At 35.3% G+C, this 288,358-nt stretch overlaps 6 protein-coding genes and 1 pseudogene across 11 annotated transcripts in view; 5 read left to right on the plus strand and 2 right to left on the minus strand.

Annotated features, from left to right (window-relative positions):
* The window catches only part of LOC109113414, an 11,351-nt pseudogene extending 755 nt beyond the window's left edge, over positions 1–10,596 (minus strand).
* A 1,386-nt stretch (positions 10,597–11,982) lies between these two features.
* LOC109113410 (AN1-type zinc finger protein 6-like) lies at positions 11,983–22,130 on the plus strand. 3 transcript variants are annotated; one of them, XM_019126200.2, is made up of 7 exons: positions 14,863–15,179; positions 15,321–15,486; positions 16,242–16,311; positions 17,241–17,317; positions 19,717–19,845; positions 20,051–20,125; positions 20,694–22,130. In XM_019126200.2, the coding sequence occupies exons 2-7, from the start codon at positions 15,330–15,332 to the stop codon at positions 20,753–20,755; spliced, it is 570 nt and encodes a 189-aa protein (XP_018981745.2). In that variant the 5' UTR covers positions 14,863–15,179; positions 15,321–15,329; the 3' UTR covers positions 20,756–22,130. The 3 variants fall into 3 exon arrangements, 1 of the variants encoding a protein (XP_018981745.2); XR_002021750.2 differs by lacking the exon at positions 14,863–15,179 and adding an exon at positions 11,983–12,084 and having other exon boundaries at positions 19,717–20,125; positions 20,694–20,763; XR_002021749.2 differs by having other exon boundaries at positions 19,717–20,125; positions 20,694–20,763.
* A 133-nt stretch (positions 22,131–22,263) lies between these two features.
* Positions 22,264–42,916, plus strand: LOC122145573 (fumarylacetoacetase-like). Its single transcript, XM_042759471.1, has 14 exons — positions 22,264–22,462; positions 22,918–23,028; positions 23,116–23,237; positions 23,627–23,676; positions 27,338–27,428; positions 28,862–28,959; positions 30,975–31,027; positions 32,046–32,145; positions 35,579–35,709; positions 40,200–40,275; positions 40,359–40,405; positions 41,041–41,142; positions 42,145–42,262; positions 42,363–42,916. Exons 1-14 carry the CDS (start codon positions 22,298–22,300, stop codon positions 42,431–42,433), a joined length of 1,335 nt encoding a protein of 444 aa, XP_042615405.1. The 5' UTR covers positions 22,264–22,297; the 3' UTR covers positions 42,434–42,916.
* A 7,435-nt stretch (positions 42,917–50,351) lies between these two features.
* On the minus strand, positions 50,352–63,360 carry LOC122145449 (cortexin domain-containing 1). Its single transcript, XM_042759226.1, has 2 exons — positions 63,094–63,360; positions 50,352–51,291 (listed from the first exon to the last, which is right to left on the minus strand). Exon 2 carries the CDS (start codon positions 51,235–51,237, stop codon positions 51,058–51,060), a length of 180 nt encoding a protein of 59 aa, XP_042615160.1. The 5' UTR covers positions 51,238–51,291; positions 63,094–63,360; the 3' UTR covers positions 50,352–51,057.
* A 4,861-nt stretch (positions 63,361–68,221) lies between these two features.
* On the plus strand, positions 68,222–140,569 carry LOC109063496 (aryl hydrocarbon receptor nuclear translocator 2). 4 transcript variants are annotated; one of them, XM_042759473.1, is made up of 20 exons: positions 68,222–68,628; positions 77,178–77,292; positions 79,518–79,565; positions 81,123–81,170; positions 82,403–82,616; positions 83,229–83,442; positions 94,631–94,733; positions 99,471–99,536; positions 102,517–102,602; positions 105,538–105,614; positions 107,461–107,595; positions 108,341–108,415; positions 112,736–112,887; positions 122,345–122,420; positions 127,514–127,637; positions 128,104–128,203; positions 129,427–129,568; positions 131,154–131,322; positions 137,354–137,499; positions 139,118–140,569. In XM_042759473.1, exons 1-20 carry the CDS (start codon positions 68,598–68,600, stop codon positions 139,214–139,216), a joined length of 2,220 nt encoding a protein of 739 aa, XP_042615407.1. In that variant the 5' UTR covers positions 68,222–68,597; the 3' UTR covers positions 139,217–140,569. The 4 variants fall into 4 exon arrangements, with proteins under 4 accessions (XP_042615407.1, XP_042615408.1, XP_042615409.1 ...); XM_042759474.1 differs by having other exon boundaries at positions 68,223–68,628; positions 131,157–131,322; XM_042759475.1 differs by lacking the exon at positions 81,123–81,170 and having other exon boundaries at positions 68,224–68,628.
* A 17,317-nt stretch (positions 140,570–157,886) lies between these two features.
* On the plus strand, positions 157,887–196,445 carry LOC109056636 (alpha/beta hydrolase domain-containing protein 17C). The gene is made up of 3 exons (XM_019073830.2): positions 157,887–158,828; positions 179,499–179,678; positions 194,470–196,445. The coding sequence occupies exons 1-3, from the start codon at positions 158,344–158,346 to the stop codon at positions 194,687–194,689; spliced, it is 885 nt and encodes a 294-aa protein (XP_018929375.1). The 5' UTR covers positions 157,887–158,343; the 3' UTR covers positions 194,690–196,445.
* Positions 196,446–203,564: 7,119 nt separating this feature from the next.
* Positions 203,565–288,358, plus strand: part of LOC109054564 (cell migration inducing hyaluronidase 1) — a 110,453-nt gene continuing 25,659 nt past the window's right edge. Inside the window, 12 exon segments of the mRNA XM_042761335.1 lie at positions 203,565–203,717; positions 250,947–251,044; positions 256,787–256,924; positions 257,237–257,375; positions 258,928–259,164; positions 259,544–259,723; positions 262,499–262,569; positions 262,685–262,780; positions 267,111–267,232; positions 268,242–268,389; positions 271,735–271,926; positions 288,020–288,189. Of these exon segments, the coding sequence (XP_042617269.1) occupies positions 250,990–251,044; positions 256,787–256,924; positions 257,237–257,375; positions 258,928–259,164; positions 259,544–259,723; positions 262,499–262,569; positions 262,685–262,780; positions 267,111–267,232; positions 268,242–268,389; positions 271,735–271,926; positions 288,020–288,189 (1,548 nt within the window). The 5' untranslated portion in view covers positions 203,565–203,717; positions 250,947–250,989.

Below are 288,358 nucleotides of genomic sequence, written 5' to 3' on the forward strand. Positions count from 1 at the left end.
TTGAAAGCCAAGGCGATGGTGTGCGGCTTTCCCTTCGGGTGCGTCCTACAGCGCTCCAAATACGTGTCGTAGAAACCTTTTCCTCTGCCAAGCCAATTCCCCTTCTTATCAAATCCCAAACCAGGCATGAGGATAAGATCTAGTCCTCCTGTAACAAAATTAGAAAGGAAAGACAGTAATTAAATAAGATTATGCGGATTATGCAGATTTGCTTTTGGAGCTCAAATTACACCATTACAGCACAATACAGTGAATTTCCAGGTCTTAAGAACCAAAAAACGTGCAGGGAAGCCAAACTTGCCTCAAAATGAAACCGCTGAGTGGATTTTAGGCAATTCAGACTGTCATTTAAGAGCTATAAACAAAAAGCATCTGCACGTGTGCTTAAAAAGATACGTGTTTTATAATAGAACATACTTCATCCATATTTTTAAAGATTTTTCTGTTGGTTTGCTAATATATTCTAGCTATTTATAATGGAAAAGATGCATCATGCATGCTTCTTAATTGACTGTTATTATAATCAATGCATGTCTATTTTTGAATTCCAGTAACTTCTTTCAGATGACAGTTGCATACGTGTAAAGCAATGACAACTAGCAAATTAAAAGCTAATTAGAAGTATTACACAATAGGTTTGAAAGTTAGTTGATTAGCACAAGAACGTGGCAGTAAATACACTGCATAAGTATGTTGAAACTAATATAATTTTAAATTCTGAACAAATCATTATTCAAAACGTGATTTCTTAGAGGAAGCATAGCTAACAAACTCTTTACTTTTCAAACACTAAATTATTATTTTTTCAAGAATTTTTTTAAATAAAGATTACTATTACTATACTATTCCGGTTAAATTTCACATTTAATTCAATGTGTTATACTTGCCATTTCTTTGTATCTGTTAAATTTACTAACAATTTCCGGTCAATTTCTAGATTACATTTTTTTTTTTCAGTTGAGCCTGAAATGAAACAGGGAGGCTTGTGAATGTCCCGTTGACTGCCAAGTAAAATACACTGTCAAGGTCCAGAAAAGTATGAAAAGCATCATCAGAATAGTCCATCTGACACAGAAGAGCATACGCAGCATACGGTGATATGGAGAGACGCAGAGGAGACTGTTGACCAAGGAATTATTGAATAAAGTCGTAATTTTTGTTTTCTTCGCTTACAAAAAGTATTCTCGTCGCTTCATAACATTACGGTTGAACCACTGATGGCAGATGGACTATTCTGATGATGCTTTTCATACTTTTCTGGACCTTGACGCTGTTATTTACTTGGCAGTCTATGGAACAGTCACAAGCCTCCCAGTTTTCATCCAAAATATCTTAAATTGTGTTCCGAAGACGAATGAAGCTTTTACAGGTTTGGAACGACATGGGGGTAAGTGAATAATGACAAAATTTTCATTTTGGGGTGGAGTATCCCTTTAAGTCACTTGTGTGAAGACACCTTTTTTTAAACTATTTAAATTTCTCACTCATAAATTGCTAGTAAATTTCACAAATAGTTGTGATATAATGGCATAATGAATTAAACATGAAATTTCAATGTTAGAAAGACTGAAAAAGTTTTTATAAAACCTACTCCAATTACCTTTTTTACAACCTTGACAAATTATTTTTATAGTGTAGCCAACAAACACTACAATTTAAGTTCTTGATTTGGGCCACAAGAAACAGGAGTAGAACATATTTGTTATAAACACACTATTTGTGCACAAACTGTTGAAACGCAAGCAGAACTAATTTCTGTGCATCTCTTTGGGAAATCCATTAGTATGTAAACTATCACACTGAACTGCATTCAGCAAATTATATTAATGAATTTACTTGCTACTTGTGATAAAAACAAAAACAACATCATTCACACAATGAGCCTCATAAGATATGAGTAGAACAAATTTCTGCATTAACTGATAATTTTTTACATAAATTGTTACGTTTAGTTCAATGCGATCATTTACAAAGATTCACACAGATTTTCATTCTGCTGTCGTAGCCAGCAAACACTCTACATTTCTAATGAGCCTGATGGGCCTTGTTCATGATAAAAACATTTTTTTGTTTGTTTGTTTGTTTGTTTGTTTTTTGCATTTCTGTAAATGCATTTGCATTTAAATTGTATTTCAGTTTTAGATTCACATTCTGTTTATATTCACAAATAAGGCCTTTTGCATATAAAGGCCTTACAAATGTGCCGATTTGGAAGACAAACTATAAATGACAGTGGCCAGACAGTCTGATTGATTGGTTTACATGAACTCTGTAACTAGTCTGAATTTTAAACACAGGCAGAACCATTAAATGCTGATATCATGGGTGCAAACATCTCACAATCACAGCCTATTCCTGCACCGCTTGTTATTTATTTGTCTGTTGGCTGTTTTATTATGACTGTCTTCAACATTCATTAAAAATGCATCTATGCAGAAGTATTACATACACATTTTTCAACATGACAGGACTGTGTTGGAAAATCGTAAGGAGTCACTTTAAATAAAAAACAAGAATGTTGTATGATGAGAGCATTTTCTGAGATTCTTCTGTTGTGCATAATTCTTAAATGTTTTTTTTTTTTTGTGTGTGTGAAAGTGTGAGAATATCTAATATATATGTGATTTTTTTTATTTAGAGTCCTACTCAAGCCAGCACAGATCTTTTACTTTCATCAGTTCTAGAGAACGTCTTTCTCAGGCCTTCAGGCTGAATCTTAGCAACATCTGGGACCATTCAAGATCTCAGATTATTGTTTTGTCCCCAAAATTGCTCAAGGTTTCAGTTTGAAAGTGCATCAGTCCTTTGCAGGATTTAAAAAAAAAGAAAAAATCTTATCGCTTCATGTCATCTATTTATCTGCCGATCCCAGTTCACAATCCTCTGGTGTAAAAGGTGAAGTCAAAAGGATTTGAAGAAACACAGGATTGTGCCGATGGGGATTCCTCAGTTTTTTTTTGCTACTGTAGATGAAGAGCAAACTTTTATGATTGCTTTAATTTTTATTTATTTTTTTATCATATAATGCTGCTAAAGAGGAAAGAGGGAGACAAATGGAGATTTCTGCTGTCATTTATTGGATTTTGTAAATTATATATACATACACGCTACCGTTCAAAAGTTTGGGATCAGAATGATTTTAAATGTTTTTTTAAAGGAGTTTCTTATGCTCATAAAGTCTGCATTTATTTGATCAAAAATACAGGGGAAAAATATAATATTGTGAAATATTATTCTATTTTAATATACATTAAAATGTAATTTATTCCTGTGATCAAAGCTGAATTTTCAGCATCATTACTCCAGTCTTCAGTGTCACATGATCCTTCAGAAATCAATCTAATATGCTGATTTATTATCAGTGCTGGAAACTGTTGTGCTCCTGCATATTTTTATGGAAACTGTGATACTTTTTTTCAGGATTCTTTGATGAATAAAAAGTTTAAAAGAGCATTTATTTAAAATAGAAATCTTTTCTAACTATATACACTACAGTTCCAAAGTTTGAGGTCAGTAATTTTTCATTCTTTCTTTTTTTTGAAAGAAATTAAAACTTTTATTCAGCAAAGGATGTTAAATTGATAAAAAGTGATAACAAAGATTTATATTGTTAGAAAAGATTTATATTTTGAATAAATGCTGTTCTTTTGAACATTATATTCATCAAAGAATCCTGAATAATCTTTTGAACATTATATTCATCAAAGAATCCTGAAAAACAACATTTATATATATATATATATATATATATATATATATATATATATATATATATATATATATAGATAGATAGATAGATAGATAGATAGATAGATAGATTTGGCAGCACAACTGTTGCCAACATTAATAATTCTAAGAATCATGTGACACTGGAGTAATGGCTGATGGAAATTCAGCATTGCATCACAGAAATAAATTATACTTTAAAGGATATTAATATAGAAACCATTGTTTTGTATTGTAATAACATTTTGCAAGATTACCTTTTTTTTGATCAAATAAATGCAGCCTTGATGAGCATGAGACTTCTTTAAAAAAACATTACAAGTCTTACTGATCCCCAAACTTTTGAACGATAGTGTAATACAATAGTGTAATAAAAAATAAAAAAAATACTTTTATTCAGCAAGGATGCTTAAAAATGTCAAAAGAGACAGTAAAGGCAATGATACATTTATAACAAAGATTTTTATTTCAAATAAACGCTGTTCATTTGAACTTTCAAATCATCAAAGAATCCTGAAAAAATATAAACATCACTGTTTCCACAAAAGTATTATAAATGTTGAACTGTTTTCAACATTGATAATAATAATAAATGAAGAATGGAGTAATGATAGCGAAAATTCAGCTTTGATCAAAGCAATAAATTACATTTTACAATATTTTCACATAGAAAGTAGTCATTTTGTAATAATAATGGTAATAATATTTCACAGTATTACTGTTTCTACAGTATTTTTTTTATCAAATAAAGTCTACCTTTGTAGGCATACCAGGGTATTTTCAATCAATCAATAAATAAAACATTTTTAAAAAAAACAAACAAACATTTTTTTTTTATTCACTAAAACAGCTGTATTTGTGAGAGACTCATTTCATGTATGGTTAGGTATATACACTACTAACAGTTGCGTCTATGAGATGCTTTTCATACTGCTGCCGGAAATATGAGAGCCATTCCATCCAGACAGCACAGTTCATTAAGTCCAAATGTTTGTTGGAATCATATAAAAACTTGTTGATTTACAAGCAGCATGGTTTGACCTTAAGGGGAAGACAGTGAGGAATGGAGTGTTATTGCGGGATTCGGAGCGCCTCAATCAGACACACCAACAGATAGGCAATGAAGTTCAATCCGCTGGATTCAAACCATTCAGTCTTGTTAGCACTTAGTGTCACAGTGATGTACAGCCAATACAAGCAACGCCTGTCCCTCCTTCAAACACAAACACACACACACACCTGTCATTTTCATCCAGTCGCGGCTCCATTTCATTTATTTTTATTAACAACATTTAATAAGCCAATGTCCATATTACTACTTCAATCATAATATCTCTACCTAAAATTATCATAATATTAACCTATAACAATATCTAAATAGCTATTATAAAAGTATTATTAAATGAGGATTATCATCATAAAATAAAAACTAAAACAATATTTAAATAAAATAAATATAACTGTGATAACATTTTATTTCAGCTAGTTTCTGAAGCTATTTAAACTAAAATGACTAAACCTATATATATATATATATTTATATATATATATATATATCTATATATATATATGTAACATCATATTATGTGTAAAAATAATTAAACCAAAGCTAATAAAAATAATAAATAGACAAACCGGTTATGGCAATAAATAAATAACTAAATAATAAAAATGACAAACACTAACATTAACTAAAATAATAATAATAAAAACTAATATATAAACACAAAATAAACTAACATTTAAGTGAAAAAAAAACTATAATAATATAAGCAATGATACTAAACACTATTTTATACTAAAAGAAACTAAAAATAAAATTAAATTAGTAAATGATATATAGACATTTAAAAAAAAAAAACGATAAAAATGACAAAACAAACATTAATTAAACTTGAGTAAAATTAAAGTGAAAAAAGACAATCTAATTCAAAACAATAACAAAAACTAAGAGTATATCAACAATGCTAAACCAACACTGTATCATATACAGGAAAGTTGTTTCAGAGGTGAAAGAAGTTGTTACATATTTATGAAAGATTTCAAATACAGACTTTTTTAAAATCTGCGTGCACTGAATCGTCCACAACAGGACCAGAAATCTGTATTTAGAATGTAAATAAGCTTTGAAATTTGTCTTTTTTTGTAGACTTTAAAGGCAAACACACCTACGGGCGAGAGGAAGGCCGCGGGACGTCCTGAGCTCAAGGTGATGGTTTCATTCCGCAGGAACAAACTGCAAAAAAAAAAAAAAAACACCCTCTTTCCTCTCTCAGACCAGGACAGTTTAGCACGATTACACCCTCCTCATGTGCGGTTCACATATCAGCCCCCATTTCTCTGATTTTCTTTCCCTTTCTCCTGAACGGCTGTGTATTTCATCCCCTCCTCTCTCTTTAATGCACACATACACATCAAATCTGGTGCTAAAACACACAGACTTTAATCTCTGAATTATTATTACTTACTCCACAGGGGTCTGCCGTCCTGTAACACCTGCCTAGTTTATATTCTCCACCACATGGCTGATTTCTTTCCTATTTGCTTTAGAAAACAAGCCATTCTGCTAGAATGTATGATTCACTTAAGCTATAATTAGCCTGATGATAAATTATAGAGATGAAGCAAACTGTATAGATGGTAAATTAGGACGATTAGATGAAAAGCACATCTTTGATACCCATAAACAGCCTACAGTCACAAAACCCATAAATACTATCTGTATGCAGGCAATGGCATGATTTATGAGTCATAACTCACTTATGAATATATTAAATATGATGGTAAGTTCATGACTCAGGCAGTATAACAAAAAATACTGCATGAGTTTGACAATAAACACTACTAAATTACACAATAATGAAGAAATGATAGAGAAAATCCCATGCTAATGCATTTATTTTCTAAATACAGATTTCTGGTTTTATTGTGCATGATTTACTGGTAAATATTATTGCAATTAAAAGTGCATAAACCACCTCCAACCTAGTCTTGCTTCTGTTAACACCCACTTTTCACCATCCAATCTGATGGATAAAATCAAATCTTGCATAACTGTAAATTTCCATAATATTCTTTATTAATTTAATAATGCATATATTATAGAAGTACGATGTGTTGCTAACTGTATTTAATGATAGATGCATGGCTCTAAGTCACACATTTAGAGAGAATATCTTATGATTGCAGTAAAACTAGGTGGCGCTGTGATCGTTAGTCTGTCTCTGAGCCGTAATCTCACAAGGAGCTTTCAAAATCATGAGTCGAGCTGTTTGGTGTTATGTACAGTCCTTCAACACTGCAATGCAGTTTCACACTTTATTTAACTTGGAAAGTGCAAATAATCAACCACAAAATGCAACATTACAGTAACAAGCTGAAAATATCCTAGTGTTCGTGTGCGGATGCAAAGGCTTGTGTTCAATGCAATATACAACATTAATAACTGATTCTGAATATACTTTAGTGAATATGAAGCCAAATGTAACTGTGGGATGAGAGCACCATCTAATGGTACAATACATCCCCCTTTCCACATCACCTTACAGCTGTATAACACTTTCCTCACATTATAATTATACTAATATTATTATATTAGTATAACTAACAGCTCTGCGAATATGTGCAGCAGAACTTATTTTGCATATTTTATTAGTAAATGAAATAAACTGAGTCTGATCAATTTTGAGGAAAACATCCTCCCTCTCTCCCTCTCTCTCTCTCTCTCTCTCTCTCTCTCTCTATTTTTTTCTGATTTAATTTAAAATGCATTTTAAAGCTTGTTTGTTGGGCTGCACAATTTGGTCAAAAAAAGATGTGATTATAAATCAATGAAACTATAATAATAATAATAATAATTATTATTATTATTAATAATAATAATAATAATAATAATAATAATAAAAATGAAGTATTACTATAATATTCAACTGTAAAAATCTAATATTTAAGTATGATTATAATTTTTTGATTTTACAGTACAACTTTTTTTAAATAAGTTGTTGTTTTGTAAAAATCTAATATTTAAGATTTAGTATGATTATATAAATAAATATGAATATAAAAGCAATTATTAATATTAATAAAAATAATAAATATATATTTTTTATATTTAACTGTAAAAACCTAGTATTTAAGACAAGTAGGATCATATTTTTTTTTTTTTTTATACAATATAACTTTTTTTCTAAAAAGTTGTTGTTTAATCTGCACAATTTCGTCAAAAAAATTACGATTATAAACCAATATGACTAATAATAATATAAATTTTTAATAAAAGAAATATTACTCTTGTAACATTTAACTGTATAAATCTAAGAAAAATAAACTGTACAAATTTAAGGAAAATATTTTTATAATAGTAATTTCACAATACAAAAAAGTAAAATTACAATACTAATATTTATTGTTCTTAATTTCTTAATTTCTAATCGAGTTGTTCTGACACACTGAAAATACCCGATTATGAGTTGCTCATGTGTAAATGAGAATATTTAGTTATTTAAATCACAGCCTCTGTAATTTGATAGGCCACATATTGTGAATTCGCTTTTATTTAAATGAATCATGCAACCCCGATATTAGGTTGATAATATAACACTAGACAACAACACACAACATCTAGCAAAATGTGCAGCATTCAGTATTTTTTTTATTTTTTTTATTTTTTAGTATTTTATTTATGTTACCTGAAATAAATATAAAATAAAAAGAAATCAAAATCAACCAGAGTTTTGAGGGCAGGTCCACCTGAGGTCAGGGCTTCCTCTCGGTAGCTGTCCTCGTCTGCTGGCTGCCGGATGTTCCAGGACGTGAGTGGCAGCGTCTTCACCTCCTCCGTGTCCTTGAGTCGTAACATGTCCATTCGACTGCTCCGGGGGAAGGTAATCCGATGGGAAGTACTTTCCCCCTCTGGGAGATCTTTTTTTTACTTAAGCAGACATGAAGCAGACTTTCCCCCTCTTGAAGATGTCCTGGAGGATGTCGTCTGTGCGCACCTCATCATGCATGTTCAGGAAGACAGCGACACGCTGGCTGGACAGGTATTAGGGATGCCTGAACAACTAGGCATACATTTGGATAGTTGTTAATAAACACAAAGCATATTTACCAATTGTTCATAGTTTATTTGTAGCATGCTTAAGAATGTTTAACGTGGGCTATGTTTCTAAGTTGTATATTGCTCAGTCTAGGATATGTAATTACATTATTAACACACAACTTAATTACAAAAGAAAAAAAAAAAACGTACACAAACATGGAACAAATATATTATATTGTTTAGCTGATAAGGAGTCAAAATGTAACCAAAGCACTTTCCACAAACCTGCAACTGATTAAGAGTTTTGCCATTTTGGGATTAAGCGTATGAACATTCACACAAGCAGCATATGTGGTTTGAGGGTTAATAACCTCCAAAGCAGGGGTTTTCAATCTTTTAGATGCCACGGACTAATAAACATGAGAATATTCATGCAGGGCCCACCCATCCTTAAATTTAAGAGACATCTATACAGTTTCTCGTATAAAGACACAATCTGTACTGTCAGTGATGATGATAATAAAAATGTGTAAATAATATTTGATATTTAGTTTGTATTTATTTATTTTTTTTACTCATTGCTGTACTGTTTATATTTTTTGTAATGTTTTATTTACCTGTTGACTTAAATACACTTTTTATTTATATATTTATCTATTATTTAAATATAACTTATATATATTAACTTTTGCACTCACTATTCTAATTCTATTTAAAAAATAAAAATTTAATAACCTTTCTAATCTTTTTGTATTCTATCTATTTTCTTTTCATTTATTATACAATTATAAAAAAAGAGCTCTAGCATTAGCTTGCTCTATTCTTTTTCTATTCTATCTGTGTTCTTTTTATTTATTATATTATTTAAAAGCCCTTGCTACGTGTACTGCATTTAAGCTAACTGAGACTTGTTATAGCACTTATATATCATTGCTCTTTTGTTGATTTTGATTGCTTCCATTGTCCTCATTTGTAAGTCGCTTTGGATAAAAGCGTCTGTTAAATGACTAAATGTAAATATATATTTATTTATTTATTTATTTTTTTTTCTACACATTTCCATTGTTCTCTTACAGAAATGCCAAAATAAAAAAATTAAAAATAAGCAGGAGACCAGGAAGACACTTCCAAATAATTTTATATCCAAAGCCTTAAAAAGAAATGTGGGAGTAGAGAATGTAAAGCTGGACGAAAAAATTAAAGAATGACATATTAAATCGTTATAAATAATACAAAGTTAATGTATTTGGTATATATTTGCTTAAATAATAAACACGACGTATTAAGTGATTAAGAAATGATCTCTGTACCCTGAGACAGCGAAATAAGATTTTCATGGGGTTTGTTAGGTTATTGAACTAAGTACCCAGCTAACGATTTTTGGTTCCCAGAACGTTCCCAAAATCTGGCATTCTAACGTTCCAGGAATGTTTTATTTACATAAATAGAACGTTCCCCTAAAGTCCGTAGGTTCCCAGAACGTTCCCATAATAACCTCTTTACTCAGATATCATGTTAAGTGGAAGTACAATCTTCTTTCCGCTGACAGGTCAGTGATATTCACCTTTTGCGAGACGACTCAAGACTGTCTCAGCTTCTCTTGATCGCTCACTGCAGCCACTCGAGCCTTGATTTCTCTTCTCAAAGCTTGTTTTGCCGCACGCAGAGCTGCCATAATGATCCTGCGCTGCACAAACCCAGTCAGACTGCAAACAGACGCGTTGAACACCAACCGGCTGTGATCACTGCAGCAGCTCAGTGAATGATTCACTCGTGAACATCAGTCAGAGGAATCCACGTGTGCGTGTGGTCTATTAAATCCCTGGATACAGTAGTCGTACTGAGTGGGCGGAGTCAGTTTAAAAATGGATTCGTCTTCCTGAGTGGGCGGAGTCAGTTCACAAGCACTTTAAAGAAAGGTAAACATTCCAGGGGAAAGCCTTATAGGGTTTAGTCTTTTGAAAACTCGTAAATTTTGTTGAATAGTTTGTTTTTTTTTTTTTTTTGTGTGGGGCGTATTGTGATTTTTTGTAGATTTTAAGTTGACACAATGAAAGTGACTAATAATCACTGAAAACATCGTTTTGCTTAACATTTTGGTATTAATAAAGTCATGTGAAAGAATTTTCACTCTTTAAAACTCTTTTGTTATTCAGATTAATGGTATGATTTGTAAACAATCATGATATAATGTTTGCTTATTTCTAACAAAATGCCTTTTGATTTTCAGTTAGCGTATTAAATATAGAAATATTAAATGCAAGTAAAATGTCTGCTTTAATGTTTCGAATAACTTTTGTGATGATAAAATGTCAAAATATGGGCAAAATAATGTTTTCTTTCGTCATTCAGTGTAACAGATATATTTATGTAAAAATAAAACAACATACTTATTCTTACCTGTACTTACTCAAATGTATAAAAGAAAACGTGCATGGTCATGATGCATTTTATTTTAAATTATTAAATATATGTATATGTATAATATATTTTTATAAATAAAACATATTAAAGAGATTGTGCACTGAGATCCTCTGGTCCTCTTTTTAATGACCACTGAGATTTTAAAATAAATATTTTAAAATTAAGTACCCCATCTGCATGCTCTCGGTTCTCTGATGTTGATTAATGGTCACATGACATGCAAGTAAACAAATGAAATAGTTTTTAGTAAGTGCTTTATTTTGATTGATGTTATTTTAAAATTGTTTATTTTAATTTTACATTTTTATGATTTAATTAATTATTAGCTTTTCAATAAACTCACAAACCCCTGCAGTTCCTTAACAACCCCCTGTTTGGCTAATTTTGATTAAAAAATAAATAAATAAACATATGCCAGCTGTTAAAACTTGAGTTTATATCTTTAGGGAAGTAACGTTATGTGATGTTTATACATTTAAAAAAAAAAATCTGATATTGTGAGTAACGTTAGTCGCTGCAAATAATTAACGACTTGGTGATTCATCTTTCTTTTATTTAAACACGTGTACATTAAAGAAATAACAATGATTCGTGAACGAATCGTTCTTTAGAGCCAAATCCTTTAACTCGGTTCACAAAAACGGTTCTTTCACAAACCAGGCCGAAATGACTTTGAAAGGAAGTGTTCAAATTAACCGATTCGCGGAAATGAGTCGGACAGTGTTGTATATGGGCGTGGCTTACAGGACGCGACCAATAGCGCTTCAGTGGGCGTGTACGTAAGCCGTTCCGTCATCACTCAGTGTGTTTTATGATGTCCAGCTTTCATTTAAACAGCTAGCGACGTTGCGTAGAAGATAAACAGAAAGTGTTCACTATAAACCATTATCCAGGTAAGGAAGGCAAACGTATGGATATATAGTCGACATATTACAATGAAATCTGCTTTTAGTCGGAGTTACCATTGTTGTTATATAATTACTTAAACAAAGGACAGTGTAAATAGTGCAAGTTACCTGGAAACCTGATTATTACTAAGTTACTAGTTCTGGTTGTAGTCAGTCGGTTCAACTGATAATGAAGCAAACTCACTGTGATTTAAGAGGACTGTAGGTTTACTTAACTTCTTTGTTTCTTTGTCCTAAACAGAGACCCCATAGTTAGTTACATGCCAATTAAGTTAGCTTAAAGGACTAGAGTATTTGTATTGTATGAAGATGTGACATGGTTATTTATTAAGGGAACTGTTTACACATTTGCCACATAAGCACTTCTTTATCTTTATCCCATTGTGATCGTATTTTCCGTTTAAATTAATGACACTGTCAACACTCATATAAAGCACTTTAGTGCTTGTACTAAACTCTTTATGTTTCCAAATGGTTTTAGATTCTGCAACCTACTTAAACCAATGGGACCAAGTAGGAATCTGTACTGCAAAGCAATTTATTTTTCTTTTCCCCAAAAGACTGATTCATTTTTCTTAAACTAAAGCACTGGTGTTTGAGTTGAAAGATCCCTGCTTAAGCATATAAGCATATTATAGCAATAAATATGCATCATGCATTCAATTCAGAGCTATTGTTATGTAGTCACATTTGCTTCTGACCACGTCTGCATGTTTGAATAATCCAATTATAAAGAAATTTGGACCTGGCTTTAATTTAATATGATTGGATCACCTGAGGCAGATGTCAGTTCCAGGTGTGAATGAGAAGTTTCTGACCATAGGAAATTAAATTCAGTTCACTTCCCCGTTAAAGGGGTCATTGGGTGCGACATGCACTTATACAAGGTGTTAGAACTGAAATATGTGTTGGCAGTGTGTGTACACAACCACCCTATAATGATAAAAATCCACCTAGTGTTTTTTTTTTTTAATCTTGATAAATTATTTCCCCTTTCTCAAATCGAGCTGATCTTAGATGCCTGTCTGTGTGACATCAAATCATTTGTGATCCAGCTTCACCTCCAGAAGAAGTGAGTGTAAGGTTTTTTAATGAATCTTTGCAAATCGCCTTTCCTAATAATGTGCTAGTTGGCGAGTTTCACTATGAATGCGGCTAAAGTTTACTGTCTCTCAGAGAGCGGCTCGGAAGAGAGGGGTGGGGTCAGCAGACCTCATTTGCATTTAAAGCGCCATGCAGTAAAACTGCGTGCTGTAGACAGAGCTGTTTTTGACGAGGTAAAAACGTTGTTGTTTTACACTACCACTGAGAAATTTTAACCAAACTAGGTTACAAACTTTTCATTAAGACCCTAAAGAATAATATCAACTTGTGGAAATTGGGCATCCAATGCCCCCTTTAAAGGACAAGTAAAGCCTCATCATTTAAAATGTGGGACAAGTTGCACCCCAAAGTTTAGTACTAGTTTAGTAGCAGTTTGTTCATATTGAACTTTTAGCTTGAGCAGTAGTAATGATGATGTTTACCTTAGCAAAACCACTAACAAGTTTAAAATTAGTATTAGTAATTGATCAGCCTGATGTATCTTTACCTCTGATGCTTTTAAACGATTATTTTTTGTTTTATATTCCAAATAAAGATGCATTAATTTCCAGTTATTGTTATTATTTTCCAGGTATTATTTTTGAAACAATCTGTTCTGTAATGGTCATTGTGTGGTAGCATGTGTTCTTGGTCTTCCTTGGCTAGTGTCTTCAGTGATCCTGTAGCTTGTAGCTGGAGAGATACTGAGCATCTTTATCTGACCTGTTCTGTATCTGATTTAACACACGTGAGCACAGCAGCTTACTGTACACTGGCCAGACAGTGCGCATCCTTTTGATAAATATTATATTCTGAATAAACTTTGATTGTTTTGTGGCTTGAGTTTAACTTTCACATCAGAATTAAGCTTTCTTTTCTCATCAGCGCTAGGGCCAACTTAAACTTGTTTGAAAGTTGATTTAAAGCTGCTTAAACATTGACTGAGAACACTGTTGAAGCATTGTGTATGGATTCACTCTTTGGAGTGTTTGTGTAATGATAAAGTCGATATGGAAGCAGTACTGAGTGACTATTTGTCGTTTTTAGTATATGTTCCTAATAGGGCTGGTCTGAATACCATTTTTTGAGCTTCGAAGCTTCGGTAGTAATCAACACCGAATATTATTGTGCATTTATATGGAACTTTAAGAATTTTTAAACCTAAAACATCCGTCTTTTGTGATCCAGTTTTTTAGGGATCAGGTGAGACAGATCAGTGTTTTTACCTGGTTTATTATATTTATTATTTTTCTATAGTATTTTTCATAATACTTTTGTTAAAATGTTATTTTATTTTATATAAATTATATTTATTTTACAAATTAAATATCATTTGTAATTTGTTTGTGATATGTTTTGAAAGTCTGTGTTGTCTGTCGTTCCATTAATTCATAGTTAATTATGTTGTCAGCTCTGTTTTGTGCTGTAATTTGTTGTTCTGTGTAAATGTAGTTTATGTTTGATTGATTGTACAGCACCTTGTTCAACAATTGTTGTTTTTATTGGTGCTATATAAATAAAATTGAGTTGAGTAGTTATCTTTCTGTATTTCTGTCTGTCTGTCTGTCATTCCATCTATGCATTGTTCTTTCTCTCTATCGTTCTCTCTGTTGGTCCATCTATCCATTATTTTATCTTTCTTTCTCACTGTCTATCTATCCAGCATTCTGTCTGTCGTCCCAACTATCCATCGTTCATGTTGTCTATATTGTCTACAAGTATAATTGCCATTTTCTCCCATCTTTCAGCACAGTGAGGATACTTCTTTTACAGTATGAATGTGAGACAGCTGCACAGGTAGTCTGAGTGACAGACCCTTACAGACAGGTGCAGAGAGACAGTTTGAACATATCAGAGGAAGATGAGATAACTGTCTCACTCACTCAAGCATCTGCACAAAGTCTAATTCAGACGTACACTCAGTATTCAAAGCACAGATAGTAGACGGAGCGCTCTTAAGGTGAAAGAGGCCACTGGCTTCTCTTGCATGCATTTAGGTATGTTATCCAGCCCCTAAAGTTGAGATATGGATCATTACGTCAAAATAGCTATTACTTCAATTTGACCAATTCATTGGTACAAACACACAGGATTTTTTCTTTTTGTTAAACGGAGATCTCTGTTTGTTCTGTCCACAGGAGAGGGACATGGCTCAGGAGACAAATCAGACACAAGTGCCTTTGCTCTGTTCTAATGGTTGTGGGTTTTACGGGAACCCACGTAACAATGGCATGTGCTCTGTGTGCTACAAAGACTCCTTACAGCGGCAGAAAAATACAAAAAGCGGCAGGTCCATTGATTCAGGTGAGTCAGATGTATTGCAAAAAGACCCATTTCCAACTCTCCAAATACTGTCAAAATTCAGCGGTATTTGAACACATTGGCATTGATTGGTTTTTAATGTGTGATGAAGTAGATATCCTGCTGGGTACAATGCACTCGTACACATACCACACACACATACTCGCCACGCTAAAGTTCCCTTCCCCTCCGTTTGGTTGCCAGCCGAGTGGGTGCACACGCCGTCTTGACAGCCCATGGACAGTTTCACACACAACATTTCCCTGTTCCAGTTTCACCCTGATCATACATGCTACATAACGCATTCCTTTTGTCACGATTATGTCTTGTGTATTTGTTTGTTTGTTCGTCACAAGTGTTTGGAGTGGTCAGTCTTGTTGGTCGCTCCGGCGAAACTGAGCGATTGAGCATCATCAATTGCTTATGACGTCACTGTTGAAGCCGCACCAACTGGAAAAACCATTATTGTATGCATTTACAGACTGACGGATATAAAGAAAACAACAGTCACTTATATTATTTGTTTATTATGTTTATTGTTTTATTACTTTCACTTTTGATCAATTTAATACAATACAATAATTACCTGCAGGCCGCTGGACACAAGTAGTTCTATTTGGACACAGTGTTACACTGAAACGTGTCTCAATAAGCAAACCCACACTTGTTCTGTTACTTTCATCAGCTTATGAAGAATAAGGAGAACTTAAAATGGAATTGTTGACGTTTCGGGTTTCCTGCTCTTTCATTGCCTGCAGTGTCTTCCAGCATTAGCACTAAAGGAGAATCTATGAGTGTACAATCGACATCACAGTATGAACAAAACAGGTACAACTTCTCCCTCTTTACCACCCTTCCATCGTTTCTCATAACAGTTGCTTTATCATTGCAATTGCATATGATGTAGTTTATTTGTGCGACTCTTATTTCAAAAGGGCAAGAATAGGCCCCTTTCGTATTGAAGTATAAACCTGTTTTAGGACTGAGTAGTATTACGGTAGAAGTATGTCAGCAGATTCTGCTCTGTTAATATAGCAGTAGACACATTTGTATGGCTATCAGTGGGAAGTTCTGCTGTGATTGATTCTTTTGTGTATAACTCAAGTATTACATATTAAAACGATGTCAAGCTGTTTGCACTGATGGCAGACTTAATTTATGAATAGCCTTTTTTTTTTTTTTTCTTCCAAGTTCCAATTATTTTTTTTTTTGTTCCATTGAGGTACTACTACAGTTTTAATTATTATTTTGAATTATTAATACTTTTTTATTTTGCTTTTACATTTAAATTATAGATACTTTGTAATTTTTTTTTTTTTTTTTCAGTGTAATTATTTTAGTACTTTGTTAAACTAAATAAAAATGAGAAATGTTGCCTTGGTAGCTAGCTGAAATAATTTTTTTTTTTTTTTTTTTTACATTTTATTTCAGTACTTTTCAGTTTTTTATGGTTTTAATTTTAACTATAAAAAGGCTAGTTCCCTTTACATTTACAAAATTGCAATCAACAAATCGGTATTTTTTTATTTTTATTTATTTTTTATTTTATTTTTTATTTTTTTGGTAGTGTATTTATCTCACTGGTTTAGCCACAAATAGGCATTACAGCATGGTTATTAAATATATAAACAATTTCTCATTTAATTTCCAGTGGTGAAAATTACTTTTTGGTCATAACACCCACTTCTAAGGTTTACATTACTGCTATGTATTTTCATTTATGTAACACAACAATCTTTTCTCATCATCCTCTCCAGTCTGTGTTTCTCAATGCTAGCAGTTACACATAAAGACAGTGCTTCGGCAGCAGCTCAATCAGGCTTAAAAGCACCAGGTACGTTCACTTTGACCCGTTTATTATGTCATCCCATGCTCCAAAACCAGACACATATTACATGACACAGAAAGAGACAAATGCTCTGTCAAACTATATAGAAACAGCCAGTCATCATCTTCCAAATGCGTCTGATTGTTTGCTTTGAGACCAGGCCAATAAGTGCTCAAAGTTCACGTGTTACATTTGATTAAAAGCCCTGTTTTCTACTTTTTCCATGGCTAAACAAGCTTACATTTGTATGTCTACTGATTTTATTGATCATAAGGCTCTTGTTTGTTAATTAATTGGTAGTGTAAAATTTGAGGAACCTCAGACTCTTTGATCCTCTGAGACAGAGACAATATTAACATACAGACATTTGTTTCCACATCTCACTGAGAGAAGATTTCTCACCCATCCTTTTTTCATCCACTTCCTTCCCCTCACTCAGAATGATCAATAGCATAATATAATGTTCTACATGAATGTAATTGATATTCACAGTCTTGTTTGGTATCATTTGAATTGTCTCAGTGTGACTGGTACAATGATCTCAATCTTACAAGTAATACAGATCAGTAATACAGAGTTTAGAGAGATTTTGCTCACTGTAGAGGGTGTGCTCTTTCCCACTGTCTTTCATGCAAATGAGTGTCTGTCCCCAAAAGATGTAATCTCTCAAAGTCTAGGACTTGATCAATGCAAATTCCAATTGTTAGTTCTTGTCTCTGTTTGGAGGACGTTTGTCTTGGTCTGAGTACTTGAAGAAATGTTGCAAGGTATGCATCGTTTACGCTTAGATTTATCTTTGAGAATTTCATGTCTTGTATTGATTTGATTTGATATCTCTGAATTGACAATGTAATTGTCATAATACATATTTACCTGACTGATAATAAATTGTTACATTTGATTTTATTCTGACTTACTCTGAAATTATTTTCTCAAGTATATTAAGGTGTATCTTTCCACAAATCTGCGTCCAGGGTTAAGTACATACTAGATCTCAGGTTAGATGGAGCATGGGGCACATCAGGTGAAATGCTAGATTTCTGACTCACTGCTTGACTTTGGTAAAGCTGTAATGCAGTTGCATTAACTACGGGGGGCTAGACAAAATACCATTGGAGTACTAGTAAGTATGGTTCAGCATACTTCATAGTACTAGCTATAATCTCTGGTTATTGTTTGAGCTTTACATTGTTACATAGTTGAATGTAGGGGGCTGAACAGAACTACTTTTTAAAGAATGACAAGTATTAAGCAGTCTATTAAATAGTAGTCATAACCTCGGTCTAATGATCAGACTGGAGAGTTTGTGATTGTGAGGTGCATGTAAATCAGCTGACATGAGACTCTAAGAGACACATTCCTAATGAACGAGTAAAATATAAAGTGAGGAGTTCACTTTAATTAAATTAGAAATGGACAAGCAACCAATTTGCATTTTAATCTAAATTTGTCGTCATAATAAAATTGTTTCAGATTAGAATTTAATTTAATTTAAATTACTTTGCACACCGAAAAGACTGAGCACGCAATGAACCTTCAGCCACCATTGGATACCTTCATTGGGCCAATTATGTGGACCTTACAGCAGAATTCTTTATTAGATAGAGATTAATGATAAAGGTTATTAAATGACAAATGTTGATTGAAGTCCAAGGACAGGTCTAGTCATATAGACAAAAGTAGGGTTTTTGTTTTTTGAGAGAGAGAGAGAAATTAACACTTTTATTCAGCATGGATATGTTAAATTGATAAAGTGATTGTAAATTGTTTTTTGTTTTTTTTGGTTTTTTTATTATAAATAAAAAGGATTTTTTTTTTTTGAGTAAATTGTTGTATTAAACCTTTTATTTATGAAACAATCCTGTAAAAAGTTTCACGTTCCAGAAAAATATTAAGCAGCACAAAAATGTTTCCAACATTGATGATAAAGCCACATATTAGAATGATTTTTGAAGAATCATGTGACACTGAAGACTGTAGTAATGAAAATTCAGATTTGCATCACATTAATAAGTAACACTTATTAAAAGTATATTAAAATAGAAAACCATTATTATACATTGTTATAGTATTTCACAATATTACTGTTTATTTTGATTAATTAAAACAGCCTTGCTTAGCATAAAGAGATCTTACTGATCCCAAACTTTTGAACAGTCATTTATTCATTTGTTTTATGTATAAATGTTATATTTCGCATCTGTCAAAAACCATGTCTATTTTTTCTACTTGGTTAACAAAAGTGTCAACTTTCCAAAATTCAACAGCCTAGTTAATGAGAAAATATTAAAAACAAACAAAAAAATTAATTGGAGCTAACTAAAGCTTAAAGCTGTTGCTAACCCCATTTCTTGTATATGGTGTTCGATTCTTTAGGAAAACCAACTTTGTGTTTGTTTGTACAGAAGTCTCATGCAGTAAACTGGTGAGAAACATCCAGGAGTCCACGGCAGGTAGCTCATCAGCGGAGGAGAGCACAGTTAGAGGAAAGAGGAAGCTGGATGAAACTTGTCCACCCATAGAAAGGGTGTCTGGTGAGTATCAGGATCAGATAGTCCATCTTTGTGTCATTCTTGCCACATTTTCCTCAGAATGTTTAGATCAATACTATATGAGGAAAAGTTTCAGGCTCAAACCAGATACAGACCAAGAACTTTGTATATTCAGAATCTCATTGAATGAGGTGTTGGTCATGTTAGCAGCATTTCTAAATGTTTAACACCTGTATTAATCTCTTAGCCTCAGATGTCTCAGAGCAATCTAGACCTAAGAAGAACCGCTGCTTCACTTGCCGCAAGAAAGTCAGGCTCACTGGTATGCAAAAACACACACACACACACACACACACACACACACACACACACACACACACACACACACACAATATATATTAGTACTGTCAAACGATTAATCATGATTAATCGCATACAAAATTAAAATTTGTGTTTACATAATATATGTGTGTGTTCTGTGTATATTATTATGTATATATAAATACACACATATAGTATATATTTTGAAAATATTTACATGTATTTATATTCATATAATTAATATTATAAATAAATATATGTAATATAAACAACATATTTTTCTGAAATATGCACATGCATGTGTGTGTATTGTGTATTTATATATACATATACACAGCACACATACATATATTATGTAAACAAAAGCATTTATTTTGGATGTGATTAATCGCGATTAAATATATAAATATATAATACTTGTTTATTTATAGAATAAATATATTTATCTTAAATGTGTAATGAGACTTTGCATGCAACAGGCTAGATTTTAAGACCCGACAATTTGACTTTTTTCTGCCTGCAAATATTGAGTATATTGAGCTAATTTAGCTCTTGTTTCTGTCTGACAGGCTTCGGCTGCCGGTGCAGACACTTGTTTTGCAGCGTTCACCGATACTCAGATGTTCTCTGATGTACAGATCAAAACTATAGCTTTGATTACAAGGCTGATGCAGCTGAGAAAATAAGGAAGAACCCGCTTATCGTCGGGGAGAAAATCAAGAAGATTTGAGCTGAAGATTGCAAAGATGATTTTTACTCTCTTTACCTTGAAACCTTGAATTGTGCATGCTACAATGAAACACGTGCGCAAATTTATTTTGTCCCTTTGTGTCATTTTACCTCTCAAACTTATTTACTTAAAAAATACTGTGCTATGTAAACCGCAAAATATTTATATAATTAATAATTTTATTTGCATTAATAAATGGGTTTTAGTTCTCATATACTGAGACCCGGGTGACCGTGCGTTTCTGGTGATGAACAAAGCTTGCATGTGAAAACACTGCCAAAATGAGTCTTCTATTTTTATTCCAAATTTTGTAATTGTAAGCAAGAAAATTAAATTATTTACTTAATATAAAAAAGGACAATGTTTTATTATCTATTACTGTATTTGCTGCTTCATCCTTGATTTTTTTTAAAAAAGGTTTATTATTTAGTAATTATAAATATATTTAGTAATTTCAAATATACAAATTATGTTTGTGACTGCGATCTCTGGTTTAACAGGTATTTTGCACTTCATTACAGACTGTGATTTACATTTTTCTTTAAGTTCACTTATTAGAGTGAGAGTGGTTTTATTAATGTTTGTGTATTCATTCACTGCATTCATGTTCAATAAAATTTTACACACAACGCTGTAATAAGCGCTCTAGTGACTCGGTTTAGCCAAGTTTACAGTCTCCCTAGTTTGTTTACTTACATTATATATCTGTGCGTGCTATTAATGTTCAAATTCATAATAAGACTAGGGTTTAAGCTGCAAAATCTTGCTATTAGTTTTGCGTTGCAGTGTTTAAAGGTACAAATACTTTAAGTGGTTGTATGTTTGGTTTCTGACAGCAAGCTGAACACAATCATCTGTGATATCACTGAGTAGTAACAGCAACAGTACACTGTAGATTATTAAACTTTAAAGATAAACGCACCCACAGCGCGCGCACACGAAAGCTGAAGTCATCTGAAAAATATTTTAGTCTGAATGCTGAACAATTATACCTTAATTCATTCTTATTATGATACAATACTTGCCTTTCGAGTGATATTTTAACAATGCATGAATTTGTATGATTTTTGCTTAACCCTGACTTCAGTGGGTATAGAAAAGAATCACCCCTTTTTGTTGCTTTGCACAGTTTTTGTTTAATCGAGCTGTATTTACTCAGTGCAACTTATAACATTCAAGTGGGATATATGTTTTTTCAGTTCTGTCTATAAAAAAACTTTCTCGTTAGACAATGTTTTTTATTAGGTTGTCACATAAAAAACGTTCTTAGAACATTAGGAATTAGTTTAAGTAATGGAAACCATACCCTATAAGTAACGTTCTGCGCTTGGTACTTTTCTGCTGAGTCACGTCGAATAGACGAAGCGTACTTGATGTAGGGAGGACAGAAGTGCGCGTCTCTGATTGGCTCGCCGCTTCGACACGTGAGGCGGTAACTTTCATATGTCTCAAGTGAACATCTGGAAGAGGTTACTCGCGTTGCTCTTTACTCTGAGGATTATTTCAGAGTACGACTGCAACTTCAAAATGTCTTTCGTAAAAGTGGAGGAGAAAAGTGACTTTTCTTATCACAACTTGCCTTACGGAGTTTTTTCCACGCCGGATAATGTGAGTACACGCTTTATTTAGTCCTGGGAATTACAGTATGTTTGGTCGAACTGAATTAACAAAGTCTTATGTAATGAGAGCGTGTTTTAACTTTATAAAACGACTAAATGATGTTACTTAGAATATTATTTCTTCCGTCGAATTTCTGCGTGGACACAAAGTTTCAAAGGTCAGAATGCACACTGAAAATCTAAAATAAACCTTAATTGTCAACAAAGCTTTATTGGCTTTTACAATATTGCAATAGTATAATGTGCATTAAAGGTTACTATATATATATATATATATATATATATATATATATATATATATATATATATATATATATATATATATATATATATATAATTTGTGACGTTGAGCATGTAAAGTCTTTTGGAACATCTATAATCCATGCAAAATTTTCAAATCAAAAAGGTCATTTCTAACTTATACCACATATTTGGATAAACCAGCCCAGGCACAGAATCGGCATTGCTATTGGAGACCAGATTTTGGACCTCAGTGTAATCAAGCATCTTTTCAATGGACCGGCTCTTGGACCTCATCAGGATGTGTTTGAACAGGTGAGCTTCATCAGTGTAGGTTTGTATCAAGTATTATAGATTCTTCTGCATCCTTATGTTTTTTTTTTTTCTTCTTCTTCATCAAAGCCCACACTCAATGCATTTATGGCTCTGGGTTATGATGCTTGGAGAGAGGCGAGAAAGTGCCTCCAGATGCTTCTAGCTGCAAACGAGTCCACGCTGCGTGATGACGTCAATTTAAGAAGCCGGTAAATGTCCCTCCCACGATATGGATATTTCAATTTGTTACTGTACTTCTTACTGTATATTACTTAGTATGCACTGTATGCTGCCTATAAGTGGAACGGTACGCATTATGCAACATTTTAAAATGTAGATGCGCATTTATGCATTTGTTATTTTTTTATTTATCATTATTATTTATTTATTGTTTTATTTCTTTATATAACTGTAGTAATTTATTTGTTTTAATCAGGAAGCTGAAGAAAAGTTTTATTTATTATTATTTTATTGATTTATTTAAGATTAATTTACTTAATTATTTAAATCTGAAAGCTGAAGGAAAGTTCCTTATGGCATTGTGTTTGTGTGTGTGTGTGTGTGTGTGTGTGTGTGTGTGTGTGTGTGTGATTTCCAGGGCTTTTGTTCAGCAGAGTTCTGCAGTGATGCATCTCCCAGCTGAGATCGGTGAGTGCGACAGTGAAACAGACGGCTTTATCTCTGGGTTGTACTTCATATGCAGTTTTAATTCCATGATTGATATATTTCAGAATAAACCAGGATATTCATGATGAAAACATGTATGTATGGACTTAACTTTATCCATAAAGATTTGATTGGATCAGGAGAAGTGGTGTAACATACTGAAGAGTTAAAAAATAAGAGGGGTTTCTGATGACTGCTGAAAAGCAAAGCTGAGGTGGAGCAGGTTATTACATTTTGATGAAAGATTATTAAGACACTGATTTTTTTTTGGAAGGCCATGCACTGATGAATAATACATGCATCAACACTTTCATGTAGAGGAAAGTCCTGGTTCTGTTCCATAATGATCACTAGAGTGCACTGTTCACTAACTATATCTGTCAGAGCCATTCACAAACCCTCTCTCATGCCATGAAAGATTACAGCCTTCTGTTTGTTGTGCATTATGGGATGTTTTCCTACGTTTATTAATTACAGCCCTTTTTAGGATAGCACAGATTTAAAAAAGAAAGAAAAAGCAGTTTCTACTGCATAAACAGCCAACGTTTATTAAAAACTTGTCAGTGTTGAATTACCCTTCTAACTTATGCAGTTATTTTAGCATGTATTATTATTTATAGAATATTTTTTATGATATTTTTTGAAAACGTTATAGTTTTTAATGCTTGATACTCTTGTAAGCAATGCAAGATTAAAGTATAAAAATCTACTATTGATTTACATTGACAGAATGCTGATCAGATTCAAAATGTATCCGATAATGATGTTATCATATTAATTAAATACTGAATTCTTTATTGGTCTTTCTTGCACTATATCGGCATCCTTCTGTCTCGAGAGACAATGGAGAAAAATCGCATTATATGAGCACGCTTAATTAGTAAATAATGACAGATGTCTGCAGGTGCATGGCCAAGATGAGGCCCTAAATACAAGTTAAAAATCTAGTGATTCTTGAATGAATGTTTCGTTTGTAAACAAGTTTCTGGATGTGGGAAAGTTGGAAGACCTTGTGAAAGGTGTTTTTCATATCGGCTTGAAGGCGTTACAGGGATAGTTCATCCCAAAATGTACTTTTACATTTACACTACCAGTCAGAAGTTTGAAATAATAATAATAATAATAATATATATATATATATATATATATATATATATATATATATATATATATATATATATATATATATATATATATATATATATATATATATATATATATATATATATTTTTTTTTTTTTTTTTTTTTTTTTTTTTTTTTTTTTTTTTTTTTTTCCAATATTTTTAAAATGTTTTTGAAAGTGGCTTATTTTATTTGATTATGAATTTATTTGATCAAAAAAAAAATAAAATTACCAGTAATAATTTAAAATAAAATATAATGTATTCTTGTGATGCAAAGCTGAATTTTCAGCATCATTACTCCAGTCTTCGGTGTCACATGATCTTTCAGAAATCATTCTTATATCCTGATTCTTTCTCAGTTATTTGTTTTAATTTGAATAAAATGTTTCGCATATGAAAATTTGGGATTCAGTGTGCAAGGACCTTTACAATTTGTTTTAGTGACATAAGCTTCCAGTACACAAAAGACAACAACACACAGTCAAAAAAAAAAAAATAAATAAAAACCCTTTGCAGATAAATAAGTGTATAAACAATTGTGCTATAAATGATAATGGAATTGGATTGAGTAAGATGCAGGGATGTACTAGGATGAAGGGGTAACAAATAAATATAAGGATATTGCACATTTTATTGTATAAGTGGGGAACATTTAACTGTTCATGAGGTAGATTGCCTGGGGGAAGAAACTTTTTCTTGTGCCTGACTGTCCTGGTATTTGCGGCTCTGAAGCGCCGGCCAGATGGCAAGAGTTCAAAGATGGGGTAACTTGGGTGTGAGGGATCCAGAGTGATTTTCTGAGCCCTTTTCCTCACTCTGGATGTATACAGTTCTTGAAGGGTGGGCAGGGGAGTACCAATAATCCTTTCAGCAGTCCGAACCGTTCTCTGTAGTCTTCTGATGTCTGATTTTGTAGCTGAACCAAACCACACAGTTATTGAAGTGCACAGGACAGACTCAATGACGGCTGAGTAGAACTGTTTCAGCAGCTCCTGTGGCAGGTTAAACTTCCTCAGCTGGCGAAGGAAGTACAGCCTTTGTTTGGGCCTTTTTAACAATGGAGTCAATGTGATTGTCCCACTTCAGGTCCTGAGAGATGGTGGTTCCCAGGAATCTGAATGACTCCACTGCAGCCACAGTGCTGTTCATGATGGTGAGTGGGGGGGGTGTGCAGGGGGGTTTCTTCTGAAGTCCACGATCATCTCCACTGTTTTGAGCGTGTTCAGCTCCAGGTTGTTAAGACTGCACCAGACAGCCAGCTGCTCAACCTCTTGTCTGTAAGCAGACTCGTCACCGTCCTGGATGAGACCGATGAGTGTGGTGTCGTCTGCAAACTTCAGGAGCTTGACAAAGGGGTCTTTTGAGGTGCAGTCGTTGGTGTACAGCGAGAAGAGCAGGGGGGAGAGAACACATCCCTGAGGGGCACCAGTGTTGGTGGAGCAGCTGTTGGACATGAATTTCCCCAGTCTCACTAGCTGTTGCCTATCTGTCAGAAAGCTGGTGATCCACTGACAGATAGAACTAGGAACAGAGAGCTGGGTCAGTTTGGTCTGGAGGACTGTTGGGATGATGGTGTTTGAAAGCCGAACTGAAGTCCACAAACAGGATCCTCACATAAGTCCCTGTTTTGTCCAGATGTTGCAGGATGAAGTGCAATCCCATGTTGATTGCATCATCCACAGACCTGTTTGCTCGGTAAGCAAACTGCAGGGGGTCCAGTAAGGGTCCAGTGATGTCCTTCAGATAAGCCAGAACCAGTTTTTTCAAACGACTTCATGACGACAGATGTTTAGAGCCACAGGTCTGTAGTCGTTAAGTCCTGTAATCTTGGGTTTCTTTGGAAAATCTTCATAGTTAATACTATATTCATAGTTAATACTGGTGCTAAATGATAACTAATGGTTATTATTATTATTAACAGTTTTTTGCTATATTCAAATAGAAAACAATAATTTTTTATTGTAATAATATTTATTAATAACAATGTTGTTTTTACTGTATTTTTGATCAAATAAATCCAACATTGGATTCAAAAACATTAAAAAATCTTAATTATTCCAAACTTTTAAACGGTAGTGTATTACTTTTATGTAAATAATTAATTTTTGTAAATGTTGTTCTGTTATTCCAGCTTGCATTACTTTCTTTCTTCCATGAAACACAAAATAAATGATCTTTACTCTCCACTGGGGCTCTGAAATCACTTTTAGGAACACTGCATCAGATTTTGCATAATTAATACCAAATGTCATTAGTGATGAAATGTCACATGACCAATTCAAAACTGAAAATTGAGATTTGAGAGCAACGGCGGAGGTGGACATAAAATAGACAGAAGTTTCAGTCATAAATGTATCATTTATTTTCTCACACAAAGCAAGAGGATTAGTTATTGATGACAGAACTTTCATTTCTGGTTGAGATATTTCTTTAATGTAGTGAACTGAATTATGACAGACAATAAACCTGAGCACATGTCTGACAGAAGTCATCTTTTATTCTCCCTTCTCTGCAACAGGCGACTACACAGACTTTTACTCATCGAGAGATCATGCCACCAATGTTGGAATAATGTTCCGTGGAAAAGAAAACGCCTTGATGCCCAACTGGTACGTGACAGCCTATTAATATTCCTCACCCTCTTAAATACTAACATCTGAAGCAAGCGTGCAGCCGAATCAATTCGAGTTTTAAAGACCCAGAAAAGTTCCTGTAAGTTATTCCCATAAACACTAGCTTTATTCTTTCCTAGCGTACGCCTGTCAGGCTAAATAATGCACCTGCGCATTTTCCAGCTCGCTGTGAAAAATGTCTTGTGCAATAACTATTCCCTCCAAGACAGAACCGTATTTCTTGTCACATTTTCACTTACAAGGCCCAGAGAGGGAGTCATTCGCCCGAAGACAGAACAAGGACTCGTGTGGAAATGAAGAGGGAAGTTTTCTGAAATTTAATTTCAGCAGCTCACCTACCTAAAGTTCCCCTCGGCTTAGTCAGTCTGTCACCGGGCCTTTCCAAACGCGTGTCACTTCTTCAGGAAAGAATGAGAATTAGTCTGGAGGAAAATCTATAGTTGATTTACATTGGGCTTGAAGCCACGGGCCTGAGCTGGGCTTTTGTGGCCGGGGTGAATTTTGGAGTAGGATTTGAACTGAAACGTTAAAAAAGTAGGTCGCACAGAAGTGTAAATTCTGTCAGTATTTACTCACCCTCATGTCGCTCCAAACCGTCATGCTGTTATTATTTTTTTTCTGTGAAACACATAAGGAGAATTCTTTTTGCTTTTTTCAATGCAAAGAGTTTCAGTTCTTTGCTCGAGGAGTATCTAATATAGTGAAATGGATGTTAAATTACTACTGAAACTGTATACGATAATTTGCAATGATTATGCATATAAACTTCTAAATTAAAGTATTATCCTAGCTGGAAATGTATATACTTTAAAAACCAAGGTTCCCCATTTATATTGACCTCCATTGAAAGCACATCATTATTGTATAAAGAAATGCCATCATTGTGAATAGGTAGAGAACATATGTTTTTTAATGTGATAAATGCTTAATATTTTTATTCCTCTGTAATAAATAATTAAATGATTTGCTATATATAAGAGTTTTTTGTTGAAGCCTAAATGCATAATATTTAGGCAATCAGTGTGCATTTACTCTAAATATTAAAGTGGAATTTATTTACATATTATTAATTTTTTATATATATAAATATAAAACAATGTGTGTGTGTGTGTGTTATGTATAACTGAAGGCTAAATCTGACAATATTTCAATGTTTTTCCATTAAAGCCATTATTTTTTATCTGCTGTTCTTCATAAAGTCTTCTTTTATGTTCTGGAGAACAAAGCAAGTCATGCAGGTCTGGATTAGAGCAACACAAGGAGGAGTAAATGATGACAGAAATGTCATTTTTGGATGTCTTAAATGATGCGGAATTCACCCAAAAGATAAAAAGACCCCACATCTAAAGCACTGGTAGAAAGTTACGTGTTGTGATAAAGGGAATGACATATTATCTTGTATCCTGTAGGCTGAGGCTGCCAGTGGGGTATCATGGGAGAGCTTCATCTGTGGTCGTCTCTGGAGCACCAATCAGAAGACCTCGAGGACAGATGAGGCCGGACGCAGGTAAACAAAAGATGGAGGAGAAACCACAGACTCGTCAACATAAGAAGTCCCTCTGCTGTAAATTTAGAATTTACAAAAATGAAAAATAAACTGTATTGTTTCTGTTTGATTTTGCTTCAAGGAATAGCTCACCCAAAAATGAAAATTTGCTGAAAATGTATTCACCCTCAACCCACAAGATGCAGATGAGTTTGTTTCTTCATCAGAACAGATTTGGAGAAATGTAGCATTACATCAGTTGCTCACCAATGGATCCTCTGCAGTGAATGGGTGCCATCAGAATGAGAGTCCAAACAGCTGATAAAAACATCACAATAAGTAAGGAATAATTGACGACGGGCCATTGATTTATTTGTTAGAAAAATAATGAACAGAGGTGGTGGTGATGCGGCGAGTTTTTTTTATATTATTATTCGGCGGAGAGTAGTTTATTATTCTTGTACTACGGTTACCACACCTCAAGACATAGATCAGATGATACATTTAAAGGGATTCATCCAGTTTTTGTACTTAAATCGCTATTGTGAATAGGATTATTTCTTTGGCATCTCTTCCAGCGCCTCTTTTGCTGGTTCCAAAATGTCAATTTAAAGCTGGTAATGGAGGCTTGAGCTGTCTAAAGCATTCTAATGCAGTTATTAATGAAGTTATTAGAAAGAGAGCGAGAGAGACAGAGACTCACAGAGAAAGAGAGAGAGAGAGAGAGAGAGAGCGCTTGTTTGAATTAGACTGCAGCAGCATCTCTAAACAGCGCTGTTATTACCTCGCTAGTGAGAAATGTCATGTGTATTTACTTTCTGAAAATTGTAGGTCATGTTGTTGTTTTTGTGAGTCCTGTAATTTCTGTTATTATAGCTTTACTATGTGCGAAGTGATATGGAACTGTAATGTGGTCAAGAGAGAGCTGCCTGGAACTAAGTTCGCCATGCGTTTCCCAGAAAATAATTGCACACCTCAGAACGTTCGTCAGCCAATCAGATTCAAGCATTCAATGGCCCCGTAGTATAATCCACAAGTAATCCACACCACTCCAGTCCATCAGTTAATGTCTTGTGTGACATTCACCAGTGAAAAAGTCGTCTCATCTGAATCAGGAGAGAAATATGCACAGATCAAGCACCTCTACAAGTGAAAACGGTTTTAAACAAATATATTAATGGATTTTGATATGAGAGGACAAGCATTATTATGGATTGTGGACTCATATTTTGGTCAGAAGCGATGGTTTAAAGTTAAAATGCCTCAATGATGGCTTTGTTTCTTACAAACAATAAGATTTTATTTTTACGATAAATTTGGATTTGTTATGGAGTGGTGAGGATTATTGTGATGTTTTTATCAGCTGTTTGGACTCTCATTCTGACGGCACCCATTCACTGCAAAGGATCCACTGGTGAACAAGTGATGTAATGCTACATTTCTACAGATCTGTTCTGATGAAGAAACAAACTCTTTTACATCTTAGATTGACTAAGGGTGAGCACATTTTCAGGATTTTTTCTGTCAACTATTCTTTTAATTGCCATTAAAAATATTTACAATGCAAAATAAAATCTTAATGGTCCTAAAACAGACTTTGTTTTCGTTGCAAAATATTTTGAAGTTAATTTTTGCAGTTAAGTGCACATTGCAGTATTCTCTGTGTGAATAATGTGTTGTGCATTAACATATGGCACAGTCAGCACATTAATAAAAAACAATATGTGCATTTGCCTTTTTGCATCATAGACATTAAAGCAATAACAGGCTGATTAATAGCACCATGTTTCATGAAAAACCTCCATGCAGCTTGGATGATGAGGCTCTTATGATATTTTCCTGTACGTTAAATAATTGCTCTCATTGGTCAGCAAACCCGCACCGTTCATTATTACAGCCTCTCTTGAGAACTATCTGACACGTGTTCAAGTGGCCACTATAAATATTATGCAGATTCAGTCTGTAATGAACTCTGCTGAGAAATCCATCAAAACAGCTTGAAATCTGGTTGTTTCATAACTATGTTTCTCTTTCAGCTCAGCCGCCCATCTTTGGACCCAGCAAGCAGCTAGATATAGAGTTAGAGATGGTGAGTTAAAGTGTTATGTGATATTAGATCATTAGTTTATTAGTAGAGCATGTTATTGTGAGTTGTTGCTGATTCAGTCCCATGCAGCGATGATGTAAGGAGCTAAAGTCTTACATAGATCTCAATCCTTCCCCATTGTTCCCATAAACAAGGCACGTAATCTCAAGAGAATGTCTTTACAAGAAAGGTACTTTCAGTGGAAATGTTTCCAAAATTGCACTCAATTTGTCACTTTCTCCTCGCAGTGATGCTGTTATTCTGTTGCTGTTTATACTATATGATTTATGTTAGATCTAAGCGATAAATCTCGATATTTCACAGTTGATATTTGAGATATTTTGAGATTCTTGACATACTGTACACACACACACACACACACACACACACACACACACACACACACACACACATATATATTTATTTATTTATGTTATTTGCCCTGAAATGGCTTAAAACTGTGATTTTTTTTTTTAATTCAAACAGATGAACAGATCATTTTAAACCAAACAGACAAATGCTGGAATGCTGGAGATTCAGAATGTTTGACAAAATCAATAAAACTCCTAAATATTTAATAGTTATTTACTAAACATTTCATAATTTTAATTCATATGCAATAATAAAACAATAAAAATTATGATTTTTAGATGCATTAAACCATTTTTGTTGTTTTTACTGTCACTTTTTCTTTGTTAAATATAGTCTACAGTGACTTTGCAATATTTAAAATGTATTAATGTTATTTATTTGTGCAACAGTAAAAGTGACCAGAAAATCCATTTAGGTTTGATGTAATGAACTTATAAGTGGTGCGAGACTCTCTGTTATTTACTCATGCAGTTATGTGCTACTTGGGTAACAATGTATTATTTAATCTCTATGGCACCTTGCCTTGCACTAGCCTTCTGTTTGCTTATGCAAATACTTGTCTCACTAAATATGCTGCAATATTCTAAGCATATGAATTTAGGATGAGATATGCTGATATTACATATTTAATGTGACATTTGTCTTTCAGGCGTTCTTTGTGGGAAAAGGGAACAAGCTGGGAGAGCCCATTCCAGTGGAGAAGGCTCACGAGCACATCTTCGGCATGGTGCTTATGAATGACTGGAGCGGTGAGAAATAACATCTGCAGTGCATACTCTCCCAAATCATCTAAGATCTTATATCAGCTTATATAAGCTAAATATTGCAACACAAGTGTGAAAAACAGCTGAAATTTGAGAGTGAAAGAAAAATGGCTGAATTCCATACTTTAGTATTATCATGTATCTATACTGGAATGAAGGACTTTTTTAAGAAGTTCACATGTCATTAAACCAAATTAAGTACTTTACATTGCATTTTGCACTACCATCTTGCCACAAAAAAACCTCAGTCTTGCTTTTCATTTGTCTAGTCGTGTCCAATCAAACACAATGAAATAGTATTGTAAATCTCAATTTATGAATCATAACACAACTTGGTTTCACTTGAGAGAATTTTAATTATATCTTGAAAGGTTTTTAAACTGTTCAGAGAAGCTTGGCACAGTGAGTCAGACGTGGCGGGATCTAGAGGTGTTTCCTGGTCAGGCAAGAGTGCCATTTCTGAGCAACAACCGCTGTTAATTCTTTTTATTAGTCCTCTGTCTCTTTCTAAAACTCAGATGGCTCCTTGTTGAGCACACTTAACACATTGCATTTTTATGAGCCGTTAAGCAGACTTGGGAAATGAGAAACACTTTTAGGGTGAGGAGGCAGAGGGAGATGCTTGGTGAAGTGTGCATGCCAAACTACGTCCGTTTACACAGCATCTGCTTAGCTGTTCAGTTTCCTTTCACAGAATGCTGTTTTGTGGCAAAGTAAAATACACGTCGTCTGACTTTTAATGGTTTGTGCCAATCCAATCAAAAAATATAATCAGTAAGAAACCATAAAAATTCAAGAGATGTTTGGAAACCAAAATTGTCAATTTAAAGGATTTTTCACTCACTTTTGTATACTTTTGTTTGCTTTTTAACCTAAATGCATTTGCATTATTTTGCATATGCATTACTGTATTGCTCTGCTCTGCTGCAAAACTTGCAAAGTTAGAGAAATATTATATAAAATATTAAAAAATTAATTTGTTGATAGCAAAATGCATCAATAAGTTCTAATAATTTTTTTTGTTTTGTAATATAAAAATTGCTAGTTGCAATTTAACATTTTAATTTACTATTTTGCCCAATATTTTTGTGTGTTTATTTTAGGACTGCAACAACTAATTGATTAAATCGATAATAATCGATAATGAAAATAATCGACAATGAATGTCATTATCGAATAGTCGCATCTGCCCACCACGCATGGAAAACTTCCGCCAGTCACATCAAATTACAGCAGTGACTAATGCATTTCTATGAACGAAATGCATCTAAAAATAGTGGATGAAACTGCTGCGGGAAAGATGCATGATCCAAACTGCCCGAAACATGAGAATTTTTATTTTAAACTTCAAGCTAATACATAGCATAGTGCCAGTTGAACACAATGTAAGACGTTTCTTACATTTACAGAATAAGGAAATAACAGAAACTAAATCAGAATTAATCGGAAAAATAATCGGCCGACTAATCGATTATCAAAATAATCATTAGTTGTAGCCCTTGTTTATTTACTTTTGTACTTTTTATGTATTTTATATTTGCTATTATTTTTCACATGCATTAAATTTTTGCTCTGCTCTGTTGCAAAACTTTGAAAACTAAGAAAAGTAAGAGAAATAGGCTATTATATATAAAAATTTTAATGTTCAGTATTAATATGCATCGATAAGTTGCAATTAAAAAATGACTACTTGCAATTTTAAAAATGTACTATTTTTCCCAATAATTGTGCATGTTTATTTACTTTTTATGTATTTTATATTTGCCGTTATTTTGCACATGCATTACTGTCTTGCTCTGTTGCAAAACTTTGTGACCTACATAGCACTGCATGCATGACAGACAAATCGATAGAAATATTATATTATATAGTAAACATTTTTCATCATTTGTTCAAACTTAAAATGCATCACTAAGTATCACAAAATGCATCAAGAAGCAATTTACAAATGTAATATTTTGCCCAATATTTTTGTGTATTTATTTACTTTTGTGCTTTTTATGTATTTTATATTTGCCATTATCTTGGACATGCATTTGTGTTTTCGTTTCAATGACAAACTGTCTCAGGAATGCTTATGGCTTTTTTGGCTGCTTCCTTCCAGATTTTACTTTACATTCAGTGTTTTCTTCCCTGCAGTTTTTTTTTTTTTTTTTTTTTTTTTTGAAAGCCTCTCTTTTCTCCTCCAAAGTTCCTTCCTCACCAGAAGCGAGTCCCAGTTCTCGTTTGAAACACATTCCTCAGAAATGCTGCATGTCTTCTAGCGAGAGTCTGTCAGAATTATGCAGAGGGTAGATATCTGAGTACAGCTCCAGAATATCTTGTGCTGTTTGGAAGAGTTCATGCAGAGCGACGACGTCTTGATGGTGTGTAGTGGCATCTCTATGGCATCTGCTCTGCGTAAGGCTGTGAGAAATAATCTGATGCATCAGTCTGGATGAGATTTCTAGAAAAATTTATGGATTTGAAACGCAATGAATAAAAAAAGAAATGAGACGGATAAAGAATGTCAATGCTGTGAGGCTGCAGACTTTTTGAAAACTTGCAGTTTCAAATTCAATAATCTCGCCAAATGTGACTGAATTTATTTGTCTGGACAAAAGCTTTATTGGGCTTATTTTGCCAGCAAATTTTGGTTTGGAAAATCTAATTATATTGCACTGTAATGTATTATGCTGAAGTGTGAAATTTAACACTACAGCAAATTATTCCTTAAATGAATCAAATCGTAGAGTTTATCACTAAGATAAGGCTCTTACACACTGTTGCAACTACATATTCAGCATTTTGAGGGATCATATGAACACTTCAACTACACAGGCTGATCCACAATGTTCAAAGATACCTTTTTTAAGTCAAACTGTAAGGCAGCATTGCATGTGTGACAGACAAAGTGAGAGAAGTATTATATATTATATCTATTATATATAGAAAAAATAAGATTAATTAATTACCACAATACATCAGTAAAACTAGTTTTTAATTTAAAATTTGGTCAGTATCTGTGTGTATTATGTATGCTTATGCTTATTGGAGTTTTAGAATGTTGTGTCTTTAATGGAAAGTTCCATCTTAAGGCAGGTCACTAGGATTTGGAACAAAGCCTGTTTGTGCATGAGTAGTGATGTGTGCAGTGAATAACTGCACATTTAATTTAAAGAAACTGATTGAATTCAGTCAAAGAAGAGGAAGTAGCACAGGTAATGATCCATCCATGCCCAGATTCAGGCAAGCAGCAGTAGAGATAAAGTTTAAAGAGAGTGTAAATGTATCTAATTGTTCAGGACTCATGCATTTAAACTGTTTTCAGCGAGGGTAAATGTTTTAAAGAAAGTTTGTAGCCCCACAAAACTCACTGCCACAATGCCAGTGCTTGATCCTTATAGGTTACAGTGTCTTTTTCTCTTTTATGTTGCAGCTCGGGATATCCAGGCTTGGGAATATGTTCCATTAGGTCCGTTCCTGGGCAAGAATTTTGGGACCACTATCTCGCCCTGGGTCGTTCCCATGGAAGCACTGATGCCCTTTGTCGAGCCCAATCCGGTCCAGGTAAATTGGGTCGATTCTAAGTCTAAGAGTGTGAATATTTTGGGAATGGGATGACGCTATAAATTCACACAGTCATTTGTTCCTAAAAATGGGTTGAAAATAGCTGCATGCACAATACACTGGCATCTGCTTTTTCTGTTTATCAGTAACAGTCTATATTAGATATTTTATAAGTTTCCTGTTTATTTTAAGATCATACTCTAGCAATACATTACTATATGTGATGCCTTCCAATTTCTATATGCTATGTCTATCTCTCTATATTTCACAGACTTTTAAATTAAATGTTCCCTCATGGTGGAATGACCTGCCCAACTCAACCCGAGCAGTCTTCAAGAATCGGCTAAAACACATCTCTTCCATCTTTATTTGACCTTCTAACTCTAGCACACTCTATTATAATTCTATTTAAAAAAAAAAAAAAAACTTGCCCCTTTTGGACTTGCACTCTGTTCATTTACTAACTGCTTGTTAGCTAGCTTCTCAATTTTTTTTGTATTCTATTTGATTTCTTTTTATTTGTGACCCTGGACTACAAAACCTAAAAAAGTCTACAAAAGTCTTAAGTCACTGGGGTATATTTGTAGCAATAGCCAAAAATACATTGTATGGGTCAAAATTATAGATCTTTCTTTTTTGCCAAAAATCATTAGGATATTAAGTAAAGATCATGTTCCATGAAGATATTTTGTAAATTTCCTACCATAAATATATCAAAACTTAATTTATGATTAGTAATATGCATTGCTAAGAACTTCATTTGGATGAATTAAAAGGCGATTTTCTCAATATTTAGATTTTTTGCACCATCAGATTCCAGATTTTCAAATAGTTGTATCTCAACCAAATATTGTCCTATCCTAACAAACCACACCATACATCAATGGAAAGCTTATTTATTCAGCTTTCATATGATGTGTAAATCTTAACTTTGAAAAATTGACACTTAAGACTGGTTTTGTGGTCCAGGGTCACATTTATTATACAATTAACAAAAGCAAAAAAAGGCCTCTAACACTAGCTTGCTCTGTTCTTTTTCTATTCTATCTGTTTTCTTTTTATTTCTTACATAATTTAAAAAAATGTAAAACCCTTGAACGTGTACTGCATTAAAGGGTTAGTTCACCCAAATATTAAAATTATGTCATTAATGACTCACCCTCATGTCGTTCCAAACCCGTAAGACCTCCATTCATCTTCGGAACACAGTTTAAGATATTTTAGATTTAGTCCGAGAGCTTTCTGTTCCTCCATTGAAAATGTATGTACGGTATACTGTCCACGTCCAGAAAGGTAATAAAAACATCATCAAAGTAGTCCATGTGACATCAGAGGGTCCGTTGGAATTTATTGAAGCATCGAAAATACATTTTGTTCCAAAAATAACAAAAAATTACGACTTTATTCCGCTTTTTTTCTTCTCTTCCGGGTCTGTTGTGAGCGAGACTGCTGTGACTGTTGACGTACGACGCTGCTGACGTGTTTTCTGGTGCGCCCAATAACAAAGATAACACGTCAGCAGCGTCGCACGTCAACAGTCACAGCAGTCGCGGAATAAAGTCATAATTTTTGTTATTTTTGGACCGAAATGTATTTTCGATGCTTCAATATATTCTAACGGACCCTCTGATGTCACATGGACTACTTTGATGATGTTTTTATTACCTTTCTGGACGTGGACAGTATACCGTACATACATTATCAATGGAGGGACTGAAAGCTCTCGGACTAAATCTAAAATATCTTAAACTGTGTTCCGAAGATGAACGGAGGTCTTACAGGTTTGGAACGACATGAGGGTGAGTCATTAATGACATAATTTTAATATTTGGCTGAACTAACCCTTTAAGCTAACTGATACTTGTTATAGCTCTTGCATATCTTTGCTCTCTTGTTGGTTTTGATTGCTTCCATTGACTTCAGTCACTTTGGGTAAAAGCGTCTGCTAAATGACTAATATAGCTTATCTAATATGACTAATCTTAGAATACTAGATTTTTTCAGGTTTTGGCCTTTTGATTTTTGAGAGCCCCTTCTCTTTAAATGCGCTAGATGAATATTTATCCATATAATATTTATTTTATAGGCCATAACATGAAAATAATTTTCACCTTATTGGAAATTAGCAAACATACCATTTGGAGTTAGTTTTTATTTTTTTAATAATACTTTTATTTTGTAAAGATGCATTAAATTGATCAAAAATAACAATAAAGACATTTAAATAGTTAAAAACAATCTATTTCATATAAATGCTGTTCTTTTAAAGTTTTTCGTATTTTTGTTCATTTTGTTTTGTGATTTTGTATATTATATACATACAGGTCGTTCTCAAAAAATTAGCATATTGTGAAAAAGTTCATTATTTTCCATAATGTAATGATAAAAATTAAACTTTCATATATTTTAGATTCATTGCACACCAACTGAAATATTTCAGGTCTTTTATTGTTTTTAATACTGATGATTTTGGCATACAGCTCATGAAAACCCAAAATTCCTATCTCAAAAAAATTTAGCATATTTTCATCCGACCAATAAAAGAAAAGTGTATTTTAATACAAAAAAAGTCAACCTTCAAATAATTATGTTCAGTTATGCAATCAATACTTTGGTCGGGAATCCTTTTGCAGAAATGACTGCTTCAATGTGGCGTGGCATGGAGGCAATCAGCCTGTGGCACTGCTGAGGTGTTATGGAGGCCCAGGATGCTTCGATAGCGGCCTTAAGCTCATCCAGAGTGTTGGGTCTTTGCGTCTCTCAACTTTCTCTTCACAATATCCCACAGATTCTCTATGGGGTTCAGGTCAGGAGAGTTGGCAGGCCAATTGAGCACAGTAATACCATGGTCAGTAAACCATTTACCAGTGGTTTTTGGCACTGTGAGCAGGTGCCAGGTCGTGCTGAAAAACGAAATCTTCATCTCCATAAAGCTTTTCAGCAGATGGAAGCATGAAGTGCTCCAAAATCTCCTGATAGCTAGCTGCATTGACCCTGCCCTTGATAAAACACAGTGGACCAACACCAGCAGCTGACATGGCACCCCAGACCATCACTGACTGTGGGTACTTGACACTGGACTTCAGGCATTTTGGCATTTCCTTCTCCCCAGTCTTCCTCCAGACTCTGGCACCTTGATTTCCGAATGACATGCAAAATTTGCTTTCATCCGATAAAAGTACTTTGGACCACTGAGCAACAGTCCAGTGCTGCTTCTCTGTAGCCCAGGTCAGGCGCTTCTGCCGCTGTTTTCTGGTTCAAAAGCACACGCCTGTGCACGGTGGCTCTGGATGTTTCTACTCCAGACTCAGTCCACTGCTTCCTCAGGTCCCCCAAGGTCTGGAATCGGTCCTTCTACACAATCTTCCTCAGGGTCCGGTCACCTCTTCTCATTGTGCAGCGTTTTTTTGCCACAATTTTTCCTTCCCACAGACTTCCCACTGAGGTGCCTTGATACAGCACTCTGGGAACAGCCTATTCGTTCAGAAATTTCTTTCTGTGTCTTACCCTCTCGCTTGAGGGTGTCAATGATGGCCTTCTGGACAGCAGTCAGGTCGGCAGTCTTACCCATGATTGCGGTTTTGAGTAATGAACCAGGCTGGGAGTTTTTAAAAAGCCTCAGGAATCTTTTGCAGGTGTTTAGAGTTAATTAGTTGATTCAGATGATTAGGTTAATAGCTCGTTTAGAGAACCTTTTCATGATATGCTAATTTTTTGAGATAGGAATTTTGGGTTTTCATGAGCTGTATGCCAAAATCATCAGTATTAAAACAATAAAAGACCTGAAATATTTCAGTTGGTGTGCAATGAATCTAAAATATATGAAAGTTTAATTTTTATCATTACATTATGGAAAATAATGAACTTTTTCACAATATGCTAATTTTTTGAGAAGGACCTGTATATTTCACGTTTATATTAAGTTTTATTTTTATATTTTTATTCTATTTCAGTTAATGTTTTAATTCAAGTAATAAAAATGTTTTTAATGGTTTTAATTTTAGTTAAATAAATAGCTTAAATCCATTTATGAATTTCAACTCCATCACACAGCATTTTTCTCATTTCCATCAATCAGCAACCAAAACAAATTTTATTTAAAATGTTTGAAATTTTGTTTGTATTGTTTTTAAACAAAAAAGTCTATGTAGTATGTACTTTTATTTATTAGTTTTAGGTATTATAGGACTTTACCTTAGAAAAATGATTAACACTGAGAAATAAATGAGAACAAAAAATGTTGTTCTGGCAACTATCTGAAATAAAATGTTTTTCATATTTTACTTCAAGTAACAAATTTAATGACTTTATTACCTGCATAACTATGTAGCTCCAGCATCTACCAGCAGCTGTCTGACAAACCTTGACTTCCTGATGCAAATATTGAGTTCAGATATACCTTTCTGCCCCCATGTACTCTTCCTTCACTTTTCAGGTTTTGGCTGAGATGTGTGCTCAGTTTTCTTAAAATAATTTTATTGTTATTTCAGGACCCTGTGCCTCTTCCATACTTGCGTCACGATGACCTGTACACGTTCAACATCAACCTCTTTGTCGCTGTGAAAGGTGTGTGTCAGTATCTGTAACAACATCTGTCATTGTGCATATGCTGCATGTTACAGTGCTCAGTCTTGTTTTCTTCTGTCCAGGTGAGGGGATGCGAGAGGCCGCCACCATTTGCAAATCCAATTTTAAGGTAAGAGATAGTTTTGCATTTGTTTTGCATTGGCACATTGCTGTTCCAGAAGTAACCCATACTGACAACTCTTACTGTACCCATTTGATGAGTTTCCCTGAAAAAGCTCCAGCTTGAACAAGACATAGAGCAGGAAAGAATCAGAGATTGCATAAAGGAATTGCAAAAGGCAATGATAAACATATTCTACACAAATACGCAAAATGGCTAGCCAAGAAACAAAAAGAACTGATAATTTGGGTCAAATAAAAATCTAACCCCACACTTTGAACCCAGTAGAGATTATTTCATCCCCACTGGAATTGTTTTGTCGTTTTCTGTGCATAAATGCACACTCTTGCTGTTTATATGGTCTGTTTGCGTCATCGTAACCAAGTTTAGATTTGCAACCTCATGCAATTACCTGATTTGCATAATTCCATTAGTGAACCAGGCACTTAAACAGCACAGACTGTGCAGAGCAAATAAACAAAGCTATTCATTCTCAGTGCCTCTGTGTTGGGCTCCTTGTGTTATCGGTTCTGGGAGAAACCCATTCCATTTCCACGCTTTCTGTATCGTCACATGCAGAGAAAGCCATTTTCTTGTTTAGTAACAGACAGCAGGTGCGTGTAATGTGTTGTGTGTCTTCTCAGTACATGTACTGGTCCATGAAACAGCAGCTGGCACACCACACAGTCAACGGATGCAACGTCAGACCGGGAGACCTGCTGGCATCAGGCACCATCAGCGGACCGGTGCGTGTGTGTGTGTGTGTGTGAGAGCGTTTCAGTGATGTATAGAATACATTAAAGAAACACTTGAAAAAGAAAACTTGCCATTTAGATCAAGGCCTAACGAGTCAGATCAGTTCTGAAACCTTAAAAGAATAATTTTATAATTTCTTGTATTTATTAATTTAAGTAAATATCATGGAATTCACATTTATATTTTTATTGTATGTAAATAATATTAATATAATATAATGAACATTAATTATTAAATTTGTAACTATAATTATTTATATATATTTATATTTTGATATTAGTATTAAATATAAAAAATAAGGGGTGGTAAACTGGAACCATTAAATCTGAACCATTAAATCCAGTAAATACTATAATAATTAACATTAATAATTAATTTAAACTACAATCAGTTATATTAATAATAATCATAAAATATTGCAAATAATTAAGAAATGTATGTCTTCTGTAAAAAACAATTGCTTGAGAAATAAACATTTATACTTAATCTGTTTAATTCTGTAACTGATATAACAATTAACTTTAATTATTACATTTTAATGATTAATTATAATAATAAAAATATTAATAATTAATAAATTTATTTAGGTAAATAAACTGGAACACATATTTATATTTTAATATTATTTAAAAAAAAATCAATAAATAATACAACAATAAACTTGAATTACTACATTTAACTATAATTAATAATTCAAGTAAATACACTGGAAGTTACATGTATTTTTTATTTCATTTCAATCTATTAAATTCTTTATATAATATAGTAATTAACCTCAATTTTTTATTTATTTTTATGTTTTTTTAAATAAATGCACTGGAAGACACATTTATATTTTTATATAATCTCAAATTAAATTGAGTAAATAAAAGTTAATAACAATAAAAAAGTAATATGTTTGTCATATTGTCATATTTACTTGAAAAACTTAACTGACATATTTCTGCATTGAGCTGTATTATATAGTACTGCCTCTGTATCTGTGTGCATGAGATCCAGAGAGTTTCGGCTCTTTGCTGGAGCTCTCGTGGCGAGGATCAAAGACTATTGACCTCGGCAGTGGAGAGACAAGGACCTTCCTGAAGGACGGGGACGAGGTCACTCTCACAGGTGGGCTTTTAGAGTCTGTGTGTGCATGTTTAATGTTGCAGAGATGTCTGTTGATGGAAATGTGATCTCTGTTGTGTCGTTCTGGACTCTCTCTGTGCAGGTTACTGTGAGGGCAGGGGTTATAGAGTGGGATTCGGTCTGTGTGAGGGGAAGATCCTTCCTGCCCTGTAACAGTGACGCAGCTCTCTGTCTGTCTGTCTCTCCTTCCCTCCTCTAAGCCAGACAAAACAGACACGAGCAAACACAGTATTATGCCTGGTCTAATATTCACAACCTGTTTAGAGGTCTTTTAAAAATAACGTAAAACCCTTTTGGGTTCATAATCTGGTGTATTTCTGAGTAAAACAGAAATAATGTAGGGTGGAACTCGATTTTATCCATCGGGATTGATCGGATTGTGAAAATTGGTCATTAAATATCATTAAAAATGAAGGAAAATGTAAAACAACTTGTTTCTTTAGATAACCTCTGTGATCTTAGGAAAATATGTCAGTAAAATGTAATGTATCATCTTTATTGGGTTCCATATGCTTGAAACCAGTCATTAATTTCTGCAGTTCAACTATTTTTTGCAGAAATGACACATTTGTGAATTGCTTTGTCATTCTGTGTTACTGAAAAAAATATTCAATAAAGTTACTGATTACTTTTAAACTGTCTTAAGCCAATTTTATTTTATTTTATTTTATTTCCATAAAGCATTTGGCCATTCCATATTGCTGAGCTAATGATTTGATACAATAAAAATGCATCACACCACACAAATATTAGGTAAAGTAGTACATTTTTAAGTAATAATAATTTTTGCTTTTTTTTAGTATTAATTGAATGAATGTATATAAAGGAATTTCTCACGTTTCATCTTGGAAGGGTTTTTGTAATGCAGTGAATTTTGGGATTGCAAAGGATGTAGAATACATTGCAAAGGTAATAAAACAGAGCCAAAAATTATCTATAAGCATATAAGCATTGTGTATTGTATATTATATATGAGCAAAATGATATTGTATAACATTATAACTGGATATGTGATAAACAAGATGTTTAATGTCATTGCTAACTCCATCATATTTGAAAGGATTCCTGAAGCGGTGTTTCTTCTTGCAGTTGCAGATCCAGACTGTCAAACAGGTAAAATGACGGGTCACTGCTCGAGCCTTTTGTCTGTGATGGTGGGTTTGTCTCACATCACCACATCATTAACAAGCCTTTCAAAGCTTTGAGTGAAGTGAATAATGCTGTAATTACTGACGGAGGACGTCCGGTCCAGACTGAACAGGCCTGATGTGTGTATCAAATAAACTGATGCTCTTAAACTCAGGAAGAAAATTTGACAGTGATTAGAGGTGCTTGTTAAATTGAACATTCACTGTTTCTGCTATTGCTGTGTCATGTTAGTGCTCTAAATCTTTTATTTGTTTATTTTGTATTTTAATTTCTTGGCACATGTACTATGTGGCTACCATGTTTTTTGGACTTGTATGTTTTTATTTAATTTATTTTATTTCACAATATAATCTTTTTATTGACGTGTACCTGTGAAATGGTACTACTTTGTTTCTGTTTATATTTAATTTTAATTTAATTAAAAAAAAAAAAAATTCCCCACATTTATTCTGGTGTTACCTAGTTATTTTATTATTATTATTTTTTTTTTTTTACATGTACCATGAAAATATTTTTAGGGTATGCACTATACCATTGTAGTAAATTTTTATTTAATTAAATTAATATTTATACATTAATTATGATATATATATTATTATTATTATTTTATTTTTATTTTATTTTTTGCACATTTACTGTTTTACTACCATGTTGGTTTTTTTTTTCTTTTTCCCTGTATGTTGCCATGTATTTTTGGAATTTATTATTTTTTAATAACTATGTGTACAACTATGTGCAGATGGTACGGATACTCTGAGACACATTTAAACTGCAGACGCAAAATTAAAAATTAAATATATGATATGAAATATACCTATTGTAAATAAGTTGTTGTGACAGACCCTTCCGTTAAGACTCCTCTACAGTGAATCATTTGTGTTCTATCTCACGAGCTGCTAACAGATGGTGCTGAGTGTTTTAGCTGTGCGGTGGAGTTCCCGAGAGCCGTCTGTGAGTCATTGAGTCATCAGAGGTCAAATGGTCCATTCACTACTCCTTCAGCATAAGTGTGAACATGTGAGCGCTCATGTTGTTTTGCAGACAGAGATGGAAGGATCTCGGTTTCCCTCTTACTGCGTGTTTCTCCCCCTCTGTGATCAGACTTTTTATCTTGGCAGCCTCACTGATGGACCTCTAGTGTTTGACCTTTCGCTTTGTGAAGGAGAAAAGGAGGTGATAAATCTCTGAATACAGTTTGTGCTACCAATAAAAGTGGTGTGGTCAGCTCCGTACATATTTCAGCATGGTTGAATCCCTTCTACAGAATTAACTAGTAGAAAACTAGTACAAAATGTGTGTGTGTGTGTGTGTGTGTGTGTGTGTGTGTGTGTGTGTGTGTGTGTGTGTGTGTGTGTGTGTGTGTGTGTTTGGCTGAATTTTCAGCTAGCAGCACACAGTCAGTTTCAGAGCTTTCTAAACAAATGCCTGAACACTGATGTAAACACATTAACACTGATTGGAAATGAAATAATTTGAGTATTATAAACAGATTAAATACATGGTAACACATATTGCAAACTGGACATGTTTTGGATGCACCAGTACATTTTCCTATCACATTTTCCAGTTTCTATCATATATTTAAATCCACTTTATAGAGATGGAAATCAAATTTTACCAAAATATCAGTTTAATATTTTTTACATGTTTTTGTGTTTTTCCTGTGTTGTTAACTACACTTTCCATCCTGTCAGTCCCTTTAATTTTAATATAGTTAATTTATTGGTTTGTATTTATTGGTTTTATCATATGATATAAAGGGGGGGGGGGGGGGGGTAATAATTAATTAAATAATATTTTTATAAAATAAAATAATAAAATCAAAATAAATAAAATCAAAAGACAGAAGGTGTTAAATAAAAACATTAAAAATGATAACATTTTACAGCTTTCCTATTTTTAAACTTTTTTCTGTTTTAGGTATTGTTGAACTGACACAAAATAAAAAACAAATGATTATTTTTCCCATAGTTCACCGATGACATCATTCACCAGGAAATTACATAATTTTGGAGGGAAAACAGAAGTATAAAAGTGTATTAAATCTTATGAATTCTGATATGTTTTGTGGTAGTTGGATTGTGTCACTTTAAAATGTTCAATCCTTTTTGATGATATTACAAAAACGTGTACAATGTCAAAATATGGTTACAAAAATATAAAAATTAACGTGATTTAATTAAACTCCCAGATGTTAAGTGTGTAATTATGACTAACTTCAGCTCTTAACTTCATCCTGTTAGGAGTCCTGTTAATTTTCTCGCCATTGCACACATAATCAAGTAATAATTAGTAAAGTTAAATGTCTGAGATTGACCAGAGCATATTTCTGAAAGTCTTGTATATGCTTTCGCTGAAATACTTATAATTCATGCATATTAATCTTTTGAAGGTTAGACTTCAGAAGGTTCTGCAGAATAAGGGCCAGTTGCATAAAAGGTATTGACTAGACTGATTATCCCTTGGCTAACTGCTAGTTGGTCAAACTACTGTAGTTCTTAAGACACTGTATTAACATAGAGGCTATGTTTAAGTGAGTGACATGACATACAGCCAAGTATTGTGACCATACTCAGAATTTGTGCTCTGCATTTAATCCAAAGTGCACACACACAGCAGTGATCACACACAGCAGTGAACACACACCTGGAGCAGTGGGCAACCATTTATGCTGCAGCGCCCGGGGAGCAGTTGGGGGTTCGGTGCCTTGCTCAAGGGTTTATGGATGTTAGAAAACATAAATGGAGCAGCCTTTGAAATTCAAATGTTTATGTGTGTTATTTTAGTATCACTGATGTATTATTATAGTTTTTGTTAATGTTTTGAATTAGATTTGATGTATTTTCTGTTTTTACTTTAATTTTAAAGTTTTAGCAGTTGAATTTAGTTTTTTTTTTTTTTTTTTTTTATATTTATATATATTTTTTTTTTTTTTTTTTTTTTTTTTTTTTTTTTTGTTTTTTTTTTTTTTTTTTTTTTTTTAGTTTTAGTTATGTAGCTCTTTAAGTTAATTAAAAGAAAATTATGAAAATAATGTTGCCTTGTCAACTAGTTTTTTTTTCTATATGCATATTTTTCAATCTATATTTTTTATATTATATTTTATATCAGTTAACATTTATTTTATTTCAAGTAATATTTTTTTTGTTTGTTTGTTTAAATAGTTTTACCCCAACTATATACCCCAACAAAGTTTCCTCCTACTTCATCTTAAAAAAAAAAAAAAAGTTCAGCTGCTGCCTTAAATATTTATGTGCCATCAAATTGCCAATTTATTTCAACTTTATATTAAACTAACTTAAAAATATTAAAATCTTGGAGAAATTTTAAACTTTGATAAAGTTGTTAACGTGATGAGTTAAAATACTGGAAAATCATATGTTGACTTGAATTATTCATCAAATAATTTTTGTTTGTTTGTTTTTTTACAGTGCTATATTTTATATAAAATGTTATTTTAACTATTTAACTTTTTAAATAAATCATCCTTGGGTGCGTTTCCCAAAAGCATCGTTAGCCAACTACTGTCGCAAGTTCTGTCGTTACCAACATAGTCCAACGATTCAGTGTTTCCCGAAACCATAGTTCAAACGAACATTCGCAAACAGCGTCGCAAACTTGCGTGGTTGGAACTACAGCTCTCGACCTGTGGTTAGAAGCATAGTTTCTTGTTAGAAAGGAACATGGGCTTAAATAAATATGGGGTCAACAAAAAAAATATGTTAACGTTTTCCACTAGAATTTTTATGTTAAGACTACTGGCAGAATTACATTACACAATAACCAAGCTAACAGTCAGTGTTATCTATATATCCCATTCTATCTGAATATAAATGCATTTTAATCTATGTATGTTTGCGCTTCCTCTAAAAGCACCGTTTTTGAAGAGTGCGCATGTGCACAAATACCTAAGGGAACCCCGGACTATGAGGGAACCCGCGGTGAATCAAACATCAAATAAAGCAAAATGACAGGGAACAAAAAATCGTAAATTAGTCATCAGGTGCCATGTTCAATACAGCAGCATCTTAGAGCTGTCTAATTGGTTAAATAGCAGAAGTTATTCCTCCACCACATGCGTGTGACGTCATTAACAATGGCTCTATGTTGTTGAACTAATGTGGTTCAAACGACGGAGATGCGACCGTGTTCGGGAAACACTGGTAACTAGTAACTAGTAGAAACTAGTTCATTTCAACAACAATGCATCGTACTATGGTGGTTAATCAACAAGTTACGTTGTTGTACGAGAAACGCACCCCTGGTCTTATTATGAAAAATCCATCAGTGCATGTCCAAAAAGTAAAAAGTACATTTTATGTTTACAATTTGAGGCTATAAAATCCATGTCTAATGCATTAGACACGTGTTGAAGTACAGTGTGTACAAACCCCAAAACATAAAGAACAACTTGTTTGATTACTTAATGTTCCAGTTAGTTTCATGTACTGGAAGTTGAACATTGTTGCAAAAAAAAAAAAATAAATAAATAAATGAGAGCAAACCATTACTGGGCTACACTTAATGAATAATTCAATCCAACTTAATTGAACCCTTGAAAGTGCCGCTTGATTGTTTAAAAAATGTACTTTGCATCATGAAGCACCTGGCCTGGAGTCGTAATAATGTCATAATAATGTCTGCTTTTTTTCATATCAGGACTTCAGTTTATGATGCAGCTCTTATACCCTGACTCTACAAACTCTGGCACTATTGAACGAAACCCCCAGAACTAACTAACTAAAAGAAAGGTTTTATTATCAAAAAACCATTTACAATTTACAGCCATTAAACATTTACAATGCAGACCTTGATAAGGGTTGAGTAAAATGTTGGCCACACTGCCAGGAAAATTATTTATAGCGTTTAAATGAATTGAACAGCAAAGGAAGAACTGAAATATTCTTGGGCTGATCGATCGCGCTGCACTTTGGGAAATAAATACTCATGTTGAGAGAAAGGGAGCTTGCGGTTCTTATGATGGACAACAAATACTTTTGCTGTGCTGAATCATCAGCTCATTTTTGAGCGCTGCTTCCTCTGAGTGTTTGAGATAAAAGAAAAAAGATATATTTTTAAGGAAAGTGATCATAACAAAACCAGAATTGCTGTCAAGCTCCTCAATTCTGCTGTCTTTGAATTTACAGCACATCAAATTTGTCACTGCAATGCTTTTTGTCACAACCTCCACATGAGGAAAGTTGAACAACAACAAAATACATCTGGCTGCAGAGATAAAACCTTCTTGACAGGTAAAGGACTTGATATGCTCTGTAGACGTCAGATTTTTGATTCGTTGTGATGCTTTCTATCAGTGGATGATTCTAGACAAGTGTATTGGTTCTTCTGAATTCGTTCGAACAGATACTCACATAATAAGACCGTAAGCATATTTGACAGCCATATATCAGTTCAATGAGTCAGTGAATTGTTTATTCGTCTTATTTCAAGTCAGGTATGTTTGAAAGAGGCGGTTCTTGGTTTAAATCATTCTGATTTGTTTATATTTGACAATCGCTCATTGCACACTGATTCAGGAGTGACTGAATTGTTTGTCCGTTTCGATTGATTCATAGAAAAGATCTGTGTCATCACCAGAAATTGAACTGATCCATCTCGAGAACTTCAAGATAGAAATTGTGGAATAAAAATCACGTTCAGTACAATTATTTATCCTATAGTTTCGTGAAAATACAAGTAAACAACATTCATAATTCATTCTTAGTAAATTGCACCCATACTGACGTTTTGGGATGAGAAAATTACTAAACTGAGAATTGAGCTGAATCATGACACTGATAATGTAGAGTTGGTTTATAATGGAATTGAATTACCTTTGCAACACTGTTACAGAACTGAACTGAATCCCTATTGAACTGAATTGAGCTGATATACTATTCTGTATATGTTATGGTTTAAACTGAAGTTGTTTCTTAACTGATTAATTTTTTTCAACACTGTTATTTCTCTGTTTATTGCTGTGAAGCTGCTTTGAATCATATGCATTGTCTAAAATGCTAAATTAATGTGATATTTCTAGATTAGACTTGAATTCCCCCCCATAATTTAGTGTGACTTTTAAAATCCTATTATAAAGCTTTAAGATTTGCAGTGTGCTCACCAATGGTTGGTGATAATTCACCAGAAATATTGGAATTACTATAATCTTTATTATGGTTGAGAACAGGCATGTAGCACATAGGCATTTTCTCATCAGACAGGACACTGGTGTTTTGTTGTTTTGTCGACTTCATTTATATGACCTCAGCTGAGGCACTTGATATCATGCGGTGCAGACTATAGCTCTGCGTACACTTTGTCAAGGACAACTGAATCAAACCACATCAGGGTATCAGATCGTAAGAGCCGATAAATGAAAGAGACAGATGCTCTTGTAAAGACAGTTTATGGCGTTTTTCATCTTTGGGCCTTCAGTCAAAGTTATGTCTTCTTGCTAAACTAGATAACAATTAAGCTCATACTTATGCAAGTTTGTAAATGTGAATGATTGACCAGTGTATTGCAAGTATGCAGTCCCATTGTAAATACTGCATTTGCAGTGGTGCTACTCAAGGGGGCGATAGAGTTAACTGCAAATTATTATTCCATTAAACCATAAATGTGACCCTGGAGCACAAAACCAGTCTTAAGTCGTTGGGGTAGATTTTTAGCAATAGCCAAACAAACATTGTATGGGTCAAAATTATTGATTTTTCTTTTATGCCAAAAATCATTAGGATATTAGGTAAAGATCATGTTCCGTGAAGATATTTTATAAATTTCCTACCATAAATATATCAAAACCTTATTTTTGATTCGCAATATGCATTGCTAAGAACTTCATTTGGACAACTTCAAAGGCAATTTTCTCAGTATTTTGATTTTTTGCACCCTCCAGATTTTCAAATAGTTGTATCTCGGCCAAATATTGTCCTGTCCTAACAAACCATACATCAAAGGAAAGCTTATTTATTCACCTTTCAGATGATGTATAAATCTCGATTTCCAGAAATTGACCCTAGTTTTGTGGTCTAGGGTCACAAATAAGCATGTTGGCTGTTGATTAACCTCCTAACTAACTGTTGTTCCACCATGACTGTGTAAAAGAAAACTGACACTAAGAAGTAGGCTATAGCACTCCTTGTGGCAACGCTGTAAAATTGTGCAAATTTGTGTAGCTTATGTAGCTAGAAGTGTTTTCCTTGCCTTAATTGGATGTGTTTCTCATTTATCATTATTAAATATAAAAATATATATTTGCTCCCCTTTTTATTACTACAAATTCAGGATGCATTGGTTGTGAGAACATGGAAGTGTCAGATTTTGTGCTTTGTTTTGGAGTGATTTCGTTTTACTGAAGCTCATCCAGGGTAGAAGCAAAAAAGAGGACATTGGTGTCAAAATCGACTTCATTTCAAAATTCATGCCTTCTTGTTTAATAGAGTGAGAGTTGGGAAGAATTCAACTCAGTTTCCATGCAGAGGTCTTCAGAGCTAGTGATGCTGCATGCGAGAAGATGACTATCAGTTTAAATATCCCATAGACTTCTGTGCATTGGTTGAAACATGGTGTCAGGGTTTGATTGAATGCAGGTGCATGTTTATTTGCCACGGTCATGGGAAAAACTGCTAGTCGTCCAAGTGCTGCTCCTCCCAGGTGGAGGTGGGAATGGCGCTGTAGGGGTCCATGATGACTTTGGCACAGCGGATGATCATTGCCACCAGCAGCAGACATAGGAAGGCGATGCATGCAAGGGTCAGACCCTGGTCCACGTCCACAAAAGCGGGGTCTGGCGTTGTCTCCTCCATCGCTTCGATCTGTCCGCATCAGTCCAGGTCTCTGCTACCATCCTGATTGCTTATCTGTGGGTCAGGAGACGGAGAGAGAAGTAAATTGCTGTCTGCCAGAAAGACTAATAAACTGAGCTGGCTGAATTTCTGAAGGATCATGTGACACTGAAGACTGGAGTAATGATGCTGAAAATTCAGCTATGCATCACAGAAATAAATTACAATTTAAAATATTTTTCAAATAGAACACGGTTATTTTAAATTGTAATATTTCACAATTTTCCTGTTTTTACTGTTAAACACTTTATGTACACATCCATGTAAACTCTATACTCTTTGTATTACATCACTTCTCATGTTGCTTTCCCCTTCTTCATTTATTTCTTTGCATTATGCATCTGCTAAATGAATAGCTGTAAATTTTTATTTGTCATTGCTGTTGTATGGTAATGTGTTTCATACTTTGTAATCATACAGCGTTCTGCATTTATGGGGTTTATGAATCATTGATGAGATCATTAAATAAGTATTATGAATGTGATGTTGAGTCATTAGTGCCTTAGTAGTTTAAAAGAAGTGCATAGTGATGAAAATGTGTTGTGTGCATTAGTCTCCTGTGTTAGAGAGCAACATTCAGTGCAGCACAGATCACTGATGGCACAGCTGCTCATTCCCTAAACACCATTCATTCAGAGACGAAGATGCCAAGAACAGTTTTATTGAGTTCTGTTAGTTTCAGTTCATGGATTTTAGTTTGTAATTCTACAGTTCTCGTTTTCCTTTGTTGGTATTCCCACACTTCCTGGTTGCTGTGGTCACTGTCATTATTAGTTTGATCTGTTCAGCTGTGTTTTATTAGTTATGTCGTTTGGGTTTGCCTTATAAGTTGTACCCTTGCCTGCACTCTTGGTGCGGTCTCGAATCACGTATACATGTGTTTGATGCCTGCCTGTCTTGTTGGCTCGTACTATTAAACTTTGTTTGGAACTTTATTTATCTGTCTTTGTCTGTATTCCTGCATCACTTGTGACAATTTTATTTCCTCATTTTTATAAGGATAAGAGTTTAATCGATTCCTATCGGATAAGAAGCAGATTGCGTGTCAGTATCTGCTCTTTTATTCATCTGCTGCCGCTTCAGTCAATTTTATTGTCTGTAGACAAAAAGGAAAGAAATAAACCTGTGGCTAATGCATTTCTTATTGGCACTGCTTGTCTTTTTACTGTCCTTTGATTGTGATTGGCTGTGAAGTAGGTCTGCTACTGGTTATTGACTCCAGTGTGTGTTGCATAAATGTCATTTGTGCAAGGTCACATTGCTCACCAACTATATTTAAAACATTCAATATATAACAAATGCATTCAGATGGGTGTAGAAATGGGAAACTGTTTCTTCCGGCTAAAATAGAAGTCCTTTGTCCATAATTTTGATTTCTCCAGTGAAAAAGTCTGAATCAGGAATGAAATATGCACAGATCAAGAACTAGTTACAAGTGAAAACAGTGCAAAACCATTCAAACCAATATTTCAGTGGATTTTGATGTGAGAGACAGCAGGGGATGGATTTTTTTACTGGAGGAGGAATTTTTATGGGTTATGGACTCCAGTTAAAAATGCCTTAATGATTGATTTGTTTCTTACAAACACACCTTTTCACTTCACAGGGTGTTAATTGATGGACTGGAGTGGATTACCTGTGGATTATTGTGATGTTTTTATCAGCTGTTTGGACTCTCATTCTGACAGCACCCATTCACTGCAGAGGATCCATTGGTGAGCAAATGATGCGATGCTACATTTATCCAATTCTGTTCTGAACACTTTATTGAATAATATTTTCATTTTTCCAAAGATGGAACAAATACTTCTGAAACTCTGCAAAGGTCACTGTTGCACTCTATTAGTCCTGCAGTTCTGCTGGGTAAGAAACTTATTTTGTAGACAATGATACTGAACTTGTACAGATATATTTGAAGTCATTTTAAGTGACATTATGTGAAGTTAACGAGGGAACACTAAAAGCACAAAAACTCTCCAGATTTTTTTAATGTAAGAACATCATTTTTATATCAGTGTCTTGGTAAAATGTTTTAAGATATTTTGCAAGAGGCCTTAGATTTCTGCATATTTTAAGTTATAGAATAGAAAATATTTCATTAAAGGATTGTGGGTGTTCTTGAGCTAAATAATGAGGTCCAAACCTGGAATGTTCTTTAATGCTGTTCACTCGATGTACAGAACATTTCTCATTTATCACAGTGCAGTTGAGCGCCAAATTCAATATGTGATGCATCACCGAGTCTTCATATATCAATATGATAATATAGTGCTGTTCCAAACACACTTAATGACCTGCATTTTAACTCAAAACAATATTAATAAACACCAAGAATGGATCAGAAACGGAAAGTACCTTTAGCCCTTAAATACTAAATAGACTGACATGAGTAATTTTATATGAAATGAGTTAAGATTTTGTCAAAATATATTTAAGTATTAAATAAACACAGAAGTGCCTTGTTTTGGATGATACAGCAAATTAAATGAGGTACCTCATCTCAGCTTGATGGACACAAACTGGAAGATTCATTATTCATTGATTGATTGTTAAACAAATAGTTCCAACTCTAAATTCATATCAATCGTCAGTTATTGGCTTTGTGTTCAATAAGTATGACATTGCATTAAACAAAAGTTTGTATTCTTTAAAGCCTTTTTTCAGAGTCTTCTATATATTTTGTAGCATTGTATCCCATTAATTCTTGCTTTATCAACACAGCACTTTTCTGTTTTCCCCATGGCCACCCCCAAGATCCGGATGCATGGTCCTACAGACTCTGGAGACAATTGAAATCTACTTTAATAATGAAACAAACTTCTAATCTAAGAGGCCTCGTTGGGAACCATACCCCATGGCACCTGTGTCAGCAGGTTTGGGATTATCCATGCATTCATCAAGCCACAAGCCCTTTCAGGTCTTCGATGAGGTCCGGTCATTAAGCGGACATGCTGTTGGGTCTTATTTGGGACTGGTAATTAGTGTGCACTCAAGGATGCAGGCAACTGTAACTGTGGCAACCGCATTAGCAATTTAATGGAGAAATACTGTTGTCCCCGCCAACCAGAAGACATGGAGAAGGAAACCTTTCATCTCTGAATTAACCCGGGTTTTTGAAAAAGACTTGTTCACATTTAGAAGCCGCTTTGTTTGGGGAATAAAAAGCAAACACAGACAGTATGAAATTAAAAGTGTCTGCTCAGAGATTTTCTCTGACAACCAGCTAGCTCTGAGGGATTCCCTACATTTATCTATTCAGTCCTTTTCTGGAACCATCTCATTTGAAAGGAGATGAAAAGCTGATAAATAGGTTTCATTTTTTCGCTGTTTGCTACTGAGTTTCTCACTGGAACCAAAGCCAATTCTTGACGAGCTAAAAAGAAGAAGAAAGTTTTGTTCTTTTTAGTCTGTTGTGGCTTTGAGTCTAATCTGTTTTACTCTGTTTGCACATTTTCTTTAAAGTTGACCACACTTTTTCGCAGATTTAAAATGTACAGTATTTCTTTTGCAGGAAAATGGACTAATGGCTATTCTGAGCTGAGACGTCAACGGCAACAGCATTTCACGCTTCTAGGAACCCTGTGAAAAATCTTTCACCGGTAAAAAAATCTACTTTGATATAATGAAATATTTGTGATTTATGTTGCTTGCTTGCTTTTTTCTTAAATATGACCTCTTTTGAATGGCTGTTATTGGAGAAATGCTTTTTGCCTGCATCATGAATTAGTTACAATATCCACCAGATGGGACAAACCTTGACTAACCAATGATTTTGGCTAGGTGATGTGAAAACAAATTCATTAATCCCTTAAACACAAGATAATGCAGTGTCAATCAATTAATGTCTTGTGAATTAAAAAGCTTTGTGAAAATGTTTGTATTTGATGTTCTTTTTAACTTATATATAAAATATGAGTCCATAATCTATAATAATGCTTTCTCCAGTGAAAACGACCATCTCCTGTTGTCTCTCACATATTTATTTACAGCCGTTTTGGACTGATTCACTTGTGAATGGTGCTTGATCAGTGCATATTTCTCTCCTGATTCAGAAAAGATCGCTTTTTCACTGGAGAAAACAATATTATGGATAGAGGACTCATATTTTAGCTGAAAGCAACAATTTGTGGTTATAAACACCTTAATGATGAATTTGTTGCTTACAAACACACAGCTTTTCGCTTTACAAGCCGTTAATTGATGGACTGGAGTGGTGTGGATTACTTGTGGATTATTGTAATGTTTTTATCATCTGTTTGGACTCTCATTCTGACGGCACCCATTCACTGCAGAGGATCCATTGGTGCAGAAGTGATGCAATGCTACATTTCTCCAAATCTAATGAAGAAACAAACTCATCTACATCTTGCATTGCCTGAAGGTGAACACATTTTCAGTAAATTTGGGTGAACTATTCCTTTAATCAAGATTGTGAATGCAAACACTGCTAGTAATGAAATATGTCAGACCGTTCATAATGCAACCCACAGCAGCTAAACCGTATTAGCAAATGCTATATTCAGTGTTCTCTTTCAACTAATGTGATGACAGAGCAACAGTCAGAAGAGAATCTTCCTCAAGTAACTTAAACTGTCAACATTTTAGTGCTAAAGAAAGCTACCTGAATAATAAAACATTACGGCACATTATTAGAAATGCAAGAGCTCTATATTTAGTGCACACTTGCTATCCACGTATCTGATTGTGTATTTGCATCCAGAATTTATCTGGCTTCAGTTGAGTTTGTTGTATTGTACCACGTTTTGGTGATTAAAGGGTCTCTAAAAGCTGTCGCTGGAGATAAATTCTTTCTGCAGCCATGATCATTTAAGCTGTGATAGTATGCGACATTTTGCAGTATTTTGATAATTGGCTGCTGTGATTAAAGACTCAGCTATTGAGGGTGTTAGGCTGTCGAAGCTGGGATGGGAGATAACACCAGTGTGTGTGTGAGGCAGAAACTGAAGTGCCACTCAAGCCTGACATGAAGAACAACTCAATTTATGAGGGACTAGAGGGGAAAATACTCTCTTGGAGCTCTTTGGACAGTCTTGTGTATGAGGCTTTGTTGGGTTTTGTTGCATTGTGCCCAAAATGGAAGCTAGCGGATAATAATATAATTTATCATAGCCAGTATGTGTGGATGGGAATTGTAAGGAATATAGCCATTACATTAAATATATAAAAAAAATTATATATTTAATTTTGAAGAAGCCTTTCTAATAATTAGTTATAACTATAAACTAAACAAAAACTAATTCTACAAAAAAACGACTCTTTAAATATAATTTTATAATTGGAAATATAAAAAGAAAATATTAATGCAGTATTAATTAATGTCAACATTAACTGATTAATTAATTTTTACTTGTTATCCAGTAAAATCTGCAAATTCTTAAAATAAAATAAATGTATTTGATCAGCAACACTGCATAAAATATTAAGACTTATTTTTATAGATTTAATCTTAAATGGAAGTGTATTTTATATTAATGGACTGGCAGATTTTCAACTTTTTTTTACCACTTTAAACTTAAAACAAGTGTAAAAAATAATAAAACAGTAAAACAAAATACACTCATATATAAATTATTTATTTGCTGCGGAAATTAATCTAATCTATCTATTCTCTAAAATTACCGTAATTTAAAAAAAATAGCTATTTATATTAATTAATATATTCACAATTATATATATATATATATATATATATATATAAATTCTTTCCAAGAAAAATTTTCTTGTTTCAAGCATTTTAAGAAATTTTAAATGGAAGACAAAAATACTTGTAAAAGGATTTGTATTTATTTATTTATTTATTTATTTTTCTTTAAATATTTTTCAAATTTGAGCAACTTTAATACAATGAAACTTTGAACAGTATGAACAACCAGCTAGTGTTATAAACTTTAAGTACATAACAAAAAAAAAGATAACTGACTAATTTGAGACTGTTACATTAATCTTTTTAACTGATTCAAGAAAAAGAATGAGTTCATGAAACACACTTCATGGTCACATTTTATGGTTGCTGTTGTGCGCAACTAGTGAGACAATGCAATATAATGCTGTGAATTTGTTTTTGTTTCGTGGCTCACATTTGATTCATTCAGACGACATGCTCAAACATCATTTCTTTTGCATCATTTCAGTCATGCTGCAGGAAACGCTGTATTTTAGTACATGTGCTTTGGCAGCAGAATACAGACATTCACGGAAATCATTCGGTTCCAGTATTTCTTAACAAATGCAACTGGTTCTCGATTCCCAGCTGTAATGATGTTTGCTACCATCTGTCATCTGTTCGGCCCAATCCTGCAGCATGAATACACTCCCACTTTCTTCAAGGCAGTTTGTTCAGTAGCTATGGATATTACAGTGGATTACAGACCTTTCACGTAGACCAGCAGCTCCTCCATTACAGTTCTGTTTGTTCATTCCTTTGCATTTAACCCCAGGGATCAATTTTCTCGTAATACCTCTCGCACATTTCCCTTAACCCTCACTTTTTCACTTTATTATCTTCTCTCTTGCTCTATTCCCACTTGCTTCTCCCTCACACTCTCTCCTCTTTCCACATCATCTATCTATATGCATATATGTTGTTTCAAACTCATATGCAATTTCTTTTGTCTTTTGTATTTTTTTTTTTTTTTTTTTTTTTGTATAATACATGAAGAGTATTTTTTACAGGGCTTATCCCTTGTATTATATTAAAATGCTCAGTATGGCTGTAATGTTCTATGTCAAATTGATCTAAATTGAATTCAATACAATTTATGAGAACATATTTATATAGCATATAGTGTAGCTAACTACTTTTTCAAAAGAAACATAACTCCAGAAGGCTGCTTCAAGATAATTAGCTATCAGGACGTTTGGTAGCTGCTATAATCAATCCAGGAGAGAGTCATCCAGCACCTCTGGGCCAGCCGTGGTTTTTAATATTGACAGAGACTTTGAGTGTGACAACATGAATTTTATTAAGATTCCAAAAAAAAATAAAAAATAATATATATATATATATATATATATATATAAATGGTTGCCTTTTAGGACAGAAACACAGACACACTCCCCCATTTTGCATACTTAATGTGTTGTTAACTTTTGTGGTAAGAAACATTGTTTCAGTTTAGCTAAAGTCATCATGTTTATATCTGGCTACCTGAATGTTTGCTTTAATGGCATTGATTTGGAAGTTCGTGTTTGGAATATGCTGGCTAAGCATTCACATGCATCTACTTGCACGCTTGAGTAAATAGTGTGTTTCAGGCCTTAGTTTGCATAATGGGTTTTGTTTGGGTCTGTGCATGATTTAAGGGGTTATTGTTTAGCTAACTGACAGTGTTGTGGCGCAACAGGAGACTATTTAAGATTGCCAGTAAAGCACACACACCAGTGTTGTTTATTTATATACTATTATTGTATTTACTAATAGTTTGAATGATCCTTTATTTTTTATATTTTCAGTTTTAATATCAATTATAGCTTAAGCTTTAGTTATTTCGTCGTGATAACTGTTTTAGTTTGAGTAATTTTAAGACTTATTTTAGTTAGTTTCAAAGTCAGCATTTCTCATTTTTAAAGTTTAAGTTGACATTTTTCATCTAATATTTGTTTTATTTTCCTTTTTAAATAGTTTTAGTTTGAGTTAACAATAACAGCACTTAATTATAGGTGTGTTTCCAAAGGAGCGTTGGTCAATGTCACATCTGTTTCCACCTGTGCATATTCTAGATAAGCTACTTATGCAAATATTGATGTGTTTAATCATTTCTAAATAGCTGATGGACTCTGGTACAGATCCTGCCATTGCCAGTCCAACAGATTCATTCATTATTAAAGCTGCAGCGCGTTTTTCTGTGTCCACCAAACAGAAATGTTCATTCTTTTAGAAAATGGAAAGCTTCAATAATAGGATTTAAAAAAAATATCTATTGGACTGGTCGTATTGTCATCTGGCTTCTGCGTATGACAGTCAGCGAAAGTGAGAAAAAAAAAGTGTTTATTACGTTTGAAATATGGATATTTATCTTAAAAAAAATGAATGGATTCGCTACAGGAGGCCTTTATTCACCCCCGGAGCCGTGTAAGGGATGTTTTATTACGGATGCGTGCACTTTATTTCACGTCTTCTGAACTGTTGACAACCAACACCCGCTTACCCCCATTGAAAGGCTTGAAGGGACCAGGACAATTTTTAATATAACTCCGATTAAGATTCGTCTGAAAGAAGAAAGTTACATACACCTAGGATGCTTTGAGGGTGAGTAAAACACAGGCTTATTTTCATTTTTGGGTGAACTAACTCTCTAACTATCCTTAGTTTGAAAAGTATAAAATGAAGGAAATTTCAGCTAATAGCTGCCAATATGAAACATTTACTCTGTTGTTGCATGAAATAACCATAACAAAGCACAATCTTTTTACAGTTTTCAGCAAACCCTATTGACAAGAGTGTTCCTTCATAGAGAATGAGTGTTGGTGCCAGACTGTTAAAAAGTCTATTAATGATTGATATCAAAAAGGTTTTCAAATATATATATATATATATATATATATATATATATATATATATATATATATATATATATATATATATATATATATATATATATATTGTGTGTGTGTGTGTGTGTAAGCAAAATAATTATTGTTACCAAACAGGTTTTCAAATACATTTTGGGTCCAAGGTTGGGTGAATATTAAAAATAAATAAATAAATAAATAACATTTTCAAATTAAAATAAAAAATATTTAAATTAAATATTAAAGGCACAATATGTAATTTTTCGCCACTAGAGAACTCGTATTCAAAGCAAAACAAAGAATCAAAGGCGTAGTTCGATGACGCTGTGACTGAGGGTGGAATCATGGGAGTTGTCGTCTTCATCCTCACAGTCGATGCAATCCGACGGGACTCGGGCAGAAATCATGTTCATGGATGAAATAACGATTTATTAACGTAGTAGAACGAAGCAGGGTAAGGCTGAAAGCCGTTGAAGTGAAACAAGGCTGCTGAAGGAGCGCGACACACGGCTCGAAAGCAGCGGAGCTATTATTATGCAACAGTCTCCTGCTTCCTCTCCTTCCGGTCTTGCGTATGTGGGGTAAAAAAAAATAGATAAGTTTGAAAGTTTTGTTATAATGCTACTCTGTGCGGTCGTCGAGGGAAATCGAGGGTGTATGACGTCATTGCCAGGCGACACAATGACACTATGGACATGGTCCGTGTCACTACTTAAAATTGCTTATTTCTCTGGATTTAAACATACTTTGAAACATTTGGGATAATGTAAGTACACAAGTCAACAAAATATACAACACTGTTCTAGTGGTTTTTCGATATTTTCATAAAAAAAAAAAAAGTATGTTTTCGTACATATTGTGCCTTTAATTCACAAAATAAATATTGGGATTTCAAGGTTTATCTGGTGCATGGCCCTGCTGGTAGATGCTGGAATTGCACACTTTGGTTCTAACAGACATCCTTCTCAATTAACAGCTATTCAAATGTAGAGGTGTATTTCAAAAAAAAAAAAAAAAAAACCTTGAGAAATATATAAATCTACTGTCTAAAATAAATTTTGTTTTGGAGGGTCTTAAATGCATGAAATTGCCCGTTATTTTAATTTGCAACTGCCATTGAGATAAATGAGAATGCTAATAGCATTCATATATGATAGACTTTTAAGGTTGTTTAAACAAACACTTTATGTCTACTGGTATTCATTAATTTCATTCTGTTTCATATACATTATGTCTCTCTGTCTCCTACATTTATCTTCAGGTCTCTCTGGCAGGATATGTAATTCATATCTTGGTTCCCAGAAAATATTCCTCATATTATGTTATATTATATTATATAAATAATTGACCTAAAAAGGAAACTCATGAGTAATAAGTGCTGTATTTTTCATATTAGCTATATTATATTAGATTTATTATATTATTATGAGGCCTGTTCTTTGTGAGATTATTTTTTTCTCATGAAAGAACATTCTTGTCAATAGGGTTTGTTGCAAACTGTGAGAATATGGTGCTTTGTTATAGTTATTTCATGCAATAACAAAGTAAATGTTTCATATTAGCAGCTATAAGATGAAATTCCCTTCATTTTATACTTTTTAAACTGAGGATAGTTAAATGAATTGCCTTGCTCTTTGAAAGGTACTGATGAGTAAATTCAGGGACTGGGTGATGTATTGAATGTATTTGCATAATAAGAGTTTGCTTGAAAACATAAAATAAAACAATAAAAAAATACTGCAAATCTTCAAATGACTTTAATGTGCTTTTTATTTGGCCATTAACTCTCTTAAAGACTGTGCCATTAGATTACTTCTGCTGTCCTTATGCCACCACCTTTGAGTATGAGGCCATTAGGATGAATGTAGAGTAAAGCTGTTTACAACACATTTTCATCTCTATAACAGAATGAAAAGGACTTGATTTTATCAATCAAGGTCAGATTTGTTTGTGCAATGTATCTTTTTACACTTCCATCAAATATATATATTTATGTAATGCAACTTCCACCATGTGATTCATAAAATTAGAAAATAATTGCAATATAACGTCCTACTGTAGATGTATTTCTGTTGCACATTTTCATCAGGTTGCTCGTGTTTCTGTTCTGTATGTGATATTTAATACAGCCTAATTTGAAAATGTTGACAGTCGCCTGAGAGCAGCAGATATGGATATGAAATGATTAGAGTGATTCATATTCTGCTTTAGCATGAAGGACTGTCTTTAGATATGAATCAAGAGCTGGGATTAGAGACAAGCTCCTCTAGCTTCCTCTCACCTTTATTGCAGTTCCGATAAAAATATTTAAATCGAGAAATTCCTGATAATAATTCAGTCAGAATGTCACAGTCATCCTGTTTGACTTATTTAGATGTCAGGAATAATTACATGAATTTAAATCCTTTTTACTCAAACACTGATCAGCTGATGAGTCAAAAACTACTTTCAGCTATAAATTGTAATAAAATAATGCTCATGATATTTTAAAGATTCATTCTTTAAAATCAGTCAAACAATTTTTATTTCATAACTAGTGATATAATTGCCCTCGACCTCACAGCCATGATAAAGTCTGATCTGTCAGCTATCAGCAACAGTTTTAGCATATATTCTTATCAACTTTTAACCAATGACCAAGAAATGAAATACACAATACAGATATTGATATTCAAACGCATCAAAACTTTATACAACACACACACACACACACACACACACACACACACACACACACACACACACACACACACACACACACACAAACTAATATGCTCACACACACGCATACACACACACACACACACACACACACACACACATACACACACACACACACACACACACACACAAAAACATCACATTTGTACCTCAAAGTCATTGTAAATTTTTCACAAATTGATAAAATCACCATTCTTTTTCTCAAGCAAAAAGATATTAAGATGAACAGCTTTTCTGTGCTTTGAGAAATTGAAAGTGTTACAATTGCCTCTGGTCAGACTGAACAGGTTTTTTTACAGCGATTGCATGAAGACTGAACGATTCACAGGACAAAGCATCATGGAAGTGCTTTCATCTTTAAGCTTGCAAAAACTTTCTGCATTCTCTTGGCCGTGAAAGACAACTCAGTTATTAAATGAAGATGAAGTTCACACTCCTCAACATCCAGCTTTAAATTGGTTGAAGTGCTCAAACATTCAATGAAACATGCAACAACTGACAGGATCCTAACTGACCAGACCAGAGACGCTGTGAGCTGAGAGGAGAGAAAGGACATGGTCCTACCTGAACTCACATCCCGTGGAGCAGAAAGTGTGGATGAAGTGTGTTTCCTGATGCATGCTGCAGAGCGGCTGACACTGAGACACTGATGCTGCTGCAGCTCAGCGCTCACTTACTGCATTGCTTCTGAACACACACACACACAGAGAGAGAGAGAGAGAGAGAGAGCAAGTGTTTGGAAAAAGAAGTGTGGAACTCACCCTCCACATACTGTATTACTCACAAAAAAAAGTGCTGGTTGTGAACAATTTATGAACAAATCTTGTCTATTAATCTGTGTCTGTCAGTCCATCCATCCATCCATCCATCCACAAGTAAGACTAATAATCAGATCTATCTATCTATCTATCTATCTATCTATCTATCTATCTCTGTCTGTCTGTCTGTCTAGTGGAGGTTTTGGTCACATTTTAAAAAATGAGACATTTTTAAAAAATATCTTTGGAGGGTGGGTAAATGATGAACTATCTCTTTACCTTCAGCATATTTTGTAGAACACAACACTAACTGGCCTTTTTTAAGTGGCCTCAGTCAGTTCTGGAAGTATTTTCTCAATGATGAATTTTGTTTTCAGTGATTAAGTGTTCTGATGTTCTGAAGTTAAATTTTGATTTGAATCAAAGTATTCAAAATTGTAAAAGGAGACTATGATACAATTTATTGCTAAATATTCAAATATATACAAATAAGTATTTTGTCATAAAGATCCAGCTAGCACATATTTAATGGTTGGTTCTTAATTTCCTCTTAATTTATCTAAACATCATTATAAACACAAAACTTTACTTGAGGATGAACACTGCATAAAACTTATCTGGAATGTAAGTGTTTTTGCCCCACTTGTTGTATTAAAATGTATTAAAATAGTACTCAAAAAAAAAAAAAAAAGTCTTATCTTATCCATAAGTGGTAACACTTTATTTTAGGGTCTCTTATAGTTGCTTATTACTAGAATATTAGCCATTTGTTAGTACTAATTAAGCACATATTAATGCCTTATTCTGCATGACCTTATTTTACATCCCTAATCCTACCTAGAAAGTTAAACCTAACAACTACCTTACTAACTATTAATAAACAGCAAATTAGGAATTTATTGAGGGAAAAGTCGTAGTTAATAGTGAATAAGTGTTCCCTATTGTGTTCCCAATTCTAAAGTGTTACCAAAAACATAATTCATTTTAGCATTACAGTGTAGTTCTTCGCTAAGAATTCAGCTATAAATAAGATGTTTACATGGTCTTGAAACGTTTGCACATTATCACTGAAAAGCAATTTGTCTGTGGAGAAGGTGTCTGGGATTTGGACTGTTACGGTCTATTAAGCCCACTGAGCATGAGGTTATGAGCGGTCACACAGATCAGTAAGAGTCCGCTGATGCTAATGGAAGCAGACAGGCAACAGAGGCGCTCTCACCTTCCTCCTGCATTCTGGATGTTTCTGTCAGCAGTTAGTGCTGTCGGTACAGGTGCGCAGCTGTCTACCGACTGCAACAGTGTCTGACTGCCCCATAAACACACTGCCTAACAAGAACAAACAAGAGAGCTGTGAGCAAGTGAAGCTGCGGAGTAGAAAGATGATTTAAATGCACTTTTGACATTTGTTGGTATCTCATTTTCATGGTGTAAAGTGCAATCAGAAAACTTACACTCAGTCAGTATCTTTATGGAAACTATTATGAACTGATGTACAATATAAAGTGTGGAATAAAATGCATCCGCTCAACCATGTCAGCATTCTGAGCTCATTTTGCTACCTGAAATCGCTCAAAACTAATGTGTTATTTTTTCCGCTTTACTGTTTTCATATATGATGCATAAAAGTACAGATTTCTTTCTTCTGTTCAGAAAAAAAAGCTAATCCCATGCTTAAAATTGTTTAGTGTATATGTAGGCCAATATGCTTGACGTTTAATTTACATCAAATCAGTGTCATGCCAAGTTTTTGACATCAAACTGAAGTCTTTTCAACATCATTTTGCCACTGGGATGGATCCTCTGCAGTGAATGGGTGCCGTCAGAATGAGAGTCCAAACAGCTGATAAAAACATCACAATAATCCACAAGTAATCCACACCACTCCAGTCCATCAGTTAATGTCTTGAGAAGCAAAAAGCTGCGTGTTTTAACTTAGATGAGTCCTCTATCCGTAATATTGCTTTTTCCAGTGAAAAGTCATTTTATGTGAATCAGGAGAGAAATCTGCACAGAAGAAGCATGTTTACAAAGCCAAAACAGGACTCATATTTTGGCCAGTAGTGACAGTTTAAAATTAAAACGCCTTAAATATGGATTTGTGTCTTACAAACACACAGACATGAAGAAATAGAGACTTGAAGGATTGATGGATTGGAGTTGTGACCTGAGGGTTTCAGCCAATTTTCATTTCAAAAATCAGTGAGGATATTTCACAATATTTATGTTTTCACTCCATTTTTGATCAAATAAATGCAGCATGGGTCAGTATAAGAGATTTCTTTCAAAAAATCTTACTGGTTCCAAAAATCTTATACTTTGACATATAGGTAAGAAAATAATATTTGAATTTGAATTTTATGGTGAACTATTCCTTTAAGGTTTTCAGTAGGTGAATTACTGAAGGATTTGCTTTGTAATCCTTTTGAAGTGCTCAGAAAGGCCAGTTATAAAAGCCTCAGAATTGAACGGAAAAGGAAAATGGAATTCCTCTTTCAAAGCTGTTACTTGGTTATTAAATTATAATAATATCGAGATTAAAAATGAGTTTAAAATTATGGCAGTTTTTTGTGTTTTACAGAGGGGCCGGCAAGATGAAGACGCTGATGGCTGTCATGTAATGATCTACTGTGGCAATTTCACTTTTGAAGTTTACAGGGCTCAGAGTTTTTTTATTTTTATTTTTTCTGACTGCTGAATATTAAATTTCAATGAACGCACCACGTTTAGTTTAGCTTTTCAGTTTGATCTGTCAACACTGCCTTATCTGTCTGTTGTTAAAGCACAGGCCAGTTTTTCTTTGCCCGGAAGGCTTGTTTAATAAAGTAGAGGTCAGCAGAACTTCTCATGCAGGTATCTGCAGTGCAAGAGCTTATTAAACTAGGGCAGAACAGCACTGCAGAGAAAGCAGAGGGGGATAAACTGGCACAAATCTAAACACTGTTGCAGAACACACTATACTCATGAATATTATTGACTGTAGTTGTAATTTATTGATTTAATTTCCATATCTATCTATCTATCTATCTATCTATCTATCTATCTATCTATCTATCTATCTATCTATGAATTTTGCCCATAAGAACACCTCCCCCCACCCACCCCCGACCTTCTCCTGTGATCATCACTCATTGCTTGACCCTCACTTCATCTGTAGAGGGAAATTGGTTTTTACTCCATCATAAATCATCAAAAGCGTGTTACTGTACTGGAACTCTGGAAAATTAACGTTTTCACTATGTTTGTGTTTCATCATCTTTATATAAGAAGGGAACCATTACTCCGGTGAATGTGTCGTGGTAAAAAATGCATGAGTCCACCAAGAGCTGTTTGTGTCCGAAACCGTGAGCTTTAATGTACCTCACCACTGGCCTGGTAAAGGAACATGTGCATAAAGCTTAAAACATTAACTTTGGGATTTAGGATCCAATTCAGACTAACTTGCATGGAACAGTGTGTGATGATAAATGATTTTGGAGCACTGTGATATGATGGGTCACTGTATGACAGTGGCATTCTTTGCGACCGTGACCCCAATAGAAATCTATTCATGGAATTCATCTTCAGATTGTTCTCCAGGCACAGATTAATCAGGAAAAGCCCTATGGAAATAACACTAAAATTATATGACACCCTTGATGTTCTATAGGATCCTGTCGTGATTTAATTCACTTATCCACTTTATTTTTGACATTAGATCGTGCGATGCTTCTGGTGTCATGCACTTTCAGTTAGGCCTATTTTACACACAAAACAGCCTGCTATGCTGCTTGAGACTGCTAACTGATATTTGTTACCATATTATTTTAACTCATACATAAACACACTGGTTCATAAAGCAAACGGTTTTAACGTTTCCTGCACTTTGTTATTCTTTTAGTTATTTACATAGCTGCTAATGAAGTGGAAGTCTCGCAGAAAATAGCAAACTTCCGTGTTACGAAATTAAAGTGGATAGACTAGTTCTAAAAACTGGATAATGTGATGTGACAGAACTGATTAGGAACTCCAGGACCATTAGACCATATTGTGCAATATATACATTTAATTGATAATGAATTTCACATAATTAAATATAGGCAGGGGCCTCCAAACTCGATCCTGGAGGGCCGGTGTCCTGCAGAGTTTAGCTCCAACTTGCCTCAACACACATGTCTGGAAGTGTCTAGTATGTTCAAGACCTTAATTAGCTGGTTCAGGTGAGATTAATTAGGGTTGGAGTTGAACTCTACAGAGCACCGGCCCTCCAGGAACGAGTTTGGAGACCCCTGATATAGGCTATTAAAATAATGGCAAACATTGTATCATATAAACAAATATTTAGCATATGCTTGACTACTGGACAGAAGCATTGCCCAGGAAAAAAGAAAATCCCATACAGCCATATATATATGGGCAAAATACATTTTAAATATAGAACGTATGTTGTAAACAGTGATGCTCAATTAAATATGTTTTTGAAAGTGAAAATATATTTAGTTTATTTCAAAATTTATTTCAGAGGCAAGAATACATTTCTAATCTTACCGTACATTCTTCACATGTGAAATGTGAATGTATTTTCTTGGATTGAAATATACGGAGGCCAGATATATTCTTTTAAAATATATATTTAAATTTTACAAATATATTTTAAAAAATATACCAAAATTGCCAAGAATATATGAATAGAAAATATATTTACGTTAGGCTTGTAATTTAAACAAAACAAATACATGAAATATTAAAATGGATATATTTTATTTGCAATAATAATAATAATAATAATGTTCTTAGTTTAGAAGAATTTACAATTATTTCTAAGACAGTTTTGAATTATGAGTTTGAAACTAATACACAAAGGAGCTTCAGAGAAAACAAATTTGAGTTTTGACTCGAAACCTCACATGCAGGCTAGTGCGTGCATTCTACACTGTATTCTCGTGCAGATCTCAGGACAGCCAGGGATGTCTGTGCTCATGACCAAAACAAAGCAACAATGCCAGACTGGATTCCAGCCCGGGATGAAGTTCTTGGAGGGCAGAAATGCGCCGAATTTGCTGCGTGGATCCTGCATTCATTAATTCAGTGAAGTCTCGCGGTGTTCACACACAACCTCTCAGACATCTCGCGTTTGTCAGACCGCTACGAATCTGCCACACGCACGAGCAGAAACGCAGCAGAATCCCATCCGGCACTGCTCGATCGCCATCACATCTTCACATGCGGGGCTGAACTGAGTTTGCGCGCTCGAGACACCCGGAGAGGATCGCGTGCGGCGTTATTTTCGAATTGTGCGTCATTTCTGCATTTCTGCGTTTCCACCCAGGCAACATGGCAACACCCGCCGCTGTAAACCCATCGGGTGAGTAGCGACATTACCCTTTCACTTTTAAATACAGTGGATATGGTGTTTAAACGGAAACCGAACATCGGCTTTTGACGCAATATTGTGTTTTGGCGATAACAAAAGAAACCGCGACGCTTTAAACGCACGCAGGCACGCAAGCCCCCCCTCCCCCCTACGCAAGGAACAACGGCGACATTTCGGATTTAAAACGCTACATTATATCATCTCGTATATCGCTAACATAACATTCATTCTTTCGTGACTATAGAACGGTGACGTCAGAACGAAATGTATCACATTTGGCTTTGTTCTTCCGCGGCTGTTTGTTTGCTGATGCAAATTAGATGCTGAATACATTTGCCACAAGCTAGTACGTGCTTTGATTTCCTTGATACGCGACTGTTGGATCTGATACGTCGCTTATGGGACTGTAATGGTGATGTGAGGATATTTTGTTATGAGCTTGAGTATATAGCACACATACGCGCTTTACTTCCTCTGCCTGTTGATTCCATTGCGAAAATGGATGTGGAATAGTCAAGTTTATTATCATATGTGCAGATCGTATTTTAAAGTACAATGCGAATGATGCTTCTGTGACACGCAGCATTTATGATTATGTACAAATAGCAGCATAATAAGTAGCAGGAATGAGACAAAACGGTAAAGTGACAGTGCCAGATGTAAACAAAAGCACGAGATGGTTGGTGGAAGACTGTCATGAGCTCGTGCAGAGAGCTTTTCAATGTAAGTTTACATGAACGTGTGAAGGTTTTAGTCACTGAATAGAGAAAGGCAGTAGGATTGTTGCTGTTCTAGGTTTTAATGCTGTTCTGCCTCCAGAGACAGGATTCTGTGGGCATCTGTGGTCTGTTTTAGTCATCACAGAATGTTCTGGTGTTTAGATATTTATCAACTCTGAATAACAACCAAAAAGGTGGTAGAATGGAATTGAAATAATAGTTAAATTAGCAGAGATGCACAGATATAGAAAAGTTTTGAAGTCAAAGTCATGCTTACATCAGGCATCAAACAACTTTAACTCTGTAAAGCCCAAAATATTAAATAAATTAGTTTTGTTCTGACAATTTTTTTTTTTTTTAAATGGAACCGTTTATTTAATGCACAGTTTATTTATTTAATGCATCAGTTTTATTCAGAGGCCCAAACTGAGCAAAATATGCAATCTTTCTGCAGTTGTTGTAATTTATATTGTCAAAAAGTAAGATTAAGATTCTGATAGCTTGTAATGTAAACCAATGAGATCTTTATAGAAAACAGACTGTGTGCATAACTCTGTATCTCCCAGTAATTTGACTTAGTAAAATGATATTTAAATGCTTCTATTTAATGATCAAAGCTCTGTAATTTCAGAACATATAATGCAATGCAATACAATGATAATTGAGAGACATATATAACATATAAACCTTCCTCAAAAGCCTGATGGATCATATTTCCTTCTCTCATTTCTAAAAAGTAATGTATTGGTAATCAAGTAAACCTATGTTGCTTGAGTCCAGTAAGTGTTCATCTTGAAACTTTCTAAAAATAGAAAAGTTAATCTTATGTTTATTTTATAAAGATCAGTAAACGTTCCACAGCAAGAAGACACTTGTACTAAAAGGCCATTTACTTGCTGAAAAAGGAAAGGCATGTAGTAGATTGTGTGCAACAGGTGTTTGGCAAAGTTTTAATCATTATGCCTTAGAAATTCATGCATCAGCTATTTTTACCTACAGTAAAGCACAATACTATCTGCTTCTAGAACTGGCCTGATAAAACTGATACTATGTTTAAAAAAAAAAAAACATACATCTGATGCATTTTATGCAACAGAGTTCACTCAAACTTGGTTAGTGATTGTTCAGAGGATACATGTCACAGAAACCTACTGCTGCTCAGTTTATTCAGTCACTTGCTAAAGTAATTTACGCTCCATGACTCCATTGCTGCCATGAACACTCTTTTTTCCCCCAGCGGGCAATTCCTTCCTCAGCACCTCATTGTAAATGCAAATGAGTCGAAATGAATAAAGAATGTGAGCGTTATTAGCACCTGGTTGACACACTGAGCTGCCAAGCACGCTTTAAAATGCACAAGAGCATTCTGGGGTGGAGTCACATGACTGTAGTTGAACTGAAGGGCACTTTGTTTTAAAGTCAGCTTGCTTTTATTTCACTTGCTTAACAAATCTATAGGCCATCTGTACTTTTCCCGTTATGCCCACAATGCTTAACAAAAGGCCCCGGTTGCAGCGCGGCTGTGATAAGAATGTGTTTCGTACAAATATCAGGCATTTGTGAATGGGGATTACAGGCACAGCAACAGTTCGGACTGTTTGCCGACCTCTTGTGTTTGTGAAGGAAGCCTTTCTGTTGAAAGGAGTAATGGATAACATCCAGGACTGACCAGAAGTATAGTATTGCTAAGAAGGAATTGTGTGCATATGGCATATGGTGTCTGCTGCATGAGCTAGCAAATCGTGTAGATTGACTTTATTTATGTATTTTCATTTCTGCATGGGCTTTGAGTAAGTCTGAGATTGATGTATGATGATATATACTGTGTGACAATATAAGTGTGTGAAATTTGCTTTACTGTTTGTACCATATTCAACTGTTACGTTTCACAATTGTGCGTTTATTGACTATAACATTTTAAAGTCAGAACTACCTGTTTTATAACACAGTTTCACTTTTTTTGAGTCTTATGTTATGTTTTTGACCCATGTGTTTGTCTCACAATGTGAAGCTATTCATTTGCTATTAATAATCTGGACTTTTGTTTTAAATGCACGGAATTGTAAACTAAAACTATTCAAATTTTTGCTAATTGAAAAATGCTAAAATAAAGAAAATATGTATATTAGATGAAAAAATTAAAAGAAAAGTAGAAATATTGCATTGGCAAGCTGAAGTACTAAATTAAAATAAAAAATATTTCAACTTGTAAAAATTATGACTTATCAAAATGACTTAATCTAAAATTAAAATCGAAGCTGAAAATAATAATGAAAAATAAAAGTTAAATCAGAACATTAATAAATAGTATATAAGCAGTAATACTAAAGTAACACTGATACACATGCATGTGGACATGGTCCATAACATTGCAGTTTGTCTCAGCAAATCCATACATTTTTATTTTGTTTCCTGAAGGGATTTTGGACCTTATGAATAGACATACAAACTAAGAGCTTTGATTGAGAGTTCTGTTAAATAATTAGATGCACATTTAAATCAGTATAATTAAGTGGGTTGTTTTATGTAAATGACCCTCTGCTGTAATAGAGCAACATTTCCCTGCACTTTTACTTGCATTTTTATGTGCTTCAGCTGTCAGTATAGTTTTTAACTGCTCTATTCTTCAAAAACAGTGTCTTTGTTTAGCTGTGAAAAAACAATCTGTGCTGAAATGTTTATTGCTCATGTTTCCTTTTCATTATGTGTCTAATCACCCTAATTTAACACTAATTTACCTGAAATCAGAAAGTTGCATTCAGAACGAGTTGTTGGTTAGTTTCAGTAAATACTCTTTTTGGTCTGCAAATGAAAGTTTTGAGTTCTGAAAGTTACAATATGTTTTCTTAGTTTGTTGAACTCTCTGAGAATTAAAATTTTCATTGTGTGGCCCATTTAATTCTGTTGTGCATACTAAGTCAATCCTTACCTGAAACATTTGCATTTGCATTACTGAAGCATTCTTTCGATTTTTCTGTTGACCATCATGTCTGAAATATCCAGAACATTTGGCAGCGTGAACTTTCTTTGGCTGCGTAACAATAGAGTAGAACAGAAGAGTCATTGTTCACATGTGCGTGCTATCAGAAAAAGGATGTTAATTCAATAGTTTCAAGTTTCTTCCTTTAAACGTGCTAGTTTCTGAACCGTTCCCACTCTGATGCACTCAATTGAGAAACTCTTTTCTGCATGGAAATGTGCCATGTGTCGCTTCGGCCTCATCGGCACCCTGAGATTATACTGCTTCAGTCACACTGAATTGCTCCTTTCACTCTCTTTTAAGTGCTGGTGGAGAGAATATAGGAACTAAATGCGTCAGTGCTAAACGGGTAATTTTCCATTCTTTGTTTTTGGACGTCCTTGTATTTGGAATGGCCCGATTCCATCTTATTCTGTTGCAGCTTCTATTTTTATAGGGTTTTAGCAATTATAAAAAAGGTTTGGTAGTCCATTCTTAAGTAGCTAGTCAGTTTCTCAAATGCATTTCTATGGTTCACTCATGCTAAAATAATGCACAGGGCTACAAAACCTCAGTGAATTCTTTTATGTGATTTGCAATGAACCAATTTATTTATTTATTTATTTAATTTTTTTTGTGGAATGGTTGGAGAGAGTAAGGCTCCAGAATGTTACAAAAATTTACAATCAAAAGCCAAACTTTTGATCAGTAGTCTGTATACATTATTTCAGTAACCCTGCATTCTATAATCAGCCATTGAAACACCAAAATCGACTGAGCCTCTGCCGCATACCCACAATCCTTTGCTGAATCTCAAGTCCTGATAATACAGCTCTAAATCATTCCTCCAAAGACTCAATTTATCTAAGTTTATCCGCCACAGGTCCAAGACAGCGTGGTGTTCTGGGAAGGTTTTCTTTACACTTTGATTGAAGAATTTGCCTCGATGGAGTTCATTTCTCACACAGAACACATAATAAGATGTGCTGTCCACATTTATAAAGAGCTCAGACATTACATGGGACCCTGTGGGACAGGGCCCGGTACCAAGTAATGTGTAGATGTTTTGTTTTGGGGTGGATCTAAAAGGAAAACGGGCCTCTGGTCATTAGAATGATCTGGAGGAGAGAAAAGAGAGAGAGAGAGAGAGGAGCGTGTGAGCTGTTGAGTCGTGATTTAAAATGAGAGACAGCAGCGTCCTATCTGTCTGCCAGCCTTCACTCCATCCCATGAGACAGATTAATGAGTTTGACCTAAAGGGCTTTCTGACAGAGAACGACAGCGGATGAGGGAGCTTTAGAATGTTCTGCAGAGCAGTAATGCGTCTGAAGTGGAGATATTTTGAAGAATGTTCACTCACCAGCTCTAAAAAACATTGTAACTCCGTACAGCCTGACATATGTAAGTAAGTAAGTATGTTGAGTGTCATATTTTATGGCTCAAATAGTATGATATAGTGAGAATTTGGAGCTCATATTTAAAGGGGTCATATGATGTGTATTTGGTGTAACAGAATATGTTGACATGCTTTAATATTCAAAAAACACATTATTTTTAAAATACTGTACATTATTGTAGGTCCTCTATGCCCCTTCTCTCTCAAACGTGTCGTTTTCTACAAAGTCCCTTTCTTCTGACAAGCGCAGTCTGCTCTGAATCGCCAACTGAACCAGTGCATTGTGATTGGGTGAACACCGCAAGCACTCGTCAGAAATGTAACGCCCCTTTCTATAATTGCACGCTTCATCTTTCAAAATAAATGTAAAGACAGTTAATAATGTCCTTAGTTTTATCATCAGTTCAAGCCCAAAAGGGGAACAGAGTCACGTGACAGACACAGTGATGAAGCTTGTATGTGTTTGCAGAACACAAGCCACGGACGGTTAAGACAGCTGTGTGACTGTTTGTCTCTCTCTCTCTCTCTCTCTCTCTCTCACACTCACACACATACACACACGATGCGTAAAACTCCGCATTTGAACAGTCAATAGCAAATACTTAAACTAACAACAAAACATACTTACAGAAGCTCATTCAGAAGCGTCAGATTGTTGTAGCAAAGTCAGAATTACCTCCTGTCCTAGGTTCACGAAACAGTCATCCATAAAATGCATTGCTGTTCTGTTGTAAGTAATCTTAAAGATTCCTAAATGCATCTACTTTCGGAAGGCCACATAAAGTGCTTTTGCTTTTACCTAGATACACACACATCTCCCTGACATGGCTGCTTCAACATTTACTGCGGTTATTGAAACCACACCTTCTTTCTTCGCGTGAACATTTGGGCCGCATTGCGCAAATATTTCCACATTGTGACGTAGACATGTGGGGCGTGTTTGAACGAGCCATTTTAGGGGGACGTGGCAGAGTCTTAACTTTGATAAAGAATATCTCTTTGGATTTGAGACTTTAGTCTTTGCAACTTCACAGATCTTCTTTATTCACCAAGAGCTTGTAACACTCCAAAGAGAAAGAAAAAATTGAAATTGCATCATATGACCACTTTAAAACCTCAACTTTATTCAGAGGCACAAACTAAACAAAAATTTACAGTTGGGGGCAGTTGTTGATAATAGGGTCAAAAAGATAAAATTTCTGATAGCTTGTAATGTAAATCAGTGAGATCTTCATAACAGTATACCAGAATAGTTATGTAAAATTATATTAATATATCCCTTAATAATATGTCTTAGTAACATGGTATTTAAATGTTTAGATTTATGATCAAAGCTCTGCAATTTCAAAATATATAATGCAATGCAATACAGTAGTGATTAAGAGATGAACAAATAAACCTTCCTCAAGCCTGATGATCATATTTGATACTTGCATTTTAACATGATTTTTCTGAAAATGGTAATAATAACCTGCTTCAGTCCAGTAAGTGTTCATGAAATATTACTTAGGATAAACACTGTTCTTATATTTAAAGATTTCACAGCAAAAAAAAATGTAGCTGAAAAAAGTATGAGTCAGATGACATAAGGCACAGAGCAGATTGTGAACAACAAAAGCATTTCTCTTTTTTTGTGTAGTTTAACTTGGAGTACTAAAATAACTAGAACTAATAAATGACAATAAATAAAAATATATGCAAACAGAGTTACTAAAACTTTACCTTGAAGTGAAACAGAAAATATAAAAATACAATTTAAAATATTAATCAAAACTGTAATTGTATTTCAGTTATACGAATATAACTCTCTGGTTTGCGTAATCATAAAAGTTAACTTTTAGCAGTCTTAAGGGGCCCATATTATGCCATTTTTAAGGTTACTAGTATTGTTTTGAGAGTCTTTGAGATGTCAGTTGACATTTGATTATGTTCCTGTCCTCATTGTATCATTATTAGTTAACCCTCCTCACCTGTGCTTCCCTCATTTAGTCACCTTTATAAGGTCTTTTCTTTGTCTGGTATTTTATGTTTTACCTCTTGTGGAATACCCTGTCGTCATCATCATCTGTGGGTCTATATTAAATATTTGAAATGTTTATCTTCATCGTTGTGTGCCTTCTCTTTACCAGAGTCGTGACAGCTACATTGCACACTGCATAGAGGCAATATTGTAAATGGCATAATGGGGCACTTTATTTTGGAATTTCCTTTCATGGATTCAGGTTTCTCTTGTACCTTCATATGAACTGAGGTTTGAAATATAAGGTGTAAGATTGTAAACCTCATAAATGAATAAAGAAAACTCAGCGAAAGGGTCTGCTGCGCTCCGGAATACGGGAGAAGTGGAAGGCAGGCTTTATCCAATATTAATATGATTCTGCGATCATCAGGCTGAACATGTCAGAGTGTGTTCATTTTCTCAGCCAGCTGCTGTTGTCGATGTAAGTCTGAGCTGGTGTGTGTGTGTGTGTGTGTGTGTGTGTGTGTGTGTTACATATACTGGTGCTGTGTGTAATTAGTGAAGTGTTTTTATAGTTTATTTGTGTCTTGCTTTTGTGCACAAATAAAATGTTTTTAGCTCAGAAAAGAAACACCATTAATATTTATGAAACAACAGTGATAATAATAATAAAACAAGTATATTAGAATGATTTCTGAAGGATCATGTGACACTGAGGACTGGAGTAATGATGCTGAAAATTCAGCTTTGATCACAGGAATAAATTACATTTTAAAATATATTCAAATAGAGTACAGTTATTTGAAATTGTAATAATATTTCACAATAATACTGTTTTTACTGTATTTTTGATCAAATAAATGCAGCCTTTGTTTGCATGAGATACTTCATTCATAAACATTAAAGGGGTCATATGATGTTGCTAAAAAGAACATTATTTTATGTATTTGGTGTAATGAAATGTTTATGTGGTTTAATGTTCAAAAAACACATTTTCCACATACTGTACATTATTGTTTCTCCTCTATGCCCCGCCTTCTGAAACATGTCATTTTTTACAAAGCTCATCGGTCTGAAAAGCGAGACTCTGATTGGTCAGCTATCCAGTGCATTGTGATTGGACGAATGCCTCAGACATGTGATGGAAATGTTGCACCCTTACCATACTGTGTCCCAGTCAGAACACCGGCGCAACAAGACAATAACAATAAAACCCAAAACAAGTCATTTGTTGCATCCAGTGGGTACATAATTACAGATTATAATGACTTATACTGTCTTTTTACCTGTTGTGTTGCATCACGCTGCGTAATTCACTCGATGGTGAATTTCATAAAGCAAATCCATGTTTGACATGATTGTGTATTCACCATTTATTTGAAATGAATTAATGTTTGTGATTTTATATGTGGGATAAAAGTCATCTAGCGTTGATACACCAGCTGTATGATCATGACGTCAGTGTTTCTGTGGTTGTTAGTGAAGAAAGATGTTTGGCTCTTTCAGAAATGGGCACGGATCTGCCGGGACCAGTAGCCATGCCAGGCGCTGTGGTGGGTGCGGGTCAGGTCAGGATGGGGGGCGCCATGCCAGGGCGAGGAGGCAAGCGGAGATCAGCAGGGTGAGTTATTATGCTAAACAGCATGTTATTGTCATAATTATAGATGCTCTGTTCAATATTACACGTTACAGTTCAAAATGGTGTCTTACAAATAAAAAAATATAAAGTCAGAATTACCCATTTTCATCTGTGTTGTTTAGCTTCTTAGGTGGAATTGGGCACAACTGCACAGGTTTTGGCCCTTTTTGGTCTTTCTTTAATAGCCCATTAATTAGGGTGGCCTTATGCGCTGTTCATACGGGACATGTCCTGGGCAGGATTTTAATATTGCCTAAAACATCCAAAGCAGCTTTATGGTGGACTTATTGGTTTTGTATATAATCAACCAATCGTGGGGCTCCACGTGAGAACGTGAGATCTACAGGGAATGATCAAAGCGATGCAAATATGCGCACGTGTTTGTTCGTTCATTTGTTGCTGCGCACGATCAAAAGAAGACACCAAAGTGCACAGCGACGCTTCAAGTCAAACGAACGAACAAAAACGCAAGAGCGGTTCGAAAGCATAAGGAGCTGTCTGCTCTGCTCTCTATAGCTCTCCTGAATGTCACGCAACGATTGACCTGCAGAGTGTAAACAGCCAAAACCTGGATATTTTAGGCAATATTAAAATCCTGGCCAGAACGTGTCCCGTATGAACGGCGCATATGGCCACCCTACCATTAATCAAAAAAAATTCAGAAATTGCCTTTAAAGAATGAAACTACTTTATATACATGCATATTTTTTTCTTTTCTATGTTTATAATTTATTTCTACATAATTTCTTATTGCGTCACATGTGTAATTTATACATGTCTGTTAGTCTGTTGAAGGTTATGAGATGCATACAGCAGGAAACATCCTGAATCAGGAGTGTTTGTAGTTGAATGGGGTTTTATTATTTTTTTGTAAATCTATAGTTTTTTTGTCGAAAAGGTGTTCAGTGTTAATCACTAAAAACTATTTTATTTATTGATGCACAATTCTGGTGGATGTCGAAAAGGTGTTCGGTGTTAATCACTAAAAACTATTTTATTTATTTATGTATATTTATGTTTGTTTTTGTGATTTTTTTTTATATATATATATTATATATTTATGTATGTATGTATGTATGTGTGTGTGTGTGTGTGTGTGGTGTGTGTGTGTGTGTGTGTGTGTGTGTGTGTGTGTGTGTGGTGTGTGTGTTTTTAATATTATGTATATTTATGTGTGTATGTGTGTGTATATATATTTGTATTTTTTCCCCTCTCATTACTTTATTTTAATATTATGTATATTTATGTAATGCAGCCTTGATGAGCAGAAGACTTCTTTAAAAAACATTACAAATCATACTGATCCCAAACTTTTTAACAGCAATATATATATAAACATTACAAATCATACTGATATATATATATATATATATATATATATAAGTATTATCTCACAAAAATATAAACAACATGCTCATTTCAATTGAAACATGGCATATTATCTTTTACAGTCGTGTTCTCATAATTTTTATGTAGCTTTCTTATGCTATATGACAGATTTATTCTGCACATGTTGCCCTCAATGGTACTTTCCTTTTTAAAGTGATTCAAGCTACTCAAAACCATCATGGCCGTATATATATATGATACTATATACTAATATATGTTTCAAAGGCTTTTATATTATATATATCAGTATGTGCAGTGTTGGCCCTTCTTTTTATATATATGGGCATTGCTCTAAATCAATATCCTGACTATATATAAAATTCTAAGTATGGCCTGACCAGTGATCTCAAAAAAATAATTAAGAAGTGCCAAAGTTTTTGCCTAATAAGCCTCAATTTAAATTGAATACTCCTACTGTGGAAACACTCCGTTTCATAATCTTCTTTCTAAAGTGCTGCTTTTTTGTTCCGTGCACATAAATATATTTTCCACGAACACTGTAATATTCTGCTTTCTATGCTTTGTTTTTTCCAGGTTGTGTTTTATGATTGGTTTCTGTTATCTGTATTTTTTTTTTTTTTTTTGATTGGCTTTTCTGTTTACAATGTTGTAGTTTGTTGATTAGCTTCTCTGTTCTCTGTTATGATTTATATAAAGCAGTTTTTCTGTTGCATAAGCTGCCCATGTATTAAAGTCTTAAAAATTCTTCTTATTAATATATATATTATACTATAATGGATATCTACCAAAAAAACAGCTCTGCTTATATACAAATTTAAAACCAGTTGTGAGCAAGTCTATTTGTTTTCTTGTTTCAGGATGGACTTTGATGACGAGGACGGAGAGGGACCCAGCAAATTTTCAAGGCAAACTTTTTCCATTGTTTGCATGCTTTTCAAACTATCAAATCAGACCATGCACCATGTCCTTTCTTTTATATTTTCTATTGTTTGACCGTGTCTTTCAGCTGTGCCACAGCATTTGTGCCATTTCAAGACATCGCACATGTTTTGTTGGTCTCAACTTATGGTTTCCTTTCAGTTCATATGCTTTTAAAGGAGCTGTATCCATAGATACACTGCTGTAGCGTTGGAATGGAGACACTGACCCCTGCTGGAGAGACAGGACACACTCCAACAGTTCCTCTCCGCTTGGAGCGATTGCTCACTAAAAAAAAAGAAATTGCTGTTGTTAATTAAACGTCATCATGTTGTTCAAAACCTATATACTGCTTCTTTACATGCAACACAGAATGATGCACTGAAAATGTGCTGATGTGATTTAGTTTTGAAACAATTTTCACCCAGAAATTGCTGGTAGATTTAATAAATAATTACAAAGAAATGGCAAGTAATACATTAAATTAAACATGAAATTGAAAACTTGAACGACTGAAATAGTATTTTCCTGTCAAGTGTACTTCAATAATCTTACAGCTCCAAAAGAGTCATTTTACACAATGATAGTTTATAGTATCATGTACACAATGATAGTTTATGCTCCGAAGATAAAGCACTGCTTTCTTCTAAACAGTCCAGAACAATGCACTATATTTGTAGGACTTTGTGACTGAAATGTATGTCGTCAGTGACCAAAAGCTTTAAAATATCATCAAATCTCATGAAAAATAAACAACAGCATATGGGCTTGGAACAACATGTGGGTGATTAAACGATGACATCATTTTCATTTGTTAATAAACATTTATACGAGTGGCTTTTTATGTCTGTTGTCTAAAATGTACAAGACAAGCAGGCAAATGTGGCATAATTACAAAGATATTTTTTTTTAACTCTCTGTTTTGATATTTTATAATATAATGCAATGTAAATGTTTGTATATAATGAGCTATTAAAGTAATCTAAACCTAAACCCATAAAAAATAAATAAGTTGTGCCAATTTGCAAAGGCAACATATCTCATTTTCACATATCTGTTTAATTTTTTGAGCCATCAAATTAACTTCATAAATTAAAAAAAATTAATCATAACTATATAGGCATAAAAATAACTACTAAAGGTGACGAAACACATACTATTAAAACATAAATTATATTAATTTATTATAAAGCTGGTTAACAATAACAATAATAATATCTCAGTGATGCTACAGTAAAACCCAACTAAAGTGTCCAAATATTTGTTGGAGGCACTTTTTTTTGATGCCCAAAGTGAGTTTATATCCTGGGATACAGACACCTCAGATTGTTTAGTTTGTCTTTTTTTTGTTGTTTTTCAATATCTTGTGCTCTGTCCATTATTATATTACCATATTCACACACTATCTGTAATCCAAACCATGCAGCATAATAAACGCGGCTCATGATCACTTCATTTGAGCTGCAGTCATAAGACCTAAAAGTGATGTAACTGACATTGTCAGGCTCATTTTTCTTATTTTGATCTCTTCTCTCTCCCGTCAGGTATGACTATGATGATCAGACTCCCGGTGATAAGGAGCGTTATGCCAGGTAGGGCTGTCTTGGGGAGGTTCCCTCAGGATAGCTAGAAATCAGGCCCCTGTCGCCGTCAGGACCGACCTCATTCTCTCCCTGGCCTCACACGAGACTCTGTCTAGATCTAATCTTAAATGGGTATTTAATTATCCTCCGCTGACGCTCTCATCTGAAATTGTCACGTTGCTTTGAACCATTGCGCTTCGTGGACTAATACAGCGGCCTGGCCTCCGAAGATTTATCGTTTTGCATTTTCTGCTTAAAAGATTGGTACTCATCTATCAGCGTTTATCACCGGAGTCTCAGCTAAATCACTGAAATGAAGTAATAAAGTCCTAAATTATCATCCTCTCTGAAGAAGAAGGGTTGCAGTATATCAGTCCAAGGATGAACTTTTTTCCAAGTTGGAAAAAAAAGCCTGAGCCAAATAAACTTATTTCTATATAATGAAAGTCCTGAATGCCTCCTTTACAGTAATTCACAATTATGTATTTATCAATCAAGGTCAACATCGAATACGTATATGTACAGTTTGTGAGGGCAGACATAGGTAGGTGTCAGTTATTGAAATTTCATAATTGCAATTATACAAGTGAAAGAAGGATCTCATAAATATGCACACACACAAAAAAAAGTTTTTATTTTTACACTGTGTAAAGTAAAAACCAGATAGATAGATATATATATATATATATATATATATATATATATATATATATATATATATATATATATATATATATATACTTTTTTTTTATTAAGAATAATTGTTGTAATTTATTGCTATGGCAATAAGTGTCGTTTTTTTTGTATTTTTATATATTTTTATATTTTATTATAAAAATCATAGTTTTTAATAATAATTACTGTTTATTGTTTTTCACTGTAGTATTTTTATTGATATAACTAATACATTTATTATACTAAATTATAGTACTAACATATGTTCTAACGATAGTCTAACTAATATATATATATATATATATCATTTTATTTGACTGTATATCTTTTATTTTATTATAATACTAATATTACATATATTAAAACAATAATAACTTAATTAAAAATTATTATATTATGCATTATATCATAACATACAATAAATTATTATTATTATTATTATATAATTTAACAAAACACAGTTTTAAAGTTGTGATATTTTTAATGGTAATTATCCTCTACCTGTGGTACTGTAGACTCTCATTACATGCTAATGATAATGCGATATTGTTCGTCTCTCCATCCAGAGAGAACCACAGTGAGATTGAGCGTCGCCGGCGTAATAAGATGACCCAGTACATCACAGAGCTGTCGGACATGGTGCCCACCTGCAGCGCACTAGCCAGGAAACCAGACAAACTCACCATCCTGCGCATGGCCGTCTCACACATGAAGTCCATGAGGGGAACAGGGAACACATCCACTGACGGCGCTTACAAACCCTCCTTCCTGACCGAACAGGTGAGAGATCACTCGCCTGAAACATTCAACAAAAAAAATGGCCTTAAAGTCATACATTGGCATTTATTCACCCTATAAACTCATACTTGATACACACATTTCGGAGGCCTCTAAATGATCAACAGGATCAGAACTTGAAAAACCTGTTGTACACAATCTACTACATCCCTTCTGTTTTCTTATTGATATTTCATACATTTTAGTAAGTAAAAGATAAATTATTTTCGGCCATATAAAAATCAACAGCTGCACCAAATTGCATATTTTTGCTCATTTATGAATACAATTTAGGTGTTTTTCCTCCTCAAATATGAGCTCAATATTCTATATGAGCCATAAAATTCTGATGCATTAAATATGATACTCAACAAAAACACATGCAAACTTTTTGTATAATTAGATTTTTTCAGGCTATTATTTCTTATGTCAGGCTTTACGGGATAAATATTACTATAAAATACCCCAAATATACTATATTTTTATGCTTTATGTACAACATACCATACCCAAAAATATGCAAAATGTGTAAAAAAACAAAACTAAACTAAACATTCTAAATGTCTTTTGAAAGTCCTTTAAGCATCATTTGAAACTGTCCGTTTGCTGTCACAGGAACTGAAACACTTGATACTGGAGGCAGCTGATGGCTTCCTGTTTGTGGTGGCGGCCGAGACGGGTCGCGTCATCTACGTGTCAGATTCTGTCACTCCCGTTCTGAACCATCCGCAGTCCGAGTGGTTTGGCAGCACGCTCTATGAGCAGGTCCATCCGGATGACGTGGACAAACTGAGGGAACAGCTGAGCACATCTGAGAACTCAATGACAGGTGAGAGACAGACACTCAGTACTGACGGATCACTGGGGAACAGCCAATTATTGGGCTTCCCTCGCTTCACAATCGTAGCGCAACATGTCCACAGCACAAGTTCTTACCGCTGGGCGATGGATGTGATAAATGTCAGGCTTAGCTTTAGTCACGGAGTCAGACTCTGCAGTTTGGAAGAGCTTATCCAACGCATTTCCATTTCAGTCTGGTTGCATTTCTGGCAATTCATATTTTTGGTGCTTACAACGTGTCATATTGGGGCTTGAACTTGCAATGTTAATTGAATTCAAATAAAAAGGACATTATATTATGTATAATATGTTATTATATGATGATTTATTGAATTAAAAGCGGAATGACATTATAATGGCTTGTTTCGATCTCATGACAGAGGTCAGACTTTGACTTGGCCCTCTCAGACATGGAAACTCACTCTATTAATGTTAAATATCATTGTCATGTTGCATCACCCTTCATCTTTTTTGGGAATTTGATCACAGACAGATGTTTTGACATTCTTTGGCCAGTTTTACTGGCAGAATTCCGTGGTTCTGTGGAAATGGTTGCTATGTGAGGTACATATTCCCTCTCTGTTAAACTCCACGTTCCAGTGAGCTTTTGGTGTTGGCATGCTCTGATTTGTTGACATAAAGCTTTGTTTGTCCTCCAGAAACTTTAATTTTATTTGTACATTGTTCATGCAATATTCTGATGATGATTAATTAACTTTGACAGAGGGCAGCTTTTTTTGGAGAGCACTTATAGCACCAATAAAAAGAGTAAAGATGAAAAATAGTTGACTAATTAAAATGGACTGATTTTATTAGAGTGACCATTTTAGATTCAGTATAGCACTGTGGATGATTGCTGCTATTAGATGAAGATTAGATCGCATTTTTGGGGCTGATGCATACGTTTCAGATAGTTTTCCTATAGATTCAACCACACAAGGAGTTGTATAATACCAGGAGAAAGCTATCCATCAGCATTCACATTCATCTTAAAGGAATCGTTCACCCAAAAATGAAAATTTGTAGAATATTTACTCAAGATGTAGATGAGTTTATTTCTTCATCAGAACAGATTTGGAGAAATGTAGCATTATGTCACTTGCTCACCAATGGATCCTCTGCAGTGAATGGGTGCCATCAGAATGAGAGGCCAAACAGCTGATAAAAACATCACAATAATCCACAGATTAACCTCTTGAAGTGAAAATATACATGTTTGCAAAAAACAAATTCCATAAATAATCCACACCACTCCAGTCAATCAATTGTGTTGTGAAGCGAAAATATGTGTGTTTTTTGGGAAGTAATATGTTGTTTGTTTGTTTTAACTTTTAAATGTTTATTGTGTTTTAAATTTGAGTCATTAATATTTGGTAATGTATCATAAATTGAAATATTTGGATGTAATGTTTTCTCTCACATCAAATTCCACCAACATATTTGTTTAGAGCTGTTTTGGACACTTTTTGTTTGTAAACAATGCTTGACTTTTTCACTGGAGTAAACAATATTATGGATAGACGCTTGTTTGAAGTTAGAAACATCTTGATGAATTTGTTTTTTGCAAACATGTAGCTTTTCACTTCAAGAGGTTAATCTGTGGATTATTGTGATGTTTTTATCAGCTCTCATTCTGACGGCACCCATTCACTGCAGAGGATCCATTGGTGAGCAAGTGATGCAAATCTGTTCTGATGAAGAAACAAACTCATCTACATCTTGGATGGCATGAGAAAGTGTGCATTTCTAGCAAATTTTCATTTTTGGGTGAACTATTCTTTTAATTGTAATTGAAGATTGCAAATGTATTGTGTTTCTTATGTGACTCTTTTTGCTGTTTAATGATTCTAGTGCTGTCACAGAGGCTGCTTTGATTTCTCCAGACACCTTTTTCAATGATATCTGTCAGATAGATCAGCATTTTATGCAAATATCCCGAAATTGCTTGCAGCACCTTTAATGCAAGGTATTTTTAAATTGTCTTTGCATATTATAGGGAGTTCAACGGCTTCACCACTGTGCAATATAAATGCATGCTTACTGAATCATGCATGTGTCCTCAACTGCTCTAAATTACTTAAACTTGCTCACAGTAAGTGTTTCACTTTGTGTGGTTCTCCACTAGAAGGCGCTAGACACATACAGCAAACACAGCCTCTTTTCATCCTTTGTGCACAACCGCAACGTTTTTGAGTAAACCACAGGATGAATTACTCTCCTCAGATAAAGAAAAAAACAATCCTGTGGGCAATCTTTCCATCTCATCCTCATTGAAATGCAGCTGAATATTATTTAAGGAGTCGTGTAATTTTGAATGCATTCCTTCCGAAATGCATTGGCAAGGTTATTGTAGTTTTGCCTTTTTTGGTTTTTATTTTTAATACTATTTTTAAGTTAGTTAAATGGCTTTGTCAATTTCAATTATATCAAGGAAACATTTGTTTTTATTTTATTTTATCAATTCAAAAACCAAACCAAAGTGACTTTTTTTTTTCTTTTTTTAAAAAGTGACTTGCATTGCATTCAAGTTGTGAATAAGTTCACTCATTCCCTGATTGAATATTAAATATTATTATTCAATTATATTATATTATTCATTATACTTATTTTATTTATTGTTATATATTTTCATTTAGACCATGGTCTGTCTGAATATTTGATTCTGATTGGCTGGCAGGTATGCATTAAAACTGTTTAGTTACAAATCAGTTTAATCACCATTCAATATTAATATGCTGATTTCATTGACGTGATTTCACACACACACACACACCAACACACACACACACACACACACACACGTACAATCACATCACTCGCTGAGAGAGAGATCACGGTGCACAGACACAGAAACATAGATGTACAGAAACTTCTTGTCAATGCTGCCCTGTGACTTTTATTAATAAAATAGCTTAGATACTTGATCACTGCATTTAATGCACTGGTAGCCGTGCATTATCACTTACATATAATTTATATAAATTCAATTTTAAAAATGTTTCTGAATTTTAAAAATACTTTTGAAAAGCATAATAAATGAGTTGAATATTTGTTGAGCTCAAATAATGAGTCAAAATTATTTTACATTTTTTAATTGTATGTGTGTATTTGTATGTCACAAAGTACACGAGTCCAATCAAGTTAAGTTCATTGAATTATGGGACACAGTTTTCTCCTAGAGTGTGCTTTGTTGTGTAGTTCATGCATGCAGACATTTGCATGCCATTTGCGAACTGTATGCATAATATACTGCAGAAAATGTTTCTTTCAAACCTAGTTTTAAATTAAAATAGTTTTTAGTTTTAGTATATGATAATTCCCCTGAAACACTGACCCTGAAGCATGCAATGACTGTATAATTTAATTATAGCGATAGCAGGAATGATCCAGTGTGGTCTCTCACAGCCCTTTTGTCATTCTTGTCTGACCTCCTTTTATTAAAAAGTTTCAGTGAGCCATATGAAAATGTCCACCCACATAATAAAACATCTTTACAGTCGGACAAGGTGCGAGCAGGGCATTGTCACAGTTCATTATGTCAACCGCTCATGATATGATGATTATTTTGAGAGGACCAGTCGTTGATGTGGCTTGGACCACATTTAAATGAGACGCGGGGTCAAAGTGCCTGCTGTTTTCTGCCACAGTAATATGAGCAGTGTCAGGACTCATGGAGTTCACTTTATATGCAAAGAGGCACATGTGTTCATCTTGGCATGATTCATTTGAGTAATTGTTTTCAGCGCGTCTAGCTTCCAGTGGTTTGGCCGTGACATGAAACACACCAATCTGTTTGACTGTAATATGAAAATGATCATGGTCCTGGTGCATATTTAGTGGAGTCCAGAAATGTAAGACCAAGTCTGGGGTTTCATTGATTTTCTTTCATTTAAACTTGTTTAAATGTTAATGTTTATGAAAGAAGTCTATAATGCTCACAAAGGCTGCATTTATTTGATCAAAGTATAAAAACACTCATCTTACTGAATATGTATGTTTTTTTAGTTTAAAGTAACTGTTCAATCATTGCATGTAAACTCAACCAGAGGTCCCCAGGTAAAAAAATAAAAAAGTATATTTTTTAATAATAAATAATTGCTTGTGAAAAAAAAAATAAGAAGAAGGGTAAAATATTAAATGCCATTGTGTATAAACTGATTAATCCACTATTTTGTAGAGCCAGATCTATTACTATTAATTACAGGAAGGAAATTGACTTTAGAAAGATGGCAGTATCATTATTTCATTTTTACACCGAGATTAGTGGGTCTGTTAGTAAAATCTGTTGACTTTAGCAATCTTTGTTGCATTATGTGCCAAAAGCGACAGTTCAAAAATGGGAAAAGGCACTTCTTGTGTTTATTTTCCCAAAGTTTTCATGCCTGGACCTCAATAAGTATTAAAAATCTTAATATCCTCTTTTTTTAAAAAACTTTCCTTTTAGCATCTTAATTTTTAAGGCCCTGTATGGTTCATTTCCAGAGATACAGGGATTTCAGTGTTGGACACATTTGTAATGGTCAAAAACCAAATATGGGTCACTTTGCATACAGCTAATACTTGTTTTTTTTTTAAAGAGGAATGTCGGAATAACGAACAATGTTGGAACTCTAAAAGTTTTTTTAATTTTTGGATTCTTTGATGAATAGAGTTCAAAAGAACAGCATTTATTTGAAATGGAAATCTCGTGTAACATTACAAATGACTTTCCTGTCACTTTTAATCAAATGAATGAGTCCTTGCTGAATAAAAGTATCATTGCTTTTAAAAAAGTCAAACTTTTGAACGGTAGAGTAAATTGTAATGACAAAATTGTGCCAAATTGAAGCGTTTTCACTGGGGATCTCAGATCCAACTTTACATCATATAAAAATTCTCCAGAAAAGGGCTGTAAGGAATTTCCTTTACAAACAAAGAAACTCACAAGTTTAGAAAGAATTCCGTCCTTGCAGAAGGTCCAGATAAAATATTGAGGTTAAAATATGCCGCTCTTGATGAGGTTTTGATAACCTCATATGTTTTAGTGATAAAGCGATCAAATGAAGCGGCCAAGGGAGATATTTTCCATGTCTCCTCAAACTCTCCTCCGCTAATGTGTTCTCTGTGCTGGAATGTTAAGGGTTGGCTCTGCATACATAATTGATAAAGAGTGATTTGGGCTGCTTCGTGTGTGTGTGTGTGTGTGCACGCATGTGTGTTTCCCTGAAGTGGGAAATGATGGCTGGAGACACCATCTAGCACACCATCTATCAGAACACACAACATCACACACCTGTGTAAAACTACACGATATGATCTTGTCTCCTATACATAATCACATATATGGAAACACTTTTCTTGAAGCTTGCATTTGTAGAGAGTGACGTGACATTCAGCCAAGTATGGTGACCCATACTCAGAATTAGTGCTCTGCATTTAACCCATCCGAAGTGCACACACACAGAGCAGTGAACACACACACACTGTGAACACACACCCGGAGCAGTGGGCAGCCATTTTTATGCTGCGGCGCCCGGGGAGCAGTTGGGGGTTCGATGCCTTGCTCAAGGGCACCTAAGTCGTGGTATTGAAGGTGGAGAGAGAACTGTACATGCACTCCCCCCCACCCACAATTCCTGCCGGCCCGAGACTCGAACTCACAACCCTTCGATTGGGAGTCCGACTCTCTAACCATTAGGCCACGACTCCCCCATGATATGATCTTGTCTCCTATACATAATCACATATATGGAAACACTTTTCTTGAAGCTTGCATTGCATTTCATGTTTTGAAATCGCATAAAAATATAATTATCCAATAATGGTTATGCTTTTAAAGAGTGTTATGAATTGTTAAATGTATAATATATTATAAATAACATGAGACATTAGATTGAATGTTGATCTTAATGCATTATACTATTTAAAGCTGTAACTATGAATAGGAAAGTATTGTAATGCATGATAGCTCTGGTTACCATGTTTCACTGGTGCATAAATCTAATCCTAATGTGTATTATAAAGCATAATGAATGGCCTACAGTGGGCATTTCTGCAATTTAGAGCCATTTTTACATAACATTAGTTATGCACATAATGCCACGAGTCTCACATTCTGTTGAACTATCAGATTTTTCAATGCAATTCATCTTCATGGTGACAAAATGAAATATTTTCTCATCAATTATTAAAGCGTGCATTGTGACATGCAAAGAATGCACAAATTAGTTTTTGTTGCCCGTAGCCTACATATCTAAACTTGTTTACAAGTTTTGTGAGCTACGAGCTGTAGCATGAAATGATCTTAGGACAATGAGCTCAGATAAATGAGAATGCTGGTGATTTGAATAATAATATATGTCTTATTGTTTGTAAAGCATGGTGCAAGCGTTTGCCAACATGGGGGTGATTCCAGAGGAATGCAAGTCTTTATTAAATGAATATCTGCTTTGGATGAAAGTTTCTGCTCAATGCATCAAAGTAAGAGGTGAACATGCGTAACCAGATACATTTTGCCTTAAGGTTATAGATTCAAGCGACATCCCGACCTGAAATTCTCTGTAGAAATTAAACATGAAGTGCCTTAATGGGACTTAAACTCTGTAGTTGATGATTAAACTGATCCATTTTTCCAGTGTTTAATTTTGTAAACATACTTCACTGATAAAGATAACGTTCTCATTACAAGCCTTTTTTTTCATATTCATTATATTTGGTGATTTCTCTGGCAACACTGTCTTTTTGTCCTTCCATCTATAACGGTCTTGTCGACGGCGACCGCCACCTAAATATTTAACTTGGCTGGGGTTGGTGGCCTGGGAGGCTTGCCATTTTTGTTGCTCGGTTCATTTTTAGAATAATAATGATTCATTTGCCCACCACAGATATGAAACAATGGAGTCTGTGTGGCAGAACGTGGGATATAAGTGCGGCCCAGCAGCTTCTCTGATGCTCATGAAACGGGCCTTTGCCCAGATTCTTCTCAGAGGATTTTGGGATTTTGCTTGGATGTCCTTGCGGTTCTGGGACCGATCTGGGAGTTCTGGCTAACATTTCCTCATTCCTCCAAGCGTTGTCCTTAGATCCACTTCAGGTGGTCACGGAGTTGAATTTGGAGGAGCCGTGCTTGTAAGGAGGTGAAGTTCCCATGTGTAGGACTTCTTGAAAGATCAACCAAAGTTCTCAATTGCGGAAGCATCCAGGGAAAGTGGTCCAAAGCAAACCCCACCTGCTGAGCTCTGCTTTGGGAAGCAGGAGGCTGAGGAACGGTCATCCAAACCCATGCAGGTCTTCAAAACAGCAAACCATCATGCGTACATGACTAGCACTTACTCATACCAGTTCAAACAAGAAGATTGATTGAGGTGCGATTTAAAGAGAGTTACCGTTAAACTGGTCAGTGGCTTTTATTGTGTCCTTCTCCAATTTCAAACCATGAGGTCAATTAAATTCAAAAGTTGAATTATGTTTCCTATTGCAAATGGTTGTTTGTTTTGGTTCATTGTTGTCCTCGTCTTGGAAGTGTCTGGTTACACTTATCTATCTGTTGATATCCCACCTCTAAAAATCTATACTGTTGTCTTATATGGCACAAACTGTTTCTTTACATTCCTTAATATTCTTGAAGTATGCAACGCCAAATCTCAAACCTTCATGGATATATGAATAGCACTTACGAGAGAAAACATGAAGATTGGTTGAGGCCCGATTGAAGAGAGGTATAAAACTGGACAATGGCTTTTATTGTGTCCTTCTCCAAGTTCAAACCATTAGGTCAGTTGGATTCAAAAGTTGAATTCTGTTTCCAATTGCAAATGGTTGTTTGTTTTGGTTCACTGTTGTCCTCGTCTTGGAAGTGTCTGGTTCCACTTAGTCTCAGACTTAGACATCATGCCCACAAACTGCTGTCTGAATGTCTGATGCATAAGGCACAAAAATGGAGAACACTTTGGGAGTTTAGAAGTGGCCATCTGATTGGTTGAATTCTACAGGATTTCTTGGAGACTTGTGTGTGGCCATCTTTAACTGTCCACCAGGAAACAAAGCCGTTGTGACGCTAAAAACCCTTGTGAAAAAAGAAAGCCATTGTTAACTGGGATCAGCTAAATACTGGATTTTTGAAAGAATGTGACGTTCGCGACCTAGACTCTGTACTGTTGCAGGAAACTGGTATGATTTTCTAGAATGAATGATTTATTGGTTGCATGTCAGTCTGTTATTGAAGGGACATTGACTTTGTTTTCACGTCCCAACAAAACAAACTGCGATTGGTTGGTTGTCTGTCTGACGGCTGTCATTCTGAAGGTTTGGCTACACAAAACTAGGTTTCACGTATCCATCTGGTAACGTCCCATCTCTCAGTATGTCCCACCTCTCTTGTCTTATATACATGGTGTAAAATAAAGCAATAAGCCCCAAGAAGCCGTGGTTTACAGTGAATTTTGGTATGTTTGTAGTGTAATTTAATTCTAACAGCTTCGAATGCAGCTCAACCAATCAGAATCAAGGACCGAAACTATCCGTTTTATAATGTTTCTTTACATTCCTCTGTTATCTGGAAGTATTTGGCGGCAAAACTCAAGCCATCATGCATATATGACAAGGACTGCTAGAAGATTAATCGATATGCGATTAAAGAGAATTACCATACAACTGGTCAATGGCTTTTTGTGTCCTTCACCGCACCATGAGGTCAATCGAATTTGAAAGACTTAATCTGTTGCCTATTGCAAATGATTGTTTATTTTGGTTTATTGTTGCCCTCGTTTTGGTAGCATCTGGTTCCACTTACCCATCTGAAGACATCCCACCTCTAGATCTCTATACAATTGTCTTATATACACAGCGCAAGATGTTTCTTTATATCCCTCTGTTATCTTAACGCATTCAGTGCCAAAGCTCAGTGTTGGGTCTTTATCACAAAAGTCATGTCATCCTACATCACCTCAGAGACACACAAAATGCCGTTTTGACTGCTGGAAGATGTCAAAAAGTCGAAAAAAAAAAAAGGTCAGCGTCGGGGAGGAGAGAGGTCAGAGTCGTTTTGGAGCCGATTGCAGTTGATGTCTGGAAAAATTCCTGTCTAATTTGAAATCACTAAACTGTTATTATATTGGCCTCGAAAAACCTTTTGCGGCCGAAATAGTTTTCCATTTCCAGCGAGGTTTTGCCTTGTTGAAAGGCCGATATTACAGCACGACAGATCCGTTTTGGTAGGGCAGTGGGTCACCATCTGGATGATTCACGATTATAGTTCAACTTCGTTTATCATCTCCATATGGTTTTTCACCCATTTGTTTGTTGAACAACAACTACCAAGGGCCTCTTTCTTGATGTACTTGAGCGCTCGTGCTGTTATCCGTCTTCGAGAAGGAGTATTAATAGCTTTTAAATGCTTCCAACGTTCTTGGCGTCTGTCCTTCAGAGTGGAAAGACTTCTCGACAATTAGATCTGCTCCTGGGGGCTTTAGCAGCTGTCACCGGATCAGTTCAGAGACCGCTGCTTCTCCCCTGAAAGGCATGTCAGCTAATTTGTTTATGGAAATAACTTCAGGCTTCAATAATCCTGAGCTTTTGTCCTATAGGTATCAGCATTCCAAGCAGTATAACTCACTGTTTGACTATTGTTGTGGGTGTATTGTTAAGTCAATAACATTTTTTGGCTGCTTCTGATTGTGTTCCTCCCTTATTCTAGCCGAGCTGGATGTGGAAAAACAATGTTCAAATGGTTGATTTGGTTATTTTAGCCAGTTGTCTGTGCCTTGTAATCGAGCAGATGCTGTAGCGGTGGACGAGATGGTATTAATATTTACTGTGCATCTGTAGGTGTTTGTGGGCACGTTAGTTTTTTGTTATGGAATTTATCAGGATTGAACGGCCCCTGAAAGGCACTTCTGCATACTCTTACTGCGGCATCTCAGAATTGTATTTTGTAACTTAAGGCCATCATGGTCATGATCCAAATTAGGGATGTGTACGAGTAATCGACTATACCAGTAAAAACACAAATCGCACATTTGTTCCCTATGGCAGGCAAAGACACAATAAAATTAGCCATGCTAAATCACTCCCATAAATCTAGTCATTTCAAATGGATTCACAGAGGGCTGCTGTGGATACGTGATGTTGAAGTGATATGAGGAAATAGCAGGTGCATCCAATGGTTGTGGCAATATTTTGATTCTTATTGGTATATTTGATACTTGCATCCCAGTGGATGATGATTCACCTTAATGGTTGAATCTACATACATTCAAACCCTGATGTCAATATGCCTGTCTCTCTTCTTTCTCAATGTTTTACTGAGATTAAAAAATGGTTGTCTGAAAATTTTCTCTGTCTAAACAGTGACAAGACTGAAGTGATGCTTATTGGTTCACCTCATCAGTTGCGTAAAGCAGAGTCCATAACCTTAAGTGTGGATGGCTCTGCTTTACAATCCCAAACTAAACTAAAAAATGTGGGGGTGATATTTGACGCCAATTTAACATTTGATCTTCATTTTCGTAACACAGTCAAAGCATTTTTTTTTTAATCTCAGAAACATTGCCAAATTACGTCCCATGTTGACTTTCTCTGTGGCTGAAATGTTAATCAACACTTTTGTTTTTTCACGTATTGATTATTGTAATGCTTTGCTTGCTGGAGTTTCCAAAGCTACGCTAAGTAATTTACAGTTGGTAAAAAATTCAGCTGCTAGAATTCTGACTAGGACCAGTGCAAGGGAGCACATCACACCTATCCTGGAAAAATTGCACTGGCTTCCTGTTAGGTTTCGTATTGATTTTAAAATTCTCATGCTCACTTATAAGGCCTTGAATAATTTGGCCTCTCAATATTTGTGTGAGCTTTTAACCCCCTACACTCCTACACGTGCTTTACTCTCTTCTGAAGCTGTGAAGCTGGTCTTTAAACTGTCCAGACAATACGGCTAAAAACTATGGGTGATCGGGCTTTCTCTTCTTTGGCTCCTAAATTGTGGAATTCCCTGCCCTCTGAGATTAGGAATGCAGAATCCCTTAGTGTTTTTAAATCGTCCCTTAAAACTTACTTTTTTAGGGTAGCTTTTATGTGATTCATGTGATTACTTCGTTTTTTATTATATTGGCTTTTTATTTTATTGTTTGGTTAGTTTTTTTACTGCCTGCACTGCCTAATTTAACCTTTTTCCTCTTTCTTGTCTGTGTGTGTTTGTCTAGGACGTATTCTGGACCTGAAGACGGGGACGGTGAAGAAGGAAGGACAGCAGTCCTCTATGAGAATGTGTATGGGCTCCAGACGTTCCTTCATCTGCAGAATGAGGTACAGTTTATGCTCTCCATGAGCTCACAGATCTCATGACCATAATTGTGATGGTGGTTAAAGTGCCCCATTATGCCATTTTAAGGTTCCTGATATTGTTTTGGGAGTCTCCTGCAACAGGATTACATGCATGCAAGTTCAAAAAACGCTTTTGTTTTTTCAAAATATGCATTTAATATCACCTCAATTTTCCAGTGATTCTCAAACGATTCATTCGAAGCAGTTCAAAGATTCAGTTTCTCTAAACCCCTCCTTTCTGTGAGCCTACTCTGCTCTGATTGGTCAGATGGCCTAGTCTGTTGTGATTGGTCTACCGCGTACAGCATGTGTCAGAAACGATACACCTATTGCCATAGTTTTGTATTTTTGAATGCTCAACAGAAAGTATGAACATTTATTAATTATCATACACACAGTTTGTGAATCAGTGGAGGAGGTGGTCCAAATAAACTCTGCACTGAGCACATCTTTCAAGAGTAAGCTTTTTGTTGTTAATGTGTTGTTGTATTCTAGGTTATTGGAGATGGTCGTTAGTATGATGGGGGGAAGAAAAAAGTTTGGGGTTGTACAATAAAAGAAATGAACCATGAACCATCATCATGTCCATTTTTTAGATATTAGGAAACCACTCTCAACAAATTGATTTTATTGTTTGTTTAAAAATGTTATTATTGTGGAACATTTATGTCACCACTTCTAAATAAATTCACGCCTTTGTTTATTTTGACACAAAATTAAAATGAAAGTGTTATAGAATCACTGTCAATCTGCACAACATTAATAGAGTCTCTGCATGTTTCTGCCCTAAACTGCTTCATTATGATCCTGTATGAAATATTTACCTTTTCATCCAATGTTTTTTTTTTCCGTCTTTTATTTTGAGAATAACTATATAACTTTACTGTTTCATGAACTTTCAAGACAACAGAATGCATTAATAATTGGATTTGCCTGGAATGAGGCAAACAGAAACTTGATTGTTGTTGTTGCTGAACATTCCTGTCCTTCCTGAACAGAGGTGGAAAGTAACGAATTACATTTACTCGCGTTACTGTAATTGAGTAGCTTTTTTGTGTACTTATACTTTTTAAAGTAAATTTTAAAATCTGTAATTTTACTTTTACTTAAGTATATTTTGTTTGAAGTATTGTACTTCGGTACATTTTAAAACACATTAATTACTGAATAAAAAAAATAAATAAATTGCTTCCTGGAAACTACTGCAGTAAATAATGGGCAGGAGAACCAACTGGCGTTAAAATCACAAGAAAGATGCAGTAAAACACATTAATTACTGAATAAAAAAAATAAATGAAAACGAAACCCCGTCATATTCTGAAGTTGAACTCGAAGGAAATGAAGTGAACCCCTGGCCATATTTATGATTTATTGTGCAGTGTAAGGTGTGCTTTCCTAGAGAGACCAAACTAGCAGCTTATAAAATCTCAACAAGACATCAACCCTTCGCAAGCATGTAGAGGTAAGCTAAATAATTGCATCGTTGCATTGGTGGTTAAAATGAAGCTTTGACATTTTAGCAAGAGGTTTTGCACAAATTAGCCAAAAAGACAGTGGTGCGGAGTGTGCGATATATATCGTCTGCAATAATATCTTAATTGTTGTTTTAAAGATGTGCACGCGCATTTATATTGCGTTCTTTCACTTTGTGATTCAGTAATGTTGAAATGCACTTAGAATGATCACAAAATTGAAGATATAGGGGCAGAAAATTTACATATTTATATCATTTCATATAGTAAATCAAAATCACACAAAGAATACCGTCTTTTCCTCTAAAAATCATCATGATTACACACACATATAAAGTCTATATATATATGTGTATATATATATATATATATATATATATATATATATATATATATATATATATATATATATTATATATATATTTTTTTTTTTTTTTTATTTTACAACAGGTCAGTAAACTAGTTAATTAAGAGACTTGCGTTTTAGAATAAGAATAATAGAAACCATATTGCCTGTTTTTGCTCTATTTCTACAACAGAAAATAATTCCAAACACAGTCACCAAAGCACAGTTTTGCGTCTCTGAGCAACATGACAGTGTTTCGTTCCTGAATGAATCAACCATTTAAATGATTCAGTTCAATCGCAATGACTCACTTATAAACAGTGACTTGCTGACACCTACTGGCCATTTTAATTTCACATTTAAAGTATCTTTTGATTTTTTTTTTTTATTTTTTTTTTTTTTTTTTTATATAATTAATTTCTTATAATTTCAAATGAGTATTTAACATTTTATGTCTTGTATATCAAAACATTATTCATGCATTTGTAACTGCAGGTTAAATGCATTCTTGTCCTGCACTAAACAGTGTGTAAATACATCTAAATGCCACTTCCGATGAAGCTTCTGCATTTCCTCTGCATTGAAAAGATGAGTTTGTTGATACTGATTTGCCTGGTAACAGCCTGTCTTATTATTCTAAATAACTGATTCCTTTAATTAAAAACGACTAGTTTGAGATTAATAGGCCTAAGGGGTGTCAATCTCAGTTCCTGGAGGGCCGTAGCCCTGCAGAGTTTAGTTCTAACCCTGCTCCAGCACACACATCATGTAGTTTTCAAATAAACCCAAATGATTAGATTAGCTGGATCAGGTGTGTTTAATTAGGGTTATATCTAAACTGTGCAGGACTATGGCCCTCCAGGAACTGAGTTTGACACCCTTGCCTGTCCCATTTTTACCTCCCTTCCACTGTTAAAATGTAACTAAGTAATTTTTACTCTGAGTAAATTTTAAATGAGCTACTTTTTACTTTTACTTGAGTAGATTTTTAGACTGGTACTTTTACTTGTACTTAAGTAAAATTTCATTAATGTAATGGTATATTTTTGTACTCTTTCCACCTCTGTTCCTGAAGTATGTTTAGAAGGTGTTTTCATTCATAATGTTGTTTTGAAACAGTCTCTTTTTAGGCTAGCAACAGATGCAAACATGCATTTCCCGAATTTGTTTTGAATGTCCGTGCTAGTTTAAGTCACAAACCATGACGAGCAAATTCCAACATAATGTATGATTAAGCCGCATGTGTTTTTGTGCTTCCTTCAGCACATAAATAAGAGAGTTAGCGACATCAAGATTGTGCTCATGTTTAACGTTTTCTATTTGTGGCTCTTTGACAGATTGAAACCGCATGCCAGCAAATGAGCGCATCTGTTGAGTGTGTGTAAAAATGCTTGAGATAAACAGAACCCTTTAAAAACATGATCGTTGTTCTTACACAATGCTTTAATGCTATTAGATATCATGACTCAACTCTGAGGGATGCTTGCTTAATTGTTGTCATCCAAAAACGTACGTGCTGTTTATTTGCATAACTGGCGTTCACGAACACTGGACAACCTATTTGACAAAGACCCGAGGGACGGCAGACTGTCTTGCCAGGTTGAATGGAAGTGATTTTGGAAGATAAACAGCTCAAGTTGGAACAGATGTGAACTTTTTTACTCCTCAACATGGTTTAGAGATTTCAGGTCACTCATGTAGTCTTTACTGTCTTTGCTAGCTGGATTCAAATGATAACAGCTATGTATAGTCATGATATGGTAACTAGAATACGTCAGTGCTTGTGCTATAAATAATTATTAGTAATCACTTTGAACTGACTTGTAAAAATCTAATTTTTTACTTTTTTTAGCTAAATAATTCATTTCTGTCACACGCTTGAGGCTTTCAGCCAATCACAACTTGCTGAACCTTTTTTTTTACTTTTTTTAGCTTTGAGTTTGTTTTTTTTTTATAGTATTCTTGTTTTTATCTGTCAAAATGACTGAAGTTTCAATCTTTTATTAACTAATTAATTGCGTTCTAGTTAATGCAAACTCAACCGAAAAAATCATAAAAATAATTCATTTCTGTCACACGCTTGAGGCTTTCGGCCAATCACAACTTGCTGGATAGCTGGCCAATCACAGCACACCTAGCTTTTCAGAGTGATGAGCCTTGTAAAAATCAACGCGTTTCAAAAGGCGGGCATAGAGGAGAAACAATAATGTACAGTATGTGGAAAAAATAATGTGTTTTTTTAACCTTAAACCGCATAAACACATTTCATTACACCAAACACACAAAATAATGTTCTTTTTAGCAGCATCATATGACCCCTTTAAAATAAGTGATCATTTGTGCCACAAGTGCCAATAATTAAGTTTCCGAAGTTTAAAGTTTAACAAAAATTTTTAATTGTCAGTCTTTTCTTTAAAAAAATATATAAAATATTTTTTGTTAACACAACCTCTGAGTACATATTTAATCTGAATCTTTGCTCTTTTAAACTTTTTATCATTATAAAAATAACAATTTTTTTTTTAAATAGCGATTATTAATGTCATAACTAGGTACAAATATAATTAGGTAGAGGTTTCCAAAGTTTAATGTTTAACAAAAAAAATTATTTCCTTTTTTTTGTCATTTATTTTATTTTATTTTATTTTTTTTATTTTATTTTATTTTATTTTATTTTATTTTATTTTATTTTATTTTATTTTATTTTATTTTATTTTATTTTATTTTATTTAATCAGAATATTCTTTGCTCTTTTAATATTTTTTTATTATCGTTTAATATTTTATATCATTTTATTATCATAAATAACCTATTTAATTTGAGGTTTCCAAAAATGTACATTATGTTTGTATTCTTATCCATTTATGATGAGAATTTAACTGTTTTTATATGTTTCTTTAGGTGTGGCAGTGCTCCACTGGATCATATCTCACTGAATCGGTTGTCTAGCATGAGAAAGAGATACAGGTATGATTTATTTGTATTTTTTTTCCCAAAGCAGTTTTTAAATTTTACATTTTCACCCAATTCTGCATTTATTCAACCTCAAACTATTAACCAAACATCCTCTAATTCAAAACAGAACTTATGCAGTAGTACGTAACATTGCTAATTGGTCGAGTGGCAGCACAAAGTTTATTAAATAAACTCTTATCTTATCTGAACCACAATTTGTCTTGTGGCACTTTTCGGTGTCAGTAAGAACATTTGGCATTACATTGATTCTTCTAGTCTTCTAGGAATTTATTTTCTATTTAAATTCTTAGAATGGCGTGTTGTTGGTCTGCATCAAACTTGCAGTGCTGTGTGTTTTGCGGGTTTTGACAGCTCTGGAATGCAGAAATCACCTCTTCCAGGAACTTCTGTGTACAAAGTACACGTCTAGTTGATAAATGGCGTACGTGTGTCAAGCGTTTATACAAAAGTGTCGTACAGTTCACAAAATGAGGTGAGAGGGGCCAGTGTGGATGAGGGATATTGTTGGATAATAAATTTCAAACAAAAAATATTGATTTTCATTACTGTTTATGTGGTAGATGATTTTATCCATAATGACTTGCGTAAGTGCACTCAATGAATCTTCTTTATCATTACGTGTTTTCCCTGGGAATCAAACCCATGACCTGGTGTTTCTTGCACAAGGTTTGAATAATGAATGCAAAGTAAATGGCATGGCTAGAAGTTGGACCCGAAATGTGAAATAAACAAAAAAATAAAAAATAAATTAACGCAAAGTAAGTGGAAATTTTTATTTATTCCTGACTGATTTGACACACTCTAAAAAAAACACTGGGTAAAAACCACCCAATTTATTCTAGCTTTTTTTTACTTCATACATTAAATAATGTTTACAGATTAATTTAAATCCTCTAAACTTTTCAAAAATACTCCACACAACCACTGTTTGTGTGATAACTTCCTTTATTTTCCTTTATTTATCATTTACAGCATTGTTTATATCATTTTTAATAGGCTATACATATTGCCCATATTTAACTTTGTCTAACAAACATTACAAGTAAAACTTAAACGTTAAACAGAAGTAATTTACGTGTTATTAACCAGTCTCCGTTATTCTGTTTCCACCGTAACTGCGCCGCGACTGCCTTTATAACCTGCCCAAAAACAAACAGTAAACAGCTCTGAGGAAATATTTTAACATCCAAAGTATTTGTATTCTGTATCTTTATAAATAAAATCATTTATTTTATGCAAAGCATCAGGCTTTTCCATCACGCGAAAAGACTGCGGCACTTGTTAAAGGTGATTCATACCACGCGCCTGTATGTTGCTCTGCATAAAATTGAACGATATACAGCACATTAACGATTTTATAGATAAAATGTATACAAACCTGTATTTTACTGATGAATGCATCAATTCGATGGCGCTTACAACTGCTCTCTCCATAAGAGAAGCAAAATCCCCGCAATAAATAACTTATGTTAATAAGGTTATGTCTGACCCAGGATCCGAGTAATACAAAAACTATCCAAACATTGGGTTGTCACATTTGACCCAGAAGCTGGGTTACACAAAAACTACCCAAACACTGAAAAAATAACCCCAAAAAATTACCCAAATGGCTTAACCCAGCATTTGGGTTAAAAAAATAACCCAGGACTTTATAGAGTGCAGGGGGATTGGAGTGCATGAAGAATATTATGAGAAAGGCACACAATATCCTTAGTATTAATAGATGGAACAAAAAAGTCTGATTCAGAGTCCGTAATGTGCAAATTTGGTTTCCCTTTGCTTTTCTAATATCTCCTAAGCTATTATTTTTAATGAATATTTTTGTGCATCATGTTGTTACTTAAAGTCTGTACATTGTTTTAGTGTTAAAAATACATTTCAATGTGTCAGTGCTACAGTTAATTACATTTTAACATATAAAATGATTTATAATTCTGTATGTTGGTGTTATTGACATAGAAATTGCATTACTTGCATGAAATATCTAGAAATTGCAATAAAAATTAAACTGAAACTAAAATTTAGTTCACACTTTATTTTATGGTCCAATTATCACTATTAACTAACTGTTAATTATGGCTTTTAAAATCTTAATCCTAATTATTGCTGATTAATATAGTTAGTAAGGTAGTTGTTAAGTTTAGGTATTGGGTATGATTAAGGGATTTAAAATATGGTCCCTATAGTAATGTGTTACCAAAATTTACTAAAACTAAACTGAAATTTAATGTACTCTACTTTTCAAATGTTTGGGGTCAGTAAGAAACTAACTTTTATACAAAAGGATGCATTGAAACGATCAAAAAAATTATAGTAAAGACATTTATGATGTTACAAATGATTTGTATTTCAAATAAAAGCTCTTCTTTTGAACTTTGTTCATCAAAGAATCCTGAAAAAAAAAACAACAACAAAAAAAATGTGTATATATATATATATATATGTGTGTGTGTGTGTGTGTGTGTGTGTGTGTATATATTTATATATATTAAATGGCAAATGTTTTTCAATGATTTTTAGAATAATTTCTGAAGGATCATGTGACTGAAGACTGGAGTAATGATACTGTAAATTCAGTGTTGCGTCACAGGAATAAATTACATTTTTAAATATATTACAATACAAAACCAATATTTTAAATAGTAATATTATTTCATAATTTACTGTATTTTTGATCAAATAAATGCAGCCTTGGTGAGCATAAGAAGAATTTTTTAAACAGCAGTGAATTGAAATACAAGCTTTAGGAAAGCAGAAGTGCAATCATCATGTTGTTGTTGTACTTCTGTGTTTTGTTTTGATGTGAAATGCTAAAGGGAACATTTTTGCTGAGGTTCGTGCCGGCTTTCCAAATCAGATCCTGCAGAACGTAATCCTCATATGTCCCGAATGGCAAATTTAAAGTACTAAACACGAGTACCAGACATGTTTTGTTTGTTTCATTCTCTTTGTGTGTCTCTTTCGTTCACAGGAATGGTCTTGGGCCGTCTAAGGAGGGGGAGGCGCAGTACTCTGTTGTGCACTGCACCGGCTACATCAAGGCCTGGCCGCCAGCGGGTACTTACACACACACTCAAACACAGTCAGTTCAAAGCCACTCAATCAGAGAGAAGCATACAAATATACAAACAGTTCTGAGAGACACAAACAAATACTCAAAAGTGTAACAGGTTTGTGGAGTGAGTAACTAATAGTTGATTTGAGATTTCATGTTTATGGACTCATATTTATTATTCATATTTATAAACACACGTACAGTACCTAGCGGAGACATAATGGTAAACACTGAAGCTCACCCATGCATCTTGTGCTCGTTAATTAATTTAAAAAAAAAATCTTAATTTGTGTTTTAAAGACTAACCAAAGTCTTATGGGTTTGGAGCATCATGGGTGAATTCTTCCTTTAAGTTTGCATTTTACATCAGCATGCAGTTATGCAAATGATTCAGTGAATCTTTTTTGGAACCAGTTCATTTATGTGTGTTGGTCATTTTTACAACAAAGTTCCACTTGTTAATATTAGTTTTACTTCATATTTGAGTAAAAATAAGGAGTAGCAATATTATGAATCTGTTTTGCTTAACACAAATCCTCAGCGCGCAATCCGAAGCCTAATGGAACACATTGTTTGGAACATGTGTTTGAACTTCTTGAACTATCAGAACTCTGGAATTCGGTGTTAAATTCCGTTAGAATCCTTCAGTCGGCAGAACTGTCTGGTGTTTTGGATGACTCCCATATGACACCGGCATGCAAGATCCCCCCCGGCCTGCGATTCCCATTAGCACAACAGCATGTGTGCAGTGAGAAAAGAAGAAATAGATAGAGAATTGAGCAACCCTGGACTCAAAAATGTGAACTTTTAGCCTCATATCTTTGCTGGAGGTTGTCCAGGTATCCCCCGAGCGCATCTCCAACAAATGTGTGTCGTAAAAATTAATTACACATGCTGGACGTCCTGTTTGTTGCATAGTGGCACAAAGTAAGGATAAAAATAACCTGCAACACTTGATTGTCAGCCATTATGGTGTCGGTCATAACGGTTAGGAAGCGCTCTGGCCTCACCAGATGGCCGTGATATGCATTGTTGCTCAGTTTCATAGCATTTGCAAAACAAACACAAGACTTTATGTGCTCTTTATTACTTTGATAAGCGACCAAATGAATTCTGTCTGCTTGTATAATGTCAGTTTGTGCAAATTAAAAGCAGTAAATTAATTCAAACCAATGGTGCATTTGTCCATAGTATGCAGCCTGTTTGTAGAGAAGGGTTTTTTTCCTGAATGTGTCATTTATGCAGTGATATATATACCATTCCTGTTTATTTGTAGCACAGAGTCATTAGTTTTGCGAACTAGTGTTCCCTGCACTGCCATGCACCGCTGATGAATTGAGTTGTATTTAATGGAGGTGACAGTTTGCACTGTGAACGTGGGAACAGACCATGAAATAATGACAATGAGACCATAAATTGACCATATATCTCTCTGTATTTATATTGTTCTGTATATATTTGCTGCATGCATACAAAGCAGACACACAGTGTGACAAGTGTAGAGTCTTATGAAGCAATTCTTTAAATGAATTTGTCTCAAAGACTCAAAAGGTATACTGGTTTGAATTAGTTAAACCTTGAGAACTCTGTCTGCAATATAGTGCAGGAGTTTTTCAGTGGCCTTGGTTCCAGTTGTATTTTTCTTATTCATTTATAGAAAACCTTTAAATTGTTATGAATCAAGGTTAATCACAACATTATAAACTTTGAATCTAAGCAAAAAAAAGTATTTGAAAACCAGACGAAAAGGTATAAGGCTCTGTACAGGCTTTAATGAGGGAAGGGAAATAATTACAATCCAATAAAGATTTTTGAATGATATTCATAGAAACGATGGAAAAAGAAAAAACTGTTAATTTAAAGATGTTGATTATATATCGGAAATCAATATATTTTATGTTAATGAAAAATAAGTAAATTGAAAGAATGGGAAAAGTGTTCTTTTGGCCCGTTTTGCTTGTCACAGTTCGTTGATCAGTAGAGATATCGCTGGAGAATCATGGGTAATGTAGTGTTTTTTACCATGAATTCTGCTGCTGAACACGATTCTTTTAAAAATAAGTTGAAATGATGTGGGCTGATGGCTTCAATAAAAGCATAAACCATCAGTTAACAACATCTGTTTACAAGTTATCATTCAAATTAATTCTAAAGAGAAAATGTATGGGATTTATTTTTAACTTCTGAAGCCTGACTGTCACACTCTATTGGCTGTTGAGCCAATTTTTTTTTTTTTTTATAAAACATATTTTAATGATAAAATATGTTGAAAATAGCATCAATTAGAATAAAAAAAATGTGTAATAAAAAAAAAAAAAAACTCTGTTGGAAATAGATACTCATAACAAACAATTTTTATTAAGTGTGAGTTTTTTTTCCTTATGTTCTCTCTCTCGTTTGTTTTTTCTCTTCTTTGATTCATTCACAAAGATTGTTGTATCCTGCAAAGCTTTTTAGCCATCAACCGTAATGAGCTCAAGGCAAAGTAGGAAGTGTGTCAACGAGAAATCATTAAAGTAATTAAAAAGAGATTAATGTTCCTGCTTAAACAAACTCCAGGACAGGAATCTCCACCTTGATTCCCATCTGCCATGACTTCATGTCCCATTTACTCACATAAACACGGCACAACAGCGTCCAGGAACAATAACCACTTTGCTACTGGTTTTGGACAACTAAAATAAGTCATTATGCATAAACAAACTCCTGATGAGTCAATGAGACATGGACAAAAATATCTAGCAGATGCCATTAGTGGGATCGAAGACACGTTTTTGCGCAAAGATTCCCAAACAAGTCCTTGTGTGCTGTTGCAACAGAGCATCTCCTTAAAAAAATATGTAGGAATAAACAAGCTGGTCATCAGGATCACCACATGTTTTCAGTCAGATGTCAGTGTTTTGTTTGGACAAATGGCTGTTCTTGTGACTTTTCCAGGCATGACTATTCCGGATGAAGACACAGAAGCAGGTCAAACCAGCAAATACTGCTTGGTTGCGATTGGAAGACTGCAGGTATGTGTGGATCTCTGAGCATAGACATTAGCAACTGCATGACAACATGCTTGCGACTCCCTGGAACACCATAGGAACCGTACAGTAACAATCAAGCAGCCAAGCAGAACACTATAGCAATTGTCAAGAACACCCTACCTAATAGAATACCCTAGTAACGGCATGACAACATTGTAACAACTAGAAAACCCTAGTAACCGTATGGCAACATTGTAACAACCAGAACACCCTAGCAACTGCATAGCAACATTCTAATAACTAGAACACCCTAGCAACCGCATGACAACGTTGTTACAACTAGAACACCCTAGCAACTGCATAACAACATTCTAATACATATAGAACACTCTAGTTAGCGCATGACAACATTCTAACAACTAGAACATCCTAGTAACCACATAGCAACATTCTAACAACTAGAACATCCTAGTAACTTCATGGCAGCATTCTAAAATTTACAAATACCCTAACAACCACATGGCAACATTCTAACAAATAGAACATCCTAGTAACTGCATGGCAACATTATAACAACTAGAACATCCTAGTAACTTCATGGCAGCATTCTAAAAACTACAAATACCCTAACAACCGCATGGCAACATTCTAACAAATAGAACATCCTAGTAACTGCATGGCAACATTCTAACAACTAGAACATCCTAGTAACTGCATGGCAACATTATAACAACTAGAACATCCTAGTAACCTCATGGCAACATTCTAACAACTAGAACGCCCTAGCAACTGCATGGCAACATTCTAGAAACTAGAACATTGTAGCAACCACATAGCAACATTCTAACAACTAGAACTCTCTAGTAACTGCATGGCAACATTCTTAACAACTAGAATACCCTAGCAACCACAAAGCAACATTCTAACAACTAGAACATCCAAGTAACCTCATGGTAACTTTCTAATAGCTAGAACATTCTAGCAACTGCATGGCAACATTCTAAAAACTAGAACACCCTAGCAACTGCATGGCAACATTCTAAAAACTAGAACACCCTAGCAGCTGTATGGCAACATTCTAACAACCAGAACACCCTAGCAACTGCATGGTAACATTCTAACAAGTAGATCACCCTAGCAACCGCATTGCAACATTCTAACAACTAGAACATCCTAGTAATCTCATGACAGCATTCTAACAACTAGAATACCCTAGTAACCGCATGGCAACATCTTAACAAGTAGATCACCCCAGCAACCGCATTGCAACATTCTAACAACTAGAACATCCTAGTAATCTCATGACAGCATTCTAACAACTAGAACATCCTAGTAACCTCATGGCAACATTCTAACAACTAGAACGCCCTAGCAGCTGCATGGCAACATTCTAACAACTAGAACATCCTAGTAACCTCATGGCAACATTCTAACAACTAGAATACCCTAGTAACCGCATGGCAACATCTAACAAGTCCTAACAAGTTGTATTAGGATATGTTGAATCTGTCGTTTACCTAAACTTATTTATATTTTTTGTCACATGATATTTCTGGGAGCTTAAATCATCTTTCATTATAAAAAAGCACCATGTCAGCCCTCAAATAACAAACTCACTTGTTATACTCAGGGTCACTGCAGAAAATTATTTATGTTTTCATTAAGCATTTATGTTTACTTAATGTTTCAAAATATGTCTAAATTCATGTCTATTTGATATGTGTAGCATTTAAATGTGATTTTTATTCAATAAATACCCTCCCACATCTTAATGTGCATAGACAACTATAACTAATTATTTCATAATCCTAGGAATCCTATCATACAAAACGTGTCTGTTTGTTTGAATATCCTGATTTTGTAAAAATCCCTTTATCTTGTCTCTCAGGTGACCAGTTCTCCAGTTTCCATGGATATGAACGGACTGTCTGTGCCGACGGAATTCCTTTCCCGCCACAACTCAGATGGCATTATCACTTTCGTGGACCCTCGCTGCATCAACGTGATTGGCTACCAGCCTCAGGTCAGTTTCACTCAACATGCAACTTTATATTAAAGGTGCTGAATGTGATTTTTTTTTTGACTGCACTGAATCATAAAAATACCGTGATATGTTTGCAGATATTTAGGAAGCATGGTAAGTTCACATGCAACAGCCAGTTATTTCACTTTGATATGTGTGTTCTGTGTCGGAATGTCTATTTGTTTTGGTCTGTGTGATTCCGACCACTGCCAATTTACCCAATAGTATTTTGACACCCCGGGTTACCAGTTGGCGGAAAACAGTATTGCAGCCATGCAACCAGCAAACAAACTGGATCAGAGATCACAGGTTTTACCCGACCTAAAAAGCCTCAGCATCTATCTAAAAAGCACTATAACCAGAGGCATCTCATCTACATACATTTTAGGTCTCGTCACCTTCCATTGGCAACTGCGCTTGTTCTTCTTGCGTGTCCTCAATCTGGCAACCTGTGTGAGCATCATGTCTAAGGAGGAGGGGGCGGGAGAAACAAATCTGTCCAATATTTAGAATTTGGAATGCAGTACATATTTTAACCTCAATCACAGATTCATGACAAGTCAGGCTGTTCTCTGAATAATAGAGAATATTGAGGCTTATTCTTGAATTAGTAAACATTTTCCAGTGATTATTCATTATGACCCTGATGCTGTCTGTGCTCTGTTTAAAAAGTACAAAGAGTTTGCACCAATCAAGTTCATATCAAATTCACATGACTCTTGTTCTTTTTATTGGGTTTGCACAGGATCTTCTTGGCAAAGACATTCTGGAGTTCTGCCACCCAGAGGACCAGAGCCACCTGCGAGAGAGCTTCCAGCAGGTACACCAACAAAAACAAACCCAACCACCAGCGGTGATCCAGTCCCACACACACAGTCATCAGCACTGCGATCCTGTAGGAAGGAAACATCAGAAATGAGAGCTAATAGAGTCTCCTAGGACTGTCTTCACAAAACATTCTTAAGAATAATATTCTTCTTCTATAGAATTCGTCTTAAATAAGAATCACCATATAATCAGATAACGCCAAAGCCATAATTTTCTTCTTAATAAACAAATAAGATGCTTTTAAGGAAATATTTGAGAACTTGCCCTTAGAAACATTTTTACGAACTTCTTACGAACTTTATCTTAAGACATTTCTTAACTTTTTTTACTTTCAAAAAAACGTAATAAAGACGAAGTGAAAATGAATGCAACAGACAGGTTCTTCTCAAAAATAACGATTTAAAAATGCAGAGCAATATAAAAAGCAACGTTTTGTAGTTCATTAGAGGTGTTTCTTATTAAGATTTAACTTCTTTCTGAAGAAGACAAGAATCCAAGCCATGGTTCTCCAATATTCTGAGAAAAACACATGCATACGTGATCTCACATGCATCTCATAGAGTTTCAAGAGATCTCAAAGCATGCTCAGATTTGTCAAGTCTGCATCATAAACCAGACATCTCAATATGAACTCTAGCATTTTCTCATGATTTTTTCCCATGAGCAATTGATCTGAGCTGCTGACCACATTAATTTGATAGCTCAAGGCTCACTGAATGTCAACTATATTTATTTCTTCACAAGAATTTTAGGAGAAACATCTAAGACAAGGTGAGAACTCGATAGACTCCAGAGCTGTGAAAGAGCAGACTCTGAGCTCTGGGGTGACATTATGTGAAACACTGCTTGCCAGTAAAACCATATTCTTCTCGACCCACAATCTAGGAAGTGAACTTGAGTGCTCTTTGGTAAGTCATTCAGTACCAGTAGCTGAAAGTCTCCATCAGTTAATACGTGTTGATTGGCCACCGCTGAGAGTTTCTCTGAGTCTGTTGAGCACCTGCTGAGAACATTGAAGAGTGGTTGAGTGGTCGCTTCCACAGTCTTCTGTTTGGATGCCATTTGAAGAGGTTTTCTTTATTCCAGCTGTTGTTGTTTGTCTTTCCGTTTTTGTATCCCGTTGCCAATTAAACTGCAAGCTGGTGCTCTTCCTCTTCTCGCTCTTCCTGTTGCATCATCTGTGTTCCTGCTTTTTACCTCATCTCTTTATCTTTGGTCTTTTACAAAACCCACCTTTTTTCTTTCATCCTCCTCCTTATTTTCCTGGGTTTCAGTCTTTTTCAGACCCCTTTCTTTATCCTTAACTAACTATCTGCCATTTTGTTGTTAGTGTTGTTTTTGTGTCGTTCATGTTCTATTAATATATATATATATATATATATGTGTGTGTGTGTGTGTGTGTGTGTGTGTGTTTGTGTGTTCATAGTTAGCTTTAATAGTTTTTTGTTCAGTGTTATTTATAGTAATTTTAAATCTAATTGTAATGTTAACACTGAGATTTTGTAAAAGACCAAAGATAAGGAGACAGGATGGAGGTAAAGAGCACCTCATCCTGTCTCCTTATCTTTGGACTTTTACAAAAACTCAGTTTTTCTTTTATCCTGCACTTTACTGTATTCCCCAGCTTTTTTTTTTTTTTGGCCCCTGTTTCTTTGTCTTCAACTTCCCATCTGGGAGTTTACAGCTATCATCAGTATTCTCTTCAGATCCTGATGTCCACATACATTTATGCCAGCCCTGTGTGTGTGTGTGTGTGTGTGTGTGTGTGTGTGTGTGTGTGTGTGTGTGTGTGTGTGTGTGTGTGTGTGTTGGTATTGCACCTCAGGGGATGATATTGTGGGCACTTGAAGGGTGGGCGCAGTGTTTTTACTTCCTAGATGATCATGCTCTCTATATTACGTGCTTCGCTTCTTAAAAGACCCTCAATCCTCCACCTCACTTCTCCCGGAAGGCCAAGGTTGAGTGGTCAGGTACGCCACAAAGAGATTTGTCAAAGTACTTTCGCCTGTTTCTCTGTGTAGGTCTGTTGACGGCTGATAAAGCCCCCTTTGGCTGACATCCAGAAAAGCCTTCAGATAACTGGACATCTTCAACACTCGAGACCACACGCACACGCAGACACACACCTGTTTCTGAGTCTTATCTGTGTCTTATCTTGTACTTTTGAAGTCAAGTGGAACAAAAGCCGACAATTTATGCGTAGCGAGACAGTGAAAGCGTGTTATTCTTGGCCTGTAGTTTCGATTTTGAGTCTCAGCAGATGTCAGAGGCTAGAACAATATACATTCACGGGGTTGCACAAAATCAGTTGATGTTGCGAACTACTGGATTCTTACTTGACAGAATCTTTACCGCGTGAAGATGAAGAAACCATTTGTCATAAAAGAATGGAAAACGAAAACCGTAGAGAGATATAAATCTAAGGTCCTGCCCTGATTTCACAATCCAGAATTCCCTGGCTTCCTAAAGTCAACTTTAATAATATAAATATTAGATAAATAAAATATAAATATTAGAAAAACTTGAACAGAAACTTGAACTAAACAAATATTGGAGATGTTGCTTTGGCACATAACCGAAATAAAATAATAACTTGAGGTACTAGAATTACTAAAACTAAAACTTAAAGTTTAAAGTTGCAATATAAATATTTAAGAATCCAAAAGCTAATAAAAATGACAAAAGCACATAAAAAAAAGCTGAAATAAAAATGAAATAAAAATAAGAGCTAATTCTATATATAATTAAATACTATAATATTATAGAAATAATACTAAATTCTGAACTTTAAAGATCAGCTTTTTTTGTTCTCAGTTTCACAATGTAGATTGATATCTGTTATCAGTCATTATATCAGTTATTGGATTTATAATCTAAAATAATTATCAGTATTGGTTATCTGCTATATGGCCTAATCGAAGTCATTGAAAATTGTTACTCAGAATTAAATCAGATTATATAATTTGCATTGATGTTTCCCAATTATATTAACCTCTGTAGCATTTGTTTACTGCTTAACTATGTACTCTTCTCAGTTTATTACCACTAACCAGAAATAAATATATATATATATCCCATATCCTCTTTCCCCTCTCAAAGCAGAATAATCATCCAAAAAAGTTAAGTTTCTCTTTTTCTTCTTTTAACTCACTGTATTTTTTTCTCAGTTGAAGTTTGGCCATCTGTGCTGTTTAAGAGAGCCGTTTTCATCAGGTTTTTTGAACTCTGAAGATCTTTCTCGTTTGTCTTTCATGCTCTGTTGAGTGGAAGGTTGTTTTCTCTGAACACTGCTTTTGTATCTAAAGCAATCTCTGTATTTGGATGGGCAAACATTACTTTAAGTGACAATAGAGGCGACTGTGGATGAAGTTCAGTCTGACTTTAGCTCAAAATGAGCCAGTCTTGTCACAAAAGTATGAAGACGACAAATTGAGATCTTGCTCATGGAGTTCTGAAAAGGAAAAACCCTTGTGCATCCTAGAAAAACCAATGATGGTTGATTTTCCACTGAGGTAAACGTTAGTCATTGATGTTTTCTGTAATGCAGTGGGTTTGATTGCTTTCTGAATTGAATCACTCATGTCACCAGCATCGATGAGGGACGGATTATCATTCTTGCATAAAGCATGTAATACTCCTCATGTTCCTAATTTCTAAAGCCAATTTGTGTTCACATTTGGCACTTGACAAGCGTTAATTTTAGATCCTGGTGGGGGACTTTGATAATAGGTTTGGTATTTGCTGTAGGAACTGATTGGTCATATTTTGCTCATTCCTTCGCTGATTACAGTCATTTGTTCACTCATGTCAAGCATTAAAATAAAGACCCCCGTAGGGTTGCACCAGCCATTTCTATGTTCTTACTTAAATAATAAGTCCATGTTATAGGCTCAGTAATCTTTGTCAAGTTAAGTCAGGTCACCTTTATTTATATAGCGCTTTATACAGTACAGATTGTGCTTTAGTGTCAAACAGGGAAATAGTTTGTCAATAATGCAAGAGGACAATAACAAACAGTCAATTTTTCAGTTAAAGTCAGTTCATTGTTGATTCATTGATGTCATCATCCAGTTCAGCTCTCTATAATGTCTGTGCAATCAAGCCAACACTATTGCCAGAAATTAAAAGTCCCCAACTAAGCAAGCCAAAAGTGACAGTGGCAATGTTTGCACCATTAGTTATCTAAAAGGTCTTAAGCTCTTCGCAAAGTAATATGCAGTTGCGTAATGTGATATTTGAATTTCTAAGATGTTAATGCATTGTGATGTGAACTGATGTTCCCCGTCCTCCTGTGTTCTTCTGTGGTGTTTAGGTGGTCAAGCTGAAAGGGCAGGTTCTCTCGGTCATGTATCGGTTCCGGATGAAGAACAGAGAATGGATGCTCATCAGAACCAGCAGTTTCACCTTCCAGAACCCTTATTCAGACGAGATCGAGTACATCATCTGCACCAACACAAATGTCAAGTATGTCCAACCTTCTCATTTCATCTTTTTGAAGGCTGTTGGAATAGCCTTGTTATACTTTGTTGGGAATGCCTCATATCCTGACTGCTAATATAATGCCAAATGGTGTTGCACCAAAATGAATTTTCGGTTTCGGCCAAAACAGTTTTGGATGGCCGAATTCATTGACTTGAAATTAGCATTTCTCTGGTGGCACATATGGTGCGCACAACGTGGATAAACTCCAACAGATGATCTATCAGATGTGTGGTGCTAGTGCTAGATTAACAATAACGATCTCTTGTTTTTAAAAAGACGTCCGTAAAACAGCTTGTAAACAATATGTCAATTAATGTTGCATTTACCTCAGCAAAATCACATAAACATGCATAAACTCATTATTCAGCTAGGAAAAAAAAACCTCTTAACCATAAATTTTTACTTAACATTAGTCATCTTTATTTAATCTAAGTTTGAAAACTATTTTTTATTGCATCCACTTTTTCAACAAATTGGAGTAGAAATATAATTATATCATTATATAATTTTAATGTTTATATACAACTCAACTTTTATTTGAGGGTTGATTATTAAATAAATGTAATTACTTTATTGATTATTACATTAACTGTTGTTTTGGTTTTCATGCTAAATGAAAACTTTTTAATTTCAGTTTAAAAAAAAAAGTGCATCACTAATTGCAAACTTTCATAGTAGTATGCAAAGAATTGCTTTTCTTCTGATGACTGATGGTTTTGGGTAGTTTGTGTAATTATAGCACCAGGCAGCCACAACCATGTGACCAGCCTCGAGATGTTTGGGCCTCTGTGGCCTCAAGCCTGAAATCAATAGCATTTATTCTCCTTCTGTTTAACACTTCTGAAATATTTGCCCGTTCAGCTGGTGTTGGCAGAAAGGGCTTGATTTATGCCCACACAGGTGCTTGGAACTGGTAGATGTGCATTTAAAGCAGGCTGTATTTACTTTGCTCTCAGGTGCAACTTTGGGTGTATTTATTTTGTTTTTTAGGGTGGGCTTGTCTAAAGACATGGTCAAGGGAGGTTTGCAAAATTTGTTGCTGAATGCAACAAATTTTGTACAACGGAGCAGTGTAACTATTTGTTTCTTTAACTGTATTTTATTTTGATAATGTACAGGCTTCAATATAGCAAAATTGTGTTGTGTGTGCGCGTAAGGCGTCGGTGCGATGGTCATACCAACGCTGGTTGGTTATGCAGAAGCAAGACATTATTCAAAGCTGTCAAGCTTTTGCAAAATAATTAAAAGTGTAAAGGTTTTGCAAAATTAAGAAAACTACTCTCTGCTGTTTCGTTTTCCTTTTCGAAAACTTTGTTTTCGTTCCTTGAACCGGTTCAGAGCCCTGCTGATAACTGATAAACAGTACAGACTTACTACTGCCAATACATCCACAACATGCTGCTGTGAGCATGTAAGAATTATTACTTTTGCAAATATAACATACATAAAATATCCCCATAGCATACATGAATCACCTCGTAGCAGATCTATACAGGTGGAGCTGGGGAAGGTGGTGGGTTTCTGAAGCAAGCTGCAACTGCTACAGCAAACACCAGTCATATATTTGAATGCTGAGCAGTGAGTTCATTGGCTACCGATACAGGAGAGAACCAATCAGCTGAGCCATGTAAAAATGATGTCATTAGGTCAGATTGAGTTAGACCTATCGGATTGCGCCATCAAGAGTTTCATGCCAAAACACTGTATTTCTGTCTGCTTCATAATGAAGGCAGTGTAGTTTTGTTACCTTCTGTTTGATGCAGCTGCAAAGGTAGCATTTAAATGACAGCTTGCTAGGCTTTGAAAAAAAAAGTTGGTGTCCCTTTCTGATCCAGAATCAGTTTGGGGAAAAATATGTGAAAATGATATTGAATTTAATGTTATTTATCTGAACAGTGATGGTAGTTGTGTAGCATATAGCATAGCATCCCAGTGATTAGCCGAGTCATGTTTTAGCATGAAAACTTCTAAATTTCAGGGTGTTTTTTACGTTAAAGGAAGAGTTCACCTTCAGTTGCTGGTCCCCATTGATTTCCATATTATGAAAAAAAAACACCATGCAAGTCAATGGGGACCAGCAACTGAAGGTGATCTATTTAATTTTCTAATCTTACATAAATAAAACGATAGCTTTAGTGTAGTTTTAGTGTTAGTGACTTTTTTGTAGTTTCTGCTCTAAAATAGAACAGTTATACCGACTGAGACAGTTAGCTGTTCTTCCAGCTTGGCCCGGATAGTTAGGTTGGTCTGTTTTGGCTGTTTAAAGCTAGTTTATTATTATTATTATTATAGCTGTTATTTTTCAGCATGTGTGTAACTAAAAGGGTAGATAAAATGGGGTTTGTCTTCTTTGAATTCTAGGACGTTTATAGCTTGGTTTCGAACAACGGTTTCGAAGTAGCTTCCGCAACACTGCTAATGAATGCTAATGAAATCGGGTCTGTTACAAAGGACATTCCCCTCTTCCACGGTCAATAAACTTTCTCATCATTACATAATTTCCTCACCAGTAATTCTCTTCACACAATGAAAAACATGGGAGTCTTTGCACATTGTAATGTTTGAGCTCTCGTTAGGTTTACTGCATGTTTGTTATGTGTGTGGAATAAGTGTTCATATACTGCTCTATATTTCCAGGCTACTGAACTCAAACAAAATTATGTCGACCACAAGAGAACCTGATTTTGCAACGATTTAAAGCTATGTGTGTATTATAAAAAGTTATGTTTGTGAGATCAGGGTGCTGAAATTAACTCTGGGAATAGAGCTGCTACAGTATTTCGAAATGTCTTTTTTATTCATGAGGATTAATCTCAGTGATTCCTGCGATTTACAGTAACATGGCAAATAAAGAACTGTTCAAAAGTAATACTCAAAATAACACTTTTATTCAGGAAGGATGCAATAAATTAGTCCAAAGAAACCATAAAGATATTTATGATGTTACAAAATATTTAAACTTCAAACTAATCCTGAAAAAAAAAAAAGAATCACAGTTTCCACAAAAAATGGAGCAGCATAACTGTTTTTAACATTGATAATAATCAGAAATGTTTCTTGAGCAGCAAATCAGCATATTAGAATGATTTCTGAAGGATCATGTGACACTGAGGATTGGAGTAATGATGCTGAAAATTCAGCTTTGATCACAGGAAAAAATTACAATTTATAATATATTCAATTAGGGAACAGCTATTTTAAATTGTATTAATATTTTCACAATATTACTGGTTTTATTGTATTTTTTGGTCAAATAAGTCCTGCATTGGCAAGAATACAGGACTTCTTTCAAAGAAACTTTTTGAGCAATTTTATATATACTTGTGTATTTATATCATTATAATAGCTGCATATATAAAGCTATGCTAAATTGCTTGATTGATTTAAATTATTTTAATGAAGTGGGGGAAAAAGCCAAATAATGTGTTGGTTAAAAATAGTATGTTACATTTTTTAAGCTTGAGCTTTTACGCTGTACTACAAACCACACCTGTTTTTATACAAGGCATTTTTTGGCCTGTCCGAGTCTATCAATATCTGACTTTGGTGGAATAAAGGGTGTGTGTGTGCCTGTAAACACCTGAGTGATTGTGTGTGAGTGTTGTACTTTTGGGAGAGTGTGAATATATGGGAGACATTCATCACACTTGGCATCATCTATCCCAGACTCCCCAGCGCATGACACGTGGAAGAATGCCGGAATGAGTCGCCCTGGGGTCGTTTTCTCAGAGGAAGCTAGAAAGGCAGAGCTTCCATAAAAATAAATTTGGATGTGAAAATTACTAGTTTCACAAAAAATAAAACAAAAAAGCCCCAAAATTGTGAAATATGAGATTAAATGGTATATAAATCATCTTTAGAAAGCTATATGAGAGTGAGATGAAGGTTCAGAGGGAGTCAGAGTCTCAATCAAAATTGAATTTATAGACACTTATAAGGTTGCATAAGCTTTCTATTTGAAATAAACTTTGTTCTTTTGTACTTTCTATTCATCAAAGAATCTAAATAGTTTTTATTAATTCTTTTATTAATTTTTTTTTCAGTTTTAGTTATTTTAGGTAAGGTAAACTAAACTGAAATTAGAAATTTTGCCTGGCAACTAGCTGAAATAAAGTTTTTGTATATGTTTTATTTTATTTTAATGTTTATTTTAAGGTAACTTTTATTTTATTTTAATATTTTTATGTTTTAGTTAAATTAATAACACTATGGGCCCTATCATGCATGTGGTGCAAAGCGCGGCGCAAGTGTTTTTGCTGGTTTTAGCCGTCCTGTGCCGCGTTGTTTAAATAGCAAATGCATTTGCTGATTTTTATTTAATTCTTTTTTTGTATATTGTTTCATAAACATTCAGAGGGAGAAACAAGAAAAAACTATTTGCCAATAGGGTAAGAAAAACAATCTTTATTCAAGATAAATTATTTGAAAACAACTCTTAGTATCTGTTGAATGAAAAATCTTCTTGTTGAAGGGACGTTTAGATATTTTTACTGGAGAAAAAGACAGAAATACTGATTAAGGGAATGAGTTTTGGCAGTGTGCAAGCCAAGAAATCCCAGCGTGAAAGATATCCAGAAAATGGGCAGAAATAAACAAAGCTTTCTGACACTATGTTTCATTCTCTCCGTATTGACTTTGAGATTATGGGTAAATAATAGCAGCAGCGGGCACCGGTGAGATGAATATTCATGCACAGCAGAGCCAAGGTGAGACTGGCAAACTGCCTGCAAAATAGACAGTGATGCTGCGGGTAAAACGAGGGCATGGAGAGAGCGATAAACACCCCTCACCCCTCAGACAGACCGCGTGGTAGGTAACCAGATAAGCTCAAATAGAGCCAAATACACTGTTACAGACTGACGTGCTGTGTTTAAAAGAATTGATTAAGAATATGACAATTCAGGCATTATTTACTTTCCCTTATGTTGTCCTGCTGTGTAAATCTTCATGCACAATGGCTGTTTATAATGACCACATCTGTCAAGCTCCAAAAACACCATAAAAGTAGTTCATGTGCTCTATATTCAAGTTCTGACGTCTCATTTAGTTTATTTATGGAGAATCCCTTGTGCGGCAGCTCTCAAATCTTTCTTCATTCTATATATTTGAACAGAAGTGAGAACTGATGATGTTTGGCATAAATTATGTCAGTCTCAATGCAATTGCACATGAGATGTCAGAGTTTCTGTGAAAGGGAAGATTATCGCTGAATAAAATCAGCAGCAAAAATGCAAATATAGTCTGGAAGTTCAGTTCATTTCTGTAAATTACTATATTAGAACTGTCCATTTCAGTGAAACACTGATTCAGAAGTTCATTTGCATTACTTGCATTAATTATAATTATTCAAGCATGTAAGACCCTGCATGCTTCGAAAGGTTTTAGTAAAAATATACACTACTGTTCAAAAGTTTGGGGTCAGTAGGATTTTTAAATATTTTTGAATAAGTCTCACCAAGGCTGCATTTATTTGATCAAAAAAACAGTAAAACAGAAAAAAATTAAATATTATTACTATTTGAAATATTTGTTTTCTATTTTAATATCTTTTAAAATGTAATTTATTCCTGTGATGCAAAGCTGTATTTTCAGCATCATTACTCCAGTCTTCAGTGTCACATGATCCTTCAGAAATCATTCTAATATGCTGCTGATTTGCTGATCAAGAAACATTTCTGATTATTTTAGTTTTATGTGATCTTTTGTGATTCTTTCTTATTTTGTGATGATTTTTTGATAAAGAAAATTTTCTGTTTTTTTTGATGAATAGAAAGTTCAAAATAACATTTATTTGAAAAATCTTTTGTGCCATTCTAAATGTCTTTAATGTTAGTTTTGATCAATTGAATGTGTCTGTGATAGATAGATAGAAAGTTTTTACTGGTTAAGTTGGTATTGCATGTAGTATATATTACTAGGTTCCAGAGTTTGATTGTTGAAATTATGGGTCCATCCCAACAACAGGCTAAAAATATTAAGATTTGTTTTTATTTCTATTGTTTGGCCTTAAAATGCCCAGCAGTGCTTGTCTTGTAAGCCGTGTTGCTGAAGGGGACAGTGATGAATCACTGGGGTTCATCTGCGTTTGAATCTCCAGTCTTTGTGTTTCCAGCATTAACCGTAATGCTATACCACCACAAAACCTAGATATCCATCTACAGACATCTATATAAAGGACGTACAGCTTTTAGATCCTCTGAGCAAACAGACAGACCATTAGCAATTCTGAAACAAAAGTTTAGATATTTTCTTACAGGCGCCAGACAGACACACAAATCACACTGCCGTCAAAACTGCTGGACGAGCGCTGCATGAATGCATGCCATTCAGAGGTGCTGCACTTTAAGAACTTTTATTCACATTTTTTATTTGAGAGAGCATTTGATACTGTAACATGAGTGATATTTTATTGCAGAATGATGTACTTTCTGCTGAGAAAAGGAGTGTACAGCCTAGAAATATGAATGCACTTGGAATGGATTTGGATGACATGAAACCATAAATACAGTTTTGTGTGGAAAACCAGCTTCACAACTCAAATGCTGTTTGCCAAAGTTACTTATTCTTTCTAGGGCCAGGCAGAAACTTATCCAGATGCAGTTTTTAGCAGAGATGGAGCTCCAGTTGGCACTGTTTTGAAAATTTGTTCTGTTGAAGTGCAAATAAAGGGAAGGTGATAGCATAAAACACTCCTGACTAGACCAATGTAACATCTGTGTTTTGTATTGTGCATATAAGTGTGTTGGTGTTAACACTAAGCTGTTTAACTTGCTTAACCATTGAGACCTCAACCATCCAGAAAGCATGATGGTAGGTCAGCTTCACCACTTATGTTAATGGGTGAAAAACATGGCTGTTCGCAATGGCTCAGAATGATTAATTAACTAGTATGAGTTTAGATTTCAGTTTTTTTATGTCAAGCTATTTTAGCCTATTTAGCGATACTATTTAGAGGTGCAACTTTGTAGGAAAAATACATTTCAGTGGGGAAAAAAACAATACAATTTTTTTTCATTTATATTTTAAAAGAAAAAAAAAACTAATTTTGCTTGTTTATAGAAATTAACAATTAATTGAGATATTTTTTATTTTAATTTTTATTTTAATATAAATATTTTAACATATATATTTTATATTTTATTTTAATTTTTATTTGTATTTTTTATTTTAATTTTTATTTAAAAAAAATAAAATTACAATTCTTTTAGAATTCAGAATTCTTTTTGTAATTCAGAATTATTTTTGTAATTCAGAATATATTACCAAGACATTTCTAAGTGTTTGGTGGCCATGACCCTAAATCAGCAAAATTAGCAGCTAGTCAGCTTGTCAACCCAGACATCCCACAGACTAGATGAAAACAGGTCTCTGTTTGTTTCAGCAAAGATGTGGAGTTTCTGGAAATAATCAGTCAGTGCATGTTGTTCTCTTGTCTCTCTTATTTTCTGTCTCTTTCTCTCTGCTTGTCTCCATTTATATCTGTCTCTCTCAGCATGCATGGTCCAGTTTTGTGCTGTTCACTCCTCCCTTGTTACCATGACAACCGCCAATCGTCCTATAGCTGCTCCGGGGATTTGGCCGGGTCTCGCTCTCACACTCACATGATCCGAGACCCTTCACATTCAGAAACATCACCGGCGACATGTTACCGCCACATGATTTCCCATGCCGAGATGAAAGCGCTGTGGCATTCCTGCAATGTTTTTACATGTTTAGAGACATAGCGAGTTAACTGCGGAGGGAGGCAAGGGAGAGTTTGGGTTCCTGTGGAAACTTGGATGCTTGGATGTTTTTGACCTTTTTGCAGTTTTGTTTCAGTTTTTCCCCTCCGTTCTTTTCTGTTCTCGAGAAGTTCAAGTGCAGTTCAGTGTTTTGGGTTTGATCCATCTCATTCCTCTGTTGCTCCAGGTGGCCTAGTGTGATTCCAGGATATGCGCGCGCATTTCAGACCGCTAATGTCTGCATCCATGTGTGTTTTCATGGGCAATTTCCTACCACCGCTTGATTTAATAGGTTTTTTCCCCCCCCGTTTTGAGATAAAAGGCTTTCCTTTAGATAAGGCCCTTATTTCATTTGCAGGTATATTCGAAGCTCAATGGCACATCTTTCTGATAGTGAAACTGATGATTGAGGAGAGCTCAACACCAGAATGCATTTACATGCTCACTTTCAGTCTTTCAGTCCACCAAAGATGGCAGATGAAGTGTAAGAAATGTTGATTGTAAATATTATTTTCAATCCTGTAATGTCAATAATAACAATAATAATTTATATATTAATATTATAGGAATAGATGTTGTTGTTGTTATTGATTTTGTGCTTAATGATCTCATCCGTAGCATAGGTAATTGTTATTAAAACAATTTTCTCAGTATTTGTGTGCATTATTATTATTATTAATTTAAACTATTATTACATTATTTTTAAATTCTTGTTGCTATTATATAATAATATAATTATTGCTTTAATAATAAAAAATAATTTATATATTAATATTACAGGAATATTATTGTTTTTAATATCATTTTTATTATTATTATGATCATTAACAAAAATAAAAAAAAATGTATATCAAAAATAAAATTGGTACATTTTATATAAAATATTCTTAATTATTTTTTCATTTATTTTATTTTGATTATTATTATTATTGTTTTTGTTGTTGTTTTTTTTGCATTAAAACTCTTTTTTTCCAGTATTTGTGTGTATTATTATTATTATTATTATTATTATTATTATTATCATTATTGTTTTTATTATTATTAATAATGATAATAATAATTATAAAAAGAAATATTTTAAATGGTAATAAATAAATAAATATAAATAAATATTATTTTTATTTTATTTATCTATTTTGTGCTTTTCGGTCTTGTCATTAGCACAGCTACATGCTAAAAGCAGATGTTATTGAAATCACGCACACAGTTTCCTGTGTGTCACAGTAAATAAAAAAGAGTTGCTGCCTATGTTTACTTATTGATTTCAGTTAGTGTGCTGCCAATGTAGATAGTAGATTATGTATATGTAATACTCTACTATGGACCATTTTATTGTAAACATAGAATATTTTACATAGAGTTTTATTTAGTGATTACATTTCCTGACCGCCAACACAAAGGTTTTACAGTAGTGTTCTGCTGTAGTAAAAATGTGTGTGCTAAATTTATCATAATGTCATGTAATTTACCACACTATTTCACCGAGGCTGATTTTTGGCTTTGATGAACTTAGGCAATGTATAAAGAATATGGATTGGAGTGTTACATATATGATTGATCTGTTTTCACTGAAACCGAATATTCATTTGGGGTCGTTTATCTGACTGGTATATGTGCATAAGCTACATGAGCAGTTAATGACGCTTTTACTCATTGGGAAGCATGATAAACAGCAGGTGTTGATGTTAAAGTTGTGTGTTCTATGTATTTTACTGCAGGCAGCTTCAGCAGCAACAGCAGGCCGAGCTGGAGGTTCACCAGAGAGATGGACTGACTGCTTATGACCTGTCACAGGTGCAAACTCTTTTCTCTTAGTCCGTCATTTAGTCTCCCAGCCCTTACAGGTGCATTACTCTTTTTAGCTTGTGTAGTACCCATAATTTATCCTCCTTCGTTTTATATGCAAGTCCCTCTTAAATCAGTGTCACAGCTGAAGCTGTTTAAGATTTATACTTCAAATTGAAAATCAGCCAATGAAGCTCCCAGATGAACATTTTATTCTCCAGAAGTGCTGTTTAATAGCTCAGGAAACTTACAGGAGTTAACCTGGTGTGTTTCATCAGCTTTGTCTTAGATGATTGTTGTCATACTATATATACAATATACTCCGTACTAAATAGAGTAATGAAATGAATGTGAATAGCAGCTCAGATTATTAGGTCTTTATTTGATGAGAAGCATTTGATTTCATATTGAGATCTGTGATGTTTCTCTAAATCTACAAAAACTTAAGACCAGATTTTTTTTAGTTTTTAAATAAATAATAATAATAATAATAAAAACAATCAAAGCAAAAAAGTGTGCTAAAAAGATAAAATATATGATTTGTTTAACTGTATCCCATTCATTCTCCCAAACATTTGTCCTGTGTAAGGTTGCAGGGATGCCTATTCCAGCATATAAATTATTATTTTTTAAAATTTTCATTTATTTAATTTAATTGTATTGTTATGTTTTTATTTTTTAAGTTGTTTTATTTTATAATTTTTTTATTTATAAACCTTTTAATGAATTTAACTTCTCAGGTGGTTCTGTTCAGAAAAAGTCTCTATTTGTTCTGTTTAATCTCATTGCTGTTTAGGAGAAACAGTTGATAATATTGAGAGATAACATCAAATTAAATTATTATTATTATTATTATTATTTTTTTTTTTTCTTATCTTTTCTGTTTTGTGTATCAAAGTTGTTTTACACCATTAACGCCCTTGAAAAGGTTCGTTCAAATTCATGCATTTTAAGGGGGAAAATAGTATTAAATATTTTATTTAATTTCTTTTTAATACATTAAATTTTAATAATCAAAGTATGGTTTTTATCATGAAAATAGACAAAGAAGCTGGTGTGGCATTAAAAACCAATCAACCTGTTGTGTGCATGAATATTAAACAGCATATTAGACAACTAGTAAAATACAACATTATTTCTATACTAATAAGTGAAAAAGTAAATAGCTATATTACAAAATTATATAGTTTACTCTGTCGTGTCTCATTTAATTATGTAATTTGCAATTCTTCATTGCATGTGTAATTCATTGTCTCTTAAAATAATCTAAAATCAGCATGCTATCAAACTTAAACATTTATTTTTAATGGATTTTTTATGCATGCAACAATTCGTCCATACATTTATTTATTCAATTTTTTTTTTTTTTTTTTTTTTTTTTTTACAAAAAAAGTCATTAATTTTTTTATATTTTTCTTATTATGTTATCTTGATGACTTTGCAAGTCAGTTGCATTTCAGTTCGCAAAATTTTGCCTCAATTCCAGTATGCAGTATTCACTTCTTACAATACAATCAACAAACAACAGATAAAATAAGGTTCTCTGTCTTTCATGCCAACTTTACGTTTTTGTAATGTGTTAATTTATCTCAAAACCACTGATTTCATTCATGTTTCAAAACTCTCCATTTTTTAAAATCCTAATGGATGAAACAAATGGAAAAAATTGTTCCAGAATCGATTCCAGTGCAAAATGTGAGGTCACTTGTGTGCACTTAATGCTTTATGACATTTGTTTGGATGAAATGCATGCTGGAACTGCATTGTCTGTTACTGTGGATAATGACTGATAAATGCGATAGAGAATCTGCATAATTGTGGTCATTTTAGCCGTGGACCGTTAACTCCCTCTCCGTGGATTTGTGCAATAAAAATAGGCCATAGTTATGAGGTGAAGTCACACATAGGGAACATGCCCTCCGTCTTTCTTAAAAACTTTCACAACTTAACACACATTTGCTTTTAGTCACAAGTGTTAATGTCGTTATGTTATATCATATGTTGTTTCTGTAAAAGAGGTCATTTGAGTCGGTCTTAAGAAAGCAGAGAGGATTATTTGTTGAAAACAGATAACATCTCACACATGGGATGCTGGGTAGCACCCATCAACATTTACATTCTGTGAGTTTTTAACACCTGTCTGCAATTTAAAAAGTGTTAGAAAGAGACCATCATTACTGATTCCTGCGTTTGCCCTTACAAAACAGAAATATATGGGAATGCGGTCATATTAAATAACACATACATGTATGCAAAACTTGTATATTAATAATATAAGAAATAAAGACAAAAAATGCACTATACTTTTACATGTACACTGTTCAGAATAATATGATCAGTAAGTCATGGCAACTTATGTTTTTTGTACCTTTATTTTTTATGTTTTATGAAATTTAACTTGATTTTTTGAATCAGTTTAATGTAATTTAAGTTGAAATGACTTGTAAGTGGATTATACTTAAAACTTTAAGGCAGCAACTGAACTTACATTTTTATGTTGAAATAGGTAGAATTTAGGTAGTTTTACATGTAATAGCTTTATTGAAGAACTCAGTTCATTAATTGCTCTTTCATAAATTAATGCTTGGGTTTACTTGAAGCTGAACAGTGTTAATAAACATTTATTTCCCTATATTGTTTGCATAGTTACACATTTCATATGAAAATGTGTGTGATGGTATATAAGAAAAAAAAGTGTTTACTGGAAACAAATATTTTGGATTATATAACGTGCAATATATGTACACAATTATGAGGAAAATTGTATATTTTCTATATTATATTTGTATGTATGTATATATGTATATATGTGTATATATATATATATAATATATATATATATATATATATATATATATATATATATATATATATATATATATGTATATATATATATAAATGAGCAATATCACACGAGTAGCCATGTGATATGACTATGCGTTTATGCAACAGTTCGCCAGCACAAGTTTGTAAATGTATAAGAAACATAAACAGAGTGTCTTTAAAAACCCTCTTTTGTGCGCAGCTACTTCCTTCTGCCACAGATTCAAATCTCAGTTTGACTGTTAAACTGCTAAAACATTAGTTTGAATGTTCTCTGAGGAAAACGATATCTTTATCATACTCTCCTTTCATTTGTTAATAAACAACAACAACAGCAATCATAAAAGTTGCTAGGCAATTCAGTCAAAAGTACAAAGGCAGCACTCTGATATACAGCATTGAAGTTACATAACGTGATATAACGTGATGAGATCTTGCCCTCAGTCAGATCTATTTTCTCTGAAACAAATGATAGATTAATGAGACCAAAGACTGCCCGTGAGATTTACCCAAAACGAATTATATCTCATGTTTAAGCACTATAGAGACATCAGTGCCAGCAGCAAATTCCAAAAGATCTGGCAGAGGTGAGGCTGCTCTTGGTGGGTTCATAAACGCTGACGCCCTGGAACTCACATCTCCCAAAATGTCGAAGCAAATTTTTAAATAGACGTTATCTTTATTAACAAACCACACATTTGAAGTCTAAACAAGTACATTCTCACCTAGAAAACTTTCAAAACTACATTCCATTACACAAAAACAGTATTATTTATAAAATTATAAAATTTGGGCGTCCGCCATGACACTCGCTGTAACAGTGAGTTCACACCAGACGTGACTTGCGCAAATAAATCGCGCTATTCACGCGTAGTTGGACGCTTGAACATTTTGAGTTTATTCGCTTCATTCGTGCATGAAATTAACTTCACAACAGACGCGAATTCGCATCATGGGAGGGGCTTCTGCCAGTTGAGTTCACGCAGCATTGTGATTTCAACCACCATTTATTCGGATAATTTTCAAAATATTACTGTTATCGTGTTATGAAATGTAGTTTTAAAAGTATTTCAGGCGAGAATGTAGTTGTTTTAAACTCAAATCTGCAGTTTATTTTTAAAGACAGCACCTATTTAAAAATGTGTTTTGCCGATTTCGGAGACGATCAGCTCCATGCGATCAGCAGAGGCTCATTGCTCATGTATCCACCTAGAGCACTCTCAACTCGGCTAGTCCTTCTGACATTTGCCGCTGGCTCTGATGTCTCTTTAGTGGTTAAACATAAAATATAATTCATTTTGGGTAAATCTCACATGTTTTTGGTCTTTATTCAATTAATCTATTTCTTCCAAGCAAGATCCTTTTTATTCCTGTTTCTGTAAAAGTATGAAGAAGTATCATACAGCTCCGTGTATCCACATACAGCGACGATGACTTTGTCCTCCATTGTTCTTTTGGATTTTCCCTCCGCTCACCACATCGTAATCATGTCACTACTAGATCAAGCTCCTGATTGGTTAACGCGGCGCTAAAATTTGCCAAAGTTCAGATTTTTCAACTCGAAACGCCCAAAACGCTCAATTTGCGCCACGTCTATCGCGTGAATAGTGTCTTTTGCACCGCCTCATTCGCATGAATCGTGCCGCAGGATGTCTATTCATGTCTTTGCATTGACTTAACATGTAAATCACTCACGCTTAACGCTTCATTCACGTCTGGTGTGAACGCACCATAAGAAATAACTGCAAGCGTTTGAAACGGTTGGAGTTCTGTTATCACTAGAATATTGCACTCCTCTCAACCAATCAGATTCGAGGACCAGAAAGAACTGTTGTGTGTGTGTATATATGTGTATATATATATAATTTATATATTATACTCACAGTACCATATTTTATTACATGTAACTCTATTTATTATGAAGTGTATAATTGAATTTTAAATTACATGCATTACAGTAAGTAAATAAGTAAATATATTGTCACACATTTTCAGTATGAGAAAAGCAGTTCCATATGTATTATTCAACAGAGTCAATATATTAATATATTGTAATGTATAAACACAATATATTACTCTATATATTTTCAATACACAATAAATATGAGATACTGATTGTTAATATGTAAGGAAATATATTTTCTTTGCGTAAAGGTGCTGTTTTATACTTTCAGTAAAATTAGGTTTGTGTTCATTTCATTTCTCATTTTGCCTTTTATTAGCATTCAGTTTTCCTTAGTTAAATTGTCAAGAAGACCCTCTCATATCGATGTCCACAGGTGCCGGTTGCCAGCGTCCCAGCTGGGGTTCACGAGGCAGGCAAGACCATCGACAAAACCGATTCACTGTTCTCGCAGGAGAGAGACCCGCGCTTCAGCGACATGTACTCAGGGATCTCAGGATGTATGTTCTTACACATATTATATCTAACTAGCACTGCATCACACTGATTTCAATCTAAACATGCAATTTACTGTAATTTCAGTTAATGTATTACAAAGCCTGCGCATGTCTGCCAGCTCGAGTTTGTATGCTATTTAAATGCTTGATATTAAGTGTATACAATCTATGATTGGTACATTTAGAGAACTTACAAAGAAATTGAGTTGGAAATTCCAGTTTAAACATGTAAAATCCAGATTTCTAGCTGGTCAGAGCTGGTTATTTAGGGTCATTAGCTGGTCAAAGCTGGTTAATTCTAATAAGTTTACATGTCTTTCCTCTGAGGTTTGACTCTGGTCCTCTTTTCTTTTTGCTGCGGCTGGTAAAGATGTTGCTGTAATGTGATGTGTGGCTGTGTCTCCTCTCTTAAATGTAGTCATAGAGTGTGAGCTCGATATGGATCTGTGTTTGTTCTGTTTGCGTTTAGCTGATAAGAAGATGATGGTGCCGTCCTCCACTGCTGGCGGCCAGCAGTTATACTCTCAAGGCAGCCCGTTTCAACCCGGCCACTCTGGCAAGAGCTTCAGGTGTGGATGAACACATTTCACATCAAAGTAGAAACACAATCTGGTCATTTGATTGCTGTAATGCAGAATACAACTCCAGTAGCACCAGCAGCAGTTTTCACATGCAAAATCACAATAAACTAAGTGATACAATATTGTTCAAAAGTTAGGGTTCAGGTGTTTTAATATTTTTATTCAGCAAGAAATGCATTGAATTGATCAAAAGTGACAGTTAAGACTTTTCTAATGTTACATAAGATTCTATTTCAAATAAATGCCGTTCTTTTGAACCTTCAATTCATCAAAGAATCTTAAACTTAATAATATGCTTAATATACTTTTGAGATGAATGTGGTGGTGGTTATTTTTATGAAATGAAAAAGTAATGATATTGGAATATATCACAGAATAATTTTAATTATGGCTGTCTACCAAATACGTCTTTGGAGTCATGGTGGGTGAATTGAGAACATTTATTAGTCACAAATATTTCTTCCTGGCCATTAAACTATTTGTGGCATTATCGCATTAAACTATTTAAGCTATTTGCTTTTGGAGAAGAAATTTGACAGAAAAATTTTGACCGAGTTTATTTTTCCTGTCAATCGCATCATAATTTAGACAGTCTTCAAAACACCACCTGTCACCAAAATGTGGAGACCTGTCATGATTTTGTGCCTAAAATGTTTGGTTAAGATGCAAGGAGTGTCACTTTAAAGATCATAAAAAATAAAAATAAAAAAAAAACTTTTCTTACAAGGCATCAAAAACTTATTATTGTTATTATTGTTAACTAAAACAAACACCATAAAACATTTTCATTTAAATAAAATTAACCTGAACTGAAATAAAATATAAAAAATAACTTAGTATCTGAAATAAAATACGTTTTTTATATATATTTTATTTCCCATTTTCACAGTTTGAAGTACTAAAATATATAAAACTAACAGTTAAAAAATGTATAAGAACTGTATAGACTTAGTAAAAACGAAATGTAAATAAATAAAAATGACAGAAAACAACTTTACCTAACATTGAAATTAAAATGTATAATAAAAGAAAATGTATAAATAAAATGTAATTCAGAATATTAACAAAATATAATAATATATCAATGATACTAAAATGGTATAAAGGAGTCTGTAATCAAATATTGTACATGGTGTGAAAGGCCTTCATACGTTCCACAGAGAATGGGTTGGTTTAATGTAGTCACATAATGTGGTGTGTGTGTGTTTCAGCTCATCTGTGATCCACGTCCCTGGAGTCAATGACATCCAGTCCACAGCTGGTTCAGCTGGACAGAACCTGACCCAGATCTCCCGGCAGATCAATGCCAGCCAGGTGTCCTGGACAGGAAGCCGACCCCCCTTCTCCAGCCAGGTGAGACCCATCCCGGCACTGGGTGTGTGTGACTGCACTGCCCGCTGGCGCTCTAGTCTTCATTAACATAATTAAAGTAATGGAACATTCCTCTTTAGCAGCCTGATGAGAAAACTGGATCCAGATCTACATTTGAATTTGGAGCAACGGCTAAAAAAGATCTTTCAGGGCTCAGTAATTAGTTCATACTTGCATAAAAAAAAATCTATACATGCATAGCAAAATAAGTTAAGGCGGCAGCCTACACATTCTTTGGTTAAGGTGTAAATTATGTATAATAACCTAAATAAATTTTCTTGATTTTATTTATTTATATATATATATATATATATATATATATATATATATATATATATATATATATATAATATGCCTTAAAAATGTCTATAAAAATAATTGTAAAGGAAACATTACATTTATACGTATATTCCATTTCCATTTATGCATTTAGCAGATGCTTTTATCCAAAGCAACTTACAGTGCATTCAGGCTAACATTTTTTACCTAACACAGCCAGTATATACAATATTGATATAAAAATATAAATATTAATATATTCTGCAACATATTTTTCTTGCTTTTATGTATGTATGTGTGTGTGTGTCACAAATAAAAATCAAGGATAATGTCTATAAAAATAATTGTAAAGGAAACATTACATTTATACGTATTTACAATATTGATATAAAAATATAAATATTAATATATTCTGCAACATATTTTTGTTTGTGTCAGGAAAATATGTATTTAATAATAAATAATAATTATTTATTTTCTGATAAAAATTATTGAAAATCATGATTTTTATAAATTATTATAAAAAATAAAAAAAAAACGACAAAAAAATAATGCATTATTTTATTGCATATACAAAAAAATGTTTGAAAACTGGATAGCTGTATAGATGAAAACTACACAAATTGTGAGTGCAACACGTCCAACTAAAGTAATATGAACTAATATGTGACCCTGGACCACAATTTTTCAAAATTGAGATACATATATATTATCTGAAAGCTGAATAATAAGCTTTCCATTGATGTATGATTTGTTAGGATATGACAATATTTGGCAGAGATACAACTATTTGAAAATCTGAAATCTGAAGGTGAAAAAAATAAATAAATAAAAATCGAAATAATGAGAAAATCGCCTTTAAAATTGTCTACATTAATTCTTAGCAATGCATATTACTATTCAAAAATTAAGTTTTGATATATTTACGGTAGGAAATTTACAAAATATCTTCATGAAACATGATCTTTACTTAATATCCTAATGTTTTTTGGGATAAAATAAAAATCTATAATTTTGACCCATACAATGTATTTTTGCCTATTGCTACAAATATACCCCAGCGACTTAAGACTGCTTTTGTGGTCCAGGGTCACATATAAGGGAGGGAATGAACTGGGAAACTTTTATACTGTCTTTTAGGGTATCAGGTCATGCTTAATGTCCTGCCATTAGAAAGAGTTAGCGGGATCATGAAGAACCTCGCGTGTGGCGTTCGTGATATGCGTGTGTGTGTGTCTTTAATCAGCTGCATATTAATATCATCATGACTCCTGTCGTTCCACCACAGCAGCAGATTCCCGCTCAGTCCAATAAGGCCCAGTCCTCACCGTTCGGCATCGGCTCCAGCCACAGCTACCAGGCCGACCCGTCCTCTTACAGCCCTCTGTCCAGCCCCGCCACCTCCTCGCCCTCTGGAAACGCCTACTCCAACCTGGCCAATCGCAGCAATGCTTTCGGTAAGATCTGCTTATTTATGGCAGTAAAGGCCCATTCACACCAAGGACAATAACTATAATGATAAAAATAAAGGTATAGTTTTAAAAAACGTTCTAAATGTAAAAAACAACACTACTGCAATAATAACGGCACAGAAGAATGTTGACGTTGGAATTACTTTCAGAACTATTTTTTCCAGCTGATGAATGCTAAAAACATTGAGAGCCAATCAGAATCCACTCTGCTTTAGAGAGCTAGAGCATTTAAAGCTGCAAACATGCTCTTAATAAACAGAACGTTATTGTTCGTTGATGTGGACACTAATATAGTTATACTTAGTGTTCTTGGTGTAAACATGCTTTAAATTGCATCATTTTTGTGCATATTTGTTTACTGCACTAACGTTGCCTCATATATTCAATCATTTACTAACCATAATGTGATCAGGTAGATATCAAAATAACTTCCAAAGGTAGGGATGTCAACAGTTTTTGTACTACTTTGACTTCTTCTGGAACATTTATTGTATATAGTAATTACAATTTTATAAACATTTTCTAACAATTTTTTTAATGTATTTATTATTTATTTATATTTATGTATTTAATAATTAATAATAGTAATATAATAATAGTAATGGGAATATGTGAGCATGTTTTCTGTATTATAATAGATAGATGACAATGGGACATTATTTCACTCATATTTTGACTTTTTTTCCACACAAGTTACTTGAAACTTTAAAGTAGACACTTTAATATGGTTTTTATGTATATAAAATCACTTTTGTAAATTTAGTTTCATGCAGACACCAAAATGGGAAGTGTCATTTTGACACATATTATAATTTAGATTTATATATATTATTAATGATAATGCATGTGTAGCTGTGCATTAACATCAAATGTGGTTATTTACTAAAAAAAAAGAAAATTACAGCAAGTAACACTAAATTAAATGAGAAATTTTGAATTGATATCAGCTAGTGAAATTAAACTATCGTGACAGCCTTAGACTCCTGCAGCTCTGTTTGTACCTGAAACGTTTGAATGATCTCAGAAGATGATTGACAGAAAATCCAGCCTGAGATTAACAGACCTTCATATGGAGGCCACATTACAGCACCTCTGGAAAACCTAAACTGTGTTTTACATGTACAGTGATTTATAGATTTCCATATAAAACACAGTCAGTAACAGACAATGTCTTCAACATTAACAGCAGACAGTGTGAGGACTGTATGGCGTCCATAGTGAGACAAACGGCTTTGTTGTTCTGTTTCTTTGGTTTGGCCACTTAATCTCTATTATAGACCGAATGAAAAACTGATTTCTGTGGTTTGACTGATCACAAATGGACCAACAGCAATTAGATGTTTGTGTTCACAGTTTTGCAAACTCTTCAAAATTACTTCTCAACACAACAGTGACTATTAATCATGTAAGTGTTAAATAATCCGCATAACTCATTCAATGAGTTTGGAAAATTACTTTTTAATGAAGTTATTATCTAAATGTAACCATGAAAGATGCTGTCACTCAAAAAATTATACAAAGCAAATACAACAATAGGCCGTGTGAGGCCATGCATTACAGTGTTTTACTACTACGGTATAGGGTTCTCTTACACATGAAGTAAAATATATTTTATAGTATTATAAATTATATATTTTGATCATTGTATAATAAAATAATTATAATAAATAATGTTAGGTAATATATTTAACAGAGTGTGTGTGTGTGTGTGTGTGTATGCATATATACATATATACATATATATATATATATTATGGCATTATTCATATATTTTTTATAATATAATAAATTAAATATTGCATGTTTATTTATTAAATATTATTTTTAAATATAAATATACTTTTATCATTATTGATAAAAGTAATATGATAATTATTATATATAATATTAGATCATAAATTAGTTCTTATATTACAGAATATATAGATATATACTATATACTACATATATTAAATATTGCATGATTATTAATTATTATTATTATTATTATGCATTCACTTTTATCATAATATAAAATTCCTCGTACCATGATTTAAGTCATCATCCACTCCTGTCCCATCCTAGAGAAGATCACGTTGATGTTACATCAGTCGATCTCTTGCTCTTGACGTGCTTTTCTATTGCCAGGACTTTAAACTGCCTGCAGTGGGTTTAATTAATCTGTCATGTGTTGCACCTTTTAAACTCATGCTAGAGAGATCTGGTTTCTTTATCCTGACACTTTAATGTGAGGAATTTGTCCAGCGTGACACGAAGAGCACAAATCCACAAACACAACTGTGCAACTTTTCACTTTTACTCGACCGAAGACAGAGCATGCTGAACAGCTTAAAGCGAGAAACTGTAGAATCGTTGTTATTGCATTACATCCGTTCAAAGCCGCCTCAGATTTCTCCATCACATTCAGGTCTACGAACCAAATTTAATTTGAAGCAGGGCGTGCGTATCGAGACTTTCACAGGATGACATTTTTTCCCATTGTTGTGTCCCTCGAGGGAGACTCTCTACCTTGAACCTGTGATTAGTGTGTCCATTTAATAAGTCATTTATGTTAAACAGGTGACATTAAAAACCCACTTCCATTTCAAGTGTAGCAGGCTCCGAATGGCTTTCCGAGCCCTGAAGGCTTCTGCCAGCCGCTTGAAAATGAAGCCATGTCCAGATAATTATTTTTTAATATGCTGTCATTAAAGAAAATGGAACATTTATCTTCGCCTCCTCACGTGGACGGCATTTAGAAGGACTCTGAGACTGCAGGAAGACACAATGTCTTTTTCTATATTTGGAATGAATCCATTTAATCCCAGTCTTCAGCAAACTGAGCATGTGTTAATTTTTAGTTAGTGTAATATATGTGCTTTATTCTTGATCACAATTGTAACCAATGAGAAACAAAAACTGCTTAGCTGTTTTAAAAAAAAGACGTAGAAAGTTGCAAATAAAAGTACTTCAAGTCTAAGGCTTCATTTATTTGATCAAAAATACAGTAAAAACTGTAATATTGTGAACTATTATTACAATTTAATATAGCTGGTTTCTATTTGTATATATTTTAAGATGTAATTTCTTCCTGTTATTTCAAAGCTGAATTTTCAGCATCATTTCTTCAGTCTTCAGTGTCACAGAAATCTTTTTAAAAATGCTAATTTTAATGCTCCAGAAGCATTTCTGTTTATTACAGAAGTTAAAAACAGTTGTGCTGCCCTCATATGTTTGTGAAAAGCATGATACATAGTGTTAAATGTCAAATATGCCAGAATATATAAGTGGGCTTATTTCCTATCCATACTTAATAACTTTCGCTCTATGATAAATTCTATGATAAAATGAGGAAAGTTGTACTTTGCCCTTTTCAAAGAACTTTATAAAACATATTTTCATATTTCATATTCAGTTCTGATGGAAATGAGAAGTGACAGAGCAGCTGTTTGAAGATCAGAAATGTCATTAATTTAAATGTTTTTATATCATGATCTCTGGGCAGATTTATTAGGTGTCATTACAAAACCAGTGCCAATTTCAGAAAATCTCATTTCTTTTTATTTGTATATGTTTGACGTTAATTGACTGCTAGTTATTGGCTGTGATCTTTATTCCAAGACATGATCAGTGTATTGACAGACTAAGAATAAGAGAATCACCTTGCGACTTTATACTAGGGCTGGACAATATATCGAACGATATGATCATGCGCATCTCGTCAGTAAAGCCGGTTACATGATTAGCGGTAAATCCCCATCACCTGCTTTCAAATGGAGCTGCAGTTAATACATAGAGCCGTAGTTCACTGACAAGCTACGCTATATCGAGTTCATTATCAAAGATGATTCATCTTCAATAATGAACTCGATATAGCGTAGCTTCTCAGTGAACTACGGCTCTGTGTATTAACTGCAGCTCCATTTGAAAGCAGGTGATGGGGATTTACCGCTAATCATGTAACCGGCTTTACTGACGAGATGCGCATGGTCATATCGTTCGATATATTGTCCAGCCCTACTTTATACACATAAAATAAATAGTCTTTTATTTAGTGATAAACCAGCTCCTGTTAAACACTTTGGATTTCTGCTTCATAGTTTGTACAATGTAGTCTTACTTTTCACAGCTAATGCAATGCATAAACAATAATCTTACTGCCTTTATTCATACGTTTCATACTGAGATAATGTTACATTGTGCCTTAATTGCAGTCTTTATATGTGAAATCCTGTACGAATTCAGCTGCATTTATCGTTATGAAAGCAAGAGAACATGCATTCAGTCTTAAAAATGATTGAAGAGCGTTGGGAATAACGGCTCTTTCTTTGAACGCCGGCTTTTTGTACCGTTACATCTTTGAGAATCACGTTTGATGGAGCGACCGGAGAATAAGCGCTACATAAGCGCAACAGAGACCGGGGGAGAACATGAAGCACGCTGATTTCAGATTGATGGGGATGGAGAAAGATGACTTGGGGAGAGAAACACAACCAAAGACGAATAGAAAAATTGATAGAGAGATTTATGAGGTGCGTCAAACGGCCGAACCTTGAGGGAAAGACAGACAGAAACCGAGCTTGAGAAGGTGCCGCTCTCGGCGTCCGTGCGGCAAGCGCTAACACAGTCGGGAAATGAGAAGTTTGACCTTACATCACTGCCTCATCAGCACGGAGAATAAGAGAAACAGCCCGAGGGCACTGCTGTGCCATCCTGCGAAAAACAGCCACCCACGCCGCGCATTAGTCTGCTTCACTCACTCGTTTCCTAAGCAAAGACTCGGGCCCCGCGGGTGAAGACACACTAGATGTATGCGTTTAAATGATTCTGTCAGCCTCTAGTAAATGTCTCTCCCCCTGTTCGGCAAATTGAGCGAAATGGAGGTTGTACGCTTCAAGTGTTTTACAAGCACGCTCGATTGAGATGCTGCAAAAGTAGACGTGTTGGAGTTAATGTGGAAGTTGATAACGTAAAGTATAAACATTTTTGTTGAGGAGCGCTGAGGGATCCATATCACAATATTCTGCCATCATTTATTCACCTTGGTTTCTTTTTTCTTTTCTTTTTTCTTTTTTCTGTAGAACACAAAAGGATTTTTTTTGCAGTTATATTAGTATTATTTCTATTACTATTACTACTGCTAGTAGTAGTAGTATTTATATTACTGTTCTATTATTTTTCTATATTTTGAATTAGCTTTTATTTTTATATTTTTTATTTTACTTTTAGTTTTAGTAATTTTATGTACATTTGTAAGTTTGTTTTTTTAACATTTCTATTTAGCTTTGTTTTTCTAGTTTTAATTTTGTATTTAATTTTAATTTTATATTTTCTATTCATAGTTTAAGTTTTTATTTTGATATTTAGATTTCAGTTTTATTTCAATCAACAAATTATTTTGTATATTTTTAGTTAGCATTTTTTTTTTCAGTTATTATTTTTTTTTTTTTTCAGTTATTTCATTCAAGATCTTTATATTATTTCAATCAACAAATGATTTTTAAATATTTTTTTTTCTGAGTTAATGATTTTCAGTAATGTTTTCATCTATTATTGATTTCCAATAGTTCTAGTTAAGTTATAACACTTACTTTTATTTCAGCTTTTTACTTTTATTTTATTTTATTTTATTCTATTTATAATGTTTTGTTTTATTCCATATTTTTCATCTAATATATGTTTATTTTATTTTATTTCAGCTTTATTTCAATTAACAAATGATTTTTAATAGTTAATAATAAAAATGAAATAAGTAAATTTTTAGTATTTAATAACATTTATTTTCATTTTATTCAGTTTCTAATTTTCATTTTAAGTTTTCACGTAATATTTAGATTTTATTTTATTTCAGCTTTCAATCAACAAATGACTTTGAATAGTTTTAGTTAACAATGATGACGCTTCGCAGCTCTTTTCCATACAGCAGCAGTTCACTGCAATTGCAGAAAGAGCCAAAACACCATAAAGAGTCTCATCTTTAAGCTGAAGAAGGGACAGTTGGGAGCCGTTGTGAATGTGTCTGTGTTGTTTTCTCCAGACGTGTCGGGTGAAGGCAGTCAGAGCGGAGGGCAGTTCCAGGGCCGGCCGTCTGAGGTCTGGTCTCAGTGGCAGAGTCAACACCACAGCCAGCAGGGAGGAGACCCGCATCCTCATCCTCAGTCCAGCCAGACCGAGGTCTTCCAGGTGAACTCATACACATCAATATCCACCTGTGTGCAGTACATTGGAGACGTCTGTTCATGAAAAATTGAACACTTGACGGTCTAACAAACCAAACTAAAGAATAAGAACTGAGGATCCAGACTGTTATATACTTAATTTTACTTTCATTTATTTTAAAGGGATACTCCACACCAAAATGAAAATTTTGTCATTGATCACTTACCCCCATGTCGTTCCAAACCCGTAAAAGCTCCGTTCGTCTTCAGAAAACAATTTAAGGTATTTTGGATGAAAACCTGGAGGCCTGTGACTGTCCCATAGACTGACAAATAAATAACAGCGTCAAGGTCCAGGAAAGGTATGAAAGTTGTCATCAGAATACTCCATCTGCCATCAGACGTGCAATCTGGGTTATATGAAGTGCTGGGAACACTTTTGTAAGTGAAGAAAACAAAAATAATGACATTATTAAACAATTCCTTTGTCAACAGTCTCCTCTATGTCTCTCCATATCACCGTATGCTGTGTATGCTCTTCTGTGTCATCCACGCCACAAGGATGCGTTGTTTCTACATGTATTTAGCTTTGATTTGAAAGAAAACAGCGCATCCTTGTGGCTATTTATTTGGCAGTCTATGGGACAGTCACAGGCCTCCCGGTTTTCATCCAAAATATCTGAAATTGTGTTCCGAAGATGAACGGAGCTTTTACGGGTTTGGAACGACATGGGGGTAAGTGATTAATGACAAAAGTTTCATTTTGGGGTGGAGTATCCCTTTAATTCATTTATTGATGTATTTATTCATTCTCTGGTTTATATTTTATTATTATATTATTTTTTATTAAATAGTAGTTATTATTAAAGAGCTATTATAACTCTTCACAATACACAGATTTATACTATAATAGAGTTGATTCATATTATGATTTGGCTATTACTTTTATTTTTGCCGTTTTATTTTAGTGTTAGTATTTTGAAGCGTTTAGTCATTTTGCTATGTGTTGTTCTTATTTTTATTGTTTATTTATTTTATATTTCTACTTAGATTTTTCAGTTTGAGTCATTTTAGTCCTTCAACTTAAACATACATTTTATTTCAGTTAGTTGCCAATGCAATATTTCTTATTTTCATTTGTTTTCTAATATTTCATAATTTTTATTCATTTAAAATTTAATATATACTAATATTTATACTTTATATTAATTTTCAGTTTATATTCTCACTAGAATTTATTAAATGTAAGTCACTTTGGATAAAATCTGTGCATAAATGTTAAATGTAATTTAATTTCAGCTTTATTTTAAGTTTTAGTTAAAAATAATGTTTTGTGTTGGAGACAGAAATTTAAATGCTCTTTTGGTGAAAATCGTCTCTTCAGTTATAGCTCCTAAATTGCAGCATTGATGAGCTGTGAGAAAAACCAATGACAATTCACCATTGATGTCAAACCTTGTGTGACGCGTCCCATTTGAGCAAGAAATATTTTTCCCACAGATGTTTGAATTGTTTTGTTGATTCTTTTCTTAGTCATGCAGATTCACTTCTGTAGCATCTCTTGATGTGAATCGGCCTTTATAGTGACATTCACTTACCCTACTGAACGTCTGATCTCACGCTGCACTGTTTCTGTCCCACAGGATATGCTGCCCATGCCGGGGGATCCCACCCAAGGAACAACCAATTACAACATCGAAGACTTTGCCGACCTCGGCATGTTCCCTCCGTTCTCTGAGTAATCGCAGACTCTTTTGTTTGTTTGTTTGTTTTGGTTCGGTTCGGACTGCAGTATCTTCATCTCACATGTGACACACATGACGCTGCTGAAACACATTTCTGCCTTCACACACACACACACACACACACACACACACACACTCTTGACTTGATCACTTGTACACAAACAGTTAGAAACACACAGCGCTAAGAGCAAAATAAATATGTTCCCAGTCTTGATGCTCTTCTTTCATTTAATCATCATGTGATGATTAACTGATGCCATTTGTACAAAAAAATTTACGCAAACATCATTTTTCAAATAAATTAGCATTTACAGCCAATTTTGTGAGCAGTAAAAGTGCAGAATTATTTATGCAAAGGCATAATTTACTTATAATAAAGCAGCATCAATAAAAAGGCTAATTTACATAGAAAGCAGGCAAATTAATGCCTGGATTGGGCAAAATGTGAATATGACGCATGATGCAAGTTAAAGTTCCAGGATTCACCCAGTAACCTCAAGTCAAGACTGTTCTCACGTACACGCATAAATATAACAACGTCTTCTTTTTTTTTTCTTTTGTCTTTTTTTCTTTGACATTTTTATCGTACAAAAGTATTTTCATCTTTTGAGAAGCAAAGGATTGTTTTCTTCACGTGTTGCACCTCACTTTTCGTTGCCAAACAGCATTTCGCTGACAAAAAAACACGGAGATATTTTTACGCTTACCGTGTAAAATGTAGTCTATGTAGTGATGTCTTTAACCTAGCTTAACTAATAATAAATGTAGATGGACATAAAGACAAAAACAGTATTTGATTTGAATTTAAAATTTGCATTTGCAATTTTTTTTTTTTTTTTTTTTTCTTACAAAAACACTAGCAACAGTGTCCCTTTGTGAAGTAATCGACCCCAGCCTCATATGAGCAGATGCAGCATAAATATCAAGCATTCCGCGGTGTTCATTGTAATCTTTGTGGCACCTGCAATTCGTACTATTAAGTTTTGGACAAATAATGTGGACTTCTTGTTTTCTCGATGATGCCACAACTATGGACTGATGGAAAGACCTTGACATGAAATCTAAACCTTTTTGGAAATCAAAGGGATGTTTAATGTAAATAATGTGATTTTTATGTCGGACCATGTTTTATTTCACATACAGCTATATATACTTGTTGTAGGTTTAATATCATTGTGTGCGATGTGAGTACATATTTAACTCTCAGTACTTAGTTAGTCTGTCCATTGTACAATGAGTCTAGGATTGTATAAATTGTGTAAATGTGTTCCGTTATTTTTGTGTAACTTTATGACGAGAAATTGTGCTTGTGACAATAAATTCTCATGGAATATGTGGATTTCAGTCAAACTGAGTGAGCTGTATTCACTGGGTCACTAAATCGACACATTTACCTGTTTTAATATGACATATTAATATTTTCTTGAATTCTGGGTGAATATTAGGGGTCTTGAATGTGCATGAAAAGTTAGATGTGTTTTGGAAAGGCTGTACAAATTTTGTTATCCAACCACTTCCAAAACATGGAAGTTCATTTTTATTTGACCTATAAATTATAGGTATACGGACCATAGAATATACTGCACATAACTCTACGGCTGCTGCATGTAGTTAGCCTATAATGGAAAACTACATGCAGCAGTCGTAGGGTTATGTGCAGTATATTCTACGGTTCGTATACATAAAAATGTATTGCTGCTCCAAGAAACATTAATGGACAGATTGAGACTTTCCTTATCCTGCTTGTTTAGGTTGTTGGTCAGGGAACAGGAAGGGATTTGACCGCAGGGATTACTTCAACACCAGCAGACGTTAAATATGCTTTCTGAATTCATTTGGACATTCAAACTCCACAGAAGAAGAGTGAAGGCCTTTGATTCTGCCTCTGACCTCATTTATACAGTGGGATGCATAGTATTTTCTAGACTCTCTTTATTTTTATGGACATTTTTGTATCCTGTAGTGAACTTAGGTGCTATTGTTTCCTTCCTACTTATGGCTTTTTGAAGATGTAATGATGATATGATGTGTATTTAAATGATTTTGATTTATGTGGAGGAATTTCCTGATTCTTTCTCGTAGTACTTGCAGCACAAACTCAACAGAATGAGAGCACAGGATGTGAATTAGGTGTGTATTTGAAATGTTTCTGTCATCAGAGAATGATGTGAAATGTATTTTTTATGTGCAAACCTGTTGCCTCGTGAACCAGATAAATGAGTTTAGTTTTCTAGCTAGCTTTCTCTTGAGTTCTGGAGCATTATATACAAAATAAATTGTACAGTCACTATTCACAATTATGCTATTTTAATATTATTCCTATTAATTTTATGGTAGGCCTATTTATTAATGTTTTGAGTTAGATTTTATTTCTATATATTTTTTTAATTTTATGTGCATTTGTCATTGTTTTTAGTTTTCTTTAACATTTCTTTTTAGCTTTTTTCTGCTTGTTTTTAACTTAAGAACCTAAACTTATTTCAGTTTTTTTGTTTGTTTTGCCTTTTTATCTAATATATATATTTTCCTTTTTAAACTTTATTTCAATTAACAATAAAAGCTTTTAATAGTTTTAGTTATTACTAACAAGACTGGAGAAAGCAATGTTACACATAGAGGACCCATATTTTAGCTGAAGCAATTATTTGACGTTAAAAACATCTAAATTATAGATTTGTTTATTACAAACAGTTTTTTGCTTCCCAAGATGGACTGGAGGGTGTGGATTACTTGTGGATTATTGTGATGTTTTTATCAGCTGTTTGACTCTCATTCTGACGGCACCCATTCACTGCAGAGGATCCACTGGTGAGCAAGTGAAGCAATGCTACATTTCTACAAATCTGTTTAGAAACAAACTCATCTAAAATGGCCTAAGAGCGAGTAAATTTTCAGCAAGCTGCCATTCTTGAGTGAACTTTTCCTTGAAGTACATCGCAAGTTCCAGTTATGTAATGTGGTATGTTGTAATGTGGTAAGGTTTACGCACACTCATCTTGTATATGACCATTCTGACATGACTTAAAGATAGCAAGGTTTTTTTTTTTTGGAAAGGGATTTCTTCTAGATGCATGTGAGCGTGCCGAGAGACCATATCAGCTTGTCATATAATTGCATTCCTGTACACTGTCAAAAATGTTCACGTTAAGTTCCTCCTGGGTGAAGCATGACATGACTTGACTGGCTAGAAGCGTAAACATCAGATCCGTTAAATCACGTTCATTGCGTGCCTCTCAGTTTAATGCAGAAGTACTTTTCAGATGTCTTCAGCATTCCAGAGGATCTTGATGCTCTTTGATTAGACGGTCTAAACACTCGCATGACAGCTCAGATGTTTAGTAGAGAAACTTGAGATGTTTTGCAGGGGTCAGATGCATCGAGTCTGGCTGCATTCACTGTCAGCATGTTTTCATTGATGTTTTGTAACCGTATAAGTTTTCTTGAACTGTTTAAAAAGTCAAGAAGGTCTTTTAAATAATGATCAAGATAACTTAAGATTTACTGGAATATTAAAACTTTATTGTAGTTTACTGAATACTTTGAAGGTCTAACAGCTGCTCTGAAAGCCAACTGATATCTCAAAAGCTTTCCTGTATGTTTTCTTTATTTTTTAAGTCAAACCAAAAATATCACATTTGCTTTCTTCCCCTCATGCATTGTTTAACCATTTGTAAGTTTCATTAATACTGTTGTTGTTGATGTTATTATCACATTTAGTAACATTTAGGATAAGTTTGTTCCTCTATTTGAAATCCTTTTTTTTTTTAATCATCTCATGATTCATGAGAGGTTGTGGATAGTTTAAAGAAATGGTTCACCCCAAAATGAAAATTTGCTGAAAATGTACTCACCCTCAACCTTTAAGTAGGTGGGTTTGTTTCTTCATCAGAACAGATTTGTGAAATGTAGCAGGGTGAGTACATTTTCAGCAAAATTTCATTTTGGGGTGAACTATCCTTGAACTCTATTAATTTGACAGATGAATTCAACGGGAAAAAAGCATTGCAAACAGTTGTCGTCCTTTTTTATAGTTCTAAATAATTGTTAAATCTTTTTACATAGTTGTAAAAGTTTCATTCCCCACCTCACAGGCCTGCAGCTATGCAATCAAGCCCTGTTTTTGTTTTGGAATGCTACCAGTGCGTTTATTTAATGTTGCGTGCACTATACACGGTCATATCTGACAGGATCAGTTCAGGACCTGTTGGGTTTTGCATAAAACCATTTACAGGTTTTGAGTGACAAATAAAAACATAACTTTCTGCCCTGCTGTTTTCAGGTGTGTTTTCAGTTGAACTGTTTCATATGATGTGGAAAAGAGGATGGTATGAATTGCTCTGTCAGATTAACAGGTAAGCATCATTCTACTGACATTAGACGGCTAACTTTGAGTGTCTGTCATGTGTAGGCCGTTAGATTTCCCATTCACCTCAGTAGAAGTTTCTCTGTTGGCGCTGCTGGATGCAGGATGCTTCTGCTGTCTGAACATACTGGAAAACTGATGTCATGAGAGCAGCACTGACTAATGGCACCACAAGAACGCACACTTTCCCAAAGCCTTTACTAGTGACTGTCCTGAGGCTTGACGTCAAAGACAGCAGACAGAGAAAGATCAACCCATTACAAGCTGTTAATGTTTATATCCGCCCTTTGTGTGTTTATTTATTTAATATTCTGGCTAATTTGGTTATGATTTCAGCTATTGTGAGCATTGCACTAATATATTTTGGCATAGATAATTATTAACTATTTGAATCTGTTTAAAAAAATCTTTTGTTTCTGAATGCATATATACATATTGCTTAGAAGCAGCATAAAATCTGTTCATTGTGAGAACAGTTACATGTATTTGTTATGTACTGAAAATATGGCTAGCTATGGAACAAGCAATAATTAGTTAAAATAAACAGGATTGATTGACAATAAATATATAAACCTGGTTATTGTATAAAACACATTCAGATTATTACTATTACATAAATCTTACCTATTTAATTTGACTGCAATACATGCATCAAATTAAGTTTATCAGTTTGTTTGTTAAAACTGTGTAATCCAAATGGATCAAAATCTTATATATGCATTTCAAATACATAAGTCTTACTCCACCCCAAAATGAAAATTTTGTCATTAATCACTTACCCCCATGTTGTTCCAAACCCGTGAAAGATTTGTTCGTCTTCAGAACACAATTTAAGATATTTTGGATGAAAGCCGGGAGGCTTGTGACTGTCCCATAGACTTCCAAGTAAATTACACTGTCAAGGTCCAGAAAAGTATGAAAGACATCGTCAGAATAGTCCATCTGCCATCAGTGATTCAATCAGAATTTTATGAAGTGACGAGAATACTTTTTGTATGTAAGAAAACATAAATAATGACTTTATTCAACAATTTGTCTCCTCTGTGTCTCTCTGCATCACTGTAGCACCATTTTTGAGAACATAAACTGGACGCAAACGGTGTATGCACTTCTATGTCAGCCACGCTGCACGGATGCTCTGTTTTCCTTCAAATCAAAGCATAAATACATGTAGAAAATGTATCCTGTCGCGGCTGACACAGAATAGCGTACGCAGTACTGAAAATAACTGAAGTCGTTATTTTTGTTTTCTTCGCATACAAAAAGTATTCTCGTCACTTCATAACATTAAGTTGAACCACTGATGGCAGATGGACTATTCTGGACCTTGACAGTGTAAGTTACTTGGCAGTCAATGGGACAGTCACAAGGCTCCCGATTTTCATCCAAAATATCTTAAATTGTGTTCCGAAGATGAACAAAGGTTTTTATGGGTTTTGAACGATATGGGGGTAAGTGATTAATGACAAAATTTTCATTTTGGGGTGGAGTATCCCTTTAAATTTAGGCTTAAATATTTCTGAGTTCATGTTTAAATCTGTACCACAGAATTCTACAGATTTTCTTGCCAAACAGCATAAAAATGGGGAAAAGGTCTCAAGTTCACTGTGATATTTTGCGATTCATGCTTTCTCATCTGTAAAAAATGCTGTACACGTCTCTTTAAACATTTTCATTTGTGTCAAAACCCGTATTGGCCTTAAAACAGCTGTGCCTATCCTGATAAATGACATATGCTCAGAGATGTTTCTTTTCTTTCTGATTCCTCAGAAATTTCCAAGGCCCCTAAAACAACAACCCATCCAGCTGTGCAATACTTTCTCTCAGTTTGAGTATGTACAGAAACATTCACTTTTTTAGTGTCACTTTTCCAAAACATAGTCAGCTTCCTACATAGGAAGTTTTTAACTATATGTTTAGTATTAAATTATGCTGCCTTCCTCTTTTGGCCAAACTCCAAAGCAACAAGAAGATTTTTTCTCCTCATCATGAAGGCCCATGAAAAATCAAACACACTTCTCCAGTGCATTAACTCTAGCTTTGGGAAGCCAGAAAATCCCAACTTCATTAGAGGGGAACAAGCTCAATCTTGGTTCCGATAAGATTCCCAGAATCTCCCCAGGACCTCAATTAACTTACGTGTAATCTCCACGCGTGTAATGTGAGATGGTTTCTGGTTCCTCTTGAATGTAGGTTGACATTCTTTACCTTCCAAAGTGAAACTGTGGCATTGGTGATCATTAGCTATGAGAAGCTCCCTTGGGCGAAACTTCCTTGAGGTTTCTCCACAATGTTTACAGCTAAAACTCTTAAGAAGACATCAATTACTCTGAGGACCTGAGGCAAAGCTGTGATGGACACGTCAATGAAGATATTTTGACAACCTCCTCCGCCTTCAAACTATTCAAAGAGAGGGCAGCTGCCCCCTGAAAATGTTTCTTTACTTTGAATGCTGTGTGATGGTGTAACAAACAATAAATCCATTCCCTTTTTTCTCTGAACGGGAGACAAGAAAATTGAAGTTTTGACATATTTGTAATTTGTCTTCTTTTCTATGATTTTGGTGCTTTCTTTTTCTGCCCACGTTCGTTGGTTTATGTGATTGTAAAAGAAACTTTAAAAAAGAGCTCAAGGTATTATTATGCAGATACTGTCAGGCTTTTCTATGCGTCACTTACGGTGTTTGAATCTGTAAATAAGTTCAAAAATAATTTGATAGGTTGTTTTGTGGTCTTTTATCTGAATCCATTTCAAAACAATTAAAAATAAAACACATATAGATAATAGCAAGTGAGATTTCAATGACATTTTAACCATAGAACTAGGAAATTTCCCTGGTTTTAGAAATCTGGTCACCATAATCTAATGTAGGCTAACTATTGAAAACATGTCTACATGCACTAATTTTCGTGATGCAAGTACAATTTTTTTATTGTAGGCTTATTTATTGTGGTAAATTTTGTCTAACATGTAGCTAGATAATCTGTTAAAGGGATAGTTCACCCAAAAATGAAAATTATGTCATTAATGACTCACCCTCATGTCGTTCCAAACCCGTAAGACCTCCGTTCATCTTCGGAACACAGTATAAGATATTTTAGATTTAGTCCGAGAGCTTTCTGTCCCTCCATTGAGAATGTATGTACGGTATACTGTCCACGTCCAGAAAGGTAATAAAAAACATCTTCAAAGTAGTCCATGTGACATCAGAGGGTCCGTTAGAATTTTTTGAAGCATCGAAAATACATTTTGGTCCAAAAATATCAAAAAACTACGACTTTATTCAGCATTGACTTCTCTCCCGGGTCTGTTATGAGCGCGTTCTCAACACTGCAGTTTAGTGATATCCGGTTCGCGAACGAATCACTCGATGTAACCGGATATTCTTGAACCAGTTCACCAAATCGAACTGAATCGTTTGAAACGGTTCGCGTCAACAATATGCATTAATCCACAAATGACTTAAGCTGTTAACTTTTTTTAACATGGCTGACACTCCCTCTGAGTTCAATTAAACCAATATCCCGGAGTTATTCATTTACTCAAACAGTACACTGACTGAACAGCTGTGAAGAGAGAAGTGAAGATGAACACGAGCCGAGCCAGATAACGAACGAAACATTGACTCGTTCTCGAGTCAAGAACCGTTTCTGTCGGAAGCGTCCGGTTCGAGAACCGAGGAGCTGATGATACTGCGCATGCGTGATTCAGCGTGAAGCAGACTGACACACAGCGTGTCTGAACCGAGTTGGTTCTTTTGGTGATTGAATCTGAACCGATTCTGTGCTAATGTTATGAGCGCGGGTAAACCTAAGGCTTGAATCAAGGGCAATCATCGCCAATGAAGTCATTACGTCGAACGCAAAAGAACTGGTGAACCGTTTTCGGCAACCGGTTTATTGAATCAAACTGTCCGAAAGAACCGGTTCGTGGAAAAGAACAGAACTTCCCATCACTACCGGTGATCCGAAAACCGATGCAACCGATGCAATCGTTATCTGGCTCGGCTCGTGTTCATCTTCACTTCTCTCTTCACAGCAGTTCAGTCAGTGTACTGTTTGAGTAAATGAATTACTCCGGGATATTGGTTTATTTGAACTCAGAGGGAGTGTCAGCCATGTTAAAAAAGTTAACAGCTTAAGTCATTTGAGGATTGATGCTTATTGTTGACGCGAACCGTTTCAAACGATTCAGTTCGATTTGGTGAACTGGTTCAAGAAGATCCGGTTACATCGAGTGATTCGTTCGCGAACCGGATATCACTAAATTGCAGTGTTGTGAACGCGCTCATAACAGACCCGGGAGAGAAGTCAATGCTGAATAAAGTCGTAGTTTTTGATATTTTTGTACCAAAATGTATTTTCGATGCTTCAGAAAATTCTAACGGACCCTCTGATGTAACATGGACTACTTTGAAGATGTTTTTATTACCTTTCTGGACGTGGACAGTATACCGTACATACATTCTCAATGGAGGGACAGAAAGCTCTCGGACTAAATCTAAAATATCTTAAACTGTGTTCCGAAGATGAACGGAGGTCTCACGGGTTTGGAACGACATGAGGGTGAGTCATTAATGACATAATTTTCATTTTTGGGTGAACTATCCCTTTAAGGGAATAGGTTTTTCTCTAAAGATTTATATTACAACTGTGGCATGTTGTATTGTTTCTCATAACAAATGCTATAGATTAATAATAATAATAATAATAATAAATAGTCATTATTGGCCTGGCAATGATTTATATGCTAGCCTTATTATAACAAATGCTACAGTTAAGAACTATGGTATATTTTCATAAGAGCAAGTACAAGTCAGAATCGAGAGCTGTGTAAAATGGGTTCTAATGCTGAGTGATGGAAAAACCTGGCCTTCATTAAGAACATGATGTTCAAACCAAAATAGCGCCCTTTTATGAACCCTAAACATAGAAATCTGATTCACACATAAGTTTGCATGCACTTAACATCACATGGATTTGAAGTCTGAACAAAATGCACATGTGCAGATGCGCAGTTTTCAGCCGCAGCGTTCAGATTCAGAAATGAAGAAAACGATAATGTCACTGGAGCTACGTGAGTGTAATCATCATTTTGCCATGATGGCATGTCTTAAAGGGATACTCCATCCCAAAATGAAAATTTTGTTATTATTTATTTGAATTATTTTGTTTTCATATCAATTTTGTGTTTGTTTGTATTTTGAAGAAATTTTGGTGTATTTTGGAGGAAAACAGGGAGGCTTGTGACTGTCCCACAGACTGCCAAATAAATAAGTGTCAAGGTCTTTAAAAGTATTCTCGTCGCTATATAACGTTACGGTTGAACCACTGATGACAGATGGACTATTCTAACGATGTCTTTCATACCTTTCCTGGACCTTGATACTGTTATTTATTTGGCAGTCTATGGGACAGTCACAACCCTCCCTGTTTTCATCCAAAATATCTTAAATTGTGTTCCGAAGACGAACAAAGCTTTTACGAGTTGGAACGACATGGGGGTAAGTGATTCATGACAAAATTTTCATTTTGGGATGGAGTAACCCTTTAAAGAAAGCTGACGTAGACTATAATATGTCAGATGAGCTTTTTAGCATATATTTGGTAAATATTATCACCACTTCAGTCTCATCCACTGATCATAGGACAAAAAAAAAGTAAACATACGCATTACGGCACTGAACAAGGTAATTTTACCTAATTTTTTTATTTCTTTCTTCAATTGCAAAAATGAATTCAGGCGTTTACATGATTCATGATTCGTTTTTCATTACAAATATGATGTGTTACTGTAGTCTAAAGTCATTTTTGGAAACAACACCCTACTTCTTGCCTGACTTATGAATCTTAGTTTACGCAGTTGCTGAAATCTACAAATATTGTTACTTTCCCCACCATCCCCGTGACTGTAAGTGTATGCGAACCCTAAAAATGATCACACCAAATCACATTTCTGCTTTCAATTCCCCCAAACCGCAGCCCATGATGCTTTCAAAGCTAACAACCCAATCCTGGGTGAGGGATTTTTCACTTTTTATATAAATATTGTTATTGTGTTCAGACGGCATTCCAAAGCCATCTAATGGTTCTTCCATGACCATATCTGATGCTAGAAGTCATGTTTCCAGACCCATCGTATCAGTGTGGGGCATGACGTGATTGGCCAGCTCTCTAGCCAAGCTAACCTGGTAAAAACCAGCTGTACAGAAAACAAAATCCAGAGCATTCCAGAAGCTGCTAACATAAGCTTCCAGTCAGTTGCTGTCCATTTGAGTAAAGCTTTTTATGGCACCATCTGGAGAACTGCACCACTGTCTCCTTCTATTAGTGTACGAGGGAGGTCGTATAGTGATCACAGAAAACATTTCCCAATGTACTGCGATGAGTGATCCGGATATTGTTGTATAGTTTGGAGCCAAAACTTCAGATCCTGCTGGGATACTGTGGGAATGCCCAGGCAGGAGCAATGAGGCAAGGGGGTGATGCATGGTGGGAAAGTAACAGGAAAAACAGTCCTGTGACATCACTGTGTTTATTTCCCCTAAATATTATTCTTCTCCTGTGCATTGGTGTGTCATTAGCTCCTGATTAAAACACCATTGTCTGCATTATCCCTTGTATGCTGACGTTATGACTTGGGGCAAACAATGACAGTTTACCGGAAAAGTTCTATCATTATCTACTCATGTCTAGTAAAGCTCATAAATCGAAGTTGAATTTAAATACGTTGCACAAGGTTTGACGTCACCGATGCCAAACACCAACAGTGTTTCATAAACGTCATTTGAGAGCTGCAGCAGTGGGTTTGTTTTTATATTTATTTGTTTTTATATTCATTGTGTAACATTTATTTAAAAATTTCTTTCACGGTCCATTTATTAAACAACGTTACTTTGCTTATCTTAAACCCACAACCGTAACATCTCATGATGATTTTTATGTATAAATCCAGCTGCAGACAATGCATCATAGAAAGACAACATTCATTTGAGTGAATCTCACAAACATTTTCTTTTGTGTAAAGAAAATTATGCAGATTTTTAGGATTGTTTGTATTGTAAGAAGATGATTATTGAATCAAATAGAAAAAGGAGAAAATAATCTTTAATAATGCTTTCATTATGGTTAATTTCATATGTGTGTGTGTGTGTGTGTGTGTGTGTGTGTGTGTGTGTGTGTGTGTGTGTGTGTGTGTGTGTGTGTAAATAATATAGCCTTTTTTCCACATTACTGTAATGAGAATGAGATTGCTTTGCAATAATTAGCATAACAAATAATCTTATGCATTGATTAGGCTTATGTTTACATACATTCTACTTATTTATATATATTATTTATGTATTTATTTGCTGAAAAATATACTCCCAATCGGGCCATATCCATATAAACAATGTTAAATTAAATCAAAACATAATCGGTTTTTACATCAATATTATTCTCATTCTTTCTTTTTTTTTTTTTTTTTTTTTTTTTCAGGATCCGAGTGGTTATATTTTTTCATGTTCCCTATTTTCCAACATTATGGACCCAATTTTCATATAATGAGATACTTGAGTGTGGCAGTGAATGAAATTACCTGAAGTGATTGTTGCAGGAAAATGCATGTTATGACTGAAGTGTAATATAGTTTTGCCTGTTTTTGGTCTGCAGCCTTCCAGCTCTCACAACGCTGCTGTCTGGGGCATTAAAACCCAATCCTGTGAGGTTCACATGATCCTGATAATATTGATTCAAAACCTGAGTGTGATGTGCTCAGGTCTCCTGAGATCAGAGGAGTCAATGCCCAGAATCAAGCTGCACTGCTCTTTCATTTAGACACATGTCAAGCCCTGCAGACACAAAACTCCATTTCACAACCAACAGCTGAAAAGTGAGCAGACTTTGGTGTTTTATCAACTATGTGTTTTGAAGGACTTATAGAAATGTCTGGTATCACAGCTATTTAAGCATTGCTTTGCATGCTTTTGAAATATATTACAAAGTTCAGAGAGTACAGCTGCTGAATGCACATTGTGTATTCTGTGATGGCATGCCAAATAACAGGCCAATTTTTTCAATGTACCGTGAGAAAACAGATCATGCATTTGATAGGATTTCAAACCATTCTGATTCTATTGAAGAAAAAGTTCACCCCCAAAAAAGTACATTTCCTGAAAATACACTCACGGTCAGGCCATCCAAGATGTACAGATGTACAGTAGATGAGAACAGATTTAGAGAAATTTAGCATTGCATCACTTCTTCACCAGTGGATCCTCTAAAGTGAATGGGTGCCGTCAGAAAGAGAGTCCAAACAGCTGATAAAAACAACACAATAATTCACAACTAATCCACACCACTCCAGTCCATCAGTTAACACCTTAATCAAGGATTTGTTTCTTACAAACGTGCAGCTTTACACTTCACAAGACATACAGTAGACTGCAGTGTTGAGTATTACTTGTGGATTCTTGTGAGGTTTTTTATTAGCTGTTTGGACTCTCATTCTGACGGCACCCATTCACTTTAGAGGATCCATTGGTGAGCAAGTGATGCAATGCTACATTTCTCCAAATCTGTTCTGATGAAGAAACAAACTCATCTACATCTTGGATGGCCTGATGGTGAGTATATATATTACAGCAAATTTTCATTTTTGAGTGAACTATTGTTTTAATGAAATAATTTTAAATAATCCACTAACAGGTTTAAAGCAGTTAAATTACTGTGCTTAATGGATCTAGAATACGGTCATGCAGAATAAGGCATTTATATGTGCTTTATAAGAACTACTAAACAGCCAATATGCTAGTAATATGCATGCTAATAAGCAACTAGTTAATAGTAAATAGTGTTAGCATTCACTCTTGTCTGAATGTATGCTATTGTGGTTACTGAAATGAAGTCCCAGTGCTAATAATATTCTCACATATTTGAAATAAACATTTAGCTGATTTTACATAACAATTAAGGAAACAGGACACCAAACCCAGATGTTTCAGCATGTAACTATGTTCTGAGTGTTTCACATTTCCTGTGATATTTGTAAACTTGCAGTTTTTAATTAATCAGATTTCAGTGGGAAAATCCGTCATAATGTGACAGAAATGTATAACTACGACACTTTGAAGACATTTTAGGCTCATAAACATCAGAATATTACTCTTGGGAATGTCCTGAATGGAATGGGGGAGAGAAAGAGAGAGAGAGGCTGGCTTAACATTCCTCATATTCTCACCTAATCAGTAAAAAGCATATGGATTCCAGGGTGGAATGGATTTATCATACCCTAGAGGATGAAGCACATTTCCTAGATAGTAATAATGTGCTCGATGGATGTAGAAATGCACTGTGGGACCTGCTCAGAAGAAGTGTGAATGCATGGGAAATGCACTGGGTGCTGATTGCTCTGGCTCCATCTGCGTTTTATATTTTTGAGAAGATAAGGTGCACCCATTTTTTTCTGTGCATAACTTTCATTATTTATGGAAAACAACAGACCTGTGGTTTCATTATAAATATGAACAAATTGTGTGTGTGTGTGTGTATTATGAATTGTTTTGTTGAGTTTAACTGGGGTATGTTGTCACAAAACCTTGTGTTGAGTTTCACTGGGGCACGTTGTCACAAAACCTTGTGTTGATTTTCAATCTGGGATGTTGTCACAAAACCTTGTGTTGAGTTTCACTGGGACACGTTGTCACAAAACGTGTTTAGTTTCACTGGGGCATGTTGTCAATTAATATAGTGGTTAGGCAAAATAATGTGACCACCTATGGTTATTAACCTATAGGGGTTAATATCAGAGAGTCAGAGAGAGAGAGAGAGTCAGAGAGGTTCTATTATCATTTCAGCTCTATACAGCTTGTACACAGTGAAACGAAACAGCGTTTCTCCAGGACCATGGTGCTACACAAGACAACATTAACTACAAAACTCAAATTTTACTGTGCAAAAGACTACACATAATTAAAACATCTTAAATAATTTAACATAATACTAAAACTGGAAGTAGAAGAAGAAAGTAAAAATAAAAAAAGTTGAACATAAAACAAAGTACAGACTACATAAAGTGTGTGTGTGCATGCCTGAATGAAACAGTGCAACAGCCTGGGACATTACTCATATATATATATATATATATATATATATATATATATATATATATATATATATATATATATATATATATATATATATATGTATATATATATATATATATATGTATATATATATATATATATATACATATATATATATATATACATAGAACAGGTCACAATATTAATAGACAAGGAAAAATAGTGAGGTAGATTTATGCAAAAGTGCGGACGTGCAAAGTATGCAAGTTGGGTTTCTTTCAAGTGTTTGTGATTCAGGTATTTATAGTAGGGGTGTATATGTGTGAGTGTAGTTGTCAGGTCTGTTCACATGGAGTTGAGGAGTCTGATGACTCGAGGGAAGAAACTGTCCTGCAATCTGACCGTGAGGGCCCGAATGCTTCTGTACCTTCTTCCGGATGGCAGGAGGGTGAAGAGCTGGTGTGAGGGGTGTGTGGGGTCGCTAGTAATCATGATGGCTTTCCGAATGCAGCGTGTGGTGTAAATGTCTGTGATAGAGGGGAGAGAGACTCCGATGATCTTTTCAGCTGTCCTCACAATCCGCTGCAGGGTCTTGAGATCTGTGATGGTGCAATTCCCAAACCAGGTAGTGATGCAGGTGCTCAGAATGCTCTCTACAGTCCCGCTGTAAAATGTGGTGAGGATGGGGGGTGGGAGATGTGCTTTCTTCAGTCTGCGTAAAAAGTAAAGACGCTGCTGAGCTTTCTTTCCTATGGAGCTGGTGTTGAGAGACCAGGTGAGGTTCTCCGTCAGATGAACACCAAGAAATTTGGTGCTCTTTATGATCTCCACAGAGGAGCCGTCGATGTTCAGTGGAGAGTGGTTGGTATGTGATCTCCTAAAGTCAACAACCATCTCTTTAGTTTTGTCCACATTCAGGGACAGGTTGTTAACTTTACACCAGTCCGCTAGCCGATGCACCTCCTCTCTGTACGCTGATTCATCACCTTTGCTTATAAGACCCACCACGGTAGTGTCATCAGCAAACTTGATGATGTGGTTCGAGCTGTGCATTGCTGCACAGTCGTGGGTCGTGTACAGCAATGGAGTAAGGACACAGCCTTGGGGAGCTCCAGTGCTCAGTGTGGTGGTGCTGGAGAAGCTGTTTCCGATCCGGACTGTCTGAGGTCTCTCTGACAGGAAGTCCAGGATCCAGTTACAGAGGGAGTGGTTCAGTCCCAGCAGGCTCAGCTTTTCAATCAGGGTCTGAGGAATGATTGTATTAAAGGGGTCATATGATGCGATTTCAAATTTTCCTTTCTCTTTGGAGTGTCAAAGTCTCAAATCCAAAGAGATATTCTTTATAAAAGTTAACACTCGTCCACGCCCCCCTGAAACGGCTCATTCTAACACGCCACCACATCTCTACGTCAGTATGTGGGAAGATTTGAATAACGCCGCACAGATGTTCACGCAAAGAAAGAAGGCGTACCTTTTATTCTCGTTGTAGTATTGTTGTTGCTGCCACCGCAAATGTCGTATAGACACTGTGTGTTTCACTGTGAAAGAGAAACTACTTTGTTTGGCCTTCCAAAAGAGGACAATATCCACTTCGTCATGTCTGGAGCTGATCCGTGCTGGTCGCTGAGGAAATACATCAACTTTGCACCGTGGATCGCAGAATGAGCTTTCACCGTGGACGAAGCGGCGTCAAGTCCGGGGTTGTCACATGTGTTTGCTGCAAGACCAAGGTATGCTCCTTCGTAGAATCCACCTGCCGCAGCGTTCTCAAGCCGCCTGTCTCTGCTCACTCAAGCTGACTGTGGTTCACTCTAGACGGTGGCTCACTCTAGGCCTCCAGCCTCTGCTCACTCAAGGCCACGGAGTGTGACATTGTTCCATTGAGAAATCTAAACTACTTTGTTTTTGCCTTCCAAAAGAAAACACGACTAGAAATCATGTTTATATCACGTTTATAATGGGTTTTATGTTTTTATCTTGTCGCTCCGGCCGGACAAGGCATCACAATATGTTAAGAGGCATAACATTTCCGTCTCACGCTTGAGGCATTCGGCCAATCACAACGCACCAGATAGCTGGCCAATCACAGCATTCTGACGTATGTGTCTTTTTTATGAGTGAGAGCTAGATGTAGGGTGGTTGTGATGGCATCATCTGCTGAGCATTTTGGGCAGTACGCAAACTGTAGTGGTCCAGTGTGGGGGGGCAGCAGGTTCTTGATGTGCTTCAGGACAAGCCTCTCAGAGCACTTCATGATGATGGGTGTGAGTGCAACGGGTCGGTAGTCGTTAAGGTGAAAAAACAAATGTGGCGATTATCTTTTATCTATCTCTTCACTGTCTATATTGTCTAGGTTGAATATCAGTGTGGTATAAGTTATGTTCAGCAGTGTTTAGTACAAGCACTCCGTGAAATGGATGACATGTCAGACTTCCAAAAAGGGCAAATCATGAAAATCTGTTTAGCAGCAGCATCTGTAACCTTAACAGCCCAATTTTTTAGTGTTTTAAGAACATCTGTCTTTCCAATTATGACTGTGTGCAAAAAAACATGGCAAAACTTTATCTGCAAAGAAGAATACTGAACGAAAATAGAAAGTGAATGACAGGGAACACTAAAAAGAATTGTGTCCAAACAAACCAAAGTCAACATCCGTGAAAGAGCTGTAACTGTGAAAACTTTAATCACAGACACCAGTGCTAAAAAGCAAAAAAAAAAAGACGGTATCATGCTCATAATACTTGGACATTTGGAGCACAAAGATGAAATGCCGTGTCCAGATAAATCACCTGACAATCACCCGACTTCATTATTGTCAAACCATTGTGGGCAGTTTTGGGGAGTAGACTGAGAAGCATGATTTTCTCCTCCACCTTCTCTAAATCAACATTCAGCTGAAGACTATTCAAATGTTGTACTGAATGAATCTAAGAAGCTGGAAGCTAAAGGTGGTAATAAAGAAATGCTGCCTATCAGGTGTCCATATTCAGAGCTGGGTATATTACTTAAAAATTGTGACTTGTTACTGATTCAAAATGACAAAAAATTGTAGTCAGTAATGTAATCGATTACATTACACATATTTTTGGGAATATAATCAGACTACTTTTTGATTACTTTTGACCTAACTCATTTATCACATTGATTTAAATGGGATAATCTTGTACCACAGGGATATAACAATGCAAAGAAAAAACAACATAAAGTGCATTAAACATTACAGTACGTCAAATTTTACCAAACTGGAGTTTGTGAGTTAAATGAAAAGCTAATAATTAATTAAATCATAAAAATGTAAAATTAAAATAAATCATTTTAAAATAGCATGAATCAAAATAAAACACTTACTAAAAAAATGAAATATTTAATTTGTTTACCTGCATGTCATGTTTAGGCTTAATCAACGTCAGAGAACTGTGAACATGTAAATGTGTTACTTAATTATGAACTTGTTACCTTAAATCTCAGGGGTATAGTTCAAGTAAATATATTGGGTGAAAGAGGTTTTGAATCCCTGCATGTTAAATGTTAATAAGAAATAACATGAATTTGTGCATTTTAATGTGTTTGAAAGACAAAAGTCTTTCCAAGACAGTAATACTTAGTTAAATAACCCACTGAGTGATAATTCAAATAAACATGTATGTTTTTCATCAGTAGCCGATGCAATGTTGAAATGTTGAGAAAACACTTCTTAATATTGAAATGATTTCTGTAATCCAATGGTGAAATGCTGTGTGGCCCCTCAGGTTCCTGTGTAATTATAGTCACCTGACTAGTGACTGATCTCTGTGTGGATGCCCACAAAACTGGAAGACTTTCTGAGTGTATATAAGCAGTATAGGCTATTTTAGAAAGAAACATTTAAAAGATGAAAAAGAGGATTTAGGGAGAATCAATACATTATGAATAATTAATTGCTATCTGTGAATAACATGCAATCATGTAGGCCAATCAATAAAAAGTAACTAGACTGATTACGAGTATTAAAATGTAGCTAATTTAATCTAGTTATATTGTTCAACCCCTGTTTCTTCTGATCTTAAAAACCCTTTGATCTAAAGGCTTCTGCTTGAATGCATGAAATTAGTTTGCAGCATACATGATGTGAACTTGAATACCGTAGAAAAGCATTTATTAAGCGTGCACATAATAAAGTTGATTGAGTGAATATCCAGAGTGTGCAGCGCTGGAATACACAAAGAAGAAACTGGAATATTTTAACAGTTTAATATTGTGAACAAACATATTTGCCTTTTTTTTTTATTTGCTTCACAGTTTTGATGACTTTTAAAGAAGCTCCATCCTGCAGCTCATCCAAGGAAAAGACTCGTGACGTCGCCATCGCCAGCAGGAGCCGGATATCCGCCACGTCCGGAAAAATCCCATATTTGGGCATTCCTAGCAGGAGCAATGGCAGCTTACATTGAATGTGAACGGCTAGCTTGATGTTGATTGTGTAGCGTAAATGATAGATTTTTAGACATTTTCAACCCATGATCGAGACGGAAGAGCGCTGGATTGGAACGTAAATATTTTTTAAAATGTCAAAAACCAAGTGTTAGTGACCGAACCGTTAAACCGCTACCAAACCGAAACCAATTAGCACGGCTTTAGCATCCTCGACGCCGTTCGTGAATTCTCTCGCTAACGTTACTCGTCACATCCCCGATTCTCACCCGGTATCCACCGCTCTCCATGCCCGAGCAAGGCCCGAGAATGAACAGCTTCTCCCTCGGCGAGCTGTGCTGGCTCTTCTGCTGCCCGCCGTGTCCGAGTCGCATCGCGGCCAAACTGGCGTTCCTGCCGCCCGAGCCCACGTACTCCATCCACACGGACGCGAGCGGCGCGACCAGCCTGCATCTCACCGAGCGCGCCGACTGGCAGTACTCGCAGCGCGAGCTCGACGCCGTGGAGGTGCTGGTGACCCGAACCAGCCGCGGGAACCGGGTCGGCTGCATGTTCGTCCGCTGCGCGCCCGCTAGCCGCTACACGCTGCTGTTCTCTCACGGGAACGCCGTGGATCTGGGCCAGATGTGCAGCTTCTACATCGGCCTCGGCTCCAGGATCAACTGTAACGTGTTCTCCTATGATTACTCGGGTTACGGGGTCAGTACCGGGAAACCGTCCGAGAAGAACCTATACGCTGATATCGAAGCGGCCTGGCAGGTGCTGAGGAACAAGTGAGTGTTTCTGAGCAGGTGCTTCTGTGTTTGAGCGCGAGTCCCAATTGTTCTGTGATGGTGTGATGTTTTTGCACGGATGGAATGCATGAAATGAATGAATGCATGTAATTTATCGACCCCCCGAAGTTCCAGATTTTCTAATCTGCTGTGTATTGCTCATCCTATGTAATGAAACACCAGAGATAAACTGGTAATCAGTTGATGCTATTACTAATATTTATAGCCTATTATGTATACACACACACATACACACACACTGTTGTGCAAAAGTTTGTGATCAGTAAGATTTTTTTTTTTTTTTAAAGAAAACTCTTCTGTTCATCAAGGATGCATTTAGTTGACCACATATACAGAAAACATTTTTTTTTTTTTGTGAAAATGTATTTCTGTGATGCAAAGCTGAATTTTCAGCATTATTACTCCAGCATATCAGCTATAACATGACAGCATCAGTAAAACGACTATATTGGCTGATTTGTCATTGGCTCTTTATTATCTAGTGTCCAGCTGATTTTAATACTTGAATCATCTTTGAACCAGCCTACTTTTTTGCTAACCTAATCTGAGTGATGACATAACTGAAGTTGTTGCATAATCACTTATGAGCATGTCACATCACTGACTGTCAGTCTTAGAAGTTTTAATAACCTGTTTGAACAGCAAAGAGATTTGCAAGTTTGGCTGATATGTGTTTTTTTTCTTCTGGCTCGTGCTGATATCTATATCTAAAGCAGGGTGGGCTGATAAAATGCCAATGTGAATCAATTTAATGATAGCAAATTATTTGTAAAGAATCTTGTTGAAGCGAACGCCCATTTAACAAGACATTTACTCTAAATTCATGTACAAATAAATGATGATAAATGCAAATCATTCATCGACATGTTGAAGCTAGTTAGTAGAATTTGGGGAAAGTGGGAAGATGAGCGATTTGGTTAATCAATTTGGTCGATCAGCCTGTCTGTCACCTGAAGTTATAATGATTATAATTTGTAGCAGTCCATTTACATATGATATTTGTAAATAAAATAATTTAGTTTTAGACAGCCTGGTGAAAATAAAGCGTCTGGGGCTTTGTTAGAGATATAGGAATGAGATATTTGCTGGTTGGACGATGATGACAGTCTGGCTCCATTTTGGTGTGATAGGCTCGTTTGACCTTAGGTTAGACATTTTCTGCATTGGTTTTGGGAAATCTGAGGAATTCTGTTACAAAAATTTAAATATGAAATGTTTCAAATGGAGCTTGTTGGTAATGTGAAGCATAATCAATTTAGCTGTATTTTGTTGAAGGGTTTATTCATTCCAAAATTGAAATTTTTTAATTTATTAATATTAATTACATGTATTTCGTTACAAGTAAGTGATTTGTTCGTTTTTGTTAGGAAAGATATTTTGGATGAAAACCGGGAGGCTTGTGACTGTCCCATAGACTGCCAAATAAATAAAAGTGTCAAGGTCAAGGAAAGTATGAAAGACATCATCAGAATACTCCATCTGCCATCAGTGATTCAATCGTAATGTTATGAAGTCGACGAGAATACTTTTTGTACACGAAGAAAACAAAAATAACGACTTTATTCAACAATTCCTCTCCTCTGTGTCTCTCCAAATCAGAGTAGAGCCCATTTTGGCGAATCTGGGCTATACGCAGGCGGCATACGCTCTTCTGTATCAGTACAAAAAGTATTCTCAACGCTGCATGATGTTACGGTTGAACCACTGATGGCAGATTAACTATTCTGACGATGCTTTTCATACTTTCCTGGACCTTGACACTGTTATTTACTTGGCAGTCTGTGGGACAGTCACAAGCCTCCCGGTTTTCATCCAAAATATCTTCTTGGAATATTCTGTTCCAAAGACGATCGAAGCTTTTATGGGTTTGGAACGACATGAGGGTATGTGAATAATGACAATTTTCCTTTTGTGGTGGAGTAACCCTTAAAGTATTTAGTAAGCATGGGATGTGTAGAACTTGTTAGAAGTTCTTTCTGCTGAAAAATTCAGAGCAGAGTTTCTGCTGAATTTTCCACAGAATTCTGTGGGCGCAGATTCCGAGTGGGCTTGTGTGAGATCACAGCCTCTATACTGAAAGGTCATTCCGGGTCTTTTGCTGATCTTTCAGCATAAGTATTATCTCATTACAAAACCTTTGATTGTTCCATTGGCTGAACCGATCAGTTAATCAGTTTGAACAGCAACAGACTTCATATTTTGGTCCATGGATGGTATCTTAACTATTGGACTTTCTCCTGTCCAAACAGAACAGCTTATTTTGTCGTCCAGATGCAATCCAAGACAAAATTCCTTTATAGAGACTAATGATTTATAACCGGTTAAGATCCTTTAACAAACTCATTAGAAAGATGTGTTTCTGGCAGATTGAAGACAGTTGTACAAAGTGCCTTGTCTTTAATAATATATAACCGGGGATGTTTACACTGGAGAGTGTAAATGTCTGTAATTATTTTTGAAGTAGGAACAGGATAATTTGTTCGCACATCTGGCAGTGGTTATATTGTCTAATGAGCAATGGAGGCTGGTTGAATGTAAAATATACATGGTTGCTCTGCAGGCCGCATTTTAAGGCATTATGCATGCTTATTTCGGCTAAATTTGATCAAAGCATTACATTTATTGAATGGCTTGTTTTGCTTGATTATTTTTGTGTGCTATGTATTTGTATGTTTTTATTGCGTTGCGTTGTTAGCAGCATCCTAACTCCAATATCTATTAAAATCGATTGTGAGTCCAGTCTCTTGTGCACTTTGAGAATTGCTGTTTGTGTGACGTGCAGAGTTGCTGTCTGTTAAAACATTACGGAAGTTTCCTAGTATTTGCTGTTAAACAGCACTTCAAAAATAGATTCCTCACACCATAGCTACTTCTGATGAATTGTAGCTTGTAAGTGTTTTTTCCTTCAGTTTTTAATGGCTATTCTTGGGTTACTGAGCTGCTAACTTGTCAATATAACTTTCCAGGAAATCATTAGCATTTTTTTTACGGCCATAAGGAAGCTCAAATACTGCTTCGTAGCAATAATTAAATATTTATAGAGTTTGATTCTTAGTTAGTTAGGTTCCTGTTTCTGCTGTAAATGCTAACGTTGAAACCAAAATTTAGCATGGAATAGAAGTAGTGTTTTATTTTTAGGATGCACACTTTGCAGTTTATTTTCCTTCACAGGGCCACTTGAAATAAACTAAAATTAAAAGGAGAAACGCCCTCAACTTATTTTATTTTAGCTAGTTGGCAAGGTATCATTTCTCATTTTCACCAAGTTTAACTTGATGTACTAAAATAACTCAAACTGAAATAAAAACTATATATATATATAAACCTATTAAAAATGACAAAAACCCCTTAAAAAGAACCAAAATAAAAACAACACAACTGAAAATATTAATTATTCCTATTAATGGTACTAGGGATGCATGATAAATATCGGCACAATATTAATGTGCATCTCGTCAGTAAAGCCGGTTCTATAATCAGCTGTAAATCTCGACATGTGCATGCTTTCACATGGAGCAGCATTTACTGCACAGAGCCATTGTTTACTGACAAGCTGCGCAAAACATGGGCAAAATATGATCGTGGTTTTGGGCAGGTCAGTGAACAATGGCTCTGTGCAGTAAATGCTGCTCCACGTTAAAGCATGCACATGTAGAGATTTACCGCTGAATACAGAACCAGTTTTATTGATGATATGCGCATTAATATTGTGCCGATATTTATCGTGCATCCCTAAATGGTACTAATTAAAGAAATACAGGTCCTTCAGGGGTGATAAGTCCTGCTCCTGTAGAGTTTACATCCAAACCCTATAACAAGAAGAATCTTTTCTTTTTTCTCATGTGACTCTTTGTCCAGGAATTGTAATTGTATTATATTTTGATCCTTAACTGCCGTTTCCTCCTGTGTTTACTCTATTTAATGGCAGCACTTTCTGTGTAATTACTGTACTGTGTGCAGTAGCCCCTTCAGTTTGACTCGCTTTAACCTTCCACTACACTGACAGCTCTACCCTGAAATTGATCTGACGGTGACGTACCGAGTGTTGAAAATACTCATATGGCAGGGTAAATTAACTCTGAGCCTCTAGTACGTTTGCTAGCACAACAGTAGTAAGTGAGGACATTCTCTGTAGGTTCCACAGGATGTGCAAACGTTTGCTGAACATTAATGTCATGTTTATTTGGTGATGCAAAGATCATAATCATACTGAACTGTATTTCAGAGTTGACAAAGTAATCTAAAATTCATTGGAGTGCGGAATTAGTTTTAATATTAGATGAATGCCAGAAACAACAGACCCTACGTGCTGCTGCATTAGGAAGCCAGTAAAATATAAATATATAAACATGGCCTTTTTGAAAATTGTTTTAAGTTCTCCAGTGCTGTTGGATGGAACATCAAACATCTTGTTTTGGAGAAATGCAATTGGAAATGTCATTATTCCAATCACTTGGAGTAATAGCACGCCAACAACAAGCCGCATGATTTGCCATTAATGTTTATATCAAAAACGGTGCAGTGAGAGTTTCATGATGAAGTTTAATATTTCAAGTTTGGGATCTGAAGCTTAGGCAGAAGTTATAGTCATGCTTACGATGGCAATTATCTACTAACAACTGATACTCTCCATTACAGATATGAGTTTAAAGTTGAATAATCTGAAGTTGAACTGCTCTATTTGTATTCAATGCAAAGACAGAATCCTTCAAACTCATTTGAATAAATTAAAGCTCATTAAACTGAGAACATAGCTCACAGTACATTTTAATGCTAATCTGTTTTAAGTATTACCATATCAGCACCTGACACCTTTTTGAGGCCATTCGCTCCATCCAAACATTTGCCGTTTTATATCCGAGGTGTTTGCTCAAGTAAGATAATGCACAAAGGATTTGACTTTTTAATGCGTTATTTACCACTTCCTCTTCTACTGGGGTTTCTGGCCCATATTTGGTCCATTGTGCAGTAAGTCTTTTTCTGTTTATGGAGCATAATGCATTTCATAAGGCAATAGTCAGAATTTCTCGGACAGTCTGGAGGAAAATCTCTCTTAGTCCTTTTCAACAAAACATTTGAAGGCTAGGGTCTTTTGGGAGCATTTTCTCCAGCTTTAGCAGAGTAAGGTGATTCTGTAACTGTGTGCTTCTTAACATTAATCTTGCAGCTTTTTTTTTAATGGTCTAGAAATGATAGAAGTCCCACACGTTGCCATAGCTTGTGAAATGTCCTATATTCATTCAGTTTTAGTCTTATGTCTATGCTGTGCACCTTCTTACGACCGTCCAGGTGTGTGCAGGGTTTTAGGGGTTTATGCAAGTAATAAATTAACTTCAGCTGTTTTTTGAGGGAAAAAGTCCTTCAATTAAACTTTAAAAAAGGAAAAAAATGTTCCCCATAACAATTTTGTTCATTAAGTTCAGCCTGACAGTGCAGGTTTCACCGTAGCGCTCCCAGTGTCTCTCTCCGTCTCAGTGTGAATTATTTACACCGCTCTTAATGAACCAGACAGAGCTGCCTTGGACTGTTGGATGGCAAATCCGGATACTCAGCCCGTTACCTGCAGTTCCAGGGCTATGGTTGGCTCTTGTGTTAAAATTGAGAATAAAAGGATTTAAAAAAAAAAAATGCTGGGGGATTTATGTGATTTTCACTCAGAAATAAATATATGCATTTAATTAAAACAGTTTTTACAGTGTACCTGTGTAGTAGTTCAGCAGAATGGGCCGAGATGCTGAATAGTGAAGTGTTGTTGGTGCATCAAACTGGGCCTATCGTGATAATTAAATAACTGAACCGTCTAATCGCGATTTGATCTAACCGAGGTTGTTTTCATGCACTGTATAGCCTATGTCATCTGAAGCCATTCCATATCTTAAAGGGTTAGTTCACCCAAAAATGAAAATTATGTCATTAATGACTCACCCTCATGTCGTTCCAAACCTGTAAGACCTCCGTTCATCTTCGGAACACAGTTTGAGATGTTTTAGATTTAGTCTGAGAGCTTTCTGTCCCTCCATTGAGAATGTATGCACGGTATACTGTCCATGTCCAGAAAGGTAATAAAAACATCATCAAAGTAGTCCATTTGACATCAGAGGGTTTGTTACAATTTGTTGAAGCATCGAATATACATTTTGCTCCAAAAATTACAAATTTATTCAGCATTTTCTTCTCTTCCGGGTCTGCTGTGAGCGTGTTCACAACACTGCAGTGACGCCGCTGACGTACGACGCTGCTGACGTGTTTTCTTTGTTATTGGGCTCACCAGAGAACACGTCAGAAGCGTCGTACGTCAACAGTCACAGCAGTCGCACTCACAACAGACCCGGAAGAGAAGACAATCGTGAATAAAGTCGTCATTTTTGTTATTTTTGGACCAAAATGTATTTTCGATGCTTCAATAAATTCTAACGGGCCCTCTGATGTCACATGGACTACTTTGATGATGTTTTTATTACCTTTCTGGACGTGGACAGTATACCATACATACATTCTCAATGGAGTGACAGAAAGCTCTCAGACTAAATCTAAAATATCTTAAACTGTGTTCCGAAGATGAACGGAGGTCTTACGGGTTTGGAATGACATGAGGGTGAGTCATTAATGACATAATTTTCATTTTTGGGTGAACTAACGCTTTAATGTGAGGGACAGAATTGTATTTACATTGTTAAATTTAAGTTTACAGAAACTCATCTTCCTTCTGCTGCAGCTGTCAGTTATTGTTGGTTCGGTTTTCAAACGGCACATCACATTCAGTTATGACAGTCAGCACGGTAAAACTCTCTCTGCAAGATGATATATTCCCATTATAATACTTGATGTGTAGATAAAGGTCTGGGGATTCACATAAAATGACATCTTGCTGGAGGTCATTGCTCTCTCATTTATCTTCTCAGTTTGTTTGTACTGTGTGGAGTGCAGTGCGCTCAACCCATGTTGCTTCAAGCACATCATTCTGCACCCTAGATGTGCATAAGAGCTTTGTGCCACTCTGTTTGAAGCGTTTCACATTATCAAAGTTTTGCGCACAGAAAGATTATTAGAAGCCTTTCTTTTTCTCATCTTATTTTCATGAAAGTATTTTGTAAGAATACAAATAGTTAACAGAATAAACATGTTTAAATTGTATAATGTGCACCAAAGATTTTTTTCAAGGTATTATTTTTCCTGCTAAATTAAAGTCAGCTAGTTTGATTTCATAGCTTATATATTTTTATTCAAATGGGGTTTTTCTCTGTAATGAGGAAGTGAGTATTTTAGTGGATAGTGTTTAACAAAGGTTTTTTAAAAAAAATGACTATTAGTTCCACAAACACAGTATTGATATTCTGTAGTGGTTTGTGTTGGATCGGTATTGGCTCATTCTTAGAATTTGAAATACTCTATGTAATCTTACACTGCAAAATAATAACTCAAAAAAATATTAAAAGACAACATCATAATTATTTACTGAACCCTTAAATTAATCGCAATTATATAATGAAAGCCTTAAAAAAAAAAACAGACAATTAATCATGATAAACTTTAAAATTTGCCAAAGCCCTAAAACAGACAATTAATTGCAATAACGGTGACTATTTTTAGACAATTAATCATCAGCCGAATGTAATAATCGTGACAGCCCTACATCAAACTAATATAAAAAAATGAAAAAAAAGTTGGGACAAATTGCTGCAACTTGGGAGGCTTTCAGTGGAAATGCAACAAATGCCTTTGAGTTATGGCAATTCCACACATGTGCTCATTTTATTCAGCTTTGCTGCTGTTGTAGCCTCAGAGCTTGGGAGGATGAAACGAGTCGAAAAAGGTTTTAGAGGAAAATGCAGCTGCACTAATCTGTCATGATTATAGCAAGTATATTGTAGTCTGAACACAATTGTATTCTTACTAGAAAAGAACATGGAGACACAATGAAAAGATTAGCTAGATGAGTTTGGCATTATTGTTTTTAAATGTTGTTAAGGGCATCAAGTTGTCGCTCAAGCTTTTCCTGAAGCCATATACATATAAAACAATATTTTTCCTCTTAATGATTTTATGATGCTCACATTGAACCATTCGATCCATTCGGAATGCATAACACTGAAAAAAAAAAAAAACACTTTCAACTCAAAAGCTTTCATATCTATGATTTATTTACCTTCAAGGTTCCAGCTTCTGCTGCTCATATTGAAACTGCATTCATTTTTTAAACCACACTGTTTGCATGTCATAGAGTCCTTAGGCAGTTTCTGTTAATTTAAATACTTCTTACTAAATTTCCCTGTTATATTGGAAAAAGTTTGTGAAATGTAATGGAAAAAAAATTTATTCTTTCGCCCACTCTTGCTTCTCGCCTCTTTAAACCTTATTTCTTCTTTTACTAGCCTGCATTTGTCCTGCTTTTAAAGGCAGATCTTCCTCTGTAATTACTGTACTGTGTGCACTGGTCCCTGAGTTTGACTCTCTTTAACCTTCCTCTTTGCTGACAGCTCTGACCTGAAAATGATCTGCATGGCTGATCAATGGTGCACTCTTGGACAGCTAGATTCTTACACTTTTCCTAAATGCTGGGATACCTCGGACCAATTTAGTAGTCCGAAATGAACATTTTCTCCCCCATCCTCCATCTGCAAAAGCCTATAATTTATTGGGGGTAGCAGTAATTTTAAAGTTTAAATCCAAATTCAGATCATTTTAGGGGTCATTGCATTACATTTTTAGCATAAAAATCTAATTTCTCTCTTAACAGTCTTAAACATTGAAGGAAACTAGAATAGTTATGCTAGGGATTTTGAGTAGGATGTTAATTGTGGCACATAAGGTATTCTGGGTGGTTGCTTACTTTCAGATGACTGGTCTGAGTTCACAAGAAGAAAAATCGCAAGTCTGATCACTTACAACCAGAGGTGGAAAGAGTACTAAAATATTCTACTCAAGTAAAAGTACCATTACAGTAATGAAATTTTATGTTAGTACAAGTAAAAGTACCAGTCTAAAAATCTATTTAAGTAAAAGTATAAAGTAGCTAATTTAAAATGTACTCAGAGTAAAAGTTACTTGGTTACATTACAGCGGGAGGGGGGCAAAAATGGGATAGGCCTATAAATCTCAAACTTTTTATTTAACCTGCAGTTACAAATGCATAAATAATGTTTTGATATGACATAAAATATGAATATTCATATTTTAAATTCTATATTAAAAACAACAACAACAACAACAACAACAAAAATTATCAAAAACAAAAGATATTTTAAATGTGAAATTAAAACCACTAGTAGGTGGCATCAAGTCACTGTTAATAAGTGAGTCATTGCAATTGAACCAAATAATTTAAACAGTTGATTCATTCAGGAACAAAATGTTGCTCAGAGGCGCAGAACTGTGCGGTTGTGGCTGTGTTTGGAATTATTTTTGTTGTTGAAATAGTCCAAAAACAGACAATATGGTGTCTAAAACGTAAGTATCTTAATTAACTTCTTGTTTATTGAACTGTTGTAAAAAAAAAAATCTATTTAATCATGCTGATTTTTGGAGAAAAAATGTCTCTCTTCATGTGATATTGATTAACTATATGAAATTATATAAATATAAACATTTTCTGTCCCTAACATCTTTAATTTTTTGCGTATTCTAAAAGCATTGTAACAGTCTGAATCACGCAGTGAAAACGCACTCTAAATACACACGCATTAGTCTAATCTACTAGACTTTATGCCATTCTGTAGGAGTGTTTTGTTTTTGTTTTTTTGCAAAATACTGTCAAATCGCACATCGTTAAAACAACGGTACGATGATAATATGATTATTACGATATTATCGCAGACTAGTCCTGCACTACTGTCTTTTTGGCTAATTGGTGCAAAACCTCTTGCTAAACTGTCAATGCAATGCAATGATGCAAGTATTTAGCTTATCTACACGCTTGCGAAGGGTTGATGTTGAGATTTTATAAGCTGCTAGTTTGGTCTCCCTGGGCAAAAACAGCTTACACTGCATAGAGCTTAAAAATGGGCAGGGGTTCACTTCACTACGAGTTGAACTTCGGCAGATTATGACAGGGTTTCATTTTCAGCTGGGTCTGCACCATAATAACACCCGTCTTGTCTGTCTGCATCTTTCTTGTGACATTTTTTCAAAAATATATATTTATCTCACCTAAATGTTTGATCATGCACTGTATTTTTGTTTTTACAATCATGTAATTGTTGCACAATAGCTTACACACAGTGCAAGCCTAATTTTGTGAGCTGTATGTGAGGCGAGGTTCACACATACTCCATATGCAGTGCGTATGTAGTCCATGTGTGCTACAGAAGCAGTTATTTAAGAAGAAATATGAATTGTACATCACCTAAATCATTATAATTATTTCACCCGTGCCAGACTGAGACGTTGCCGCTGCATGTCATGCCAAACCTCTTAAGGCAGGTGCGTCATCAGCTTGAGATCGGCCTTTTTAGAGACCACCGATCAATCATCCCAACGTAATTATTGGCCGATTGTGATCGGTAGCCGTTCAGTTGGAGCACTCCTACCTTCCCATTATTTATGCAGTAGTTTTTTACTCCGTAATTAATGTTTTAAAATGTAGCGAAGTACAATACTTCAAACAAAATGTACTTAAGTAACATTACAGATTTTAAAAATTACTTTAAAAAGTAGAAGTACACAAAAAAGCTACTCAATTACAGTAACGCGAGTAAATGTAATTAGTTACTTTCCACATCTGCTTACCCTCAAACTCATCGAACGGCATGATTTGTGGTATCATTCATGTCTGAAGTTTAACATTTGCGGTTTGGGGTTTCGGACCTCTAAGTATGCGCAGCAATAATCGTGATTCTCGCTTTGCTACTTGTTAATCCAGGAGTGAATGTTTTAAATTGGTTGGCACTTCACAGTGTTTAATCCATCCCGTCTGCCGTTTGCGTGGAGACCCTGCATCTGTATCATAAGTCACTGGATCAGCATTTCCCCAGTGTTTGCGACAGACAGCCGCTCCCCTAACGTCACTGTAAAGAGCTAGGGAGGTGTGTTCCTGTTCATTGCGTGCCGTTTTTCCACCCCTGCTGATTAATCTCATTTCAGAGCAACATCCGTTCATGATCCCCATGAGGACTGCAGGAGGACAGACAGCTGTTTTTAATCAGGGAGTGTTCACAGGTACGATTCACCATATGAGCTTGAGCCTGAGACTTATGTGATGAGACTATGGCTCCACAACCCACTTTACCATTTAAGATTAAGGTTTTTCTCTCTGTACACAAGACATGGGTTTCCTACAGGTAAACTGTGTACAGCAAAGCAGTAAATCCCAAATGATAAGAGAGGAGCAGCCCGTCACTAGAGCCACTGATTAAAAACAGCAGTAAACTGACAAAAGTAGTTTCAGTGGTGTGATGGACTTTGATTGTTTTGCACCAACCAAATAGAAAAGATGGAAAATGTACTTCTATTAAATTACTTTGAGCTTCAAGGCACCGTACCACTTGCTGACTCAAAACAACTCAATTTTAGTAGGGGATTTCCTGCTGGCTTCTTTCTGACATCTTGCTCTCATCTGTTAGAGGTCTGTCATGCCCACAGATTTAAAATGAAATGGAGGTGATGGACTAAACAGTTTTAGATGTTTCTGTCTGGTTCCTGATGAAATGGGTGGAATTCAAGGTTTTTTTTTTTTTTTTTTTTTTTTCAGTGGGTTTTTGGTTAGATGCCTGATAAGGTCTGTGGTGAACACAAGCTCAAGATACATTATGGGAATGTTTTTATAGTGCTCAATAATGGCCAATCCATCCTATTTTGGGTAAAAATAAGAAAAAAAAAATACTCATTTCAAAATCAATTTTAAGAAGACATAATAATCCATGTCTTTCTCCAATGAACAGAAGTGTACAGGAGATTTTTTTTTTTATTATTTGTTTTTAAATTTGCATAAAAAAAAAAAAAACTGTGCCAAGCCATCAGAACTGAACCAAAAACCAAGGTATATATTGAACTAATGGCTAACTATATTTTTACATCTCTAGCGCATACTTTGTAAGCGCTGGTCGTACATGCGCATTGACTTAGTTTTGCACTTATCAGTTGTTCTGTAAGGTGGCAACTGGCGCAGGGCGTTGTTTCACAGTAGAGAATTAAGCTAAAGAGACCGAACAACAACAAAATAGTGGAGACTGCAAGAACAACAGATGGCCGCATTGACAAGTGCTTGTGTGAGAGGGTTGTGAGATTGGAGCAACTTTAATTTAAAAGAGTACAAAGACATTTTCATCGGTCATAACTTCAAAAGAAAAATAGAGCAGAGGCTGGACAAAGATGAAGTGCATGTGTCAACCGCCTGCATTCGCGCATGCATTCAAAAGGAGTATACTTTGAATAGCTGCGCATTTGGCTGTATGAGTAAAAAACTGAAGTGTAATTTGGGTTTAAGAATCATAAACCTTTGCTGGTCACAGAGCTTATTTTCTCCTACAATCTAAAGTCCAATGGAAAAATCCTAAAGGATTTTTATGGAGGGAACCAGGGTGATGTGAACTTTCAGGATGGCCCACAAAAATCATCCCTGCAGCTCTCTATGGGGTTTAGAAAGCATATTAAAAGTAAGTCTTTTAAGTGTAGGCGAATCCCAGAAAAGCTTTCTTTATAACAACCAGTGTTTTCATTGGGAAACTTAAATACCAGATCCAAGCAGAACAGTAGATTATCAGGTCGTCAGCGTGAGAAACAATTAATTGGTTTCTGTCAAGACCTCGAGAGCCCACCCATCTACTTTCAAGCTAGTCTGGAGCTGTGTTGAGAGGCAGCAGGGCTATTAACTAATGCAGGAGGGAGTTGAGCCGCTGGAGCTGTTAACACTCACCCGCTGAGACGAGCAGCTGCGCCTTCATCTGAGTCTTCTACTAGTCTGTCACTGAGGCTTATGACTGAGAAACTGTTAGTAAGGCAAAGACACCAGAGCCATACAGAGACGTGGTTTGAGAGCAGGAAAGGAAGCAAGTGTGTTCTGCAGTGAAGCATGGACTAATTTTTAACTGCCCTGGGTTTGTGTGACATAGCAACCATAAAATCTGGCTCGTCCCCCTCTTTATACCTGCACCGTTTTTACCACAGTTCATCTCTCTCCACTGATCCTTTTACATTTTGTTCCCTCCTTTCTTGTAGTCCATCACAATTCAGGGAATGTGAATCTGTCACTGACTGCATGCTTACTACACCTGCAGACTCAGGCAGGTGTCTTTTATATACTATAGTCTGGATCTTGGCATAACACTCGAGTATCTTAGGTCAGGAAAACTTTCAAGTTGGGTTCAATTCAGGTCAGATTGGGCATTGTCTCGTCTGCAGGTTTTAAAATGTGTCTCATTGTTCCCAATAGAACTTGTCCAGCACAATATTCAATGCCATTAAATGAAATGAATATTAAATGAAAAATAAATGCATAATACTAGAAGAAGAGTTTTAACGTGTTTTATTGGAACACTACAATTAGCCCAAGTCAACATTAAATGACTGCTTAACTCGCTTAGCTTACTTGCTATGCAACGTCTCTCTCTACTATGGCGAAGCTGAGGGTAGTTACTTCAGAAACGGAAAGAAAATGCTCTAACATATAGCCAAAAACAAGCCAAAAACTCTGGTTTCGCTGTCTACACGATAACACTGCAACCAGAGTTTTTGAAAATCTTCACCCTGGAAGGAGTTTTCAAAAATGTTCAGTTTCAGTGACCTGGTGCTGTGTTTGCGTGTGGACAAATGGCCAAACCGCATAGAAAAAGCTGCGGTTTTGAAAATACCCACGTTTGTGTGGAATGGGCACAAAACAATGGTCATTAAGAGGGTTAATTATTTAAATACTTTGAAGTCATCCAGTGTCTCCCCTTGGAGCTTGTTGAAGACACTATAGCAGGCTAATGAAAATTATCCTTTTCGCTCAATTAGTTTCTGACCCAATTGTGCACCATTCAATTTATTTTTAATCAAAATGTTACTTGTTTCTCCTCTGATATTAATTTCCTTCTGTGGCTTTCCTGATCACCAAGCACTTTTCTTTTTCAGCTCCTCCCTTTCAACCACCTGTCTTAATTCTGGTTAACTTTTCTCAATCCATTCAGTTCCCAATTAAATACTATCAAGCCCCAATTAGCCATTGTATCCATCTGATATAATCATTCAGTGATGGGCCATATTGGTGAAATCTTTCATATTTTTCATATGCGTTTGTGTTTTGAAGCTTAAAGAGATTGTCATTAACCTCCATTGTCATTCTTGGGGCACAAAAGAAGATATTTTGAAGAACTTTGGGTCCAAACACTGCTGGACTTTTATTGTATGGACAAAAACCTCCTGAGAGTCCTCAAAATATCATCTTCTGCATTCCATAGAAGAAACAAAGTCATCAGGTTTGGAACGACAGAATGTTCATGTTTGGGTGAACCATTCCATTTTTTAAAAGTAGATGTTTTAACCAGGAAGGCAAATTCAGATTTGCTAAAGTGCATTTGCATTTGATTATATCCATGTGGTGTTTGACTCCTGCATTGAAAGAAGTAATCTCATGAACCTGGGGTAATCTGGTGTTGGCAGGTCACTCTTGACTGCACAGGAAAGCAGTAAAAGGATTTTAAAGTACTTTAGGAGCTCGTCTCCATGCAGTAAATGAAACCTTTCTGTAACGTTTACACGTGGAGTTTCTCTTTAAAGAGGAACTTGAGGTCAGAGAACATCCTCTTAAAACAGCCGTTTCTTACTTCAAGCACACCGACAGGTGAAAGCATGCAAGTTGCTTACCAGACATATTCACTGGACATTTTATGTGGATGCATTTGCTTTCTTGAGCATACAGAATGACTTGCTCTAACAGAGTTTTTGGTGGCAATTGAGTTTTTTGGAGGATTATTTGTAATTGCAAGTAGGATTGGCGTACTGGATAGAATGAAACTCATGTCAGGTTTTGTGACTTGCTACTTGGTATTCAGTAGTTCTACTCTAAAACCAAATTAGCTGCTTTGCTGTCTGCTGCCTACACAGGCAGCATCCTGACTGCAGTTGATTTGGAATGCTCTACTAGGTGACAACTGTCTGTCATACAAATAGCGCTTCTCAAGTGCATTGCATACTTCAATTGTGTTTGGGATTAACATTGAATTGCTTTCAGTATGTGATCAATAATGTCGTTATTTTAGTACTGAATGTTTATGATCATCTATCTCACTTTATCCTTGTTGCACTGCATTATAGGTGGCTTGTAATGCATCATTGGATTGTCGCCTTTGCACACCTATGATGTTTTAAAATTCTGTGTAGCTCACTTGGATTTGGAGCTGATCCTGTATCATGCATGATGTGAATAAAGTCTTAAAATCGTGTCTGCTCTGTTCGGTAGGGGCTAAACAAACGGCCCTGAATTTTAACCTTGCTAGTGTTGAACTGCTTTGAATTCTTCTCGCAGTGCACCGGACCTAAAAAGTGTTTGTCTGTGTGAGGACGGCTAATGAACTGCCTGAAAATTAGTTATGGATAAAACTCAAGTTATTATCAGTAATGCCGGCTAATTAAAATGCCATTTTCACCCACAGCCAGGAACACTGAACCACATCCGTGTGACATTCAGTTATTGCAGAGAAAAAAAATGGCATATGGATGAAGATGCATGAAGTCTTCTAATCCTGCACAGCTGGGAAGCCATGTTAAGGAGGATTTCAGCAGCAAATTAACTCCAACTTGTTAACTTTTTTTGTTGTTGTTTGTAGTGCACATTCTGAAACTTTGTTCACATAGTGACTCTCACATCTACTTTGCTGTTTTCAAGATGGAGGAAGAATGTGACCGGTCATGAGGTCAGGGTTTACTATGTCAGTCAAGTGCAGGGAAGTTCATAAAGTTTGAACTTCAGCTGACTCTGGTCACTTCATGCCTCAAGTCCTTGTTTGGATGCTTAAGCTGATTCTTGCAAACAAAACAGTTTAAAAAAAAAAAAGATTTTATAATGTTTTCTGAGGTTCACTTATTATGTTAGTGTGATTTAACATTAAATACCATCATAATTTTGAAGTTTAGGGTTATTTTAAAAAAAGATGAAACAATGCAGGGTGATGACTTTAAAAAAAGCATATTCCACCGATTAACAACCTCATAGCTCACAGCAGGTCTGTCTGTAATCGATTACAAATTACCGTTAAAAATGTATTCCCCAATAGAGAAAATGAATGGGATTTTTATTTCCGGAACCGACTTGATGCACTCTATTCTTTCTGGTGCAAGATTTCGAACAGCTGACACTGCTTACATTATCTTTAATGTTGCAGGTTTGCACGTGACAGTGAGTTTCTAGCATGAAGTACTTTGCTTGTTCAAACTGAAAGTGGAAACTCGTTTCATCTAAACCATTTTTGACAGTCCGTTCTTGTCAAGAGCCCTCTAAAAAGTTTCTTGCAAACCATTTTCATGCAACTTTTGAATAGCCGTCAATAGAATTTGTGCATTCTATAGGATGACATTAGACGACTCCTGCAAGTAAACAGAGCTGCTACTCTATTACACACATCAGTGCTTACTTGAGGTATCATTTGCATATCCATAATTCATATGCATATGGATTACTTAAGAATTTGTAAAGCATAGACATGCATCTGTTTCCATTGAGAAGCCAGCAGGGCATTCACAGCGAGCCTTATTTTCAGGGTAAACCTTTCAGGTTGGCAACAGCATGTGAATTTCAGCCCAAAATCCATCTGTAAATGTTTGCTTTGGCGGAAAGGCGGTTTCACAAAACAGACTACTGTGTGTGCGCGCGCTGTTCTTCCTGTGCATGATCACAGAGTGTCTCTTGTTTTTCCCCAGATTAGCATACACACACAAAAACACACATCTTTCCCAGTCTCTCTTAGGTTCTCATATTGTTTCAGCTCAGAAAAAACACGGCGAATGGCTCGTGAGCATAGCTGTTTTTGCCGCTTTGGCTATAAACACAGAAATTTGCTTTCGTTACAGCTGTTCCATGGAATCGTATCCCGGTGCTTGTTTGGACAAGCCATTTCTCATTGCCTTAATTCAGGCTAAGGGAACACAGCATTTGCATCGACTTGTGTGTATTTGACATGCTTGTGTTTTCAGTAGTTTTCCACATAGGGAAAAAGGGGATGCTTGTGCTAGATGCAGCGAGTTTGTCCTGGCTCCGAGAGTTTTCCCTCTTTTCAGAGCTTGATTTCCGATCAGTCTCTGATGTTTTCTCAGTATGTGGAAATGGATTTGATTTGGCAGATCCTTGAGGTATCATCACACCCTTGTTCTTGCTATCTCACCATCAACATTTGGATCTCTCTGAAATGATATTTGATATCAGATAAGAATAATTAATTTCCTGGCACGTTGAATCAAAGGGCTTTTCTCCTTCCAGAAAATTAACTCGTATGAGTGATGGGAAGCATATTGAGGCTTAAAACGACTATCTGAGTGGTTTGTTTTGGCATGGTTCCCTATCCAAACCAATTTTTCCATCCATACTTGCTGCGGTAGTCTGTGTTGATGGTGTTACTGGTGTTAAGCCGCAACACCGGTTACATCACTGCACACCTTTACATCAAGGTGTATGCCGTGCCTCCAAGCTTTCTTATTAATTTTGCTAATAAACTTTGTTTCTTTGTGTGTTTTTTTGTTTGTGTTTGTTTTTGTTTGCTAAATGTGTGTGTATATATATATATATATATATATATATATATATATATATATATATATATATTATATATATATAATATATATATATATACATATATATATATATATACACACACACACACATATGTAGGTATATTTTTATATGTATATATTTGCCCGGATAAAGTCCTTGACTGAACTGGCAGGGTGTTTTGGGTCATTGTCCTGATCCAATATTAAGTGCTTTCTAATGAGTTTGGTGGCATTTTCTTGAAAACTGGTAGCCAAGATGATTTTGTACCCTTCCAAATTCATTCTGCTACTGCCATCATACATTAAATTATCATTAAAATGAAGAGGTGCTGTTCTCGGGACAGTCATGCATGCCCATGCCATGACACCACCTCCACCAAGCTTTACAGATGAGGTTGCTGATCAGAGGTTTGCATCTTGCCATGTAGCTTCTGTAATTCTGTGTCAAATTCTCCTGCGGACTGTAGATTGACAGAGCATCACCCCAGCTTTCTGGAGGTTGTTCTGGTAAAACATCTTTGTGTTGAATCACCCAATTATAAAATGTGACATTCTGTAGTTTTGTCTCATATTCATCCTTTAATCATATTTACAGATTTCTTGACTCCACAGCAAACAGAACAATTTTGTCTTTACTTTTTCAATACTTATGGAGGGCACTGTATATGTGTATGTGTGTGTGTGTATGTATGTATATGCATGTGTATATATATATATATATATTATATATATATATATATATATATGTATATATATATATATGCATATATGCATGCTTGTCGTCCTTCTTGGTGTTTTTCAATTCAAGTAATTGATGCCAAATTGATGCTAATTCGCAACTGACACAAAGGAAATGAAGGAAAACCCCAATAAACCCCACCCCCCAGTGATACCGGTATTACTGGTGTTATCACACATCGATTAACTGGTGGGAAAATTTCCTCAACATCACAACCCTAATCCATACTAATCTTTGACTCATCCAGGTATCCTAATATTCATCTAACCTCCTTCTCCAAGTGTGTCTGTTTTCATCTGAGCCTTCAGAAAAATGGCATTTTCTGTTCCTGTGATTGTAGTTGTTGTATAACCTTGTGTTTTGGATCATTGTTATGTTGAATTACCGATGATGGTTTGAGTTTTTCCAGCTTGGCATTCTGCTGTGGAGTTTTGTGGTATGTGGTGTTTTTCTCTAAACATAACAGCATGTACTTTTCACCAGAAAGTTCAACTTTTGTCCTCTCCTTTCACACAGCATCGCTCTGGTGGTGTTTTTGAATATCTTGGTGGTCTTCTGCAAGTTGTAAGATGGACAGCAGTATGTTGTTCTTGTCTTCTGTAACCTCCTGAGAGCAACTTCTTTCTCTGAATCTCTAACTTCTCTGAAGACTCCATGACATGCCCTTGCATTGATCTTTGTAGGTCACTTCCTAGGAAGTAGTAAGTGTGTTGACTTTTTTTTTTTTTTTAACTTTTCTTCTGTACTCATAAAGTTCAGTTCTGAGTTATTATAGATCCTTCAGAAACGTTTTCCTGTTCATCCTAAATGTCTTTTGGTCAGGAATCATTTATTGCTTTTGATCTATTACTTAAATTACTTGTAATCAGTTGATTATTCAGTTAGTGTTTACAATGCTGTGGGACCATTGCTTAAAGGGGACTGTCTTTTTTACTAGCTACACTTGATGGAAAAAAAATGAAAGTGCTGTCTGAGCCCCCGTGTGTTGTTTAATTGTATACAACACTAATTTATATTTTACAGTTAAATTGTTCCCTCATGACTGTTAATAATAATAATAATAATAATACATGCATACTTATAATTATAATGTTTTAGATAATATATTGTATTATTGTTAACTATTTTCTATAAACTTCCTTAGTTAACCTTAACTAACTACATTAGCTAACATTTAACAATAAAAAAAATTCCTCTAAAGCATTAATCGGCTAATGTTAATTTCAACATGGACTAATACAAATCGAAACTTGTATCTGTTAATATTTAATTAACCTGAGCTAACACGAATTAACAATGAGCAAGTGTATTTTTGTTAGCTAACATTAACAGAGATTCATAAATACTGTAGCAAATGTATTGCTCGTTGGTTAATGCATTAACTAAGGTTATTTAAGGAAGGTTATTCATAAAGTGTTACCATATCTATTGGTAAATTGTTCCCCTTATGACTGAATAATAATAATATCTGTCTGTGTGGAAAACGGAGAAGGAGACTTCATGTTCCGTTACCTGATAAAATCCCGCCAAAGCTAGTCGAGTTCAGAGGCTCGTGTAGCCAGCGCTCTCCACGGGACACTTTGTACCGCTGCGTGTGCATTTGAGACCTCTCACTCAGCTCTGGGCAAGCCTCTGGTAAAAACCTGAAATAGTCTGATCTGAGGTCAGACTTCAAACATGTTTGCTCTCTGTCGGTGACCCTGACACAGTCCTTAGAGCCGCCGCTTCTGATCAGGCGTCAGACCTGACTACAAAGCTGCCCAGGAAAGTTGGAGAACAAAAACCTGAAGAGCATATCAGTCCCTTTTTTTCCTTCCTTTCGCCATCTATGTCTGGACTTCTCACTCGCCCCTTTAGCCTTTCCTTTGAGCGCATCTTAAAGTGTCAAATAAAGCTTCAGCCCTGTGTTCACTAGCTCAGGGACTTGCAGTTGTTTTTTTTATGGCCTGCAAGTTATTTCCACATTTCATGTCTCATGGTTTTTCTTCGGTTCTTGACCGAAAATGCCATTTTGTCCAGTTGGATTATATAATAATATGCCTTGATGGAAATATATTTTGCCACAAATTGTAATTTTGCTATAGACACATACAATTCAAAGTAAACTGCACAGCTGTTTGCATTGGCGTCATTTTACCCACACAGACGCCGTATATGTACCATGCTTGAAGAGCTGAAATATGTAATGATTTACAGCTGTTTTTAATTTCTTCTCTCTCTTTGTCAATCTAAAGGTATGGAGTGACTCCGGAAAACATCATCCTGTACGGGCAGAGCATAGGGACAGTGCCGACGGTGGACCTGGCGTCCCGGTACGAGTGCGCGGCAGTGATCCTCCACTCTCCCCTCATGTCCGGCTTGCGTGTGGCCTTTCCTGACACCCGAAAAACCTACTGCTTCGATGCCTTCCCAAGGTAAGATCTAAACATCTGTGGACCAGAATGCAATGCACGTGAATGCAGACTCTTCTAGATGCACTACATTGTTATTTTAGTGTCATTGAGATGCTATTATAGTCTCTAAGTTGAAGTATTAGTAATTTTGTTTTTATCATTTTTATTTGCTTGTTTTTATAGTTTTATTTTTATTTTAGTAGATCAAGTTGAACTAAATGAAAATGAGAAATTTTGTGTAAAGTTATTTTTTTTTTATATTTAATTTTACATTTTAGATTTAAATGACAATTGTTTAAAAAGGTAAAAAAATATATATATTTAATTTTACATTTTAGATTTAAATTTTAATTTAGGTAACAAGTTTTTTATAGACTTAATTTTAGTTAATTGTGTCAATCTATAGAAATTAATGTTTATTCAGTAAAGATGCATATAATTGATCAAAAGTGACAGTGAAGATATTTTGGATAATTCTTTACAATTAGTGGTCGACAATATATCGGCCGATATTTGGCATTTTTCAAATATCGGCATCGGCCGATAAGTTTTACTGTTTGGCCGATGCGTTTGTGAGGGGACTTATTTTGATGGCGCTGAGAACAGCTTGCATTCTCCCTCTTGTTCGCTGTTGTCGTTAACAGTTCTGTCTAATACGGATAGAAGTAATAATCAAAGGAATTAAACAAATAAACAAAGGAATTAAAATACAAAAAATATTATAGCGATTGCTTTTATATTATTAGTAATAGAAAGGCAAACATCATAATACTTTCTCGTTTGCCTTCAGCATTCAACAAATGAACATCTCATTTCAAAAACCTTGCAAACTTAGTTGAATCTAGTTGAGATCTTGTGAAGTGTGCATTTGTATCCTGCACGATTGTGTGTTCTTTGCGTGACAGTCAGTCCGTGTGAATTGAATGCTGACAGGAGGAGAGTTTAGCTTCACTGGAGACGTGTGATCGATTGCTTTTTAATTTTATTTTTATTAAATATTTGTTTTTGTGAAAAATGTTTTGTCATTTAAAGTATAAGCATGTTTATTTTACACTTATTTTTTAAAATCCATTTTCAAATGATTTCAAATTTCTTAAATATTAAATTAAATAAAATTATATAGGCCACCCTGCTTTCCAAGATATCGGCATCGGCTGTCACAAAAATATCAGTCGACCACAATTTACAATGATTCCTTTAATTAGTAATGTAATTAACTACAATTAACATTAACTACCATACTATCATTACTGCATAAAATGAATTTCAGAATGTACTAATACATGATTAAAAACATAAGTTGCATCTATTTATATTACGTAATTTACTTGAGCCAACATGAATTAACAATGAACAATTATATTTTATCAACTAAAGTTAACAAATTTAATAAATACTGTAGCAAATGTATTTCTCATTGTTACATTGTCAGCTAATGCATTTAACAAAAAATAACTAATGGGATTGAATTTTTAAAGGGTTACTCCATCCCAAAATGAAAATTGTCGTTTTTCACTTTCCCCCATGTCGTTCCAAACTCGTAAAAGCTTTGTTCATCTTCGGAACACAATTTAAGATATTTTGGATGAAAACAGGGAGGCTTGAGACTGCCCCATAGACTGCCAAATAAATAACAGTGTCAAGGTCCATGAAAGTATGAAAAGCATCATCAGAATACTCCATCCGCTATCAGTGATTCAACTGTAACGTTATGAAGTGACGAGAATACTTTTTGTACATGAAGAAAACAAAAATAACGACTTTATTCAACAATTCTGCTCTTCTGTGTCTCTCCAAGTCAGCGTAGCGCCATTTTAGCAAATTCTGAGCAGTACGCAGATGGCGTACACTCTTCTGTGTCAGCTGCGCCGATGCGTTGTTTGCTTTCAAACCAAAGTGTAAATACATGTAAAAAACATATCCTTGTGGCGTGGATGATACAGAAGAGTTTAAGCCAAAATGGGCTCTACTCTGATTTGGAGAGACACAGAGGAGAGGAATTATTGAATAAAGTCGTTATTTTTGTTTTTTTCTTTGCTGTAAGTATTGTATTCTCTTCGTTTCGTAGTTTTGTTTTGGTTTGTTTGGGACGAGGGGGTGGTTGGTTAATGATGATTTTTTTTTTTGGATGGAGTATCCCTTTAACTAGTGCTACCAACTTTTAATGTTGTAAAAGATTATTTCAAATAATTGCTTTTCTTTTCAAGAAACCTGAAAGATGTACGTTAACAAGTATTATGTATGTATTAAGCAGCACAACTGTTCAATCAGCAACACAATCGGCATATTAGAATGATTTCTGAAGGGTCATGTGACACTGAAGACTGGAGTAATGATGCTGAAAATTCGGCTTTGCATCACAGGAATAAATTTTATTTTATAATGTATTCAAATAGAAAGTGGCTATTTTAATTGTATAAATATTTCACAATATTACCGTTTTTACTATATTTTTGATCTAAAATGCAGCCTTGGTGAGCATAAGAGATTTCTTTAAAAAAACAAAAGCTTGCTGACCTTAAACGTTTGACCGATATTGTGCATGATCTGAATTTTTATGCATCTGGTTCTCCATTTTTTTTTTATTTTTTTTTATGTGCATTATGCTTTAAATGATCTATGCATGGGCTTTGGCTAACCAGTAACAGCCTGAAGCTGTACACATACACCGCGGTACCCACACAGATGCTAGCAGGAATATCAGGAAGCTCAGAATGGCCTCTTCACTCATAAAAAAGGAATCTGAACAAGTCTGGTCGACACGGCAAATTTTCCTTGACACAGAGAACCACAGTTACATCCTGTAAACCTCATGCAGCCTTCATGCCAGCATCTCTCAAGCTTTGTTCCCTTACCTCCTCTTTTCCATTTGAACAGTTTAATTTCACTTCTTTCGGAAACTACTAGTGTTTTATAAAGTGGGAAGTTTCACCACGCTGAGCTAGAAGGTGCTCAAGGCGAGCCATTTGCCTTCCTTTCAGCAGTTGAGACGATGGCTTTCAAGTGTCTCTCAGCTGTAGCTATTTGGGGGGTGGTTTTGCTTGAAATTGAAAGTGGTTGTAGATGCCGAGTGATGAAATGAAAATTGAGGTTTGAATTTGGACAGCAGACATGGTTTGCATATGTTTTTTGCATGTTTGGAGAATTGCCAATATGCAAACTGTTATGGTTTCCATCTAGTTCTGTAACCTAGATGGTGTTAACAATGTTAACAAAGAAGATTTGATGTACAGTTTATACGGTAGTATCTGTATATCGATATGGCTATATATAGTGGATATTAGCGCATGGTTAATATATTTATACTGTTCCTTTATTTAATGTATTTTTAATTTATGATATTGTGTTAGTTGTAACTAAAAGCAGTGGTACTTTCGGAAGTGTGACATTAGTTCAGCTCTTTTTAAAATAGACTAACTTTCAAGTAATGAGCCATTTTTACAGCAGTTAACACAACGAAATGCTGCAAGTTGAGCACACCGCTTTACTGCTCTCCCTTAGCATTGGAAATGTTTGTTTTGGTTCATGTGACTGAACAGGTTTAAAACCGGTTTTAGGTCTATTTTTGTGTTGTGGAATATTTGTCAAATGCTGCTTTTCATCACTGTTTTTAATTTAGTTGTATAAGCGAGGGTGTTATGTTTAGTGTAAATGTATTCAGGTTTGAGGCTGTCAGCAGTCTTATTTTAGTATTATTTATGCACTGTTAAAGTATTTTCATTTAGCTTTTCATTTTTACAGTTTCAGTTATTTAGTTTTTTTCCAGTTTTAGTAAATTTGTGCTTTTATATTTTTTATTTCTATATAGCCATCAAATCTATAAAAGTTTTTCCAGTTTCAGTAAATTTAGTATTTAAACTTGTTTCAGTTAGTTGCTAAAGCAACATTGCTAATTTTTTCTTTAAGTTTTATTTTACATATAATAATATTTATATTTCTTTTATTTATTTCAACTATTGAATATGATTTTTAGTTTAATATTAACAACTTTGGCTGCCAGCTATTTAAGATTTTTCATTTATTAAAAAATACCCTCCTTGTTTTGTTTAGTTTGTTTTGTATTGATTTTATAAGATATTTAGCAGATACATAATATTATGAAAGTATATGATATTGTAGATGTTTTTTGTTAGTTTGTAGCTTACAAGTTTCCAAGTCCCTTTCCCAGACTTAATCAAGATACACACTACAGTTGTAGGGATCAGTATGATTGATTGATTGAAGTAATAAAATTAAATAAATAAATTTTATATATATATATATTATTCAGCAAGGATGCATTAAAGTGATCAAAAAGTGACCGTAAAGACATTTTAGTTCAAATAAATGCTTTTTAAAGAGGTTTCCCATGAATTACATTTTAAAATATATTCAAATAGAAGTTATTTTCACTTGTGATATTTCACATTATTACTGTTTTTACTGTATCTGTTATCAAATTAATGCAACTAGAGACTTCCAAAACATTAAAAATTCTTTCTATCCCCAAACCTTTAAACGTATCTGACATATAAAATGTTTCTGCGATATAAAATTACTCGTACTGTGACATTATTCAGCTTCTACTAAATACAGCAGATACTGGACACGTGGATGGACAATAGCTGTACAGCGTAAGAAAAGAATGGCTGGTTATTGTATTGTGATGCTATTCTGCAATCTGAATGAGGGAACTTAAATACCGTGCCTAATACGACAGGTCTGCAGTTAAGACTCAGACGTGTCTTATACAGTATAACTGCATGCAAACTTTATTTCAGTCTCACTGCTCTGTCAAATAACATCTCTTTCTAAATCTCCTGCGAAGTCCTCTCAAACCTGAGAACTGCAGGACGTCTGTGCTGACAGAAGGTGTGTTTTGCTTGGACATGTTGTCATGAACATCTGTATGTGTAATTGCTCCGGTCATGAAAACCCTTGAGCGGCAGCGTGAAACTGCAGTTGCTCTTGTGCTGTTTGAAACACACCAGATTACACCGATTATCTTCAAGTATTCCTGGTAAAATCGAAGAAGTTCTTTTGAACCCCCCTGTCGTGATAGTTGACATGCTTGACTGTTTCTGTGAACATGCATCGCTATTCCCTGAAGGTGTCGGGTGACACGTGCGTTACCTCCGAATCTCATTCCCTTCATCTCGGCTGTAACTACCGCGTCTGGCTGCCGAGATAAAGCCGGTGAGAAACGGCTCACCTGTGCAGCGGAGGAGACCTATCTTTATTCCACATTCTCTTAAATCAGTCATGATATTCCCTCATCACGACCCGCAAAGCCTTTTGCTTCAGCTTTCTACAACTTCTAATAATGTCTTTTCTGTCACTCTTATTCCCCAGCTGCAGTTTTCATATGCAGCTTCATTTAATATGTCTCCAAAACATTTACAATCAGACAATCAAAATATATGACTCAGTAAGGTTGCTATTTTAGTAGAGCAATCCACTTAAAAACAAAATAATGAGAGAAACTCTTAACTCTTTATGTTGTAAAGTCTCATTTAATTATTGGTAAAACCAATGCCATTGAAAACTTTGGGTCAGTAAAATGTTTTTGAAAAGTCTCTTCTGGTCACCAAGGCTGCATTTATTTGGTCAAAAATACAGGGACAAAAACTGTAATATTGTGAAATATTATTACTATTTAAAATAACTTCTATGTTAATATATTTTAAAATGCAATTTAATAAAAAAATGACAAGCTACGCAATATCGCGCTCATTATCGAAGGCGATACATCTGCGATAATGAACCCGATATTGCGTAGCTTGTCAGTGATCTACGGCTCTGTCTATTAAATGCCGGTCCATTTGAAAGCAGGTGATGGCGATTTAGCGCTAATCAGGGAACCGGCTTTACTGACTAGATGCGCATGATTATATCGTTAGATATATCGCCCAGCCCTAGCCTGTTACTTTCTTTCAGGTGAAAGATTTTAAGTCTATGCCAAGTGAACTGACTTTCCTTAAATGGACATTGGTTTCAATGTTTTGTCATTAGTTTTTTTTCTTTTTTTTTCTTAGAATTCTACCTTTCAATGGTGATCAGATTACGCCCTTAAGAGGCATCATAAAAGGTTTATGGGTAACACCTCTAAGGAGCTCACATGACTGCTCATTTGGATGTTGACCCGATACTCCTGGGTTTAATCGTCAAGTCTTCTTTGAGATGCTGACGGAGGTCACAGTTCTTCAATCCCTGTGTTTAAAACCGTTCATGAAAGACTTTTTCGATCTGTACTTGAAGAGGGAAGGAACAGAAGGAGGTCAAAATAATAATAAAATATCCAAGTCGTTCTTTAAAAGGCATTGGAGTCAAGCCTTGGTAAAGTTGGGTCTGAATCGGAAAGCAGAATGCGGATCTCTGGATTAAATGCGATTAGACGTCAGTGACCGGTCTGGGACGTCTTTTAATCGCTGATCCTGTTTTATCCGACCTCATATTTAAATCTAATTAAATTGCGACAAGATCAAATTGCAAGATTAAGGGCTATAATGGGAAGATTACAGCCGGAGCTCTCAGACAGAATGCTGTTGAGGCTTAAGAAACGCGTCGGCAGAACGAGACTGACGGAAACCTCCTCCGTCTCGTTTCACTCTCTCTCTCTCTCTACTCCAGACCGGGTGAAATTAGTGATGGTCGGGGGCGCGTTTCATTGTAATCAAAGTGATTCTCTCTCAAAGGCAGATGTTCTTTTTCTCGCTCTCTTTTGGGTGATGAATGGGAGTCGTGGAGGCCTGATTCTCTCCAACTCCGTCAGCTCTGTCAGAGTTTCATAATGAGAGGCTATAGTCATGAGAGATTGAACCGTCTCTGTGTTTCTAATAGCTTACCAGCCAGCCCCGTCAAAAACCCCTAATGAACACGCTGCCAGCTGACGGGAGGTGTTAATGAGCTAGCTGTCTTGACACTGGTTTGCAATTTGTCAAAAGCATTATGGTTTAACACATCGCTCGTTCCCCTTAATAAAATGTGAAATCTTGGAGTGGGTGGATTCGAAATTAGGATTCTTTTTGAGCAAGATGAGGAGTAGAGTTATGAGGATTGAAGGGCTGAGATTAGGACTGATGAAGCTTCAAGTAAATAGTTTATTGCTTTACAACCAAATAAAGCTTGTGATAGTGCTAAGGTCAAACTCTTAGGCATGCAATCCGGCCCTACAACCTTTACACACCCTTCTGTGTTTTAAAACCTGTTATTTTTTCCATAGAGCTCAAAAGGAAAGTTTGAGGAAACTTCTTGCAGCTCTTTCCATAGAATGATGGTTCATAGTGACCTAGTGCAAACCTCAAAAAAGGACAACAAAACTACGTAAAAGCACCTTAAAAGTAATTTTTTTGCAGTCTTCCAAAGTCACATGATGGTTTTTGTGAGTATTAGACAAATATTTAGCTCATTATTCACAAAAGTCTGTTCCTCATGCAAAGCTGTAATATGGCTTCAGAAGACTTTATGAAAATAGTGCATGAATCTTAAAACTTTCATGGTGTTCCTGTTGGGTTTTATTTTTTTTTTCCATTGTTTTTTTTTTTGACTTGACATTTGGTCACTATAAAGTATTATTATTGTTAAAAATAAGTTTTATTTAGTGATTGGGGAAAAAGTATAATTGCAGTTTCTCTGATCTGCTATTTTATAAAGTGATTTAAAAATATATACATTTTAAAATAAATAAATATATCAAAATAGCTTTACAATAAATCTTTTCAATAATAATAAATGCATACATAAATATTGTATTAAGTTATATTATCAAATTATATTATTTCACTATAAAATATTAGTCATGTATATGTATGAACGATTTCAGTTTTATTTTGATTGTACAGCTCCACTATGACCTCATAGCTGCATGAACATTTTTCAAAATGCTCTTTTTGTGCTCCACACAAGGGTTTGGAGCACCGTGAGGGCGAGTAAATAATCCCCCAAATTTATTTTTTTTTTTTTTTTTTAAAGAAATGGTGCATTTGGGGGTTGAAAGAGGCTGGTGTTTCATAATTCATTTGGACACATCTGTTATTTGATTATCACAGTACAGATGTTTCTCAACTGTCTTGGAAAGAAACAGCTGTTTTCCCCCCACAACCCCTTATGTCAACCCAACCAGTGCTGAGAGATGCGCAACAGATGCCGCTTCATGTACCTGGCAGAAGGTGCGTTCACACTGATCGCAGTTTGAACATCGAAGGTCTCTGTTGTTAGCTGGCAGTCGTACTCGACTGTATGAGCCGACAGCCAAGCGCATTGCATCACTGTTGATCTCTACTCAACTTTCGCCACTAGTCGCTGGCGCTCACGCTTGGTGGAAATCATCCACTCTTGTTGAAAACGATTGACCTGTGGTCATTTCAAAACACTGTCAGTGTGGACGCCTCCTTCAAACGAACATAACACCCTGAACAATCCTCAGATTACAAGACTGGAAGCAAATCTGGTGGTCTGAGTTTAGGAAGCCACCGTTGCCAAGTCCAGGATTTCTCTTCCAGTTACTGATTCCCGATCCAGCAGACTCGAGGGACTCGGCAGGGTGTGTGAGTGAGATTTGGTGGGTGTTCGCAAAGCCTGTTGTGAATGGACAGTCAGGCTGAATGAAAGTTTAATGACTCGCCTGTCTCTGTAGATTTGCTGGCTGCAGTGTGGCATGGTTTGAATATTAAAATGCGGCGAGGGTTGACTCCTACAGTCAAGGTCTCTTGGAGACCGGCGAGGGGTAAAGAGGAGCAGAGAGATGGAGTCTCATCTCATCTCATATTTGTGCTTACGATATTGCTTCCCTTCCCTTTCCTGCTCCTTGGATCATTTTGTTTTAACTTTCTTCAAATTAACTCTTGAACTCCAATGAAACATGAGCATCTTTTTAAATGGACTTCCAGTCAGTAGTGTATTGATTTTTGAATACATGTTGTTTTTGAATATTTGAAACTGTTTCAATACGCATTTTCCACAGCATCGATGCACCAGCTGCACTTTCTTGCTTTATCATCTCTCTGACTTAAAGACACTGAATATTTATTCGAACTAAAGTATATAATCCTTTGTTACGTGTGTTATTTTTGTCTAGGGATGATTAGTTTCACACTTTCATGCAGTTCTTTAGATTTGCAATAAGAAATATTTGCAAAGCTGTTTTTAAGTTTCAAAGCAGCTTTACAGAAAATCATGATGTTTTTGGTTTTTCCTTTACATTTTTTAAAATGTTCCCGTTCCGATGCCAGTGTTGTTAAAATGATTCCCCTTCACACAGATCCCCGACACCGATTATAAATGCAGTATTATACATGCCAGGCCAGTAGTTGGCAGTGTTGTTTGGTAAAGAAACATGTGCATGCGAATGATAGCATGGTTTTCACAAATTTGTAGTTTACATGGAGACGAAAACGTTTTCAGAAAGATGCACTTTGAAACACTTTGAAGCCACCTAAATGCCGTTATGTAAATGAATGACCAAAACAAAAAAAATGGGTTTTCAGTTGAAAACCTTGTCATGTAAATGCCGCCTCAGTTTCAGCTGATGACATACTTTACTATGGCCAAAAGTAAATTAACTTAGATACTGCTCAAATTTTATTTTCTAAATGTTGTGGCATTTTTACCTCATGGTATCCATTACGACAGCTAGGGGTCAGCCATAACAGGAAAAGGAAGAGAGTCTCAGAACCAGAGAGATGTTGAATAAGAATTTATTTACAAGTTGGGGTTAGCGTCAGGGGCAGACAAGGCCAAAATAACAAACAAAAATTATCTTTTTTTTAACACTCTACACTTCCTAAATCAAAATGTAAGAAAACAAAAATACAGTTTTATCTTACCTGACTCCCTAAACCAAAAAAGTGATTTCAAAATAAAAGGGTGTCTAACCCCCTACATCCCTCAACTTAACAAAAATGATTACAAAATATTAACAAAAGATATATATGTTAACAACCAACAATTTACAATCGGAATCCAAAATCGTAGTCAATCAGGCTTGGGTCAAGTTAACAAGGAATATCACATAATGGAGACAAAAAACACTAGGGCTGTGTGATTAATCGAAATCGTCATAAAATCACGATTTGAGAGTGCGCGATTTCTAATTCGTTTTATAACACGATTTTCTGAGGCCCCGACCTCCTGCAATATGCTATCCAATCCAATCAGAATGCAGCGTGCCTAAATGGAGTGTGAGAACAGAACAGACTGGGCATATGCCTACGTAACTCCAGGTTCACACACTGTCTGTGATGCTTACTTTTTCCGAGCCCATGTTAAAGGATCATGACGTTCACACTGCACACGGTAAAAGATGTGAACAGAAAAGGTTAGAAATAGAAAGGTGCGAAAATAATATCTAGCACATGAGCATAGAGAGAGTTGTGAGTGCACAGGATGTAGTTTGAGCAAGAGGCGACACGTTTTAAGTAGGGCTGTGCAATTAATCGCATTCGATTGTCATCCGCATCTCGTCAGTAAAGCCGGTCCCGTGATTAGTACTAAATCACCATCACCTGCTTTCAGAATGAGCGGCTTTCACTACACAGAGCCGTATTTTACTGACAATTAGGCAAAATCGCCCTCATAATCGCAGATGAATCGCATTCGATTTCGAACGCGATATCGCCTAATTTGTCAGTGAACTACGGCTCTGTGTAGTGAAAGCCGCTCCATCTGAAAGCAGGTGATGGTGATTTACCACTAATCACGGGACCGGCTTTACTGACGAGATGCACATGACAATTGAATGCGATTAATTGCACAGCCCTAGTTTTAAGTGCACGTGTATCTGAGCACATGTGTCTGGTTTTGTGACAAAGCAAAGGAAATCTGTGTGCGTGCGGAGATTCGCGCTCGCGCATTTTTTTAATGTGCTTTTGCGTTACTCTCGCTGCTGCTTCTGCACCTCATACACATACTGTATACGCACTGCAGACGGAGTACATGTGAACCTGTAAAATGTATAAAAAATATTTCAACACCTGAGGCACCGCTACAATGAGCTGTATGACCAATGCATGGCAAAAAAGTAAAAACTGGACATGGGATTTATTTTTATTTGTTTATTTTTTTTTGCCATATATCTAGACTTATGTCTGTTCTAGAGAGATGTTACAACTTTTTGATGAAGCTCTAATTGTTTTTCTTTTGGAAATATGTTTCAAATTCATACTGAATGCATTTATGATTGTAAAGCATGTCTGTGTGTGTCAAAATCGTGATTAAAATCGAAATCGCAAAAATGATCAAAGAAATCGCAATAGGTTTTTTTTGTCCATATCGCACAGCCCTAAAAAAACACAATAACAGAATGATCACACTCACAGTCTTAAGCACCAACACAATATCTCTCTGGTAAGACACTCAAAGACCTAAACAAATGACGACAGCAAGGCACAAAGGCAAACTACACAGTCACACGTGATCACACAATCATGGCCCCGATTGAGTGTTTGGGGCAGTCCTTATTTCTGGGTCAGGTGAAGAGGAGAACCAATAGCAGCCTCCAGCAAATTATCTCAAGGAACCGCCCGTCTGAAACACAAACATACACAGAGAGAACACAAGAGGGCAGAATGGAAACAACGAACAAATGACTTGGGCTCATAACACCCCCACCCACAAAATAAAACATCCTGTTTTACTGATTAACACGAGACCGTGAATCAGCAATCACATTGTCGATACCCTTTTTATGACAGATCACCAAGTTGTAACTTTGGCAGATTAGTGACCAGCGCATAAGACGATGATTAGCATTAGACATGCGTTGAAGAAATACAAGAGGGTTATGGTCAGTATAAACCGTTAAAAGGTACTGAATAGTGATATTTTGCAAAGTATTGTATAAAAGTCAGATATTCCAGCATGAAAACAATTCTACCAGACAGTGTGGAGTAGTTGCAAGAGCAAAATGTCAGGTGAGCGTGCAGGAATGGATGGAAAGTCCAAAACTAGGCTAGCGTGAATCATTCAAGGTGGGGGAAAAAAAGAAAAAGAGTGCTGAGGTGGTACAGGTTTTAATAAGAAAAAGATGAGTCAGGTGAAGGTGAAGTCAGTCAAAGCCTCAAATCAGTTCTGCTCTCTTACACACGTCATGAAATCAGAATGCAGTTTTGTGGCTTTTAGTGGATGTTTGTTAGCATGTCTATATGCTTTCATAGCAGATATGCCAGTTTCTCTTCACAGACTTAAAATATTGATTATTAGTCTTGTTCAAGGTGGTGTGTTCAAATTTTTGTTCCATTAAATGTAGTATTGAATGGAAATGTTCCACCTGCTTCTGACAAGCAAAAGCAAATAGCATATCGTAGTTCACACACAGCAGTGACACAACTGAAGCTTATTGAAATGAAAAAAGCTAAAATTCCTGACATGACCAATCCAAACTTTTAGTAAATTGGAATTAAAGAGGGAAAGACTGACTGGCTAAAGAATGGAAAATTGTTATTTTAATAAGAGTTCCCCTATCAATTTAACAGAGCGTTCCCCTGTGTGTTGCCTGATAAAAATACAGTATTTACACTTTGTCAGTCATCCACTGGAATGTGTTGGTTTAAAATTCATGCTGCATGTTTATTTGGTTAGTGTTCGGATAACTGCATCATTCTTCATAGGCGGTGTAATTATTCCATCAGCCTGTCACGCATTAATCTCTTCGCTTATTCAAATTTGATTGCCTGTGCACCAATGAGGAAAATAAGCAACAATTAGGCATGTTGAGCAATAAATTAATTAGCATGCCTGTTTGACTCTCCTTTGGACTGTCCTGTGAGGATCACGTGCGAGTTAGCAGGCCTGCAGTAGCCATGGAGGAGCTGGTGTGCATATTAACCTATGAACGCCATCATAAATTGTTTACTGCAATTTATATGACTCTTGACAATACGCTGATTAAGACATTCCAGTGTAAACCGCATTTTGTGAGTGTAAAAATTAACACATGGATAGTGTTGCCAGACAGATTTTTTTTTTGTCATTTTATTACTGCATTGTGTATTTACTTGATCATAAATACAGGTGAACTGTCTTGAATAGAAAGTTTAAAAGTATTTAGAAACATTTTACTTTAAACGTCTTTACTGCCAATTTTGATCAATTTAATGCATTCTTGCTGAAAAGTATTAATTTCTTTGAATCTCAAGGCCTGTTCACACCAAGGACGATAACTATAAAGATAATAATAAAGATATAGTTCTAAAAATCGTTCTCAATATTAAAGGGGTCATATGATGTTGCCAAAAATAACATTATTTTGTGTATTTGGTTTAATGAAATGTTTATGCGTTTTAAGGTTCAAAAAACATTTTCCACATACTGCAAATTATCTCCTCTATGCCACGCCTTTCTGAAACACATCGATTTTTACAAAGCTCATCAGTCTGAAAAGCAAGGTGTGCTCTGATTGGCCAGCTATCCAGTGCATTGTGATTGGCCGAATACCTCAAGCGTGTGACAGAAATGTTACGCCCCTTACCATACTGTGATGCTGTGTCCCGGCACGATGAGACAAAAATATTAAATCCCATTACAAATGAGGCATTTGTAGCATCCAGTGAGGACATAATTTCTGATTATAATGACTAATACTATGTTTTTACACATTGCGTTGCATCGCGCCACGTAAACACAAAACCATGTCTGCGTTTGTGATCGGAGAAACATCAAACAATCGCTACTCTACACTGCTCAAAACTCACATTTGAATCATCAGTGACAAATTCTTTAAATATGAAAACGTATTACAGACTGTGAGTCAAAAGCGCCGGCATTGTAGTCTTCTCTCCCAGGATCAGGAAACAGTCCTTCATCAAATGCGTTGCTCACGTCTGAATATTTGGGTTGAACTGTTCTGGAACAGTGTTGTAAATACAACTTAACCACTGATTTCTAGTCGTGTCCTCTTTTGGAAGTATTTTCGCTTTTGCAACGAAACACAGTGTCTTCACAACATGGTGGCGGTGTTGGCAGCAACAATAAAGTTACGCCTTCTTTCTTTGCTTGAACATTTGGGCTGTGTTATGCAAATCTTCCCACACAATGACATAGAGATGGGGGTGTGTTTAAACGAGGCTTTTTAGGAGGGCGTGGATGAGTCTTCACTTTTATAATATCTCTTTGGGATTGAGACTTTAGTCTTTGCAACTTTCGGGATCTTATCTATTCACGAACAGCTTGTAACACTCCAAAGAGAAAGGAAAACTTGAAATTGCATCATATGACCCCTTTAAAGAATAACAGAGTCCACGTCACAGCTATAATGCTAAAGGCACAGAGAAACGATATCGGTGGAATTACTTTCAGAACCAAACGAGCCCGAGAATTTAAAGCAGCAGACGAGCGTGCGCTTGGAATAAACAGACGATATCGTTCACTGGTGTGGACGCTAATAGTTATCTTTATAGTTATCGTTCTTTGTGTGAGTGGGCCTTTACTGACCACTAAAAATTGTATTTATTTTGGAATATAGTTAAATAGTTAAGTAAAAATGAGTGTTCTTCTGCATATTAGTTGTAATATTGAAATTGGTATTGAGAATCATCAATTTATTACTAATATTAGGCTGGTACTTAATTCCTTTGGATGCACAGAATTGTAATCATGAAATCTACATGTTTCCATGCTGGTTTATTATTGTAGTATCATTTATTTCATATTTCTCCTTAAACAGCATGTAAAAACAAACCTTTTAAAGCCTTTAAATGTTGCTTTATGTGCCAGACAGTCTCTTCCTGTCTTAGTTTGGAGCTGCTTGACCAGAAAACCTGTAAAGTGAATTAAATGTGATGCAATAAAATGAAGAAAAAAATAATAATAATAAAATAAATTGTCTCTTTTGTTTCAGCATCGACAAGGTGTCAAAGGTGGCGTCTCCTGTCCTGGTCATCCACGGCACAGAAGACGAAGTGATCGATTTCTCCCACGGCTTGGCCATCTACGAGCGATGCCCACGCGCCGTGGAGCCTCTATGGGTGGAGGGCGCCGGGCACAACGACATCGAGCTTTACGCTCAGTACCTCGAGAGACTCAAACAGTTCATCACGTTTGAGCTGGCTACCTCCTGAAGACGCGGCGCGGCTCGCAGCAGGCCGAGGCGCACACACACTCATACGTGTCGTGTAGGGTTCCCCTTTACCCAGGGCTGAGGACGCCATCAGTACTTGCACTTGCTGACGAAAAAAGCTGAAGTCTCTCTCTTGATATTTAGGAGCGGGGCGTTTTCATCCCTACGGGGGGAAATGTGTTTTAATGATTTCGAACCACTTTCTATTCTTTTATACTTGATGAAGAAACGTTGACATTTTGCACCGCATTCAATGTTGTGTTTGATGATTTTATTTTTTCCTGTTTTTTTTTTCTCTATTTCTTTAAATGCTCCTCAAGGGTTAATTAAACTGCACTTTTATTGTGCAGGTATTTTCAGGTTATATATATATACATATTTTTTTTTTTTGGAGATAATTATGTCATAGCATTCCGTTTTATTATGTTTCAAGTAGATTAGTACAAGAGAAACCAGTAACTGACTTTTTACATGGCCAGTTTGTGTGTGTGTGTGTGTGTTTAGGAGTGTTCATACGCACATGCGTTTGTGTGGTAAAGGCCGCTGACTGTTCGGTCTAAATAATTGTAACTTGGGCTAATTAAAACTGGAAGACCTGTGGAAGTGACTTGACCCGTAAATAATGAGACAAACTACGAATACAGTGAGGAAGAGAGTCGTACTGTCTTTTTTTTCAGCAGTGAAACACGGTGCTTTGTCACAACGCAGCATTCAGGGCATTGTTTCAGCGCAAACACTACATCGTTTAAATCGTGGGTTGTATTAAAAATGTGAAATTTCAAGCTTTCTCTGTTGCTTTTAGCATTGACCTTACAATAAGCCTTATGTTTTCAGACGTTTCGCTCTGACATTCCTGTCAATGATTTCTCGGAAATGGGATTTTGAAGATTTTCTCCGGACTCCCACTCGCTGCTACTCTAATGGGAAAATCACTGTGAAAACTGAACCTTCGCTAGATATAAATAAGGTACCGCACCTCCTCACCGCTTTGACGTGCATCCGGTTTTCCAAACATCTGACAAATCACAATACCCAGGAAAATGATTCATTCAATGTTTTTTTTTTTTTCTTCCCATACGGCGAATGAAGGACTGTGTTTGTAGACATTTCACCATTGCGTTACACGACAGGTTGATCAGAAGTGTTTTCCGCGCTAATGAAGGACGTTGATTGTTTCCAAACAGGTGCGATCGTCTGATTGTGTTTTTAACGCATAGCAGAAGGTGTTGTTGGTAAACTTGACTTGTTGTATTGCTGTAAGGTTATGCGGTGGCGGTTCATGTATGATGTTTGAAGATGAAGCTCCTTGACTCTTTTTAAGGAATGGCAGAAACTGACCACATCTGAGCCGTCATTGCTTTTGATACTGACATTTTTACAATGTTTTTTCAGTGATGATTAATATTTACACCTCTTTTAATGCTGGTTCGTAAGATAACCATATTGTACACCCCCTCTGGTGTCTCACATCTCTCTCTCTATATATAGGTCTGTAAAATATGAAGTAAATGGTATTTAGCTTTGATTTTTATTGACACTGGAATCATAGTATGCAAATATAATGCAGAGAAAACCCTAGTTGGTACAGACACTTTTGTGTGTAGGTTTCTTTTTTTTTTTTTTTTTTTAAATGTATATTAAAAGCCTTAAATGTGCCGCAAGAAAATTATTGTTCTTTCTGTTGGTTGTTGCTTCATTGCAACAGAGTGGTTATTGTACTGCATATAAAGGAATAAAAGGATGCATGGAAACCCAAACTAGTTTTTTTTTTTTTTCTTCTTTTCTTCTCCATGATGCTCAATCTGAAATCTTACAATAACTCATGTTATGGCTTTTTTTTTTTTTTAGGTTGAAAACATTTACCTGCAAACAGCTCTGCGTGTATTAGAAGGTCAGATGTGTGCAGTGTTTCAATTCAAGTCCTTACAGAGTGTTGTGCAAGCTGCTTCTAGGACCCCAAAAGGTAGCCGCTTTTAATGCCTAATGCATCTATTTCCAGATTATCAAAATGGCTTACCCAGGTATGCTTTCTAAGCGGAAGCAGCAGTAAATTATAAAATTTATAAATAAGGCATGTTGTATGCCATGCTTAATTTGTACATATAGATTTATCTAAATGCACAAATGCACAAATTGAGCATGGCATACAACATGCCTTATATACTGACATTAAAAGGCACAATAAATTGATCAAAAGTGACAGTAAAGACATTTGTTACAAAAGATTTTAAATAAATGATGTTCTTATGAACTTTGTTCAATGAATCCTGAAAGATTAATTTCCACAAAAATATGAAGCAGCACAACTGTTTTCAACATTGATAATAATCAGAAATGTTTCTTAAGCAGCAAATCAGCACATTAGAATTTGATTTTTGAAGGATCATGTGACACAGAAGACTGGAGAAATGCTGAAAATTCAGCTTAAGGAATAAATTGAATTTTATAATTATTTTAAAATCACAGTATTACTGGTTTTACTGTATTTTTGGTCACACAAATGCATTAAATATTTCCAACCCCAAAGTTTTTAACAGTAGTAAAATTAATGGAAATATAATAAGAACTAAATCCAGATATTATCGTCATGTATGGAATCATAAAGTGGTTTTCTTATCAGGCACAGAACAGAGTATCACTTCTATTATACATTAGCTTGAGGAGGTTGGGTTTCTGCAGAGGGATGGAATATAGTTTGATGCTAAAAGTGATCAATAAAATTGCTATCCAGTTTTCTTTTCAATGAAAATCCTACCGCACAGGAGCTTGTGCCTACATATGGTTAGAAACCAGCAAACATATATAAATAAAATTACAAATATTTATTATAAGAGTGCAAGCTGGTTTTGACTTTGATCTTAAAATTAATAGTTCAAAATGTGTGATATTTCTATTTTGTATCAGACTTGGAGAAAATCAAATGTCGAATGTAGTGCATCAAAAATAGAAATGGGCCAACTGTAGGAGTCCATCATCTGAAAGAGCGACGTGACACAACAGCGCAGACAGTAATATTGATTATAATGGGACTGATCTAGTTTTGACAGCCACACGTCATTTATGGACACTGTGTTACTTTTGATTCCAGTGAATTATGTTTCAGACGCATGTACAGAATTATCTCTTATGTTTGATTTTTAATTTAGAACTTTTTATCCAATCAAAGTCTTATAGTCCAACAAGTCATGAATGCAAGTTTTCTTTTCTTTTCATGTTGTGCGTTTTACACTAATCTTTAATAGTCAGCACTGTGTGAGACTCACCTGTCTGAACTCGTCCTCAATGCAGTTATAATGGAAGTTACATAAAACATCTCACCTCCTTTGATCCTTCAAACATCTTAACAGTGAAGTGAATCAGTGCCATGTCTAGACTGAATAAACCTGCTGTTGTTCCTGTTCCTGCTGTTGTTTGGATTAGAATACAGTTACTGTTGCAGGAGTATGTAGTATGCAGACTCTGCATATGCACATTTTCTGTGTATTTAATATCCGTATTTCAATGAAAGTGAATTTAATTGCTTTCTTGGCCCATTAATTGATTGGCCAGCCAAATGTTTTGTTTTGCATAAAAAAAAATGTCATGTGATTACCTTTATGCCCAGCTAACAGGGAACATTCTCAGAATGTTCTGGTGAAGTTACAGTATTTCAAAGTTATGAGCAAATGTTCTTACAGTAACATTAATAGAATGTTTATTCAAAGTTTTCTGGTTTTTAATAATGTTTTCAAAATGTTATTAATACATTGTTCATGGAGTGTTTTTCTCCATTTTAGTTTGATTTTAACATTTAAACAACTAGTTTCGGAACATTAAAAAAAGGAACATTTACATGTTTACAAAATAATAAAATGGAACACTCAACAATTTTTCTAATGTTGGAAATAATCAAGAAAAAATAAATAAGAAAACCTTTTTAAAGCATTTTTAAAACTGGAAGTTTTGAACATTCAGAGAACATTTTGAAATTACAATTTCATACCATAATGGGAAAGTTAGAAAAACGTTCTTGAAACATAATTTTGTTAGATGGGTAATGTCTCTTGTTTCACTTACTCACTGTTTTTTGTATATATAAACAGGCAGTATACACTGCATATACTGCACAGTATTCAGTATGCAGTAAGCCAGTATTCCATTGTGAACCTAGCCTTGTTTTTTTTTTTTTTTTTTTTTTTTTTTTTTGCTTTATCTATAAGTGATAGTCTCCCTGCTAGTTCTTGCTCCACACTTTCCTTGTTTCCATCTTTCTCTTGCTCTGTCTCTCTCACTCACTTTGTAAAAGCCATTTTCATATACGGAAAAGCAGTAAAGTTCTGAATCTGCCATTGAATGCACACGCTCTTCATGCGCTGAAATGCGACAGGCAAGTGGAACTGGAGAGACTCATCTATTAGAGCCAGTCACGGTTTACATTGGCCAGGGTCCAGAAGTCCTGCGAGGGCGAGGAATTGGCAGAGCTTCAGGCTGAACATGCTGCTGATCCAAACAGTTGGGGAGGGCGAATGTGGAAGTCCAAGAAGCCACTGGGTCACGGGTGTGTATCTGTAACATGAGACTGGGCCACAGTTGAGACTTCCGGTTAAGTACTTCCTACAAAAGCAGTCTGTAATGCTGCTTGACATTGCACACTGGTATTTGTTAACGTTGTTTTATTTCATTATACTAATCGTAAACACACTGGTTTAAAGCGCAAAGAGTTACACCATTTATGGCAATTCTTAGTAGTTATACTAGTTATTTACCTACAGTGGCTAATGAAGCAGAAGTCTTGCACAATGGCTTTTGCGTTTCAAATTAAGTGGATACATACTAGGATTTTTGTTGGCTTAGGTGTTTTAAAGTTAACATGAAACACTAATATGATGTATATGAAATAGGATATTGAGTGAGGGGAAAGGTAGGGTGTAAGCCCAAAAACATTCATTAAGAAGGTAAATGGGATCCACTTGGGTTTCATTAGAAGTTCTTCCTTGAGATGGATGGCTTTAACAGTCTTCTCCATGACATAAGGGCTAGAAAAATGAAGCAGAACATCTTAAGATTAGAAATGGTCATGTAGACCAATGTCTGATCCCTTGTTATCCAGTGTCCCGCATTCCCAAGAGGTTACTGTAGGAGTTCCCACACTTCGCCAGGCAGATATCCACCCCAGATACCCAGACAGAAGGCATCTCAGTCTGCCCTGTGTAATCCGCACAGGAAGTTTACCTTTCCAGAGAGCATACACAGGCCGCTCTTCCAGACTTGGAGAAGTGACAGATTCATTGGGAATGGGAACCAGGCTCACGCTGCCTGCTCTGCATTTGCCAATGTCTTTATTAGAGAACTGAAGCGTGTTTAACCAGGACCAAGTGCAGACTTTCCAAATGAAACCCTCAATCAACAAGACAGAGATTGATTGATTCTGTTTCATATGCCATGCCATTTTGATTTAAAGGGCTTGTTTCATACTTTTTTTCTTCTTCTGAAATCTGAAATCACATTATAGACAAAAAAAAAAATGTGTGTGTAAGATTCATATTTATATCATGCTTCCTCAATAGCATCATTGACATAAATAGGCAGTCATATATTAATGCTTTGAGTTTCATATGTCAGAAATCTTCTAGCTGGGGACTGGGGAAGATTTTTCCCCCCTCTTTTATTAGTACAATTAGTTATTTTATCGCAAAAGATCAAGCTAAATTTGATTCCTTATGATATGACCTCTTTAATTTATGATTTTTTTATTTTTTATTTTGGATTATCTGCACCTTATCTAGAGGTGGAAAATTGCATGCAGAGCTCCAGAGACGGCAGTCACACTGACTTGCGTTCAACCTCGGGGGGCCATTAAACTTGACCTTTTTCAGTAGCAGGGAGATTTGACTAAGTGAACTCGGATGTCCTTACGCTTGAATGCAAAGGAGGACAAGGTATTTACCAATCTCAGCAAGACGATGCGAGGCAGCGTCAGCATCTCTGCTGGGATAATCTCCTTCCAGGAAAAACAATGTGCATTCTGATTTTCATCACTGCATTTAATGAGCCCCATGGTTGTATTTTTGTCTATTGTTTTGAGTCCTTAGGGAGTCTTTGCTAATTCAAATAGGAATGCTGTTGTAGTGTTCTCATATGTTTGCAGAATATCAAATAAATATCCTCAGCCTACATGCATGTGTGCGTTTGTGGTTGTGTGTGTCCTACAGGCAATAAAAGTGGGATTTTGAAGTGTGTGATGTAGGAAATTTAAATTTAAATCCAGAGAGATTTATTTTAGATGTCTGCAAATATTAATGCATCATTCATGGAGATGATACCATCAGTCCTCTGTGAAATTAAATGTGGCCGCATCACAACTCTCCTGAATTTACAAAAGCAACTGCAGGTCCATTGGAATATTGTGCAGTTTTGGTTGTAAAATAATCATTGCTTTCTCTCGTATACTTTTATTTTTAAATGTAAAATAATCATACTGCATTATTAGGGGCAGTCCCATGGACAGATATATATATATATATATATATATATATATATATATATATATATATATATATATATATATATATATATATATATAGGTATATATATATATATATATATATATATATATATATATATATATATATATATATATATATATATATATATATATATATATATATATATATATATGTATATATATATATATATATATATATATATATGTATATATATATATATATATATGTATATATATATATATATATATATGTGTGTGTGTATGTATATATATATATATGTGTATATATATATATATGTATATATATATATATATACACAGTGGTGTGAAAATTTTTTGGCCCCCTTCCTGATTTCTTTGCATGTTTGTCACACTTTAATGTTTCAGATCATCAAACAAATTTAAATATTAGTAAAAGATAACAAGTGAACACAACATGCAGTTTTTAAATGAAGGTTTTTATTATTAAGGGAAAACAAAATCCAAAATTACATGGCCCTTTGTGAAAAAGTGTTTGCCCCCTGAAGCTAATAACTGGTTGGGCCACCGTTAGCAGCAACAATTACAATCAAGCGTTTGCGATAACTTGCAGTGAGTCTGTTACAGCGCTGTGGAGGAATTTTGGTCCACTCATCTATGCAGTATTGTTGTAATTCAGCCACATTGGAGGGTTTGAGCATGCAAAGCAGCAAAACAGCCCCAGACCATCACACCATCACCACCATATTTTACTGTTAGCATGATGTTCTTTTTCTGAAATGCGGTGTTACTTTTACATAATGGGACACACACCTTCCAAAAAGTTCAACTTTTGTCTCGTCAGTCCACAGAGTATTTTCCCAAAAATCTTAGGGATCATCAAGATGTTTTCTGGCAAAACTGAGACGAGCCTTTATGCTCTTTTTTGCTCAGCAGCGGTTTTTGTCTTGGAACTCTGCCATGCAGACCATTTTTGCCCAGTCTCTTTATTATGCTGGAGTCACGAACACTGACATTAACTGAGGCAAGTGAGGCCTGCAGTTCTTTGGATGTTGTTGTGGGATCTTTTGTGACCTCTTGGATGAGTCTTCGCTGTGCTCTTCAGGTAATTTGGGTCGGCCGGTCACTCCTGGGAAGGTTCTCCACTGTTCCATGTTTTCTTCATTTGTGAATAATGGCTCTCACTGAGAAATGGCTTTATAACTTTTTCCAGACTGATAGATCTCAGTTACTTTCTTTCTCATTTGTTTCTGAATTTCTTTGGATCTCGACATGATGTCTAGCTTTTGAGGATTTTTTGGTCTACTTCACTTTGTCAGGCAGGTCCTATTTAAGAGATTTCTTGATTGTGAACATTTTACTTGTTATTTTAGATATTTTAATTTGTTCTTTCATATTTATTTTTTTCATATGCAGTATATTATTCTTCCACAATATCATTGCTGACACGTAAATTGGTAGTCATGTTAATGTTTAAATCTTTTGCTGAGTAGGACTTTTTATATGCATGCTGTTCATTGTATTTTGACTCCTCGTATCCCCTGTAAAGTAACCAGATATTGACTACTATTGATCAGAGATATAAAACAGTCTCCATTAACTAGGCAAACAGTGAAGTCCATCTGTTGTTTAAATAGATCACAAAAAAATGGCTTTTACATGTTTTCAGTAAGTGATTATAATTTTGTTCAGCATGCTTCTCAAAGCAGTTTTCAGTGTGTAGAGAAGAAAGCTAGATGCAGCTGCATGTGACATTTAGGAGAACCTGTTTATTTGGAAATTTAGTTTGGATTCTCAAGTCAATATGAATCACAACAGGATGCCACTTTATGAAGTTTTCTGTCTCTTGGAACAATGATGATAGCGACCTCTATGGATTAAAACTGATAACTGTTGTGCAGTATGAGTCCCTCTCTATCGGGTCATAATTCATAATCATTAGGATTCTATACCAGTGCTGCTTTTCACAAATGTAGACGAAACTACAAGCACATCTTTCCATCAGTGACTAGAATGACTTCTATTACGCTGCTCATTTGCAAGTCACTTTGAGTAAAAGCATCTTCTAAATCAACACAAGTAAATGGAATATAATCACCTTTGTTGTTGTTTTGAATAAAATAAAAGCATCTGCTGAAATGTGAGCAGAATAGAATGGAAGTCTCATCATGACGCAGTCATAAGTGCAGTTTTCAGTGTATTGTTTATTGTTTTGGCCATGATCTTTCACATACTCCCTAATGATTAATCATCTCATTTACATTCAGAAGCTTGTTGAACGCATGTGCAGTGTTTAGTGGGATACCGTACATTGAGTTCTTGAACCGCACAGGGATCCGTCGAGCCAATCAGATTCAAGTAGGCGTGCCTTCGGATTCATCCGACCAATCGTCGCGCAGTGGGCGCGGCTTCGCACCGGCGTTGTAAACAGTGTAAAGCAGGGGACTGGAGGTGTGTATAAATATCAGCGTGTCGCTCGTGCTGTCTTATGAACTCATGCCGCGCATCAGCTGCTTGTAGTCCGCACTGTTTCCGTGGAGCTGACGGCAATCTGCTCGCGCTACAGGTTGGTCTGCACTTCTGGAGCTTTATCTGTGTGGATTTTGAAACTCATGAATGATGCCACTGTATACTTTCAAGTGTACTTGAGTGAGACAAGTGCGCTTTGATTTCTGCGATCTGTATCTCACTAGTGGCGGTGTGCGGCTTGCGCGTCAAGGTGCGTCTATTCTCATTCCGTGCCATGCATTACGCGCTCGTGTGTTTCATCCAGTGCCATTTTTGCGTAATGTCAACAAAACCGGCGCGTTTTGCAAGCAAGACCGGTCAGACATTGAACAGAGAAACCTATTTCAGTTATGTGAGTTTGTGGCAACATGTTTCGCCGGTACAAGTTCAGACAAAAAGAGCTTTAACAGCTCGCGATTGTGACATGCGCATCATTTCACCTGAGCGCCCGAGCGCCATCAGCACCTGATCGATTTGACAGGTTCATCAGATTTCGAAACCGACAGATTGCTTTCTTGCATTCTCATGTAACAACGGTTAGATGTGTAATGTGATATGTGAATGTTGTACAGTCCTGTGCAATAGTGTTATAGACTTCACTGAATGTGATATATTGTGTAGTACAGTATGATGTATTGTGTTGAATCACTATAATATTGTAAAGGATAGTAGCCTGTGCTATGGTGCAAAATAAAATAGTATGGTATAATACAGTATAATGTGGGATCAGAGCGTGCTCTTTTGAGTTGTATACCTCAAATGTAAGCATGCACCTTTACCTTTCCCACGACTCCTGGAAAGTAGGACCAGTGTGAAGGACGACAGTTTCCACCCATTTCATCATCATCTCGGAAATCAAGGTATGTAGTTCTTTATTACCCTCTATTATGCATGTGACAATATTAAAATGCATACTTACACTTGAAATGGTGTAATTGTGCTCAGTATGTTGTGTAAACCAGTTTAGCCGGGAAACAATAAGATCCGCATTCCACCCAAAAAGCCTTTTGATTGTAATATGATGCTTCACGGTGTCAAAGACAAAAGATGATTTCCATACTGCAAATACTGTGAAAAAAGGCATCTCTGCCTTTGTGGTCACCAGATGACTGGCATGGGACCAACGCCAGAAGTTCATGTGTGGAATTCATTGCATGCAGCAAGTGTATGCAGACTCCAAACAATGCAGACTGGCAGTAAGTTGTTATCGTGCATCTGTGAAATTACTGCCCCTCGTATGTGGTGCCCAGCAAGTGGGCAGTTGTTTTATTTCAAGCCCCATTCATCAGCCACTAAATGGTGTGTGAAATTGTAGAGGGCAGATATTTCTCTCTCAAGATATGCTGTGGGAGAGGGTGGGAGTTTATTTATTCATTTAGACTACTTGTTAGTGGAAACAAGTAGAATGAAACCTTGTCAAAGTGTTATTCCTTAGTGCATAATTCATGTAGTGTGTGCAATAGGAATGCTATTGTTATTTTAGCATTTACTAATATTTTGAATTAGTTACTACTTATTGAGATACTACTTGTTTCAAAATGTCCAGAGAACATTAAAAAACAGTCCCATAATTATTGCATATTCCCTTTACGTTCATATAACCAAGAAAAAATATTGTTTTTGAACATTCAGAGAACATTCAGAAATGCTGTTTTCATAACTTAATAAAATGTTCTGAGAACATATTTTTGTTAGCTGGGTCAGCTTAAACTTTATTTTATTTATGCTATAGCAGTGCTAATAAAATAAAAAAAACAAAACAAAAACCAAATTCTAATCAATAGAAACCGGAATATCATAGAGACTTTGGGTATTGCATGGAAAAGAACATTGCAAACAATGTTTAAAGCATCACACTGTCACTGATGTTCTGGTGTCCAGACTTTCATGCCAATCTGTATGATGGCAGCTACCCATGCTTGAACTTGAAACGGTAGCATGCACTTTTGAACACAGTCCAACATTACAGCTCTGTAGAACTGGATGTTTTATTGAGAGCTTTTAGCTAGTAGTAACTCGTGCATTGTGAGCAGGGGTCTTGTGTGCGAGTGTCAGTTATTTTAGGCTGTTCATTAAACACCTATGAGATGCAATGGCTGGCTTCAGGCTGACCTAGTTGAAGACAGGTGGAGGCGGACAGATGTTCTGTTGCAGTGTGTGTGCATGTATGCACGTGAGTTTAGGACACAGTGTTTGAACACAGTGTTCGAATTTGGCCAATTCCTTCCTATTGCAACAGCCTTTTAGTCAGGTGTACGCCTGTCCTGTCTTGAAATGAGCTTTCTAGGTTTTGGAGCATTCCAGTTCGGTCAGTTTTGATGTTCTGTTTCAGTTAGTATGTTGCTTTAGTTAGTAGACAGCGAGGCAGCTCACTAGGTTTTGGAACAAAGCCCTCTGTTTTCCCAGTGCCTGTGTCTCTCTCTCTTATTCTCTCTCTTTCATCCTTTCTCTTGCCTCTGGGCTAAATCTAGGCCTGAGTTATAAAACAGCTTGTAACTACAGTCCACGCCTGACCACAGCAGATAAAATCCTTGAAAAATCACTAAAGTCTTATTAAAGAGTACATGTTTTAGCAGCTTATCACCAATGACTCACTTGTTAAGCTGCAGTTAGAATAATGTCATGAATGGCGTGTCAAAAGCATTGTGAATCTTTAGTTCATGACTAACGTATGAAGTCATTATTTGCTTGATTCCTTGGCAAGCCCATCTTATCAAAGCCATCTGTAATTATGTAGTAGTTCACTGAAAAAATAACATTCCGTCATTATTGACTGTTGTTCCCCAGTCTGTATGCTGTTATTGTTTTCAGTGGAATACAGAGGATGAATGTTTGAAGAATCTTCATGCAGTTCTTTTACACATAACTTCATAGTGATCACGAATGTCAAGCAGTGTTCTTTTGGTATTATTTATACTGTATAGTATTATAGTGCTTATCAATATTTTGAAGTATGGTTTAGTAACTTTAATTTATGGTTTTGTCATTTTTTTTTTTGCTTTAATTTATTTAGTTTTAATTTAGGTCATTTTAGTACTTCAACTTATTTTAGTTCAGTTAGTTGCCAAACCAGTATTTTCTATTACATGGCTTAATATACTATGGAATTCTGTTTTTGAAAAATAAAAAAGGTAAATGTGATTTATAATCTCACAACTCAGAATTTTGCAACATAAACTCAGAATTCCAAGATATATACACAGAATTGCGAGATTTCAACTCAGAATTGTGAGATATAAACTCAGAATTTCAAGATATAAACTTAGAATTGCGAGATTTCAACTCAGAATTGTGATATAAACTCAGAATTTCAAGATATAAACTCAGAATTTCAAGATATAGGCTTAGAATTGTGAGATAAAACCTCTGAATTTTGCGATATAACCTCAGAATTTCAAGATATATACACAGAATTGCGAGATTTCAACTCAGAATTGTGATATAAACTCAGAATTTCAAGATATAAACTTAGAATTGCGAGATTTCAACTCAGAATTGTGAGATATGAACTCAGAATTGTGAGATATAAACTCACAAGTTGTATGGACTTTTTTTGTCATATATATATAGTCAAAAAATGCAAAAGAACAATTCTTCAAAATGCCTCTCCTTTTGTGTTATATGGAAAAATATCAGCACACAGATTTTTCAACTATTTGTTTATTTATAGCTAGCACATTTTGGTCAAATTGTATTCATACATAAAGCTGGCACACGCCGGCCCACAGTGCACCTGTCGTATTTTGTATGTCGTGTGCGTCTGTGAATGTGTGTGATATTTCCAGTGCGTCTGAGCTTTGGCTTTGGCCTGCTGCAGTCGGGGGGATTGCGGCGTTCATCCACATAATGTCATGACACTTACCTCAGCTCATTTCCATGTAAATGAATAACTACACGGGATGTGGAATATTGACATGAATATTGAAAACAGCGAGAAGATGGCAAGTGAATGTACTGATTTCTATCTACAAGAGGCCCATCTCCATTTATCACAGAGTTGGAGTCAATTGAAACGTGTAAACGAATTTGAGTTTCTTCTCATGTGCATGGAATTTGATAGATGGGTTAATTTGTGCTTGAGGTGTAAATGGAGGGTCTGTTAAGATTTGCTAATTGGTTAATTCTAGGCTCTGGTTAAAAGCCATACCTGTGTGCTGTCAAGGGTTTAAAGATGTATTTCACTGCCAGATTGTAGTGCATTTAGTGCTGATTGAACTATAAGTCTCAAGAGACTGTGAAATTGCATAGCTGTGTTAAAAACATATGGCGTGTGTTTGTAGCTTTATAAAATAATGGCAATAGTCATGTCACCTTTATTTATATAGCGCTTTATACAATACTGTGTCAAAACACAGTATTGTTACAGTGTTAAACAGGAAAATAGTTTGTCAATGATGCAAGAAGACAATAACAAAGAGTCATTTTTCCAGCTAAGGTCAGTTTATTGATGATTCAGAGATGGTCTGGCCTGTTCATAACACAACAGGAATTCTGCCATAACAAGGCAAATCAGTGATTTAAATAACCGGCCATATCTAGATTACCCCTGAAGATGAATGGCTGCTTTGGTTGCCTTGTATAAACAATTTTATTTAGGCCATATGCATGTTACAAAGCATGCTAATGCATACAAGCATCTGCACGTTTACAAGATCGATGAAAATCACCTTGATGAAATTTTTCACCTTGATTATAAACGGACCCATTAGCATGAAGAAGCTGAACGTGTGCATTCATTACTTATGACCGAAGATCGCTCGAATCCATTCCAAAGAGCCTCAAGGTTATGAATTTGCAGGTGTATCCTGACAGCACCATATCTCTCGGATGGCGTATAATCTCTCGGTTCACGATATGAACAGCAGGTTTGTCAGCCCTGACGCCTGTCAGAAGGTAGAGTAATTCATTGGCTGTCAGAAGGCAAGCAACAGCCTTGTTTTCAGCGCAGACTGTCAGATGTTACCAACAAACAAGGTAAATTGAAGAAGCTTGAGGAATACCGACGGCTCCTGAAATTGAAATAAAATAGGAGTCCTTTGGCTTCCATTTAAGAAATGCATTTTTGGCAGTGAAGATGCTTGATGAGTCTTGCGGTATCATCTCCTAACAAGTCGTAACACTAACCACCAAGTCGTAAAACTAAACACCACTAACAAACATTTATGCATTCTTTTTATACAAAGAATCCTGAAAAAAGTATCACAGGTTCCAAAAAAATATGTAGCAGCACAACAGTTTCCAGCACTCATAATAAATCAGCATATTAGAATGATTTCTGAAGGATCATGTGACACTGAAGACCGGAGTAATGATGCTGAAAATTCAGCTTTACCTCACAGTAATAAATGAATGTATATTAAAATAGAAAAATGTTATTTTACATCATAATAATATTTCACAATATTACACTTTTTTTTATGTTTTTTTGATATATTAAATGCTGTATTTTTGTTTTTGATGAAATGATTTCAGAAATGATTAAGAATTAGATATTTTATGTTACTTTTGACCGGTAGTGTATGTACAGTGTATATATATATATATATATATATATATATATCTGGAAAAAAGTCATTTTGCTTCCATTCTGCAAAAGCATTCCTGGCACTGAAGATGTTTTATGAATCCTGTAGTTATGTGGTGTCATTTCGCAACAGGTCGACCAACTAGCCATCAATTTGTGGTAAAGAAATGTAATGCGGACTTGACTGCTGTCAGGAAAATGACTGGTGACTATGAACCAGCGTATACCTGGCAGGAGCAAACACCTGCTCCAAGCCACTAATGTATGGGTTGCTAGGAAAGACAGTGAGATTGCTGCATGAACCTGTAATGATACAGACAGTAGTATTCCCTCAGGATGCATGTTAACAGAAGTGTTGCATGCACAAGGGCCACTCGCTTTCTCCAAGACTGACTCGTAGACACTCTAGGGATCTTTGTTCCACAAGATGGAGAAGGGTATTGGACCTATTATCTCCATCTTCATCTGAAGTTAGGGTTGGAGCTCTGCCATCTGCTGACAGACAGAAATGGAGCCATATGTCTAAGGACACCCTGACCATCCTCAACATGCGTGTGAGTGATATGGCTGTCTGTTATGCAGGCGGCGTTTACAGATTTATTTTTTGCCGATCCTCACAGCACAGCCGCAGGTTTAAATTATAAATAACGGTGACAGATAGACAAGAACATGCAACAAAAGATGATTTATGGCATGAGAGATGCCGCTCAAGTGTTTTCTCATGTGAATTGCTTGTGTTTGTAGAGTTGCTGATTACTGATTCTGAAGGGGAGTTTAGTTTGGGGGGGAACGCGGATGATCTGTAATTCAGCTGTATCCTGATAAACAACAGCAGGGGTGGGGTGGGGGGGGGGGGGGGGGGGGGTGTTGTTGATTAGAAACTGTAGTTGAGACAGATCTGGAAAAAATAGAAATCAGAATTGTTTGTTGAATTTTAAACTCAACTGAAATGATTCCAGTGATCCTCGCAAAGCAATCCCAGACTTGTATATGTGGAGTTCAAATGGTCGTTTTCTTATGGTTTCTCCAAATTCCTAAAAAAGCACCTGCTGAGGAAGATGCATTACTTAAACACTCACTCTTAAACACAAAGCCAAAGCTGCTTCCCCAGGGCAAATCCAGCATCTGCTTGTTCCACTTAGCTGGATGTTAAAATGCGCTTCATATATTAGTTTGTGACCCTTAACACTTCAGGGCATGTTTAAGGTCTTTTAAAATATTGCAGCTTGCCTGAGACAGAGAGCTAAATATAGTCATTCGGCCTTGTTATTGTGTTAGCATGGTGGCTAACAGCTTGTGTAACAACATAAGTATTTAGATATTATTCTGATACAGATATCCTACAGATGGATATCCTGCTGTTAATGTGAAATAGTCATTCGTTTGAGTGCTGTAACAACCGTTAAACTTTTGATAAGTTAAGCACGGTGGCTAATTACCAACCTGTTATCATAAAAGGCGGCATGGTAACTTTAGCCATTCAACGCATAAGATGAAAATGCAGCAATTTTATTACACCCACTTCTCATTTATTCTTGCCTGTCAAATGTACCAGTCACTATCAGGAAGTGGCTGCTACAGGAATGTGTCTGATTTTAATATCTTACGAGAGAATTTCTGCTAATCTGCTAATCCTGACAATTTAGCGTTTACATTGTTAAGCATGTTAGAAATGCAACCTCTGGAATACATGCAGCACTGAGAGTTAATTGCTTCTCTGGGGTGACAAGTGGTTTATTTTCCATAAGTGGAGAATCGAATCATGGGGACACATTTAGCATGCTTGTTTTCAGCATGTTGAAGACCCCTAGATGAGCGCTTAAAGTGTGTTGTGGTGTCATGAATGGCAAGTAAGCTCCATGTTTTATTGGTGTATGTCAACCGCATGTTTGTCCACTGCAGTGACACACCCATTTATCAAGTCCTTGAAATGCAATCTAGCTTGTATCATGTGCAACTGAGAACATTCCTTACTAGAGGCCAACGACTGCCTGTTTTCCTCAGGGAAATTATCACAGACAAGGTCAGAAGTGATCTGTGTCTTGCTTCAGATCATGATCTAGTTACTGCCTAGCTAATATTGTTCTGGAACATTGAACATTGGGCAAAGAAAAAGGTGGCAGTATCATAAAAGGCAATGTGCACATTTTTGTCTCAGTGTCTCAACAACCAATTATAACTCAAAAAGTCTCTACCTTAAGGTTGTGGACTGAGAACCAATTCTGAATCAGAATGAGTTTATTTCGTATATACAATTTATTTACATTTTACATTTACATTTAGTCGTTTAGCATAATATATTTAATAATGTAATTGTTTTCATGATGTTTGGTTCCATTAGCATCTGCATTGACAGAACACTGTATTACAATCCTTTCTGGCATGTAACATTGGTAAATTATTATTATTTGGCATTTGGCATATTATGTTTTAAGCAGAAATCTACCAACTTTAGCAAGTTTTATGCTTAAAACTAGTAAAACAATTTGTCAGTGGGGTTCAAAAAATATGGTTGTGTATTTTTTAAATTATTTTGTGTGTGTGTGTGTGCATTAAGTCTTGCATACAATTATTAGCTTACATACATTTAGTTCTCAAGTAAATGTGTCTTGGTTTAAAAAACTTCAGATATTTTTACTGGAGAAGAAGACAAAAATACTGAGAAAATAGCTTGCGATGTATGTTAATTTTGTTGCATGCACGAAAAGATTTGATTCATTGCCTACTTATTATTATTTTTTATTATTATTTTTTTTTTTTTAACATTTTGTGATCATCATTTAACTCAGATTACATTCTCACAATTCCAGTGAAGTATTCTGTACATTTCTTTTGCCAATGCCATCTAGATTCTTCACCAATTCATCTTTAGCACTTAAGTTTTTTTTAGATGCTCAAGAGTTTTTTAACAACATGAAAATAAAGCAGTTTTAGCGTTTTCTAAGAAAATAAAACAGGTTCTGTGCAGTTATAGTTGGTTTGGGTGCAAATTGGCACTAAGTCACAATTTATGCACTACTAATTTGTGTGTTGCACCAGTAAACCATTCATATTTGATACAGTTCCTGAACATGTATTATTTAAAAATACAGTTTGTTCCATTAAATTGTTATGTATCACCTTTAACAGCTATGTGAGTCAAAAAAAAAAAAAAAAAAATTAACAAGCATAAAATGCATAGCTAACCAAAGTGCTTCGGTATACAGATTTAAAGGACGCTTATCGGGTCAGTAGAGGTCAAATTAAAGACATACTAGCTGGTTACTAACTAGCTGAAGTGTGAATTTTACATCCCAACCGAGCGGCAACCTCGCGCTCTCTCTCGTGAAGCCAATAAGGAAGTGACTAAAACTGTAATTCATCGACTGGCTGCTTGAGGCTGGCTGCAAAAGGGAGTCAGTCCCATAGACTCCCATGTTAAAAATGCCCAACTATACAGCAGAAAAAAAAACATGTTTACAGCCTGGTTCAAAAAGTGGTTTTGGTCTATATTGCTAATTTTGCCCTTCATGACAACTGTGAGGAGGGTGATTTTTTTTATATAACTCATCTGTTTAAATTATATTAAGACTTAAAGTTTTGCATAATTAAGGGCGTGGCCACTTGAGTGACAGGTGGATTGCCGCTGCTGACAATGCCGTCGCGCTAGGTGGGCGTGGCTTCAGCAACCAGCTCCCGCCTTTTTGCCCATTTTTGATTATCCGGGGGAGAGTCCGCGCCGGGAGAGTCGCGACAAGATGGCGACGGGCCGCTCTGCACACTTTGAGCTTCAAAACCGCTATTGAGGAGTCTATGGGTGACGTCACAGACACTACGTCCATATTTTTTTACAGTCTATGATCCCAACGTATGATGCATCCTGACCCAACGCTGATAATAGTACAATTTCAAACCTGTGTTCTCAATATCTTGATTTCCATTCATAACTAACCCATCAATAAAAACGTTTGTTGGCAAGTCCTTGAGAGGAATTTTTTTATTTATTATTTATTTATTTTTTTACAGGGAGTATCAAATCAAGTGATTGATGGAGGTTGAGTGTAGCAGGGCTCAGGCAAAACGGCGCGATGAGTTGATCTACAGCCTTAATTTCCACCATATGGCCTTGAGTGTAAAAGTTATTGCTTGATTTCAAACACATGCTTTCTCAGGCCGGTAAACCTACTGGATTGTGGGATGTCAGTCAAGTCTGCTCCCAATGAACTGGAATCAGCTATTAGCCAATGTGCTGTTGTGTAACTGACTTTCAGCTGGATTTTCGCCCAAGCGTTGAAGCCAAGTCTGCAGCCCTGGAGCTCCACAACAAGATTCTGCTTTAGATAAACACGTCATCCATTGTCTGATATGCAGTGACTCCATTGTCATCATTTCAGTCACTTCACTAACACAATCTTTGTTAAAAACCAATGGCAGACCTGTTTGCCTGCGACCACCTCGGGCGACTTAAGCAGATTTGCAATTAGAGTAATGCACAATCATCCATGAAATCTCATAATACAACACTGAATTAAAGAGAGCAATTTAGAGACTGAGCAATTTAAGTAGGAAAGGTGGGAAGAAACGAGTACAAAGAACATCTGAAAGCGATACTTAAACCAGGCCTATAACCTGATTTAGGGGGTCACATGCGGTCTGCGGGGACAAGAGAAAGATTTGCAAATCATTAGTGGCTCTTAATTGAATATTTTCCTCCTTTTGTTCGACACCGTTTCATTTACAACAGTTCTACCTTACGTGTCTCCAGTGTTTTTAATAAGATTAGTGCTGCGGTTTAAGGTGTATTCCCTGCAGATAAACGCTGGAGATTTTAAAAGTATTACATGCTATTGTGTTTTGAAGTCAAACGGTGATAATGGTGCAAACATCAAACGTTATAGTAAGGTATTGAAACTCTTGAATAGAAGTTTGGTTTAGTGAGGATGAATGAAGTCTGAAGGTCTGCTCTGGTGCAAATTTTTTGTCTGTCTTGGCTGCTATTTTTTTGATATCCTTGGGTAAAGGACAACTTTTGTCTGTATTTATGAACACTGATGGCGTTTTTTAGCCATTGATGGAGTTTTCAATTGTTTGCTTGTTTGTTTAGTTTCAGAAGCAGCTTTTTTCCCCCCTGTGACCTTCAGCCTCATGCACTGAACAGATTTAGCAGTTTATTTGTACAGTGAGTCACACTACTGCTGACGTGTTGGCTTTGTGCGTGTGTGAGTTTCTGTTTGAGCTAACCTGGCAGCTATCATTCTCTCAGCTTGGATTTATATGTTTTCTCCGTCTCTCTGGCGCACTCCCATTATTCTTTCATCTAAAAAGGCAACTCAAAGCCAACATTCTTCCCTTTATTGCTTCGGCTCCTCCTAAACAGTGTTTGGACACTTAAAAAAGGTCTCAGTGTCATTGCATTAAATATCTAAACATCAAACCAAGTAGCATTTGTGCTCAAATCCAGCAGGAGGTTTTTTTTTTTTTGCTTAATGACTTGTAATCAACTGGTGTTTTGGTGATTTTTAGTGGATGTGTAAAGTCAGTTTTCCTCAAGTTCAACTTCAACCTCTCTAGCATACAAAATTATTTCAGATCCTGTAGTAAATATAAGCCATAAAATTTAATGTCATACCTGAGGACATCTATTTTTTTTTTAATTGTAAATTACAAATGCTTTTAACAAAACGTTAAAGGCACTGTAAGAGTGTTAATCTGCTATGCCTCAGAATTAGGCCACCTCCCACTACTTCAATGACACGCCCCCCTCTCTAAAACCCACCCTCCAATGACATCACCAAACCTCATTTGCAAAATTATTGACAGACAGAAAGTGGTTCTGATTGGCTAAAAAGTGTAGGCCTCTCCCCTTGACTAGCTTAAAATGTCTGCTTTTGCTGTTTTTCTTTCAAAAATGCCTTTTGATTTGACATTTTGTTATCTAACGCAGTGATATTTAGACATTTATAAGTCTAACTTGTCCGAATACTTCTCCAGATTCAGCTCAACCCACAACATCCCAAGAAAAGTCCCGGCATCGGCTCCTGTAATCAGCTGGCTGTTCAGACTGACCTGTGGGTCAAGTCAATAGTCTCTCTGAAATCCTCACACATAGCTTACAGCAGCAGGTGCCGCTGGCAATTCAAAAGGCCCAGCCATGTCGCAGCTGCAGTGCATCAGCAGAAAACACATCACCACACACATCTGCTGGTGTAAATCTCAGCTGAAGTCTGCCAAGATACACAGCGCCTAACTTTCAGGCTGTATAAGGCTGTATAAGGCAGAATGCTCATCCTTGAGGGTGAGTGATCTGTTTCAGACTGTTACATGCTCTAATGGCACCTTAACACCTGAGAAGAATAAAAATCCTAATGATTATGTGCAAAGATATCAGTTAATTTAATAGCATTAATAAAGTCTGTTTGCAACCCATTTTGTAAATGCAAACGTTCAAAATTGAAAATTGAAAATTTAATTGATTGGACTTTTTGGATTTTTTGTTGAATCAGTAGTGCATGTTCAAATAGTTGTCATAAAATATATAGAGACAGAGACGTGAGAACAGCATAAAAAATGTTTGAGATATCAGAGTTGAACTTGCGGCCCATTCGACTGCCACAGTTCATTGATTTTGATTCATATTCTTTCAAATGTGAACCACACATCTGTTAAGCTTTGAAACTGACTGGTTTATCAAAGTGCTACCATCTAATTTAATGCATAGTTTAGTGTCTCAAATAGGAAAAAGTGCAAGCAGTTTGTATTCACTGGTGCAGTACCATTTAAAAGTTTAGGGTTGGTGAATGAAATCTCTTATGCTCACCAAGGTTGCATTTATTCAATAATATAAAAAGTAGTAAAAAAGGGGTATTTTGTGATATTTTTTTGCTTTTTAATATAAGGTTTTTATTTTTTTGTGTGTTTTAATATATTGTGTTTTTGTGTTAATAGATGTTTTTTTTTTTTAGCATCATTACTCCAGGCTTCAGTGTCACATGATCCTTCAGAAATCATTCGAAAATACGCCTAATTTGCTGCTCAGGAAACATTTCATGTTATTATCAATGTTGATTAATATTGCTTGGGAAACAAGGAAACACCATTTATTTGAAATACAAATCTTTTGTAACATTATAAATGTCTTTCCTGTCACTTTTGACCAATATAATGCATGATTCATATTAATTAAAAAAAAAACATACTGACCCTGTACTTTTGAATGCTGGTGTATGTAAGCTAGGTGAATGTAAAGATGGACACGTGTATGTCAGAATCTTGTTTCACATTCTGGTGTCCCTTGCGTGCCGCGGGTCACTGGTGGAGGCTGAACAGGGCTTCTGCCTGATGAGGTTGAATGCCTCCAGCAGTGCATTCAGAAAGCGCTGCGGGGAGCTCAGGTTAGTTACGCATGTATGTCACATTATGTGAGCCTCATGTATGGAGAAATGTCCCAATGCAGAAATAACTCAATTAAGTCTGTTTTCTAACCCCCTCTATCTTTTTTTTTTCTCATTATAAACATATCTGATGAATTTAACATGATTTTTCCACCAGCGCGTTCTGACTAAACGCAGAGTTTTGGTCCCAGGGCAATGGAAGAATGTAAAAATTGTAGGGTAAAGGGTATTTATGGAGATGAGGAGATCAGTGTCTGTGTTATACTAGGAATTTACCTTTCACCAAGCCAGTTTAAAGCTATAACCCCACTGACCAGAGGACTCAGACTGTCTGAGCTGCTGTTGAGTTACTCAGGATCACATTACAGCTCAATGTCGCAGTGCACTCTTTGATTAGAACGCATGTTCCCTGGGAATCAACCCATGACTAATAACCAGAGACACTTTTCATAATCTTTGATGACATATGTCCATTTTCATTTAGGAGAGTATGGTGACAATACTGCTTCATGACACAACTTTCCACATGGTTTTATTGACATACTCTGAATGATTCATAGAAATTATATACATTTTAATAAAAAAAAATAAAACTAAAACTAAATACATTTTGAGAGATAAAAATCCTTAGACTTTTTTTTATTATTAATTTATATCAGCTTTAAAACAAACCCTAACATTAACTCAAGTCCATGTCATGTTTTTCACATGATGCTTTTTGTCTTGTCTTTTCCAAAAGGGTAATTTTATCTCATATTTTTTCCTGTTCATCACCGTTCAACTTTGCTTAAACTTTCTGAAATGATTTTGTCTTAGTCGGCGGGATAATTAGCAGCTATAGAGATTTGAGCACCGTCATCTGTGGAGTGTGTGATTGTGATGCTCCGGTTGCCGTGCAATCCTGCCATCCGACGGCGGTTCTGGATCTCAGGCTGTCACGGTAATTACCGGAAATGATTTGACTTGATCGTTGCATCTTTTCTGTATGCTGCCGCTCTACTTTTTTTTTTTGTTCCATTCTCAGCGGTGGAGGTAGCTGTAGCTCCGCTGGTCTTCCAGCGCGTAATTAGGAGTCTACAGGTGCAACAATAGCCCCAGTGGAGGGCCGGAAGAATGATTGACGCTAATGAATTTGGTACAATGGTGTAATCAGTGCTGAACATGGCCATGTGGGTGTCTGTACGTGCATGTGTGTGGCTTTCTAAGCTCTTTTGGTCTGTGTGAATTCTGTCCAGGTCCGCAGGGATGCTCTCTGCACGGCCTGTCCAACATCCCTGCCTTACCTTCACACCGATGCCTTTCTCTCCTATTCTCTCCTTTCTCTTTCATCCTTGCCATCTCTTTTACATGGGTTTTTTACATTCAGATTCCTCTACTTCACAGTCCTTATCTGCTGTCTGGATGCTGTATTGTGTAAAGTGCTGAAATATGTTTCTGTTGAGGACATTTTGTGCATGTGAAGGGTTTGTGTCTCTGTGGTAAAACGCTCCTCATCACAAATCTGTCCTTTTTATAGTCAAACTCAGGTTTTAGAGCAGTAAATCATCCAAAATAGAACAGATTGTCATCATTTTCTTATTGCCATGTCATTTTCTTTATTCTGTGAAACACAAAAGCGGGTGTTCAGAAGAAAGTCAGGGCTGAATTTTACTACCAAAAATCTGCAAAAGATTGGTAGTAAAAGCACCAAAAAAAAAAAAAAAAAAAAAAAAAAAAAAATCCATGGTAGTCAAACAGGACTGAACTAATATACACAAGATAATTAGACACACACCTAAACATAAAGACTAAATCAAATGAGTAGCTATGACAACAAATGAACTTAGACAAAGGGTGATGAAACACAGAGTTCAAACTAACAGAAACCGGGACAGTTTGCAATTGTCAATTCTTTTTTTATTTCTTTTTTTATGCCCACACCAAATGCTGCATCATGTGTCTCTATCACAGCCAATCAGATCATATTTGACATATTTAATATGTCTTCATGTTGAGCCATATTTTAAACAAATAGTTTGACATCAGCAACTTCATACATTTTAGTCTGTTATCATGTGTCCTTAAACCTAGGACATAAGTCATACAGACTACTTTTATTATTATGTTTTTTTGGGAGCTCAGTAGTAAAAATAACCATCCATGTTTATAATATAGAAAACAGAAGCTCAGACTTTTTTTTTGCCTAACATCTCATTATGTTATTAGGAAAGTCAAATGGCTTTGGAACATCATTAGCGTACTTAAATGATGACAAAATGTTAATTTTTGGTGGATTATTCCTTTAATACCAAATACCCACAAGTAAATTTCCACTTTTTAAATATTTTTCAGGCAGAATCTTTTCACATACGCTTAGAAAACCATTTGATCTTGACTCTATATTTATTTGGCATGAAGTTCAGTAGTAAAATACATTTGTAATAGATTCAAACTGCTCCAGTAGCACTTTTCTCCACTCCTCCTCATGTAGCCAGAAACTGACCCACATATCTAACCTTTTTCTCCAGGGCTGGTTAGTTTACTTGGCTGTTAGAAAGCACCAACCCTGCACTTTATGACTGCTTTAGGATCTAATTTTGACTCCATGGCTATAATTCAAACCTCAATTACCGAATACTTCAGAGACCACACACATTTCATGTAAACATACCCTCCGATATTAAAAATATACCTTTGCCATTCACAAATATGAGTATGACTGTGAAAATAGCTCACACCTGTGTCTGTGGCGCCAAGCTTGCATTATTTAGAGTCCCTTTATGTCTGAATCCTTGGAGCCCTTTAATCACATATTCTGTGTTCCTTTCCCACAATCACGAAGAGATGCTCCCTGTAATCAAGGTCACTCCACATGACAATCATAAGATATACTGTGGCTCTGTGTAAAGAACATAACGCCACTGTTTGCTTTGTTTACAGCTGAGCATCTTCCACAGCTATTCAGGCCAAAATGAAATCAAATCTTAACCTATTTACCCATATTTCTTATAGAATTCTGTTTTGTACCATCCACTGTATATGTACAGTAAATGCACATGTGTATGTATATGTAATATGTTTATAGTGCGTGCATATGTCTACATGTACTATATATGTCTATGCGTATGCTATGCATATGTCTATATTTATGTATATATGTTATAATAAGTACACAAGAAGTGGTTCATATTAAGACTTAACTAAAAGTAACGATAACTTCAGTAGTTCAGTAAGTAAGTCAGATGTTGATTCAGCTCTGACTGATTCAGGGAGTTCTTTCAGTGAAGGATTCATCAGACTGAACAGATCCAGTTCATAAGAGTCATTTGCTCATGAATCGGACCCCACTTCTCATGCCCTATGTTTGTTTTGTGTGGATGCAGTTTGTTAAGCTTAATAGAAAGATATGCCTTCGTACAATTCATCTATGTATGTTATTCAAAGAAAACAATGTTAGTCTTTGTATTTTTTAAATAATAGTTTACTATTCTGAAATGACTTTCTATTTCAGGTGACATCACTGACCTGTCTTATTTTAGATGCAAATTGGTTTGAGACCAGCAATTGATGTTGACTTTAAAGAAAACACATTTAGCATCAGCAGTGTGTTTCTAGTTGAAATAGAATATACAGATATGGAGAAAACATAGAATAATGATTTCAATTAATTTCAGAGGCAAAAGTTATTACATTTTTTTTCTTTTTTTTTTTTAATGATATGCACTGATCACTCATGCATAATAAGGCCAGGAGCATTTGTTTAGCATGCATAGTTTTATTTTCATTGTCTTTTAGGGTACATTTGCATTTCCATGTCATCTGCTGCATCCACACATTCTCTGTGTTCTGGCTTGATTTCCTCTTTAAATGCCTTTTAATGGGTAAATCTGGGAAGAGGCAGTGCAGGCAGCAGGGGTTTGGTTTTGTTTTGCGGTCTTGTGGGACTTGTGTATTGTTTTGCGTTGCCTCGGCTTTGAGCTTTAGGGTGCGCAGTGGGATGAGCAGAGCTTGAAAGATGTGTGTGTGGCATTTTCTCCAAGGAACGAGGAAGGTGGAGCCTTCTCACTAAATTTGGATGTGAAAATAATCAACAGTACAAAAATAAAACAACACAAATATTATGTAATATAAGATCAAATAGTGTGCACTCAGTTCTCTAAAGTTTCACATGAGCAAATGAAGTTTCAGAGGGAAGGAGCATCTGCTTTGAGCTCATCGGGTCTCATAAGACATTACATGCAACCTAATAATCCGATAGTAATCCAACTGGAAGCTCAGTTGGAACAAAAAACATCATGTAAAAACAAAAAAAATAAATATATAATTTAGCTTGATCCAAATTAAGTGTATATCCGACTGAGACGGTATACATCTTAAATAATCAGTTAAATAGAACGATAATTAGATTGTAAACATCTGAATTTTGCAGTCCAGTTAAAAAAAATAACTTGCAGAGACATTGTGCCGCGTATAAATGTTGCAGTTAGATTGAATTTATTTGAATTGACTGAAATCTGTGCATATTAACATTTACAGAGGTTGTTGCTGAAAATATGCTGCTTACTTGCTCAGAAAGCATATCTTTGAGAAATTCATTTTGTTGGACTTGTTTCTGTCAGTGATCTTGGTGTAGCTAGTCAGATACGCTCGGATATAATCACAGGCAACCACAGCTATACATCAAACTGTCAGATTCATCCGTGCAGAAGAACTAATGCACAACTCATGTAAAAACAATTACGCAAGTAACTTGCAATTCTATGTTTTGGCCACAGATGGCAATAGAGAGGGAAATTCAGTACTGCAATATTATCATACAAAAATATATAAATAAGTTTACTGATGATTTACTAATGTTTCATAAGACATAAATCATGAAAATAAATGTCAAATGAACTAAAACATGAATTTGCATTGGACTAAGACAACTTGAACCCAGAGTGGAGAGTCTGAAGATTCATCATTTCAAAAGTTCACTTTTGCAGTGTGTGTGTGTGTGTGTGTGGTACTGAAAGCGAAATCCATGTTTCAGCCTGGCATCTGACTGGTGTCAAGAAGGAGAGGGGGCGGTACTGGCAAAGATAAAGAATGACTGACACATACTGAGAAACCAGAGATAGAGGGAAGAGTGTGAGATGAAGAGAAGACACTCGACAAAGTCGTAGATAGGAAGAATGGACAGACGGATAGGAGGAAGGAACACGGTGTGTGTCTTGACAGGCTGGTCATACTGTGTTCTCAAGTTGTAGAGCGGACAGAAATGTGAAATAGAAGACGGACAGATTCCCGACCACAATGTGACGCTGTCTAATAATTATAACCGCTAAATAATGTGTTGTGGAAAATTTTACACTGAGCCCAGTAAGGGACGGGAACAAACCAGTCAGTCTTCATGAAAGTCTAATGCTGAGGCCATGATACTCTCATAATCGATATTTCCCGCCTGCTGGAGCTAAGTTTAGTGTGCGGATGGGATGGACAGGGGATAATAACCAAGACAAAGGGAGGTATCTGTTAGAGGAAGAGGCATAATAATGCACAATCGATCACCCTTTCTCCATTACAAAGCACAACTATTGATCGCTTCAGCATGTTTTTTCGTATTTATTGCATCGCAGTGATTGTTTACAGGTTGCATGGCAGTCATAACTCTGACCTTCACATTGTTGTAGAGCCTGTTTGGCACTGCTTGAACCTAATTTACCATTTTTGTCTTTGAACGGCTGCCAGTGTGTTATTGATTTGGGTTGTGTAGTCAAGCGGGGCTGTAACCACCAAAGACATAAAGTCATGACCCCCTCAATATTCAGATTAGTGCTTGATGGATATGAGGTTATATTTTTCAGTGGGAACTGTTAAACTTTTACATTTGGTCTTTCATATTTGGTGGAATTCTTTTTGCAAAGCTTTCTTCTGTCAGTCAGATCTCATATTCAGATCTAAAACTTCATGCTTATAATGCAATGTTCTTATTTAGAACAAAGCAGAAAAAGAGTCAACATCCATATGCAACATGCTACTGCTGATTACCTGAGCGTATTTCTTTGCACTTATTGCATTGCATGAAAATCATCATTTTGATCTTCAGTGTAGAAGCCTTTAGCATATTTGGTCTAACTGAGCATGTTTGACTGTAGAGATCAACTGTTGTTTGGTCCCATTGTCAAAACTCTCTTTATTTACTCAAATCTGGTTGACAGTTTGTCCACTGCTTCACGCTAAGAATGCATTGTCATTTGTTTTGTCTGCCGCTGGCCAAGTTCCTATTTAGAGCTCAAAAAGTTTAAGTAGAATGTCCACACGTGTTTTGACATTTGCAGCTGTCAGTTGAAAATGCAATTAGTTTGGTTTTCTAGACATGTTTGAAAGCAGCGGGTCAAACATATCAGGTTGAGTCTTGCTGCTCTCCTCACTGGTGATTAATACTCATGTAATGTTTTGTGGCTGGATGTGGAGTGGACTGAGAGAGTCTGTATATATGTGGTGTCTGCATGTGGGAACTTGCCAGAGAAACACAGTGTAAAAAATGATAGCAATGCAAAGTGAGGGCCAAAGACCCTAGCCTGCAGTTTCTCATAGCTTGTGTTATGACTGCTTTCCTATGCTCTGGAATCCCTAATAAGGGACACGGGGTGCTTTGTGGAGCTAGCTTTTTTTTAAGAATCGTTATGCATGAACATCAAAGAAGGGTTTTCTCTCCCGCCCCTCGAAACACAACAAATACGCATTTGCACACACATGCACACTCTCAAACTTCACAGCTTTGAGTTTCACCCCCACTTACTCATTACCTACATTTTATAATTAGTGTCGGCTCTTAATTGGCCTCGCAGTGGTGGGTTGCATGTTAAGATCTGTAACAAAATATTCCACCTGCCCTGGCATGACCCAATTATCCCAAGCTCTAACAAACACATCTCGAAATTCAGAAAAAGTGTGACTTGTGGTGATGCGCTTCACTTAGAAAAATGTTGCTCATTACGAATTTACTGCAGTCTAATTTGGAAAACCACTGGCGGCTAGACAGAGACAAATTGTGGATTGATGAGTTTGTTTTCAGGTGTGTGTGCAAAGGTGTTTGCTGTGTTTGTGTGCATCGCTCTCATTTGTTTTGAGACTGGGTCCCACTGACCAGACTATTACTGGTGCATGTAACATGTTTGCATGTCACGCAGCAGGACAGCACATATAAATCAAAGTGAGCAATTGAACCTTTAAACAGCAGATGGGGAACAAGGGATGCTGGAGTTTTCCCCGATTTATTTGGTTCAGATCCCTGGCCGTCTTCATTGCCGTCTCTGTAGACCGTTGGAAGGTCATGAAACGTTCCTCAAATACTCTTGGAACGCCTCGCCTTTGGCTTGCATTGAATCTGCGGAAAACAGTTAACATCCAATCAGTGTCCTGTCACTTGTTTTTATGCCACTAGAATACTAATAACCATAACAGGTCTTATTATTGCATTATGTTGACATGTTAATCCTTCTCTTGGCGCCGGGACGCTGAAGATCTTTCCAATTCTTCAGAAACCGTACTGCAGCTCTTTCAAAAATTTCCACGTTTGTCCTGATTTATACTGTGTGACAGAAAGCAAAAAAGAACATTGACAGGACTTTTTTCTCTGAAGATCTTCTAAACATTCAATTCCACCACTAAAAGAGAGAGAAAGGCGAAGGACGAGAAAACTGCAGAACTTTGGCCCATTTTTTTTTACCTTTCTACTTCTGTCGCTCTTCAATGGAAAGTGCTTTCCCCGTAGTCGGTGCAGTTAATAACAAGGCGTCAGGCTGCACAAATAAGTAATTATATGTATGAGCCTTAATGTGAAAGGGACACAAATAGCCCTGTCAAAAATGTCTGCATCAGAGAATGAATATGCTATGCAAATAGCCTCTGTCAGTAGTGGCAACAGCACAAACTCATTTATCGCCACTGCATGTGGCAGGCTTTTTTTTATTAATGTCTAATAAAAAGATCAACAATAACCGGTGCAAGCCTAACAAGCTAACTCTTTTGTAATTGGGATGACTTACAAATATTTTTAAATAAACATTTTATGATCATTTCAATTTGACAATAAATGGCTGATGAAACTTTGCAAAGAATCATAAGTTGGTAAGTATGATTCATTATTATATAAATTAAATGAAATCTGATAATATATATTGACGTTGTTTGTGGTCCTAGTTTGCACAAGGGAGTTTAGGTTGTGATTTAAGTAATGCAGTATGTTTTCCAGCGCATCAGGCCATGTGGGTTTCAGGGAGACGTCTAATGAATGTCTCTGTCTGTCTGATACACGTCTCTCCCCAGCGGCCACCATGACTGCACGAACAAATCTCAGAAAGAGAACGAGAGAAACCGAGGGAAGACGAGAGAGACCTTTAGGAAAAGTGATGCATTGTTTGTGTTTTTCTTCTGTCTTTGCACTTAAAGGAATTGACCGTCTCTTCAAGGCAATTAGAGTGGTGTGGTAAAGCTCTTGAGAGCAGTCAATAACAGATAGCGTGAATAACTGAGGGTCTTACGGCCACTGCACAGTGCTCCTTTATCAATTAGACTCCACAAAGGCCCTTTGAATCAACGCCACAGTCATGATACTTGGCTTTTCCCCTTTGCTAACAAAGAACAATGTGGCTGAATAGAAAATCTTTAAAGGGATGAGATGTTTGATTGCTGTGGGTTCGCTTACATACTGCCACTTTGTGGGGTTGCTTGCTTTTTGCCCTATCTGCTGTCTTAGTTAAAATTATAAATATATAATTGAAATAGATGTGAATGGATCGTTTAAATGAGTGACACTCTTAGTCAGTCACTCATTTCGTTCATTATATATCTGTGGTTTTAAATGAATCATTTGCATAATTGGTTCAATGACACTCTTGTAAAGTCAGTCACCTGTTTAGTTTCTGAATGAATCTGTGGTTTTGAACAAATCGCTTAAACAATTGATTCAGTGGCAGTGTGGTAAAGTCAATCACTTGTTTCTTTCCTGAATGAATCCCTGGCTTTAAATGAATCGTTTGAATGATTGATTCAGTGACCCTTTTGTAAAGCTAGTCACTTGTTTTGTTCCTGAAATAATCATTTTTTTTCTTTCTTTTTTTACAGAATGAATCATTTGAACGAATGATCTAATGATTTACTCATATGGACAGTCACTTGTATCTTTCCTGAATTAATTTGTTTATGAACAAATGATTTGAATGAGTGATTCAATGATACACACATAAAGTCAGTGTTTCTTCCTGAATGAATCAATGTTTTTGAACAAATCATCTGAATTAACGATTCACACGTAAATACAGTAATTTATCACCACCTACTGGTGTATTGCACCAAATTAATATATTAAGCAATATTAAATACTGTACATCTTTGTAAGGTAATTGAAACTTGTATCAGTCTAATTACTAATGGATTGTTCATGCAGCATAGTTAAAGATAAATATATGAGTTTCAGTGAGTTGTTAAGCTGTTAACAACTTAAGTGTTTTGTAAGTGGCTTCATTGTCTATCACTGCAAAAACAAATCCTGCTTGAAACCCTGATGTGGTCTATATGAGAAATGTCACATTCTTGGCTTGATAAAAACAGTGAGAAAATTTATTATATTCCATAATCAAATTCCAAGAACAGTTCTCTTGGTCCAGCACTCATGCCCTCTTTTCATACACTGACCTTCCAGGTCACAGTGGAAAAAATTAAATTCTTCTAGCTTAACATGAAAGATTTAGACCTCTACAACAATTCACTGCAGTGTTTTTCTTGTTCGGCTTACCTCACAAAATAGTCTGTCCTTGAGAGTGTTGCAAAATCCTTTTTGAATATTATATTTTCAGGTCAAGCAATGGAGGATTATTTCAATTATATCGGCAGTGCTTGCAGCTGGCATGAATAGATGTTTCAGTGCGCTCACTGAGCACCTTAAAAGTCCATTTATTTGCTTTTATGTGAACATGATGGACAATTAAAGAGCCTTAATACTGAACTGATTAGGACCTGAAAAGGCCTGATTGGTGGTGAAAAGTGGTACCTGATGATTTGTGCTGAATGTTTTTTTTTTTTTTTTTTTTGCACAGCTGCAGCAGTCTGGCCATGGTTACAGCGTTAGACACATTCTTCTGGATGTGCCCTTGGTGGCTTTTTCGTTTTCTCACTACTTTGACTAAGAACATCTAGATTCTCACATTGCTGCAAAACACTTCAAATGTGCATTGCTCAAAGAGATCTGAGCGATCGGGATGTCGCACACTCATGTAATATTATCTAATCATTTTAGAAGACATTCTTTGGTCTTACTTGTTGAGACAAAGGATATGTTTTATATTTTTTATAATTAATTCATTATAATATGTTTTCATAGTATACACACACACACACACACACATTGTAAAAAATAAAACCCTCTCCAAGTTGTGTCTGGTTACATTTAAATTGTTTAATTGGCTTTAATTTATAAAATTAAATTCACACTAATTCAATTTGGCCAATTGAAACATTTAGATGTGATCACTAATTCACACAAATTCAGTTAAGCCAGTTGAAAAATTTTGATGTGATCAGTCAATAGAAAAATTTGAGTTGGAGAGGTCTGATTTTTTTTTTTTACTTACTTATTTACATTTTTGTGTGTGTTTTTTTTTTTTTTTTTTTTTTTTTTTTTTTTTTTTATATATATATATATATATATATATATATATATATATATATATATATATATATAGCATATAAACTTATTTTAATTGTAAATCATTTTATTTCTTGCAATATTTTTCATTTAGTAACTCGATGTACTAACGTAACTAAAACTAAATTTAAATAAAGATTAATAAAAACTATATGTGCATACTGTGTTAAGAAAAGAAAATTACAAATTAAAATTAAAATGAAAACCTAAATATATGAAACGCAAATATAAAAATAAAAACTAATTGAAAATATTTATAAAAATCTATAATAATATCCCAATGATACTGCATTATATTAATTTATATTAATAGACATTATTAAAAGAGTATTTTATAAAACAGTAATACTGTAAAATAATATTAGTAAAATTAAAAGTAATTGTTTACTTGAATATATTGTAAAATATAATTTATTCTTGTGATGCAAAGCTGAATTTTCAGCATGATTACTTTAGTCTTCAGTAACACACGATCCTTTAGAAATCATTCTAATATGCTGGTTTGCTGCTCAAGAAAAAATTCTCATTATTATTAACCCTTTAGGCGCCAGAGGTTTTTTCCTAAAACTTTCGATTTTGACATCTTAATTTCAAAAGGCTATATCTTAAAAGTGATAAAAGATAGAGACTTTCTGTAAATTATAGAAATATTAAGGATGACCCAAAGTTTATTTAGAGATTACATTTTCCCATATAATTTGCATATTATGACGTCACATGGTGGTGGACATCTTGGATTATAGATTTTTCATGAAAAGTCTCATGTTTAAATGATAAAATGCAGCACTTATTCCCCCCCGAAATGTCCCTAACCTTCTCTATGCTATATTGCACGATACTGAATGCTCAGGTAAATAGTAAGTAGTAAACAAACTGTGTAAATCATTACTAATAAACCGAATGCATGTAGCGGTTGGCCTTTTGCTGTAGAGATTTTTCCATTTTCTACATAGAGTAGGCACTCTGATTCCATGTATGGGGCACATATATATTATTCATATGACACACAAACACAAGTAGACAAGACCTGTTTTAGTTCAAAAGCTCACTCGTCACCGCAAGGCACAGATCATGAGTGAGATGACGAGACAAGACGAGAGACAGACAGCGCGCGCCGAGTGTGCACAGCTCGGACTACTGTCATTGTCATTGCGACTCCCCCTACCTCCACGTTGTCCCCTAACTATCCTATGAATACCTCGTCTAACATACCCAGTGGCATTAGTCTGTCGGAGACTGTCGCCGCGATTTCGGTGAGGCACACGGTCAGAAGACAAAGCTAGCGCGGTAAAAAATCTCCCGCCTCGTTCCCCACAACACTAACATGCCTGCTAACTTCGCGATGAACACTCCGACCCCGGGAAACATTGTTCCCAGCACTGACATTGGGCAAAGGACCATCTACATTAGGGAAAAGGATTCACCGTTTGTGCTTGGTGTAACGTTAGGGCTTTACTTTCACTTTCATAATCACCGTCACCTTCTGAAGGCAGATATTCCCCTTGAATCAGGGTCCGCGAATAGAATAGTCCGAACATTTCTTTGCGGGTAAGCTTTATTGATGCCATTAGCTGATAATAATAATAATAATAATAATAATAATAATAATAATCTAATGCAAATACTCGCTGACGTTGACAATATTGCTCTGATAAAATGGCTCACTCTCACACTAGCTCCGCTTTTGTTCGCACTAATTCAATGCGCTCTAGCTCGAAGATTTTGTATAGAAGCACGACGTTTTTTTGAGTCAGAGATGAAGTATGACATGTCTGCTATCTAGTGGAGGGGAGGTCGAACGAAATTTGACATCCTATTTGACAAAATCGGCCGTTTTATTCAGTGCCGCATCTTGTCGAGTAAACTCGACTGTGGCGCCTAGAGGGTTAATGCTGAAAACATTTATACTGCTTAATATGTTTGTGGAAACCACAATACATTTTTCAGAATTCTTTAATGAACATTGAATAATAATGATTTATTTGAAATATAAATATTTTGTAACATATGTAAAATATTTATCAATAATTTATTGTAAATTGCGTAATATATAATACTGGTATTATTATTATTATTATTATTATTATTATTATTATTATTATTATTATTTCACATTTTAGAATTATATTCATATTTTGCTGTTTCCCAACATTTTTCCTGCAATATCCCAAAATATAAAATATCCATATATTAATGAATATATTGTGTTTTTATTGACTGTACAGAGATCTGCATTTTTGCTGGTTGACATGGTGTGAGCGCTAAAGAACTGTAACTAAAGCGTTTTACTGTCATTTCATCAACAAGAGCAGATATTAATTTAACATGAATTGCTATTAGTGTCTATTCTCATAGTTGACGTCGTGAACCACTTGTGCACTTAGTGGCACCAAGAGAAGCATTAACAGTCTGTCAGACACAATCATCTCTGTCGAGCTGTGAAGTTGTACACATCTCTGCGCTGTAAATGCAATGCGTCATGACTTTGCCAGGAAACATGTAAGTGTGGGAAGTTGAGCATTGTTTAAAGCATCAACCTTTAAACTTGTCACTCAAAAGTTTTTAGAGCTTTTAAGTAACTCAGGTCCCATCTGCACACCCACTAAAAGGGCATTAATACATCTGTGGATGGAAAGGGCCAGAATTAAAATGCAAAGCTGCTGCACAGAAAAAAAAAAATCTGTTTCACAAAGAAACCACTTTCTGTTTCATATCGAATTGGTCTGCAGAAATGCTGCAGTTTCAAACTAAAAAACCACGCTGAAGGCTTTGTGTTAGTTATAAAGCACATATAAAAAACAACCACAAGGTTGACCAAAGTGCTGTACATTAGAAACAATACATAAAAAGAGAACTTCAAACAGCAAAGTAAAATACACACAGTAAAATTCATTTGTTGTTAAATGACATAGATAAAAAGATTTAAGCTTTGATTTAAACATAGAAAGAGATGATACCGTTTGAATTGACATTGGTAAGCTGTTCCATAGTTTGGGTCCAACCCTTGCAAAGGCACTGTCCCCTCTATGTTTAAGCTTAGTTCTGCACACAGAGAGTAAACCAAGATCACCAGACCTAAGTGACCTAGTTGGGTATGAGAGAGTACCAAAACAGAAAGGTAGCCTGGAGCTAAGCCATGTAAACATTTGTAAACAAAGACTAAACTTTTTTAACTCTATTCTAAATTTCAAATTAGCTATATGTGTTGCTATATGTGTGATTTGTGTGTAATATCTTAAACTTTCTTTTTAGTTGCAGGTTTTCAGTCTCTTTCAGTCCCTTATTCAATAAAAAGATGATTTTAGATTCTAGTGCGACAGTTGAAATGACAGCGGTGGAAAGAGTCCAGACAAGAATAGATAAAAAAAAAAAAAAGTAAGATAAAGTATGAAAGAGCAAGATATCTAATGTGCATGTAGAGCAGCGTGCTTCTCTCATCTAGATTCACCCCGGGGAAGCACACAAGTGCTAGTATGCAGCCAGTGGACAAAACACAGCATGATAATGGCTTCAATCAGAATGCAGATTTAGGTTTTTGCTCACTCTGAGCTCTCAACCTTCCTCGGCTCGCCTGCTCCCCATCGTTAGCATAGCCTGTCGGTGCTGTCACTTGTCTTCACGTCTGATGGGCGGTGTTTACCTGACCAAACCATTCACTCTCTGTAAGGTACATTGGTACTGACAGCAGCACGACATTCGACTCTAGCTGCTACTCAGTCATTGGATGAGATTTTTGGAGAAAGAGGAAGAGAACAGGACCTATATTTGTCACCACAGGGTCAGGGCTGGTGGAAATGGTTTCCACAAACTTCATATACCATGATGAGAAACCTAAAATTAATGTAATAGTTCATCTAAAAATGTAAATGTTGTCATTGTTTACTAACCCATAAGAGATTTTCATGTTATGGCTGATAATAATAAATGGGAGTCTGTATTAGTTTGTTAAAGAAAACTGAAACACTAAAGTAAATATTTTGTATGTGAAGTATCAACGTTTGTGGTTAGTATGTTTTTGAAAAAAGTTAATTTTATTCAGCAAGAATGCATTAATGCATTTTTTTATCAAAGTGACAGTTACAACATTTAAATGTTACAAAAAAAAATATTATATTTCAAATAAACCCTTTTCTTTTGAACTTTCTATTCTTCAAAGAATCCTAAAATAAATTTTGGTTTTCACAAAAATATTAAGCAACACAACTGCTTTCAACATTGATGATGATATAAATGTTTCTTGAGCAGCAAATCAGCATATTAGAATGATTTCTGAAGGATCATGTGACACTGAAGACTGGAGTAATGATGCTGAAAATTCAGCTTTGATCACAGCAATAAATTACATTTTAAAATGTAGTAAAATTGAAAATAGCTATTTTAAATTGTGAGTATAACAAATTTATTTCAAAAACATAAAGAAATCTTATCAATCCCAAATGTTTGAATGGAAGTGTATTTAGAATGAATTTATACCTCACGATATTATAATGTACAGTATGAAATATAAACTGTGAAATATAAATATTTATTTTAAATTCTGTTAGAAAACAAATCTATATTATTATTATTTTTAAATTGAAATCAAAGATATTAGCTAATAACTGATATATTCATAAAATTAAATTTTTATTGGCTAATATTCTTCCTCCACTGATACTCTGATATATTAAAAACTGCTTGCTTTTTAGAGCTTTACAGTTGTGTTGAGTTTAAACTGGGGTTGTATAGAAAAGTGCTGCATACAGTATATAAGAGGGCTTGGATTGATGTATTAGTGACAGAATTGTCATGTTTTCTTTTAATCATCATTATTGGAGACAGTGTGTCACCATTATTCAGTATAAAAAAGTGTCAATTTGTAAAAAATGACTGTGATTCATCAGTGCAACTCAAGCCAAGTTCTCGCCGCATCACTTCCACTTGGCACCTGTGCCTGATGGGTAATGTATTCTGTACGTCTAGCCTTCAAGCCCCGCTGCATTACAAACATAAAGATGATGGGAGTGCAAATTAATAGAAAATGCGGTGAGTTTCCATCATCTGCGGCATGTCAGGACAGCGTGCTAACCAACTGTTTAATACGATGCATCGGGCTTGGAAATGAGTTTGGCTTAGAAACGCATGTGCCTCGCCATGTTTCTGGCACATGGAAATGAGGTGAGCTTGTTAAGAGTGCAAAGCTCGGCTGAAAAGTTATCAGCAGCACACATCACTTCTGCGACGGGCAATTCATCAAATGTTTAGCTAGGTTATTTGCCAACTTGTCATGGCAACTTTGATGCAAGGCAGTTTCGCAACCTTGTGAATGAAGGGGCCATTAAAACAAATCTTTTGTACTCTCTTTGAACACTCTACAATTTTTTTTTTTAGCAATTTCTTAGCTAGGCCTACATGCACTTGTGGCGATGTAAAGGAATAGTTCACCCAAAAATGAAAATTAAGCATTGAAATTAAGCATTGTGTCACTTACTCACCAATGGATCCTCTGCAGTGAATGTGTGCTGTCATAATGAGTCCATACAGCTGATAAAAACATCACAATAAATAATATGTCAGTGGACTTTGATATGAAAGGACAACAGGGGTGGACTTTTCCACTGGAGGAAGTGGATTATTAAGATGTTTTCATAAGCTGTTTGGACTTTCTTCTGATGGCACCCATTCACTGTGATGTAAAGCTACATATCAAATCTGTTCTGAACAAACTCTTCCACATCTTGGATGGCCTGAGGATGAGAACATTTTCAGCACATTTTCATTTCTGGATGAGCTATTCATTTAAGGATGAATGGCAAAGTCTATGTGAATAGAAGACACAATCTGTATGATTGCGCTTTACTTTGACTTTGACCATCATCTACAAGTTAATTTGATTGCAGTCGCTTGTGGCAGAGGTAGCTGAGCTCTGATTTGGAAAAATGTGATTCTTTTGTGCGTATGTGTGCTTAAGAAAGTGTGACTGCTTTCTCTTGTCTTCAGTGCATGCAATCCATTCTTTGAATTCCTAAATGCAAGTGGCAGAGAAAGGAAAAGAGTGTGAACATGTGTCCTGAATGCAAATAAAAGCCTCTCCTGGCTTTTAACTGACAAGGATGGACTCGTTCTTATCTCTTATCTTGCTAACTATGTCAGATGATTAGTGACTGCCTACATCAACACAGTAGCTCAGAGTAACAATCAATCAGCAAGTGTTGAGCAAACTCTCACAGCCGTCTCACCTCTATCCCAGAATCTGTGCTCACCGGAATCTCAAATGTCATCTCTTATGAACTTGATGTGCACACTGATGAAGCAGATTTGGCGAATAAGAGAGTGCTGAAGGGATGACATGTCCAAAATTTGGAAAGAACTTCTCATTTTAGCACTTCCAGTTCCATCGTCCCGAAGTCAGTGGGTTTTTTTTTAATAGGGTTTTTGGTTCAAAACTTTAAGTTGAACACTCACTAAACATGAATCTGGCAATGTTTTATTCCATTGGTTGTTGTACGTATTGCAACAGTTTGGAAATTAAATGTCTGATGAGTGCTGCTAAATGTTTAATGCTCTGTTGCATTAGGAAATTATGTACCACCTCATTAAACCCTACCCTAAGCATAACCAATGGTGTTAACAAACCATGCATTATGATAAAATTGTTTTATGGTCATAACAAAGTATTGTGCAAGGAATAGCACGGAAATAAAGTCTTTATTAATCAATAATCTGGCCCATAACCATAATTTGGATGAAAAAGAATAAAAGGCGTTAGTGTTTTAGGGCCACTAGTGGTAATTTCAACTGGAAACTGCAGTGAATTGTTTTTATAGGTGCAAAAAATGTAGGTAGAGGCATGTTGAGCCAATCTTGTCTTTTCCGTATGACAGTTCATATTGACAACATTTCTCAAATATATATATATATATTTTTTTCACAGAAAAAAAATTGCATATGGGTTTGAAATGACATGAGAGTGAATAAATGATGGTAAGATTTTCTTTTTTTCCCCTTTTTTTCTGCTGTGCCTTTAAATGCAAGCTATAAAGCTGGATTATGTTGTTGTGCAGTAAAGCTGTTGGGATTGTCATTGGTATACAAGACAGGATTTTCACTTATCTGAAGCCAATACACCAGTCTCTCACTCTCTCTGTCTTTTTTAATTAAGCCCGGGCGATGCTTGTGGCATTCTGGCACAGCTCTGATGTGCTTTGTGGGTTTGTGTTCCCATGATGTGTGTGTCAAAGGTGTTTAATGCCCACTTTATATTTATCATGCATTAGGCGTGTTTGGTATTTTTCGCTTAATCTTAACTACGGTTTAAATCTTTCTAACGTGAGTATAATTAGTCTGCGTGTCTTCCTCCTCAGAGGATTTGTCGCTGTGTGCGGTTGGGAGACAAACCACCCATGCAGCTTCCCTGGAATTATTATCTATCTATCTATCTATCTATCTATCTATCTATCTATCTATCTATCTATCTATCTATCTATCTATCTATCTATCTATCTATCTATCTATCTATCTATCTATCTATCTATCTATCTATCTATCTATCTGTCTATCTGTCTATCTATCTATCTATCTATCTAATATGTCCGTCCGTCCGTCCATCCATCCATATATTGCTCCGTCCATACATAAATCCATTCATCCATCCATCTTTCTTTTTATAAATAACCAATCGATCTATCATTCCATCCATCCATCCATCCTTCCATCCATCCATCCATCCATCCATCCAACCATCTTTCTTTTCATCAATATCCAATCATCTGTTGTTCCATCCATCCATCCATCCATCCATCCATCTTTCTTTTCATCAATATCCAATCATCTGTTGTTCCATCCATCCATCCATCCATCTATCTATATCCAATCCATATATTGCTCCGTCCATACATAAATCCATTCATCCATCCATCTTTCTTTTTATAAATAACCAATCGATCTATCATTCCATCCATCCATCCTTCCATCCATCCATCCATCCATCCATCCATCCAACCATCTTTCTTTTCATCAATATCCAATCATCTGTTGTTCCATCCATCCATCCATCCACCCATCCATCTTTCTTTTCATCAATATCCAATCATCTGTTGTTCCATCCATCCATCCATCCATCCATCCATCCATCCATCCATCTATATCCAATCCATATATTGCTCCGTCCATACATAAATCCATTCATCCATCCATCCATCCATCCATCTTTCTTTTTATAAATAAATAATCAATCTATCGTTCCATCCATCCATCCATCCATCTTTCTTTTCATCAATATCCAATCATCTGTTGTTACATCCATCCATCCATCCGTCCATCCATCCATCCATCCATCTTTCTTTTTCATAATATCCAATCATCTGTTGTTCCATCCATCCATCCTTCCATCCTTCCATCCATCCATCCATCCATCCATCTTTCTTTTCATCAATATACAATCATTTGTTGTTCCATCCATCCATCCATCCATCCATCCATCCATCCATCCATCCATCCATTTTTCTTTTCATAAATAACCAATCCATCGGTCTATCCAGTCATCCATCCAAATTACACTTATATTTGTGCTCCTGTAGCTCAAGTGGTAGAGCATTGCGTTAACAAGCGCAAGGTTGGGGGTTCGATTCCCTGGGAACACATGATAGGTAAAAATTGATAGCCTGAATGCAATGTAAAAGGCATTTTCTATTCAGTTATGAACGGTGCACATTTCAGCGATGTATAGGTCAGTCATTGAGCTTTGAAACAAATCCTGTTTGTCCCAATATTTATAAAATTATACTAGGAGATTAATAATACTATAGCAATTACACTCTGAAACCCTCAGATTTGTTGAACATGAAGTTTAATTCATTTCTGCTCCACTAGCACTGCCGTATGGTGCCATAAGTTATAATTATATTATGGCTAAATCTAGAGCGATTTTACTCTGCATAGAAGCTGCATCAGTTAGGGTTTTTGATGAAAAATTAACCAGTTAAACTGGCTTTATAAAGGGACATAGCATCATTATTTATGCCACCTTTTAATATATCTGCTATCTAGATATTTGCCAATAGGCCAGGAAAACTCAGTCAGTCCAGAGATGCTTTTGTTTTGCCAGAATGACAAACACCTTTAGAATCCAGCTGTCATTTTGATCATACAGTAGGTTTATATTTGCTGTGTGTGTAGCATATATTGTCTTTTCCCTTGTCACTGCAGCTTTGTGTAGCCTGTTGCTAGTTTCCCTGGGGATTAATGTAGTTGTATCATATCATGTTGTCTTAAATGATATTGGTTCACAACGCTTGCCCTTTTCTTGACAAGCCACCGTTGACATCCAGACTTAACAAGTCATCCTTTGAGAGCGGCTCACCTAATTGAACAAAAACATCATTACTGAACTTTTATGTTCTTTAAATGGGTCATAAAAAAGTGACATTAAAATGAGAGTCCCAAGTGCTGTTTTGGAAACAACCATAACATTTTAGTGGAGGGTTTCCTTCGTTGGTTTGAGAGATTTGTGACATGTGTCAAAACAGATTAATCACAACCAATTAGACTGATCTGCATTAATTAGAGCCTGTTCTCCACTTCACCCAAGCAGCCTTTGAGCTGAGATGCATCTACGTTAATTCTGAAATCTTCGGTAACACTTTCTATGAAGCTTTGTATCAATATCTCAGTTGTATTATTATTTATGTTATGTATTATTATTTTAAATTAGCTTTTTTTAAATATATTTATATAAAATATGTTTATTTAATATTTGTAATAAAATAGTTATAATATTTGTAATACAATATTTAAGATGTTTAATATAAATAAAATATTTTTATATATGTTTAATACAATTTAAAATATATTTTTAAAAAAATAGTTAACTGGCCTGTATGTACAGGTTTAATCGATTAAAAATATTTCAGCAGGATCAGTCTCATAGTCACATGCACATGACACTTTTGGTAGATTTTATTACTGTGTATAAAGAAGCCTGGTAGATTTATTCTGTCATTTTCTTTTTCTTTTTCTTTTTTCACTCGTCTCAAAACAACAATGTCCTATTTTCACTCAAGTACATCTCAATGCACAAACTGATATCATGTGGCCACTTTTTTCAAGGCCAAAGCTCTCTAAAACATTTGTATGAGGGCAGGTCTTTTTCATTATTTTTTTTTTTTTTTTTGTAATTTGAGCTTTTAGATTTCATCATATTTTCATTTAGCATCATTTATTCCCTCAGACTTGAATATTACACTTCTTTGGCTTCGGGGGCTTGGATTTTATTTATTTATTAATTTTTTATTTTTTTTTCAGTTTTTCCCGGTCTCTATATTGCATATGGGGTGTTTTTAGAAAGGTTTCATCATTGTGGGAGATTACAAAAAGAGTGAAAAGACTGGTAGACTGTGTTCCCTCTCACTGCTGATAAAATGATAGCTTTACACTTTGTCTTATCTACAAAAGGAAAAGAGGCTTTTGGTCCATTGTCAGTGGTGGCAAAATCTGCAGTTGATTTTGACAGGTATGGGCCTTTATTTCACACATTGGAGCTTATACACCCTCTCTCACACCAATACGCAGGAATACATGACTGTGTTTGCAATGATTTTAGTTTGATTCTTCTTAATTTGTATTTCTATTTATTTATTTTCTTTTTTTAGTTTGATTCTTCTTAATTTGTATTTCTATTTATTTATTTTCTTTTTTTAGTTTGATTCTTCTTAATTTGTATTTCTATTTATTTATTTTCTTTTTTGCTATCATACATAAATCCAATCCACTTATTTTATGGCATGTGATTCAACAAGGTTTAAAGAGTTTCCACTCATGGGTGTGCATGTGTAATTAATTATAATGACAGGAATTTCAGCATCTAGATCTCTTATAGTTTGTCTCTCCTCAAGTCATGTTCATGAGCAAGTTTTTGTTCTTTGTAAGTGTGTGTTTGAGTGATGGATCTTTCAAATGTTCCTTGGGTTGTGGATTTTGCAGTAGGTGTTCCCTTCCTTCCTTCCTCCCTTCGTTACACAGTCATGACCCTTCAAATATGCTTGACCTTTGAGATTCGCGAAGAAATGTTTCCACTAGCTTCTTCTTCTTATGTTCCATTACAATTTTATTTCCAACTGGCAGAACTTACAAAACTTTGTATTAAACCTTCTATGAGTTTGTGCATTCATGACAACTTATATGACATTTATGGCCCAAAGACACTTTTTTTGTAGATTTTTGTTTTGTAATGCATTGACTCTGAAATGACAATGTGGGTTTTAATTATGACATATCGTCAGCAGATCCAGTACATCAGCTCCTAACAGAGAGTCAGAGCTGTGTGCAGTCATGTGTTCATGAGCATCCAGTGGCTGCAGGTGTTCAGGCCGAGCAGGTGTGATGCTCATTGCTCTGAGATAATTATACCTCATTATTATACATCTGCCAAAAACATTGAAATTACTTATTTTAAAACCACAAAATGTTGTCAAAATCACACATATGACAGCAAAAGGGCGTGGAACAGTTTTCAAGATGTAGAGAAGGCAAAGGAAATCAGCAACACCCTGTTCATTCCAGCTTATGTGTCACTTTCCCAGTAATGAAAATTTAATGTTCAAAGTCTGAAGTCATAATGATCTTTTTATTGAAAGTGTGGGATTTTCTTATATTTTAAAATGTTTTTAAATGAAGTTTCTTACACTCACCAAGTGTGCATTTATTTGACTGAAAATACAGTAAAAACTGTAAAATTGTGAAATATTATTACAATTTTAAATAATTGTTTTCTATATGTGAATATATTTTAAAGTGTAATTTATTCCTGTGATGCAAAGCTAAATTTCAGTTCATTTTAGTGTCACATGATCCTTTAGAAATTATTATTCCTGCTCAGGAAACATTTATTATCATTATTATCAAAACAGCTGCTTAATATTTTCGTGGAAACTGTGACAATTTAAAAAAAAAAAAAAAAAAAAAACACAGAGAAAATATATTAATTAAATTATTTTTTAATAAATAGAAATATCAAAAGCATTTATTAGATTTTTTGGTAACAATATAAATGTATTTACTGTTACTTTTAATCAATTTAATACATCCTTGCTAAATAATAATAATAATAATAATATAATAATAATAATAATAATAATAATAATAAAGAAAAAAAAAAACTAAAATAAAATCTTTCTGACCCCAAACTTTTGAACAGTAGTATTAATAATAATACAATCCACTTCTTCACATTTTTGTTATTTTGTTTTTTACGTTTTTTGTTTACAATAAAATAACTGTTTTATTGAGTTTTTATTTCAACAAAAAGAAAAAGAACAGATTAAAGTGTAACCAACCAAACAAACAAACTAACCAAATAATTAGTATTTTTAATGAGTAGTTAATTTGTGTTTTAGCAGGAGTGTTGAGATAGGATCACTTAAGTGAAAAATAAGAGAAAAATTTGAACTTATAAACATTGTAATTCTTGTACATATTCCAAAATGTAAAAGTGCAGTGTGACAAATGCAAAATTGTGAAGATTCATCTCAGTTATAATAATTGCTACAACCTTCCACACATTACTAATTGTATTCTACTGTCATTCATTTTAGCAAACTGAGAGTGAGCATCAAAAGCCAAATCCACAGTTAAAGTATCTCTTTTATCCAGGAGAATAATGGCTGATATGCAGATCACCACCTGTTGGTGGAAAGCAAAGTATTTGCTGAAAGCTGTCCTGCTGAGCATTGGGATAGCAGATGAGATGACATGAGGAATTAAAAACACTTTTGTCACCGGGTTAGGTTTCTGCTCACCAGTCGACCGTATCAGCGCTGGCTTTCTGAACCCTCTTATCTCCCATCACGACCTCAGTTTCAGGTCTGTACCAGCTGAGCCTGTCAGAGGAAGAATCTGAAACATTCTGCTGCCTTTTTGCAAGTGTGTTTGAGAGATTTACCCCATGCAGGATTCATAACATGTAGAAGTAGTGCACAATTCCTCATTTAGCTTCAAAACCAGCTGCAGCATGCTGGTTAAATCAATAATCCTGCAGGTGTTTAAAATAGGAAACTGATAGGTTAAGCAAAGTTTGTTACTTCTTCTCTGTATTGGGGAGTAACTAACTAAAAGTGATGCTACTAAATTGCATTTTTCAACAGAGTACCACAGCACTGTGCACACAGCTTTAAGTGATAATCAAATGTGTTGTCATATAATCAAAGTGGGATGCTTTTATTTCAGTGTCTGGTAATTTGTGTTTTCTTTGCACTGTGGTGGGTGGAAAAAAGATGCATGTGTGTTGAAGTAAGAATTGATTTTTTTATATTTTGAATTGATAAAAGAAGGAATGTGAGGTGATTTGATTTATACGTTTGAAATGAAAAGATAAAAATGGCTGGAAAGAAATTTACATGGCCAATAAAGTTTACCAGCCAAAGACATTTACCAGACACGTTGTCTGAAAAAGTTCAGTTTTTTTTTTTTTTTTTTTTTTAATAAAGTCTTTTTCCTCTTATGTGTAGCATTGGGAAATCTGATTCACTGCATCGATTTAGTTTGTTCGGACATTTCATTTCAATCAATACGTTCAAAAAGATTCACATACAGTATTCATTTGTTTCCCTGAGCAGCATTTTACATCTTTTTATTTATTTATTTATTATTTATTTGTGTGTGTGTGTGTGTGTGTGTGTCTGTGTTTGTGTGAAAGTAAGAAATGTCAGTTTATTAAGCAAAACATTTTTTTTTTTTTTGCTTGTCTCTTCTTCTCTCTGTTTATTTATATTTTGAATTTGGAGCTTTTTGGTAAAGGTTACGTGCTTTTGTGTTTTTTTTGTCTTTTAAACATTTCTATTTAAATCTATTTAATTGCAATTTTAGCTTTAGTCACTTTAGTGCCTATTTTGTTTGTCATTAAAGTTATTCTATTTTTTTATATTTTATGTTTTTCACATTAATTTAGTTGTTTTTGTCATTTTTATTTAATTATTCTTTTTTTAATCTCTATATAATTTGTATTAATTTTTTTTTTTTTTTTTAGTTTATTTAGTTTGAGTTATTTTAGTACTGCAGAGTTGAAATTAATTAAATTGAGAAATGTTGCCTTGGCAACTAGCTTGTTTATTTATTTATTTTAACATTTGTTTTATTTCAAGTAACATAGTTTTTCATGGTTTTTTTATTATTTATGTTAACTATAACTACCCAGTTTAGTACTTCAACTTCAACTTATTTCTTTCAGTTGACAAGACAACATTTCTAATTATATATACAGGTCCTTCTCAAAAAATTTGCATATTGTGAAAAAGTTCATTATTTTCCATAATGTAATGATAAAAATTAAACTTTCATATATTTTAGATTCATTGCACACCAACTGAAATATTTCAGGTCTTTTATTGTTTTAATACTGATGATTTTGGCATACAGCTCATGAAAACCCAAAATTCCTATCTCAAAAAATTAGCATATCATGAAAAGGTTCTCTAAACGAGCTATTAACCTAATCATCTGAATCAACTAATTAACTCTAAACACCTGCAAAAGATTCCTGAGGCTTTTAAAAACTCCCAGCCTGGTTCATTACTCAAAACCGCAATCATGGGTAAGACTGCCGACCTGACTGCTGTCCAGAAAGGCCATCATTGACACCCTCAAGCGAGAGGGTAAGACACAGAAAGAAATTTCTGAACGAATAGGCTGTTCCCAGAGTGCTGTATCAAGGCACCTCAGTGGGAAGTCTGTGGGAAGGAAAAGAGTGTGGCAAAAAACACTGCACAACGAGAAGAGGTGACCGGACCCTGAGGAAGATTTGTGGAGGAGGACCGATTCCAGACCTTGGGGGACCTGCGGAAGCAGTGGACTGCGTCTGGAGTAGAAACATCCAGAGCCACCGTGCACAGGCGTGTGCTTTTGAACCAGAAACAGTGGCAGAAGCGCCTGACCTGGGCTACAGAGAAGCAGCACTGGACTGTTGCTCAGTGGTCCAAAGTACTTTTTTCGGATGAAAGCAAATTTTGCATGTCATTCAGAAATCAAGGTGCCAGAGTCTGGAGGAAGACTGGGGAGAAGGAAATGCCAAAATGCCTGAAGTCCAGTGTCAAGTACCCACAGTCAGTGATGGTCTGGGGTGCCATGTCAGCTGCTGGTGTTGGTCCACTGTGTTTTATCAAGGGCAGGGTCAATGCAGCTAGCTATCAGGAGATTTTGGAGCACTTCATGCTTCCATCTGCTGAAAAGCTTTATGGAGATGAAGATTTCGTTTTTCAGCACGACCTGGCACCTGCTCACAGTGCCAAAACCACTGGTAAATGGTTTACTGACCATGGTATTACTGTGCTCAATTGGCCTGCCAACTCTCCTGACCTGAACCCCATAGAGAATCTGTGGGATATTGTGAAGAGAAAGTTGAGAGACGCAAGACCCAACACTCTGGATGAGCTTAAGGCCGCTATCGAAGCATCCTGGGCCTCCATAACACCTCAGCAGTGCCACAGGAGATTGCCTCCATGCCACGCCGCATTGAAGCAGTCATTTCTGCAAAAGGATTCCTCACCAAGTATTGAGTGCATAACTGAACATAATTATTTGAAGGTTGACTTTTTTTTGTATTAAAAACACTTTTCTTTTATTGGTTGGATGAAATATGCTAATTTTTTGAGATAGGAATTTTGGGTTTTCATGAGCTGTATGCCAAAATCATCAGTATTAAAACAATAAAAGACCTGAAATATTTCAGTTGGTGTGCAATGAAATCTAAAATATATGAAAGTTTAATTTTATCATTACATTATGGAAAATAATGAACTTTTTCACAATATGCTATTTTTTTGAGAAGGACCTGTATATATATATATATATATATATATATATATATTTTTTTATTTATTTATGGATTTTTCATGTAATGTTTATAATTTTTTTATTATTATTGTTTCCTTGTTTCAATTTGACAAATGACTTTTAATACTTTTAGTTTAATTAACAACACTGATTCACGAATTATACTTAATCAAAGCTTTTAGGGTCTTATTTATTGTCAGATAGTCCTTACAATGTAATTTCTGACAATAGTGGCAAAAAGATACGACTGTTTTCAAATAGGCTGCAGAAATGACACACTTCACCTTTAAGGTGGTCAAACTGCTAACTTAGCCAGCTTCGCCGTCTGCCAGGTGAACATGAACCAGCTGATCATCTGTCTAGACCATCTCAGTCCAGCAAAACTCATCGGTACGTGGTTCAATAAGCCTTTGAGAACGACCTCCACCTCATGTGGTTTTTTTAAAGTTAGGTGCTCAGTCGATCGATGACCTCCATGAGCTCGTCCATGAGCTCCAGCACTCTCAGGTCAGAGGTGCTGTGCTGTTTTGCAGTAAAAACTCTCTTGTACTTGCCACCGACTGCCTCCATCAGCACAGTGGCGGACCTCAGTCTCAGCTGTATTACAGCGTCTTGGAGTGAGCCGGCTGTAAAAATAGCTGTTTCAACACCAGCTCTTTCTGAAGGCTCAGATTCCCCATGGGCTCCAGAGAGTGACTATAACCTTCACCATCTTCCGTTCTCTCCCTGTTAGCACACATACGGCTCTCATTAAATTAATCATCACTGCTCATCACTCTAGAGGCGTTGTACCTTCAGCTTATGAGCCAACATACAGCCTGTCTTCTCTCAGGAAACGCTGCTGAATAAAGGAGATTTGTGCTATTTTTTCCCCATTGACCTATGCATGGGTCTTGCAAGCCGAGTTAAAAGGGCATAAATGCTGATCTTGGCAAGATATTATTGTAAACTGCCATTTATGTCTGAAGTCAATGTAAACAGACAGGCTGAATCATCTGATATGTCATAACTGATTAATGCAGCAGGTCTTATGGTGCAAATGCTGCCTAATAGACCTTCTGCTTTCTGTAATGTGATTAATAATAATCAAAAAACAGAACTGATGTGAAAAAAGAGAATCGCTCACTGCTCTTGTCTGAATAACTTTAATAGCTTTAATCAGCCTCTACAGTTGCATACAGAAAAACATCAAGTGCTCTCTTTGTTCTTTTGTTTGTCGTTACTTAGTTCTTACTTTTATTACTGAAGGTTTACTTGTCTGTTTTGAAGCAATGTTTAGTTAATTGAAAAATTGTTTAAAGCTAGATGCCATTGTTTTAATTTATTATTTATAATTTATTTGTTTTTTTATTATTTAGTTTGCATTAATAACATTAATACAAAGACTTTTTAAAATAGCAATGTTTATGTATTTGCCAGATGTTTTTATTCAAAGCAATTTACACTGCATTCAAAGTAAACATTTTATATCAGTACATGCATTACATGAATCATTTTGTAATGCATGTTTGGGCTACAGAAATGTAAAATAAATTGAAAGAATAAAAAACTGAATTAATTTTGAAGATTTAAAATTTTCAAATTGAAACTTACATTTATGCATTTGCCAAATACATTTATTCAAAGGAACTTACATTACTTTCGAAGTATATATCAGTTCATGCATTTCCTGGGAATCTTGGGAATTTTGCATTGCTAAAGTGCTGTGGTATTTAAGCTACAGGAATGTACAATTATTTAATAATTAAAAAGTTTTCAAAGAGTTTTTTTCAAAGATTTGAAACTTTTACATTTTAATTTACATTTATGCATTTTGCAGATGTGTTTATTCAAAGCAACTAACAATGCATTTATAATGCATTCAAAGTAAATGTGTTATAAGTTCTTGCACCTTTGACTTGCATTTTTACAGAATAATATAAATGCTTAAAAAAATGCTTTTGCTGTGGTAGAACTGAGAATCTTGAAATTTAACTGGTATTGATATTGTGATAAAACTACTTTGTCATATTCAAGCTCGCCACCATCAGTCAACTAAAGTCTTTTGTATCACAACATGCATATCTTCATCTGGCATACTAAATAAGTATATTGTCTCATTGATATTTTGGTCCATTTCAGTCTGTTTCTTATGGACTACCTGTATGATGCTTCATATTTTAGGGCCTCTGGTCACTGTCATTGTATGCAAAAGAAGCTACTTCAATGTTCTGTTAAACTCCCAGAGAAAATCAAACATGTCTGGAGCAACATGAAGGCGAGTAAATGATGACAGAATTTTCACTTTTGTGGCAATTATTACTTGAAGGTGTCACGTCAGCAACTTTCTCTGCTGTGGAAGCTTCCAGAAGCAACTAATTTTTTCGTGCCTGAGAGCCTGTTTGACCCTGCAGGCTGATGAAAATGGCTTTTTAATATGCTCCACTGTAGTCAGTAGTCCCATGACTTTTATAGGCTACGGTAATTGCATTAATATATTACAAACTTGTGGCTCAGATTTCCAGTGTGTTTCTTACATCATCGTGGCGACTGCACTCAAAAATGCTTCGGATTATAAAATTGAATGTTGCAATTAAATAAATGAGGAGTTTTCTTATGTCAGATGTTCCTGCTGAAGTTTATCCATAGTGTTTTCTTGGAGTGCAACCGTGCCTCGGAAGCCCTCCGAGCTCGTAAAGTTTCCTTTAACTGCTGCTCTGGGTCAATCCTGTTTGCTCCTGTAAAAGTCAGCCAGTATGTTTGAAACATATTTAAGGGTAATGAAAGGGAAAAGAAAAACCTCCCATCCTCTTGTGTGGATTCCCTTCCCTGATCAGCATGACTCACGTTGGTGTCTAGATGTATATATATCATGCTGATGTGGAGATGTGATGTGCAGTAGATATTTTGCTATACCATGTACAACTTGGCATATATATATATATATATGCTATTATGCTGGATATATTTGATCAAAAATACAAACAAACAAAAAAACCCAGATACACAAATATTACTGTATATCATCTTAATTACAAACTTGATTGCAAAAGAAATAGAAAATCAAAAATAGTAAATAGAAATCAACTCATGAAATGAGCTCTTGCTCATCTTGCCCACTGCTGAGACGGCAGACTTTGTTGCATGTGAGTTCTGCTGGTGCTCTTTTGCTCTGTGCTGATAGGACAGGGGCAACATGAAGGACAGCGGTGGAAGTGTGTTATCTGTGAGGGCCACGGAGGGCAACAGTCTCTGTATGAAGATAGGCAGCCCAGAAAGAGATATTTGACTCAAATGCAGATAGCATTGGGAGCTGAATCCGGGAGGCAAGGTCTGGATCGAAGCAAAGCTTGTCTTCACAAGGGTGATGTAATGTTTTGGAATTGACTTTCTCAGTGTTGCGGATTTGTAAAGAAGTCTGAGAGGGCATGCAGGAGTGGCAGAGCGTTCTGCAACAGATCAACATGAAAAGAAACTCAGTTTGTACACTTTCAGGACAAAATGTGAGGTGAGCTTTAATGTGCAAAACTCACCGCTTTGATGTTACAGTGATGTGGGTAATTGCTAAGGTTTTTGGGTGATTGCTAGTTGAATTCACATCCAATTCACTGATCTGCTGTCTAATTAGGGTTCCTCCTGTTGGATGTTTTTGTCTACTGTTTTGTTCACCAGATTAAAATTATTTACTTTTATTATTTATGCATTTGGAAGATGCTTTAATCCAAATAATAAGTATAAATGCTTAATTTCACCCAAAAAATGAACATTTGCTGACATTTTACTTATCCTCTGGCCATCAAAGATATAGATGAACGTGTTTCTTCATCAGAGCAGATTTGGATAAATGTAGCATTGCATCACTTGCTCACCAATGGATGCTCTGCAGTGAATGGGTGCCGTCAGAATGAGAGTCCAAACAGCTGATAAAAACATCACAATAATTCACAAGTAATCCACACCACTCCAGTCCATCAGTTAACATCTTATGAAGAGAAAACCTGCATGTTTGTATTTTGTATATAAAATTTAATCCACCATCAAACATTTTAACTTAAAACTGTCACTTCTTTTCAAAATACTAGTCCATACTAGTCCATAATCCATAATAAAGTTTCCTCCAGTCTCCTGTTGTCCTCTCACATCAAAACCCACTGACATATTTGTTTTGGACTGTTTTCACTTACAAGTGCTTGATCTGTACAGATATCTCTCCTGATTCAGACAAGACAAATTTTCATAGGAGAAAACAATATTACGGATTGAGGACTTGTATTTTACCTGGAATCAGCGGTTTGAAGTTAAAAAATGTGTTGATGAATTTATTTCTTATAAGCACACAGCTTTCCACTTTACGAGACTTCAATTGATGGACTGGACTGGTGTGGATTACTTGTGGATTCTTGTGAATTTGAACTCTAATTCTGATGGCACCCATTCACTGCAGGTGAACAAGTGATGAACAACCCTTACGGAACAAAAATATATGAAAATATACTGCAAAATATAATGTGATATATTTCATAATACATTTCAGTATATGGGAAACTACTGTTTATATTTTTCAATATACTCCAATATATGCATTGCCCACGTATGCCGATATGAAGACAAAAATAGCATTTTATTTTGGAATTTAGGGTTTCTGGTAGGTCTGAGTTTTGGGTGTACCATTGTGCTGAAGAGTAGAGCCTGTGGTTAGGTTGACGACTGGCCGATCACCAGTAAGACTATATATTACTTTATTTTAAAATGAATGGCTGTGCACTCTTTAGCATGCTGATAGTCTCTTTGCTAAATACTTTAGTACATGCAGGTTTTTCCTGTAGAGTCTTGCCAAAATTAACAGCACCTCTCCTCGTGTGCAGAATCATTCATGTATGTTACACAAATGGTGATGGACTACTTGCATTGCAAAGTTGAATACTTAGTTTAAGTGGTTCGGTTAGATAACGAACTATATGTATGAGCAAGACTAATCATGATGCTTGATTTAGCAACGCCACTAATTATTTGAGCAATATTATCTTTAAATGGTCATTATGCATGCATACATAACTGGGCAGCTGTCAAAAACTAAAAATAGATATGTGTTTGCATGCAACATCCAGACAACCGGTCCACTGCTAACACGCATAGTCAGAAGATTAAAATGTGCTTAAATGAAGAGGAAATTTCTCTGGTTAATAATGCACATTTATGTTAAAAATGCATGCAGAGCTGTGATGAAAGATGCATGTCACCTCTGAACGGCTCAGCAGGCGTCAGCCTCATAGATCTTGTGGTATTTGGCTCAGGGGAATCGATGTGCATTAGAAAACCCAATAAGAAGATTTTTTCCTGTCAATTTTCACCGAATTCCATCACGCCTGGCACAAAGACAGTGTGCTGAAAGTAAGAGAGCAGTCTGCTGTCTGCTGACTTTTACACTTTAACTGCAGGGAAAGAGAAGGTGGTGCTATTTTTGTGTGCAGAGTCAAACAACACCACAACATCGATTTACCTGCTAAACGTATTTTCCCTCGGTGTGCTGCATATCTAAATGTGATTTTGAAATGGCAGTTTGCACAGTGTGACATGGATTTGCAAACTAAACTGCAAAGTCAGGTATTTTTAAATAATGTATGTAAGCAAAATATGAAGTCATTCACATGTTACGTGTGGTTTGTAAGTCTACACTACTGTTCAAAAGTTTGGGGTTGGTAAGTTTTTTTAAAGAAGTCTCTTATGCTGCATTTAGTGATTAAAAATACTCATATTTGAATATATTTAAAATGCAATTTATTGCTGTGTTGCAAAGCTGAATTTTCAGCATCATTACTCCAGGCTTCATTGTCACATGATCCTTCAGAAATCATTCTAATATGCTGATTTGATGATCAATAAATGTTTCTTAATATTGTCAGTATCGAAAACAGTTGTGCTGCTTCATATATTTGTGCAAACAGTAATATGTATTTTATTTTCAGAATACTCAGCATGTATTTGAAATAGATATCTTTATAATATTATAAATGTCTTTACTGTCACTTTTTTATCAATTTAATGCATCCTTGCTGAATAAAAGTATTAATTTATTTTAAAAGTCCTACTGACCCCAAACTTTTGATTGTGAGTGTAGATGTTCAAAGAGCTGTGTGCTGCATCTTTTAAATTGTATTGTTTTGTTTGTGCTTCATCCATAATAACTCCTTATTCTCTTGCAGGTCTCATGTGAAGTACCACTTTTTGGCTCTTAAAGGTAGAGGCCTGCAGTTTGACCCGCTGACACTGCACCAGTTGCGCCAGGTCGACTCTGATAGCAGAATAAATGACCATGTGGATCACTGAAGACTCAAATAAACTCTTATTCCATCCAGCACAGACTCGAGTTTTCATTTTTCACTGTTATTGCCAAAGTGTCTTCGCAGGCATTGCTTTGAGCCACATTATATTTCCTGTAGCACTATCAGATGTGCTCTAATCTTAAAGAGATAGTGCACCCAAAAATGAAACTTCTTTCATCATCCACTCACTCTCTTGTTGCGCAAAAAACACACAGGATTCTTTTTCCTTTCGGTGCAACACAAAAGGAACAAAGTGTCTACACTGTTCTTTTCTGTAAAATGGGATGATGGTCTGTCGAGCTCAAAAAAATGACACATAAAAGCACCATTAATGTATCCATATGCTATATTCTAAGTCATACGACAGCTTTGTGTGAGGAACAGTCTGAAATTGAAATCGTTGTCTGTTTGTTCGTTCTCCTTTTGTGTTGCATCTATGAAAAAAAATTATATGAGAGTCAGCCAATGACATATATGGCTGGTTATCAAGTCAAATTGATTGTCGCCTTACTGTTTATTCACACTTGCGCAGCTGTAACATATTGCATTTTGAATAAACCAGATGAACAATCTTTGCAATATTCCCACAATCCTTTGCACAAACCCAGATGGGAACGGATTGCGGTGCCAATATGATGGGAAGCTAGCAGTTGCAGAACATTATCCCTCAATATATAACAAAGACAACAATAGATTCGCATGCTACACAGAGCAGATGCATAACAGCGAAGACTTGACACATCGGACAGGTCATGATGCAACCGTTACTTTGGGACAAGGAAGCCATCATGCCTTGGGCAGATTGGCAGTGCTAATAACCCTCACAACATGACAATGCCAATGCAGAATGTCAACGAAAACAGCTAATTTAGACTGAATTTGCATGCTTAGAAACAGCCTTTATGTGCAAGAAAACATTCACCTTTTAAAATCACATGAAGCATTGTCGTGTCTCTTTCCTCGTCGTATAATTGGTCTGTCAAGCATTGCTGGAGTCTGTAATAGCGAAACCAGGATACAGGATTCATGGTATGTCTATAACAGTTATGTAACTTTTTATATAACTGCATTTAAACAAGCACACCATTATTAGCGAGGCAGTACCTGAGCCCTCGGCCCCTCTGAGCCTTTGATCCTTTATGGAGGTTCAAGTCAAGCTCTTGTAATCTCTTTGAAGATAACCACGTAACCTACATATCTCACAAGTTTTAAAGGAATGCAAAACTGGGGTCCAATGCATTCAGATTCTGGCAAAATGACAAAATCGCTGCCTGGTTTCTATGGCAACTTCACACACGCTCAATGACATGTTTGGTCATAGTGTCATACGTGCCCAGAATAAAATGAGCATGTTTAAGGTGATTTTCAATGGAATACTCAGACTACAACTCAGTATGCATTGGGACAGCCATAAGTGAGCATGGCATTTGTTGGTCGATCTGCCTTGAAAGTGTGAATAATTCATTCTGAACATCTGTTTGGCTGACCAGTGGCAGAAATATGAAAACAATAGTTATTTTTGCAATTATGTTTGGTGGCACAGAAATTATGTGCTTCAGCTTTAGAAAAAAAGGAAAATTTCACTTAAGTAATTGTGTGATTTTTGTGTTTTGTGTCGCAGGTGAGGTGCCTTTAAACTCTGGACCAAACCAACAGTGCTGAAAATGAAGATCTGTGTTGCTTTTATTGTAGTAGCTGTTCTTCACATCACTCAGGCTGGTGAGTTTCTGTCTCTCATGCTCTGATGCATCCATTTGTCACAAAGTGCTTCAATGGCATGACTTTTTCTTAAAATAAAATAAATGAAAAAATAAAAATGAATAAAATAACAAATGAAAATATAAAATAAAATATGAAATAATATAATATAAAAATAATAAATAAAATGTATCTTTGAACTACAATAGCTCATAGTACTTTGAAAGCATAAAGTATGCTTTGAATAAAATGAAATGTAAAATGTAGATAAAATATGTTTGTTTGTCATATGACTTTTTGCATTGAATAAAATGAATTAAAAAAATAAAATAATAAATTACAAAATAAAAATAAAGTAAAATTAACATAAAATAATTCATTAAAATATATAAATATGATTTTTTAATATAAAATAAAAATATTTAATAAAATGTAAAAATATAAATGAAATATAAAATAAAAAGTTTCTTTAAACTACAATAGTTCTTTATACTTTGAAAGCATAAAGTATACTTTGAATAAAATTATAAAATATAAAATAAAATATACAATTAAAAAGGCATTATATAAAAAGGAATTTCTTTTTATCTTTAAAATACATTATTATTTTTTAGAATAATCACTGAGTTTCTGACATGTTAACATAAGCATTAACATAACTTTGTTTTAACTTTGCCTTGGTTGCATAATTTCTCTTCTCTAATATTATTAATAGCCCTTTGTGTTTGTCATCCCTCTGTTATCTTCTGTTGCTTTACAGGCTGAATTGTGCTTGATGTACAGTATCAGAGATTAGCTAGCATGTGGCTATCCAAAATACCGACATCCTTTCAGTCTTATTTTAATCCGTCCTACAGAGAGAGACCGCATGACTAAGAGTCTTGTTACTGAAGAAGTCTCTTGGATTTAGTTTGCCAAACCCACAGAAGCCCTTTGAGAATTTTTTCCACCGTGTTTCATTGTAGTCCAGCAAACTCTAACTCAGTTTTAAGCCAAAAGCCAACAGCACAATCCATATCAGGCCCGTAAATGTGGTGCATTTCTGCTCCTTTCAACTTTGCTCAGCAAAGTAGCTTTACTAAAATTTAACTGAAGTTGCTTTCAGACCTTGTAGTTGTAAATGTGATTTGCAATCATAAAAAAGCAGCACAGCCTTCCACATTAAAAGTCAAAATGGATGTATTCTTCAGTAGACGGTCATAATGGTTGCATGATTCAATACAATCACCCGAATCTGTGCGAAAACATGTTTTTATGTGCATTTAGAGCAGGATCGATCTTTTGGGTTTGTGGTATTTCCAGCAATGCCTTTGAGCGAGTGGATTCCTCTGGGAAAATCTGCATTTGAACAGCTTTTTGTTAAGGACACAAAGCATGATGGCATTTCACAATTTTGTTTTGCGGCATAGATTCTGTATATTTGAAATGCTGGCGATGAAATTAATGTATCACTTCAGGACGGCTAGTTAGTGGTCACATAAAAGCATTTGTTTGAAATGACAGGCTGCTGTGTTTTCTTTGATTGTGTCTTTCTCTGAGAGCTGAGCTCAGGATGAATGGGGTCATTTATTAAAGGCACACCTTATCTAATAGTTGCTTTGTTGTTCTTTCATTTCCTGTCTCTAGTTAGTTATTCTTTCAGCTTTATGCATGTGTCCACATTGTGATACTGATATTTTTTAAGTGTGTGTGTGTAAGACTCAGTTCAGCTTTGTAAAATTGTGGGGGGATTTTTTTTGTGTGTGTATGTGTATGTGTATGTGTGTGTGTGTGTGTGTGTGTGTTTTAAACCTAGTAATTTGCCTATGAAATCAACTTTATGACAAAAAATCTATCCAAGGTGTTAGAAAAAGTGAGATAAATGCTGATTATGAGTACTTTTAAATGAATTAATAACAATATATAGTGAGGCATTTAAGTGTTATGTACAGTGCCCTCCACAATTATTGGCACCCCTGTTCAAGAATGTGGTCATGGACTTCTTGTTCTCCTTCTTTTTTTTAACAACATAGAACCCAAATGCAAAAAAATCCAACCTTTATTTAAGTACATTACTTTGGTGGTAAAAAAAAAAATCACACATGTAGAAAAAAAAAAACCTGAAATCATGTGTCCCACAATTATTGGCACCCCTGATGTTAATACTTTGTACAACCCCCTTTTGCCAACACGACAGCCCTTAATCTCCTCCTATAACATTTGACAAGATTGGAGAACACAGAGAGAGGGATCTTTGACCATTCTTCTTTGCACAATCTTTCTAGATCATCCAGTGTCCTGGGTCCTCTCTTATGCACTCTCTCTTTAGCTAGCCCCACAGGTTTTCGATTGGGTTGAGGTCTGGGGACTGAGATGGCCAGGGAGGACCTTGAGTTTGTGACTGCTGAACCATTTTTTGTGTAGATTTTGCCACATGTTTTGGATCATTATCCTGCTGAAAGACCCAATGACGACCCATCTTCAGCTTTCTAGAGGCTATCAGGTTTTTTATTTAAAATGTCCTGGTAGTTCAAGCGTTCATAATGCCATGCACCCTAACAAGGTTCCCAGGGCCTTTGGAAGAGAAACAGGCGCACAGCATCACAGATCCTCCACCATACTTCACGGTGGGCATGAGGTGCTTTTCGGCATACTCATCTTTTGTTTTACGCCAGACCCACTTAGAGTGTTTGTTGCCAAAAAGCTCAATCTTAGTCTCATTTGACCAAAGCACATGATCCCAGTTGAAGTCCCAGTGCCGCTTAGCAAACTCCAGATGTTTACGTTTGTGAGTGTTAGTGAGAATAGGCTTTTTTCCTTGCATGCCTCCCAAACAGCTTGTTGGCATGTAGAGAGCGTTCTGATGGTTGTTTTGGAGACTTTGTGACCCCAAGATGCCACTCTTTGATGCAATTCTGTGACAGTGAGCTTAGGACTTTTTTTTACTTCTCTCACCATCTCCTCACTGTGCGTGGTGGCAAGATAAACTTGGGACGTCTTCCAGCCTTGTTTGTCACTGTTCCAGTTGTTTTTAAACTTCTTAATGATTCATCTGACTGTAGATACGGGCAAGTTAAGGTGAGTGTCTATTTTCTTGTAGCCATTGCCTGACTTATGAAGGTCGACACACATCTGCCTCACTTGAATGGTGTGTTCTCTTGTCTTTGCCATGTTGACAAATGGGTAAGAGAATTAGGCCTCTGTGTCACGTCATATTTATACCCCAGGTCATGAATTACTAATTAAAAGTTCCTAGATACGCTGACCAACTTTAGCAACTACAGAAAAATATATTTAAAAAAAAAATCAATTAAATCTTTCAGTGGAATTGTTAGGGGTGCCAATAATTGTGGGACACATGATTTAGGTTTTTTTTTTTCTTCCTAAATGTGTGATTTTTTTTTATTTTTTACCACCAAAGTAATTTAATTAAATGTTGGGTTTTTTTTTTTTTTTTCATTTGGGTTCTATGTTGGTTTTAAAAAATAGGAGAATTTTTACAAGTCCACGACCACATCTTAAACAGGGGTGCCAATAATTGTGGAGGGCACTGTTGTCCTTCCAATTATGGATATTAGTGCGATTAGTTTTTTAAAATGTATTGTTCTTTAGGATATATTAAGATTTTGGAAATTATTGTTTTTATGTGGTGAATGGGTGCCGTCAGAATGAGAGTTCAAACAGCTGATAAAAATATCACAATCATCCACAAGTAATCCACACCACTCCAGTCCATCAGTTAACATCTTGTGAAGTGAAAAGCTGCATGTTTGTAAGAAACAAATCCATCATTAAGACATTTTTAACTTTAAACTGTCACTTCTGGCCAAATACATAATCCATAACAATGCTTCCTCCAGTTAAAAAGGTCCAGGCCCTGTTGTTGTCGCACATCAAAATCCACCCACATATTTGTTTAGAACTGTTTTCACTTGAGGACTTGTATTTTAGCTGGAAGCAATGGTTTGAAGTTGAAACATCTTAATGATGGATTTGTTTCTTACAAGCACACAGCTTTTCACATCACAACACATGAATTGATGGACTGGAGTGGTGTGGATTATTGTGATGTTTTTATCAGCTGTTTGGACTCTGATTCTGACGGCACCCATTCACTGCAGAGGATCCATTGGTGAGCAAGTGATACACTGCTACATTTCTCCAAATCTATTCTGAAGAAACAAACTCATTTACACCTTGGATAGCCTGAGGGTGAGTACACTTTCATAAATTTTTCATTTTGGGTGAACTATTCTTTTGAATTTTTTGAATAACTATTTCTTTATTCCTTCCTTGAGCTGTTTGGACTCGGCACCCATTCATGTTTTGATTTACAACAGGAAAGACAAATGCATGAGAGTGTGTTTGATCCCTTTATAAGAGTCCTCTGCACTATTAGGTCACCCACCACATCAGCTGTCCACCCGAAGCAATTTTACAAGTAGCAGCTACTTGTAATGTTTTTGAGTTTTTTATTTTTTTTGATTTTATTATTTGTCTTATGGTAATTTTTTGTATCCTCCCAAACATCTTCACGACATGTGCTAAATTCTTCATTTTTAATTGCAACTTGGGCTAGTAATCCCTCAGGTAAGAAAAAAAAAATAGATCTCTTTAATATCTAATCTGTTTGGCCAAGACAGCAAGAAAATTAACTGAAGAGCAATTGGAGATTTCTGCTTAATTCTTTTCACGCTTCTCTAAAAAAAAAAAAAAAAAAAAAAAAAAAAAAAGACAGTTTCTCATTTTGTGCTATCACCATTTTAATTAATTATTTTTTTAATTAAAATTATTGTTATTTTACTATTTTCTTTGTATACTGTTTTACTGTTTTTTTTTTTTTAAATTAGATTTTTTATTTTTCGTTTATTTTATTTATATTTCAGTTATTTGTAAATGTAAGTGATTTTGATATATTAGTTTATATATTTATTTATTTCATTATTTAATTTACTCTTAATTCTGAGAGTAAACTCTTTACTCAGCTATTTCTATTTCTTCTATTTCCGTTAATACATACAGTAAATGAACATTTAACATGATCACCCAAAGTCTCCTGAGCTATGAAAGAGCAATAAGCCGTTCCTTTGGGTGATTATTACTGTCATTATTTTTGTTGCTGCATCTCAAGGCCTTGACTTTTTGTAACGCAGAAGAAAATGCATTAGAAAGCTCAGTGAAGCCCTTTACTCTCATTTCAAAGCAGAGATATGGAAATGCTCATGATGAAAGTTCTCAGCTGCTCTGGGTCTAGAGATGTGCCGTGTGTATTCAAATCAAGTGCGTGGCTTCTCTGAGGTTTTACAGCATTAAAGGGAAGAATGAGACCCTTTTAATATGTGATGACACTTAAAAGTCTGATTGCAGTCAGAAAAATCCTCTGGTTCACCCACTGACTTATTTTTATCAGAGCAGTAATAACAGATGAACTGAAGAGTTATCATGGTCAATTTTTAGTCTAGACATCTAAGAAATAAAGGTCATATCTGTTGACATCTTAAAATGTTTGTTTCATTTGAAGTTTTTTCATTGCAGCAGGCCTATCATATATTTGAGACCCTAAGGTCAATTTATTATGGTTGTTATGTTTTTTTCTTCTTGGAAAGGACATTTTGAGTTCTGAAAGTTGTGGTATGTTTTCATAGTACGTTAAGCTTTTTAATCTCAAAAGCTCAAGGGAGGTTTTATTTCTCTTTTTTTAATGAAAAGTATTTCTGAACGTAACTTGTTCTTTTGAGGTCTTCTGTGTGCTTATTTACATTTAAACGTCTATATCTTTTCCAGTTTGTCCAGATAGGTTGCCTGGTCTACAACCCTGGACTCCTGGACACAATGAAGCCCACAGAGTCACCATCGGTTACGGCCGCAAAGTCGTGCTCACCTCATCCGCGACCGTCCATTCCATCGAGATCCTCAACGGAGGTAGATCTTCCTAATAAAACCTCTTTCAAACATCTCAACAACATTAAAGTGCCATGAAGATTTACATCCCTAATGATGAAGGCGAAGCTTGACCTGAGCCGTAACAGGCATAAATCAAAACATTTTTCAGATGAATCACCCTGAGCGTGGAATATTCTAGAGTTTGATGGGGGGAATTCCATCACAATCCGTGCCAAAAAGTAACCATCTATTTGTTCTTTTAGAACTATAACTGGGGAACCTCCTGCATGCTCACTGGTTGAAAATCAAGGGTGAAAGATCAGGATTATTTAATTCTTTTGTTCTTTTTAGGGAAGCTTGTGATCGCTGATTCCAGTCGACCCATTTTTCTGCGGGCTAAGCACATCCTCATCGGGAACAAGGGTGAACTTCACATTGGCAGTCCAGAATGTCCTTACAAAGGCAACCTCACCATCTCTCTCTTTGGCAGGTATGAATATAGGCTTTGAAAAATCATCAGACTGCTAAAGCACTCCTGCAGCCTTCATAAGGGCACTTACAGAGTACAGAAAGTTTTGGAGAACTTGACAGATTGTAATGTTCTAAGCTTGTCTTTTTAAGTAAATCTGAAGGTTTGTGCCAAATTCAAAATCAGACAATAGATTCCCATTCAATTCTTGACAGTAATTTTGAATTGGCCAAACCTCACAGGAAGTTGAATAGTAATTGGAATCGCAATAGAAAGAGTAATTTACAGGCAATGCATTCTGGTAGTTCTGCATGATTCTAGATAAACTGAGAATCTTTTTTTTTTTTTTTTTTGTTTGTTTGTTTTTTTTTTTTTTTTTTCACAATCACAATTGATTAAACATTTCAGTGATTTGCAACATTGTTGAACATTAGTCTACTAAATGTAACAATTTACTAGAGCTTATGATAAAATGTCATTTGCTTCATTTAAAAAATAAATATTTTTTTATGGAGCTTATGATAAAATGTAATTTACTTCATTTAAAAAATACAGTAAATAAAAACATAATGGTGTAGACTAAATATCACTTGTCATTAGGACGAAAGATGCCAAATACAGAGTTCTGGCGTGAAACTCTAGATGACCTAATGGCATCATTATCACATGGCTCAGCTGATTGGTTCTCTCCTGTATCGGTAGACAATGTTCTCGCTGCTCAACATTCAGATATATGACTAGTGCTTGCTGTAGCAGTTGCAGCTTGCTTCAGAAACCCTTCACCTTCCCCAGCTCCACCTGTATAGATCTGCTACGAGGTGATTCATGTATGCTATATGGGGTTATTTCATGCATGTTATATTTGCAGCAGCAATATTTCTTACATGCTCAAAGCAGCATGTTGTGGATGTATTGGCAATAGCAAGTCTCGGTACTTGCTCTGCCGCAGCAGCAGCAGCAGCAGTGTAGCAGATTTATTCCACCAAGACCAAATACATTAACGTTGTAATGTACATTACCATGACAATCCCTCCGAGAGTTGTCATGACAGAAAAACAATTTGTCATTCCAAAATTTTTACATACAAATATTTATTAATTTAAATTGATTGTTGAATAAACTGGTTGAATGAATGATTCAATGACTCACTCACAAAGTCACTTTTGTTTAATTCCTGAATGAATCGGTAACTTTGAACAAATCACATTAATGAATGTTTCACTGACTCAGTGTTTCACTAAAGCAATTTTTGTATGTATCAATATATAGCCATGGTCCATGCATATATTGCAGTATATAGAAAAATATATTCTTTAGTTTCCCATATATGGAAATGTATTATTTAATACATCACATTACATTTTCCTGTATATTCTCTTAAACTTCTGTTTAGTAAGAGTAGCATTGCTGCTGACACGGTGTTAAAAAAATAATAAACAAAAAGTAAACAAGTAAATAAATAAAATTCATATCAATCATTTGCAATCTTAAATTGGGAATTTAAAAAGCATTCTCTTCAAAGCTAAATGCATGGGACGATTTGCTAATCTGATTTGTTGTTGTTTTGAAAAAGGTCTGATGACAGCGAGGTCGAACACAGTTATTTTGGCCGCAAGTACATTGGCGTAGGAACTGGAGGAACCTTGGAGATTCATGGTCAAAAGAAGCTGTCATGGACTTTCCTGAACAAAACCCTCCATCCTGGGCAGGGTAATGAGAACAGTTACCGTTTCGAAAGGAGCTGGGGCAAGAGAGGCATCATCACTCACGTAATCAACCCCAAGACCGGAGATGTGCTGCACACTGATAGGTCATTAGGACACCATCTCTCCTCCACATTTCTTGCTCTTAAAGTTCATTTCTAATTAATGCATGCTTGCTTCTTGACAGATGAAAGGTTGTTACTTCAGTATATCATGTAAAACCAACTAACTGATGGCTTTAATGTGTGGTTGGAATTAAAACAGTAATTACAAATCGACTGTCAAAACAAACAGCGCTTCCAAGTTGGCATTTTCACAGGCGATTGATCTATGACTATTTTTCATCATAGAAATGAGCGTCTGTTATTGAATCACAGCCTTCAAAAAAACATTAATTCTCAGTATGCTTACTGGCTTCTGTAATGTTCCTTGACTGGTCTGTGATAAATCTCTGTGACCCACTTTCACGTTTGTGTGTGTGTGTAGGTTTGACACATATAGGAGCAAGGACGAGAGCAGACGACTGGCCCAGTATGTAGACAAGGTGGAAACTGGGCAGATCTTGGCCATGGTGGTTAATGATGAGGGATCCAACAACCTGGAGGATCTGGCTAAAAAGGCTCTCACTAAGCTGGGTAGCCAACACTTCCATCGACTCGGATTCCGGTACGATAACCCGTTTCCAACTTAGCAATTGTTGCTTATCCTTGACCGGTCTAGAATTTGCTTTAGCATTAGTTGAGAATTGGACACTGAATTTAGGGCAATCTGGTCCAGTCAGGTATGCGTGTGTCAATCAGCTTGGCTGCATTCACATTTTCCTCTTTGCATTGCTGCTGGTCTGAGACCGGTGAAATATATTTCTTGAAATAGCATCTGAATCAGTGGCAAACCCTGTTCCTGTCGTTCTACCTTCCTGCACACAACTCTAATAGAGCTTACAAACTAGAGGAAAATTTTATGAAGCGTTTGATGGAAATGCATAAAATATGCCTCAAGGGTGTGGGAAAAAACATAATAATAATACATTTTACTGGTATAGCACATTTCCTGCTTTCATACAAAGTGCTTGACAGACTGGAATTTAAAAAGGGGTAATAAAAAAAATTAAAGCATAAAAATACAAACAGCAAGCCACTTTGAAATCATTAGCTTAATTAATCTGCAATTTATACTGTTGCACAAAGGATTGTGTGCAATATTAGTAAATAGCAATATTAGCCTAAAAAGCATGCAGATGCACATTATGAAAATCTACCAAAGCATATAATCTAATTCTAATTGTATACTATTTAGGATGGATAATAATGAAATTGGGATGCAGCGTGTGATTGGCTGGTTCAGGTGTGTTTGATTAAAGTTGGAACTGAATTTTGTGGGATGGTCCACCTCCAGGAACAGGGTTTGGGAAGCCCTTTTTGTTTATGGAATATAAATTGCATGAATTTATGAAGTCATTACTAGAATGAATTCTAGAACGTTGCAAATGGGCTGCATTTGGAATTCGGTATAAAAAATAAGAGATCCCTTTAATTTATAGCTGCATGCTCTGTCTGGGCATCAACAATCATCTAATTTAATTTTTCTTTCTCCTGTGGGATTTTAGGAGAAACATATAAGACAAAGCTGATATTTAAATGAAACCAAATACATCAACTTCTGAGGGATTTTTCTCTGGGACGGTTAGGAAATGCTGTAGCTCGTTCGAATGAAAAGCGAAGCTTGGCTGTGAAAATTGTATCAGCATAGCTGTGACAGATAACAACTTTGGAGTAATTAAAATGTTTAAAGAAACACCAAGCTACAATCCAGAATCTGTGGAACATGTGATGCCATGGGAAACTCATTTGATCCTAAACTTTACAATTGCTCACATTTAAACAATCCCATTTATTTTTTTTTTTATTTTTTTTTATGTGAGCAGGCAGATTTCATACGTCTTTTTCCCCTCTCTAATCTAACTCTACTTGCGTACCTGCTTCCTTAGATGTGAAAATGATGGAGGACAGTGAAAATGGCCAGTGGCACAATGATAGGTTCATTTGCTACTAAGTGCCTTCCTACAAAGCTAAAAAGAGTATCTTCCAAAAATTCACTGCCACTTATATGACAAACGTGCAATTGCGGTAATTGTGTGAAAGTGCTGGATGTGGCAGATGGTCGGGGAATGGAGTGGCTTTGAGTCATAGCAACACAAGAGCATATGTTAAGTATGTTTAGTTTGCATACTTGTACAAAGTATGCTGGAATTAGACCTCATTATTAGTTATTGAAACAATTGATAACACTTTAATTTAGGGACCAATTCTCAGTATTAACTAGTTATTAGCATGCATATTACTAGCAGTTAGGAGTTTATTGAAGTAAAATTCCTAGTTAATAATTAGTTAATATTGAGAATAAAGTGTGAGCAAACAGTTTTCATCCTTACAGCATTTCTCATTTGTAAACTGCCTTGGAGGGGTAAAGTAAATGGTAACACTTTACAGTAAGGTTCCATTTGATAACATTAGTTAAATACAGTACATTAATGATGAACATATAATGCCAATTCCAGTATTTTGCAAACACATTATTAAAATCAGACCTTAGCTAACATGAATTAACAATGAACAGTTGTATTTTAATTAACCAATGTTAGAAAAGATTATTAAATACTATAACAAGTACTGTATATTACTCATTGTTAGTTAATATTAGTTAGTTTTATTACATCAGTTTAAACTAAATGAAAATATTAATTAAATTTGGGCTTTTTCCATTTTTATTGGTTTGTTTTTTAAAAGTACATGCATATATATATATATATATGTTAAGTTGTAGTTTATTAAATTTGGGCTTTTTCCATTTTTATTGGTTTGTTTTTTAAAAGTACATGCATATATATAGATTAAGCTTAGATCTAGATAGATTAATGAAAATAGTTTATAGATTATACATAGATAGATTTTATTTCAATTAGTTTTATTTTTTTTTTTTAATTGTCTCAGTTTTAGTTAACAGTAAAACCACTGGCATTGATTGTTTCAGACCACTAATTTTGGTCACATCATTTAAAAGACCATGTCAACAATCTCACAAAAACAGAATCTATCCGAGCAGAAATTTGGACTGAGGAACTGAGCTCGCTTTTCTACTAAAATATCTGCATTCTCACGTGTTACGTCAGTCAGTCTGGTCTAGCTGAAAAACATTGTCCTGATGATGGTGTCAGGGTATTTCTCTCATAGTGGATCAAGGGCTGATGGGAAACTCTGGCGTTGTAATTACCCAATCCTCCCTGAGAAGCGCGAGCCGCCAATCACACCTTAAGTCAACATCATTTACAGCAGTGAAAGTCAGAATGTTTGTCTAGGAAGGACAACTTATTCATGGCCAACTCTTCAAACTTATTTGTTCCTCACACACCTTCCTCTCTCTCCTGTGTGTGTTTCTCTGCAGGCATCCGTGGAGTTTTATTACAATCAAAGGGGACGCGTCCTCAGCGGTCGAGGATCATGCCGTCTATCAGGGTGAGCATCTTTTGCCCACTTGTTTGCCCAGCGATGGAAAGCAAACAGGAGCACGGAAACAAACTAACCTGAAGGCGAGCTGATGCTGGGGTTTTGTGTGTGTTTGTGTGTTCAGGAACCAAGGCTTCTTCTGAGGCCAGGAGCTCTCGGGTGTTTCACTCAGGTTACGGGGAGCACTTCACCATCACCACCATCAGTCAGTGGGTTCAAGGTACAAACACGCTTCACCACCGCTACTAAACACAAACACACACACACACACACACACACACACACACACACACACACACACACACACACACACACACACACACACACACATACAACACACACACACACACACACACACACACACACACACACACACACACACACACACACACACACACACAAACAACACAAAAAAAAAAACAAACACACACACACACACACACACACACACACACACACACACACACACACACACTGCACTCGTTTGCAGGTCCAGGTTGGTTTATGCTGGTTTAATGTTGGTCTAGCTGGTGGACCAGAAAAACTTAATGGAATAGTTCACTCAAAATGTTTTATTATTTTATCATCCGTGGGGCACAAAAGGAGAAGTTTAGCAGAATAGGGGCTCTTAACTTTCAAAACAGCCAACAACAACAGCAACTACAACAAAAAACTGCATAAAAGCATCATAATGTATATTTCAAGTCTTATGTAGGCATATTATCTTTGCGAGAGGAAAATCTTTTCTTGATGATAATATTTTCATAAAGGAAAAATGCATTAAACTGATCATTTATAATGTTCAAATAACTGCTGTTCTTTTGAACTTTGTCATCAAAATATTCAAAATTGTCAGTTTCCACAAAAATTTTAATGTTTTCTAAAATATATTTGCACACACACACACACACACACACACACACACACAAAACACACGTTATATTTTTACATTACATTTTTACATTATAATATATTTTTTAATATTTAAATTATTATTTTATTATTTATATTATATTTTATTATATAAGAAATTAATCTGATATGTACATTTATTAACATTATAATTATATCCCATTTATCAATATATTAAAATATATTATAGTTTATTATATAAGAAGAAAATATAATTTGTAAATTTATTAAAATTATATTTATTTCAATCCATATATAATTTTATATTATATTAAAATCTTATTTTTATTACAAGCAAATATGTAAATGTATTAAAATTAGATAATTATATTTACATTTTATGAAATAAAAATACAATAATATGATGCACACATTTATTTATTACAAATATTGTTTTATATTTTATATATAATAAATAAAAATAACAGTGTAGGGTCAGCATAATAGAGACTGTTAGGCTCTGAAATGGACAAAAAAAAAAACACCATAAAAGTAAGAGATCAAAATGTTTCTCACTGTGATCACATGACTTCAGAAGACTTGTTTTAAAAAGGCTGACTGACGTTTTCCATTGTATTGACTGATTAAAAGGAGGTATTGGGTCTATTGTATTTCTCTACTTCAGAGACATTTTCACAGTCAAAGATACTAGTGGATTAAAAATGAAGAAAAGACACTTTAAAGTCCCCCTGTGAAAATAAATGAGAGAAGATTTGAGGAGAGAAACAAGTGTAGTCTGGTGGTTGCATTCATGTGATTTTGTTCATTAAATCTAAGGTCCCTTTCACATTGTGAGAGCAGAGAAAAATGAAAAGGCCAAGAACCTGCAACTCAGCGGTTGGTAAAACTAAAAAAAGCCCTTGCAGAACAAGCGTTATTTTTCCAGCAAGAGAAGATATCAATGTCACTTTAAAAATGCCAAATGCTACAGTATTTTACGAATGGACAAAAATAGAACATGACAGGAAATGTGCAACCTAGTGCGTCAAAGTGATGGATAATTATAATTTGTAGCACAGCCTCTGGTCAGATGAGCTACTTTTATGGTGATTTCATGTTGAGTTTTTGTTCGTTTTGAAGCTTGGCATTATAAATCACACTTCACCTTCTCAGACATCTCACATCTCAGACGTACAGTACTGTCTAACATCTCCCATTGTGTTTCCTGAAAGAATGACATGGAGCGAACTGTACCTTTAACTAGTGTCTCTCATGGACCAGTTTGGTCTTTCTTGTTGATGTCCTGCTGGTTAAGCAAGTTCTGGTGACCAGCTGTGCCAGCCTTTCCAGCAGGGCTTTATTAAAATGTTTGAGACCATGTCTTAACCAGGCACAATATGACAGTATCCAGCAACAAATAGTTGGTCTGACAGAAAATGCAGAACAACATAACACAATCATAGCCAATTACAATATACAATATATTACCGTATTTGATGTTTAAAGTACATATAGAGTACTGTTCAGAATGTTTTTTCAAAATGTTAGAATGTTGCAAAAGAACACTAATTCAAATAAATTCTGAACGTTCTATTCATCAAAGAATCCTGAAAATCAATGTTTCACTGTTTCCACCATTGATATTGATCAGAAATGTTTCTTGAGCCTCAAATCAGCATATTAGAATGATTTCTGAATGATCGTGTGACAATGAACATTCAGATTTGAATTGAAGAAAATTCAAGAATTAGCATGGAAGAGACAGCAGCTGCTGGGGTCTCTTAATTACAAATATCTTATAGATTAAAAAATGCTGCAAAAATTAATCTTGAAGAGTCCTGGCCCATATGATGTGTGAATGATGTTAATTAGGATTCATAGGGATCCAACATGCTATATTTGGTTCCCTCCATCTCCAGTTTCTCAATCTCCCTAAGAATCTCTCCCAATATCCCACAATCCTCTGCGCTGTTAACTAATATCCGCGTGGCGTCTGTCTGTCTGCCCCCGAGTCCCAGAAGCTTAATTACCCACCACTTACACCTGTACATCCTCAACCAATGCCTTGATCACACAGTCGCACAGAACATCCCCATTCTGAAGATGCCATCTGTTTGTTCATCACCAAAGTGATAATTTAGTTAACAAGTGTGCAAGATCTTATTATGGGCAGAGAATGAACTCATTTAGATGTAGAATTAAAGTCCTGACGTATGATTACAGTGCACAGATGGGGAAAAGTGGGTGAAATTTGTTCCGGAATTCCGGGAACAAGTTTAGGACCATGAAATGCTTATAGCTTTGAGATCACTGATATGCTATTGCACTCCTAAAAGTTAACTTTTATTCGATATACACTACTGTTCAAAAGTTTGGGGTCGGCAAGATTTTTTAATGTTTATGAAAAATGCGGGGTTTATGTATCTTAAATATTCAAATATTTATAATAATACTGTAGATAATAACTGTTTTCTTTGTGCATCTATTTTAATAAAGCAATAAGCCCCAAGAAGCCGTTGTTTACAGTGAATTTATAACAGCAAGGGGCATTGTTAGGCCCCTTAGCTGTTATAAATTCACTGTAAACCACGGCTTCACAGGGCTTATTGCTTTTATCAAATGGTTATTCCATATATGTAGTAAAGCTTAGAAAATGAAGTGTAATGATAATAAAAACATTATTATTCCGCCAAACAATGTAGTTCCTCAGAAACGGTTGTGGTTGTGCCGAGCAGCACACAGATGTAAAAAAAGGTGTATGTTTGTAGAGTAATTTACAACAGCTTTGAACAAGGCTCAACCAATCAGAATCAAGGACCAGAACTAATTGTTTTATAAAATGTAATTTATTCCTGTGAGTCTAACCTCAATATTTAGCATCATTGCTCCAGTCATCAAATGTCACATGATCCTTCAGAAATCATTCTAAAATGCTGATTTGCAGTTCATCACTTTTCAGCAATAAAAAATGAAAGAAACACAAATGTTATGTTTATCTAAAGTCATTTTTGCTTATTAGATTGGTTTCATGGGGACAGGAGGGCTGTCAGTCAATAAATTGGAAAACAAAGTAAATTCTATTACTTATTTAAAAAAGTAAATTTTATATTTTCTTGTAAATTAAAAAGTAATGCATTGCTTTACTGGTTGTTTGAATAAAGTGTTTCTGATTACGTAACTCCCATTACTTGTAATGGGTTACCCCGACACTGCACTCTGACACTTCACTTTTCTCATGATCATATACACAGTAAAATTTCCACCACACTCTTGGAGTGGATTCTGAGAGCTCTTTTGCATTGAAGGGCTCTTTATAATTTGTCGTAGCTCCTAATCATTTTCAAGTATCCCCTGAACAGCGTGAACACTTGAGATTTGTGCCCTGATCGTAGCGAGAGTGAAGGAGGAACATCTTTTCAATTGCATGGCAGAGTTGTCTTTTTATTTTGTTTGGTTTGATTTGAATGCAATGCAACAAAAGTAGGCTGAATTCCCTGTAGGTCTGGCGATGCAGACAGCAAAACAGGGAGGGCGAACTGCAATTATCTCTGCATAAATAGGCTTTGACAGGCGGAATTGCAAAACAGGAAGATTAAAGATGTAAATGAGACTAATATCTACACAGAGCCTGTCTGTCGGGCAGCGCTGGAGGGGTGGCAGCGCTTTAATCACTGTGTCTGTTCGTGTGGTTTTTTTAGAGGCTGAATGGACTGAATGGTTTGACCGCGATGACGAGAGGGGGTCAGGTGACTGGGAGAAACTGACCGACCTTCACAAAGCTTTTCCAGAGCGTCTGTGTAGTAACCCTCTTGATATTGAGGTAAAAACATGTGTTTGAAATGGAATACTAACTTACTGCTTACTACATACACTCTCTGAAAAAAAGGTACTAAACTGTCACTATGGTGGTACCTTTACATAATCTACTAATATGCACTTTTGAAGTACTAATAGGCACCTTTTATGAGTAAACAAAGTATAAAGATGTACCATTTAGCTTTTGTAGCCACCCAAATGATAGCTTTTTACCTTTTTTTCTGAGAGTGTACTTACTTAATTACTTATATTAAATGCTTATATTTTTACAAAAATTGCAGTTTCAAAATGTTCATATTTTATGTTATGGCTGATAGTCAGTATGGTGGTCAAATGTTTTGCTTTATAAATACTGTTTATTGTAAGTGTTATCAGGCAGGTTATCTTATAATGTCCAGCACAGCAGAAACAATGAATAAATGTTGACTGTTTTGAATGTACAAAAAATAAGACAAAAATAAAAAATAACATTGAACTAATCAGACAAATAATAATTTAAAAATGATAATATTGGTCAATATATTGTGCATACTTAAATAAATCACATCCTTTTGTACACATTAAACTACTATTCAAAAGTTTGGGGTCATTTTAATGTTTTAAAAGCAGTCTCTTTTGCTCACCAAGGCTGCATTTATTTGATCAGAAAATACAGTAAAAACAGTAATATTGTGAAATATTATTACAATTTAAAATAACTGTTTTCTATTTGAATATATTTTAAAATGCAATTTATTCCTGTGAATCAAAGCTGAATTTTCAGCATCATTACTGCAGTCTTCAGAATCACATGATCCTTCAGAAATCAGTCAAATACGCTGATTTGCTGCTCAAGAGTTCAAAACAACATTTATTTGAAATAGAAATCTTTTATAACATTATAAATGTCTAAATGCCAAATATAATAATTTATTTCTTAAAAAAAAATCTTATTGACCCAAAATTTTGAATGGTAGTGTATGTGAGAGAATGACTGTTTCACTGTATTTAAAAATGTCTTGTTTTGCCTTCAGGCTGAATCTCTTGACGGCATCCCTGCCAACATGACAGGAGAAGTCTTCTCCAAGTTTGACAGAAAGTATGGCTTTGTGTGCCTCAACAAAGAGCAGGTGGATGGGATTTGCCACAACTACCGCGTGCGTTTCCTGTGCGGCAAGCTCGGTATGTTTGAAGAAGTCTGCTTCTGGCTTCCGGAGAAACTCTTTTCTATCAGTTACTCATGTCACTCCAAAACCTTTACAACTCTGTTTCATAGAACACAATTGGTGATTTTAGTATAATGAACCTCAAGCTGCTCTTTTGCATGCAATGAAAATGAATAGCAGCAGTATGCATATCTGTCCATGCATAGGGTATGGCACTGCTGCTTCCCTTTGATTGTAACAAATGTTTGGATATGCAGTTAACTTTTGAGCAAACAATTATATATTTCCTATTCTGTTAGTAAAATTAGGCGTTACAACCTTATAATCAACAGCACAGCAGAAACAATGACAAAGAATAGGATTTACTCATTTAAAAGTGAAAAAATAAATTCATGTAGCTCTGGCCTTATCAGACAAATAATAAAATTATAATATTGGCCTATATAATATGCATTCTTAACAAATCACATCATTCCAGTTTTGGCGTCCTTTTGTACATCAGGTTATTTTTGTATCAGTGAGGTACTATTTACGATATATACTTAATATATTTAAATAATATTCAATATTTAATACTATATTTTAACGATCTAAGTGCATGGTCTAAAGCTCACGGTGCAATTGCGCTTAGGTCTTGTCTGAATCCACTTTTGCTAGTTTAACGATAGGAAAAATGGTTGGTGTGCCCAGCGCATGGTCTAAAATTGTTGTCCCTATTCTCTTAATGAGTCATGGGTATGTTTTGGGCGTAACGTGCCATGAACCAATCAGAGTCTCATCTCCTATGCCTTTTAAAAACCAGTTGCGTTCGTGCCATGGCGGATTCGCTATTTACATGACAGAATTTACAATCGGAAAAAAGGAACACTTCTCTAGAGAGGGAACGGATCTGCTTGTCCGTTTAATTCTGATACAGGCATAGACTATCCATTATGACATGTAGGCATTTTTATATTTATGTACACAATAATAATCTTTTACATTTTAATCCTTTAAATTTTTTTTTTTTAAATGTTTGTGTGCTGCTGTGTTTCCCTGTGTGTGTAATAAGCAAAATGTATGCGCATTGTGCACCCGCCTATAGGTGCACACTACTAACACGCTCTTTAAATAACAACAACAACAACAAAAATATTACGCTAGACTTTACACCAGGTTTTTGTTGGTCAATGGCGCAGTCTATTTAAGTTGCCTCGAAATAGCAACGCGCCAACAGTGTGGCTGAACACACCTCATTTTCAGACCAGCATGCCCATGGGTGCACAAATGGGCAAAAATGCATTTGATATTTAAACAACGTGGCACAGGATGTGAAAATGACAACTACAAAAAACACTTACGTCGCGCCTGGCACCGCATTGCGCCAGGTTTATGATTGTGCCCTGGATCTTTGAGCAGAAAGACAGTTGTCTAAGGCGGCAGTGGTCTCTGGTACGGAATAGGGATGAGTGGCGCATATTTGGGGCAATTTCATGGGATTGCGCCCACTCTCTGTTCGTCCCTGTTATTAAAAAGGAATTGCCTTAGTGCTTATCTTTTTCCAAGCAGCTCCCTGTGCTACATTTTGCCACCCCCGTCAATGGATAAACAGCCTTGAAGTCAAAAATGTGGGTAGGATGGATGACAATAGCCCTGTACAGATCAAATCTAGTTAATCAAATCACGAAAGTGAATAAATTAATCAAAAAAATATTATCTACATCCACGCTTGACAGTTGCTTGTGCTTGAGACTTTCATCACAAATTAGCAACGTTCACACCACTGCAGCTCCATCAGCAATGTGACGTCAATGGAAATCTTTTGTATTTATAGATTCATCTAAGATGCATTATTTTTGTGCCTTTGATTCTTAATTTTGGTTTGGGCACTTATTTTATTTTATTGTATTTTTTGGAAAAGATTTTCTAAAATTATTTATTTTTTATTTATTTTTTTTAATGGCTTTTTGTCCCTTCTGAACACAATTCGTTTTTTTAAAATCCAATCAATTCTTGATGGATAAAGTCCTGTCCAACATTTTTTTTATCATTAAATGTCCTGCTTTTGCTTTAACATGTCAGATTACACAAACGATATGGTTTGTGCATGACATTTGATGCTTACTTTAAGACGTTGATATTGAATTTCAGAAGTAATTTCTGTCCAAAGTAATGAGAATTTGGTAAAAACGTCCTTTACTTCCGACTCAACAACTCTGAGGCCTTTATGGACAATTTCTGCTAAATGTCAGCTGTTTTCAAACAACTTGGGCTCTTACACTTGTTGAATAAAATGTGCACTTTGCAGCCTATATTTAGACAAAAATGGATGGGAAAGCTTCAGAAATATACTTCCTGCTCTACTTTGTCATTTTTCACATTGATTTTATTCCACTAAACATAATCTGAAGTGCATGAGTGCACCAAAAACTGACATTTTATTGTCAATCAAGTTAAACTGCACTCGGAGATTGCAGGTCCATATCCCATAAGTGACACATTTTGTGCTTCTCCTGTCAGTAATTTTAAGAAAACTCAGAGGTCACAAAAATTCCCAAAGTATTAGATTCTTCAGTCACATGTTTCATTGATTTATTTTCCCAAAATGGATCAGAACATTTTGTTTATTGGTTAAAATTGGTTTGTGTTAATCCAAACCACTGTCGTTCTGTAAATTCAGCCCAGGCTAGTTGATAATATGCCATTTGTATAATTGCTAACATGCTGCCATGTAGCTTGGAATTTTCTCTGTCTTATTACAAATAAATTCTTCATCTGGTTGTCTTTGCTTTGAAAGACATTTTAAAGAAATCATGTCACATTATGACAGATTGTGGCCATTATATGAACTTATTTTATGTATTTTCTCATGCATAACAAGGAATTCCCAGGAAAATTCCCTGAGTTTGATTCCCAGGAAATACATATGAAATACGTTGCTTGAATGACTTGCAAGATGCTTTGGATAAAAGCACCTGCCAAATGCATAAATGTAAGAATAATGTGCTCATTAATGTTGGCATGTAAAATACGGCAGTGTCATCATGTAACCTTGTGTCTCACAATGACTTAACTTTCATTAAATGTCTCTATCTGGATTTGATTTATGAGTAAATTTGGTTTTTAAAGGTTTCTATCAGACATTTAATTACAAACGAGATCATAAGATTTCGGCTCAGGAGAAACGTTTCTGTCAGCTTTCGACTGGTCATGTATAAAATGCAATATAAAATTAAATGCAGCTCATGCACACATGTGTTTCATGCATCTTTAATGGATCTCAGATCAGATTAGACGAGATTATAGATTAGATTAGATTATAGATGATGACAGTTATTGACCATATGTGCATGCTAAACGTGTGTGTTGTGTCCTTCAACAGTGCGTCCACAGGCCTCCATCTCCATAGACACTTTGTCTAACTGCAGTATTCTGGAGCTTGCGGATGAACCACAGGGTTGGACATTCGGTGACAGGATCGTGGTGGCCAGCACAGACTACTCAATGCACCAGGCTGAGGAGTTCAGCATCTTGCCTTGTCCTACATGCACGAGGAACCAGATCAAGGTGGAAGGTCAGTTGTAGCTCTGAAACTCTTCACTAAAGGTGTAAAGAAATGATGAAATTTAGGTGACTGTCGTCCGCCTGCTGCATCCAATGTGCCACCCACTTTTAGTGATTAACCGATATATTGCCAATGCCGATATATCAGTCGATATTTAGGATTTTGGGATTCAGGATATATGTTTTTCTGTTTGGCCAGTGTGTCTGAAGTGGGATTTTTATTTTAACAGAGCAGAGAACACCAGCGCCTAGGTGCATGGAGCTCCCATTCTCTGTCTTCATTAGTTTATGCTCTCTGTTTGACAGTTTTAATGATAAATTATTAGACCGAACTGTTAAACAAATAAAGTAAACTCATAAGGAAAAATTTTATAGCATTTGCTTTTCTATTATTTATGGAAGCTTGTTTCGCCACTGGATGAAAAAAGTAATTGCAACTCTTTTTCTTGCAATTCTATTTATATTTCTAAATTATTAGATATAAAGATGTAAACTCAGAAATATGAGATGTGAACTCAGAATGAGTGAGATATAAACTTGCAATTCTGAGAAGAAAAGTCTGAATTGTGAGATAAAAAAAAGGTTTATTTTACCGATATTTTTAACAAGTTCAAATTTTTTTTTTTAATATCAATTATTTTGAAATTGTTATTTGAATATATAAATAAGTAGAATAGATATAAATTAAATTTTAACAGTTGTTTATGTGCTTTTATTATCTATATATTAAATAGTGATATCATATATATATATATCAGCATTGCTCTCTAAGATATCGGCATCAGCCATAATAAAAATTAAAAAAAAACTTTTTAGTTAGCCACTACCCACTTTAGTTCATCTAGGTAGTACATTTGTGTGCAAAAGTATAGACACCCTGTTCAAAAAACATGTTTTGTTAACAAAATCTATGCAGTGAGCAACTTTTTGCATATTTTAATGCACAGTTATGAACCATTTACTGATTTCAATGAGTAAAATAATTACAATTACCTACACAAAATAATTATACACATTGTTGATTAGTCAAGTCAACTTTATTTATATAGCGCTTTATACAATACAGATTGTGTCAAAGCAGTTTTACAGTGTTAAACAGGAAAAACGTGTGCTGATAATGCAAGTAGAAAACAGTCAGTTTATTGTTAGTCTTACTCAGCACTTACATAAATGCACAGAAGCAGGGATGCTGGAACTTAAAGTGTGGTTGAAATAACAGCTAGCCGTGACACTTCAGTGCTGTCAACAGGATTTCATCATGGCAATTCAAAACTAGGTGATTGGAGGCATTAGATGAAATTATGCATCAGAGAAAATGTTGAGTTCCAGCAGTTAGAAAAAAACGCTTCCTCACAGGCACAAAAGTGTTCGGATTTCAAATAAACGCCTTGTAAAAATCCCTTCATCCTCGTCCTCCCCGGGTTTGGAATGTCTTACATCAGATTCAGGAAAGCACATTGCACTCAAAAGTGAGGATGACTGTTCTGGGGAACTTTTCGTTTTGAAGTGTGTGTGTATGTGACTTTTCGTTCTGTGGTTTAAAGATGACCTGTGTTTATCTTCTTTCGGTTTAATTATATTCAGGAATTCTACTCAACAATGGTTGATGCTCAGAGCCTGCGGAGAGTACTTCCTCTGTTGAATTCCTTTGAATGTTTTCCTGCTACACCTCCTGATTTTAATGCTAAAATAATTTTCTCCAAATTAGATGTAGCGCATCAATGGACTGCAATTTCAGCAAGTCATACCACTAATTCAACTGAATTGAAGCCTGTGAAGTCTAGCTGGGCCTTTCCAGAATACTAACCTTTTGTCAAGCTGTTTAATAGGCTCTGTTTCAAAATCTCTTGAGCCAACTACGTAGGCAGCATTTTAATGCATCTAAGACGTGCTTCATAGACGGCACCATTAGGTACCTTCTTTTTGGTTATTTTTTGTGGATCCTTTGTAGATACTACAATTCAAGAATGCATTGCAATGAGGTTAGTAAAAAAATTGTTGCATTTAAATAAATATTAAAGGTACATTACAAGTGATGCTCAATCGGCACAATGTTAATTACCATAAAAAAGGGTTAGATTTATTAAACAGGACAAATTAATGTGAGATCACAATGTCATAAAAATGGATGGGAGTGGAAAGAGCGGGTGATCTACTGACAGTGCACAAATTATTGAACAGATGCAAACATGCAGAGCCAATGATAATCAGGTATGTGTAATCTACTAACAACACAAACAAAATGGGTTAAGACATGTTTTATTTGGGTGTTCAATAATGGCGCAAATACCATTGAACTGTCTATGGCAAACCTTAGTAAACTGCCTTGCATTAATCATTTAAATACTCTCCTCCCATAAATTTAGTGTCTAAAAAGGGAACTGCAAAGACAAAAACAAAAAAGGTATGAGTTTTGTTTTAATCAAGAATATGGTACAAATGTTGTTGTATCAAATCTGGAATATTTCTTTAATATTTAGTACAAAAAACAAACAAACATAATGGTGGGTTAAATGATTGAAATTGAGAATAAAACATTATTCATTCAATACCAGCAAGTGTTAATAAAATTGTTTAATAGTTTATTTTAATCCATAAATTGGCTATTTTCTCAATATTTTGTGTGCTATCTGCACTAATATTTGGTGTAAGTAAGACGTTTTGGAAAGATGTCTCACCAAAACTGAATTTATTTGATCAGTAATACAGGAAAAACATTAATGTTGTGAAATATTATTAGAACTGTTTTCTAAATGTAATTTATTTCTGTGACGTAAAGCTGAGATTTCAGCATCTTTACTCCAGTCTTCAGTGTCACATGATCCTTCAGAAATCATTCTAATATGCTGATTTGCTGTTCAAGAAACATTTCTGATTATTATCAAAAACTGGGATACATTTTTTTCTGGATTCTTTGATGAATAGAAGGTTCAAAAGAACAGAAATAGTGTTTAACTGTCACTTTTGATCAATTTAATGCATCCAATTCAAAAAAAAAAAAAAAAAAAAAACACATATGCTTCTCAGGGTATGACAGCTTTAGATTGTAACTGTAGGCAGTGGATGTTTTAAAGCCGAGCCATAGTTTTTGCTGTGCTTGAGGATGTCATTTGGCTGCTGGAGGATGATTTTGCCCTGAACACATTTCTCCGGGTTGTTGACCATCATGCTGGTTGGTTCAGAATGGTGTTTCGTGGGCGGTCCGGTTTGCACTAAATATAGTATTTCACTTTCAGACCAGAATGCTCAGAGTTAGTGCCATCAGACTGCTAAAGATTGCCGGTTTTGTCAGATGTCGTCTAGCAAACTTTAGGTTAGACTTAATGTTAGCCTCTCCCAGAAGTCACTTCTTTCTAGCCGCTCTCGAAGAGAATCTCTTTTGAAGTGTTGGAACAACTGGTGATGTCGGGATAGTTTCTCTCGTTTCATCCAATAAGCTCTGCGCTTCTGTCAGGGCTGTAGCTGCTGTCTTGTTCATTTCTTTAACAATTGCTCCTCTTATTCAGTTGCACACTTTGGTAGGATGGTCTGATCATAGATGTTTCAGGGCTTTGTGCCATTTTTCCCATTTTGCTGCAATGAGCATCACAGTGCTCAAAGGAAGAGCTAAAACGATAGCAATCACATTCTCTAGATTTTTTTTCCCCTCTAATAACTTCATCTCGAAGTTCCACAGGCTGTTGGTTTTTCGTTGTGCTTTAAAATATAGACTTTAGAAAAGCAAACAAAGCAATGTTTATTGTGCAGTTGACAACAAATGAATATGGATTGGATGATAAAGGAAGACAGGTGTACTTGATGCATAATGCATTGATTAAGGATGTTTATTTTTGTAGGCTAAACAAAGTTGTTGGGTTTGGTTACGCTTAGCAGATCCAGTTGAGATGCTCTGCTTTACTTATTTATTTATCATACTTGGTGTAATCTCTCAAGAAAACCTAACCTAGTTTAGAGTATTTTAATGATTTTTATATGAAATGCAACTTTGAAGACCACTTAACATTGTGTCTAGGGATGCACAGTTTAGGGAAAGAATCTAATTATGATTTTTAGACAAAAATTGCAATGTGATTTTAAATATTTGTTTGTTTATTTTAAAAAAGGTGATGTGCTTGTTTGTAAGGCTTTACAGTTTGGCCAAAATTTTGTGAATTTATATATGAACATCAATCAATCAATCAAATCAGTCAATCAATCAATCAGCTATTAAATGATTATAATTATTACTAAATAAAACCTCAAACAAATATTAAATATTACTATTGTAATATTACACTCTAAAATAAAAATGAGTGTTTAAGAAAATGCATATAAAAATTATTTTACAGAAAAAAATATCTTAATTTTCAAATGTCAAATCATCATTAAATTTATTTCGGCTGAAAACCACAGGACACACATCACTCTGAAACATGCCCATGTTTATTAATCACAATCAATAACTACCTTTAATAATCACACTAAGCAATATAACGATTTCGGGTAACACTTTATTTTAAGGTCTACTTACTAGATGTACTTACTATTGTAATAACAATTAATTATGCATTATTACATGCAAGTAACCCTAAGCCAAACCCTAATCCTAATCCTAACTGTATAGTAAGTACATGTAGTTAATTAATATTACTCAGTACTTAAATGTATAATTACACTGTAACAAGGACACCTTAAAATAAAGTGTAACTCGATTTCGATTTCATTTTGATTAATCGTGCAGCCCTAACTCTATCTAATTTTAACATCACTGAGTATATTGCAAGAATTCTCCAGAAATCCCATTTGGATATGACTTTGCAGTTCAGCAGAATGACAAATCGGTGAGCGCTTTCTGACGGCGCTGTTTTGAAAAACTATCAATGCCAAGGAAGATTAAATAGTTCTCAACACAATATTGACATTGATTTTCAGTTAGTTTATTGTGGCAAAGACAGAGATATGTGCTAGAAAACCTTCTCTCTGTAACAGCAGAGAATCATTGACCACAGGATTCACTCTCTTGTTTCTGAAGGAGAGTCTTGGCTCCTCCTAAGGTTTCTTGCTCATCAAACCTGCAGTCGAGGGAGTATTTCTCTTGACACAGTCACCTTTTGTCTCACTCCCCGCTGGTATTGAAGCACTATTTTGAAACAACAATGCTGCTTCTCAGGTACCCTGTAAAACTGAACGATGGTTGTAGATCTGACCCTTAAAAATGACTTTTATTGGTTTTATTCAGAATTTCATAAGTAATATATTTGAATTGAATTTGAATCGTTTTTTCAAGGCATGTCCAAATGCCTTAATCAGGTAGATTCATGGCTATTTAAAAAGATTTATCAGTGTTAAAATGTTTATAAATGTCAATTTTCTCCTTTTTTCCCAACTAATAATTCAATTTCAGTCATTAATTATTTGCAAGTTCTATCTAAAGTTCACTTTTAATATCATTAGTCTTGATGCTGTGGTGCATTAAAAGTCTGTCTTCAACCAGATTCCTCAGAAAATGCCTTTATTGTGATAGACTAGGCCTATTATGAATATTACATCCATATGTATGCATACATGGGTTAATTCATATGTACCATGGTAAATCCATTGTTTTGATAACTATGGTACACTCTGCTCATTGTGAGGTCTGTAGTAACTTGAATCCACCCAGCAATAGTGAACAAACTTAGATAAGACATTTTTTAAACTCACTGCTTTCAGTTTGATATTTGTAAATGGTGTATCCCTGGATAAAAAGTGGCTTATTTAAATCTGAATGAGTGCATTTCATGCACATGAAGGACACATTTCTGTTTGCTGATGCAGCTGATGGGTTGAATCAAGGCAGTTGTGGATTTCATAACGTCTTGTACACGTACAAGTGTACACGTATTTGCTGTGGTTTTAGATTGTGCTCTTTAGCTCTGTTCTCACTGAAATGGAAACACATAGTGAAGGAACTCAGAGAACAACTTTAAAGAACTTTTTGAAAAAAGAAATTGATTTTGGGGGGAACTATGCATTTAAACATGAAAAAATGCCATGGGGAAAGAAACCTTAACTAAATTCAAGATAAATTCAAGATTCAGTTCTTGTTATCTAATACAGTTTTTGCATCTGCAAACAAGGTAGGAAAAATAAACTTCAAAAAATAAAAAAATATATTCTCTAAAAACAATTTGTATGCAAATTTGTTTCTAAATTAATTTAATGTTGTTATTTTTTGCTGCATTACATTACCACAAGAAGTAGGATTTGAATTCATCGTATTTCAGAATTCATAATCTTGTATAGTATGAGCAAGTCTCCCATTACCTGCTCATACTAAACACGCAACTGTTCTGCACACAGAAAGGACACAATGTACTTTCGCATTCTTTTAACAATTTGCCCTTATTATTTGTGCAATGACTCAGGACTGCTGACAGATCCCATCATTCCAGTCCTCATCTCTGCATCTCAAACAATCTGCATTTTTTCAGTGTTTTTTACTGATGCATGCCAGACGAAAAATTAAACCAGATAGAATCAAGGTTCACTTATGATGTTTTTCTCCGAAAGTCATTACAGATGTATGTACAAAGTATGTGACGTTTCCACATTGTTTGTAATTGAATCATTTAATGACGCTGTTTTGATTTTGATAACTTCCTCTGCACTGTTGTGTTTCATTCAACTCGGAAAAGGGTCATTTTAGATATATATTTAAACAGCAAAAAAAGGCACCTTTAACCCTTTTGCTGTGCTGAAAATATTAATTTTTTTTTTTTTTTTCCAGTCAGAAATGACCGACCTTCTAAAAATAGCTTGTAAAAATGTCTCATTATGCCATTTTATTACAAAATCTTGGATTCAGTCCTTTTGTCAGCATGTTTTCTTTCAGTTAGCATAGGTTTTGTATTCCTTCTTAAAACTGATTTTCCTGATTGATCTGAGCTTATGCACCTCAGTTGAGTGAAAAAAGCATTATTTGTATATAATTTTGGCAATGTTTGCTCAAAAACTGTGGTGCAAAACCTCAAAACAATGAGGCCTACGATCAGTAAGTTCCAAAAAGAAATACAAAACCTGTACTAATTGGAAGAAAACAAGTTGAAAATATTGAATCCAATTTGTTGATGTCATAAAAAAAATTGGGACTGGGAACGCCACAAGTGTAACAAAGTGAGGGGAAAAAATCCCCCAAAAGTGAAAAAAAAAAAAGAAAAAAAAAACACCTGTTTGACTAAAGTCAGTAAGTTCAATGCAATAACATTATTAGATTTTCTGGGAAAAGAAAAGCCAGAATGTCTGGAACCCAGCATGAGGGTTAGGCATATCAGATGCATCACATAAAATGCAAACCTGTTACAGGCACAGTAAGTCATTTCTGAAGCTTTTCTGATGATAATTTGACACCTTCAAAACAAATGTTAGCTGCATAGCATTGTTGAGTCTTTGCAATTTGGTTGCTAATGGCCATATTACAAAAGCGTGCCTTGTCATAAGATCTGATAAGTTCAATGTTCTAAATGAGATTTTAATTGAAATTGCCATGGTTACTTAAAATATTCTAATAAAGAATGTTCCTGTAATACGACCCCAAGGGATTATGTTGTTGATATGCAAACATCTCTAAAGCAAATGCTACTATTCCGATTTGTGTTAAGCAATGGAATGTTTTTATTTTTGGAATATGAGATCGGAATATTCCACATAATATTCCACAGACCTTGAATGGAACGCAGAATTTGTTGTTGCAATTAGAATTTCCAATAGCTTTGACGTTTTTCCAAAACATTACCTTTCTTTCTTTTAAAACATGTCAGCAAGTCAGCAAATTTTTCTTATTTCGTCTTCTTCTTATTATTTTTTGCTGTTTAGAGAGCCTTGTACAGGTGTGATTTCTCAAAAAAATGTTTTAATCCCCAAAAATATTCCTACTACACTAAATAAAATATATAGTATAATCCTATCCAAACACATTCAGTCTCCAAAGCCACCACATGCATCCATAATTCCAGGAATTAGCCAGCTCGGTTACTTTGCATGTCATTGCCAAGCATTGCTCATATTTAATAAGCAGTTTTGCTTTAATATTTTGCTTTCTCTTTGAGGATTTTCCAAAGAGCCTTTTCCTCTTTCTATGCATTAAGCTGCGGGACATTAGCGTAATTGCTCCTGTCAAGTAATAACAAGACGGTTCCTCTTTCCAGACCCTGTCTCTTTATTCCTAATGTCAGCTCCATCATGTTTTCTATCTGTTGGAGTAGACTGTGTGTGGCTTGTTAAATGTATATATATTTCATGTTCTGAATAATTAATCCAGCTTTCCATTACAATCAAACACAAATGTCTGGAAACAAATCTAGTGCTTTAAGTATTTCTTTGCCCATCTTTTGCACATCAAAGGAACTAAATACTTAAAAGAGGACACATAATCATAGATCAAGCAATCTAATTAAAAATCGGTGTGTAATAGATAGCTCAGCTATTTTTAAATGGCAAAAGAATTGCTGCACAAAATTGAATTACACCGAATTGAATCACTGAAGCTAAAAAATTTTCCCACTTACATTTAAAAAACACTTGTTTCCATTGTTACTAGAACTTTCACTAATGCTTTGTTTACCTTATTTTACCAGTTTATACTGTCAAAGGCCAAAGGTCATTTATTAATTATAGCCATGACAGATCTCCATCTGATTTATTCACTTATTTATTTAATTACTAATTAATTAATATTAATTAATTAATAATTACTTATTTAAATTTTATTTATTCCTTATAATATTTATATAAAGTATAGTAAGTTCAAGCAATGCATTTTATCAGCATTCTTTGATAATCAAGCTTGCAACCTTGATGTTTCTAATGCCCTTTGAGCTACAGGAATGTATCTATATACAGTACAGTACATACATAGAAAAAAGCATAAATAATAAATTACTAAAGAAAATGAGTAATGCTTGCCATTTAAAGCATGCAGTATTATGATGTTTCTTATGTTTATGCATTTTAAACTCAAATCTGTTTAGTTGTTTGTAGTTTGATCAGCACAAAAAAAAAAAAAAAATTCTGACATTTAAAAAAATATGTGATTTGAAATCAGATTTTTGCATATAAAAAGATGTCAAATAAGTTCAATAAAAAATATAAGAAAAAAAATTACAATACTTTGTACAGGTCAAGGCTGCATTTATTTAATTAAAAATACAGTAAAAATAGTAATTTTGTGAAATACTATTACAATTTAAAATAACTTAAAATATATATATATATATATATATATATATATATATATATATATATATATATATACTGTATATATATTGCAGGGTGGATTAAAAATGTGATTTTTAAATGTTAATACCCATGTAATTATTGTTACTACTTTATTTCATTACGTTGGCAACCACCAAAGATGCCTTTTGTTTTGCACAGAAAGGCATCAGCTTACATTTTCTACCGGAAAACTAAAAGTGTATGTTATCATATATTGTGTGACAGTTTTCTGTCTGTACTGCCAGTTTGCTAATCTCAGTTGTTGTACAACAACCTTAACTTGGTGTCACCTGACGCCTTCATTGCTATAGCAACCAGCGCAATCCTGCCAAAAATGACTGTCTGTACTGCCCGGACGCACAGAGCCATGATTCCTTACAAATGAATGATTGAATAAGTGATTGAAAGATTGAAATGTGCTTGTGTGTGCAGGAAAACTCTTTTTCTGTGTGAGTCGCTTATAATTTGTTGTTGTTTTCCAAACTTCACGCTCTTTTTATCTGTCTCTTTTAGCCTCTCATATATCTTTTCATCTCTCACTTTCTCTCTCTCTCCAAAACAACCGTTTCAACATCATTAAAAGCATTTTCAGCTGTCCCATTGTTGATTCATCATCTTCAAGCCTCCTCATAATTTCTTGTGGCAGCTCTCCATTCGGCAGACAGGACAGATCTATTTTAAGAGCCAAGTCAGTTCCTCACTCCTTCAGCAGAGTGACACCAGACAAAGCTGGTGTTTATTAAACCCCAATAATGTCTTTTCCTGTCATTGCACAAGTCGCTCGGGGGGTGGGGGGTGGGAGGGGTTGTGCAGGTAAACGCCGCTGATTCACTTTGATGATTGTATTTATCGAATAGTCTAAACCATGACAGTTAGCTGAGTACACTGCACTTTGGAAATGCTGACATTTGTTGTTTCATTGCCAAGTCATAATGCAACATGCATGACTGTGTAATGTGAATATATTTGTCAGTAAGATTTTCAGCTTCATCATGCATCCAAATGATAGTTGTCTATAATGCATGGAGATTAGCATCATCTGGAGCTCATCTTCTATTTTAATTGTCATATTTGAGTAAACATCTTTCAGATGAAAAGGCACACATTGAATAGATGTATACGTGAATGCATTTGGTTTATGCTTTTATCTAAAGTGACTTACAGTATAGTGCATTCAAGCTCTGCATTTTATCGGTACATGCATGCTTTGGTAATCAAACCTGTGACTTTGATGTTTCTAGTGCCAATTTGAGCTACAGGAATGAATGCATACATGTATCTATAAAAGCATCAAGAATAAAACCCTGAAGTTAATGAGTGATGCTTGACATATATAGCATGCAAATTTATGCTGTTACTTTAAGGTTCAAACTCATATTCAAAAAGTTGTTTGTAGTCTGAACATCAAAAATAAAATAAAATAAAATAAAATGTATCAATACTCATCTTCAGTGTCACATGGTCCTTCAGAAATGATTTTAATATGCTGATTTGCAGCTCAAATAACGTCTTATATTATATATTACAATTTTAAATAAAGCCCATTTATAAATTGTAGCTATGACAGATCTCCATTCTATTTATTCGCTTATACACTCACACACACACACACACACACACACACACACACACATACATGATCCTTCAGAAATCATTCAATATGCTGATATGCAGCACAAATAACATTTCTTTTTATTTCCAATGCTGAAAACAGTTGTGCTGCTTCTTATGTTTGTGGAAACCTTGATCCATTTGTTTTGTTTTTTTTTTCATGATTTTTTTGGTGAATAAGAAAGTTCAAAAGAGCAACGTTTATTTAAAATAGGAATCTTTCATAACATCAAAACAGTTTTGCACTCTCACATTTGATAAATGAACACATCCTTGCTGAATAAAAGTATTCATTTCTTTCTTTCTAACCCCAAATTTTTTAATGGTAGTGTACATTTTTATTGTCATTAAGTTACTTTAGTCACATGTAGGTAACCAGATAGATATACCAAAAAAAAAAAAATAACAAACAGATATGACATAATCACTTGCAAAATGACAGTCAGTGCAATGTAATTTCTGTGCAATGTAAGCAAAGGATAATATTCTGGACTCATATTTTATCATCCAACATTTGAAAATCAAGTCTAATTGCTAAGAAATGTCCCACTTCATTTGAAGTATCCCAACCTGCGCAGAACGAGTTACACACCAAAGTTAATTACTTAGTGTAGTGGTTTGCTCAGATCACTAATCACAAGTATGAGCAATAGCAGTGTGTATAATGCATATGTGTTTTGCTAATAATCCATATGTGTATGTGCAAGCGGTGTCTGTTGAATGGGAATTAACATCTCACCTCAGACACAGTCTGTTCCATAACTGAATTAAAGATAATGATGTGCTACTCTACATATAAATATATATATCTCTGATGTTGCTGAAGAGTACAGGTCAAGGTCTGCTCAGCTTGTGTGCATGTCACTGTGACTCACACACACACTAATTAAAGATGGACACTACCCGAACCACATTGAAAATCTGCTCACGTAGGTCCTTCTGCCAGCAACCCCTAGCTGTTCATTCTGTGTGTGTGTTTACTGGGTAATTTTTCAATAGAACCCATAATTAAGACTTTAATGGCACCGAATGCATGTCTGCTTGAGAATCAAGGCCTGGATGTGTGCATGCGCACGTGTTCACGCACCAAGACCTCTGGCGAGCAGAGGTCACGCATTCATTATCCGCTGGGGTCATAATTTGTCTCAACTGCCTACACGATTAGACCAGGTTTGTGTCGCTCGTGGGCGACGACAAACAAGGGAAGATGTCATAAAAACAAAGCGCCTAGTGTATTCATCACAACAAATTTGAAGATGCGTGTTGCAGATAAGGCGCTAATGATGCTCTCACTGGAGATTGATGGCGAGAGCTTGTCTCTCCGTGTTTCTGTCTCTGATGCGGAAGTGTAGGACGCTCTCTCACTTTAAGACTGCTATAAAAACCATTAGACAGTATTCCAGCCCTGAGGAAACTCATTTAATCCTCTTCAGTTGTCTATAGAGATGCCTGTCACATGCTGAGTGAATGCGTGTGTTTGTTTGTTTGTTTGAATGAGTGTCGCTTGGCGTTAGAAACGAGCCCGATTGTATCAAGTGTGCGAATCACACAGAGGAAGCGTTTTAAGGCGTCATAGGCGCACTTACAACACAAAAGGCTGTTCAGAATGGTAGGCAGCATGATTATTCTGTCTGCCTAGATGCCTTCTTTAGAGCATATTTGTAGAAAACAGTTTTTGAATGCATTGCAATATGTTCAGTAAAAAAAGACGGCAGACAGAACAAGAGAAATGTTGATTATATACTCTATTCAGCACTGAATGGTAGAGCTTATTTATTTTGCATACATATTTCTTTGTTGGCTTAATCAAACAAAGAAATATAAAATGTATTTTATTTTATAGTTTATATGAAGCAAAATTTCCCCCATATCATTTTATATATGACTTAAAATTCGTTTTTTTTAATATATATATTTTTGTATTATATTTATAATATTATAAAATATTCATTATTTATTCTTTATTTTCATGAATATATTTAAAATGTTTATATGAAGCAAAATTCCATCCATAGCACTAATAATACATAACTAGTTAAAGTTCACTTGTCAAAAGTAGTCACACTGCTAAAACAACAGACCATTTAAACAACTTAACGGATGGAGATCATAGATACTGATGATAGAGCTAAACTTAACCAAGAATATTCTTTTAATTAGGAGGGTCAGACTCGCCCAAACCCGCCCAACATCCCACCCTGATTAGATCATTCCATTTGTTCATAAGTGGAGGGAATCGTGTTGATGGAGTATCGTTTTGTGTGCATGTGTAATTTAGCTGGGTGTTGATGGGTGGAGAGTGTTTTTGCTAGGCTGTGAGTTAGGCGTTGATGTTTTTTGGTGGAGTGTGTAAGTATTTTGGTTGTGTTGGTGTGGATGTAGAGTGACAGGATGAGTGTTATTTTTCAAAACACCCCCTCTGTTCACACTATCTTTTGGGATCTGAATGCATGTGATGATCCGTCAATTAATCGTTCTTTTGAAATTATTCTTGATTCAGTTGAACTGATGACACTTATTTTAATTGGTCAACATAGCAAAGCACTAGCAACCAGCCAGAACACTGTCTAGTAAACTGAAAACTGCAATGAGCCATTTTCAAACTCTTATCTCCTGCATGAGCACCAAAGCTCACTGTGTCAGAGCAAATGCACTAACTGCTGGACAATGGCTCAGACTGACTACAGAGATGTCAAATTTGACTCAGTGGGCTTTTGCAGGTGACTATGTGTGTGTGTGTGGTGATGGAAAGAAACCCATCTGTTGGATTTGCCCCACTGCTGGCCGTGAAGCAGTTTCAATCTGTTGACCCCTGTTTGTTCTGAACTCTCACCCTTTCCTCATCTGTGTGTTTGGTGCCAGCTGGCCGTCAGCTCATTTGATGGTGATTCTAAGTGTACAGATACACTGAGGTGTGTGATTGAAATAGATCAGCATTCATCTTATCAGCGTGCAGCCAATAAAACGGCACGCAACAATTAGGCAGCTGCAGACTGCTGTTTGTTTTTAAATTAAAATGGTCAGGTATTTGAAATCTATCTTCATTTTAGAAACCCGAAAGGGTTTCTTTCATACTGTAGCTCAGGAAACTCAAGTACTCAATTAAGTGAATAGAATAATTTTGGAGCTTATAATTAAATGGACTGCAGACTTTCGATATCTGAACACACTTGGGCACTTTAGCCAAGTTTCCATCCAAGGATTTTTTTTTTTTACTATAGTATATAAATTCTGTGTGGATACTCCAAATATTGCAAAAAATAGTTTGGAAACACTTTTTTGTTGTGAAAAAGCAAATTAATATTGTGTCACATGGCAGAATTTGCCAACATTCAGCATCCGCGTTCATTGTATTTCTCCTTTTAAATCGCCATTTTTCTGTAAATTTAAAAGGTGCATTAAATCTTTTAATATTATTAAATTGTATACAAAATTATTTGTAGTTTAATGTATGGGCCCTAAAACAATTTAAATTTCAAGTTAAAATTGTATAATTATATAATTAATAATTTGTGATTATTATATTATATAATAATATTAATTAATTGGTTATTTTATCTTTTTATGGACTCTAAAGTTTTCATACAGGACTGTCATCTTCTGATATTTAAATTGTCTCATTATTTATAACTATTTTACAAAGATTTGGGATGTGAAAGATACAATATAATTGCAATATACAGAAAATTAGGTATGTGAACGGCTCAGTAAACAGGCAGGAGACAGCAATTTTCACAATTTTTATGCATTTTTACTTTGTTTTTACCAGAACAGCATTTTACACAGGAAAATCTGAGAAGCAGAAGACTTCTGCAAGGATCTCTATGCACCTAGGAGAAGCATTTGAGATATTGAAGAGATTTCATTTGTGATTTCTCTTTCCTCTGGGTCTCTTTTTCCCGTGTCCTGCTCCTGTGCCAGGCACATCTGTAATTCCCCCTTGATTGTTAGACAGACTCAAGATCCAGCCGTATAGTGACTGTAGTCATTTTAAAAATGAATAAATGAGCATTGAGAGGAACTCATCCATTAGGAGGAGCAATTTGTCAACATGGCCCAGTCTCTCGGGACCGATGGAGGAAGACAATGTGGGAAACGAGAGAGCTAGGCATCCCTGTTTGTGATTATCAGATGAGCTCTGAGTCCTGGAGCCTCTTCAGTCCAGTATATGGGTCAGGCAGGAAGAATGTCTGAGGGTGGAATGACATCTCTCTCTTTCTCTCTGTTCCTCTACACCTTCTCCAATTTGAGGCATGAAATTCCCCCAAAAAATATACGTTAACTCAAGAATTGTCTCGCTTGCTCTCCCTTATTTTTCTCTCTCGGCTTCTCTCATATATTTCTGCATGTATTGTTCCTCTCATAATCTCTTTTTCTCCATATGCCTGCTGCTGGATCTCAGTCCTGCTGCAAAACTTGTGGTGTCCAGAAACTCTGAGAACTTCATATATTATGTGTGAGACTGACTTTTTCTGAAGGAGGAGGAAGACAAACAGACCAGACAGAGATTGATTGAAAGATCTATCTAGAGCTGGGAGAATTTCTGTCTATCTATCTATCCATCTATCCATCCATCCATCCATCCATCCATCCACCTGTTTTTTGGATGGCAATAAAATGCAATTAAATATACTTTTCTATGGAAATTTGTACACATACACAAAATACTGTTGTTCTGCTTCAAATTACTGTATATATCTTACACAAAATATTTATAAATTAGGCATTATGTACAAATGATATCTAAATAAAGCAATACATAATAAAAAGCATTAATGTAAGATTGTAAGACCTAATAAAGCAATAAAATAACATTAAAATGGTATAAAACATAGTTGTGTCCCGAATTATGCACTATACACTTATACACTATGTACTTATGCACTATGTTTTCAAATGTGTAGTGAATGAATTTTATATGGTTATTTTGTCATTCAGCTTTGTAGTCGAATAGCTCCTTCCCCTCCATTACATAATTAAAGCTGCGACAGTTAAGAACAAGAAATCTGCAACATCCCACACTTTTTTTTATTTTATTAATTAAGTGCATCATCTGGGCATTTAAAATGCACTTTTTTCTATTTATATTTTTATTTGTTTTTCTATTTATAATTTTCAGTCCGAATGCGCTACTTGCACTAATTATACTACAAAACAGCATAGAATAGTGCATGATAATGCAAATTGGGACGGACCTATTAAAAAAGATTACATAGCTGAGGTGTGATGAAATTGTGTGTGTTTGTGTGTGTACACAGGTAAACCAGCGTACCTTCACATAGGAGAGGAGGTGGACGGTGTGGACATGCGGGCAGAGGTCGGACTGCTGACTCGCAACATTTTGATCAGAGGCGAGATGGAGCCGACCTGTTACGGCAACGATGCCTGCAAGTTCTTCTCCTTCGACACGTTTGGTGGACATCTTAAGGTAATCCGACCCTCCTGTCACCTCAAACACACATTTCTCAGTTAAATACCAGCCACAGTTGTCTTGTTATGCCTCCATCCATACGCTAGCTCATCCGAACATGGATGTTCACACCCTCAGAATGAGTTATTACAGCGATGACACCTCTAGCTGGACATTAACACTCTGT

Source organism: Cyprinus carpio, chromosome A7, assembly GCF_018340385.1.
Source record: "Cyprinus carpio isolate SPL01 chromosome A7, ASM1834038v1, whole genome shotgun sequence".
In the NCBI taxonomy this organism is placed as follows: Eukaryota; Metazoa; Chordata; class Actinopteri; order Cypriniformes; family Cyprinidae; genus Cyprinus; species Cyprinus carpio.

Excerpts from the sequence above, each read along its gene's own strand:
- LOC109113410 (XM_019126200.2), top strand. The coding sequence starts at position 15,330 with ATGGCTCAGGAGACAAATCAGACACAAGTGCCTTTGCTCTGTTCTAAT. Across the intron at positions 16,312-17,240 it reads TCACAGTATGAACAAAACAG|TCTGTGTTTCTCAATGCTAG; the intron begins GTACAACTTCTC and ends CATCCTCTCCAG. Across the intron at positions 17,318-19,716 it reads ATCAGGCTTAAAAGCACCAG|AAGTCTCATGCAGTAAACTG; the intron begins GTACGTTCACTT and ends TTGTTTGTACAG.
- LOC122145449 (XM_042759226.1), bottom strand. The coding sequence starts at position 51,237 with ATGGAGGAGACAACGCCAGACCCCGCTTTTGTGGACGTGGACCAGGGT.
- LOC122145573 (XM_042759471.1), top strand. The coding sequence starts at position 22,298 with ATGTCTCAAGTGAACATCTGGAAGAGGTTACTCGCGTTGCTCTTTACT. Across the intron at positions 23,677-27,337 it reads GCATCTCCCAGCTGAGATCG|GCGACTACACAGACTTTTAC; the intron begins GTGAGTGCGACA and ends TCTCTGCAACAG. Across the intron at positions 27,429-28,861 it reads AACGCCTTGATGCCCAACTG|GCTGAGGCTGCCAGTGGGGT; the intron begins GTACGTGACAGC and ends TGTATCCTGTAG.
- LOC109056636 (XM_019073830.2), top strand. The coding sequence starts at position 158,344 with ATGCCCGAGCAAGGCCCGAGAATGAACAGCTTCTCCCTCGGCGAGCTG. Across the intron at positions 158,829-179,498 it reads TGGCAGGTGCTGAGGAACAA|GTATGGAGTGACTCCGGAAA; the intron begins GTGAGTGTTTCT and ends GTCAATCTAAAG. Across the intron at positions 179,679-194,469 it reads TGCTTCGATGCCTTCCCAAG|CATCGACAAGGTGTCAAAGG; the intron begins GTAAGATCTAAA and ends CTTTTGTTTCAG.
- LOC109063496 (XM_042759473.1), top strand. The coding sequence starts at position 68,598 with ATGGCAACACCCGCCGCTGTAAACCCATCGG. Across the intron at positions 108,416-112,735 it reads TGCGAGAGAGCTTCCAGCAG|GTGGTCAAGCTGAAAGGGCA; the intron begins GTACACCAACAA and ends TGTGGTGTTTAG. Across the intron at positions 127,638-128,103 it reads GTACTCAGGGATCTCAGGAT|CTGATAAGAAGATGATGGTG; the intron begins GTATGTTCTTAC and ends GTTTGCGTTTAG.